The sequence below is a fragment of the Nomascus leucogenys genome, chromosome 12 (assembly GCF_006542625.1).
Source record: "Nomascus leucogenys isolate Asia chromosome 12, Asia_NLE_v1, whole genome shotgun sequence".
Lineage (NCBI taxonomy): Eukaryota > Metazoa > Chordata > Mammalia > Primates > Hylobatidae > Nomascus > Nomascus leucogenys.
Window position 1 is genome coordinate 33655806 of NC_044392.1, and position 243793 is coordinate 33899598.

The 243793-nt window shown below is 39.3% G+C and overlaps 3 protein-coding genes across 17 annotated transcripts; 2 read left to right on the top strand and 1 right to left on the bottom strand.

The window, feature by feature from the left end:
- The first annotated feature begins 21692 nt into the window (after positions 1–21692).
- GPR161 (G protein-coupled receptor 161) lies at positions 21693–78271 on the top strand. Of its 10 annotated transcripts, none has more exons than XM_030824015.1 (8): positions 21693–22195; positions 24431–24561; positions 44893–44985; positions 54503–54920; positions 61952–62676; positions 68514–68618; positions 71457–71576; positions 73356–78271. In XM_030824015.1, exons 4-8 carry the CDS (start codon positions 54547–54549, stop codon positions 73619–73621), a joined length of 1590 nt encoding a protein of 529 aa, XP_030679875.1. In that variant the 5' UTR covers positions 21693–22195; positions 24431–24561; positions 44893–44985; positions 54503–54546; the 3' UTR covers positions 73622–78271. The 10 variants fall into 10 exon arrangements, with proteins under 10 accessions (XP_030679875.1, XP_003258873.1, XP_003258874.1 ...); XM_030824016.1 differs by having other exon boundaries at positions 21787–21970; XM_003258827.3 differs by lacking the exons at positions 21693–22195; positions 24431–24561 and adding exons at positions 22648–23098; positions 25571–25616.
- A 4952-nt stretch (positions 78272–83223) lies between these two features.
- DCAF6 (DDB1 and CUL4 associated factor 6) lies at positions 83224–222495 on the bottom strand. Of its 6 annotated transcripts, XM_030824025.1 has the most exons (21): positions 222046–222495; positions 206694–206755; positions 192152–192244; positions 183578–183763; positions 171025–171138; positions 167339–167474; positions 164942–165156; positions 155756–155849; positions 154344–154463; positions 153546–153806; positions 141890–142060; positions 134790–134849; positions 119391–119508; positions 114751–114866; positions 113220–113306; positions 112664–112991; positions 95473–95611; positions 93569–93725; positions 92844–92932; positions 90867–90972; positions 83224–83696 (listed from the first exon to the last, which is right to left on the bottom strand). In XM_030824025.1, exons 1-21 carry the CDS (start codon positions 222140–222142, stop codon positions 83632–83634), a joined length of 2814 nt encoding a protein of 937 aa, XP_030679885.1. In that variant the 5' UTR covers positions 222143–222495; the 3' UTR covers positions 83224–83631. The 6 variants fall into 6 exon arrangements, with proteins under 6 accessions (XP_030679885.1, XP_030679880.1, XP_030679882.1 ...); XM_030824020.1 differs by lacking the exon at positions 141890–142060; XM_030824022.1 differs by lacking the exon at positions 141890–142060 and having other exon boundaries at positions 222362–222489.
- A 358-nt stretch (positions 222496–222853) lies between these two features.
- On the top strand, positions 222854–242361 carry MPC2 (mitochondrial pyruvate carrier 2). The gene is made up of 5 exons (XM_003258823.3): positions 222854–223325; positions 234578–234618; positions 238473–238557; positions 239022–239133; positions 240735–242361. Exons 1-5 carry the CDS (start codon positions 223217–223219, stop codon positions 240769–240771), a joined length of 384 nt encoding a protein of 127 aa, XP_003258871.1. The 5' UTR covers positions 222854–223216; the 3' UTR covers positions 240772–242361.
- Positions 242362–243793: the final 1432 nt, after the last annotated feature.

The window sequence follows — 243793 nt, forward strand, 5'->3', positions numbered from 1 at the left end:
CAATATCCCTGATAAACATAGAGGCAAAAATCTTCAACAAAATACTAGCCTATCAAATCTAACAATACATCAAAAAGATAATATATCATGATCAAATGGGATTTATCCCAGGAATGCAAGGATGGCTAAACATACACGAATCAATAAATGTGATACATAGCATCAACAGAATGAAGGACAAAAACATATTATTATCTCAATAGATGCAGAAAAAGCATTTGATAAAATCCAACATTCCTTCATGATAAAAACTCTCAATAAATTATGTATAGAAGGTAAGTACCTCAACACAATAAAGGCCATATATGACAAACCCACAGCTAACATCATATTGAATGAAGAGAAGCTGACACTTTTACCTGGAACAAGGCAAGGATGTTCACTCTTCATCACTCTTACCCAACACAGTACTTGAAGTCCTGGCCAAAGCAATTAGGCAATAAAAAGAAATATAGGGCATCCAAATTGGAAACTAGCAAGTCAAATTATCCCTTTTTGCAGATGACATGATCTCATACATAGAAAACCCTAAAGACTCTATAAACAGTTTATTAGACCAGTTAGAGATTTTTTTTTTGTTCCTTCTCCACTATCACTGCTTTACTTGACTAACCTAAAGAAAAACCTGTTATAACTGATTTGAAAATTCAGTAAAATTATAAGATACAAAATCAACAAACAAAATTCAGTAGCGTTTTTATAGAAAAAGAAATCAAGAAGGCAATCTTGTTTACAACAGTTACCAAAACAAACAAACAAAAAACAAACAAACAAACAAAAAACCTTGGAATAAATTTAACCAAGGAGGTAAAAGACCTCCACAAGGAAAACTGCAGAACACTGATGAAAGAAATCGAAGGGGATATAAACAAATGGAAAAAATCCATGCTCATGGATCAGAAGAATTAATATTGTTAAAATTACCCTACTACACAAAACTATCTATAGGTTTAATGCAATCTCTATCAAAATCCCAATGGTATTCTTTACAGAAATAGAAAAAACAATCTTAAAATTCATATGGAACCACAAAAGCCTCTGAATAGCCAAAGCCATCCTAAGCAAAAAGAACAGTGCTGCAGGCATCCAACTACTAAACTTCAAACTACACTACAAAGCTGTAGTAACCAAAACAACACATAGTACTGGCATAAAAAACAGAAACAGACACATAGGCCGGGAGCAGTAGCTCATGTCTGTAATCCTAGCACTGCACTCCAGCCTGCGTGACAGGAGTGAGACTCCATCTCAAAAAAAAAATCAAAAACCCAGAAACATAAACTGATGGAGCAGAATAGAGAACCCAGAAACTAATCCATGTATCTACAACCAACTAACTTTAGACAAAGCTGCCAAGAACATACACTGGGGAAAAAACAGTCTCTTTAATAAATAAACCATTTGGTACTGGGAAAACTGGATATTCATATGCAGAAGAATGAAACTAGCTCTTACCCTACACAAAATGAACTCAAAATGGATCAAAAACCTAAATGTAAGATCCAAAATGATAAAACTACTAGAAGAAAATATAGGGGAAACACTTCAGGACATTAGTCTGGGGAAAGATTTTATGAATAAGATCTCAAAAGCATAGGCAACAAAAGCAAAAATAAACACATAGGATTATATCCAACTACAAAGCTTCTGCACAGCAAAGGAAAAAATGAGAGTGAAAGGACAACCTGCAGAATGAGTGAAAATATTTGCAAACTATTAATCTGACAGGGGATTAATATCCAGAATATACAAGGAACTCAAATACTTCAATAGCAAAAAATAAAAAAATTAAAAAAAAATCCCACTAAAATATGGGCAAATGATCTGAACAGACATTTCTCAAAAGAAGACATACAAATGACCAACATTTATATGAAAAATGTTCAACATCACTGATCATCAGGGAAATACAAATCAAAAGCATAGTGAAGTATCATCTCACCCCAGTTAGAATGGCTATTATCAAAAAGACAAAACAAAACAAAACAAAACGAAAACAAATGCTGGTGAGCATGTGAAGAAAAAGGAACTCTTACACACCGTTTGTGGGAATGTAAGTTAGTACAGCCACTATGGAGAATGGCATGGAGCTTCCTCAAAAAACTACAAATAAAACTACCATATGATCCAACAATCCTACTACTGGACATTTATTTATCCAAAGAAAAGGAAATCATTATATCAAACAGACATTTGCACCCTCTGTTTACTACAGCACTATTCAGAATAGCCAAAGTATGGAATCAACCTAGATGTCCAACAGCAGAGAAATGGATAAAGAAAATGTGGGGCTGGGCACAGTGGCTTACACCTGTAATCCTAGCACTTTGGGAGGCCGAGGTGGGTGGATCACCTGAGGTCAGGAGTTTGAGACCAGCCTGGCCAACATGGTGAAACCTCATCTCTACTAAAAATACAGAAAACTAGCCAGGCATGGTGACCCATGCCTGTAATCCCAGCTACTCAGGAGGATCAGGCAGAGACTCACTTGTACCTGGGAGGCGGAGGTTGCAGTGAGCCAAGACCATGCCATTGCACTCCAGCCTGAGCAACAGAGTTAGACTCCATCTTAAAAAAAAAAAAAAAAGAAAAAGAAAATGTGGTATTTATACACAATAGAATACTATTCAGCCATAAAAAGAATAAAATCCCATCATTCATGGTAACAGACATGGAACTGGAAGACAACATGTTAAGTGAAATAAGCCAAAAATAGAAAATTAAACACCATATGCTTTCATTCATATGTGGAAGCCAAAAAAACCTGATCTCATAGAAACCTTTAGAAAAATAGAACAGAAGATACTAGAGGCTGGAAAGGCTAGGAGCAAGAGGGAGTTAGGAAGAGATTTGTTAAAGGAAAAAAAGTTACAGTTAGATAGGAGGAATAAATTCTAGTGTACTGATATGGTTTGGATTTGTGTCCCCACCCAATTCTCATGTCAAATTGTAATCCCCAATGTTGGAGGAGGGGCCTGGTGGGAGGTGATTACATCATGGGGGCGGCTGTCCCCTTGCTGTTCACATGATAGTGAGTGAGTTCTCGTGAGATCTGGTTGTCTGTGTGTAGCACCTTCCACTTCTCCCTCTTTCTCCTGCTCCCACCATATAACGTGCCTACTTCCCCTTCGCCTTCTGCCATGATTGAAAGTTTCCTGAGGCCTCCACAGCCATGCTTCCTGTACAGCCTGTGGAATGATGAGCCAATTAAACCTCTCTCCTTTATAAATTACCCTGTCTTAGGTATTTCTTCATAGCAGTCTGAGAATGGACTAATACATGTACTATAGCACTGTAGGATGACTACAGTTAACAACAATATATTACATAGTTTCAAATAACTAAAAGGAGGATATTGAATGTTCCCAACATGAAGAAATGATAAATAAATGTTTGAGATGATGGATATGCTAAAACCTTGATCTGATCACTATACATTATATGTATCAAAACATCACTATGTACCCCATAAATATGTACATTTGTCAATTAAAAATTAAATATAAATATATAAATTTTTTTTAAAAGAGCAAGGACCTTTTTTTTACTCATATCTATGTCCCTAGAGCCTGGCTGGGGATGCAAATGACACAATGGCCAATCAATAAACTATTCAAAGGATTGAACAGACAATCTAGAGCTTGATTAATGGTAGGAAAGGCCAGGCTGGAAATTAAATGGACGCACAGGGTCAGGGCAGGCATTGGGATGGATTCTAGAGGTGCTTGGTGGGAGGATGCCCAGGGTAACAGACAGACCCCCGCAGGAGAAGTCCAACACTAGGCAAGCAGAGAGGCTCCTGTTCTGAGTGGGAGCACAATGTGAAGAGGCAATTCAGGCTAAAGGTCTAGCCACAGGAGGGAGACAGTCACAGATCTGAGGACCAAGAGTAGGCCTCTAGTTCAACAACAGTAAAGGAAGGAAGGCAGAACCTCATCCATAGAAAATTATTGTGCACCAAAGCATCAGACATAGAGGGAGAACAGAGGGCTCCATTAGTGAAAACAGAGACTCAATCATGGGGAAACAGGGGAAGCTTAGATGCTGAGCTGAGACTGCTCTACCTTACTTTTTTTTGAGACAGAGTCTTGCTCTGTCACCCATGCTGGAGTGCAGTGTTACAGTCTTGGCTCACTGCAACCTCCACCTCCTGGGTTCAAGCTATTCTGTCTCAGCCTCCCGAGTAGCTGGGATTACAGGTGTGCACCAACACGCCTGGCTAATTTTTGTATTTTTAGTGGAGACGGGGTTTCGTCATGTTGACCAGGCTGGTCTTGAATTCCTGACCTCAGGTGATTCGCCCACCACAGCCTCCCAAAGTGCTGGGATTACAGGCGTGAGCCACTGCGCCCGGCCTTATCTTATTCTTTTGTGTATCCTTACATCAAGCCTCTCAGAACTTGAGAAAACTTCAGTGAGTTTCTGTTTCTTACAACCAAAGAGCTAAGTGGTGACAAATAACTACTTTTTTTTTTGAGACGGAGTCTTGCTCTGTCACCCAGGCTGGAGTGCAGTGGCGCGATCTCTGCTCACTGCAAGCTCCCCCTCCCAGGTTCACGCCATTCTCTCCTGCCTCAGCTTCCCAAGTAGCTGGCACCACAGGCGCCCGTCACCACGCCCAGCTAATTTTTTGTATTTTTAGTAGAGATGGGGTTTCACCGTGTTAGCCAGGATGGTCTTGATCTCCTGACCTCGTGATCCGACCGCCTTGGCCTCCCGAAGTGCTGGGATTACAGGCGTGAGCCACTGCGACCGGCCCAAAGAACTACTTTTAACTTCTCCTTGAGTATCTCTATTCCACTACTGTTTCATCCCCAAACATTCACATAAAATATATCAGGAGATGCCAGGTTCCTGGGGAAAGAGAGGGAAGGAATAGAAAGAGAGTGAGATAATTCAGAGCTTGGGGAATTCAAAAAGGAGGGAGGTGTAGTAAGGATGAGAGTATAAATATTTCTGCAGGGTAAGGGGGTAGGGAAAGAGGATGTAGATGATTTAGGATTTGTGGAGCTGAGAGAGGAGCAGAAGTTCATTGTATCCAAATTTATTTTCTTTCCTTTTTTTTTTTTTTTTGAGACGGAGTCTCACTCTGTCGCCCAGGCTGGAGTGCAGTGGCGCGATCCCGGCTCACTGTAGGCTCCGCCTCCCGGCCATTCTCCTGCCTCAGCCTCCCAAGCAGCTGGGACTACAGGCACCCACCACCACGCCCGGCTAACTTTTTGTATTTTTAGTAGAGACGGGGTTTCACCGTGTTAGCCAGGATGGTCTTGATCTCCTGACCTCATGATCTACCCGCCTCGGCCTCCCAAAGTGCTGAGATTACAGGCGTGACAAATTTATTTTCTTAAATGTTGCCTGCTCTCGCTTGTGGCATGATTTGGAAGTAAGACTAACTAGTAAAAGAGAAATAGTAGCCGGCCATTGCAAACATTCAGAGGGTTTCAGGGAAATATATTAGCTGTCTTAAGTTGAAGAACAAAAAATAAAAGGGTCCCAAGTTATATTGGACTTTGTTATTACATCAACATGAAACAATTCTCTTTTCCTAACAGAGCTAGAGCTAATTGATTTCTGCATAACCATAATTTAGTTTAATAAATATTTCCTAATTAAGGCAAATCAACTCAATTGCAATATCACATTAACTTGCCTAATCTCTTTCCTATTAATTACTCCCCTAAGAAATATCTTTTTTTTTTTCTCCTGAAAAGCACATCTGGTGTTAAACCATCTGGGAGTTGTAGTGGTTCCTCCCTAAATAAATGGCAGGTTGTCTGAAACCAAGGGTGGTTACTTAAGTTTGGCCATAACTGGGTTTGTTAAGATGTGACTGAGTGTATAAGCCTCTTTCCTCCCTAAACACTAATAAAATCTTTGCGGGCTAGCAGAGGCTGACTTCAAGGGAAGTTATATTAAAAAAAACAAACAAAAGACAACAACAAAAACCACCCTGTGGTATAATGTGAAGAATACAAGATTTGCAGTCAGTAGATTTGTTAGTTTCCTGATCTGTTACATCCTGACTGTTCAACTTCAGGTAATTTTTTAAAAAGTTGTTTCTGTAACATAAGAGTGAAAGTAACAGTAATGATATTACTTGCATATTACTTGCCTTAGCTTGCTCATACCTGTGAAGTCCTTCTATAAACCATTAATTGCTGTACAAATATCAGTTATTATAGTGGTTAAAAGTATTCAAACATGCAGCTCTGTTTTCTGAGTGGGGAACTCAATTATTGCAGATGTGGAAAAGATACACCATTACTAAACCCCTGACACAGAGTTCTAGAAATACCCAGTGATTTTAGCTCTTTGTTGTGCTAAAAATACAAGAGTAACTCTGGGGTCACCTCAGGTGACAGTAGGTAAAGAATGAGGGACCAGGACGTGAACTTCATCCTGGAATCCTCAATCAGCAATCTTGCAAAGATTGTATTAGTTTGTGTATTCCAACATGTATGAGGCTGGGTGTGCTGCACTGGGGATGGAGACAGGAGATATGGATTGTAACATCCAGGAACAGCCACGTTAGAGTTAATCGCAGTATATAAGGGGGGTTGTAGGCCTGTAAGTAAGCAGAAGGGGGAATATTTTGATTAAAGACACCTCTTATCCAAGAGAACATCTACTACATATCTTCTGTATTCTAGGCGCTGCTCTAGATAATAGAGGTAAAAGACATCTCTCCCCTTAGGAAGCAGCTCGTGTATTTGGGAAAGGAGACATTTATGTGTAAAAGGACATGGGGCCGGGTGCAGTGGCTCACGCCTGTAATCTCAGAACTTTGGGAGGCCGAGGCGGGCAGATCACCTGAGGTCAGGAGTTTGAGACCAGCCTGGGCAACATGGTGAAACCCCATCTCTACTAAAAATACAAAAAAAAATTAATAATTAGCCAGGCATGGTGGCCCTCACCTGTAATCCCAGCTACTCAGGAGGCTGAGGCAGGAGAATCTCTTGAACCCAAGAGGCAGAGGTTGCAGTGAGAGAAGATTGTGCCACTGCACTCCAGCCTGGGTGACAGAATGAGACTCCATCTCAAAAAAAGAAAATACATAAATAAATAAAAAATAAAATAAAAAAAACATAGACACAATCTGCTTATGTGAGCTCCATGAGGGCAAAGACTTTGTCTACTTCCCTCACGGTGCCTGCCACTCAGAAGGTGCTTCAGAAATGTCAGGTGTGTGAACAAGGAATGAGCAAGGCAAATGCTTCAGGAGTTCAAAGAAAGGAATATTGCCTAGTGGTCAGGAAAGGAAGGAAATGGACAGTACTTGTGTTAGGACTTCAAGGACGAAGTTGGATTCAAATAGCAGAGGTGGAAAAAACTATTCCAGGTGCTGAAGCATCACGTGCAGAGGCCAAGAACTAGGACTGCCCAAGGGAATGAGAAGAGGGATGATACCAATGGTCAGCTATAGATAGTCATAGACACTGTTACAGACACACACTCATTAAATCTTCACATGTCACAGCTTTGTGAGCTGTGTGTTATTACTGCCCATTCAACAGCTGAGGAAGCCGAGGCTGAGAGAGTTAAATAGCCATGTTTCCCCAGTATCACATAGCAATCAAATGAATAAGAAAGAGAATTAAAATGTCACAGGTATTTGCGACCACATAAAATATTCCTATGTATTTCTTCCTTCCTTCTCTCCCTCCCTCCTTCCTTCCTTCCTTCTTTCCTAACGAGACAGGGTCTTACTCTGTCACCTAGGCTGTAGTGCAGTGGTACGATCACAGCTCACTGCAGCCTTGACCTCTCAGGCTCAAGCCATCCTCCCACCTCCCAGGTATCTGGGACAACAGACATACACCACCATGCCTGGCTAATTTTTTAATTTTTTGTAGAGACAAGGTCTCCCTATGTGGCCCAGGCTTGTCTTGAACCCTGGATTCAAGCGATCTTTTCACCTGGGCCTCCCAAAGTGCTGGGATTACAGGCATGAGCTGCCCCACCCAGCCTTTTAATGTATTTTCTTTTTTTTTTTTTTTTTTTTGGAGACGGAGTCTCGCTCTGTCGCCCAGGCTGGAGTGCAGTGGCGCGATCTCGGCTCACTGCAAGCTCCGCCTCCCGGGTTCACGCCATTCTCCTGCCTCAGCCTCTCCGAGTAGCTGGGACTACAGGCGCCCGCCACCACGCCCGGCTAATTTTTTGTATTTTTTTTAGTAGAGACGGGGTTTCACCGTGGTCTCGATCTCCTGACCTCATGATCCACCCGCCTCGGCCTCCCAAAGTGCTGGGATTACAAGCGTGAGCCACCGCGCCCGGCCTAATGTATTTTCTTTAAATCAGATTAAACCCAAACTCAAATCCCAGACAAATAGAATAAGGATACCTCACACCATCCCTGTCCACCCCTACCCTTAGGATAATGCAAAGGTTCTAGGGATGAATCTAGGTTTTCGGGGAGAAAAATGCTCGAGGAGGCCTTTCTGCTCTTGGCCTACATGTTCACCTCTGAGATGCCCACAGCCCCTACCTATGAAGCCCCGTGGCCTGTGCCCAGCCTCCTGGGAGTTTCCATTCCTCCTCTGAGGTCCTGCCTTCTCTCCAGGATTTAGGAGAGGCAGGAGGAAAGTCTCTGCCAGCTGTGGTTTTCCCTTCTCGTTGTGAAGAACTCTCAGTGTCTCTGATTTTGCCTGTGTCCCACCTCCCCTCTCCTCATCCTCTCCCACCAAACAATACAAATCTCCCTCAAAACTTAGGAGTACAAAACCTTGCTTGCCTTTTGGAAAAAAGGAGAGAAAATACTGAGCGCACAATACAGATGGCTCTTTTTTTTTTCTTTTGGATAATTCCATAGCAGTAAAACCTATATATATATATATATATATATATATATATATATATATAATATATAAAAATATATAAATATGTATATATTTTTATATAATATAAATATATATAAATATATAAAAATATAAAATATATAAATATATAAATATATATATATTAACACCACAATAAATTAATCTACCACAAATAGTTAACCTTTCTTAGGAGTCTGCTGCATGGCAGGGGGCTGTAGCAAGCCCTTTACCTATGAGGTAGGTACGATTACCATCCCTATTTTAGAGTTGGAGAAACCAGAGCTTAGAGGGGTCAAATATCTTACTTAATATCACAAGTAATAGAATCAAAACTCAAGCTCAAGAGCATCTGGCTGGAACGTCTGAGTTCTTTTCACTACACCATATAAGGGACGCAATGCTTCCCCACTAGAGTCCAGAGCAGCAGTTTCTTTTTTCCTTTCTCTTCAGACAAAAATCAAAAGCAAAACACTCTACATAATTACAGATTCCATATTAAGTAACACATCTAAAAAGCAATTTACTCTTAGTATCATAAAAATTGAAATGAATTTTTACTCTTCCTTGTCACCTTCTAGAACTTTCCATTTGCATACTTAATTTTTACATATTTACCACAATATGAGGTAGAATTTATAGTCTACATTTTAAATTGCTATTATATTATACTATGCCACAGTCTCATTATTTTAATATATTCTATGTATTGTATATATTATATGTAAATATATCATATTTATATTTTTTTATTTCATACACACATCATTACATTTCTATAGTCTTGGTACTCTTTTCCTTACAACATCCTTGCCCTCTCTCTGTGCCCACTCCTCCCCATAAACAGAAACAATTAGAGTCTAGTGTGTATTCTCCCATACATTTCTCCATAGTCATACAATCATACAATAGCACAAGTATTGAGGAATTGGCCATTATTTGTTTCCTATATTTCTTTTTAATATATGCTTTTATTTTTCTGTGATTACAAACGCAACTGAATATCAAATGCACAAAGTAAGAATCATACAGGGAAAAAAAATCAGATACGTTCATATGTAGATCACCTTTTCAAGGCTATTTCCATCCAGAATAACCTTGGTTTGCCAGGGCCAATAGAAAGAAGTCACAAAATCATCTTTAGTCAAATTTGTGTGTTTGCTTTCTTCTATAATTCCAATACCTCCACCATCAACAATTTGAGATAGCTGCCAAGGTGTTATATAATCAGTGCCAGTGTCTTCATTCATTCTACAACGAAGGCTGTCACTTCACACTTGGAAGGTTGCACAGCGGCCAGGCAGAGGCGCTCCTCACTTCCCAGACGGGGCGGCCGGGCAGAGGTGCTCCTCACTTCCTAGACGGGGCAGCTGGGCAGAGGCGCTCCTCACATCCCAGACGATGGGCAGTCAGGCAGAGACGCTCCTCACTTCCTAGACGGGGTGGCGGCCGGGCAGAGGCTGTAATCTTAGCACTTTGGGAGGCCAAGGCAGGTGGCTGGGAGGTGGAGGTTGTAGTGAGCCAAGATCACGTCACTGCACTCCAGCCTGGACAACTTTGAGCATTGAGTGAGCGAGACTCCGTCTGTAATTCCAGCACTTCAGGAGGCCGAGGCGGGCAGATCACTGGAGGTCAGGAGTTGGAGACCAGCCTGGCCAACACAGCGAAACCCCGGCTCCACCAAAAATAGAAAAACCAGCCAGGCGTGGTGGTGTGCGCCTGCAATCCCAGGTACTCGGCAGGCCGAGGCAGGAGAATCACGGGAGCCCGAGGCAGGGAGGTTGCAGTGAGCCGAGATTATGCCCCTGCACTCCAGCCTGGGCAACAGAGGGAGACCGTCTCGGAAGGAAGGAAGGAAGGAAAGAAGGAAGGAAGGAGGGAGGTAGGGAAGGAAGGAAGGAAGGAAGGAAGCAAGGAAGGAAGGAAGGAAGAAAGCTGTTTCCTATATTTCTTACAATACATAGTTTGATACACTTATATAGTCTTACAAAAGACATGTCTTAAGTTATTGCTGTACTTTCTTAACAATATACATTGTAAAAATCCTTCCAGGTCAATTGATATCACTTCAACTCTTTCTTAATAATACAATCTACTGTGTGGTTATTCTACAGTTTATTCAATCTTTCCTCTATGGATGGACATTTACGGCTCACTGCAGCCTCGACCTCCCAGGCTCAAGCCATTCTCCCACCTCAGCCTCCCAAGTAGCTGGATCACAGGCATGCACTACTACACCTGGCTAATTTTTGTATTTTTGATAGAAATGAGGTTTCACTATGTTGCCCAGGCTGGTCTCGAACTCCTGAGCTCAAGTGACCCACCTGCCTTGGCCTCCCAAAGTGCTGGGATTACAGGTGTGAGCCACCGTGCCAGGCCTCATATATTTTTCTGTACTGGTGCTTTTATTTCTTTTTCTTAATTTCTTTCTTTTCTTTTTTTTTTTTTGTTTTTGTTTTTGTTTTTTGAGACGGGGTCTCGCTCTGTAGCCCAGGCTGGAATGCAGTGGCGCAATCTGGGCTCACTGCAAGCTCCGCCTCCCAGGTTCGCGCCAATCTCCTGCCTCTGCCTCCTGAGGACTGCCGGCACCCGCCACCACACCCAGCTAATTTTTTTGTATTTTTAGTAGAGGCGAGGTTTCACCATGTTAGCCAGGATGGTCTCAGTCTCCTGACTTCGTGATCCACCCGCCTCGGCCTCCCAAAGTGCTGGGATTACAGGCGTGAGCCACCGCGCCTGGCCCTGGTGCTTTTATTTCTATGGGATAGAGTCCCAGGAGTAGAATTTCTGAGTCAAAGGGTACATATTTGTTGTAATTTAATAGATACTGCCAATTGTCATGTTCGTGCAAATATATACTTTTACTAACGGTGTAGGAGAGTGCAGGGTCCTAGTTCCAAATGCTAATCTGAGGACAGCTCACCTCCGGAAACATCCATCTAGAGGTGTTGGAAGAGAACCAGGAATATGGATAGTTTCAAAAGCTCTACATGTAGTTGTTTGGTTTGGTATGGTTTTTTTGAGATGGAGTCTCGCTCTGTCGCCCAGGCTAATGTGCAGTCGTTTGATCTCGGCTCACTGCAACCTCTAGCCTCCCAGGTTCAAGCAATTCTCTTTCCTCAGCCTTCTGAGTAGCTGGGATTACAGGCTCCCACCATCACACCCAACTAGTTTTTGTATCTTTAGTAGAGACAGGTTTTCACCATGTTGGCCAGGCTGGTCTCGAACTCCTGACCTGACCTCAAGTGATCCACCCGCCGTGGCCTCGCACTCGCAAAGTGCTGGGATTACAGGCGTGAGCCACTGCGCCTGGCCTCTACATGTTTTTTATTTTTTATTTTTAGTTTTCGAGTCTCTCTTGTTGCCCGGGCTGGAGTGCAATGGCACGATCTCAGCTCACTGCAACCTCTGCCTCCCAGGTTCAAGTGATTCTCCTGCCTCAGCCTCCCAAGTAGCTGGGACTACAGGCGCGTGCCACCATGCCCAGCTAATTTTGTATTTTTAGTAGAGATGGAGTTTCGCCATATTGTCAGGCTGGTCTTCAACTCCTGAGCTCAGGTGATCCGCCTGCCTTGGCATTCCAAAGTGCTGGGATTACAGGCGAGAGCCACCGCACCCGGCCTCTACGTGTAGTTCTAATAGGTAATAGGGTTTGGGAGTCACAGGTTCTCTTCATTGTAGGGTTTATCAAGAGGGAGGAATAAAGGGCAGGGATCAGGAGAGCTGTTTGATGTGGATTCCCTTTTCCAAAGATAGCTTAAATTTAAACTTTTTATCTTATCTCCAAATAACGTTATCAGCAAGACACCCAGACAGGACTGAGGAAAGAAAATATTACTCATTCAACCTTAAATGTACGCCTCATTACCCATCTACCCCACTGATAATACTTAATTTTTTGTTGTTAGCGCAATTATATGGAAAAGCATTACCATCTGGGATGGAACATTTTACATTCTATTAAAACTATCCTTATGTGTGACATACGGCCAACCATTCAAACGGAAGTTGGAGCAATTTTTTCAGTAATCCTGTATTATTTTTCTGTAAAAATACTATTGTTTATATCAAAATACTTCAATGATTCTAATTTTTCTGGGTAAAGAAACAAATTACTGCATTGTACTGGAGATTATTAAAAGTATTTATTTGCCAAAAGTAAATTTAATTGCTAGAAGTAAATATTGAATGTTTTAGAAGTCTGTATTGGCATTTCTCCTTTTTTCTTCTCTTTTCTGTCCTTTTTTCTCCTCACTTCCCTCTTCTACTCCCACTTCTTCCTGTCCCTTCCTCTCTCCCAAACCCCCCACCCCCCCACCCCCCCCCCCCCACCCCCCACCCCCCCACCCCCCACCCCCCCACCCCTCCCCACCCCTCCCCACGCCTTCCCACCCCTCACCGAGGCTGTCTTGTGGAGGCCCTTTCGGTCTCTGAGAGGCTCTTGTTCACCAACCAGCAGCCAGGTCCACCCGGTCTTGGGACTGGGCTGCTGCAGTTCCATCATTGGCCACTAGGGGCCCTCTGCCTCCCTGGCCTAAGGGGAGAGGAAAAGAATGTCTTTTTACTTTTCTAACTTTCCTAGTAGAAATGAGTCTCATGGGTAGTTTCAAAAGAAAATTCTCAAATAAACCAGGGGAAAATAAAGCGAACTAAAGAAAAGAGGCTCCAAATAACAAACATAGTTTTCGACCTTAAGGTGACTAAAATCTACTCCTGGTTGTCTTGACTGACAGAGCTAACTGGGCACAGCCTTCGTTCCTCTCTTTCCTCATTAGAGGAAGCACAAAGCACAGATAAAATTAAATTGACCGTGATACGAGGGTTAGAAGGAGCCTCGCTGCCTCTCAAAACTTAGTTGTTTAGCAGCATCACCTCTCTTTACATGACCTTGGGGTCATTCTCCCAGCCCCTGCCCCTCCACCCTGGGAAGCTTTTCCTCTGCAACCGTCCTGATCTCTGACTCCATCCACTGGTCCAAAGGGAAGATCTCCCAGGCTTCCTGCACCAGCCTGGGGGTGTTTCTTTAGCCCTCTTAGAGGTCTCTGTGACCATCCACACAGGAAGTTTGGTTTCTTCAGCCCCTTCCCTTGGAGTATCTGACCCTTAATCCTCATCTCACTGTGGGGTCACAACCATCAACAAGCCCGGGCAGAGTCAGGATCAGAATCCAGGTCTTTGGACTCAACCCATGGACTGATGTTTACACCACAATCCCTCCTTCAAATGCATGACGTGATTTAAAAAAAAAAAAAAAGGCAATGGCAGTAAGAATAGAAAGGTATGAATTTAATACACTAACAATAAAGGATCTTGAGTTCTAAAACTGAACAAATTAAGTGTGCAGAAAAATAAGTACACCCATGCCTTCTCAGGTGGTTCAGTTTTTACAGAAAAAAAAAAAAAAAAAGGATTTTCCCCAGCTTGCAGTGTACTCATTTTCAAAAACTCTGTTTTTCATGACAGTATACTTTCCATGTACCCTGGACTTAGATTCCATTCCTGGTCAACGTCAATGGCTAAAAGACAACTCAAAATTAGCACAGTAGCAAACTGACAATTAATAGTGGAGAGAAAGCCTGCTCAGGGTGAAATCATAAGGTGGGTAGGAAAGTGATGGTAACGTTTCTTAATCTGTCTCCTATTCCATTGGGTCATTATCTTAGCTAGTGGTCAACTAAGTCAGGAATTATTGCTTAAAGTTTAATATAGACATTTTTTGACTTTCTTTTCTGCTCAACATTCATCCACCATTGCAAGATTTATTCAAGAATACTTCCTAGATGGTGCTGAGTACTTCCCATTCCATTCCGTTCTTGTGTGATACTAAGATTGATCGGTTCTCCATCAACTATTCACTTAATGGTTTTAGTATACATTGATCACCATTGCCTGCAATAGTTATTTCATTAAGGGTTGCAAAATGGTGATTTTAAAATTCTGTTCTTCTTTGTGCATTTATTTGTTGGAATTTTTCTATTAAAAAGAACTTTCCCTAACTACTCTTTGGTTACACTGAATGCAATTCCTATAGGAAAAGTGGAATAAATGTTTGATCCCTTCCTTTTATTTACTAATTTTTCAGAGGAACGAATTGGTTGCCTAGCAATAACCAATGGTGACCAATTTTTTCAACTATAAACTCAAAGATTTTTCTATGTGGATATTACTTAGTCAGTTTTCTGTTACTATAACTTAATACCTGAGCCTGGGTAACTTATAAAGACAGCGAATTGATTTCTTACAGTTATGGAGGCTGGGATGTCCAAGGCCAAGAGGCTGCATCTTGCCGAAGGCATTCTTGCTGGCGGGGGCTCTCTGCAGAGTCCTGAGGTGGCACAGGGCATCACACGATGAGGAGGGTGCATGAGAGAGAGCCAATGCAGACCTGGCTTCTTTAACAGACCCACTTTTGTTATAACTAACCCACTCCCATGATAACCTATTAATCTATTAATGCATTAATCCATGAATGAGTTAATCCATTCATGCGGGCAGAGTCCTTATGGCACAATCACCCCTTAAAGGCCTCACCTCTTAATACTGTTACATTAGGGATTAAGTTTCAACATGAGTTTTGGAGGATTCAAACATTCAAGCTTTAGCAGGTATGTTCCAATCCATGCAACTCTTCTTTTTTTTAGAGATGTGGTCTCACTGTATTGCCCAGGCTGCTCTTGCACTCCTGACCTCAATCCTTCTACTTCAGCCCTCCAAAGTACTGGGATTACAGGCATGAACCACTGTGCCTGGCTTCTTATTCTTTTTGATGTTCAAATTGTCCCTTCAGATCAGCTCTTGTATCTTTTCAAAATGACCCCATTGGTCTTTGAAATCTGTTTTCTGGTACACAAAGATATTCCAGATTCATTTTATATGTTTTTTTTTTTTTTTTTTTTTTTTTTTTTTTAAAAAGCATATAAAGTCCAGACCTGGAATAAGCCTTTTCTGCAAGGAGCCTTAGTTCCTCTTAATGAGAAGTGGTATTTTGAGACTACGTCTGGTTGCTAGCAGTGTTAATTGCTACAGGAGTGCTCACTCCTTCTGTGTTCTCATTTCTTCTTGCCTTTTGAGTGGTCAGGGTTGGCAAATGCAAATTATTCTTTGCAGGTAGGTTTTTACTTACCTATTCACTTTTATATTTTTTTCCTTGCTAAAAATCACAGGTCCCACAACAGAAAGGTAATTACCTATTTGCTTTGCTTATATATATATATATATATTTTTTTTTTTTTTTTTTTTTTTTTTTTTTTTTTTTTGAGACGGAGTCTTGCTCTGTCCCCCAGGCTAGAGTGCAGTGGCGCAATCTCAGCTCACTGCAAGCTCCGCAGCCCGGGTTCACGCCATTCTCCTGGCTCAGCCTCCAGAGTAGCTGAGACTACAGGTGCCCACCAGCACACCCAGCTAATTTTTTTTGTATTTTTAGTAGAGACGGGGTTTCACTGTGTTAGCCAGGATGGTCTCGATCTCCTGACCTCGTGATCTGCTTGCCTCGGCCTCCCAAAGTGCTGGGATTACAGGCGTGAGCCACCACGCCTGGCCTTTTTCTGTGTATCTTTAGTTGTTTCAGACAACAATACCAAAGTACCACTGACATAAGAGAACTGAGTGAGATTGAGATTTGTTTTTTTTGAGATTCTTTTTGTTCTAAGAACATATCCCGCTAGGAAAGTGCCATCAAAATATTATATTCTAAACTCACTTGAAATTTTTTTTTTGGGCCGGAGTCTCACTCTGTTGTCCAGGCTGGAGTGCAGTGGTGGGATCTCAGCCCACTGCAACCTCCGCCTCCTGGGTTCAAGCAATTCTCCTACCTCAGCCTCCCAAGTAACTGGGACTACAGGCATGAGCCACCATGCCTAGCTAATTTTTGTATTTTTTGTTTTTAGTAGAGATGGGGTTTCGCCATGTTGGCCAGGCTGATCTTGAACTCCTGACCTCAGGTGATCTGCCCGCCTTGGCCTCCCAAAGGGCCGGGATTACAGGCATGAGCCACCGCACGCAGCCCCAAAATTTGTTTTTTTAAAACTTCTTTAAAAATGATTTTTCTTTTTCTTTAGAGACAAGGTCTTGCTATTTTGGCTAAGCCGGTCTTGAACTCCTGGGCTCAAATTATCCTCCCACCTCAGCCTCCCAAAGTGCTGGGATTATAGGCATGATCCATTGTGCCTGGCCCTGAATTGGAAGATAGCTTGACAAAGATGTCGTTTCCTAATCCCCAGGACCTTTGAATATAATGAGGTATCATTCCTAGGATTATGTTATTTGACACAGTTGACCTTACGACAGGGAGTGTAGACCTGACCTATTACATGAATCCTTAAAAGCAAAGAGCTCTCTCTGGCTGAAAGGGGAATTAAGAGGAAGCCAGAGAGATCAGGGTATGAGAAGGATTTGACATGCCTTTGCTGACTTTGAAGATAAGGGGGCCACATGAGGAAGAATTGCAGGCAGCCTCTGGGAGCAGAGGGTGGCCCCACTGCCAGCCAGCAAAGAAATAGGGGTTTCCATCCCACAGTGGCAAGAAACTAAATTCTGCTGGCAGCCTGAACAAGCTTGGAAGCAGAGTCCCCACAAGAGCCTCCATATAAGAGCTCAGATTAGCCAGCACCTTCATTTTGGCATTCACATGAGCAGAAAACCCAACTGAGCCTGCCTGGACTTCTCTCTAAACTGTGAGATTAAAAAAATGAGTGTTTTGCCAGGTGTGGTGGCTCACACCTGTGATCCCAGCGACTCGAGAAGCTAAGGCAAGGGGATTGCTTGAGGCCAGGAGTTCAAGACCAGCCCAGACAACATAATAGAGTGTTTTAAGCTGCTAAATTTGTGGTAATCATTATGCAGTGATAGAAAACTAATACAAGTTCTTATGCCACCAACTTGATATTCATCCTAGTTTTTCTTCAGTTTTTGGAGGTTTTTTTTCTTTTTTGAGTTAACTTTCCTCAAATTTGTAAAACACATACTTAGTTTCAAAGTCATACAGCAAGGAACCTTCCTAGAAAACTTGCTTTCTTTTTCATTCCTTCTGTTTGTTCCTTTCCCTTATTGGAAACCTTCTTTTTATTGTTTTTGGTTTGTTTTTCCACTTTTAAGTATAAGCAAATACCTATATATTTATTTTCTTTCCTTTTCTCACATAAAAGATAACATAGGTTGGGCGTGGTGGCTCACACCTGTAATCCCAGCACTTTGGGAGGCCGAGGAGGGTGGATGATTTGAAGTCAGGAGTTCAAGACCAGCCTGGCTAACATGGTGAAACCTCATCTCTACTACAAATAAAAAAATTAGCCTGGCGGTAGTGGGGCGCGCCTGTAATCCCAGCGACTCGGGTGACTGAGGCAGGGGAATCGCTTGAGTCTGGGAGACGGGGTTGCAGTGATCTGAGATTGCGTCACTATACTCCAGTCTGGGCAACAAAGTGAGACCATGTCTCAAAAAAAAAAAAAAAAAGATAATGTATAACAAATATTCCTGCACCTTGCTTTTTTTCACTTAACAACACATCTTTAAGGCCACTACATGTTAGTGTATGGAGATTTTCTTCATTCATTTGTAGCACTGAATCCTAACTTATTCCTCTAATCCCCTATTGACAGACATTTGGGCATTTTTAATCTTTTGTAATTACAAATGTATCCCAAATATATAATGTTGCTTTTTATTGGCAACAGAAGATAAATGCGTGCTTGAGGATTTTTTTAATAGATCAATCAAAAGATAAATGTACTTGAGGATAACTTTTTCCCCCGATACAAAATATGTGGAATTTTTTCCAACATCAATCAATTCTGTGACACCAATTGGGTATCCAACAATTCAATTCAATTCCGACACTAACTCCCTGAGATAGTTCAGACTCCACAGATTAAGGGCTCAGTCCCACACACTGTCCCCACTTCAGGCACCACATGAATGTCCAGGGCCTCCAGTACTTCTGACCAACTTGGCTTCAGATCAGGAGTTCCCATGGCCAATAATTTCCTATAACAGCTCACAGAGCTCAGGAAAGCACTTTACTTACTTTGATTACTGGTTTATTACAAAGGATGCAATTCAAGAGAAGCCAAATGGAAGAGACGTGTAGGACAAGGCAGTGGTACGATCTCAGCTCACTGCAACCTCCACCTCCCTGGTTCAAGCAATTCTTGTGCCTCAGCCTCCCATGTAGCTGGGACTACAAGTGTGTGCCACCATGCTCGGCTAATGTTTGTATTTTTAGTAGAGACAGGGTTTTGCCATGTTGGCCAGGCTGGTCTCGAACTCCTGACCTCAAGTGATCCACCCGCCTCGGCCTCCCAAAATGCTTGGGTTACAGGAGTGAGCCACCGCATCTGGCCCAATAATGCTCATTTCAATATATCAGCCCTAGTGGATGACATCATGAAGTGGTCAGACACTTGAAGTTATAGACAGGATCACTGCAAGTATGACATAGATGTATAAATGTAGACTAAGTCACCTAACTTGTACTAGTAAATCTGATACCATGAGTGGCACTGTTAATAGTGAGGTGATTTCCAAAATACTGAACAACTCTTGGTGAGGTTTGAGTAAATCAAAGTGCAATCTTCCTTCAATTTACATAATACTTGCATTCCTAGACAAATTGCTGTACAACAAAACCATGCAAAAAAAATCTTCGTGCATATACGTAAAATAGTTCGATTTCAGACTTAGAAAAGTATAGACAGTTTTTACTGTCACGTGTGAAAGGAACTGTTCTTTTTGTGTAGGATTACTTCATGTACTGCAAGATGTCTAGTATCCTGGGCCGCACCCAATAAATGCCTGAGGTGTCCTCTAATCATTGTGACAAACCCAAAATCCCTTCCAAAATGTCATATTAAGAATCACTGAGTTAGATGCTTTCTGTTCCAAGTAACAGAGAAATAAACCCATACTGATTCAATAAAAATATATATATATTGATTGGCTCTTGTTTCTGATCAGTCCAGTGGCGCATCAGTTTCAGGGAAGTCTCCATCTGAGGTCAAATGGTTTTACCATTCTATCAGTGGAGGCATACTGTAAACAAATAAACAGAAAAATGGATGCATATTTTCTAAATGTGGACACATTTTATGTAGAAAAAGAACAGAGCTATGAGAGAGAATATAGATTAGAGAATTTCTTTTAGATTGGTCAGGGGCTGAGTGCAGTGGCTCACATCTGTAATTCCAGCACTTTGGGAGGCCAAGGTGAGAGGACAGCTTGAGCCCAGGAGTTAAAGACAAGCCTGGGCAACATAGCAAGATCCCATCAGGGAAGACTTCTCTGAGGATGTGGCATATATATGAGATGTGGAGGGCAGGAAGGGCTTGGCCTGTAAAGAGTGGAGGAAATAACATTCCATGTGGAACAAATAGCATACTTCACAATTTTGCTTTCACCAGTTTTATGTGGACTGCTAGACTGAAATGATATTTTACATAAAATATGCTTTATATATAAATTATTCAACACACATGTGAGGTTCAGTTGGACAAGGCCTCTCATTATCTTAGTTTATAAGCTTTGTGGATGTCTCTAAAACAGAATGGTTTATTAAACTAATTTGGGAAAGGAGAATTAGTGTGTATTTTTCATTTTCTAAAAAAACATAAATACATTCTTGCACAAAATCAGTCACGTTTTTCACAATTGTCACCTATACAATGATATACGGTGAAATAATTACTTTAATAACAATTTGTCTGTTTTCTCTGCATCTGACTGAATTCTGCTCATAGCTCAATATTAGCTCCAGAAGGGAAAAAAAATCTTAAGAGAGCAATTGAAAATGCATTTGTTGGCAGCAATTTCTATCCCTGAATGCACAGTAAGTTCTGAGCTTATGAGCTCAGAAAAAAGAAAAATCTTTGTGATAAATAATGTATTTATTGATAATGAGCAGCAGGAGAAAAAAATGTTTTCTGTTGAGGAGTTCAAAATGAAATAGAGTAAGTATGGGAAAAGGTTGCTCAGTTTGAAGGACAGCTTTCGCATCATGGATGGGTATGGAGCCAAAACAGCTGTAACTGTTTATTTTTTATTCTCATTCTTGCTATGCCAGTCTGTGGCATATATTTTCAGACCTTTCGTGAAAACCAATTTTCAAAAGGGTTTAGTTCTCAGATTGTATGTCACTGGATGATTTACTTACTTACATGACCTCATTTAACCTTTTCAACTCTACAGATAGGAAGGTATGAGTATCCCCATTTTATATATGAATAAGCTGAGACTCAGGAAGGTTAACTCACTCCCTCAGGCTCATAGAGCTTAGTCGACATCTGAGTCAGTATAAATTAAATAAATATCAGGGATTTCAAAATAAGTATCTAAAATACTATTAAGAACAGAAAGCTTTAAGCTCCTTCAAGTGTCTGGCTTGCCGGGTGACCTAGACTCTAAGTGGAGCATCAGCTTCCAGTTTTTGACCAAATAAAGCATTTATCCCATAGAATATTAAGGCATCCATTTACTTTTTTCTCCCCATTATCCCATTTGTCCCCAGAGCAATGTGGGTGTTTGGCAGGTGCCAGACAGTAAATTACTGTTCTAAATGGTGCCTCAGTGGCCCAATAATATTAAGGAACCATCTCCCACAGTGTTAATCTGTAGACAAGGGAATAATTAATCTCTTTATCAAAGCAGATGGATTTCAGAGGAATGTGAATCCTGCTCTAAGCACAGCATCAGGGTTTTTTTTTAATCTTTTTTTTTTTTTTTTTTTTTGCTGGAGTTTAGTGAACTGGGCTTTATAACTTCTTACCTGATTATTCTGCTGCCCTGTTTGTCCTTCCTTCTTTCCTTTTTTAGCAGTTCTAGTCTGTGCTTCAACTTTTCATCCCCTTATTAAGACTGCTGCATAGAAAACGTAGGAGGCTGGAGACAGGCAGGCAAAGTGGGGAGTGAGGAAGGGAAAACAAACATTCTGAGAAGGAACTGTTCCGTCCCCCGAGCTGACAGCGCCCGCTCTTTGTTTTGTGATGACTGCTCCCTGGCCTTTTGGTTCCGAGGGAGTGCAGGGCAGCAGTGTGAAGACCTGTTTACGTCCACTCCCCACTCCCCGGGGCTGGCTTATGGGCGGATTCACTGTGGTATTCACAGAGCCCGGGACAGAGCCTGGCAGGAGGCAGATGGATGCTCGTGCCCGTCGGCTGGATGAATGAAAGGTGAGCAGCAAAGGCGATACCAGGATCGTCCACGGCGGGACTGGAGGAGGAGAATGGGACTGTGAGGAGCCTGCGAGAAGAATCTGAAAGTGTCTGTGTGATGGAGGGAGACATGGAAAAGGGGACGTCCTAGCGGCTGGAACTGGGGCGGAGGAACGGGAACAGGGAAGGCCTGAGTTAGGGACCACAAAGGTTTTCAGGAGAAAAGTGGGGCAAGCCGAGAGGGTAAGGGCGAGACAAAGAGCAGCAGCCGAGGCTGTTCGTGGGAAGAAATGGGAAAGAAGCAGCCGGGAGGGCGGGCGGACGGACGCGAAGGAAAGGGCGCGGGTGGGGAGGGGCGCCGGGAGCCGGGCGGGGCGGGGCGGTGCGGGGCGCGGGGAGGCGGCTCGGGGCTCTGGGGGCCGGAGGGGCCCGGCCGGGCGTGGGGGAGGCGGGGCGCGGGCGCCGCAAAGTTACTTGGCCTGCGCCCGCTTGGGTCCGCGTGCTGGTGGCTGACCCGCGGGAGGAGCGAAGCGGGGCTCGGCGGGCTGAAACCCGAAACCTCCAGTCCCGGAGCGCGGCGGGGAGGAAGGAAGCGGCGGCGGCGGTGGCCGAGGCGGGGAGGCGGCTGGGCCGGGGCCTGAGCTGCCGCGGCGGCGGCTCCTCGGTGAGCACCCGGCGTGGGGCGCGGGCGCGGGCCCGGGCGGAGAGGGCGGTCGGGATGGAGCCAGGCTAAACTCATTGTGCGGGGCTGAGGGCTGAGGGCGCGGGCCGAGAAGGGTCCCCCCGCCCACCGCGCTCCCCTTCTCCCCGCGCCCCTCTCGGAGGTCGGGGCTGTCCTCCGCCCGCACTGCGCCTTGCTTTGGAGAGCTGGAGCTCTTTGTGGGAAGATGTTGGGGGCGCGCCCCTCCCCTGCGGCATGGGGCTTCTGAGAGGCCCACCCCATTCTGCTGGGTGCAGCCCGCCCCCTTTCTCCGGCGCCGCCTGAAGCCCCTAAACAGTCCGCTGGATGGGAGGGCGTAGGTGCGTGCCCGGGACTCGGCCGTTGCGGGCCGCACCCCCTGGGGCCAAGAGACTCCACGTTCCGCTCAGGGCAAAGGGTGTGGGGAGAAGCGGTCACGCCCCTCGGCTGGAATCCGTGAGGACCAGGTGAGCAACCTTCTCCCAGCCGGGACTCAGGGCGCTGCCTCCCCGAGCCTGGGCGGGCGGCGGGTGGCGCGCCCAGAAGTGGCCCGGCGCCGCCGGGTGGGCGGCTGTGCCCCTCGGATCTGCGGGAGGGAGATTCAGCTGGTTCTTGGAAAGGGGAGAACTTGACCAGCCCTCGGCGCCTTCTGGGCCAAGCTTAACCCCCGTGCAACCTTTGGACAAAGGCATATGGGATGAGAACGTCTGTTGGATAAGTGGGGTGTCTCCTGTGCTTCCCGGAGGTCTGCTCACCAGTAACCACAGAGCTGCGCATTGGCATCGCTTTATATCACATCTTGGAGGCTATTTTTGCTCGTTATTGTACTTTCATCCCTTTTGCAAAGTGCTTTCAGAGCATGTCATTTGATCCTCCTCCCCGTGAAGCCGTGAGGAGGTGTGTGGTTTTGGAGGGAAAGAACCTCAGTTCCTTGATTGTCCAATGGAGACACTGATAACCTCAGGTGAGCCTGTCTCAGCGTGCTAGGGGCTGGGGGAGGATGGCCATCCTTGTGGCTCCTCCGTGGAGCCAGGCGTGGATTCAGCCTGGCCTCTTCTCCCCTAGTGACCTGGACCTCCAGATGAGTTCTGGAGAGCTACTGCTTCGGGGAATAGGCGGTTTTCCCTTATAATCTGTTTTCCTATAGCCACTGGGAGCAAGTGAAGAGAGGCATTTTTCAGGCCCTCAGGGCAGAAAGAGGAGGTGGGAGGGGACCTCAGGTCACAGAGACAGAGGCTCTTCAACTGTGACTGGAGTGCATGGCACTCATTTCTGTTACTTCTTCCAGAGCACCTCTCTTCCGGTCCTCCTCCACACCCGTCTTATTTTATACTTGTCAGGTGCTTACAAGCACTTTCATGTACACTTTTTCATTCACACAACAGCCTTGTGAAGCTCTACTAGCCCATTTGATAGGTGAGGAAACTGAGGCTCAGGAGAGATGAAGCATTCTTGCCCAGCTAGATAAGCAGCCCAGATTGAACTCAGATCTTTTGCCTTGGTAGTGCTTTTCACGTGGTTTCCTGATGGGACACAGGTGGGTCCTTTAATTCAGGGCTTCTCCCTGCCCAGCTAGATAAGCAGCCCAGATTGAACTCAGATCTTTTGCCTTGGTAGTGCTTTTCACGTGGTTTCCTGATGGGACACAGGTGGGTCCTTTTAATTCAGGGCTTCTCCCTGCCCTGTAGCTCCACCACCATAACATCAAGAATAGAGACCCCTCATTAAGAGGCCTGCTTGCCATTTTGGAACTAATCCAAGGCCGCAACGATATCCAAACCGTTCTCTTTGTGTTGCAGCCTGATGCACTGGGCGTCCTCTGAGAGGTGAAGGAGCACTGTGTGGTCAGAGGGCTGTGAGCTCTCTGTTTGGGTTCCGAGGAAGACAGAATGGGTTGAACTGGAACTGACCTAAATGTCAGCAAGAGGAGGTACACAGTTCTGTGGTGTAAACTCCACTGCCAGCCGGGACCAGTCAGGAAGCCTGAGTGCAGGAGGCGGGTGGACAGGAGGGCTGGGTGGGAGCTGTGTGCTGCTAAGCCTGTCTCCAGTAAGGGGGCAGCTGCAGGTGCGGTAGGGCTCCAGCACATGGTTGCCTGATCTTAGTTTTGGGGGAAGCTGTAAATTTTTACGGAAAACAAGCTTCATATATTTTTAAAGATAGCAATTGATTCAAAACATTTTTTTTTAATGTGCATGCAGCTTAACCAAATTATGTGTGCAGGCTGCTTGTGGCCTGCAGACTGCCCGTTTGCGTCTTCTGTGTGAGACCTTGGGAAGCACTGACTGTCATTCTGAGATGCAGTAAAGCATGACAGCAGGGGAGAAATGGTGTCTTCTTGCTGTTTTTCTATAAGAACAAAAAACATCAACAGAACTAGAGATAGCTATCAATGCTAGCTGGAGTTTGGAGGAGGGATTGACTTTATGACTCCATACTTCATTCATTCACCCAGTACTCATCTATGATTCTGTTTCTACACCAAGAGAAAAGGCTTACAACTAGTTTTAATCTATTTCCTTGCACATTTTATGTGCTCAGCAGGGGAGAGGACAGCATTAATGGCAAATATGTTCAGGGAGTGCTGGAGCATAAAGGAAGGAATTTGCAGTTGGCCAGGGGTAAAACATGAGGAGGTATATTTCAATTTTATTTTGGTTTGTGTTTGTTTTATACTCAAGCAATGGGTGAGAGAACACTGTGTTAAGAGCACTATCTGAAGTCAGACAGCCTACCTCCCAGCCCTGCCCCTTATAAATTTGTGACCTTAGGTAAATAATGTAATGCATTCATGGAATATATTAATTTTTCAAAACTAAGAGCTGTAAATATTTTAAAACACAGTAACATATAGGAAAATAAATTAAATTCCCCTCCACCTCTTCTCTATTCCTTCTCCCCACCTTTGAGATAACCACTGTAAATGTCTGTCTTTTTAGGTCTTTTTCAGTGTGCTCAATATGCTCACCAAGCCTGGAAACATAGGTGAATATATAGTTTATTGATATTATATAAAACATGATAAAATAGTAATATCTACATTTCTCACTTTAGGACCAACCTGAATATATTGAATATACTTGAAAAAATACATAAATGAAGCTGGGCATGGTGGCGCACACGTGTAGTCTCAGTTACTTGGTAGGCTGAGGTGAGAGGATCGCTTGAGCCTAAGAGTTCAAGTCCAGCATGGACAACATAGTAAGATCCTGTCTGTTAAAAAAAGAAAAACATAAATCGGGTCATATAATAATGCTTTGTGGTTTACTTTTTCGATTTAACAATATGACTTAGAAGTCATTCAGTAACAATAACAGATACATTGTACTTCATTCTTTTCAATAATAACATAGTATTTCATAGTATCGGTTCCCTATAAATTATTTAAACATTCCCCTCTTGATGGACTCATAGATTGGCTTCCAATTTAATCTAGATTTTCTGTGTATCTTTATCTGTGTACATGTGCAATATTTCTGGGTAAAAATTGTTCCTGGATGTGGGATCTGTGGGTCAAAGGAAATGTACATTTTAAGTGGTTATTTAAGCAGAGTTATCTTTGTTTATTGAGGTCTGGAAGATTGTGTAGAAAAAGAGACTGAATTATTTACTGTATTTATTTAAGGTTATTTGTTTGAGAATAAGTAGTGAATTGGAAAGGTATAGCATTCAAAAGTTATAAAAGGCAACATCTCCCTCCCACTCCTCTTTCCTAGCCCTCTTTTTCCTTTTTTGGGTATAACTAATTTTACCAGTTTTTGTGCATTCTTTCAGAAATAGTCTATGCACCTACAAGCAAATAAAATGTACCTTCTGGGCTGGGCGCAGTGGCTCATGCCTGTAATCCCAGTATTTTGGGAGGCCGAGGCAGGCGGATCATCTGAGGTCAGGAGTTTGAGACCAGCCTGACCAACATGGTGAAACCCCATCTCTACTAAAAATACAAAAATTAGCCGGGCATGGTGGTGGGCACCTGTAATCCCAGCTACTTGGAAGGCTGAGGCAGGAGAATCGCTTGAACCCAGGAGGTGGAGGTTGCAGTGAGCCGAGACTGTGCCATTGCACTCCATCCTGGGCAACAAGAGCGAAACTCCATCTTAAAAAACCAACCAACAAACAACAACAACAAAAACAAACCCAAAAATGTGCCTTCTGTTTTCTCTCTTTCAGAAATAAATATGATAGCATATTATATGCTCTGTTCTACATAGGGCATTAAAAAAGTTTAATCTAGATCTTGGAGACCATTTCGTTTTTTTTTTTTTTTGAGACGGAGTCTCGCTCAGTCACCCAGGCTGGAGTGCAGTGGCGCGATCTCAGCTCACTGCAAGCTCCATCTCCCGGGTTCACACCATTCTCCTGCCTCAGCCTCCCGAGTAGCTGGGACTACAGGCCCCTGCCACCACGCCCGGCTAATTTTTTTGTATTTTTAGTAGAGACAGGGTTTCACCGTGTTAGCCAGGATGGTCTCAATTTCCTGACCTCGTGATCCACCCGCCTGGGTCTCCTAAAGTGCTGGGATTACAGGCGTGAGCCACAGCGCCCGGCTTGGAGACCATTTCATATCAGTTATGGGCATTTTATTTTTATGAGACAGAGTCTTGCTCTGTCGCCCAGGCTAGAGTGCAGTGGCATGATATCGGCTCACTGCAACATCCACCTCCTGGGTTCAAGTGATTCTCCTGCCTCAGCCTCCCACGTAGCTGGGATTACAGGCGTGCACCACCACACCTGGCTAATTTTTGTATTTTTAGTAGAGAAGGGGTTTCACCATATTGGCGAGGCTGGTCTCAAACTCCTGACCTCAGGGGATTTGCCCTCCTCGGCCTCCCAAAATGCTGGGATTACAGGCTTGAGTCATCGCGCCTGGCCAGTTATGTGCATTTTAAATGCTGATGTATTCTTCCAAGTTTACCCTAAATTGATTGCTTACACTTCCTCTAATTCCTGCATCAAATTCTTTGCCAATTTTTTTTAACTGAGTTGTTTGTAATTTAATCAATTTGTGAGGCTCTTTTTAAATTCTGGTCTTTAATCCTTTTCTTGTTAATAAACCAAATATCTTTATGTCTTCTTCCCCAACTTTGCTTATTGTACCTTTGATTGTCCAGAAGTATTTAATTTGTATGAAGTGAAATCTCTATCATTTTTCTTTGTTTTCAAGTTTTCTGTCTTGCTTAGGAAGTCCCCTCCTATTTCAAGAGTAAATTTTCCTAAATTTTCTCTTTTCTCTCCATTCTTTCTTTGCTTTTCTCCATTTAAAAATACTTTAAATTTCTGCTTTTCCTTTATTTATTTTCCCTCCTTGTCACTTCAGCCAATCTATATTTTCTTTGACTTTTATAGTAACTTTTTTTTTCCTTTTTTAACCAAGTCTTAAGTATGAGCTCTTCTCCAGGTGAGTGAGGAGGAAGAGACAGCATTCTGGGCAATGATAACAGTGTACAGAGCCACAGAGTTGAGAACAACAGTGAGTGTTTGGAGAACTGTGAGCAATTTGGGATGGTCGAGGTAGAGGGTATTTGCAAATGAATAAATTCTGCAGGTGGCAGGGAATAGCATGAAATGGTCTGGCTGTGTCGGGGACAATCAGTCTGGCAATGGTTGGGAGGAGAGATTGGTGCGGGGGGGCGGGGCAGGGGTGGGGGTGAGATCAAAGATAAGAAGAAGAGAGAAACACCTGTTAGTAGTCCAGGGAAAAGATGGTGAGGCTCTGAGCTGGCGTAGTGGCAGTGAGGATGAAGTTTTGACTTAGATCTCGTGATGCATTGGATGTCTGTGATAGGAAATGGAACCAATTGCTTTACACACACAATCTCATTCAATCCTAGAGAGTCAGTATGGAAATCCACGGTTCAGACATGTTCATTAATACACCCATGGTGACACAGTCAGAAAATGTAGTCAGGGCCTAAACCCCATCAGGATTCCCTTAAGGAGTGGCCTAGGATGTCCTAGGCTTCTCTCCTGAGAGATTGGGTGGGTGGTGATGTTTTATCTAGGGTAGAGAAAAACATGAGGAATAGCATAGTGGGATGGTAGCAGCAGAGATGTGAATTCCATTTTCTGCGTGTGCTATCTGAGGTGCCTGAATGTGACATATGGGAGACAACATCCACAAGGTGGGTGGATATGAATCTGGAGCACCGAAGAGTTTCTAGGCTATACATGGAGATTTTGGAGTCATCAGTGTTTAAGTGGGCATAAAGAGGGAACATATAGAGAGAAGAGGTATCAGATAGGACTCTTTCTTTTGCAAGTGGTAGAATATCCATTCAAATCCACTTAAGCAAAAAGGAAAGCTATTGGCTCGTGTCATTAAAATGCTTGAGTGTATTTGGCTTCTGGTGTGGGTTCAGGGTTCAAGTGGTTTTTATCAGGACCCATTTTCTCACTGGTATTGACCTTTCTTTATGCTAAGGTTCTGTGTGGTGATCTCCAGCAGCTCTGGCAAGGGGGAAAGCTGCAGGTTCAAATCCAATGTGAAAGGGGAACTGTCCTTCTCCCAGCTGTTTCAGCAACACTGTCATTACATCAGAGGAAGTTGGAAGATGCTGATTGGCAAGGCATAGGTCATGCATCCACATCCATGAAGCCACATGAATGTGGTGTGTGAAAAGGGTGGGTCTCCAGAGGAGCAACTGCTGGACAAGGGTAAGAGATATTGAGGAGGCCAACAGTTAATTTCCTCTGTAGATGAGAAAGGAAGAAATAGTGCCCCAGAGGGCATCTTGGAAAACTGCAGCACTTACAGGGTAGGATGATTAGCAGGTAAGCAAGACTGGTAAGGAACTAAAGGACGGAGAGACAGGAGAGAGGAGCTCAGGGGAGACAAGGGAAGAGGGAGTCTCAAAAAAATGAAAGGAGTCAGAAGTGTCAGATGCTGCAGAGAGCTCAATAAGGGCCCATTGGGTTTGGCTAGGATGTTATGGTGACCTTGCCCAAGGCAAAGAGAGTCATTTATTTTGACCTTGGCTAGGACTACCCTCTAGAGGGTTCCTGTGCCTACCTGTCTTCCGCATTGCCCACCCCAGCCCTGGGTTGGCCAGGTAAGGGCAGAGGAGTAGTGATGGCAGTCAGTAAATTTGTGCTTTGTCAGTAATTAGGTCTATGACTATGGGTAACTCATTTCAGCCCCTTGGGCTTTCATTTTGTCATCTGTAAAATGATAGACTAGAATGAGTTACTTTGAAGGCCTCTTTTATCTCCAAAATGTTGGTGTCTTTAAGGAGATCAGTGAATCTAAACATTTCTTAACACTTCTGTTACCATGACCCTGGTCCAAGCCTTTGTCTCCACTTGGGCCATAGCGGTGGCCTTCTAACTGGGGTCCCTGCCTCCACGCTTGCCCCTTGCAGTCCACCCTTCACCCAGCAGCAGGCACAGTGACCTCTTGAAAGTGTAAGTCAGTCATGTCTCTCCAGTGGCTTCCTCTCACATGTAGAATCCAGTCCACACTCTTTCTCCAGGCCTGCAATGCTTTTTGTAATCTGGCCCCCGACTGTCTCCAAAGTCTGCTGTTCTCTTCCTCACTCCTCTCCAGCTTTCTTGCTAATCCTTAAAGATGCCGAGCTCATTTCAGCCTCAGGGCTTTGCAAGGGCTCTTCTCTGGCCTGCCTGAGGTTCCCTCGCATCATTTTCTGGTCTCTGCTCAAATGTCATGTCCTTGGAGAGCCTTCCCTGATGACCCACCCCTGACCCAGACACCCATTCCCTCTCTGCTTACCCTGTTTGATCTTTCCTTACAGCACCTACTACCCAGAATTATTTCCTATTTTTAAAATTTATTTGTTTACTGTCTGTGTCCCCACCTCCAAAATGTAAGCTTCAGGATAGGAGAGATTTGAACATGTTTTGTTCAGGGCTATGCCCCAGCTGTAGAGTCGAGCTGGGCACAGAGCAGCTCTTCAGTAAATGTATTTTGTGTAACTCAGTGAGGAATGGGAAAACAAGAATATAGGGGTGTCCAGAAACCAGTGGCAGTGTGGCTATCATGGTGAGGGAGGGAGGGGACAGCCCTGTGCCTGAGGCATCCGTCTCACATATGGCCATCAGAAAAAAATGTACTCCTTTCAGCTATTTAAAAATAATATTCTCAGTTTTAGCAATATGGGCTTAGTTTGCCTGGCTTGATGAGGATAATAAATAAAAAATAAGGGTAAAAACTAATTCACATAGTCATTATTGTTTATCTTGTGATAGAAGTAATCATCTCAGTCTTGTTCTCAGCACAGCTTCCATCTCTTGTCTTCTCAGAGCTTGTGTATGTTTTGTTTATGGAAGGGCTTGTTTTATTTTTCTTGATCTGTTTATTAAGTACATACAGTAAAAAACAGAATGAGAAGAATGAACCCAAATTATTTGTGTAGAGCAGGTTTTCTCAACCTTGGCACTACTGACATTTTTGACCGGATAATTCTTTGTTGTTGGGGGCTATCTTGTGTATTGTAAAATGTTTAGCAACATTCCCAGCCTTCGATGCCAATAGCATCCCCCAGGTGTGACAACCAAAAATGTCTCCAGGCATTTCCAGATGAGCGGGATCTGGAGAATGGGGACTGAGAACCAGTGATGTAGGATAGTGAGGTAGAGAACCAGTGATGTAGGATAGTGGGGTAGGGAGTGGGTTTGATTATTATCTAGTGTCTTCTGCTTGGACATTTTCAGACCCTCCCCAGCTAACCTCATTCTTTTCACTGATATCATTTCAGTTCTTCTGCTTAAAAAGAAAAGATACGCAATTTCAGGGAAGGGGTTTTGAGCCAAAGGAAGCATGGAATATCAGCCCCACAGTTACAGGTGGAGGTAAATTAAAATTTCATATTTCTCAGTCAGCTGCTTACCTGGGTGCCTACAACCCTCAGCCTGAGCATCTGTGTGGTAGCTGAAGCAGCTCAGTTCTGGGAGGGGGCATCTTCCTATAGTGGGGCTTCAAATCTTGAGGCCCTGAGCCCCTTATGGAGTCAAAGACACTTCTACTTTGCATTCTCTTGCAGTGCATCTTTTCTGTCTTCCATTTCATCTCTTCCGTATCAACAAGTAGTTGATATGCTCTGGCTGTGTTCCCAGCCAAATCTTATCTTGAATTGTAACTCCCACAATTCCCATGTGTCATGGGAGGAACCCAGTGGGAGGTGATTGAATTATGGGAGCGGGAGGGTCTTTCTTGTGCTGTTCTCATAGTGCATGAGTCTCATGAGATCTGATGGGTTTAAAAATGGGAATTTTTGCCTGCTGCCATCCATGTAAGATGTGACTTGCTCCTCCTTGCCTCCCAGCCATGTGGAACTGTAAGTCCATTAAACCTTTTTCTTCCCAGTCTTGGGTATGTTTTTATCAGCAGCATAAAAACAGACTAATACGGTAGTTGAATTAAACCTCTCTGTCTTTAACTAAAAAAAATTTTTTTTTTAATGAGATGGCGTCTCACTGCATCACTCAATCTGGAGTGCAGTGGCGCCATCGTGGCTCACTGCAATGCCCACCTCCTGGGTTCAAGTATTCTCCTGCCTCAGCCTCCAGAGTAGCTGGGATTACAGGTGCCCGCCACCATGCCTGGCTAATTTTTGTATTTTTAATAGAGACAGGGTTTCACCATGTTGGTCAGGCTGGTCTTGATCTCCTGACCTTAGGCAATCCACCTGCCTCAGCCTCCCAAAGTGCTGGGATTACAGGTGTGAGCCACTATGCCTGGCCAGCTTGAATTAAAATTTGAAAGGGGAAAAAAGAATTGAGTTTTTTTTTCATGTCTTAAGTAATTTTTGTAAACATTCCTTGAGTATCTTCTGACAACCTTTCTGCTTGCTACTTTTACCCTCAGTATCTCATAGATTCCTCTTGGCAGTTGTATAAAGTAGAGTATATCTACTCTCTTTTTTGTCTTAGGAGAAATTGAGTCTCAGAGAGTTTAAGAGACACACACAGAGTCACAGGGAATTCAGACCTGGGTTTGGTGAAGATTCCAAAGCCCATGTTCTTTCTATTCAATATCAGGTTTAAGTGGATATTAGTGTAGGGGAAATGTAAAATATTTGTTTTCTCCACATGCAGAGTGCTGTTGGGAATTCAAAGGGGAAACTGAGGAAGCATTCATAAGCTTTCTGGAAGGGAAAACATCCTCACCTAAAATAAAAACTTGTATTATGGCCGGGTGTGGTGACTCATGTCTGTAATCCCATCAGTTTGAGCGGCCACGGTGGGCGGATTGCTTGAGCCCAGGAGTTTGAGACCAGCCTGGGTAACACAGCAAAACCCCCTCTTTACAAAAACAATACAAAAATTAGCTAGGTGTGGTGGCACACCTGTAGTTTCAGCTACTTGGGAGGCTGAGGTGGGAAGGTCACCTGAGTCCAAGAGTTCGAGGCTACAGTGAGCTGTGATCATGCCACTGTACTCCAGGCTGTGACAGAGCGAGACCCTGTCTCAAAAAAACAAAACAAAACAATACTTGTATTATGAGAAGACATGAATGTCTGAAAGGACAACTAAAATATAAAAGGCAAACTGTAGACCGGAAGAGATGGTAAGGGTCATTTTAGAGGTAGCATTTTCTGGAAAGGCCTCTTCAGAGTTCTTAAGGTGGTCTAGAGATAGATGGTGTTCAAATAAGTGGCAACAAGGAGGTGAGTGGCCAGCGTAGGGAATGGCTTATGGTGGTAACCTCTGAGCTCTCCCAGGCTGCATGCATCCTCTCCTGCCCTTTAGTGTCACTTCAGCTGGAGAAAATGCTCAGTTACAGAAAGCTGCTGTGAGTGAATGACAACATAAACAAGGAATTTGAATTCTATTGACCGCAGTAGCATCTATAGACGTTTTCAGAATAATAGTTTACATATGTGTGTAACCTCATTTATTTGGTCTTCAGACGGCTGGGGGTATATTTGGTTGGGAGACCCTTCACAGTAGCTGCCACCCATGGTTTGGGAATGCCCGACTTAGAGGATGTGTCATAGTAGAGTTTATAGGGGAAATAAAAATAGGGCCGGGCACAGTGGCTCACGCCTGTAATCCCTGCACTTTGGGAGGCCGAGGCGGGCAGATCACGAGGTCAGGAGTTTGAGACCAGCCTGGCTAACACGGTGAAACCCCATCTCTACTAAAAATACAAAAATTATCTGGGCCTGGTGGCGGGTGCCTGTAGTCCCGGCTACTCGAGAGGCTGAGGCAGGAGAATCATTTGAACCCAGGAGGTGGAGATTGCAGTGAGCTGAGATCACACCATTGCACTCCAGCCTGGACGACAGGGCGAGACTGTCTCAAAAAAAAAAAAAAAAAAAAAATGATGGGGGGAAGCAAGATAGTCAAGATATTGTACGTGTTATGCAGGCCTGGGCAAATATCTTCTGCACTGACACCTACGGTCTCTTCAAAAAATTCATATTTTCTGGAGTTGGCCTTTTGAAGGATTCTAATGAAGGTCTTTCAGTATAAAACGTATTTGTCTGCACTTATATATTGGCCTTTCTGATAGTATAAAATCCAACAGGACTCAATAGTCTTGTTTAAATTTTTGTTTAAATTCAGCAGTTTCCCTCTTACAGCTTAAAACATATTAAAGCCTATTCTGGGCCCTAGACTATTTCAAGGGTCTTTGTTTCCTGGAACAAATCAGCACTCCCCAAAGGCACAGGAGGAAATGACTTGTGTCTGACAGAGTCTGTACTCAGAGAACTTTGCACTGAAGCCCTCCCTCAGGATAGTATTAGCTTTTACTTTACGCAGACCTTTAATACTCTTGACAAGGGAAACTGCAGATAAGTATACTTTTATAGGGAAAAGGGGGCAGCTGAAAGTTGAAAGAAATTGCAGAGAAAGTATAAAAAGGAGACAGAGAATGTGCAATACACATTTGATGTAAGAGGAAAACATTCTGGTTATTAGTCTGTTTTGTGTTGCTATACAGGAATACCTGAGGCTGGGTAATTTATAAGGAAAAGAAGTTTATTTGGCTCATGGTTCTGTAGACTGGACAAGAGGCATGGCGCCAGCATCTGCTTCTGGTGAGGGCTCCCATGGCAAAAGGAGGAGCAGGCGTGCCACACAGCATGAGAGGGAGCGGGAGAGCAATGGGAGGAGTACCACACTCTGCATGAGCTCATAGAGCAAGAACTTATTACTATGGGGATGGCATCAAGCCTGCCCCATGACCCAAACACCTCTAGGCCACACCTTTGACACTGGGGATCACATTTCAACATGGGATTTAGAGGGGACAAATATCCAAACCATATAAATGACCTTTACCAGTCTTGAGGGAATCACTGTGTTTTGGATCACATAATAATGGCTCACTGTGATAACCCACTAGCTGAGTGACTGTGGGCAAGCTAACAACCTTCTCTGAGGTTCCAAAAGAAAATGTTCCCATTAGAATTGCTCTCTAAGGTTCTTCCCAAGTCAAAATTCCACGTATCTTGGCATTTAATGACCTCAAATTATTACGAAAATTATGTTTTGTATACCTTATTTTAAAATACAGAAAAATATATGATAGATTTTCACGAATGTTGCTTAGTGGCTTAAAGAGTTTGGGTAGTTGAAGGTGGAATTAATAAAACTCGACCAATTCAGAAAACTCAGCTATCTAGAATGGAGCATTTCCTGAGGATTAGCTTGAGTGTTAGTGCATTTTTGAAAGGGAAATTGTAACTGGACACCCTCTCCTTCCAATGATTAGAATGTTTGATTTTATTTGGAGTTATCATGGGAAAAGGGATACGAGTTAGGGTTGCAGCAGTGTTTGCCCTGGGGGTTGAGGAGAATGGGACAGGGTGGATGGAAGAAGGAGATAGATGGGCAGATGAAGATGTGGTGGCACCAATCCTTACCAGCAGCTGAGCTGACTGCATCATCATATTCATCACAGCACAGTTTGCCTTCCTCAGCACCTCTCTTCTCACTTTCAACCTGTGTGTCAAGTTAGGATTGCTTTTTACAACATGTGAAGGCAACCCTGCTACAGGACTTAACCAAAAAGGGGTTGACTAGCTGGGGCTGGGTGTAGTGGCTTCACAGTTCATTAGGTAGCTTGGGCTGCTTCAGTGTCAAACAAACTTGGAACAGCCTTGGGCAGTTCTGATCTTTTGTGACTCAGCTTCACCTTAGGGATTTTCTGCTTTCTATTGCATGGGACTTCCAGCTACATGGTCAAAAAATGGCTCTTCACGTTCACCTTCAAGCATTGACTTTGAGTTCCAGTCAGGAGAAAGGGAAAGGAGAAGGGTAAAAGTCACAGCTGAGTCTGTCCCTTTGTATTAGAGAATGGATAGCTTTCCACCGCTTTGCAGACTGGGTCTAACGGCCACTCCAGCTTCCATGCAAACGTGTGTGTGTGTGTGTGTGTGTGTGTGTGTGTGTGTGTGTGTGTAATTTTTTGAGACAGGGTCTTGCTTTGTTGCCCAGGCTGGGGTGTAGTGGTACAATCATAGATCACTGCAGCCCTGACCTTCTGGGCTCAAGCCATCCTCTTCCCTCAGCCTCCTGATTAACTGGGACTACAGGTGTGCATTATCATGCCTGGCTAATTCTTTATTTCTTTCTTTGGTTTTTAGCAGATACAACATCTTGCTATGTTTCCCAGGCTGCTCTTGAACTCCTGAGATCAAGCAATTTTCCTGCCTTGGCCTCCCAAAGTGTTGGGATTATAGGCATGAGTCACCATTCCTGGACCAAGCCCGTATATTTTTGTAGGCACATTTGGTACCCCACATGAAATCAGGGTTCTTTTGATAGAAGAGGAGAATGGATGTTGGCTGGATAATGAATACTGTCTGCTACTCTTCTGCAGAGTAAACAAGAAATGCCTAGTGTGTCAAGGTGTCTAGTGTCCCATTGTTCCTATATTTATTCATCACAATTATTGAACATCTACAATGTGCCAGGCACTTTTCTAGGTGCTGATCAGAAAATTTATAGACCAAAATTTCCTTGCCCTCATGGAACCTATAGTCTTGTGAAAGAGTAAGACATTAACAAGATAAATAAGAACACACACATGTGCTAAGGACAAAAAGTAAAGAAGGGGATGGGGCCAGGAAGTGTTGGAGGGGGTATGAAGTGTTACATAGTATGGCTGGGGAAGGCGCTGCTGAAAAGGTGAGTTAAGGGTAAGGGCATTCTGGGCATACGAAACAGCAAGTGCAAAGCCCCTGAGCTGGAAGCATGCTTGATGGGTTTCAGAAATAGTGAGGAGGCTAGTGCGTTGGAGTAGAAAGAATCAAAGGTAATTGTTATTAAGATATTGGAGCTCTAATGGAGAGCCAGGCCCTGGAGGGAGCTGCAGGTCGAGGTAACAACTTTGGGCTTGCTCTGTGTGACATGGGAATCTTTTTACGGTTTTGAGCAAAGCCGTGACTTGTTTTGATGTCTGTTTTAACAGGCGCACTGTGGTTGCTGTTTTGAGAAAAGGGGAAGGGTGGAAGCAGGTAGATTCGTGGGAAGCTATTTTAATAATCCAGAGAAGATATAATGTAGCCTGGACCAGAGTGGTGGTAGCAGAGAATAGTAAGACATAGGTGAATTCTGGATACTTTTCAAACCTAGAGCCAATAGATTTGCTAATAGACTAAGTCCGGGACATAAGAGAATGAAGAGCCAGGAGTGACTCTGTAGTCTAGGGCCTGCACACCTGGAAGGATGGGATGGCACGCGTGGAATGAGAAGGAACACAGGAAGCAATGAGGAGGAACATAGGAAGAGCAGCTCGAGAGTTGAAAGACTCAAAATCCGGTTTTGGACACAGGCTTGCGATGCCTGTGACATGCAGGTGGAGATGTTGGTCGGAGGTAGGAGTCTGGAGCTCCAGGGAGTGGCACTGGCTTCTCTCCATCTGAGCATGGGCTCCTGGCACAGTTGCCTGTTGAAGCACCACAGCCACTTCTGGCAGCAGCGCCAAACAGACTTGGAACAGTCTTGGGCAGTTCTGATCTTTTACGACCCAGCTTCACCTTAGGGATTTGCTGGGAGCCCAGTTCCAGGCAGGATGGCCATGAGCCAGTGTCTGTGGAGGCTTCCTCAAGCCTGCTCTGGAAGGGCTGGAATTTCTGCCCTCTCCCACGGAGGGAATGACGTGGTTGAGGCTGGGGCAGCCAGCGGGCTGCCAGAGGAAAAATCCCTGCCTAATGTGCAGCTGAAACAGTGATTTCTGTGAGGACTTGCTCAATCTTCTGGTTGCTAAAGCTGTCACAGAAAGCTGTGTGGACCCCCAGCTGTTTTTTCTTCTCTATTCCTAAAGCACTTAACTCTTGGGGCCTGAGACTCTCCCCTGAGTGAGCTGTCTTCATCATGAGTCCTGTTAGTTGCTTGTGGATTTTCTAGGAGCCTGACATGGACCTCCACTCTCTGTGCTGACTGGGAAACATGAAGGGGTGAAGACAGCTTTTAATATAGAAGGTGGAGACCTGGGAGAGAGGCCAGTTGCCCTTTTAAAAAATTCACCGACAGTCTATGGTTGAGAGCCCAGCTTTGCTTAGGATTATGTGCCTCACATTTTCCTACATGCCACAACAAAAACTGCAGAGGGGGTTGATTCACAAAAAGTAGAAATCTGTTTTACCATGTCACCTGGGGAGTTGTCCCACTTGCTGGGGGGGGTGCAGCATGATTAATGGTTTTATTTAGTGGGTTCAGCCTTGGAAGTCACTGCTGTATTAGTCCCTTGAGAGCAATAATTAATGCCAGACAAAGTCTTAGTTTCCTCATCTGCTACAGTAGGAGGTTAGACTAGATGTTTTCTAAGGATCTTCTCATCTCTAGCAATGGGTGAGAAGCTGTGGAAATAGCTGGCTTCCTTCATTTCATGACTCTCCAATCCCTTTGGACAGAGAAGTTAAACAGAAGATGCCTAGATATGTTTTCTTTCCAAAATTTTTAAATTATGGTAAAATACACATAACATAAAGTTTACCATCTGTATTAGTTCATTTTCACACTACTATAAAGAAATACTGGAGACTGGGTAATTTATAAAGGAAAGAGGTTTAATTGAATCACAGTTCTGCATGCTGGGGAGTCCTCAGGAAACTTATAATTATGGCAGAAGGCAAAGTAGAAGCAAATACCTTCTTCACAAGGCAGCAGGAAAGAGTGAGCACTTACAGGAAACTGCCACTTTTAAAACCATCGGATCTGCTGAGAACTCCCCCACTATCACGCGAACAGCATGAGGGAAATCGCCTCCCACCAGGTCCCTCTCTCGACATGTGGGGATTACAATTCGAGATGAGATTTGGGTGGGGACACAGAGCCAAACCATATCATTCTTCCCACAGCCCCTCCCAAATCTAATGTCCTTTTCACATTTCAAAACCAATTATCCCTTCCCAACAGTCCCCCAAGGCCTTAACTTATTCCAGCATTAACCAGAAAGTCCAAGTCCAAAGTCTCACGTAAGACAAGGCAAGTCCCTTCTGCCTATGAGCCTGTAAAATCAAAAGCAAGTTAGTTACTTCCAAAATACAATGGGGGTACAGGCATTGGGTAAATGTTCCCATTCCAAATCGGAGAAATTGGCCAAAACAAAGGGACCACAGACCCCATGCAAGTCTGAAACCCACCTGGGCAGTCATTAAATCTTAAAGCTCCAAAATCTCCTTTGACTGTATGTCTCACATCCAGGGCATGCTGATGCAAGGGGTGGGCTCCCATAGCCTTGGGCAGCTCCACCTCTGTGGCTCTTCAGGGTACAGCCTCTGTGGCTGCTTTCATGGGCTGGTGTTGAGTGCCTGCAGCTTTTCCAGGTGCATGGTGCAAGTTGTCAGTGGATCTATCTTTCTGGGGTCTGGAGGACAGTGGTCCTCTTCACACATCTTCACTAGGCAGTGCCCCAGTGGGGACTCTGTGTGGGGGCTCCAACCCCACATTTCCCTTCTGCACTGCTCTAGGAGAGTTTCTTCATGAGGGCTCTGCCCCTGCAGCAGACTTCTGCCTGGACATTCAGGTATTTCCATACATCCTCTGACATCTAGGTAGAGGTTCCCAATGCTCATCTCTTGTCTTCTGTGTACCTGCAGGCCCAACACTATGTGGAAGCTGCCACGGCTTGGGGCTTGCACCCACTGAAGCAATGTGAGAACTGTCCTCACGAGAACAGCATGGGGAAACCACCCCCATGATCTGATCACCTCCCAGCAGGTCCCTCCCTTGACATGTGGGGATTGCAATTCGAGATAAGATTTGGGTGGGGACACAGAGCCAAGAAATATTACCATCTTAACCATTTTTAAGTGCACAATTGAGTGGTATTAAGTACATTCATATTGTCGTGCAGCCATCACCACCATCCATCTGCAGAAGTCTCCAGCTTGTAGAAACCCTATTCCCATTAAACTATAACTCCCCATTCTGCCCTCCATCCAGCTCCTGGCAACCACCATTCTACTTTGTCTTTCTGATTTTGACTACTCTAGGTACCTCATGTAAGTAGAATCATAAAATAGTTGTCTTTTTGTGACTGGCATATTTTACTTAGCATATGTCCCCAAGCTTCATCCATATTACAGCAAATGTCAGAATTTCCTTCCTTTTCTAAGGCTGAATAATATGTATGTATGTATGTATATATGTATATATATATATACTACAGTTTGCTTATCCATTCAGCTCTTGACGGAGATTTGGGTTGCTTCTACATTTTAGCTATGGTGAATAATGCTGCTATGAATATTGGTGTGCAAATATCTCTTTGAGACCTTGCTTTCAGTTCTTTTTGGTAATACACAGAAATAGAATTGCTGGATCATATGGTAATTCTGTGTCTAATTTTTTGGGGAACTGCCATACTATTCTCCACAGTGGCTGTACCATTTTACGTCCCTGCCAACAGTGTAAAAGGGTTGCAATTTCTTTGCATCCTCACCATTTGCTTTTTTTCTTCTTTTTTCTTTTTGATAGTAGCCATCCTGGATATCTCATTGTGGTTTTGATTTGCATTTACCTAAATCATTAGTGATGTTGAGCATCTTTTCATGTGTTTATTGGCCATTTGCTCGTCTTCTTTGGAAAAATGTCTATTCAAGTCCTTTGCCTATTTAAAAACTTTTATTCACACTTTTTTTTTTTTTTTTTTTTTTTTTTGAGACAGTTTCATTCTTGTTGCCCAGGCTGGAGTGCAATGGCACGATCTCGGCTCACTGCAGCCACCACCTCCCGGGTTCAAGCGGTTCTCCTGCTTCAGCCTCCCAAGTAGAAATTTTTTTTACGTGCATAGATTTAACGGGTACAAGTGCAGTTTTGTTACATGAATATATTGCACAGTGGTGAAGTCAGGGCTTTTAGTGTATCCATCACTGGAGTAATGTATATTGTACCCATTAAGTTGTTTCTCCTCACCCACTCCCCTTCCTAACCCTCACCCTCGTGAGTCTCCATCGTCTACCACTCTACACCACTTCTATACTCTACAGCCCTGTGTATACATTATTTAGTGCCCACTTATGGGTGTTTGTCTTTCTGTGTCTGAGTTGCTTCACCTAATATAACCCTTTGCTTGTTTTTGAATTGGATTGTTTGTGTTTTTCTTGTTGAGTTTTAGGAGTCCTCTGTATGTTCTGGATATTTATCCTTTATCAGATATATAATTTGCGAATATTTTCACCCAATCTGTGGGTTGTCGTCTTTTTACTCTGTTGATAGTGTCTTTGGATGCACAAAATTTTAAAATTTTCATGAAGTCCGTTTTGTCTATTTTGTTTTCTGTTGCTTGTGCCTTTGGTGTCATCTATAAGAAATCACTGCCAAATCCAGGGTCATCTGTGACTTGATATATTGTCTGTGTGGTTTCTGAGCCTCAGTCTCTTCTCTACCCCACTTATTTGTTGTTTCTGTTTTTAAATAAAATTATTAGCCCAATAGGTCAATAAAATGCTTTATACTTACTACATCTTCATTCATTCCACAAACAGGGAGAGTCTTTCAAATAAGCAAAAGCAGAGTGGAAATGGGAGAGTGCGGCACAGCTGGCTGCAGCAGAGGGCCTGGGAAGGGGTTGGTGGTGAGAAGTCTGCAACACAGTGAGGCTCGACCTTGTAGCATCTCATCTGCTGTGGTGAATGGATGGATTGAAGATAAACAATAGACTCACAGGCACATGACCAAGTTGTAGGGCTAATACCTGCTGTTCTCTTGAACTAGTCACTTAACCTTTCTGAGCCTCAGTTTCCCCATTTTATTTAACAAACACTTAGCACTAAGCACTGTTCTAAGCACAGTACAAATATTAATTCATTGACTCCTACCACCAACCCTATGAGGTAGATACTCCTATTATCCCTGTTTTACAGATGGGGAGACTGATGCTGGGAGGGGTTAAGTAACATGTCAAGGCCACAGAGGCAGTAAGTAGCAGAGCTGGGATTTGGAACCCAGGCTTTCTAGTTCCAGAGCTCATGCTCTTAACCATTATGTCATGCTGCCTCTTTAAAAAGGGGGAGAAGTCATCCCTACCTGTAAAAGTTATTCAGAAAATCAAATGAGATGATGTGTGTAATAGTATGTCATATATTGCACTGTGTTTAGCAAATACTGTCATTATTAATAATAATTAAGCAATACTCTGGAAATAGCTAAAATTCTCAAGGAATCTAATAGGAAGAAAGGAATGGATTAAGGATTGAGCCTTGGGAATGTCTGTACCCAGAATCCAAGAGCTTGGATTTGGAACAATATTTGTTAGACTCGCTGCTGATGCCCTCGTGGAGAGGGTTGCAGTCAGCTGCAGAAGCTGGAGAGGAACCCCAAACCCAGTGGCATTTGCAGAAGGATGTTGTGAAGGGCAATGAGGTGCTCAAGTTGATCATGTATGTGTGGAGAGGACCAAAGCCAGGTCTCTCCCATTGGCAAATTCAGAATTCAGAAGTCCATAGGCCATCTGGGGTTCTGACTCTAGCTTCTTTGCCTTTCCCTGGTACATTTTCCCAAGCAGATCAGAGCTCAGACCTGCTGCACTTGTTAAGTGAGAGGTTTTGAACAAAGACATTGCTAGATTTGTGGTGCCCTGATGGGGAGAGGGCCAAAGCACTGTGCATTGCAACAGACTCTGGGTTGGCTGGGTGGGTACATGCCCCTGGGTTTGCAGAGGCCACGTCCTTGTGCCTGCCAGCTATGGGACAATTTTCAGGTGAGTGCCAGGGAAGGATGGAGGGAGGGCAGGAGGGAGCCTTTGCACCTGGCTGTTTACACATAGGTGTGGACACCCAGGGAGCCCGTGATCTCTTTCTGCCTCTCAACGAGCTGTGTGGCCTGGTTTGTGGTTGGGATGAGAGTAGGGTTCCCTTTCTTTATCTCAGTTACAGGGTGGTTATTAGAACCTTCTTCCCAACCCTACCCCCACCACACACCCCGCCCCAGTTAGTGACTGATGTGTGTAAAGTGCTTTGAGGTGCTGAGATAAAGGGGCCCTGAGAGTATGGCTAGATGAGCAGCAGGGTGATTTCACCTGGACTTGTTGGAAGTGGTATTTAGGAATTTTCCTCACCTGGAGGATTATTTATTTGAACAGCTTATGTACCTACCTGTTTGCACTTGATTTCTTTAGAAGAGGGCAGCTGGAAGTCCCAGCGCTGCAGGCTGGTCAGCTCTTCATAAGAATTGATAGTGGGATTCACAGAGTGGAAATGGAGTGGTGCATTCTGCTCTAAAGGAGCCTGTGGAGGAGGAAATGAAACACTGCCTCACTCCGGCAGATTGAAGGATATCAGGAGAGACCTTTATGATAAAAGAAACTATTTTCAGGCTGGGCGCGGTGGCTCACGCCTATAATCCCAGCACTTTGGGAGGCCGAGGTGGGCGGATCACGAGGTCAGGAGATTGAGACCATCCTGGCTAACACAGTGAAACCCCATCTCTACAAAAAATACAAAAAAAATTAGCCAGGCGTGGTGGCGGGCACCTGTAGTCTCAGCGGCTCGGGAGGCTGAGGCAGGAGAATGGCATGAACCCGGGAGGCAGAGCTTGCAGTGAGCTGAGATCGTGCCACTGCACTCCAGCCTGGGCGACAGTGCAAGACTCCGTCTCAAAAAAAAAAAAAAAAAAATTTTTTTTTCTCTGGAGCAGAATTCTGGAGAGGACAGGTGTGTCTTGTCCTATCCTGGGGACCCTCATTAGAGGGACCTGCCTCCTTCTGACCACCACACCCTGCCAGTAACGCCAGGCCTGTGATTTGCAGGCTGTCCCTTAGGATGTCCTCATATATGAGGGGTATTGTGGAAGTGGGGGAGGTCTCACTTTCCTTGCCGTGGCTTGTGAACTGGGACATAGATCTTCTGATCCTAAAGGGGCACACTCTGGGGGTGAAGAGCTTCTCAATGCCTCCATATGATGAGAGTCTACTTCCTAGGGCCCAGGAGCCCATGGCAAAAAGAGGAGGAAAAGGAGGAGGCTGAGGCAGGCACAGCTGTGCTTGAGTTGGCCTAAACTTGACAAAGGGAAGGCTTCTGGTACCAGTGTCCAAAGAGGTGGAGTCTTGACATGTGTTATACAGATCATGATATATCAGAATATTAGGATTCTGTGAGTTGCAAGTGATAGAAACCCAGCAAAATTAGTGTAAGGGAAGGAAAAAAAGTGACTGGCTTATGTAACTAGAAGAAGATTCAGAATCTCAAGTCCTTTCATCAGCATTTATGGATGAATTCACCTGTGTCCTCCCCACCTATCAACCCCTTTGTCCTGTGCCGTCATCCTCTGCTTTATTTGCTGGTAAGCTCCTCCAATGTAGTGTTAAAGACGGCCAGCTGCTGCAACCCTGGGTTCGTATTTTGTCACACTGCCAGCCCTGTGGTAAGCTAGCCTGTCCTCCACCGCTTCCAGCCAAAATCCCGGACCTGGGTAATGTGAGCATCCCTAGCCCCATCAGTGAGACTCTCTAGCCCACCTGAGATCAAGAACTGACCCCCCCCCCCCCCCCAAAGCTGCAAGTGATGATGGCTTCACCCAAATCACATGGCCTAAAAATTTAAAAAGAGTAGGCCAGAAATAAATGAAGGGTAATTTCCCAAAGTAAAATCAGGTTAAACTCTTCAAATGGTAACACTAGCTTGCAGTGAAGTGTTACTGTGCATCAGATGCTGCTCCAGGCACTTATACAAATGGACTCAGTCCTCACAATAACTCTTAAGAGGAAGATGATACTCACTTTATAGACAAGGACACAGAAGGCAACCCTTTTACTTAGGCGTATGTAGCTAAAAAGTGGATGGGCTGGGCTTCAAACCCAGACAGTTGGCCAGTTGGCTTCAGCATCTGTGCCTTTTTTTTTTTGAGACAGAGTCTCACCCTGTTGCTTAGGCAGATGGTGTGATCTCGGCTCCTGGGTTCAAGCGATTCTCCTGCCTCACCTCCTGAGTAGCTGGGATTACAGGTATGTGTCACCACACCTGGCTAATTTTTGTATTTTTAGTAGAGACAGTGTTTCACTATATTGGCCAGGTTGGTCTTGAACTCCTGACCTCATGATCCACCCACCTTGGCCTCTTAAAGTGCTGGGATTATAGGTGTGAGCCACAGCGCCTGGCTGGCATCTGTGCTCTTAACCACCAGGCCACACAGTCTTTCTGACAAGTGCAGGGCAACAGCAATATGATCAGAGAGAAATTTCCACCTTAAGTCAATCAAAATGAAAGAGTTTCAGGTAAAAATATGAGACCACAAAATAACCCAGATTTACACAATTAAATAATAGAAAGAACCTAGTCTTATGTTGTAGTAATTCTGTCCTTGAAGCTCAAGGCATTTCTGGAATTATTTCTTGGATATTACCATGCAAAGCAGTTTATAAAACACAACAGATACCTGTCTCAATACCCTAGTGTTGCCTTATTTTTTATTTTTGTTTTTTAATGTTTAAATTCAGTGGTACATGTGCAGGTTTGTTATATAGGTTAAACTCATGTCACAGGGGTTTTTTGTACAATTATTTTGTCACCCAGGTACTAAGCCTAGTACCTGATAGTTATTTTTCCTGCCCCTCTCCCTCCTCCCACCCTCCACTCTCAAGTAGGCCTTAGTGCCTGTTGTTCCTCTCTTTGTGTTCTCATCATTTAGCTTCCACTAATAGGTGAGAACATGTGATATTTGGTTTTCTGTTTCTGCGTTAGTTTGTTAAGGATAACAGCCTCCAGCTCCATCCTTGTCCCTACAAAGACTATGATCTCCTTCTTTTTTATGTGTACATAATATTCCATGGTGCATATGTACCACATTTTCTTTAGTCTATCATTGATGGGCACTTGGACTGATTACAAAATGGTATTAATTACTGACTTGAGTGATAAGATTTGGCTTTGAATGACCTGAAGCCGTTGCCAGTGGTCTAATCCAGCAGACAATTTACTATCTCTGGAAATGCACGAGAAGACTGAAGACAATTCCAAAAGAGGAGTGACCACAATACGTTGAGCTGTGGTGGCAACGATGAGTTAGTGATCAACTTCCCTGATGACCGGTCTGAGAGGGATAGCTCTCTTTCTCAGGGGTAATTTCTGATAGGTTTATTAAAACCTGTGTCTAGATGTTTCTCGGAGAAGCAGTGCAAGGTGATTTACTTGGCCAGGGCAAGATGTAGTGAGTGTGGGAGTTCTGAAGCACCTTTGTGTCTAGCAGCAGAACAGCCCCAGAGAGTGGAAATGTGAGTCACACTTGAGCTTGCTTCCATTCAATGGGCCCTGGCTTGTTGGGCCCTGGGTAAGCTGGCTGCCCGCCAGGAAGCCTCCTCTGGCTGGGGCATTCCAAACCACTTCTCTTATTCTTTAAAGATACACCCTGAGGGATTTGCTGGGGCTTGTGCCTTCCCTACTCCAGACCTCCTGGCAGAGACTGGGATTTTGGATTTCACTGGGTGGGCAGCTCTTAGGTCCACATTCCTCCTCTGTCTCCTGGGGAGTATTGGACCAGAAGGCCTTAAAGACTGCAGCCAACTCTGGGCTCTCTGATTCTCAGGTCACTGGTGTGCTTGCTAAGATGGAGTCTTGCTCTGTCGCCCAGACTGGAGTGCAGTGGTGCGATCTCAGCTTACTGCAACCTCTGCCTCCTGGGTTCCAGTGATTCTCCTGCCTCAGCCTCCTGAGTACCTGGAATTATAGGCACCTGCCACCACTCCTGGTTAATTTTTGTATTTTTCGTAGAGATGGGGTTTCACCATGTTAGCCAGGCTGGTCCCGAATCCCGACCTCAAGTGATCCACCCACCTCGGCCCCCAAAGTGCTGAAATTACAGGCATGAGCCACTGCGCCCGGCCTAAATTTTATTTTTTATTGCTCCTACTTAGATTTATCTACGTATTTACCAAATTTTTTTCTTTTTCTTTTTCTTTTTTATTTGAGACGGAGTCTCGCTCTGTCACCCAGGCTGGAGCGCAGTGGCATGATCTCGGCTCACTGCAAGCTCCGCCTCCCGGGTTCACGCCATTCTCCTGCCTCAGCCTCCCGAGTAGCTGGGACTACAGGCGCCTGCCACCACGCCTGGCCAAGTTTTTGTGTTTTTAGTAGAGACGAGGTTTCACAGTGTTAGCCAGGATTGTCTCAATCTCCTGACTTCGTGATCCGCCTGCCCCGGCCTCCCAAAGTGCTGGGATTACAGGCGCGAACCACTGCGCCAGGTCCCAAATTTTTTTCTAACAGTTGATTCTTGTACCCTACCTCTTATCTCTGGATTGTTTCCTTCTTCATGAAATGTATTCGTAAGCAGATCACTCAAGAGTTGTCATTAGTAACCATTCAGGTTTTGTTCACCCCAAAAGTATATTCACCTTCTCTTGAATATTACAGAACTTTAGGGCAAAGTTTCCTTTCCTTAGATATTATTCCATTGTCTTCTGGCCTCTTTTTTTTTTTTTTTTTTTTTCTGTTGAAGAGTCTACTATTTATCTCACTGTTACTCTATAGGTGCAATTGTTTTTTCCATTTCTCTGCATGTTGGTGTTTTCATTTTTTATTATGATGTGTCTTGATATAGGCTTTTAAAAATTATTTTCAGAACTTGATATGCTCTTTCAATTTGAGGACTCATGTATTTCTTTAATCCTAGAAGATGTTCAATCATACCTCTAAATTCTTAACCCTAGTAGGTTGGATATGTTTGACTCAAGTAACAGAAACCCAACTCAAAATAGCTTTAAAAACAGTTTTTAAAAATGTATTACTTCACATAACAAAAAGCCAGGAGAAAGGTGACTTCGGGATTTATTAGTTTATTAGCCCAAGGATCAGTCTTTCTTCTCAGCCATGCTTAGCATATTGGCTTTGCATCCCTAATGGTCTCAAGAGGACTGTCACAGCTCCAGGCTCCCTTTCTGTCTTTGCCACTAGGATCATTAGGGAGATTTATCTTCCTTGTGTCTTTGTGAGATCAAAGCAGCTTTACCCAAAAATCTTCCCCCTTCCCCTCATCAAAGACTTTTCCTCCTGCCTAACTACGGGTGGCGACTGCCAGAACTGCAAGACGAAAGGGAACATAGTGATTAGTTTAGACCAATCAGGATCTGTATCCCAGAACTAGGGGTAAGATCAGCCTTCTCTGAGGCACTTGGAGGAGGGTTGGACACCAGACAAAGTCAGAGGTCTACCAGTTAAGAAAAAACTGAGAATGGTTGCTGGGTAGGTAGCCAACAGTGTCTACTCCTTTAATTCTCTCTAACCTCGCCTGCTGCCCTTCTATTGGACATACGTTGGATTTTCTTAGCCCATTCTTCCTGTATTTTGACTTGTATTTTGACTTGTATTTTGACTTTTATTACATCATTTCAATTTCTTAATTTTTCTGACTGCATTCTGAGTAATTCCTCGGACGTTTCTTCTAGGAACCATCTTTCAGTTAATCGTCTTTCTTTTTAGCTAAATCTGCTGTTTAACCTACCCATTCATTTGTCTTTCGTTGTGGTTTCTAGTTCTTTTCCCCTTTTTTTTTTTTTTGAGATGGAGTTTTGCTCTTGTCTCCCAGGCTGGAGTGCAATGGCATGATCTCAGCTGACTGCAACCTCTGCCTCTTGGGTTTAAGCAATTCTCCTGCCTCAGCCTCCTGAGTAGCTGGGATTACAGGTGCCCACCACCACACCCAGATAATTTTTGTATGTTTAGTAGAGACGGGGTTTCACCATGTTGGCCAGGCTGGTCTCGAACTCCTGACTTCAGGTGATCCACCCACCTCGGCCTCCCAAACTGCTGGGATTACAGGAGTGAGTCACCATGCCTGGCTTCTTTTCTTTTTAAAAGCTTTTACTTGTATGGGTTTTATTGTCTCTTTCTTTTCTTTCCTTTCCTTTCTTTCTTTCTTTCTTTTTTTTTTTTTTTTTTTCTATGATGACAGGGTCTCACTCTGTCATCTAGGCTGGAGTGCAGTGGTGTGATCATGGCTCACTGCAGCCTCGACCTCCCAGGCTCTGGTAATTATTCTCCAACCTCAGCCTCCCAAGTAGCTGGGACTACAGGCACACACCACCAAGCCTGGCTAATTTTCTGTAGAGATGAGGTTTCACCACATTTCCCTGGGTGGTCTTGAACTCCTGGGCTCAAGCCATCCGCCTGCTTTGGCCTCCCAGAGTGTTGGGGTTACAGGCGTGAGCCACTGTGCCTGGCCACCATATTTTTTCTATTAATTCAAGTTCTTGGAAGTCAGTTGTCCTGTTTTGTTGCTGTTGTTGTTGACTGTCCTTCATGGTGAATGCTATGTGCTCACTTTCATCAGGTATTTTCTTGTTTGTATTGTGAGTGTGGAAATTCCTTATAGACCTATTTTGATTTACTTCTGCCAGCATTAATTTTTACATGGGTTTATTAACTTGGATTTCTGTAGCATGCAGAATGTATACATTTAGTTTTGTTTGTTTTGTTTTGAGATGGAGCCTCACTCTGTTGCCCAGGCTGGAGTGCAGTGGTGTGATCTCAGCTCATTGCAACCTCTGCCTCCCAGGTTCAAGCAATTCTCCTGCCTCGGCCTCTCAAGTAGCTGGGACTACAGGTGTGCACCACCATGCCTGGCTAGTTTTTGTATTTTTAGTAGAGACAAGATTTCACCATGTTGACCAAGCTGGTCTCGAACTCCTGACTTCAGGTGATCCATCTGCCTCGGCCTCCCAAAGTGCTGGGATTACAGGCATCAGCCACTGCACCCGGCCGGAATGTATAAATTTAGAACCCTCATTAGCATGTCTTAATGTTTGATTTCTCACAGAAAAAAATGTTGGTACCCTGCCCAGAGCCTCAAGTTAAGTGACTATATTTTTGCCACTTTCCTATGCCAGTGGGAGGAGCTTTCTAATCCCTTTTCCATGAAGGAGAAATCCCTTCTAGAACCTACTGTTTATGTAGGATGTTGGTTCCAGTTCTCTGCCTTGTAGGGCCCAAAGTCATTCTGCCACCTGAAAACCTCTGCCCTAGGGGACTTAAACTATAATAGATCTAATACCCTCTGGTTACAAGTGTGAGGTTAATATTCTGCCTTTTATTTTTTTCTCTGTTACCTGTAGATTTCTTTCTTTTTTCAAGTTTGATTTTTTAAAAAAATTAAATTTTGGGTTATAGTTAATCCAGCTTTTCTGTGCATTTGAAATAAGAAACATGTCCACATCAGTGACATCCACCATGTTGCCAGAGGAGACTCGCATAGTAAGTGAACAACGCTATACTTTGCTTGGATAAAGTCATTATACCTTATGAAGTGCTTCCTAGTCATGTTTTCATTTGCCTTTTATATTTTCAATTTCTTAATCTTTCTGACAGCATTTTGGGGAATTTCTTCAGACTAATTCTTACATTTATGCTTGAATAGTGAGTTCATACTGATACGTCCAATCACCAATCGAACACAAGGTGTTTTCTCACCTCCCCGCATTCTGTAATTTGTATCTTTTATCTCCCACAGTAAAATACTTGGTTCCCAACATAAGCGTGGTTATAGTTCAAACAAGTATATTTATACACAATTGCCCTACAGTCAAATAGGTATAAAATTGCAATGCCATTACCAACATCTAACCTACTAGGTAAACTTAGTAAACTTAATTTTTTTCTCTTTATGGTTATATCATCAATCTGATTTACATTAGGCTTTTTTTCTGTCTACAGTCAAGTTTATGTTTACTTTTTATAACATTTTTTATTTAAAATTTTTAGTGTGTAAAATATTTACATGGTTCAGAAATCAAAACTATAAAGAGAGAAATTTACTTCTATCTCTCTTAATTTCTGATGTATCTTTCCTATATTTCTTTTTAAATAAACATATTTATGTATATTTGTGTGTGTATGTATTCTCATTTCAACTTCTTTCTCACTTAGTTCCAATTTTTTTTTTTTTTTTTTTACAACTAGGGCCTCAGTGGATAAAATAACCTTGTCCATCTGTTATTTCATATTATGAACCTGTATCTTCAGGGTAGATGCTTAGATACGGAGTTGCTGGGCCAGGGGTGTGCAATGGTTTGGATATAGTTTCGGGGGCCCTGCCAAGTCTCATGTTGACATTTGATCCCAGTGTTGGAGGTGGGGCCTGGTGGGAGGTGTTTTGGTTGTGGGGCAGATCCCTCATGGAGGACAGCATGGTGCCATTCTTGTGGGAGTGAGTGAGTTCTCACTCTTAGTTCCCACTAGAATGGGTTGTTGAAAAGAGCTTGGTACCTCCTTTCCTCTCTTGGCTCCCTTCTCCCCGTGTGATCTGCACACACTGGCTCCCCTTTGCTTTCAGCCGGGAGTGGAGGCAGCTTGAAGCCCTCACCAGAGACAGATGCTGCACCATACTTGTACAGCCTGCAGAACCGTGAGCTAAATAAACATCTTTTCTTTATAAGTTACCCAGCCTCAGTTATTCCTTTATAGCAATGCAAACAGACTAAGACAAGGTGCATGCACGTAGTATTTTTGCCTTTGCCCAATTCCTTTCCCTAGGGTTCTGCCATTTGCATTTGTACTGGAAGTGTGGGAGAGGGCCTGTTTCTCCAATGCCTTGCCTGCAGAGAGTGCTGCCAACCTTTGGAATTTTGCTGGTCTCAAAGGAAAGAAATGGCATCTCAGTGTAGTTTTAACATGGATTTCTCTTATTGTCAGTGAAATTGAGCATTGTTTCAGTGTTTGAGTACCATGGGCATATCTTTCTGTGAACTCTGTGTTTCGGTCTTTGTCTTTGTCCATTTTCTGTTGCTTATAACAAAATACTTGCAACTGGATAATTTATAAAGGAAAGGAATTTATTTCTTACAGTGATGGAGGCTAAAATATCCAAGGTTGAGGGGCTGCCTCTGGTGAGGGCCTTCTTGTTGGTGGGGACTCTGCAGAATCCCCAGGTGGCACAGGGCATCACATGGATGGGGTATGAGTGCTAGCTCAGGTCTGTCTTCCTCTTCCTATAAAGCCACCAGTCCCACTGCATGACAACCCATCAATCCATGAATGCGTTATTCCATTCATGAGAGCAGAGCCCTCATCACCTAGTCATCTCTTAAAGGCTCCACTTCTCCATGTTGCCCATTGGAGGTTAAGTTTCAGTGTAAGTTTCAGAAGGTACAGGCATTCAAACCATAATAGTCTTATGGCCACTTTTTTATTCTGGGTTTTCATCTGTTTTTTTTCCTCTCGGTTTTTTTTTTAACTAGTTCTTTACAGATTAGGATGATTAGTTTTTGTATCTGTGATATAAGCTATAAATATTTCCTGTCTTTATTTCATTTGTCTAATGATTCAAGCTCTATTTTCTTTCTTTTTTTTATAATTTCAACTTTTATTTTAGATTTGGGGGTACATGTGTAGGCTTTTTACATGCAAAGTCTATTTCCTTAATCACCATGTTGTCCCTTGTGCAGTAATATGCTTATTTAGAAACTTTGAGACATTAATTAATAATTTACTTATTAGAGTCAACAAACCCAGAACTCGCCAACTAAAGACAAAAACCAAAAACAACCTTACAAAGACACAGACACAGAAGGCACACCTAGAAAGTATCTCCATAGCACAAAGCTGGAGTAACTAATATGTTACATAACTGAATCAGAATTCAGAATACTTTAGCAGCCTGGAAATATGGGCCAAAATGCATAAAGGGAAATTTAGTAGAAATAATGTTTTGTACATAGACTTAAAAACATTAATTCCACGTGTTCAAGATTAGGGACATCTGTCTTCATAGAAATTCATGTATGTATAAACTTTGGGGTTTAGTCAATCACACACTTACATAAGCCCAACAGAATTAGTTGCTACAAGGAAATATTTTGAGACAGGGTCTCGCTTTGTCACCCAGGCTGGAGCTCAGTGACACAAACAGCTCACTGCAGCCTCAACCTCTGGGCTCAAAGGATCGTCCCACCTCAGTCCGCTAAGTAGCTGGGAGTACAGGCATGTACCACCATTCCCGGATAATTTTCTTTGTTTCACCACGTTGCCCGGGCTTGCTCTCAAACTCCTGAGGCTCAAGCAATCTGCCCACATGGGCCTCCCAAAGTGCTGGGATTACCGGTGTGAGCCACTCTGCGCCCTGCCTCCAGAAAATGTATTCTTAGAGTGAATAGTGGAAGGGGATTATTCTGATCATGGAGAAAATTGCCCCTTTGGACCTGACACTTACCAGAATACATCCAGAATGGTGTGTTCAATTTTGGGGACTGCAAATCGAGAGAGTCATAGACATCTGAAAGCAAATACAAAGCAGGGAAGCTGAGTTAGTGAAGGGTCTGGAAACCACTATACAGCTCACTATGAGGGAAACTTTCTCTCTGGCACTTAGGACTGCTGGTGAGAGGAAGGGCTGCCCTGTTAACCCGTGCACTTCCTCTGGCCAAAGAGTGTTTGAGTAGAGGCAGCAGATCCACCACGAGGGTTGTGAGGATGGCCCCACTGCTGTGTATAGGCAGTTTAGGCAGCAGGGTTTTTGTCTTGATCATGGAAAGCAATCTTTCCTTTCTTTTTGGTGTTTTCTGTGTGCAGAGATGAGAGCAGGTGGGGAAAGTGATCTGTGGGGTTTTTTGGCTAACTGAAGTATATGAAGAGTTTTGGAGAAACATTAGTCTGTAGGCTTTAACATTAACGTGTCAACCTGCGGCTTTGGCCAAGATCCCAAGCCAGTTTCCTGAGGGCAGGGACTGCACCTTACAGACAGTGATGTCTGTGGGCCAAGACCTCAAATGGTGCCTCTACTTCCCCATTTACAGTTAGTGCTTGCCCTCCCTCGCCATGTCTGATGAGAACAGTAATGATGTCCCCATATAAACTGTACCTGATTAATCCCTGCTCAGGGAGCTCAGAACAATTCCCATGAGAATCTTACTGTTGAACTGTACTGTGCACCAAAACTGACTGGGGGTGGGGCTAAAATGCAGATTTGATTCTGTGAGATGGAGATGCGGAGCCCGAGGTTCTGCCTCTCTAGTGAGCTCTCAGGTGATGGTGATCCTGCTGGTTCAGGGCCCACCCTGAGTAGCCAGGGTGTAAACACAGCAGTCTGCAGAGTGTCTCCCATAGACCACTTGTAACAGCCCCCTGCCCCCTGCCCCACTCTGCTTGTTTAAAATGCAGATTCCTAGGTTGTGCCTGTGATCTCTGCACCCAGAACCTCTAGTGGTGGAGCTCAAGGAGCAGCTTTCCAAACTGGCACTTCAGACGATTCTTCAGCACATTAAAGGTTTTGAACCACTGGCCTTGGGAAAATGGATAGGATGGGTTAGACCAGAGGAAGAAATTGGTCAGGGGGACGTAATGAATTTCACACATAGTTGGTTGTAGAAAATGGCCCACTTACGTAGCGCTTGCGTGGGGAAGACCTGCTGAGAGTCTGCACTAGCTGGGTGATCTGAGGTGTAGCACTTAACCCCTTTAAGCCTTTCTTCCCTAAGGTGGAGACGATGTGATTTGATGAATCTTTTCCTGTCCCCTGGTCCTGCCTTATCTTTCCAGTCGTCCAGCATGCTCTGCCCACCCCATGCCGAGGTGCACTGACCATGAGCCTCAACTCCTCCCTCGGCTGCAGGAAGGAGCTGAGTAACCTCACTGAGGAGGAGGGCGGCGAAGGGGGCGTCATCATCACTCAGTTCATCGCCATCATTGTCATCACCATTTTTGTCTGCCTGGGAAACCTTGTCATCGTGGTCACCTTGTACAAGAAGTCGTACCTCCTCACCCTCAGCAACAAGTTCGTCTTCAGCCTGACCCTGTCCAACTTCCTGCTGTCCGTGTTGGTGCTGCCTTTTGTGGTGACGAGCTCCATCCGCAGGGAATGGATCTTTGGTGTAGTATGGTGCAACTTCTCTGCCCTCCTCTACCTGCTGATCAGCTCGGCCAGCATGCTAACCCTCGGGGTCATTGCCATCGACCGGTAAGCATGCCTCAGACTTAGAGAATTGAGGGATTACTGATGGGCGCTCATCTGGTACAGTGTCCCTCTGACTGCCTTAGTTCCCTGGAGAGTGTCAGGGGCCCTTGCCAGGGGAGGATGACCAGGTGGAGTTCTGCTTCTGGAGCCATCTCTTCAATCAAAGCACATCTCGTTTTGTCTGTGGATGTTACATACAATTTTATATTTTAAAAAGAGGTTCCATTGCCTAAAATAAAACATTGTAGAAACCTCTGATTCTTGGTTTGTAGATGAAGAAGCCGAAGCCAAGGCAGGTTTCGGTTCCGAGCAGCATTGGGTCCAGGGCCTCTGACTCCGCTTCTCTTTCTCCTAGTGTGACCCCTGCTCTGTCTTGCTTTGGTGTTGACTAGTGCAGCCCGGACAGGGAACACCCTCACTGCCCACAGTCCAGGACTGAAAGGAGAGCAGGGGGAAGGAAGACAGCCAGAGAATACAGGCAGTGACACCAGGGAGAGGCCATGTGCGCATTTGGAAACTCGGCTGCTCCCGCCCTCAACGTAGCTGATGCACAGGGAGGTCAGGCGCAGCTGATGTTCCTAAGCAGCATCTCGCGGGTTCTTCAGGGTCCCGCATTATGCTGTCAGATTTAGTTGTACAAGTCTCGTGGGCTTTGGCAGCGAGTTTCCCACAAATGAGTGCATTTATTAGAATTTTGCTAATGGCCACTTTGTTCATCACAGGCAGAGGTTGGGCTTCATGAGGACAGGGAGGATAGATTCAAGGTCTGTGTGATTTACCAGGAACTGGGGAGGAGAGTAAGTAGTGGGGTTAGGGAAAACACAGAGTGGGGCTAGCCAGGGATATTGTCACCAGGTGACACAAGTCCCCGGGCTTTTTTGAGACTGTCAGTTTTTCAGTCAATGAGCGGTAGTGGAACTGTCCACTGGGAGCACAGACTGCACCTAGACCTGAGGCTGGAATCTGGCAGCTCTTTGTGGCTGCGTTGGGGAGGCAGAACCAGTGAAGCCATTGGTCAAAACAAATCAATTAGCTTCTCTTTTTTTCTTTTTTCTCTGAGTAGTAAAAGTAATCCAGAAAATATAATGAATGAAATTAGAAACACTCATGATCTAACCAGCAGAAGCAATCACTGTTGATGTTTTTAGTATTTTTGCTTCCAGTAATTTTTCGTTGTATACAGCAAATTTTTGAAATAGGTTTCTGGCACCTATGGTTTTCTGACCTCCTTTTTTCATTTAGGTGATGGTGAGCATTTTCTCTTATTTTCAAATATCCTCGAAGAAGGTGATTTTTCATGGTTACAAGGTATTCCATCCTGTGGAGGTATATAAATTATTTTCACAGTCCCCTATTACTGGATTAGGTGACTTCACATAGCTTGCTATTCACTATAGCATTCTGAAGAGCATGTGTGTTTGTGGAATTGCTATATTCTCAGTAACAGTAAACATGCTTTCAAGATTCTTGATATATAAAAGGCAAATGGCCCTTCGAAAGTTGTACAAATTTGTACTTCAGCAGCTGTTTGTCAATATCCTATCAGGACTGATTATATAATATTTTTTTTAAAAAAAGTTTGGAAGTTTGTTGGCAGTGGGCAGGAATGGGATCTTGTTGTTTTAACTTTTATTTTATTTTTTTTGAATTACTAAGTTTTGAACATCCCTTTCTGGGCCCTGGGTCCCGTGGAACATGGAGTGAGGATAAACAGCTTAGTTGCAGAGATGGAGAGCTGGTCTCTAAGTGCCCCTCTCAGAGCTGTCTCTATATGAATGCTCAGTAAACATGCCAGGCATCTGCAGGGATAGCTCCAGGAGACTGTAAGCTGCTTGCTTAAATCTGGGGTCTAGATGAGTGAGAATGAGATTTTCTACCAGCAAGCATGACAAATCCTCAAATCGTGCCAGCAAAGTACTTCATCTGAGAGAGGGTTTACCTCTTTCAGGGCCTATTTCACACTGGAAATATTGGTTGGATGTCTACTCCAGGAAAGGCCTGTGCCCAATCCTTGGAGTGGTGGGCTACAAGCATGAGCAGGACACAGACTCTGCCCACTGGGGGTTTATGGTTGAGTGGCAGAGGCTGACTTCTGGGTGCCAATTTAACACAAAAGTAGAAATAACCACCATCGACAACTCCACCAGCCACTGCTGTTGATGGGCTGGGCAGCGAGTGCTTCAGGGAGAAGGTGGCATTTTAGCTAGGTTCCTAAACAGCGAGTAGGATAGCAGGTACGTAACAGGTGGAGAGGCCCCTTCTGACTGAAGAAGCAGCTTCTGTGTATGCACTTGGTAAGCAATTATTGAGCACCTATTATACGCCCAGCACAGTGGTTGGTGCTGGGAATATATAGCTAAATAAGATGAATAAACATGCTGAGGCCGAGCGTGGTGGCTCACGCCTGTAATCCCAGCACCTTGGGAGGCTGAGGCGGGTGGATCACCCAAAGTCAGGAGTTCAAGACCAGCCTGGCCAACATGGTGAAACTCCGTCTCTACTAAAATACAAAAATTAGCCAGACATGGTGGCAGGCGCCTGTAATCCCAGCTACTTGCGAGGCTGAGGCAGGAGAATCACTTGAACCCGGGAGGCAGGGGTTGCAGTGAACTGAGATCATGCCATTGCACTCCAGCCTGGGTGACAAGAGCAAAACTGCATCTGAAAAAAAAAAGAAAAGAAAGTAGAAGTGGAGAAGAGCAAGGGCAGTGGGTGTGATTTTAACTATAAAATGTTACACGCTTATCATATTCCAGGCACTGCACTATGTACACTGTTTATCAACATTTAGCTCAGCTAACCCTCATGGTAACCTTGTTAGCCCCGATTTTGCAGATGAGCAAAGTGAGGTTTTTGAGGCCTTAAGTAACTTGCTCAAGGTCACGTGGCTGGCAAGTAATTCTCTCAGTTCTGAGATGCCCGAGCCTGGACGCTTTGTCATTATACAAAACCGTCAATTCAGTGCTACCAGTCATTCCAGCAGCCAGCTAGCATAGCGCAGGGTTTCTCCACCTTAGCACTGTTGATATTTCGAGCCAGATAATTCTCTGTGGTGAGGAGCTGTCCTGTGCCTTGTAGGATATACAACAGCATCCTGGCCTCTACCCATCAGATGCTGGAACACCTCCCCAGTCGTGACAGCCCAAAATGTCCATAGACGTTGCCACATATACCCGGGGGTTCCCAGCTGAGAACCTTAGCTAAAGAAACTGGCTGGACAGATGAACCCAAAGAGTCCATCTTGTAGCCCCATGAAAAGAGAGCAAAGACAGATATAAAAAGAATGGCTGCCTGGAGCGAAATTCACAGTTTGTCAATGTCCTAAACCAGCCAACTGGAAGTAGGGCGTGCTGGGGACACCAATTGACCTGCCAACGGTTCCACTGTGAACGTCTATTACTTAGAAGTCTGTAATGGTGGTCACCTCTATCATCGCTGCCAAGCTGCTGGAGTTCCAGGTCTATGGAAATAGTTCTCATATTTTCATTCCACACCACAGAGGGTGAAACTCCAGGTCTAAAAATAGAATTTCAGTGCATGAAAGTAGCTAAAACAATGGGACGGGTAGGGCTAGCAAAGATGACTAGTGCTTTTAGGAGACTGTTCCATGGAAGTTAATGTGTTGCCCCTCCGTTAGGTGAAGTTGGCTTAGATTCTGTTTCTGTTTTCACTGAAGACAACTTATTAAGAGCAGGGCTTGCTGTCAAAGTGGTTGGTCTTGTGGCAGGAGCCTGAAGCATCGGAAGCCCCTTCCCACATTACAACTTTTCAGTTACCTGTGATGTCATGAAAGCCTCTTTGGGGTTCAAGGGTCGTGATTGGGCTCATGTCTAAAAATGAGTTGTTGGAGAAAAGATCCAGAGCCTCAGAAGACAGTTAAGAGAATAGACAGCAAAAGAAAACCCCTCTCTTTTGGCCTGTATTATTAGCCCTCATAGGAGTGGGGAGTTGCTTTTGTTGTTTTCCCTTGAATCTTCAACTAGGCTTAAATGAGGCTTCTGCTGCAAATAAGGACTTTATAAATCTGTGATTGAGAACACATATACCCATTTTTTTCTGAGGAGATGCAGGACTGTTCTGTATCTTTTTTTTTTGAGACAGGGTCTTGCTCTGTCACCCAGGCTGCAGTGCAGCAGTGGAGTAGTCATGGCTCATTGCAGCCTTGACCTCCTGGGCCCAAGTGATCCTTCTTCCACCTCAGCCTCCCAAGTAGCTGTGTCTGCAGGCACACACCACTATACCTGCCTAATTTTGTTTTGTAGAGATGTGGTCTCCTTATGTTGCCCAATCTGGTCTCAAACTCCTGGCTTCAAGTATTCCTTCTATCTTGTACTCCCAAAGTGCTGAGATTACAGATGTGAGCCATTGCGCCTGGCTGGAATGGTCTTTGACTTGATAGAGGTGTAGATGCGTGCATTTCAATGTACATGCATTTTATCCACCCCCCCCAAAAAAAAAACTTAAAAACAAAATAACCCCTGGAGGACGTGGCTGTACATGGGCAGGGCTGTGCCTGTGGGGCTTTTCTGCCTGTAGGAGGCGGACCTTGACTGAGCCAGCACCCAGCTTCACTGCCCCGGCTTCCTGATGGCACTCAGGATGCAGCTGGCAGATATCAGTGTCATGTCACACTGGAACTGCCTGTGCCTGAACCTCAGTCAGTGAGTGATATGGGTACCATTTGTTACAATAAAGGAGAAGTCTTGCCATAAAGTAGTAACAATAACTGGGTGTTGAGAAGATCCAGAAGGAAATCTGGCAGAGGACAGCACATTAATTGTAATCATTTTTATGGTCACCAAACTGGGTTGGTGGAAGGAGGCCTACGGTGAACATTCACCAGGCCTGGCTCCCACAACCGGCCGTACACTCCCGAGGTGACTGAGGGTGGAGCGTCTGCATGCTCTTTAAAGGGACAGAGAAAAGTAGAAATCTCTGCATTGTTTCTTTTGAAAAGTGAAGGAAACCTTCCTAGACCCACCGCTCCCCTCCTTGCAGTCCCACCCTAGCAACCCCCTCACATTTCATTTGCCAGAATGACGTCAGACAGGTCCAAGTCTCAGCAGGCCACCCACAAGGGGAGGAGACCACCGTGGGGCTTGTTCACCCCCCAGGGCTCAAAAGGGCCAGTGTCCCCTGGGGGTCATCGCAGGAGCAGGAGCAGTGTAGGGCTTTCGTCCTCAAGGAGGAAGGGGGAAAGGTCGATGGCCAGTCCCCCATTGAAGGGTAGGCACCATCCGGGCCTTTTCCATGCTCTTCCTCATTCGTTCCTAGGAGCAGACCTGCAATGTGGGTGCCAGAATTCCCATTTTCCAGATGAGGGAACTGAAGCTCTGAGAGGTTACATCAATTAGCTGAGATCACATAGCTAGTAGACATCAGAGCCTCCATCTGAACTTGAATTTCCAGCTCCAAAGGCATGCTTTTTCCCTTGGGCTGCATGGCCTTTGCAAGATGTAAGCCCAGATAGCAGCGAAAGACAGTAATCACCTTACCCAGCCACTGTGCAGTGATTCTGTAATCGACACCCTAATCACTGTGCAATCTTCTCCTCAGGCCGCATAGCCGGAAATGCTCTCTTTCCAGGATAGATCCTGGCCTGGGCTCAAGGCTCAGCTCAGAGCAGCCCCAGGCTCACCCCTGCTTAGGAAGACCAAGGAGGCAGCACCTCCAGTTAGCACGTGGCAGTTCAGCTGCTGGGGCCCAAGGGTGACTCAGGGCGGTCCCTGTGGAGGAGCCACCTTCTCAGGCGATGTGTGAGGCACGTAGCCACAGTCATTTCCCAACGTCCTGCCAGGCAGCATCAGTGTGGCCACCCGTCCCTTCCACATGTTGCCCTCATGGGAACATCCTCTTTCCTTGGATAGAATGTCTGGATTGGGAGGGTGGTGGTTGACTTTCAGCCCTGTGGTCTAAGTCCTCCCACCCTTTCCAGTTAAAGGGCCAGTCCTTAGCTGGGCCTACAAGGTTCTGCATGCCCCGGCCCCACCCACCCGGCCTGCTTCTCTCCTCTCTCCATCCTGCACTCTCTCTCCTGCCAGGTGGAGCTCCATGCAGCCTCCCCGCTGAGATGGTGCTCACTCACAGCTCCATACCTCGCCAGACTAGCTTTCTGCCTGGGGTGGTCCTGGGTCAGTGCCTCCAACGCTGTGAGACCTGGGTCTGGAGCATCACCTCCATCAGGAGCCCGCTGTGACCCTCCGTGCTGTACCAGAAGCCTGCCAGTTTGAATGGATAGCACTCCTGGCCCACCTCCTTCCTAGCAGCACTGAGTGATTTGGACCCACCCCCTTGGCTGTGGAACAAGAAGGCTTACACAGAATTGCTGGGCGTGTGCACTGGGGATTGTAGAGTCAGATCGCCTGGGTTTTTGTCTTTCTCCCATGGGTCTGGGGTGCGTTATTTAGCCTTTCCTTGCTTTAATTTCCTCATCTGTAAAATGAAGATAATGACATATCCACTGCTCACAGTTGCTGTGAGGGCTCAATGTCGCCCTTACCACTCCAGGCCCTGATACTTGGCTCAGGTGTCTGCCTCCCTCACATCTTCTCAACTGCATTTCCAGGATGTAGCACAGTGCTCGGCACATCGCAAGCCTTTGGTAAATGTCCATTGATTGAATGAAGCCCATAGTCCATCAACATCATTCTGGTTCTTAATGATCCCTCTGAAAATTGATCTAGTCAGCAGCAGCAGAATTGATCTGGCCCAATGCATAATCCCTCAGGACCCCTGTAGGTATCTTAAGACTGGCCACACCCCCAAATATGAGTGGGCTGTGGTGTGGTGACTTGGAAACAGGACTGTTCGAGCTCTGTGTCTTGCCAGTGTTGAGCTCGTCTCTGTTAAAGAGCTCTGCAGAGCTGTGGAACATGATGCAGTCTATAAACTTGTCTGGGGAGACTTGGGAGAAGGTGCTGCTTTTAGAAACATCCAACCCAGTCATGGGAGCCCCTGACGCAAGAAAGCAGTTTTCTCTCAGTTTTCTCTCTCTGCTGACTTCTCTCTCTTGCCTCCCTCCGTGCCTTTTCTAGCTACTATGCTGTCCTGTACCCCATGGTGTACCCCATGAAGATCACAGGGAACCGGGCTGTGATGGCACTTGTCTACATCTGGCTTCACTCGCTCATTGGCTGCCTGCCACCCCTGTTTGGTTGGTCATCAGTGGAGTTTGACGAGTTCAAATGGATGTGTGTGGCTGCTTGGCACCGGGAGCCTGGCTACACGGCCTTCTGGCAGATCTGGTGTGCCCTCTTCCCCTTTCTGGTCATGCTGGTGTGCTATGGCTTCATCTTCCGTGTGGCCAGGGTCAAGGCACGCAAGGTGCACTGTGGCACAGTCGTCATCGTGGAGGAGGATGCTCAGAGGACCGGGAGGAAGAACTCCAGCACCTCCACCTCCTCTTCAGGCAGCAGAAGGAATGCCTTTCAGGGTGTGGTCTACTCGGCCAACCAGTGCAAAGCCCTCATCACCATCCTGGTGGTCCTTGGTGCCTTCATGGTCACCTGGGGCCCCTACATGGTTGTCATCGCCTCCGAGGCCCTCTGGGGGAAGAGCTCCGTCTCCCCGAGCCTGGAGACTTGGGCCACATGGCTGTCCTTTGCCAGTGCTGTCTGCCACCCCCTGATCTATGGACTCTGGAACAAGACAGTTCGCAAAGAACTACTGGGCATGTGCTTTGGGGACCGGTATTATCGGGAACCATTTGTGCAACGGCAGAGGACTTCCAGGCTCTTCAGCATTTCCAACAGGATCACAGGTAACTTGGGCATTGTTAGAATAGCCCCTCCGAGGCAGATGAAATCTGCGGTCCTCTCAGCCACTCTGGCCTGTTGTTTGTGGGTGAGTTCTCAGGCTGACCGGCGGTGAGGCTCAAAGCACAGATTTCCTTTGGGAAGAAACATTCCAGAGGCTCTGCTGTGATTCCCTGGGAGCTTCCTGTCACTCAGCAGCTCACGGCCATGCTGACGAGGCCAGCAGAGCTCCCTGGTGCCCTGGTATGTATCCCAAAAGAATCGGACAGGGGATACCATGGTCCAGAAATCTGCTTTCTGAAACCCCAGCCATGGCCCTCTGGCCTCAGAATATGTATAGTTAGTTCTCTTTTTTTGTTTTTTTTTTTTGAGACAGGGTCTTGCTCTGTTGCACATGCTGGAGTGCAGCGGCACAATCTCCATTCACTGCAACCTCTGCCTCCCTGATTCAAGTGATCCTTGTGCCTCAGCCTCCCAAGTAGCTGGGATTATAGGCACGCACCACCACACCCAACTACTTTTTATATTTTTAGTAGAGACGGGTTTCACCATATTGGCTAGGCTGGTCTCAAACTCCTGACCTCAAGTGATCCGCCCACCTCAGCCACCCAAAGTGCTGGGATTAAAAGCGTGAGCCACCGTGCCAGGCCTGGAGTATATTCTTTACTAGAGGAAAAAGAATCCAAGCATTGGACCAGGCTACCTTCTCTTGGCACATCCACCTCCACATCCTTTCCTTCAGTGTTTCCTCTTGTCAGCGCCCCCTCCCCACCTCAGCTGCTGTCTTCCTCCTCAATCCTCCTCCTCCTCCTCACAGATCAGCGATCTCCTCAGATGGTCCCAGACAATCCAGGGCGTGTCCATGCCAAACTTCAGCCCTCCATTGAAACATCATGGCCTTGTACGTGCGAGGCTGCTCCTTCCTCTGGTGACTGATCCGGTGTGCACAGGTTTCCGGACACAATCCCACCACCTTTGATGGGACCCGGAGGAATTACTCTAGTTAGGGGTTAGATTTTTTTGTTAAAACTTTTTATTTTGAAATAATTTTAGATTTACAGAAGACTTGGAAAAACAATACAGAGAATTCCCACACACCCAGCTTCCTCTAGTGTTACTGTCTTGAAAAACCATAGCTCTAAAACGTTAACATCGGGGCGGTGCCATTAACTACAACTTGATTCCGATTTCACCTGTTTTTCATTAATGTCCTTTGTTTGTCCAAAGATCCAGCTCAGGATCCCATATTGTTTTAGTCAATCTTTGACAATCCTTTATTCTTCCCTTGTCTTTTATGACATTGACAGCTTTGTAGAGTACTTACCAGGTATTTTGTAGAGTGCCCCTAATTTGTGTTCATCTGATGCTTTCTCAAGATTAGAATGAGGTTATCCATTTTTGGCAAGAATGCCACAGGTGTGATGTGCCCTTCCTGTACATCATTGCAGGGGGCACATATGCCAATATGCCTTATTGCTAGTTGTGTTGCCCTTGATCTCTCGGTTAAGGTGGTGCCTGTCAGCTTTCTCCACAGTAAAGCTGCTGATTTTCCCATTGTAATTAGTAAATACAACTGAGGAGATACTTTGAGATGATGCAAATACCCTGTTTCCTCTTTGGCCCTTTCCCACTGACTCAGGACACATTTGTGGATCTTGCCTCTAGCATTTTTACTGTGTAGTTTTGAGGTCAAGTATCTGGATTTTTAGGGCCAAGGTGAAGGGAGACCATCACCTGGCCAAGCCACTGGGAGAGAGATTTGGAGAACATTCACCTCGGACCACAGTCCTCATCTCTTGCCGGATGACTTTGGGCAACTCTTCAAACCACTCTAGTTAATTTCTCCTCTTCATGAAATAGGTCTTTCTTCCACTTTTCTTCTCATGAGGGTGAAAGAAATAATGACTGTAATTATGCACACCCAGTGGCAATGATGACAGGAGATCCTTTCCATGTGGCAATGAGACACACTGGCATCACTGATTTATTTCATGGGCTGATGGAGTTTTATTTCCAAGAGAGAAAGGAAGTCTGGGACTTTTAACCATTGGAAAAAAAATTTCTCTATATCTCAGTATTTTAACCACTGAAATGCCCACCCCTGCCAGTGGCATTTTCATTTTCACATATGACCTGTGATCCAGGAGTCCATTCAATGTTGGGCTTCATTTCACTGATTAATGTATTAGTCCAGATTTTGTAAAGTCATTTGTCTTCTAGGCAAAAAATAATGGATGTTTTCTATATCAATGAAGTTAAAATGAAGAGGGAAAAAAAGAGGACAGAAAATGGAGCAGGAAAGGGTTCATAGAACAAAAAGAAACACCTGCTTTTGGGGCCAAGATTTTCCATGCAAGTCACTTGCAGGTGTCCTAGAAGAGCTGGTGAAGCTGTGAGCACAGGCGGAAAACACCAGCTGTGGTTGGTTTGGCACATCCCAGGCAGCTGGTGGTCTCATCTTCATTTAGGGAAAGCAGCCTTGTGGGATGCTTTTGGGCTGAAGAGCTTATGGGATGGGTTCCAAGTTGGCCTTTCCGAAGAATGGGAGCTGGGGCGGGAGTAGGGGATGGTTCCTCCTGTTCTTCCCCGAAGGTCCCGATCCTGGAAGGAGGCAGCAGCATCAGTAAGAGTCTGGGAACCAAAGCAGAATGTGGTGCCCCAGCCCAGCCACTCACCCTCCGCTGTCCATGGCTTTCTGACTGCAGGAGAGAGCCCTGGCCTCTGCCTTGTGTCCCTGGTCCCTCTGTCTGAGCCAGGGCTGACCAGACCCTCTGTGGGCAATGCCTTGATCTGCAGCAGATTCTGAAACCCTAATCACTTCCCCTGCCACTGGCTCACCTTAGTGTTAACTAGAGGTAAGAAGGATGATCTGATCTGTCTCAGAGCCAGCAAGAAGCAACTTGGAGGCTCTTTCTTGGTTCTGTTCCTCTCAATTTGTATGGGCACTTGGAAAGGTTTAACCAAAGTAAATGGAATAAGCTTTCCTAAAAGCAGTGCATATCAGCAAAGGCAGAAGCAGCATCCCACACATTTCTGGAGCTTCCCAGCTGACTTGGATGTCAGGAGTCTCCTGGGCACTTGACAGTGTGTCCTTTATATCTAGCAGATTTCAGCCATAATCAGTGGTTCCCTCATTCTGTTTGTACCAAAGTGAGGAAGTACAAAATCTTAGGCTTTCCATGGGTGCCAAATGTCTCTGGGCCACCAAATACCTTCTGCTTGTAAGGTCTCCTTAGCCAATTCCCACGGGGAAGGTCACTTGGGCATTTAGATCTCTGGACTTCCTGGAGGTTGCCACGCAGTGCCACCATGTGGCGGATAGGTCAGCCCTGCATGGACATTGCTAAATGCTAAATGCCACCAGATGGTCTTAGGGTGTTAAAAAACCAGTACAAAGCTGACTGGTGGCTACTGGCAATAGGAGCCAAGAAGAGGCTTCAGGAGAAAGTGCAGGCGGCCCCTCCACCCGCCCTTCCGCTGGCCCACCCAGAACCTTCACTCCAGCCAGGGCTGGAGAGCCCGAGCACCACCCCTCTCCCCAGCCAGGGAGGGTGGCCCAGGCAGTATCAGGGGGCGCCCCCTCCAGACGCCGCCCTTACGAGACCCTTTTGAAGCTCCTGGGCATAGAGCCTTTCCCGTTATCTCCTGCGAAGGACACTGACTCACGTTTGTCCAGGGGAAAACACCTCGCTCCAGGTTCTTCCTTGAGAAGGCCTAGCTTGAGGGTGGGGAGGGTGACCCTTTGGATTTACTCCTTTGCCTTCCTAAGTTCCTTTGCTGGTGGCATCTAGAGGTCTTCTAGCTACCTCAAAGTACTGCAAATTTATCTCAGAATCATGCCCCTGTTCTTTCAGCTTCTCAGAGCACTGTGACTTTTGCCCGCCACATGCCTCTGGAGAGCCACAAACCTGATTCCCCGAGCCTGTGCCTTTGTGCTTTTTTCTTGAGGGATTGGATTCTGCTCAGCCCAGTAAATACATTGTTTCATGTGAACAATCTCAGGGTAATTGTCTCCACCCTCCACTGGTAAATGCTGCATAAACAGAGAGGAGAGGGTGCCACCTGGCTGCCCCCTTTCCAGACCTCTTAGCTGAGCCACATTGGCCTGGCTCAGACCATTCCTCCCACTGGTGCAGACCAAGACATGTTCCTGGCTTTCACCGCAGCCTCAGAGATGGTGTCCAAAACCCACTGCGGCTTCAGCCATCCCAGCTGGCAGGAGATGCCCCCACAGGCTCTGCTCCCTAAGCCAGGCCTCCTGCTGAACGCAGTCATGTTCCCAGGCCGAGACCTTGGGGGGATGGACATGTGCAGGGGAGAGGATTGGGGCCTTTCTGGTCCCAGCTCCCTACAGTAACCCCCAGTCAAGGGGAAGGCCCCTTGCAAAAGCAGGATTCCCAAAAGCAGCGAGAGGGAAGTTCTGAGAAAAGCCTGCTGTGACCGCCCCGCCTTCCCACACCATCTCCTCCTTGGCTCCAGGGAAGAAAGGAGAAAGTGCATTCTATTGCCTTGTAACCTCTGAAGAATTAGGGTAGAATGAAGGAATAGGGTCTCCTCCTATCTATGAGTGTATCATAAAATACAAGAGTGTCCTTTATGGCAGATGGCAAAATCTGCCAGGCAGTGGATCTTCTTCATGAGCTCTGAGGAGTTTGAGTTCTTGTGCATTGTTTTTAATTTCTAAGAGCTTTTTGTTATCTCCATGTTCCTTTTTTCATAGCCTGCAGCTCTTTTTTTTATTTTCCTAACATTCTGAGGATGACCCATTTGTAATATTTTTTGCTCTCTTAAGCTCCCTGCATTGAATCCTCTGAGGTCCATTTTTCTTTTCTTTTTTCCTATCTCTGTCTTTAACGCTAGTACCTTCCTTTAAATGTCTAGTGATCCTTGGGCACCCCTTCACCTCTAATAATGAGGGCCTAGAAAACCACAGGGAAGCCCTGGGTGGTGGGATGCAGGCAGGCTTCCTGACTGTGGGTTGGTCTGGCAGGGCCATTTCATAGGCACCTGACTCTCCGTGCCTGTGAATCTTTCCTCTAGGCTTGGTGGATTTTCCCAGGGAAGAGTTCTGCAGTCTCCAGCCCAGGTTAAGTGGGACAAGGGGCCAGGGTCCCACTATTTAATATGTAAATTTCCACGATACCCTCAGTTTTTACTGTGTCGCTTCTGCTACGGCTGTGTCCAGGGCTCACTCTCTCTCCTCTCCTACCAACACTGGGGTCTGGCACCCGAGGCCTAGCCTGGAGAAGAGCAGTGGCTCCTGGCCCCCTACCCCCCAACCCCGTTCCTGAGTTTTCAGAGCCTGGTGAAGCCTGCCTCTCCCAAACCTCCCCGTTGCCAACCTCAGTTCTCTATTCCAGGTCAGCTTATCACGCTCACCCATCTGCTTTCCAGCTTACAAAAATTCTCTCCTTCCTTTGGGGTGTAAGCCTCTTAAAAATCCCTCTTTGATAGTTCAAGTAGGATTTCAGGAGGTGAATGTGGGGTTGAACCCTCCATCTTTAACAGGAAGATCTTCTCACCTCACATTTTCCCTCCTGCATGCCTTGGTGTTCTGTTTTTTGATTGTGCTCCCTGGCCCTCTGTCATCACCTTGGTGGTGTTTGACATTGTCAGGAAAGTTTCCCCTTTGGGGGAACCCAGTGAGTGCTGCTGACACAGTGGGACTGAAAAGAGGGGCGAGCCGGGAGGGAGCAGCTAAGCTCTCCTGTCTTTCAGGGAGTTGAGAGTGAGTTTTGCAAGGGCGAACAGGAGGGCAGGAGATGGGTCTGTGGGGAAACGGAGGCTGGGGTCCCTCCTTGCAGAGTGTGATCGTGTTGTCAATGCCAATTTTGTCTTTCAGACCTGGGCCTGTCCCCACACCTTACGGTGCTCATGGCAGGCGGACAACCCCTGGGGCACAGCAGCAGCACGGGGGACACTGGCTTCAGCTGCTCCCAGGACTCAGGTACCCTGCGTGCTTTATAAGCCTCTCGCCTGTTGCGTTTTCCGTGTCGCGTTTCCCCAGTGCAGGCTCAAGAGCTAGTGGAGGGGCATTTCCCACAGTGGGTGGGGGGTGAGAATCATAAGTCTGGGTTTCCAGTCGTGGCTTTGACTTTTCAGCTTTCCTGTGTCTCAGTTTCTTCCTCTACAAAATGGGGCTCTCAGTTCCTGTTCTCTCTGCTGCACGGTTATTGGGGAGTTGAAAGTGAGTGAAAGCCTTTGCAAAGTTAAAATGAGAAATGATTGTGATGATAATAACCACTGACCCAGAGGGGCCTTGAAGTCAGCCTGCCTGGCCTTCAGTCTCCAGTTGGCTTTTTAAGAGCTGTGTTATCTCAAGCAAGTTGCATGATCTCCTCCTAAAGCCTCAACTTTCCCCATCTGTGAAATGGGGGTATTAATCCCCATTACAGGGCAGCTGTGAGAATTGAGAGACTTAATGAATGTGAAGCACTCATCTTGTTCTTGGCACAGAAGGAGCCCTCCAGCAAGGTCAGCTGGCCTTGTCACCTCACTCCGTGTCCTTTGATATGAAACTCAGTCTCCCTGTAGAAACGCATCTCCACCACAAATCCTGCGGAGCCCTCCCTTTAGCCTCTGCCTAAGGGATCTTGCAAGCCCAGGGCTGCTCCTTGTCTGAGCAGTCGGCTTCCTGGCATCAGAGTCACGGCACCGGGGAGGTGGGGAGCTGCAGATGCTGTATCCTGTGCTGGAAGCACGCTATGAGAGCCGCAGGAGGCCCTGGGCAGAGGCGCGTGGGCAGAGGCAGGGAGTGCCTCTGTCAGTCACACCCATGGCTCCACATTGCTGAGGAAGAGCCAGGGTGGTCTGGCCACACCTTCTGCCCATCCCCAGGCTGGCTGTTGGTGCACTGGCGCCTGGAGGGAGTGCTGCTGAAGCTGCACAAAGCCGCACGCCTGGCAGTGGGTCTGCCGCTCGCAGCTCCTCCATCTCTCTGCCCTTGGGAGCCTTTGAAAAATCACCTCTGACTTGACCTGGGTTTCCTGTTCCCCATGAGTGCTCCAGGGCTGCGCCTGAGCCTGTGTCATGGAACTCAGGGGTGAGCCTTGGGGTTGGCACCGGGACCAGGCCATGACCTCTCTTAGTCATGGAGAATTTTCCTTGGAAAATTTCTTACCTGGCAACCCAGAGGGCCCCGCACCACACAGAGTCATATATGAAGCACTGATCACACGGTGCCCTCTAGGCCTGAGTCCCTCGTGTGATTTAAGGAAAGTTTCTGTTACTTCCCAGTCTGCTTCCCTGTTCTCAGACAACTAAAGGGATCCAGAGGCACTGCAACATTCATTCATGCATTCATTCATTCATTCAGCAGTTATTTGCTACGTTCCTGCCTTGGCTGGACCCTGTGCCAAGTGGTGGGGGCACAGTGGTGAACTGCCATTGTTGTGGAGGCTTCAGTTCTTAAAAGATTGAACTGTAAAGTATACAATTCTCATTGAATTGTGTACTTTAAATGAGTCAGTTACATGGCATGTGAATTACATCTCTATAAAACTGGTTTTGAAAGATGATGAATGTGTCGAGAGCTGTGAAAGGGGAAGCCCTAGTGGAGTGGGAGCCTGTGGGCTGCTATGGGTAGGGGAGTTAGAGAGGCTGCTCTGAGCATGCGATGTCGAAAGCTGAAGCATACGTGGAAGGTGCCCCGGCACAAGGAGTGAGGGGACAGCATTGTAGGCAGAAGAAAGAGCATGGGCTTCGGGGCACACAGATCTGGTGTGAGTCTCAGCCCTGCCCTTTGTTCGCTGTGTCCTTATCAGGAATGATGGCCCTCAATTTAGCCCCTGCTGTGTGCAAGCACGGTGCTAGATGTTTACGTGTCTCAACTCAAAATCCCTACAACTCCGTGAGGTAGACTGAATGCTGACCCCAAGTTTACAGATGTGGAAAGATACTGAGGCATTAAATAACCTGCCAGTGATCCTAGGTCTGTCCGACCCGAGCCTGTGTGTTTAACCACCGTATTCTACCTCCCAAGGGACTGACTGTTTCTTCTGTATGTCAGGTAATCACACCTCTGCGAGATGCTCTGAAACAGCATCTAAAGAGCTCCAGGTTTCTCTTCCTTCCTTATTTTCTGAGCTTCAAGGCCTTGATGGATTGAAAGCTGGAAGCTAAGAACGGGGCTGGATCTGACACTGTTCCTGGTGTTGGGGCAGGGCACTGTTGAGTGATGAGTCCCATCTCAGCTCTTCCTTGCCTCCCTTCCCTCTGCCCCATTCCCTCTGCCTGCTCTGCCCACCTATCTCCAGTAGAACCTTCCTGACCTTCTCCCTTTATTTCTCTGCTTTTTAGGGGTATATTTGTCAATTATTTTTTGATCCCCAAAGAACTCTACATTTTGGAGCTTTAAATGTTTATTTAGTACAACATATTTTAACTGTGGTGATAGAAATTCAGACTGTAAGAAGAATCATCAGAATATAAAGTTCTTTTAAGTAGGACCCTCTCCTCTACTCGGCCCTTCTCCCCACTTCCCTTCCATGCTGAGCCGGCAGATGTCATGTTTCTGGGGTCTGGTCATCGAGGCACATAACCCCCTACTTCAGATAACTTGGCTGCATTTTTTGTGTGGCTGATGCAGCCCCACTGGCTGTCTGCAAACTCCCTGAAACAGGATGACAGGCAGGTGTTTCTTGGGCACATACTACGGCGCAGTCAGCTGCACTTGACGATGGGTTTGGATGAACGGGAGAGGAGTGGAAGGGGTGTTGAGAGGGGATAAGAGGCCAGGAGGACTTTCGATTGTAGTTATATATGCGCAATCTGCCCGTTGTTTTAGGGACAGATATGATGCTGCTTGAGGACTACACGTCTGATGACAACCCTCCCTCTCACTGCACTTGCCCACCCAAGAGAAGGAGCTCGGTGACATTTGAGGATGAAGTGGAACAAATCAAAGGTTGGTTTCTGTGACTGATTGCTTCAAGAAAACATAGAGAAACGGAAAGGATCTTAGGACAATTCCTTGGCTCAGGCTGGCTCCCATCCCAGAATATACCAGGGCTCCATCCCTTTGCCCACTCCCTGGTTACTCCCAGCCCTGTTGGTCTCACCTGAGTCCTTAGGCACCCAGCTCTCAGAGCAAGCAGCAGCGAAGGCTGGGCAAACAATGGCTGTCAAACCCCACACACACACACCACACGTGTTCACACAGCCCAGATCCTGGGTGAGGTATGGTTATAACTGAACCTGCTCTCCTTGAGCCTCAGTTTCCTCCTGTGGAAAATGAGATAATGGCCCAATGAGTGTATCTCCTTTGCGGGAGGCCGAAGCTGCCATCTTGCTTGTCCGTCGCTCCTACAGCGGTGATGGCCCTTGGGTCCTATGAGGAGAATGAGTTCTGCCGCAGCCCAATCCCTACATTTTTCTACTCCATCTCTTCCCCGCTCACCCCCAGCACTGTTGTTTACTGTGGAACTTGGAATTCGTTTCCCACCCAGACATGCTGAGAGTGACAAGAGCCATCCAGATACCAACATGACTGGGCTGTGGATTTGGTGGAGTCCAGGGGCTGTATGATGTAAGGAGGCTCTTAAGAAGTGTTGAATTTGGAAATAAATATGGCGTCTCTCAGAGTTTTAGGTTCATAATTAATCACATCTCCTCTCCACACCCCTCCCTGAGTTCAGAATGAATGGAGAGGTTGTCACAGAGGTCAGAGGTGGAAAACAGTTCATTTGCTTCACTGGCAAAGCAGATTATAGAACAGCGCTTGGGCCAGCAGCCTCATGGGCTTTATAATATATTGCCTTTCTATAGGAAAAATGAACTAAATGCTCCCCAATCCCCCAGCCCACGTAGGGCCACACTTGCCCCATCACTCCTGCTTTGTGGGTGTGGCAGCTCCAAAGGCACCCTCCAGGTGGTGCAAGAGCAAGGCACTGCCAGGGGGTAGTCCCCTCCATGAGTGAGTGGCAGGGCAGAGAGTGGCCAGAGGTCCCTCCAGTCTTCTCTTCTTGGAGAGTGGGGTACAGGTTGCCTACTCTCCAGAAAATGTAAGGAGGAGAGGGTAAATTGTTCCCCTGAAATGTCCAGAGAAAATAAGCAATGAGTTAATAATAACAGGGCACAGGGTGTGAAATTGAAGGGCTCCCCCCCTCTCTCACTTCTGTTCATTTTAGTTTAGGGCTCCTCATCCTGGGAGGGGGCTTGAACCTGTAACGTCACGTCCAACCTTGAGGTTCTGCATGGGGAATCTCTAAGCAAATATGGAGAGGAGAGAGATGACATTAGGGTTTGTGGAAGTGTATGGACATAGATATTACACTGCTTCAGGGAGCTCAGAGACCAGAATCCTCTTTCAAAGATGTAAAAATGTTGATTAGCATTAGTAGAAAGTATTTATCAAGTCTTTTCTATGGGCCAGACATAGGCCAAACATCTTAGAAAGAATTATCTCCTTTAGTTATCACAGTAACTTTTTGGAGTAAGAGGTATCTTAATGTCTTCTCTTTACAGATGAGGAAACTGAGGTTAGATTAGATACTTTTTCCAAGATTTCCCAGGTAGGAAGTCAGGGAGTCAAAAGCTTTTGGTCTAGGAATCGAACTTTGAAACCCACGCCCTTAACTGTGGTTTGTCTCCCTCCCTGGGGTGGTGGAGCAGCAGCAGGCTTGTCCCCAAGGTAGTCCCCAGGTCTGGCTCCTCAGCTGACTTTTTTTTCTGCCTTCTCCCTCAGAAGCTGCCAAGAACTCGATTCTTCATGTGAAAGCTGAAGTACACAAGTCCTTGGACAGTTATGCAGCAAGCTTGGCCAAAGCCATTGAGGCCGAAGCCAAAATCAACTTATTTGGGGAGGAGGCTTTGCCAGGGGTCTTGCTCACAGCACGGACTGCCCCGGGGGCCAGCTGTGGGGGCCGCCGAGGCAGCAGAACTCTTGTGAGCCAGAGGCTGCAGTTGCAGAGCATCGAAGAAGGAGATGTTTTAGCTGCCGAGCAGAGATGAGGGCCTCAGGGTGCCCTGGGGCTGCAGCCCGAGAAGCCGGCCCGGGGAGGAGTTCCCATCACCGCCTGTGCCGCAGCCTTGGGAGCATGTCACTGTGTACAGCTGGCCACACACAGGGAAGGAGCAGCATCTGGTATGCAGCCACCAGGACAAGGACTGAAAATAATGTCTACAGTCCACGGCTTCAGCGCTTCCAGAGACCACATGTGAGCTTCTTTTAGGTCCCAGTGATGGGACCAGAAGCATCTAAAGCAAAAAAAAAAAAAAAAAGGCATCTAGAGATGTGGCTGTGTGGCTTTTTGGGAGGTGGGGCATGGGAGGACCAGAGACGAAGGGCTTGGAAGGAGACCCCCTCATGCATCATTTCCTCTTCTTCGCACTGTGTGCTGGGAGTCCAGCCGTGCACTGCGCCAGACGCCTCAGGAGGAGAACCCTCCCCAGTGTACTGTGGAAGATGACACAGCACTTCTTCTTAATGACACACGACCGTCCTAGTGCCTCTACATGGTTGATGCGGGCAGTGTGGGACCCTCAGTTGTAGGACTGGTCCGCAGAGAGAGCACCCAGGAGCAGAGCGCTTCGGAGCCGTCCTCAGTGGCGCCACCTGCTGGTGCTAATAGGGACAGCCACAGGCCTCTTGAAGACTGGCCCGCCCTGCCCACTTGCCTACTGACAAGTTCTTTGGTATTTCGAAAGGGAGAAACCACTATAAAAGACAAGAGGAAGGGCAAGAGAAACTAGGCGTTTCATTTCCAGAATTAAAAAAAAAATTTAAGACGTACCACTGTTTTACCGGACTGAATGGGACTGTAGTGCCAAGCACAGCCAGGAAATAGAGAAATTGTTATTATGGAAGGGAATTTGTTCACATGGGAAAGCCTCATTAAATAGATTCTGTGTGCGATGTTTGAGTGACCAATGAAAATAGCTGGCCTCGGTTCTGCATGGCGCACTCCCAAGAGCAACAGTTACTATTATCACAAGCCTGGCATAAAATAAGATAGAAGCAGCCCTGGACCCAGAGCCAGCAACCTGGGTTATTGGCCCAGCTCTGTCTTTATGTGCTCATGTCATTTGGGACATCTTGTCACCTTTCTAGGTCCTCTGTAAAGTGGGAAAACGGAGTGGAGTTGGATTGAATGGTCTCCAAGATCATTTCCAGCTCTGATCTTTGGTGTGCTCAGGATTTGTAAAGCAGAGGTAGGTAAAACACAAAAGCAGATCCATGGACCGACATTTGTATAACTTTGGAGTGTGGTTGCTCATGCACATGTGAAGTGCAGCCAGATCAAGGTTCTGTGGCCATGTCTGCCCTGTCCGTTAGAGCACAATCTAGATAGAATGCCAGCCACCAAGATGCGTGAGGGGCAGGGTCACCATCTCAGAAGGGGAAGCACAGGAATGTGACTGGGATGGTTAAACGTCTCTTCTCCTCCCTTTGTGTTGGAACAGCAGTTGAAGTTTGGTCCTGGAGTAATTGCTGTGATGACTTGGGAAGCCATTGATCTCCTCTTGCGTCTGCCCTTGGCCTGCATCATGACTAAATAAGTTCAGGACTTCTCTGCTTTGGTTGGCAGGTAGATTCCAAGGAGATCTTGCTGGTTGCTAAGAGACAGCTATTCTAGAAAGTGAATTGCCCTTGTGGTGTTTTCTTTGGGGCCCAGCTAGCTCCTGGTGAGGTTGTATTTTTGTGTTGTGTGGCAGAAACCAATGGTTAGCTGGTCCCCTGGTCTGCAGTTTGTAAAAGACCTTTCATGAGGCCTGGAGTCTTGCTACCTGTGGTGACTGAACTCAGCTATTCTGGGTCACCTGGATGCCAGGCACTGGCCTAGCTTCTGGATGGGAGTGGGAAGGAGCAGAGGGCAGGTTCACCTGTGCAGGTCAGACACTCCACTTCCATCACTGGATGGCATTCCTACATCTACGTGTGGTTCACGTTTTCTATATATATTCCCTGTATATATTTTTTTAGCACTTGTCTACTTTCTGAAGGGACCATATTCCTGATCAACTAGTGTGCACAGAGGTGGAACAGGGCAGAGAGACTTTTATCTCTAGGATGGGTTGCTGGTTAGCTGTAGGCGTTCTTGAGTGCAGCAGCTTGGCTTTGAAACCTGAGGGTTGGAGAATGCTCCTCTGACTGTACTAGACTGGGCTCTAGGGAAAGAATCCTGAGACAGCCCCCCACACCCCCACTGACCCAACACTAGCTGGGATATTATAGAATTTAATCTAAATAAATCTAGAAATACTGCATTTCACAAAATGATTCACCATGTTTCCCTTTTTTTACTGAGGTCCAATTCATTTAGTCGTCTGCCAGATGCTGCACATCCACTGTATGTGAAGCACCAGGCTAGGCTCTGTAGGCAATACCACTAAAGTGTGCACCCTGATTTAGGGAGCAGGACCTGGGGATACTATTCTAATAACTAGCAAAGTCAAGTCGTGGTTATAGAAAGAAGTGTGGCTTCAGAGGGAGGTGGGTATTTCCAACTACGGAGTTAGGGATGGCTCCATGAGTTAGGTGACAGTTTAAGCTAAGTCTTGAAGGATGTTTGGCAGCTAGAACCATATTTTTCATATTCAGGAATTCAAAATTTGCCTTTATTCAGCTAGAGAGAAAGAGCAAGAGAAGGGGCGGGTGGGGGACAGGGAAAAGAGAATTTTCACATATTCTGGAAGTTCCCGAGAGGTATTTTTGGGGATATCTGCCGTTAGTGCAGAAGGTCGAAACCCCAAGTGCCCCCACTAAGCCCAGGCTCATTAGCTGTAAACTGCCATGCAGTGGCAGGCCTGCAGCCTTCCTGATGGAACCACATGGACAGTGGCACATGGGACATTTGGCTACTTGTTAAACAACTCAGTCCTGTGTCTTCTGGTTTTGACAAGACCACATTTAGGACTGCTGTCCATCTCTGCCTCTTTCATTGAGATTTCTGCCTTACTGGATCCCTATGATATGCCACAGATACAAGGTTTGGGGTTGTTTTGACCCAGAAGGCATTGGGAGTCCTACATTACAGAGCACACGCACAGCTCAACACAGCCATTTCCCCGGCCAGAGGCACCAAGACTGAAGTTCAGGCCCTTAGACACTAGGTGGCAGCAGTGTGGCTGTGCAGAGCTAAGGATGAACCTGAGAGCTGCTTTGCCTCTGGCTGAGAGCTCTTGTTTTGAATTCCTTTGCCTTTATCGTGTAGTCCACGGCCTTGGTGACCAAGGACCACCTGGCTAGCCTGCTTACATGCATGACCCCATCCAGGTTCACAGGTATTGCCACTGAGTGATCTTAGGTAGATCACTGCTCCTGGAGAAGCAGAGTTGAGGAGTGTAAGACAAGGGCTATCTAGTGCCAGTGTTCCTTGATTCTTATTTGTGGTCTTTCTGTAAACAAGTGAACAACCAATGAGACTAAATATTTGCAATAGACAGGCTAAGGAATTTGGGTTGAGACAGGAGAGGAAAAGTGCTTTGATACAATGACAGACTATCTGTTCAGATTTCCCTGTATGAGTATTTTCCATCCCAACAACATGCCTCTTAGATTACTTGCAGATTAGACATGTCTCTGGATGGACCACAACATACATTCACAATATGTGTTCAGCCTTGAGCCCTGGCTGTGTCCTGTCTGGAAGGAACTGTGAGGATGATGTGGCTATAAAGAGGAGGCGGTGAGCTGGCATGTGAATGCCTTCTGTGGGCCTGACCTGTTTAACATTTGAGGGCCTATGATAAGCTAGGTGCTGTGTTAGGTACTTCCAAATGCTTTATCTCATTTCACTCCAGTGCAAATGAGATATAGTGAGGATGGTGAAGACGTGGGTATGGTTAAGTCATGAGTTCAGATCCCGTACTTCCACTTACTATATGGGTGTTTTCAAACAAGTCATTACATAGGAGTTTCCTCATCTGTGAAGGGAAGTTTAGTCATCTGTTTCTAGTGGAGACACACAGAATTGAGGGAGTCCTCCATCGCAGGGTGATTGTCTGGATTCTATGAGGAAATACTTGGAAAGCATGCAGCACAATGCCTGGGGTGCAGCTGAAGCTGAGCCACTGGTGTTTCTTCACAGTATCTCTGTGGGGAGGGTGTATTATTCTTGTTTTATAGGGATCTCTATAATGAAGTGGGAATCTTGAAAATATAACTGTTATCCAAGATGGGAGGTGTTAAAGGTTGTTGCCTTGGGAATTGTCATATTTGCTGCACAGCAAGGAAGGACTTTCGTGAAAGCAGGGACATGGTGAGGAAGAGAAGGCAATGGACAGCGGGGAGGAAAGGCTAAGTAGCATCTGGAACTTGAGAGGTCTAAGGGAGCCAAAATGAGATTTTCTATTAAAAATGTCTATCCTTGGCCGGGCGCGGTGGCTCACGCCTGTAATCCCAGCACTTTGGGGGGCCAAGATGGGCAGATCACCTGAGGTCAGGAGTTCAAGACCAGCCTGACCAATATGGAGACACCCCATCTCTACTAAAAATACAAAATTAGCTGAGCGTGGTGGTGGGTGCCTGTAATCCCACCTCCTCGGGAGCCTGAGGCAGGAGAATCACTTGAACCCAGGAGGCGGAGGTTGCAGTGAGCCAAGATCTCGCCATTGCACTCCAGCCCGGGCAACAAGAGCGAAACTCTGCCTAAAAAAAAAGGAAAGAAAAAGACTATCCTCTATGCTACTGCCCTGTTTGTACAAAGATAAAAGCATTCTAATTTGTCCTGAATGACTATCAAAGATGATCAAACCCCCAGGGCCTGGTGTAAAGTTCCCAATCATAGCACAAATACAGCTTGACCTTCTTACAGTCCAGAAAGGACATTCTTCTTGAGAAATGCCCTCGGTTGCTGAGGACAGCTCTGTCCTGTAGTGACAGAGTGACTGCCTGGCTGTGGCTCTTGGGTTCACAGAATCCCTAATCCTACAAGCCCCTAAGAGGCAAGGCAGGGATGCTACTCACAATATATGCAGAACCCCAGATGGAGCCTGTGGGAGAGAGAGGAAATTACCGTCTTCGCTGTAGGCAAAGGAGAATGACTGTGATCAGCCATATATGCCTACAAGAAGGGGCAAAGCCATACTGTCCTTGTGGGTTGGGAGAGGGGACACAGAATCCAGGGCAATTGTCTGAGGTCTCAAAGTAAGTTAAGCCAGAGTCAGAGCCAAACTCCAAGTTTTGGCCAAGGGGCTGAGAAAAGCAAGGAGCCAGTCTTACAGGTCAAGGAAGATGAGGGATAGTTAAGAGTCATCAATATCATAGAACAGGCCAGCATGGCTTTATTAGGTAGGTAGAACTATTATAAACCGAGGATCTTGGGAGATACTAATATCTGCTGGCCAGACCTAAAAAATACTGAAGGCCCAAGGAAAGTGACTGGACTCACTGGAAAGTATCTAACAAATACTTTGGATCCCAAAGTATTTCCAATACCTTGAAGATTCCTTTGAAAATATCAAAGCACAAACTCCAATCTGCACAAGATTACCAAAGCACAATTTTGGTCAGTGTTATTTTTAGAATGCAATACACAAAGCTGTGTTCATTTCTCTCAGCAAGCATTTTCCTGGGTAGTATTAATAGCTTAGGAATCAAATGCCACTTTTGTTTTTCCTTTTTTCACTAGTTTGAAATACCACAAATCACAGGTGAGTCAGTCCTCCCAGAGGAAAAGACAGTCCTAGGGAGAATCACAGGCCTGGCAGACAAGACCACACCGAGAGCAGTAGAAGGAACCTGCATGCTTAAGGGATAGAGGACTGTGTTGTGTTCTCATAATAGACCCCTGGATGAAGTGGTTAAAAACCAACCTCGAAAAACAAAAATCCCTGGCTAATCCTGAAACATATTTAACTTGAAGTCTTTGGATGATTTTTTTAGGGTTAAAAAATGTTTAGGATTATTATAAATCAGTATTTATAGTGTATTTGGAATTTTTGTTTACCTGACTAAATATGTTTTTGGTATGTGTATAGCTGTGGAAATGGTGAATTTGTACTTGGACTTGTGGTCTGTGGACTTTGTTGGGTGCCTCTGCCTTTCTCCCATTTTCTGCAGCCATATCCCTATTGCCAACCTCCCTTCCCATGGGCTAAAGCGAGGGAGACTGAGCAGAAAGGGGTGGATTGCTGCAGAATTGGTGGGAGAGTGGCCATACCAGAGTCACCTGCAAATACTCATCCATGCATTTTTCATAAATTCCTCCAAGGCAATTAAATTCAGATAACTGTTTAAATGACCTACTTCTCACCATGCCCAAGAAACACTCTTAACCCAAAGTTTTTATGGGAGCTATGCCCTGTCTATCCATCTACAGATGTATTTTCTATCCCATAAAGTCAAAGAGGGCAAGAGGCAGATTATCGTTACCATTGAGACTCAGAACCACCTCAGGGCACGAAACCCACCTTTTCCTGACCCCCTTACCTGCTACCACTGAAATCATCTTCCAAGTGGATGGTGGCTCGAGGGTCCAGTTTGCTGAGCTTTCTGGGGTCCTCTGACACACACCCAATCTTGGAAGCAGCCGGCACTTGCGAATTCTGCCACTGTAGAATGTTTTCTCTCTTTGCTGCCTCCTGATGGCTTGTCTGGCTTGCCCTGCTTCTGAGCAATATACACCATAAAAACTGCAAAATCACTGTGGGTGGGGGAGCCAGTTCATTTAACAAATACTTTTTTTTATTATTTTTTGTTTTTTTGAGATGGAGTCTCGCTCTGTTGCCCAGGCTAGAGTGCAATGGTGCAATCTCAGCTCACTGCAATCTCTGCCTCTGTCTCCTGAGTAGCTGGGATTACAGGCACATGCCACCATGCCCGGCTAATTTTTGTATTTTTAGTAGAGGCGGGGTTTCACTATGTTGGTCAGCTGCTCTCGAACCCCTGACCTCGTGATCTGCCCACCTTGGCCTCCCAAAGTGCTGGGATTACAGGTGTGAGCCACCGTGCCTGGCCAACAAATACTTAAAAAAAAATTTTTTTTAGAGCAGTTTTAGATTCACAGCAAAACTGAGCAGAAAGTAGAGTTCCCATAGCCCCCCTCTCCCCCATCAACATCCTGCACTAGAGCAGATGAATACCATTTTGACTTTCTTCTATTGTTTTTCCTGACAGTTACTCCTTCACCCCACTAGTCCTCCAGTCTCCTCTGTCCTGTCAATTTCCCAACACCCCGCTATAGCATATCCCTGTTACTGTCTTATTACATACTGTGTGCTTACAGTCATCTTTTCAGTTATCCTGTATAACAACTCGTCAATCTTATGGCTTCATCTTGCCCTAACAGCCCGTGACATAGGTAGGGCAAATATGACCACCCCCCTTTAGAGAGGGAACAAACCAGAGAAGTCAGGTGGCTTGAGCAAGATACATAACTGAAAACCAGAAACTAAGACCCTTGCACTTTATGGAACTCATGAAGTGACCTTGTTTGGCTAAAGCTCTGATTTCTTTATCCTCTTGATCATTTACGACGTTTCCTAATGTGGATACATATGTGCCTTTGTCAAGCTGGATGCTGACGTCCAACTGAACCTACTGAGCTTACTGAGTAATAACCTACTGCAGTTATTGTTCCTCTACACAAAAAGCTAACCTTCTCAGCAGCAGATGTCTCTGGCTGTGGAGGAGATCCTTGTTCTCCATATGGAAGCGGGATGCTCTGCTTGACTACTGACTGGTCTGTGAGACCAGTCGTGGCTCAGCCAGGAGATATTATGTCTTACTCTCAGTATCTGACTTTGTCCTTTCTCTCCAATATTTAGATTCCTAAAAATAATAGGAACATTTCAACTATCTGCTAATTAAACAATAAGAGATTGATTACTTTCAACAAAAAAGGGCAGCTTTTAACAGCACAAACACTAAAAGCATCAACAGACAGGGGCCCAGGTTTGAGATGACCAGGGCAAGCCATCACATTTGCATTGGCAATGGCCTCTTTCAGCCACCACGTATAGTCACCAATGGTATGATACCCACTTCCAGAGTGTGAGCAAAAGCTAGAGCTCAAGGCTGGTGCTGATGGTGAGGGATAAGCTGTCATATGGTCCATAGCTCTGACCTTGACAACTCCATTTTCTTTCTTGTGTCAGTGTTATAATTTTGGCAACACTGAATGGCTGTTTCAAGATGAGTTCAATGATCAGTCCAGCATGTAATTCAATGTCTTCTCCAGCTGCTGGCTGGCAAGGAGGTATAGTGAAGATAGTTACTGGCTGGACTATAGGTCATGGAGAAGTTGCTGGGTTTATTTCTGTCCTTCACAAGTGAGACAGTTTCTAAGAGCCCACTGAATGGAAGCTCAAAGACTTTTCCCACTAAAAGGGAGAAATGATGTGCCGTCCCAGAAACCTCCAATAGCAAAGGCCAAGCGTGTGTGTGAGGGTGTGTGCGACAGTGAGCGTGCCTTTGAAATCGTGGACCACTAAACACTCTGCCATGCTTGCGATTTTGCCTCCGAGATATTATGAGGCAGCAAACTAACTGCCTCACTCCCACCTGGCAGGTCTGGGTTCTGGAAGTGGCTTTGTATATCAAGAAAGTAGCAAAGAGAAGCCATGGACATGTACTGTGCTCATATGGATGACAAGAGGAGGAGAGAAATCAGAAAGTATATAGAGAATAATTTGGTGTTAAGAAAAGATTTACTTTGTGAATAGACTGAGGGGAAGATACCAGCAGAATGAAAATTTAGTAGAAGCGAGGGAGGATGACTGAAGGGTTAGGTCTGCAGGAGCAGTTTTGGGTCATAACCTATAGGATATGTAGGCCTGGGTGTAGATGACTTGAATGGAGGAGGATACTAGAGTTAAGGAAGAGCAGAAATTAGACTGGATGGTCAATAACTTGCAGTGAAATTTAAAATCTGGAGTGAGAGGTAAGCCAGAAGCCATTTCCTTCAGGGCTAGTTTATGCTACTATGTGAGCTACCCGCGATGCTCTCAGTCATTTCTGCTTGAAGACTAACTCCTTTATTTGTGTAATGAGGTTCCACTAATCAGGAGAGATAACGACGGGGGGTAAAAATAAAGTATAGTTGGCCCTTGAACAACACAGGTTTGAACTACATAGATCCACCTACATGTGGATTTCCTCTGCCATCCCTGAGACAGCAAGACCAACGCCTCCCTCTTCCTCAGCCTTCTCAACATGAAGACATTTATGATGATCGATTTCCACCTAGTGAACAGTAAATGTTTTCTCTTCCTTATGATTTTCTTAATAACACTTTCTTTTCTGTAGCTTACTTTATTGTAAGAGTATAGTATATAATACATATAATATACAAAATATGTGTTAATTGACCATGCTATCAGTAAGGCTTGCGATCAACAGGCTGTTAATGGTCAAGTTTTTGGGAAGTCAACAGTTACACATGAATCTTCAACTGTGAGGGGGACTGGTGCCACTAACCCCTGGGTTGCTCAAGGGTCAGCTGTACCTTGGAAAGAGAAATGAAGGAAGTCCTTCTATGTGATTCTATCCTACACAAGTAAAAAAGGAAAAGGTTGTTAAATCTAGAAAATATAGAAAAATAGTCATTGTATGCTACAGGAGAGATTGGAAAACTGGGTCAAAGTAGCAAGGCATTAAATAAAAAGTCAAATTCAGGGTATCTTAAAACAACCAGTTTCTTTAATTAGAAAGCAACAAACATGCAAATGGCAAGTGTAGAAATTTATCTGAACCAACATTTTCACTATGATGAAAATTATTCTTCAACACTGATCCAAGCTCCCGCATTTGAAGGTTAGGGAAAATATTGCACTTTGCATTTTCTAGCACTCCTCATACACGGCAAAAAGTTTTAAAAACATTCTGCTAGTTTTGTTTTATACAATCTCCCAAATTCATGCACACAATCATTCCAAACCAATGTTAGGTTATCCCAAAAAAAGGGAAAAACTCCAAAAACCATAACCTTAAAATTGCACTAAAGCTCTGTAAAGAAAAAAATATAATAAATGTCTTATACAAATTTCAGAACATTTAAGTGCTTGCCAAAAAGAGTTTATTATTCCTCATCCTCATTTTCATTCTCTTGACCAGAGCCTTCTGATCTGTCACCCTCCAACCGGTCTGGAAACAGAGAAATACTTTTAGTAATTACAATTATTAATATTTTTCAATGACTTTTATTTAAAATGCATTAAAAATCAGTTCACCACTATGTGTGGATGTTTTTTAGAGGCAAATAAAAGAGTAAAGAAAACACAGTATTATTAGCTTTGATTATGCATGTTATTCTAAAACATGTAAAAATGAAAAAAGAAACCCACTCCCAAAATCTTGATATATTATGTTCTACTGCAGTGGTTGTCAAACAGTGTTCTTTGGAGTCTAGGTTTCTAAGGAGGTACATCAGGTGCTGCAAAGGGGAGTGAGGAGGCAGCTGTGTGAGAGAAAATATGTGGACCATTGTTGAGGATTTGTGTAATTCTGTTTGTAAAAAGATTTTTTTAAATTAAATACTATGTTCCAGGCACTGTGATAAAACCTGAGAATACAATGGTGACCAAGTTTCTGGTCTCAAGGAGCTTATTTAGGTTAAATACTCAAGTGAATATAAACTTACAAACTGGTGAGTACAGTATGCTCTCTCAAGTTTTCAGGATTTACACTTGCTATTCCTCTGCTTGGGATACTTTTGCCCAATTCTTTAGCTATAAAGGTTTACTCATCTCAATACAACTATTATCCCCTTTGTGAAACTTTTCCTGGACATTTCCAAACAGGCTATCTGCAGAATTATGAACTCCCTCCTCCACATTCTAGAATATCTTGTATGAACTTTATAATGATGATCCTAATTACAGTAATAGTTGTTTGCATGTCTTCCTGCAGACCAGACTGTGAGTTCCTGGAGGGCAGGACTTACTTCTTTTTATCTTTATACCCTCAGAGCCTAGTATAGAATGTTCAGTGAAGGTTTACTGAATAAATGAATATAAGTTGTATGAAGGTAAGATACATTACATGAGGGTATTGTGAAGAAGGCGACAGCATAAAATCACTACCACCACTGAGATGGAACTAGGATGTTTCTGCCCCAGAAACATTTCCACATAGTAACATGGAAAATATTAAGGTTAAGCCTAAGGAAAACAGTTCAGTCCCACTGTCAACAGTAAGAGAAGACTGAATCCTGAGATTTTATTTATTATCTACACAGGATTAAATGCTCCCACTGGATCCTAGGTCAACAGCACCAAGAACAATACACTGAAGGGACTGTATGTCCCTTTTAATTGTTTAATTGTCCAAGTGAATTAGATTAAATCTCCTCTATGCCAACTCTAATCCAATGTCAAACCAATGAGATAATGTATGTGTAACCTTTATAACCTTAATTACACAAATAGGTATGAATACAAATAAGCATTCAATTCCTTACTGATCTATAAAATACAAAGTATTCAATACATATTTATAAAATAAATGAACAAAATAAGATTTGAATAGACCTTTATAGATCAGTAAGGAATTTAAACACAGTGGAAGAATTTCTGACCAATAAAAGGCTACCTAAGGGATATTAGTGTAAAAAGAATTATATTGTTTTTATTGTGTGATACTTTCAAGAGAAAACAAAACATGAAGTTGCTATTCTACTTAAGTAGGGCTCAGGAATGGGAATCCTGAGTATAACTGAATATATTCAAGAAACCTATCCTGTCACGTTAGAGCATGATGAAGCAGTAATGGCCTACCTCAAAGTTGGCAGGCTTCTTACTCAAATTTCTTTTGGTTTTCACATTATAAAGAAGATGGGATAATAGAGAGTTAAGAAAAAAATGTCACAGCCTTTAAATCAGGGAGTTTGCAGTAGAGGTTAGACTTTTACACTCAGAGGCACATGATAAAGAGACAAATGAGGGCCAAGAGTCTTTTACGATAGGTCACAGAGTAAGTGACAGTGGCTTCTGAAATGAGGAAAGCAGAATAGTTGTTCTCTCCTCAAATCCAATTCATTTAACTGGTGCATGGTCACCTCTTCCAGAATGTAAGCCCAACTTCTCAGAATTAATTAAATTTTCTGTTCATGAAATGCTACTGAAGTAGTAAGGCTGCAAAGCAGTTAACACACAAATCTCTGGTTGGCAATTATAGACAAGGAGGTCTGAAGAACAGTGTGTTCTTTTAAATAAAAACTGGAAATAAGAATCACTTCTATGTATACTGTTTTTCTTTTTTTTGAGACCGAGTCTCACTCTGTCGCCCAGGCTGGAGTGCAGTGGCGCAATCTTGGCTCACTGCAACCTCTGCCTCCTGGGTTCAAGCGATTCTCCTGTCTCGCCCTCCCGAGTAGCTGGAACTACAGGTGCGTGCCACCACACCCGGCTGACTTTTTTATTTTTAGTAGAGATGGGGTTTCACCATGTTAGCCAGGATGTCTATGTATACTGTTTTTCAAAAGTAACAATGTCAATTGCTTTTGTAAATAAGGTTTACATTTGTAGAAAGGTTCATAAGGTTTACATTTGTAGAAAGGTTCCTTTTATTCTCTGTTAGAATATTTCTTCAGGAAATTATTTTTGGCTGGGGAAGATATGATATGAAGAGATACTGAGTTTGCTGCAGAGGGAGAGAACGCAGGTAAAAAAAAAATTTCCCAATGGAAGCCTGTGTTCCACAAAAAACACTGTTGTATTTTCCAGGCTACCCTTTACAAAGAATTTATTTACTTTCTTTAAAAGAAATAATACAAACTCATTGTTAGCTAGAGATTTGATACTAGATGTGTACTTATTTACCAGAATACTCAGTATTTGTTAAGCAACTACTACATGGTAGGCACTGTTTTAGGAGCCTAAAGACCCAGCTGCAAATTAAGACAAACTGGGTCTCTGCTCTTTATAAGCTTACTTTCTAAGGAGGAAGATAGACAACAAACAAGGTACCACCTGTATTTTTCTCCTCTAAGCTGTAATAAGACAATAAATAAAGAAATTAAAGCTTAAGAGTGATACATACTTGAGGAAAATAAGGCAATGAACAAGAATGACTAAGTGAGAGGGAAGATACGAGAAGACACAGAAAACAACTTTAGATTGGGTGACCAGGGAAGACTTTTCTTTTCTTTTCTTTTCTCTTTTAGACTGATTGATTCTCCCTCTGTCACCAGGCTGGAGTGCAGTGGTGCGATCTCGGCTCACTACAACCTCCACCTCCTGGGTTCAGGCGATTCTCCTGCCTCAGCCTCCCAAGTAGCTGGGACTACAGGCATGCGCCACCACACCCAGCTAATTTTTGTATTTTTAGTACAGATGGGGTTTCTCCATGTTGGCCAGGCTGGTCTCAATCTCCTGAACTCGTGATCTACCCACCTCGGCCTCCCAAAGTGCTGGGATTATAGGTGTGAGCCACCATGCTACCAGGGAAGACTTTTCCAAGGAGGTGATATTGGAGCTAAGACCTCAATTGTATGTGAAGTCCTGGGGGCAAAGTTGGGCAGAGGAACAAGTGAAAAGGTCCTAAATGTGCTACTAAGCTTGATGAGTTTGAGGAAGAGAGGCCAGTATGGCTAAAATGCAGTGAGCTAGAAAAAAAGGTGGACTGAGTGGAAGTCAGAGGTTGGCAGAATGTATGTCATGTAGGACCTTGAAGGCCAGAGTAAGAAGTCTGGGTTTTACTTTAAGAGCAATAGGGAGTCCCTGAGAATTTTAAGAGGGGGTGGTATCTAATTTGTGTTTTAAAAAGGTGGTAGCAGACTATAGCCCATGGGCAAATACAGCCCACTGCCTGATTTTGGTTTTGTTTGAGACAGCCTCTCGATCTGTCACCCAGGCTGGAGTGTAGTGGCACAATTTTGGCTCACTGCAACCTCTACCTCCCAAGTTCAAGCGACTCTCCTGCCTCAGACTCCCAAGTAGCTGGGATTACAGGTGTGCACCACCATGCCCAGCTAATTTTTGTATTTTTGTATTTTTAATTTTTTTTATTTTTTATTTTTGTACAGATGGGGTTTTGCCATGTTGGCCAGGCTGGTCTTGAATTCCTGACCTCAGGTGATTCACCTGCCTCAGCCTCCCAAAGTGCTGAGATTACAGGCGTGAGCCACTGTACCTGGCTCTGTTTTTAAAAATTAAGTTTTATTATAACAGAGCCATACCTGTTCATTTACATATGGTCTATGGCTGTTTTTGCATTACAATGGCAGAGTTGAGTGGTTACAATAGAAACCATACCTGGTTATTAACAAAAAAATTAACTGACCTGTTTTGAAAGGATCCCTCTGGCTGCTGTGTGAAAATCAGACTGTATGAGGACAAGAGAAGTAGGCAGGGAGATCAAGGGTATATAAATATTAGGTCTATTCTGGAGTAAAGTTAGTATCACTTACTGATGGAGTCAATCTGTGAATGATTTAATAAGTGATTGTGATCTCAATAGGATGACAGGCTTTGCAAACCCATGACAGAGAAATGATAAATATCTGTGCCAAGATCCAGAGGTATAATGGGAAGAATGTCAAGAGATAATGCAGGGTTTTATAAGACATGTTAACACATTTGGACTCTACCCTAAGAAGATGTGTGGGCAAAGGAGAATTTTAAGCAGGGCAGTAAAGTGATTCTAAGACATTCTAGAGGAGTCTAGAATGATCCGTGCAAACCATTACCATCTTTCCAAAGCCTCTCAAAGCTTCCAGGGATGTCAGAACTGCCTTTCCATTTCAAGTGGCCACTAGACTAGCAGTCTTTAGTGCATTATTCATGAGATTAACTTTGGTTGCTTTTTAAAAATGTAGAAGCTTAATCTCTATCCAGCTAAAATGAACCAGAATCTTTAGCAGGTGAGACCTAGGTAAGTATTTGTAGTTTGTAAAACCCCTACAGATGATTTTAAGAGGCTCCTTCATTAAAAATCACAGCCCCAACAGAAAGAAACTGTCTCGTATCTATTCCCTGCACTTCCTAGGAAGACTTCTGGAGTGATGGATGAGCCGAGAGGTACTTTGTGGCTACCATGTGCTTATTTGATCCAAATTTTTAACTACTCCATTTTTAACTCTCCTGAATATGCACATATTATTGTACTTGGACTGCAGGACACTGGATAGGAGAGGAAAAGAGTCGTTGACTAACTGACCCATCAAATAACTAGATATCTTAAACATAAGGGCAGCAGAAATGTTAATTTTTGGGCACTTTATTCTATCTAGTATTTTGTACAAGAGAAGCCAGAAGATAAGCTGACTAAACCAACTAGAAATTGTCTTTTTGATTGCTGGCAAAAAGAAATGAAAGAAAGAGAATTTTTATATTAAAAACATCTAATTCTAAAACCAATGAAGGATGGTAGTGGCTATTAACTAACCAACCATTGCTACACTAGCACAAATAGATTTTTGTGCAATTGAAAAGAGAATTAATTTTCTGCAGGAAAACTACTGAGGAAGAGCCATCCACTAGATAAGAGTAAGCACATTTTAGGTGTCATTACCAGTAAATGTTTTTCTTGTTTTAAAATGCTGCTTCCTCAAATGTGAAATTCAAATGGATGAATTTTAAGGGTTACTTGCTGTTATTGAACAAAATACATTTTTAAAAAGTTACAGTGTTATTACAATTTAATAATACAGGAACCCAAAGAAGTATTACAAAAACATTTTGTTGGTCTGCTAACATTTTTTGTTTACATTCCAGGTTTATTTTTGTTGTTGTTTTCACCATCTGAAGTTTTCTCTGTTTCCTGGTAAAAGTTAATATTTACATTTGAGGATTATTTTCTAATTCTTTTAATTACAAACATAATGGGTCTTCTTTCAATTTTTCAGATGTGCTACACTTTCTCTCCTCTAGGGCTTAGAAAAATGCTATACGCTGCCTACTTTCTGTGGAATACTTGTCTCCATTCCCCACTCTCTCTGAGGAAGTGATATTTAATTCACTGCTTATGCAGTTCTTACAGTAAGAAGTTATATTTTTTTTTTTTTTTTTTTTTTTTTTGAGACGGAGTCTCGCTCTGTCACCCAGGCTGGAGTGCAGTGGCATGATCTCGGCTCACTCAAGCTCCGCCTCCCAGGTTCATGCCATTCTCCTGCCTCAGCCTCTCCGAGTAGCTGGGACTACAGGCGCCCGCCACCACGCCCGGCTAATTTTTTGTATTTTTAGTAGAGACGGGGTTTCACCGTGGTCTCCATCTCCTGACCTCGTGATCCGCCCGCCTCGGCCTCCCAAAGTGCTGGGATTACAAGCGTGAGCCACCACACCCGGCCAAGAAGTTATCTTAACAGAGTGAAGATGGGAGGGGACAGCACGATTATAAAAACCCTGAGGTGGGAAAGAGTTTGGTGTATCCCCAAAAATCAAAGAGGGCCAGTGTGGATGGAGTAGTCACAGAAGAAAAGAATGCTGTAAATCAGCTAGAATAGTTTGAGATTAGATCATCCAGAGGTTTGCATGTCATATGAATGATGTGAATATATTCCTGTAAGTGAAGTTTATAGGTCAAAGGGGAGTAAGGGCTTGGAAGCTAATTTCAAATTCTGGCTTTAATATTTATCAGTTGTGTGACTTGGGCTAAGTTATTACAAATAACCTACTCTGTAAAGGATTGGAGGTAAATGAGGATAAAGCTGTGAAATAATTAGTATAAGCCTGACACATTATAGTTACTTTATAAATGGTAGCTATTATTATTAAATGATAGCTAATACCAAATGTACAGACATTTATGAAATCAGTGAAGAGTGATAAAACCCTTGTTTGATAAATATATTCTGATTATAACAGATACTAGACCTTTTCTTTTGTTATAAATTATTCAATTCCTTCTTGAACATTAGTTGTAATATATGCATTTTTATGTATCTGTGGCATTGCACCTCACACTTCATCTAAAACAAAAAAATATTCAAAAAGCAAACTGAGGTATGTTTCATTTCTTAGCATGTCATATTTATTTCTGTTTGGGCTATGACTGATTTTCAACCTACCATTAAAGAATATGCACTATAATATATCTTAAGGTTTATGGTACAGTCCTGTACTCTAAGAAAACAGCAGCTGATAAGAGTTTTTACGTGACTCTGGTCTTTTCATTTTGACCGTTTTACGACAAATGTAGTTCATGAGGAACTAAGTTACTGTGCTAAGATCAAGCATTCGCAGAAATCCTAGAAGTTAAGCTACCCTGATTTTGTGATATTAAAATATATATATAAACCCCTTTAAAGTAGATCTTAAATAATAATATATTTTTCAAATATAAAAATGGTTTTAGTAGTATACTTAAAGTTCCTACCAGCTCGGATATGATTAAGTGAAGCCAACATCCTCAACATGAAAGAGGCAGGAACTGTAATGGTGTTTCTAGTTTCTTCCAACATGAGTTCATTTCGAGTTATAACCTACAAGGCAAGTTAAAAATCATATCAAAGATCATAGAGTAACTGTATTTTTTCCTTGAAGATCGGGCAAACAGTAAACAATCAGCCAGTACCAGGAGGAATTACTTCATTCTTTATGCGTCTGATGTCTATATTTCTGCCTTAAGTCTATTCAATGCCAAATAATCACTGTAACTTGTATTTAAAGGAGGAAGGTCAGAGAACACAACTCTTTCAAATGGCAGAAAAACAAAGGTCAAACTTTGAACCTACTTAAAACATTTAAGAATTTAATTTAGCTTTTACTTGCAATTTGTTTCTCAGAGCCATTTTCTTTGTTGGCTCCTTGTTTTCCCTATAGCAGAACTGATAACTTTAGTGATGCAATACAGTTAAATTATTATCCATGGGCCACTTGAATCCCTTGAGAAGATGTTACCTTGACTGAGGCAGAGTAGTCTTGAAAAATAAATTTTTGGGCAAGGGTTAACACGGAACTGAGCCTTAAGTACCAAGAATAGGATTACTTGAATATTCGTGAACACCCAGAGATGCAATATGTAACCATGAGGAAAGGAAAAAAGTGGAAAAGCAAAAAACATGGCAAAGGAAAAAAAAGGATGAAAGAAAGAGTATGAGAGGAAGAGAAAGATGCTACTCTGATCAACAGTTCCCCAGTACTGAAATAATAAATTCCCAACTCATCAGGGTGCCCCACAGGGCCCTTCACAATCTTACCCTCACCTACCTGTTTAGTTTGATTAAGCTACTTTTGTGCATGTACTCTGGGGTTCCAGGCACACTGATGGTTCATTTACCCTCTCATGCTTTGGCACATGCTGATCCTTCTGTCTTAAATGCTGCTTTGCTCCCTGTCTGCCTGGTGAACTATTCTGACTTCTGTCCAGTTCTTATTTCTTCTGCGACGACCTCTCCATCCTATCTACCCCATTTACAAACAGAGCTGTTCCTCTCTGTGGGCTTCCGAAACACTATGTGTATACCTCTGACTGACACAGACCCCACTACAGTACGTTCTAGCTGTTTACATTGTCTTTCCCACTAAACTCTGTGGGTAGGGCTTTATCTTTTTTACACCAAGCATTATGTATACAATACATCAAGTGTTTTATAAATGCCTATTCAATGAGTGAAAGTATACATGGGAATTGTGCTACAAACAGTCAGTGTTAGTCTAGAGTAATGGTTTTCCAACTTACTAACATCTTTAGCAATGGATTCTCATTTTCATAAGAAATAGTATATGAGAACCCACAAATAAAAATCCTAGTTGAAGTTGGGGAGGAAAGGCCCAGAGTAATGCCTTCCTATTATCCACCTTCCCTCTCCCATCCCAGAAGAAATCCAGAGCTCCAAAGAACTCAGGTTGAAAATACTGTTTTAACAGGCTTAAAAAAATCTTAAAATATAATGATAAAGGAAAAGATTCTTCACTCATTTGTTCTGCTATATACTAATCCTGAAAAACAAAGTTCCATTTCCTTTTTAAGAAAAACTCAAAACGGAAAAATTGCTAGGCTTTTGGAGAAACAGTTATAATAAAATTATTTTCTTAAAAGGACAGATTTTTTGTGTGTGTGATTCTTTATTGTAATAAAATGAATACTCAAACCTGTTTTTCTTAAACTACTATACACCTAATCTGGTGTTACTGATGATGAATATTATAATTAGTAAGCTACTATTTTGATTTTACCTCCCTAGTATTATAGACATGCTTTTATCTTAATTTTTCTTTTTCTTAAAATTTAACCTCCTTAACTGCATTAACTTGTTTCATGTTAGCAACTAACAACTTTTAATTTTTCTTAGGGAAGCATTTTAGGAACAAATTGAAATACGGTCTATAGTAAGTACAATAAAAATCTTACTTCATCAGCAAGTTTTCGGTTAAAAATCCTTGACTCTTCTAATGGTGACCAGATCTTTATGTCATAATCTATGCCAGATGAGGCTAAAACTAGAAATAAAATTTACATATTAATATGAAGCCTAGAAACATGCCATTAATTCAGGATATGCTTATATTATGCATATATGTATATATAGCAAAACTGAGCTTGAATAGCAATTGTACACTACATATTTAACTGTTAATTGAAAATATTATTTTGACAATTTGCTAAATGTTATCCTAGAACATAATTTTAAGACCATGTTGAAGTCACTCAGATTCATTGCTGAAGTCACTTATTCATTGTTCTTTTATGAGATATGTGGGCAATTTCAAAAAGAAGAAAAGAGCAATGCTCTTTTGTTCTGATAAATTAATTCAGATATGTGAAGACTAAAAATGACTGGATGTTCAATTTGGATATACAATAAAAAGTTCAGTCGCACCAAACCTCTTACAGCTTGTAAAACTTAGAAGACATATTTGGAGAATAAACTTTTTAACCTATTTTCTTTTACTTTGTGCAAAAAGCAGATTATAGGTGTGTTTGAAGCTCAAGTTCAGCTGTAATTGACTCTAGTGGTGCCTAGTCAGATAGTTTGGATTATTCTTATAATATTAACAACTAAAAAATAATAATTTTGTGTGACTGATGAGTCATACAAATAATTTCTAGCCCTCGTCCTAGAAAAGATATCTTACTTGGGTCAAACGGATGTGGCTGCAGGCAGTTTACCACATGATTATCAGCTTCCAGAAGCATCAAATGCTCAGCAGTGTGCCGATCCCAGATGAAAATGTGGCCACAGTCAGAACCACTCATTACAAAGTTAGCACCCCAGAAATTGGCTTCTTTTATCTAAGGGTTAAAAAAAATTATTTAAAAATTCAAATTAAAGTTATTAAAACAAAGATTTATGCTATTCTTACATTTTTTTCTTTTTTTTTTTAATTCTTACATTTTTAAAAAACTGGCTTAGAAAATAGTAAAATTAAAAATTGATGCTGGGTGCAGTGGCTCACACCTGTAATCCCAGCACTTTGGGAGGCCAAGGCAGGAGGACTGCCTGAGCTGAGGAGTTTCAGACCAGCCTGGGCAATACAGTGAGATCCTCTCTCTATAAAAAAAAAAATTGACAAAAATCTGTCTTCTAGCTTCTTTAAATTATGAGAGAAATTCATCAGCAAGGGTAAGATGGCAGTAAGTAATAGAAAATCCCCTGTAAGGATAGGGACTTTGCTTTGTTCAATACTATATTTACAGCACCTGAAATGGTACTTGGGATACAATAGGTGCTTAATTATTAACTGCTAAATGAATGAATAGGATTTCTGGGTTTTGGACAATATAATGGTAATTTATATATATGTTGCTGAACTTTCCAAAAATTGTACCAATTTAGCTTTATAAGACAATGAAATAATTCACAGAAAAAAGAAATCGTCTTTTGTATTTTGCTTTAGACCCAAAGAATAGAAAGCACCAATTTTTTCATTAGCTATTATAAGCTAACACAATTGAGAAAGATATAAACATACTTAATTTTATGAAGCAGAACAATTTTATGAATGAAACATCAAAAATCTTTGTATTTCAAACAAGGATTTTAAAAAATTTTAACTGCAGCTGCTACTTTGCCATTTTTGGTGCTCTCACAAAAGAGGGGAGACAATTTTATTGTTACCTGAGCTACTGTTAAATTTACTTATCTTCTCTTTTCTCACTCCTTCCTCTAATTATTTTTATGCTAACTTTTAGGCAATAAAATGCAAGAAATATAAATTGGTTACTTCTATTAATAATGAGTAACCTTTTAAAAATGAGTATAATTGTTACTAGCAATGATATTTATAGAAAGAGCTAATTACTTCCCCACCCCAAATGTTAATTTTTTAACCTAGATCCTAAAGAAAGCAAGCTACAAATTCATCAGCAAGGGTCATATGGCAGTAACATGGATTAAAACTGATTCTGTAGATACCTTCTGATGATGCAATGAATATGAGGAGAACAACACTTTCTAGTTATGAAGGGATCAGAGTAACAGTTACACTAGTCATCTCAAAAACTTTTCTTATTAAGTAATTAATATTACACTGGGTGTAGAAACTTGTAGATCGTAAAAACTACAAAAGATCTTAGAGATCTTTCTGGTCTATTCTTATTTTCACTTGTCAATCTTAAAAATGGGTATAAAGTGGCCTGACTATATTTTGCAATCAACTTAGATTTTATACATTCAAATCCTTCTCTCCAAAACTAACAAAGAATGCTAATACAAGCTAAAAAAAAAAAAAATCCACCAGAAACTTTTCAGGTAGAGGGCAAATGTGAGAGAGAGAGAGAGAAAAAAAAAAAAAGCAATGATTACTTGTATAAGCTAAAAATTTTTTTAATCTACTTCTTTTAGTAGAGTTTTCTTGTAAAAAATAATGGTCTTTCACAATATATTTTAGGACTAAAAGAACCATGTTGGATAAAGAGATAAATGAAGATTTAATAATACTGAAATCCCATTGGCAATATATGAAGATAAATCATTATGGAAAAACATTCAGAGTATGAAACTGCAATTTCACCAAAAAATGCCATGAACATTTGGTACCATTGTCCTGGAGTTGCGATGGCCTTTATAAACCATTTTTACTAGTGGCCTTCTAATGTTCAAAGTATCCAATTCTTCCATTTCTTTCCTTTCTTTTCTCCGTCTGAAGAACTCCTGAATACGGGCAACAGCAGAGCGTCTATGAATTACATATTAAAAAACAAAAATAAATAAAAATATTCACAAAGAATAATGAGAAACTTATGAAAACATAGTAAGTCTAGGAAATACATAAACACACTATCTCAATAAGGCACCCCCAACCAAAAGCATAAAAACGCAGACACAACAGTGAGACATCAGACTAGTTGAGTTACTACAACAAAGTATTTTAGTTAAGAGATCACTTAGAACTTTGGTACTGGTTGAAAAGTAAAGGCAACAGCATGCGGCAAACTGGTTTTTAAAGGGCTATTTTATAAAAACATAATACAGACAAAATTCATGTGCAATTTTATTACAAATATAACAAATTTTATCCAATGTTCTTTCCCCTCTTCTCCATATTAAGAAAACACATAAAGAGAAATGAAAAGAAACTAAGAGTAATATATAATAGCAGTGGATAGACTTCTATTTTGATATTTTATTTAAAATATTGTTTAAAGATGTTCCAAAAACAGACTACTTTAGGTAAAAAGAATAGTGAAACCCGATCTCTACTAAAAATACAAAAAATCAGCCAGGTGTGGCAGCGGGCGCCTGTAATCCCAGCTACTCGGGAGGCTGAGGCAGGAGAATGGCATGAACCTGGGAGGCAGAGCTTGCAGTGAGCCGAGATCGCGCCACTGCACTCCAGCCTGGGTGACAGAGCAAGAGACTGTCTCAAAAAAAAAAAAAAAAAAAAAAAAAAAGGATATTAATATATAAGCAATAAAACAAGGGCCTTCAAATAGCATCTTCTTTATGGACTCTGTATTACGAATTTGGAACTAATGAAGCAGATTTTACTCTCTTAAGAAATGATTTGGTGACAGAAATGGGACTGAAGAACAAAGGACTCTTAAAAACTGATTTAACTATTAAAATAAAACTTCTCCTCTCCTAACACATATTACTTAATAATTTTGTCAGTTTGAATTTATTTAAAATATATTTTGACATATAATAGACCAAACGTCCATAATCTTTAAAAAGGTTACAAATCAGTAAGAAAAACAGATCTCATAAGTTAACAAATATAAAAGATGCTCAGTCTCACTAATAATAGGATAAAAACAAAAAACTGATCTTTTTATGTTTATTAGATTGAAAAGACTTTTATGTATACAGAATGGTAAGAGTTCAGGAAAACAGGCATTACTGAGAGGAGTTTGAAAGTGGTTTTTACACATAAAAAAGATATTGTAAACTTTTTACTAAACATAACACACATACAGGAAAGTTGAAAATCATAAGGTAAAAAGCTCAATGAATTTTTGCAAACGAAACAGGCCCATATAATCAGCACCAGTATTTAGAAACAGTATAACCAGAATTCCTGAAGTCTCCTGAGTGCCCCATTTCCATCATTACTGTCCCTTTAAAGGAAACCATTATTCTGACTTCTGATATCATGAATTAATTTTGCCTGCTTGTGAACTTTAATTAAGTGGAATAATACATTTTTTTATGTCTAGCTTCTTTAGCTCAAAATTATGTTTGTAAGATTCACCCATGTTGTACTTGGCTGTAGTTCATTCATCCTTTTTGCTGCAGAGTATTACTTGGCATAAATATATTAATATTTATTTATCCATTCTACTGTTGGTGGACAATGGGTTGTCAACATTTTTGATTACTAATATTAGGCTACTATCCACATTTGTGTATGTCTTTTGGTGAACTATGCACATATTTATGTTGGATATATACCTAGAAGAGGAGCTGCTGGACCTCAGTATGTGCATAATGTTCTGCTTTAATAGATACTCTCAAACTGAAGATCTATTTGTAGTTTTCCAAAGTGGCTGTATAAATTTACACTCCCACCCACAATGTAAAGTTCCAGTAAAATATATTTTTGAAGAGAAATTAAATAATATAAGCTTTGACTCAGCAATTTAACTTTTAAAAATGTATATTATAGAAAAACTTAAATATGTAAATACATAAACTTTTTTTCACTGCACAACAGTAACTGAGACAGATTGGAAATAATCTAAATGTTCATATAGAAAGAATGGGTTAAATAAATTATGGCACATCCATACCATGAAATACTTATGCAGCCATTAAAAAGGATATGAATGATCCATAAACAACCACATGAAAGATACCACCACTATACTGCTTAATCTAAAACACAGGCTAAAGAATAATTCATAGAATAAAATTATATATGCATAGAAAGGGTTTGGAAAAATGGACACTAAATTGTGACTAACAATTTTTTAAATAATTATGTAACAATTATATACTTCTACTTTCATAATAAAAAGATGTTTACTTTTTCATAAACTAAATGGTACACTTTAAGCTACATAGACTTACTTATATAAAAACTTTTTTTCTGGCCGGGCGCGGTGGCTCACGCCTGTAATCCCAGCACTTTGGGAGGCCGAGGCGGGCAGATCACGAGGTCAGGAGATCGAGACCATCCTGGCTAACACGGTGAAACCCCCGTCTCTACTAAAAATACAAAAAATTAGCCGGGCGAGGTGGCGGGCGCCTGTAGTCCCAGCTACGCGGGAGGCTGAGGCAGGAGAATGGCGTGAACCCCGGGGGGCGGAGCCTGCAGCCAGCCGAGATCGCGCCACGGCACTCCAGCCTGGGTGAAAGAGGGAGACTCCGTCTCAAAAAAAAAAAAAACTTTTTTCTATGCTATCAAAGAAAAAGGAATCTCCACATACATTTTTAAGTCAGATACAGTTAGAAACTCCCAGAAAAGCTGACATGTTTAGTTTACTCTATCTCTTTCTGACTGGGAGGTGAGAATGCGAAGGATAGAGAGGTCAAATATTCTCGAAAGAGACATACTTAAGAGACATAAGCTTGGATCTCTCATTTTTCTGAGTGGAAGAAAAAGGAATAATGAATCAGTTACAAATATGTGATTAGCAAGAAACCAATAAAGAAAAAACTCTTTTGCTAAGAAAGTAGAGTTATAGGTGGCAGAGGAAATAACTGTGTTGCTAAGCCAAAGGACCTAAGAGCTATAAATGAGAAAAAAAAATTATGCAACAAGAATTTACATGGCAGCTCAAATCATTTATTTTATCACCTAGGCTGGAGTGCAGTGGCGGTATCTCAGCTCACTGCAACCTCTGCCTCCCAGGTTCAAGCAATTCTCCTGCCTCAGCCTCCCAAGTACCTGGGACTATAGGCCTCCACCACGTCTGGCTAATTTTTGGATTTTTAGTAGAGATGGGGTTTCACCATATTGACCAGGCTGGTCTCGGACTCCTGACCTCAAGTGATCCACCCACCTCAGCTTCACAAAGTGCTGGGATTACAGGCATGAGTCACCGTGCCCAGCTTTAAATTATTTAAGACAAGATGGATAGACAAAATTAAGGCTGCATTAGTAAATGAGGTGGTAATAATTATGAATAAACAAGAACTGTATCAAAGCATAAATGTTCATTTAAAAAGTATGCTCTAGGCCAGGCACAGTGGCTCACCCCAGTAATCCCAGCTACTTGGGAGTCTGAGGCAGGAGGGCTGCTTGAGCCCAGGAGTTCGAGACCAGCCTGGGCAACACAGTAAGATCCCATCTCTAAAAAAAGATGAAAAAAATTAGCTGGGCATGGTGGTACACACCGGTAGTCCCTGCTATTTGGGAGGCTGAGGTGGCAGGATGGCTTGAGCCCAGTAGTTCCAGGATGCAGTGAGCTAAGATCATGCCATGTATTCAAGCCTGGGTAACAAAACAACTCTTAAAACAACAACAGAAACCAAAACTCAAAAATCTACGGGCCAATTAATACAAATAATAGAAAAGGCATGCAGCTGGATACATAATCATATACAAGTTAACTGCATTTCTAAATATCAGCAGGGGACAAATAGCCTAAATTTTAAAAGGAATGCATTTATAACAGCAACAAAAAGTATCTTTAAGTTATAAAAAATATGTGTAAAACCTGCTCACAGAAAAATAAAATGTTACTGAAAGATATTTTGTAAAAGGCCTAGGCTGAGTGCAGCAGTTCCACACCTATAATCCCAGCAGTTTGGGAGGCTAAGACAGGAGGATCCCTTGAGCTCAGGAGTTTGAAACCAGGCTGGGCAACATAGTGAGACCCCATCTCCACAAAAAAATCACAAAAATAAGTCAGGAGTGGTGGCACACATCTGTGGTCCCAGCTACCCAGGAAACTGAGGTGGGAGGATTGCCTGAGCCCAGGAGGTCAAAACTGCAGTGAGCCATGATCATGCCACTGCACTCCAGCCTAGGCGACACAGCAAGACCCTGTCTCAAGGAAAAAAGAAAAAAAGGCCTAAATAAATGTAGACATAACTTTGTATTATAAACAATTTTCACCCAAATTTATTTTACAGATTTATTACAACTATAAGCACATTCTGATGACTTATTTGTAGAACTTAAAAAGTTGATTATAAAATCAACCAAAGGACAAAGAATAGCCAAGATCCTTCTAAAAATGAATAAAGAGAAGGAAGGGTCTTGCCTTAGCAGCCATTAAGATTTATTACAAAGCTATAATAATTACAAAAGTATGATACTGACAGAGAGACAGACAAATTGTCTGATGAAACAAAAGAGCCTAGAAACAAATCTATTTTATATAAATCTTTGTAATATGACATAGGTGGGATAGCAGATCACTGGGAAAATTCACCATTTCATAAATGAACAGGGGAAAAACTGGCTATCTAAATGGGGCAGGGAAAAGTTACACATATACATCATAAACAAAAATCAGTTCCAAATAAATTAGTAACTTAAATGTCAAAAGTAAAACTTCAAAAGGAAATTCAGATAAATTTTAAAATTCCAGATAAGGATTTTGTAAATAAAAGAAAGTGACAAGCATAAAAGATTGATAAAGTTTACTGTGAAAATTAAAAATTGATCATCAAAAAACAGCCTAAAAACAGTGAAAAAAATCATAAAACAGAAATTTGTACACTAATACACGACAGTGGATTAGTATCAAAAATGCATTAAGAATTCTTATAAATCAATAAGGAAAAGAATAACAACTCAATTAAAACAACCCAGTAGAAAACCAGATCAGGACTGGGTGCAGTGGCTCACGCCTGTAATTCCAGCCCTTTAGGAGGCCGAGGCAGGTGGATCACTTGAGGCTTAGGAGTTCAAGACCAGCCTGGCTAACATGGTGAAACCCCATCTCTACTAAAAATACAAAAATTAGCCAGGTGTGGTGGCATGCACCCGTAATCCCAGCTACCTGGGAGGCTGAGGCAGGAGAATCACTTGAACCTGGGAGGCAGAGGTTGCAGTGAACTGAGATTGTGCCACTGCACTCCAGCCTGGTGACAGCAAGACTCCATCTCAAACAAACAAACAAAAAAAACCAGATCAGGAGATCAGGCTGAAAAACATGAGATGCATCATCTTATTTGTAAATTGGGCAATGAACATCAAGACCATGAGATATTATTGTACACCAAATCAATTAGAAAAATCAAGATATGTGACAACAAGAATCAGTGATATGAATAAACATGATTTTTAAAAAATATTGTTAGATATTATATTTAATTTACACTCCCAATTTGGAAAACAATTTTAAATTATTTTGTAAATGGTCCATTCCTGGGTATATACCCAAGAAAAACTGTTATCAGGAGAAATATTTCAGAATACTCAAAGCAGCACTGTTAATACCAAAAACTAGAAACAACCTAAATGTCCATTAATAGGAAAATGGATAAACTGTGGTTTAGTCAAACATGGATTATTAGATAGCAGTAAAAATGATTGGGCAAGAGCTACATATAACATGGATGAATCACAGTAAGATAATATCTGAGGGAAAAAAAGAGTCCCAGTCTTGTATACAGTATGACATCATTTTTATATAAAGTTCAAAAGTGGGTAAAAATTTATGTTTATATGTTTATGTTTTGTTTTTTAAAGCAAGGCATGATAACCATAACATTCAGGACACTGGTTACCACTGGTGTGGTAGGCAGATGGACAAAATAGGGTGAACAGGTAGATTTAAGTTATAGCGAGTTTTTTAGTTCTTGGATTGGTTGGTGGGCTCATGGGTATCTAAAGAAAGAAAGAAAAGGAGCCAAGTATGAACTAACAATGATAGTGTGTCACAAACTAAGAATTATAAAAATATAATTCTCCCATTCCTCAGGTTAGATTAGGGGTCCTTAATACTCTCAAAGCTCTGCAAAGCTCTGTCAATGCAATTACTGTATTGTAACTATGTATATGTGCCTGTGTATCCCACTGAACTGAGAGCTCAAGGAGAGTAGGTGTTGTGTTATCATTATCACCAGCACCCATCAGAGTATCTAGCACATAATAGGTTTATTGAAGTAACAAAATAATAGGTAAAAAACTGATTATCCAGCAATTTCAAAGCAATAACGAAACAGCTCAAAGTATCAATTATTATTCTATTTGGAAGAAACATTTAATGGAGAAAAAGAGTAAATCTGAAGGATGTACAACTAACCTAAGAAAATAAAACCTAGACTCCTGACTTTGTATTTTACTATTGCATATTCCAGAAAATCTGGAATCTTGGAGATAATTCCAAGGTTAAAGTATGAAGTTACATGAACCAGAAACAGTCTATAAACCCCTTTTAAAAGTACTAGTCACATTTAGTAAAAAACTAGGCTAAAATATAAGCAGAAATTCATTAAATAGCACTAAAAAATATGAATTAATTTGCATACCATTTTCAAGATGGTAAACCCTTTCATAAAACACCATTACACACAGGTAGAATGGCACAAATTAACTGATATTATAGGTATTACTAAAATACCTTACAAGAGAACAAAGACTTTTTAGGGTGGAAAAAACAGCATAATCAAAGATTAGGAGAGGACAGACCAGGAATGAAATGACTTAAGTATTCAGTTACCAAACAAGGTTATTATATAAAGGATACTGTACTATGGATAGAATACAAGAACATGACTAGAATTATAGCAGGCAATTTTTGAATAAATCTGTAGAAAGAAATTATTTACTGTGCAAAACACACAGTGAAAAACTAAAGGGAAATAAAAGCTTCTCCTAGTCCAGGTTTCTAAGGAACTCAATACTTGTCTAGAGTGTAGTTAGAATAATCTGGAAGCAGAGCATTTCTAAAACTTGGGATTTTTGTAGGTATTCCACAAAACAGGCTTATGATAAAGTAAGTGTGGAAGATGATATACTAAACAAAGCTTAAAGAGGTTTCTTGCTGCAAGTCTTCTCAGAGGCTTTATTACGCTACAGGTTCTTGTGAACCTCAAAAAGAGGTATACACAATGTAGTATTTCCCAAATTTTGTGACCACGTTGTAGAGTATCAGAACACTTTGGACAACAGTGACCTTCATCTTCTTATTTTGTAATTAAATTATTCCATTCAAAAATAAATTGAGTGTGAATTTATTATTAAAAACTTGAGCCTGATTTTTTTCAATTCAAAGATTGAAGATCTAGGTTCTTACAAACATAGGAAAGCTATCCTCACCACCATCTCCTTCAACAGAAGAGTTTCTGCAACAATTATTACATTAGCTTAGTAGTTCTTAGAAAAGAAAACCTCATTAATTTGAATCTTCTTATATGTAATCTGTGATTATTCAGAGTGAAGCTAAAATTTACATTTAAATTATAAATTTTAAAATGTTTGCAGTCCAATTGAATCCTATAAATAAGAGTCTAGAAAAAAGTTATTAAAAAATAAACATTTTAAGTGCTTTAAAACACACACTTGGTTTATAGTAAAAGCTATGTGCTATGGTTTGCATGTCCCCTCCAAAACTCATGGTGAAACTTAATCCCCAATGTGGCAGTATTAAGAGGTGGGGTCCTTAAAAGGTGATTGGATCATGAGAGCTCTGCTCTCAAGAATGAATTAATTCACTTATAGATTAACAGGTTATCAGGTCAGTGGGGACTGGTGGCTTTATAAGAAGAGGAAGAGAAGCCTGAGCTTAGCCTTCTCATCATGTGATTTCCTGTGCCAGCTCGGGACTCTGCTGAGTCCTTGCCAGCAAGAAGGCTTGTACCATTGTGGCCCTGCAACCTTGGATTTCCCAGCCTCCGTAACTGTAAAAAATGCATTTCTTTTATTAATTACCCAGAAGATTTCTATCATAAGCAACAGGAAATGAACTAAGATACTATTAATATGTTAGCATTATCTAGCTTTATCAACAAAAAAGGTCTATATGTTAGAATTTCTGTCATTTCAACACATATCTTTACAAGTATCTGAAACAAGTGAGGGAGATGGGTTGCTAGAGAGTATCTTGCTGTTTCTGCTCTTTTGTGGGGGCAAGAAACTGGATTCTTTGCCTTACAATGTATTAGTAAACAAAGGTAAGGGATAGCAGGTCTGATGCTGCTATCTTTAGAAGGGTCTGCTTATAAGGCTGGCCCTTGGCCAGTGTCTGAGAACTTGACTTTTGGCATGTTACATGGCTCTGCCTGCCTGGGACGCAACCCTGCAGGGCCAGCTTGCGTAAACTGCAAAAATAACATGATTTGTGGTGAACATCTACTTTCCTTCTGGGTCTGGAATTCAGGTGACTGTGGTTAGGCACACAGGCAGACGTGCCTACATGACCAGACCCCAGTAAACACCCTGGATTTTGAGTTATAAGCAGGCTTCACCAGGGCAGAAAAACTACACAAGTATTACTGTATTTTATTGGGAAGGGAGATGCGCATTCTGAAAGGGAGAACTTTGGAACATTATGCCTGGATTCTTCCACTCTGTCTGATCTTTTTTCCTTGCTATAATAAATCATAGCCATGATTGAAGTGTCTTTGATTCTTCTGAGTCTTTGTAGCAAGCAATTGACTGTGTGGGGAGGCTGTGGGACCCCTGAAACAGTAATTCATTGGTTTCTCATTCAAGTTTTAGGAAGCAGAGAAAGAAAGCAAAAACCCATATCATGCAGGGAGATACGAATAAAAATTTAGTTAGCTAGAGTTTTTGACAAAAAGGTGTTTTTGCCAACTTTTATTTCTGTATGAATGTATGTATTACACTGTCCTTAAAGGTGCTTACATTCTTATATATGAAAACATACAAATATACAATGAACTGTGATAGGTAGTAGAGTAGGTGTATATAAGGGCCCATATTTTTGATTAGGGAATATATGGGCCAGGAAAAGTAGCTTAAGATGATGTTGAAAGATGAGGTGACCCAAATGATGGTGATAGTGATGGGAGATCTTTTCTGTTAGAGGGCTCAGAGTATGTAAAGATACGCTGGCTTAAGGCAGCATAATGTATTCAGAGAACTCCAATAGTCCTCTGAATGTATTCAGTGACACTCCAAGTATGGCAATGTAGAGAGCATGACCAATTTTTGGCAGCAGCTATAACATGAAGTGCCCTATATACCAGGCAAGGAAGCTGGGTTTGTTTCTTCTTTATATCATAAACAATGGAGAACTACTGAAAGCAGGAGTAGAAGGAGTTGGAGAACTCCCTCAGTAGACCAGGTAAGAGGTGATGAGGTAATAAAAGTAGAATGAAGAATAGGGGATATCTACCATTTTATTTACTATTCAAAGAAATATGGTACCTATCATTCAGAATCTTAGCAGATTATAGGAAAACACATTCCCCATTGTAAGACAGTCCCTAATGAAGACTAGTCATAACGGGCAGTAGATATAAACATCTGTGATAATTTTATTTTTCTAATTTTGTCTATCTTAAGCAGAAGTTTACATTCTTTGAACATCTCCAATTGCTAAAAGGAGAAGCAGAACAAATGTGTGTTCAGTGGCAGGAAAATACTGCCTTATAATTAGAAGTTTCCACCAGATAATCTCTACATAAGAAATAAATGAGGTAGAGAAGAATGAGTCTCACCTCATTCACTCTATAGGGAGGTAACTGTTACATTTTCTGCTTTACCATTGTTTATCAGTTCATGATAATCTCCACTTTAGTGTTTTAGCTTTTCTAAAACTCAATTAAAGCATCATGGTACTTTATAGTTGCAATTTTCCTTATAAAACCAGAAACCAGCTTTGCGTACTTGGGATAAAAAGTATAAATCAGAATATCAAAAAACTCTGAAGCAAATTCCATTTTGTTGTCATATAATTAATCAGAAAGTGATAACCAGGCCAGATGCGGTGGCTCAAGCCTCTAATCCCAGCACTCTGGGAGGCCAACATGGGCAGAACACTTGATGTCAGTAGTTTGAGACCAGCCTGGCCAACATAGTGACCAACTCTGTCTCTATTAAAAATACAAAAATTAGCTGGGCCTGGTGGTGGGCACCTGTAATCCCAGATACTCAGGAGGCTGAGGCGGGAGAATCACTTTAACTCTGGAGGCAGAGGCTGTAGTGGGCTGGGATCATACCACTGCACTACTGCCTGGGCAACAGAGCAAGGCTAAATCTTGGGGGGAAAAAAAAAAAGAAAGTGATAACTAGTAATAATTTGAAAAAGTTACTTCAAATATACCTTAATGTTAAAACAGGCTAGAAACAACAGCACAAAAACAAAACAAGTTTGAGAAGCAAAAACAAATTTGAGACTTGTAGATGAGAATCCTCCCGACAATGAACCACAACCAGAAATTTCCATACATCTATTATATTTTTTGGCTTATTTCATGACTTCTGTATTTTTCATTAGGAACTCTACAAACTTTAAATTTCTGATTGTTGCTATATGTTTCATGTTCAACTCTGTTTTAGAAACTGATGGTAAGTAACAGATATATGCCTCTAGAGTTAAGTACAAGGTTGATTTTGTCAGCAAACCAGGTTTTGAGTAGGTGACTGATGTCATTAAGGTTCACTTTAAAGATCTACTCAAAAATATGTCCCATTGTCAGAATTAGAGAAGTGCTTGAGGCTTATATATCATCTTGATATGTGACATTATTTCTAAACTATTTATAAGGAAACAGCTTTCTTGCAAAAATCAGAAACCTATACACAGATTTAGATTCAAGTACATTTTTAGTTATTGAGCTCAAGGAAAAGGAGCATATATGAATAACAAAAAGTTGATAGTTGTTATCCCAATCAAATTTAAAGAACATAACTTGCATTCTTCAATAAAATATCCAAAAAGAGTAACTGATATTTAAAGTACATCATTTCAGATTATAGTTACTTTGTCATATGACATATTTGAAGTGAACATCAGTCTGCACACAGGAAATTTCTTTTCATTCTATCCCCATGCAGTGCATGCAGCTAAATATAGTTTGTGGAAAGCGACCTGCTTTACAATGCTTAGCACTTAGAGTTCAGTAAGTTCAAAGGAAGTATTAACTGTTAATGGAAAGGTGGTTAGCTGTGGAAAAAGAGGACCTGGCAAATCCATCATAAAAAAAAAAAATTATGAAGGAACATACTGAATTACCTCATTATTCTATCACCTATTGTTGTTCCTCTGATATTAAATCTAGTGAAGGGAACACAATAACTGAAATCACTTACAAAGACTTCAAAGAACCAAATATTTAAAGCATTAAGGACACCCTTTTTATCATCAATCATCTCAATTTAAAAAAAAAACTTTTGTTTCCCTTTGTGACTTAGGGCATTAAGCAAGGAATATGTCAGTCAACTAAATGTATATGAAGAAATTAAGGAAACAAACACTCATTGAAGATAGAATAGAAGGAAGACATTGCACTTAATCCCTTTTATCTTTTAAATAAATCAGAACCCAATCCTGTCACAGTATGGGAAACTGCACGGGCTTATTATGAATACCATCCACTGGAACACGTACATGCTCCTCAAAGCTGAGGAGCTCTTTGGAAAATAAATAATTAAGCCCTAAGCTGATTCACTTGGCCTAACCACAAGACTATATAACAAATGAGCAAAGAATAACAGGGCTTTTAACGCCCTAGGAGTTCAGTTCTTTCTCTTTGACTACTTCTTTTCTCTCTTTATTATAATTGCTTTAATAAAGAGTAAACTGCAATAATGAGAAATATGGAAATCGCAGTTATAACGATAACTGAATAAATGCTGCCAAATTTACAGTACAAGGAATTTTGGCTTTAAAAGTGAGGGCTATGCTCCATGGTCCAGAGCAGGTATATGGAACCAAATTTCTATGAAAATAATACTTTAAAAGTTATTAAAGGGCAATATAGGATATTTCCCTAATTCACTCTTTAGGGAAAAAATTGTTAGATCATCCTAACTGAGGCTGTAATTAAAAACTATTCAAGACTATGTGAGGGGCTTATTCAGGAAGCTTTCTTAGATGCTTGTTTTTTTTTCAGAGAGTAATTTAGGTTTTCTCTTGAGTTTAGAAACAGATCTACCAATCAGACCATCAAATCACTTACAACAGATTTGGCATTGTAAAAAAAAAAAAATTATATGGCCTGGGTGCGGTGGCTCACGCTGGTAATCCCAGCACTTTGGGAGGCTGAGGCAGGCACATCACGAGGTCAGGAGATCGAGACCATACTGGCTAACACGGTGAAACCCCGTCTCTATTAAAAACACAAAAAATTAGCTGGGCGTGGTGGCAGGCGCCTGTAGTCCCAGCTACTTGGGAGGCTGAGGCAGGAGAATGGCGTGAACCTGGGAGGCAGAGCTTGCAGTGAGCCAAGATTGCCCCACTGCACTCCAGCCTGAGTGACGGAGCGAGACTCTGTCTCCAAAAAAAAAAAAAAAAAAAAAAAAAATTATATGAAGATTATCTAAACAGAGAACTCAACCACACTCTTTTCATTCCAAGGGCATATATTTACGTTTCTTAACCCAGTATATGGCCAGGCGTGGTGGCTCATGCCTGTAGTCCCCCAGCACTTTGGGAGGCTGAGGCTTGAGGCCAGGAGTTCAAGACCAGCCTGGTCAACATAGTGAGACTGTCTCTTCTAAAAAAAACAACGACAACAACAACAAAAATTAGCAGAGTGCGAAAACATGCACCTGTAATCCCAGCTACTTGGGAGACTGAGGGAGGAAGATCGCTTGAGCCCAGGAGTATGAGGTTGCAGTGAGCTATGATCGTACCACTGCACTCCAGCCTGGGCAACAGGGCAAGACCCTGCCTCAAAAAAAAAAAAAAATAAAATGAAATAAATACAGTAGATAAAATCACTAAGAGATACACATACTATTTTTTTGCTTTGTTTTGCTTTTTTCCTAAGTCAGACTTATTTTTGACATTAGGACTAATTTTATTTTTTTAAACACCATGATTAGAGCACATACATTTCTTTGTCTTTTTTCAATTTATTTCCCATTTACTGTTCTATGTACTTGCCTTATGCAAAGTTAAAGGGAACCCAAACATGTGGAGATTCATATATTTCATTGTTTCAAACTCTGGATTTCTGCCAGTAGAGGCATTTTACCACAGACTATAGTTTGACTTCTCTCTATAACACTGATTACTATAGAGCAAGTATTTGCAAGCTATGGCTCTTGGGCTAGATCTCTGCCAAATGCCAATTTTTGAAATGAACCTTAGGCTAAGAATAGTTTTTACATTTTTAAATGGTAATATTTTAAATGGTCATATAAGTACCTACCATAATGGTCTCCATTTTGTCTCCTGGCCAACAAAGCCAAAATATTTACTATATGGCTCTTTATAAGTAAGTCTGCTGCTCTGCTATAGACTCCCAGTTATATTTATATAGACTTGCTATAGTTAATGAGAAGAGCATTCCATTTAAAAATATCTATGTTAGTTGTTAAGGTCTTCATTTTCTAAGACATTTCCTTCTCATGCTTGATCTCAGCCCAAAAGTGAAAACCTGGGTCACTTATTTAACCAAATTATAAGAATGAAAATTTTTTTAAAAAAATCATTACTCTGTATTGCAAGGAACTGTTCTGATATTTTCAGTAAATTCGTCAGAAATGACTTAGCTATAAAGCCTTTTAAAGTTTCCTTTTAAAAATTAAATTTGGAACAAAAACTGATGAGGTCCACTATATAGTTCTTCATATAAAGTACAGATCAAATTAAGTACACACTTGTATAATATTTAATTTTAGGACGACTTCTCTACCCCAGCTAAACTAATATTGACTGGGCTTTGCAAATGGCAGCATGGAGGGAACTTTAAGACATACATCCTTTTAGGTGGGCATTTCATCCATGTGTGCAATGTATCCTTGGACTCTAGGAACCAAATGGTATGATTTTTACAACAGAGCTTCACAACCCTTAGTCTCTTGGGAAACAGAAATTCTCCAAAATCATAGGACTAATTATAAGCTGGTAAGTGATTCTTTTCATGTTTTTAAGAAGCAAAATCTCTTAAACTTTCTCTCTTTAGAATAAAAGTCAGCTAAATTGAGAAGTAAGATAAACTGGCAGGAGTGTCAGTGATGAAGAGCCCTTAGAAAGGTACAGAAATATTAAAAGTATATTTTTTACAGTTGTTCAAGATTAAATCAGGATGGTGCCAAAAAAGTTAAGAATTATAAAAACTGATTTAGATAAAACTCAGAGGAAATATTTACACCATTTACAAATTTTTGGTAAAGAGCTAGAAAATAATGCAAATCTCAACGGAAAATTAATGTAATTGTTACTCTAATCACTTTCTAATTACCTCAGTATACACATCTTTATATACACACACACACACACACACACACACACATATATAAAAAACTGTATTTACTTTCATATATTAAATGTTTTCTATGTTCCTATAAATGGCTTCGGTATTCTCTCTTCTTCATAAATACGTCTCTTGAAGGATAAGAATTTTATTATTCTTCTGTTACTCTTCAGGAAGTTTACTACTATATCTCACAAAACAAAATACCATGTAGGACCAACATAGGCTAAATACTCAAATGAGTGTACAGAATACTAAATAATACTTAATTTTTAAAAAGTAGGGAACTAAATATGATCCCAGAGTGGTTTCAAATCTGGATCTAACCCTGAGAGTATGAATTCAAGAGTATATGCATGAAGTGGGATCAGTTCCAGGCTGTTTGCTGTCACTGCTTATCTCTCTTCTAAAAGATTCTGCTAGTCTAGTTCAGCACCTGGGTTTCCTTGGGTCAGTGAGGCTATTGGGAACCAACTTTGTGACACATCTAAATGCTAAAAGAATCCCTAAAACATATAAATCATCTAAGTATTATGAAGATGATAAAGCTCTATAGAAAGATTACAGTTTCTGTATTCTCCAGGACCCACCCTCCCTCAAATCCTCCTTTCTTATTAATGTTATAGTACTGTGTTTCAAAAAACAAAACTCCTTAGGTGTAGAATATACAAAACCCTTTGCTTAGCACCTAAGTTTCCTCAGCTATAAAGCAGGCTTGGTATTAGTGTAATAATTAGCCTGCATAGAAGCTGCTAAATAGTTATGACTTTCTCAAAGTGTCTAATATCCATAAATAACATTACTAGAAACTGGGCATTTAAATTTTATTTTCAATTATGACCTCAGTATCATGTTCTACTACTTAAATACAGAAAAATAAGACATTAGCTCATTTATATAAATGGAAGGCCATAAATGTACAAGCTTAATTAAATTATAGAATCTAGCTCTCAACCTTGAGTTTTGGAAATTATCAGTTTGATTTTCAAATTGTGCTAGGCTTGCTAACCTCATCTGCGTATATTAAGTGGTAATAACATTCTAAGGAACTCCCTCTGGGTATGGAAAGAAATAGAACTAAGTCTTACTTGCCTAAAATATATATTAAGAATGCTCAAGATTAATGTGTACAGGTAAAGAGAAGATGTTTGATTAATCTCTAAGTATAAATATGGGGGGAAATTCTTGCTTCATATCTACAAAAAAAGTGCCATGGCAAAGTAAACATTTCCCAAATATGACTAAAGGAAGAAACATACCCTTTCATAGTTAAGAAAAGGTAGTTCCCCTGAGCTGCAAGCTATCCTCTTCAGGATTTTTGCCTGTCTTCTTTCAGTCTTTATCCCTAGAGTCATTCTTACTGTAATTCTTTTAAAAATTAAGGTGGCCTCACAGACTATCTTGATTGTTTAATACAGCTATCATTTAATTAGTGCTATTAACATGAGCCAGGTCACATCATGATTGACTGATAGATGTGTTTTTCAATTCTTACAATAATTTTAGATAATCATAACCCTATTTTATAGATAAGAAACTGAATCTTTAAGAGTCATGAAGTAATTTGAATGAAAAAACATTGCTGGTAAGTGGTGAAACCAGTATTCAAACCCATCATCATGCTCTTGACTATGAGTGGTAAATTAATCTTTCATTATATTTTTCAGTTGACAGATACTTTAGGGTATCTTATAAACAGCAATATATTGAGCATATAAAATGTGAAATATTCCAAATAGAATCTCACTCCTTTGTAAACTAGGATTTTAAGATTAAAACTAGGTTCTCTGAAAGAGGACAGAACTTACAATAAGATATGATAGCACTAATAATAGAAATAGTTTTCCATGAGTATGAAATGCAGTATAATTTAAAAATTTATTTTATCTCCCACAAAAGAAAATATATCCTTGTGATCACATAAAATATCGAAAAACTATATAAACATGTTGGCAATTCAATTTTTTATTGCTGCTACAGTATTTATTTGGTATAATTTTTCATTTTCTAAATTCAGTCATTAAGTTTAATAGAAATCAAAGAAAAACAGTATTCCCAAAAACAGAACTACTAACACACTACCTTAATCCAGGGTCAATAGAAAAGCAGAAAAAATTAACAATAAAACCAAAACAAAACTGATAAAGGCCTGGATATCTACAAGACAATCTGAGAGCTAAGTATAACCTTGACTTCATAAATAACCTGTGGGTCATTCTTAACATTCTTTTCTCTTGATCTGTAAATTCAGAAGCAAGCCTCAGTGCTAGAGATACGGAGAATGAAGACTTTTTATTTCCCTATTAATGCACAGTGCTCAAAGAATATAATACGTAAAATCATTTACAGTAAACTGTAAAGTTTCTTTAAGTTTATATGAATGAGACACTCTTAGAGGAAGCAACTGTCAAAAATGGAGAGATTCTGTTACATGACTTCAAACAAATCCTTGTGAAATATATTTTTTACAGCTCATGTTAATTAAAAATTTACCAACCTATCACCAGGTCCTGCTCGATACCTTGCACCTGGGATCAGGACTGGGTCATCATCACTGTCATCTGTGTCCTGAAGAGCAGAGTCCCTGGTGGATGTTTCTTCATGAGCTGAAGGCCCAATGGCTTCTGTTTGGAACTGAGACTCAGGATTGGTGTTATTTTCATTGGTAGCACTCTCAGTGCTAGTCTGATCTGAAGTTTCTGGTTCCTTGGCTTCTTCAGATGAAGCAGATTCTTCTGGAACCCCACAAGGGCTATCAAGATTGAGGTCATTTCTTTCTCCTGAGTTGGAATCCGATGGCTTGGCTGTGAACTTATCTGATTGTGCTGTCAGAAAATAAAGTTGTATGTAACAGGTGGTAATGTGGGCAATATTAATTATTTAACCTAACTTAGGAGCTGACAAACACATTCTAATATGACGTCTAATTCCTCTATAAGGGGAGGAAAATTCCACAAAACATTCGGACACGGCCTCTAACTCTAGAGAGATTAACATAGATTAAGGCTTTTTACTTTCCCATACAAAGCAATTATCTAAAGGGAGCAACTCACTTATATTGATATGGTTCTCAACTGGGTTTTCTGCAGATACTCCTTCCTGATATTTTGTCACGTCCTCTGATGATTCTTCGGGAGCTTCTGTAAGTAAACCAAATTACAGTCATCCCTTGGTATCCATGAGGGATTAGTTCTAAAATTGCTGAAAATACCAAAATCTGCAGATCATCAAGTCCCTCATATATAATGGCATAATATTTGCATATAACCTATGCATACCCTTCCTTATACTGCAAATTATCTCTATATTACTTGTAATATCTAATGCAATGTAAATGTTATGTAAACGGTTGCTATGCTGTTACTGTTTTTAAATCTATGTTTCTTTTTATTGTCATATTGTTATTTTGGGAGGGAGTATTTCCACGGAATCCATGGGCATGTAGGGCCAAATGTATCATTAAATCCAGATTTTTTTAGAAAAGTAAACATCAACTTAATACTCCAGCTTTCCTATGGATAAATGCTTCTTAACCCTTTCTGAGTCATAGGAACCTTTGACATTCAGCTAAAACCTCCCCTCAGTACAAGGCAAATATGTATTTGCACACAAAATTGTACAAACACTATCATGGACGGATGGACCCACCGCTTCTTCCTGAAGTCCAGGAATTGAGCTTCATGAACTCTACGTGTAGAATCTCTGCTTTAGACTATCCCTTACAGCTGAAATTACTTGATCCTGCATTTTACTAACCTTCCCGAAATCTAAACTTAAAACTGAGCATTTTTCTGCCCCTCTATCATGTATTTGGTAAAATCTAAACTATCATGAACAAGTAGTTAAGCTGACCATACTATAAATTCTGTTTTGGCCATTGAAAATACTTAATTCTGGAATTTAACTGTCAGATGCATGAAGAATCAGTCTTTAATGTTCCTTATTGGACATTTGCTTACCAGACAGCTATCTTACACATACTTAATTTTAAACTCTGTTATACTAAGGTACCTACACATTTATAAGAAATATAATTCATTTGTTCCTTCATTAATCAAGCATTTATTGAACACCTACTGTGTTCCAGTCTCTGTGCTAGACATTAAATTTCATGTAATTGTCATATAAAAATATTCTATTAGAAAAGGGTTCTGAAAAATCCCCTAAGTGGCACTTCAGGTATTAAATAGATTCACTCGTAACTTGTTTAGATTCTATTCCTTTTCCCCCTTATATAAACCACATATACAATCAAAACAGATACAGTGGATTTCATTGCTAGGTATAAAAATGATAAAGATTAATTCAAACTAACATTTATATCTCATCCATTTATAGTATGATGAACAACTATCCTGGCCACTGTGTCCACAAAGAGGATTGTGCTTCACTGTGTCTCCTCATTTTAACTGCTTAAGGTCCCCATCTGTTGGATTTGCTATCTATCAGTTTAACAGCTGGACTACAGAAGCAAAAGTAATTTATTAAAAACAAGAAACAAAATACAGCATCAAAGGAAACAGAAAAGTAGGTAAACATACAATGCTGGGATTTTGTAATAACAAAAGCAAAATAACACCTTACTTGTTTCACTGTCTCCTTCTGGTGGTTGCATTGAGCTCTGTGGGACCAAAGATTCCTCCTGACCCTCAGATTTGCAATGGCTCCCAATTCCTCTAGAACTTGATGCTATACTGCTCCTATCATCAAAACAAGATAAGTGATTCCACCAAGAAGTTAATCAATATGATCTTTTAGGATAATTTTTATATTTTACTAGAGAGGTAGACCAAAAAATTGACAATACAAGTAAAATGTAGGATTATTTTAATAGCATTTGTAAACATCATTTCAAACAAATCGAGATGACTATCATAACACACTTTACTCTTGAAAAAACGATTCAAAAATATAAAGGGACTGCTTCTTCACCGTTTGGATCCTTTCATTATCTAGTATGTATTTCTACAAGTCTCTCTATTGAATTTTAAGTGAACTACATTGTCTCCTTTCTTGTCTTCACTATAGATGGTTCACCATATCCAAATCCTTAATGGTTATACAGATTTTTATCATATGCCCTTTTAGACTCTGTTATTCCAGGTTACTTTAAAATTAATATTTGAACAAAAGCCTGGCCAGTTCTTTGGTCTTTTGAACTGCTCCCTGTGGATCACTTCCAGTTCTGATCTGCTGTTCAAATATGGCAGGTGACTGAGCATCATAGCTCTGTAGAAGGACAGGGTAATATTTTCTGCTTCAGTTTTAATACTCACCTGATGATGACCATAGTTCTATTAGCATTTCTAGCTATAGCAGAATATGAGGCCAATTTTTAAAGAAATAATTTTCAATAAGTATTCTATGACAAATCATAGCATATGTGTAACAAGAGGACTGAATAAGAGGACATGTATAACAATCTGACTGAGATTTAAATTAAGTTCATAGAAATGCAACAATTCTTTAAGTTTAAAATAAATGTGAACAAGAAAAAAAGTAAGATTTACAGTAACTTAAAAAAACATTAATTATAGACAAATACCAGTAACTCAAAAAACAATACAAACGATCATGGACTTTTTGCCATGACAAAAACTCTTTTAGGCTGACTGCAGAAGTCAATTTGACTTAAAAAAAAAAGAGAGTACATATATAATATTATTTAACTAAAATTGTATATTCATATGGGTGTATATATGCAGAGAAAAATGTCAGGAAGGCTATACACCAGTGTTGAGTGTCATGTCAGTAGAATTACTGCAGGTAAATTTTTTATACTGAATTTTGTGTGTTTGTGTGTGTGTGTGTGTGTGTGTGTGTGTGACAAACATGTATTTCTTTTAAACCAGAAAGGAATATATAGCTATTTTGGCAAAGAAGAGCTAAGGTGGTATATATATATTTATTTTTTCCATTGAGAAAGCTATGATTCAGGCATGAATAAAACGCTTAGTGTATACGTTATGGTAATTAAAATATTATGGTACTGAGTAGGAATAGAGACATATTAGTGGAAAAGACATAGTAACCAAGTAAATATATTTAACATATGTTAATATGGCATTTTAAATCACACAGAAATAAAAAGATTATTCACTAAGTGGTAATGAGACAGGAAAACAGCCACGTGGTAAAACCAAAGCTATGGCTTCACATTATACTTTATGGAAAAATAAATTCTAGACGGAATATACAGTTTTTAATACCAAATTATAGAAAATACGAGAGGAATATAAGAACCTTTTCCCTTAATTCTAGGAATAACAAGGCTTTCCTATGCATGCTATCACAGGCAGAAACCGTAAGGCAAAACCACTGTAAGTAAACTGAAAAACACCAAATTGGGAAAAATATTTGCAACAAATGAAAGACAAATGGTATAATCCTTATTTAATTCTATAATAAATAAATAGCTCTAATAACGCAATAAGAAAAAGATAAACACCATAGAAAACTGGGCAAAGTATCTGAAAGACAATTTACAAAAGATGAGAACTGCAGCTAACAATCACTGAGGGCCTTCTCAGGTGCCAATCAATGTGCTAGTAAGTGCTACGTACTTTCTCTGCATGATCTCATTAAATCTTCACACTAAACCTATGAAGTAAGTTCTATTAAATATGCCCATTTTCAAGGCAGAACACTGAGATTTAGAGAGGTTCAAAAACTTGTCAATTTCAGTTCAAGCTCTTAGCATGTTCTATTGCCTCATCTGTTGCCAAAGAAACTAAAATAAAAGCAAGAGACAATCCTAGTATAGATGAAAGACCGTACACTTTTTTTAAGTTCTGCCTTTTTTTTTTTTTTACAATGAATGTTGAATACTTGTATAATAATAAAAAATGCGAACTGCTTTTCTGACAAAGAAATAAGAAACTCATGAATGAGAATATAATTCATGGTCAGTTTTTAGAGAAGGAAAAGTAGTATTCAAAAGAAGAATGGGACTAATGATTTTCTCTAAAAAAAAAAAAAAAAAAAAAAAAAAGCCCAAAAACTTTAGATAAGATTCTTCAGAAGACGCCAGCTCCTTGTGTACAGAATCATGAGAATGGAAAAGACATGATAAGTATGACGACCTACTGTCATCTTAAATTATGTATTAAGAAAAAGGGCCACAAACATCACGATTTTTAAATGGTCAGGCACTAAGACTTATAAAGAAGTCCTACTGGCTGCACCTTCAAATATATATCTAGAATCCAACCACTTTTTTTTTTTAACCACCTCCACTGCTCCCATCCTTGTCTAAGCCACCACCACCTCTAACCTTTCTTACTGCCATAGCTTTTTAACTGTTCTTCTGGTTTCTACTGATGGCATATGCTCAACACAATAACCAGAAATAACCTTGTCCTTTTAAATATCCTCCTCAATTTCCTGGCTGACCTTATCTACTACTCTTCTCTCCACTGGTCACTCCACTCCCGCTACACTGGTCTTCTTAAGATCCTTGAACATACTAGGTCTGATGCTTCTGCTTTGGAGTCTTTGTACTGGTTTTCTCTCTGCCCCAAATGCTCTTCCCCTAGATATATATATGTGGCTCACTCCTTCTCACTCTTCAAGTGACATTTTGCCCAAATGTCACCTTCTCAATGATGCCTAGGTTTCCCAATCACTTTTACCTGCTCTATTTTCCTCCACTGTCCTTTTAACATACTATATGGTACACTTATTAATTATGTTTATAATAAACTTCCTCCATCTAGAATTAAGTTCCAATAAGGCAGAGGTTTAAGTATTTTTTTTCACTGATGTATTTCCAATGTCTAGAATAGTCCCCAGAACATAGAAGATACCCAGTAGTATTTTAAGATCCTACTTAATCAAATATTTTAATATAAAATACATACATACATAAACACAAATGGAAACCAGTGAATTTAAATAAAAGTAATATCACATATCAACATATAATTCATTACATATTAAGACAATATAACTATATTATATTACATATAATATATTATAGTAACAGATAACATGATGATCATATATTAATATACAATTAAATATTTAATATATTAATATATTAATTATGAATAATTAATATATTGGTCATTAAACAATTGGTATAATTATACATTAACAATATTATATATTATATATTAAGAAATACTATATCAATATATTAACTAATATATTACTATTCCTAAATTTAAAAATTCTGTATGTTCTCTCAATCAAATGGTCATGAGACAGTGGGAAAGAGTATAAAAAGCTTACATAACTTGCTTTTCTCAAATGTAAAGTTTCATTAGATTAATGAGCAATAAATATGATCAGAAATATTATTAAAGAGAACCTATATGAGCATTAAATAAAGAAAAAGTTTAACCTTACTAGTAATCAATTAAATAAATACTATAAGTATTTTTAAATCAAATATAGAAGTTAAAAATAAATAAATATATTGAACACTAGCCTAGAGACAGTAAACCGTATACTTCTATATGTGTCTAGTAGGACTATAGTAAGTAAAGATTCTTTTGGAAATAATTTGGCAATATCTTTTAATCTAGATATAGTTCATTTCAGAAATATCTCTCAAATAATCTTGAAGGCAGGAAAAAGCTTTATAAGCAAAGATATTCATTAAAGCCTTATTTGGTAAAAAATGGTAAACAAATTTACTGCCTAATTAAAGGAAAATGGCTAAGTAAACTATAGTACATCTACTTGATGGACTATTACACAGCTAGTAAAATAATATTTATTAAAACTAAGTAGTAACATGGGAATATTTATTATAAAGTCAAACAAATGCAGGGGAGAATACAGTGTATTTAGTATCACTAAAATTATATTCTAAAACTCAAAACAAAAATCATACATATACACCTACAAAGGACCATGACTGCAAAAAGTCCCAAAACGTTAAGTTTATATTTCTGCACTAATTTTAATTATTAATTATTAGTAGTATTAACTTTAGCATTTCTATCAGAAGAAATATTCTAGGATGAGCAGCACTGGCATCATCTGGAAAGTTTTTAAAAATGCAAATTCTCAGACCCCCACCCCAAACCTAATTCTGAGAGTGGGGTCCAGTAATATGCATTTTAACAAGCTCTCCCAGTGATTCTGAAGCACACTCAAGTTTGAAAGCCAATACCTTATAGCAAAACAAAACATAAAGATGACAAAGTGTTAAAAATTAAAATCTAATACAATCCTACAAAATGGCTAAGAACATCTTTACAAAAATATTAACTTACCATTCATCTGTAAAGTTCAGTTTTATTGTGCTTGTAGTTGTTCCTTCTGTGCTGTAGTGCAAACTTAAAACTGGTTCACCTGTCCCTGGTTTGGGGCTCAGCTTTTCATTATTGTTATCTGAAAATTGTGTTTAAAACATTTGAAAAAGTCTCTGAAACCAGTAAAAAGATGACATTTCCTAAAATTTATAAAACTTATATTAGGTTGTCCTTGTCATAATTCTTTTCTCACATCTGTTATGGGTTTCATTTAAAGTTTGAAGGCAAGTGTTGTAGAAATACTCTTTTATATTTCAAAGTAGCACTGCATCAAATTCTAGTTTTGTGTACATGACTCCCTTTGATTCAGATGGAAATCACACACATTGAGAACCATATTTAGTCATTAGGGGAATCAAAAAGTATTAACATGCAATGACACAGTTACAAACTAGTACCCTTATTTAATGGAATGCTCATTAATTCCTCAGTTGCTTGAGCATCAGTAAGAACTAATTTTGGCTCCTTTAGAAACACTGAGATGTAAGATACAAGGGCTCTGTGAAAAGCGGTTTGGCAAAAACTTTACTACAATGAAATGTTATCAAATTCCTTCTGTTCTTTCAAACTCACAGATCTATAATTTAGGGAGGAATCACAGTCTGCACTTGATGGGGAAGAGGGTGGTATTTATGGTGCTTTGATATTTTCTAAAACACACTTTGTTATAATATATTTTGGTATATTTCCGCTTCTCTTCCTGACTAACCTTGCAAGGAATTTGTTTAATTGTGGAAATAGCAATTTCATTTTAAGAGCCTACAGATGATGTCTATAATACACATCTATCTCAATGTATGAAATCTTTTTTAAATGACAAAATCAAGAAAGTCTACACAAATTAATAGAGTATTTAAAGCTACCTTCCCCACCTCCCAAAAAAGAGTACATGGATATGCAAAGACATAATTAAACAGAGCTTTACATATTTTTCATTTTATGATGAACAACAGTTTGGGAAACATTAAAATACATAGGAAATACAAATGGATACATAATCAAACATGTCACATTTCTGCCAGTTGCTTGCAGAAAGAAAACACTTCTGTGAGGTATCTTTTTCCTTGATACCAGTTCAAGGACTGATTTAATACTAAAAATAAACTTCTCTTGAAAAATAACAACAAAGACAATCACAATTTCCTAAAAGCAAATTTACTTAGGATTTTTTTAAATTATTGGATCTACTTTCCATTGCAACGAAGGACTTATATCTTTTTTCATTCCTCTTGAAGATGTTGGAGCACACATTAAGAGAATCTCAGCTGGGCTCAGTGGTGGGAGGAACCCTTAAGCCCAGGAGTTCGAGTCGAGTTTGGGTGAGACCTCATCTCAAAAAAAAAAAAAAAAGGGAGAATCTCATAGAACCTCTCTTCTAGCCTTTATTCTGTGAGAAGACAATTAACAAGACTTCAAGTACAGAAATGCAGTAGAAAAGTATTCCACAAGAGTCAAGCTGATAACAAAACTTAGTATCAATTCCTCTGTCTTAACTTCCAACTCATGAGAAATCCTGTCCTACAGAATTGCTATTTGAAAATAATGTGAATTATAAACCTGACATCCCAAATGGTAAAGTCACTTTGTTCTGTACTATTTTTGTTATGATTATGTCTTTGATTTAAACCATCCCTGGAAATAAATTAATAACCCATTCCAACTGTCAAAGATTTAGTATTACATTCAGTGTTTTGGAGGAGGTATTTTACCAAATGGCATTCTGATAAATAACTGAATTAATAGACCTTTAGCTTACAGAAATGTATTAAGGAAACATCTACCCTACCCTTGACCCTCTTTCAAAAACTTGCTGTTTGCTAGTCATTTGTCCACACAGTTTCCTCTTATTCTTTAGTTATGTTACTGAGATTTTTGTTTCATCACTGCTGTCTTTAGGCTTCTGGAATAGAAGAAACAGACAGCTAAAGATTGGATGATTGGATGATTATGGAAACTGAGAGGCAAAGTTGGGGCTAGTTTTTTCATTTTCTCTCTCAATATTTTATAAAGTGTTTTGCTGTTTATTTTTCTTTTAAAGCAAAGACGGTAGAGAAAACAAAAGCAGATGTGAGAGAAGTGTAAGACTGAATTTCTCAGATCCACCTTGGTTACAGTTAAGACTTCTTAAGTTATGAGAAGCCTTGTGGAATTTAAATGATATATGGAAACTCTGCTTTTGAGGAAAATTAAAGAGACAGTTATAGATATCTACATGCTATGACTATAGGAATATATTAAACAAACAACTATTAAGAGATCAGAACAGAGCAGAAAACATTTATACAAGTTCCCCACCAAAAGCAAGAAGCTTTCTAACATGGTTAATGATAACTAAAACTTTCCTCCTACAGTATCTACTACAAAGTTTTTTTATTTTGTTTCATTTTTTTTGAGATGGAGGTTCTTTTTGTTGCCCAGACTGGAGTGCAATGGCAACTGCAAGCTCTGCCTCCCGGGTTCCAGCGATTCTCCTGCCTCAGCCTCCAGAGAAGCTGGGGTTATAGGCACCCGCCACCACACTTGGCTAATTTTTGTATCTTAAGAGAGATGGGGTTTCACCATGTTGGCCAGGCTGGTCTTGAACTCCTGACCTCAAGTGATTCACCCGCCTTGGCCTCCCAAAGTGCTGGGATTACAGGAATGAGCCACCATGCCTGGCCTACAGAGTTCTTATTTAATCTCTCAGGAATATAATCTACATACTATAAAACATGTAAAATATTGGTAATATTCATTTAATCATAAAGTGATTGATTATAGTTGATAGAATCTGTTCATTTAAGTTGTTAATGAATTCATCAGCCTTGTGTAAAACTAGCCTATTACTATAAAAATAACATGAACTCTTCTGTTAGTCACAAAACCTTCAGGTCCCTGAGTGTAGTTATTTCCTTGTAGCCTACACTTAACAGTGTCTCTGGCAGAAACACAACACAATGAAGAACCTGGTTTCTTCAACTGCAAGTTGTTTTGTTTTTGTTTTTGTTTTGAGACAGAGTTTCACTCCATCGTCCAGGTTGGAGTGCAGTGGCGAAATGATGGCTCGCTGCAGCCTCAATTTCCCAGGCTAAGGTGATTCTCCCACCTCAGCCTCCTGAGTAGCTGGGACTATAGGCATATGCCATCACACCTGGCTAATTTTTGTAACTTTTGTAGAAACAGGGTTTTGCCATGTTGCCCAGGCTGGTCTTTAACTCCTGGGCTCAAGCAATCCGTCTGCCTTGGCCTCTCAAAGTGCTGGGAGTACAGGTGTGAGCCACCGCACTTGGCCCAACTGCAGTATTACTGACAGTATATATTCCAAGGTTTAAATTCATTTCCTAGCCTTTTTCCATTTCACTGTCTTCTTTAATTCTAGTTTGCTTGGTCATATACAACCTATCAGGTTACATTTTCTCAGGAATTAGGATTCCTGGACTACTAATGAATGCATCCACTATTTGTGATAAAATGCATATTCTAAACTACAAATGTCTATGAAAAACCTACTTTAATGATTTTAAAAATTAAATATTTTTACTTTATTCGAAAAAAAATTGTAACTATTTAAACGTTCCCAACTTCTCTGTCAGCGGATCAGCAAACACGTTCTAAAAACTGTATTTTTCAGTCTTATTTACATAATGCACAGATATGTTACTTAAAAGGTAGATTTTTATTTAAAACCCTTAAGGTTTAGAACTTCACCTAAACACACAAATAGCTTTATGTAGAAAGCCATCATATTAATAGCTGTAATTTATTGAGCATTACTATGAATATATATCAATTATAAATATGTGCCAAGATACATACATTCCTTTAGAAAAATCTTTGTAATCAGTATTGTCATCTCCATTTTACAGATGATGAACTGAAAAACAATAAGCTTAATTTTTTCTCTAGTTACAGACATTTCCTCCCCCACCCCATCCTTTCCATAGACAGGGTCTTGCTCTATCACCCAGGGTAGCGTGGTGGCACCTTCATAGCTCACTGCGGTCTCAAACTCCTGGGCTCAAGTGAATCTCCTGCCTCAGCCTCCCAAGTAGCTAGGATTGCAGGTGTGTGTCACCATGCCCAACTTCTTTTTTTATTTTTTGTAGAGATGGAGTCTCACTATGTTGCCCAGGCTGGCCTTGAACTCCTGGCCTCAAGTGATCCTTCTTCCTCAGTACTCCAAAGTGTTGGGATTACAGGCGTGAGCCACTGTGCCCACTGAGGTTTCTTTTTATATGAAGTTCCTACTTAATATACAATCTTAGAAATAATCTGACTACAAAGACAAAAAGATTAGATAAGTAACTATTTTAATTAAGAAATATCAATTGTTGATGTTGTTACTCCTCAGAAATAAATAATTCATATCAACAACATTAATAACTGGTAAGAGTTCTGGTAGCCAAAATTATCACTTTGGCATCATAGTATAGGAAAACTATGTTGTATCTTCTTTCAGGGCACTTAACAGACTGAACTATTTCTTCCTCTAAAAACATTACAGGAGATTATTTATTTGTAGTGTGCTCAGCACACAGACAATATAGTGGGGAAAAAATCCCTTTTAACTTGTTCAACACTGCTAAGTTTTTAGATTGCTCAGTAATTATGGTTATTAAGAACAAATGATGACATCAGCAGCTTAGAGTGGTCTCTATGGAGGCAAATTACCATTTATTTGAAACATGCTTCAGAAGCACAGCAATAACCACATAAACATCAAGATAAAAGACTGTAAAGGACTTCATTTTGGCGGATTAGAAGTGAAAGGTCCATAACTTGAGATTCAGGAAACCAACTTAAAAGATCCTTTTCAGAAATGCTACTAGAGACCTCTCAGGATAGTGCATTGGCTCAGGAAAAAAATTCAGAATAAGCTGAAATATAATTTGAAAGCAGTTTCCTTGAACTGTTATGTATTTAATTAGGTATCTTTCAAGTCTTTTGCATAAAATCACAAAGTAACTATTTTTTGTAATGCACACTGTGAAATGATTTAATCTGTACATTTCCATTAGGAAATTATAATCATGAGAGGTTCTAAAAAATGCTCAAAGACATACAAAAACACTACATGTGATAACCGTAGTAAAAAAAAAAATGCTATGAGTATTTTGTATATTTAAATACTGTTTAAAATGTTGGTATAGATCTAAATATCCAAATACTGATAAGGATGTCCAGACTTTAAGCTGGGATACCCCTGGAGAATCTATCTCATATGTAAATCTAAACCAAATATTCAAAATGAAGATAATTAACTAGGGTATAGCAACAATAATTTCTTTAGAACCATCATGCCCAATATTTTTCTCTGCTGCTGGGTCACTATTATAACTTTATAATCATACATTAATTAACTATGGTAGTTTAGATAAGCTGTGGAACATATGAAAATAAAATACTGTTACCTAATGAGTTTTCTATTGTATAATGATGTGTGTATGATTATATAATGATACTCTATTTCCCATTTCATTATACCAAATATTTTTTAAAAACCAAAGTAAGATGGAAATAAAACATATGGTGAAATATTCTGAAAAAATAATAAAGTTTAACTATCTCCCCACATTTTGCACTCCAACTTAAATTTCTCAATCATACTTTTTAAACCAATGCAAAATTTTCCATTTTCATAGGTCAGGGAATCCACAACTTTTTTGTAGATTCCAGATTAGAGTATCTCCAATTCTCCTTCCAACTATTTGTATAAGGAAGCATATCTGGATTCAAAGTGGAGATGCTGCTTCCAGGAGTAAACTGCTAACAGAAAAGATCTATCTACCCTACAGATAACTGTGAGGCAACACATTTCATTCTAAAAAATGAGTGCTTACACTAGTGCAAATCTGGCTTTATAAAACAGAAGTAAGTGATACTATGCAAGCCAAAATGAAACAAAGTGCAATTTTAGTACAGATATTTATTAGAAGTCCATTCTCTCTAATGTTTTTAACATTCAGTCAAATTTTCTGGCAATCACAACTCAACTCTATGTCAATTATAACAATTTTAACCCAAGAACTTTTTTCATGACATAACATAGAAGTGTGAATTGAACTTAAATATGTGATTTCAATACATTTAGACTGAAATTGTGCTTGGTTCCACATTCCTACCAGTATTTAGAATTTATGGGTTGAAATGTGGTAACCATTTGACCTTTGCTTCCTTTTCTCCTACTTCAGAACCAGTAGTTTTATGTACTACCTCTATTCATAAACATCTCCTATTCCTATCTCACTTTCAGTCTAGAGGGAGAACAGTATAGAATGAAAATAAGTAAATATACCCACACGCCATGTGGCACATAAGCCATGCCAAAATCCTTTTCCAGTATTTCTTTTCATGACTGTTTCCTCAGGTATATTCTCCTTTACTGGAAAAAAAAAATCAAGTCTGCCTACCATAAATAACACTCTCATTTTGTACATAAATTAACAAGTTAAAAATGTGACTTCCAGATGAAAACAAATGAGGTAGACAGCTTAGGAGAACACTCCCTTTAACCACTTCCCCTAGGAGTTACTGTCCTCCTAGCTTATTGTTTTGAATTGCTTTTCTTCTCATTTCCATTTTTTCATCTCCTGCTCTAAAATTTGGCCTATGTCTCTATCACTCTAGTGAAAATGTTCTACTAATGGGCTCAATCACTCCCACACTGACTAACTTAGGGGATATTTTTTTGGAGCCAATTTACTTGACCTTCCAGCAGACAACACTCTCTCATATTTGAAAATTTCTCTTGATCACAAGACACCACGCTGTTCTATGTCGCCATCCACCTCTCTAGTTGCTCCTTCTCAATCTCCTTTACCAGCTCTTCGCTGGCAAAATCTTTTAATTTTAGAATTTTTCTGATTTTTCTTGAGATGTTTTAGCTCTCTTACTCTGTCCTCTTCTACTTTCATCCTAGTTAATTCCATCTACTTCATGGCTTCAGTTAACATCTGTATGCAAAGATCTCCCAAATTTTTTTCTTGAGCTCTGATATCTTTTCTGAGCTCTATATCCACACAATCAACTACCCAACCGATTTTCAACTTGGGTATCTCATACAGATAACTCAAACTAAATATATTCAAAACTGAGTTCATGATCACCTACCCCTACACATCCATGCTTCATCCCTTTTCCAGGGTTACCTGTTTAAGAAAATAACCATCCACTTAGTTGTGCTCAATCAAAACATGAGCTACTCTTGCAGTGGCTGAAAAAGTCACCTATTAATCTCCATCAGTACCTCCCACAAAGCACCACAAATAAATGTATAACCTAAGTAAAAACAGTGTATTTGTTTTACAATAGATTTAAGACACAAGTCCTGGCCTCTCCAGACTGCTATTTATCACTAAACTATCTTCATAAGAAAATTCTGAAGTTGTTACTGCAACTTACACTCTGGATTCCTCCTCAATCCCTGTCTCATTCAATCTACCACCAAGTCCTGTTTATTCTACATCTTAAATATTTCTTGAATCTCTTCACATCTCTCCTACCTTACTTTTATCACCAGATCAAAATCTCTATTACCAGGAGAACTTCCTAAGTGATTCAGTCTCTAATCAATTCTCCATACTCCATTCGGAGTATCAGGCCATAGCCATACTCCCTAATTTAAACACTTCATTAGCTTCCCTCTGTTCTTAAAATAAAAATGCCAAACCTAAAAATATCCAAAAAGTCACTTTGTCCTGCATACTGGGATTCTCCTAGTCATCCTGTATGTGGCATCTCAGAGGCTCTGCATATGCTATTCATGCTTCCCTTTACTCATGCTCCTTCACCTAACTTATTCAGGCTCACCTTTCAGATCTCAGCTTAATGTCTCTTCCTCAGGGATGCCTTATTCGGCCCTCAACTGGAAGGAATGAAGGCCCACTCTCCTACGTTCCACACTGAACCCTGCTATTTCCCCTTCCTTATATAACACTCATCACACTTCTATTTTTTCATCCATCTTTACTGTTAGATCAGGCAAAGCAAGTGGTTATGATCACCGATGCCAGAGCCAGACCGCTTGGGTTTGAGACACGTTTCTAATGCTTACTAGCTGTGTGCAACCTTAGATATGTTTTTTTTTTTTTTTTTGAGACGGAGTCTTGCTCTGTCACCCAGACTGGAGTGCAGTGGTGCGATCTCGGCTCACTGCAAGCTCCGCTTCCCGGGTTCACGCCATTCTCCTGCCTCAGCCTCCCAAGTAGCTGGAACTACAGGGGCCCGCCAACACACCCTGCTAATTTTTTGTGTTTTTCATAGAGACGGGGTTTCACTGTGTTAGCCAGGATGGTCTCGATCTCCTGACCTCGTGATTTGCCCGCCTCAGCCTCCCAAAGTGCTGGGATTACAGGCGTGAGCCACCACGCCCGGCCTTAGACATGATTCTTAACCACCCTTTGCCTCAGTTTCCTCATCTGAAAAATGGGGGTAATAATAGTACCAACTACATATGGTTGTGGTAAGGATTAAGTAAATCAACATATAAAAAATTGCTCCAAGCAATGTTTGGTACAAAGAAAACGTGGTATTAAATGTCTACGTTGTTGTTGCTGTTATTATTATAAATCAACTCAATGCTCCCAGTACAGAAAACAGTAGTGTTATTTATTCATGCGCCCTAGTACCTATCCCAGTACTTGCCACAAGGTAGGTAGGCATTTACATATCAGTTGAATTAATGAAGTACAGACATACAAATATGGCTCCACCACTTATTTAACTCATCTTAACATATTTCTTGGAGTCTTAGTTTCTTCATTAGTAAAATTAAGATAATTCACCTCATTGTTAGCACAAATTAGATGATGCATGTTAAATTCTTAACAGCGCTAGTCACAAAAAACTCAATAAACGTCAGTTATTTTTATGACAGACAATTCTAAGTTAAAAAACAAACTGGAGGTATAGGTTTGATCAGCAGAAGAGTAGAACAAATGAGCATATGCAACAAAAATTAAATAGGGATTAACTTCCAAAACATCAAATATATCATTAATTGGAACAATCAAGACCTAGCAGTTGGGGATAGGAAGAAATTAGTTACTTCATTCCAAGTAACTAAGTGATAACTAGTTCTAAGAAATACAAAGAACTTAGAATGAAATTTTATTTCACTAACTTATTATTTCACTAGAATTTAAAATATACTATTTACGGATGTATTCCAGTGTGGTGAATATTGAACTTATATTCTTATTAATACAGCAAGCTTCAATCACTAGATATTTATTTAATAAAAATTAGAATTGTCAATATAAGTTTAAAATAATATTAGATAATAGTACTAAAATGACATTTCAATTTGGTGATAGTATATAATCTTAAGGTAATACATATTTAATGCATGACAGGTCCAACTTTTCCATTTCCCAATCTACCTTAGTAGAATTAGTAAAAATCTGTTTCACTGGTTTTTGATTATCCACTAGTCTCCTATAGATGAATGTTTCACAAACATTAGTCAGCTTATACAAAATGATACATAGTGGAAAATTAACATTCATACTTTTCATACCTACAAATTAGTGTTTATATTTCTTTAAATCTAGAACAGAAAATTAGTGCCTGCAGATGCACAATTGCCTACAGACGTAAGTTTCAAACTTGATGGCACTGTCAACTTCCACTTAATGCAATCACTGTAGGGAATAGAAAGCAACTTGTTTCAATCATGGCCAAAACCTAAAACTCAGACAAAATTACTTTCTTATATCCTCTCAAAAGTTAACTGTTCTCAAAAGAACAATTATATATTCTTTTTGCTGTTGTTATATATATATAACATATATATTAATATACATATATATATATTTTAATATAACATATATATATATATATTTTTTTTTTTTGAGACGAAGTTTTGCTCAGTTGCCCACTCCAGCCCAGGCTGGAGTGCAGTGGCGTGATCTCGGCTCACTGCAAGCTCTGCCTCTCAGGTTCATGCCATTCTCTTGCCTCAGCCTCCCAATTAGCTGGGACTACAGGCGCCTGCCACCACGCTCGGCTAATTTTTGTATTTTTTTTTAGTAGAGACAGGGTTTCACCGTGTTAGCCAGGATGGTCTCAATCTCCTGACCTTGTGATCCACCCGCCTCGGCCTCCCAAAGCACTGGGATTACAGGCGTGAGCCACCGCACCCGGCCGCTGTTGTTACTTTCTAAAATAAAATAAGGGGGAAATTGCTGGCCTACATATTTTTAAGAGGAAAAATTTGTTAAGTTTTAATAATATAAACAAGGTAAGAGAAACATATGTCAGAAGAGAATTTTTCCTCTTATAGTAGAGAGATAAAAAGGAAAACTAAAACTACCCATTAAAACATATTGTTCAAACTAAACAAGATGCATGATGGACATTATTGTGCTTATTCAAACAGAATTTCACTTTATGCATAATTAGCACAGAAAGGCCATCAATGTGTTTACACACAACTCCAAATTTGGAGAACACTGAAAATTATTTTATAATAGGATACAATTAATAACAATGTGCATGTTATACATTTATTTCCCTACAATTTCGTTTCTTAAAAAAAGTAAAACTATTGAGACAACCAGGGAGCTGCATTAATGAATGAAGATTCAGGCTAAATATACTTCTATCAAATTGTGATTTTGTTAAAAATTCAGGATAAATAAGCAAAGACACTAGTTGCACTCAACCAGTTTAATACTGTGTATACAATTATTCAAAGAAAAAATTTTCTTCAGTAAGCAAGTCCACTAAAATTAAAAAAAAATTTTATTAGTAACATTTTTGTCCTTGGTAATCCTTCCAAGTAAAGAAATCTATGAAAATGCTATGGAAAATTAAATTAAACAACATATAAAATCACTTGGGCACTTGGGAAATGGTGAAGAAATATTTTGTGACATAAATATAAAACTGAACTATCAATTTTTAAAAAGCATTCGTGTTTTGTTAAAAGTATGAAAAGGAAATTTAAAATATGCTTAAATAATCATTAGTCTGAGATATATTCAAATAGGAAACTTATTAAATGTACTACTTTTTCCATTCTCCATGGTAAAACTGAGAACAAGAATCTCGGTAAAGGTTAAAATTTTGAAATAATAGCGTATCTGGGGACATCAACTATCCCTTACATCTTGAATACACAATCTTTCTATTTACTCTATAAACACGCTCAGTTTTGAACCTACCACCACCCATACCTGACATTATCTTTGCTCTGTCTTTCAATTCTTAATTGAGCTTATGAAAAGAGACATATCAAAGTCTCTACCTTTTTCCCCCAAACCTTTCTCCTCAAACCACTACTATCTGGCTTCTGCTTCCACTACATCATATCTCAAACTAAAATGTCAAAGCAATCACGTTGCCAAATTTAAAAAATGATTTATCAGACCTTTTGGGAGTTGGTATCATTGATTTACATGGCATTACTAACCTGTCCCTCCTTGCACTTCTTTTCTCCTGGTTTTGGATATGGCATTCTTTCTGCCCTGCATACTTCTCTGATCATTCCTGTTTGGTTTCATTCGCTAGATCCTTTTGTCTACTTGCTCCTGTAGTGCACTCTACTCTTCTCACACTATCCTCTTTTTCTGGACAATCTCATCCATTCCCATGGTTTCAACTGCTATCTATAAACTAATGATTCCTTATCTCTACCTTAGATCACTTTGGTGACTTCCAGAATCATATAGCCATCCAACCATCTATGAGATTTCTCCATGTGGATATCCAAAGACACTTCAAACTTAACATTAAAAAAAACTCACATACTTTCTTCTCCCCTCAAATCAGCTAGATGTTCCTCCTAAAGTCTCTATCTTGGCTGATGGTTCATTATCACCCTATCAAGACACCTGGTTATCATACTCTCATTCATTTCTAACTTATCAGTCTCAACGTCCCATGAATTCAACCTTTCAACTATTTTTAAAATCTGTCCATTCCCACTTTTCACCACTATTGCCTTAGGTTGGATCCCTCATAATCTCTTAGGTGGACTATAGCAATGGCCTCTTACATGTTCTTGGTGTTTTCAATCTTACTCCTTCCAATCAATCATTTATAATGTTGCCAAAATGATCTTTCCAATATGTAAATCTGATCACATTTCCCCCAAGCTGAAGTAATCCCTACAGCTCTTAAATAATTAATTGCTTAAAGAATCCATTTACTCACTCATTTAACAAATATTATTTACCACATAACGTATGATTTTAGGCATAGAGAAAATTATAGTAAATGAAAATATTTAGAGACTATGCAAAAAGGTAGATATTAAACAATCCCCTAAATAAATGTATGATTACAAATGTGACAAATGCAATGAGGAAAAATAACAAGTCACAAAGGAAGAAAAAGAGGAGACCTACTAGAGATTGTGAAGTTATATTATTTTTGAAAGAGTAACATCTCAGTGAGTTTAAAAAATGAGAAGTTGCTGAACAAAAAAGTAGTTTTGGTAGAGGGAACAGCATGTACAAGGGATGTAAAAGAAATGAAAGTAAGTCTATTTGGCAAGAGCTTAGTGAATGATGGGATAGTGGCCTGAGATGAGATTAGAGATACAGAAATCAAGTCATGTAGGTTTTGTAAGCCAAAGTATGGATTTGGGTTCTTTTGAAAGGCTATGGGAAGCAATTAAAACGTTTTAGGCAGATAAGTCACATGATTATATTTACATCTTAAAGTTTCACTCTGGCTGCCGGTAGAGAATAGATTACAGCCTGAGTGGATGTGAGAAGACTAGTAAAGGGATTATTCCATTAGTCTAGGAGAGACAATTGGTGGTGGGCAGTCTCTATTAACTTTTAGAAGTTATCTTTAGGTAGTGTGAGCCTGCAATGTGAAGTTCCTAGTACTTTAAAAGTTGTAATGCTGATGAACAAAAAGGTATGTAAAAACGCAGGGTTTAATTAATTAGATATATTTTCCACCATTAGAACATTTCTGCTCAGAGGTCTTATTACAAAGCTACATTTCTGATAGTCTACTACGGTGCAGCTTCTGCCAAAGTCACTCAATACTAACCTCTTACATAGCATCTCTACCTACATGACTAAAATGCATATCATACTTTACACAGCCAAAAAAGATAAAGAACCACCTGATTTCTACTTCCAAGCTACTCAACCCTAGTAAATGGCCTTCCCATTTACCCCACCCAGGCACTGATGTAAAAAATCTGGGAGTTAATCATAATTTTTCTCTTCCTCTCATATCCCATATCATATGTAAATTATCAACTTAAATTGAATATAATGTTCAATGTAATGCTATGAAAATTATTGTATGTGATTAACTAGAATATAAATCTGGCTATAAAATCTCTGATAGTGATATATTATTAAATCCATATATCCTTAGGAAAAAAAATCTTTTAATTATAGAGTAGTTATAAACAGTAGTCTAATATAGTAGGCTATAGTTGTGTTTTGCCTTAATTATTCTTCATTGTTTATACCTCTGTAATAAACATATAAAATAAAACATGCTTAATGCCTTAGTTTGCAAATTAATTTACCAATTCATTCATTCTTTCTTTCTAAAGAACAGAAAACCTTATAGTAATACAGGTCATCTCAGGTCCATAAGGAGTAATTTAAGATCAGAAATTCATCTCAGGTCCATAAGGAATAATTTTTTTTTTTTTTTGGATACACAGTCTCACTCTGCTGCCCAGGCTGGAGTGCAATGGCGCAATCTTGGCTCACTGTAACCTCCGCCTCCCAAATTCAAGCGATTCTCCTGCCTCAGCCTCCTGAGTAGCTGGGATTACAGGCGTGGGCCACCACGTCCAGCTAATTTTTGTTTTTAGTAGAGACAGGGTTTCACCATGTTGGCCAGGTTGGTCTCAAACTCCTGACCTCAGGTGATCTGCCTGCCTCGGCCTCCAAAAGTGCTGGGAATACAGGTGTGAACCACCACGCCTGGCCCCATAAGGAATAATTTAAGATCAGAAGTACAAAAGAAGTTTTCTAATTCACTTTAAAATTAGTTTCTGAATATTTCTCTAAGAATATAGTTTAAATTACGTCTATTTCACACCAAATAAGTACTACAGCAATATTTAATTTCTGCATTACTATTGACATACGAGTCATCTAACATGTAAACGTTCAGTCAACCAAATCTTACGGCTTTAGCGCTAATTTTAAAAAAAATGTTTTTGAAAGGAACATTTGTAAAATATATAAAGGCAATCATCTGCCTTTTTTTTTTTTTTTTTTTTTTAAAGAGATGGGGGTCTCACTCACCTAGGCTGGAGTGCAGTGGTACAATCATAGCTCACTGGATCCTTGAACTCCTGTGCTCTAGCAATCCTCCTGCCCTAGCCTCCCCATTAGCTGGGACTACAGGCATGCACCACCACACCCAGCTAATTAATTTTTTTTTTAAGAGACGGGGTCTCGCTATATTGACCAGGCTGGTCTCAAACTTCTGGGTTCAAGCAATTCTCCTTCCCCAGCCTCCCAAGTAGCTGGGATTACAGGCGTGTGCCACCACGTCCAGCTATCTGTCTTTTTAAATAGAGAAAGTGAATATCGTGTTAAGTCATTCTTAAAGACTTAACTAAGACTACTTATCATACTTTGTCACAATATACTTAAAATACTTCATTAAATTCTGAGGTGAGATAGTAAAACATTTGCACTAACACTAAATAGCCTTTTTAGTTTTTAAATAGTCTTCCTATCTCCAGCCTTTTCAGATGTCCCTTCATGTCAGAATGTCTTCCTCTACTAATCCTTCTCTGTGCTGTATTTGATCTGCTAGTAATAAAGCCTGATAAATAAGTAACCTGTTTATTTCATCAGGCTCTATTCAAGGCTTGGAGATTGATTCTATACCTTTCCCACGTTGAAAAGTACAAGTGGAAGTGGGAGCTTCTGATTGATAGCTTTTGAGCTTACCTCTGGGTTCCTAACTGTATTCTTTAGTTAAAGCTATCAGGAATTTGGCTACTAGATAAGTGAGACATACAACCAAGTATCATTACTAAAGCAATCTATTAATATAGAATATTACTGTGTTTAAATAACTAATCCTACATAAGCAACGAGGTAGTGTTAACCTCACACCCACAGTTCTACACGATTTTATGACAGATACCTAGAATTTAAAAAATGGATATAGTTTACATCCATTATAATTTTGTTATAGGGAGAGAGTTCAAAGTTGACATCAAGGGCCAAAGTGAGAAATTAGCTTACATAGAAAATAATCTGAATAGGCCAAAAAGACCTTTTATGTACAATACCACCTATTATAATTTGGTCCACAAAATACTGACTGTAAGACCATAATCAAAGTGAAATGCTACGAAAGGGTGAGAGAGCTTAGTTTATGCATTGCAATAAAGCTATGGATGGATGGGCATAGCGCATCTCCTGTTGCACGCACCCTGTTGCTCGTCAAGTGACATGGATCCGAGCTGTTTGTTAACCACAGAAGAAGGAGAATCTGAAACAAAAATGAGATTTCAACTTAAAAGTAAGCAGCAGAAAACTGCACAGCAATGTCATGATCATCTCTAAGCTTCAGAAACAAATGTATAAGGCTGGGGAATAGAAGTAAGTACTGTGGTGTGATTCCCAAGCAGTGAGTAAGCAGGGCCATGTGCTTAAGATATGTTATTCCAGGCAAGCATTTAGTAACTTTGAGAATGAGTTGAGAAACTATTCTTCCATTTCCATGCATACACCTTTTATCAAATTCATATACCAGAGGCACAAGGTGCAAGGTAGATATATTAGAAATGGGGTATCTAGTTCACTACATACAAGACTCCTTGCCCTTCTCAAACTCCCTCTCTAGCTCCTTAAGATGGTTTTCATCCTGCCTTGGAGGATTTGACGCATGAAATGAAATGCTCATTATACTTTGAGAGATGTTGTTTGCTGTACTGTGGGCTGAACAAGGAGCTAACATCAAGATATTATACAAAGAAAATGGTTTATAAGAAAAATATTTAATGAGGTAATTACCATTACAGAAACATGCATGACTTTAAAAACTCCACAGTATATTGTGCATATTAAAACTATACTATGTAAACGCTCAAGTTTCTTTAGCATTACCTGGTAGGGAAAGGAAAAGAGAGACAAAGAGAAGACTTAATGATCTGGGCTTTACACTTTCTACCTTGGCTTCAAATAGAACAGCTTTGTTCTTATCTTTTTAATATGCTGGGTTTCTATGTAAGAATTTATTTTATAAGTGGTTTCTACTGTTTGAAAAACACTGGTATTAAGGCAGGCAGCATAATAAAATGGAAAGAGCACTCATCAGAGGTTAGTAAGTTTTAATTCTAAACTTGACTCTGACAATAATTAGCAACATTTTTAGGCCCAAGCTTCTCCTTACTCTCTAATCAGTAACTAAATCCTGGGGATCTAGTAACCTAAGCAAGACACTGGGGAATAGGTGTTCCAGTAGGGCTACAGTAAAAGAGAAACATAGGTAATAAGCACAACTCTCCCCAACCAATAAGAATAATTCTCAGTTTCTAATATCCTGTGCTCTAGTTCTTAGCAAATGTTAACAAAATACTTTTGGCCAACACCAGTTTCTGCTCATAATGGCATATTTTTCCCAAAAAGTAGGTATTTTAAGATTGTCCTTAGCTGGATAGCTGAGATTAAAATATACCCTGGATTCACATTGATTTTATAGGATTTGATTGCTTGCATTTGTACATTTAAAAGTCTGAATCCTGCTAGTGGTACCATTTGAATCAACTTTAAATCTTCCATCTTCTAGTATCACCAGTTTGTTCATGTATTTTTCTCTCACTAGATTTTGACAAAACATGATCATTATTTGAATAATAGCTTTTACTTATCCTTACTTAACACCTCTTTTTCATCAGAAGTTAAATCTTTAGTACACAACAAATAAAGTGGGAACAATAGCATTTCAATCAGTTCCCTAATCTATTCGTGCTTTACTTTCTTAAGATGACTTCTCATTTATCCATTTCACAGCTGGATTCAACACTACCATCTATGTTGTTTTTAAAGGACAGATAAATTGGTCTTCAGAAAAAAAAATTAAACTCTTTAAAAAAAACAAGAAAAATGTGAACATAGTGAAATAAATATTAGAAAACTCTCCTAAAAATCTGTGAAAAATATTTTTCATCCATTTGGATTTGTTATACATTTCATTGTGCCCTCATTTAATAATTAAGAGCCATAAGAAAACTACAAACTCTCCAAGAAATCTTATCTTCAAATATTTAATTTTTCTAAAAAATACCATGAAATGTACAAATCTTGTTGAGACAAAATGCATCTTATTTTTAATAAAATTTAAGAATGAGTAAGTCATGGGAAAAAAACTATTGATGAAAGATCTAGAATGCTGTTATCTCTACAAAACTATATTTTCAAACTCTTGAAGTATTTAAAATATTAAAGCTATGTTAAGACAGAAAGTATTAAACTAAAAGAGTTTCCTTTTTGGTTTTAGTCTGCCACAGATATTGTGTATTTCTGAGGCATTTGCTGTTCCTCCCATCTTGAAGATTTATTTTATGAAGAAATCCTTCCTGGTCACTGCTTTCATTCTATTTGTAATCTTGGGAACACACAACTCCTTTGGGAAGGATTATTTTCCTATCATATGAACATTTTAAGTGACATGTTTTTTTAACCACTATTCATAAATACAATACCTATAACTCCTATCTTACATAAATATTTTCAAATATTAACATAATAACCATTAGAATAGCTAATATTTTAAAAAGTAGTTACTAGTTTAAGCTGACTGCCTCAGTTACTGGCATATTCTACTCTACCTCTCTGGGAAATACCTTCTAGAGAATACAATCACAAAATAAAAACCTGAATATATGGTCCAATGGTAGTTTATTGTAACATGTAATATGGTTGGTCAGCTTATTTGAAGTGTTTAGAATTGTAACTTTTTTTTAAGGTAAAGATACACTTTAAGCAAAAGCTCTCTCAGTACTAAGCTCAGCATGTCTCATGGTCAATTACTGTGTATTTCCAAAATATGTGTGGTTTGGTCTTGAGAAAATTCTTTAGCCCCTTGACACCAGAATTATCTCAACTGTAGAAAAAATAGACAATTATAGTCTAACAGGTAAATCACAAAGATTCTTCGGCCACACTTTCTGGGTTCAAATGTGGTTTTTCTACTCAGTAATATTGTAACCCTGGGCAAGTTATTTAACTTGTCTAAGTCTCAGTTTCTCCATCTGTAAAATGAGGATAATCACAGTATCTACTACATAATGTTCTTCTGAAGATGTAATGAGATAATCCATGTAAAATATTCAGACAGCACATAGGAATGGGTCATTTAATGTTATCATTACTTGCCTATTTTTCAGACATATAGTATTGAATGAAAAAAAAAGGGTACAAAGCTGTTCTGAAACATCTGGAGCGTATTATTACGTTTAAACTTCTAAAAGACTCATCATTGTTTTGCTTTGGACTCTGTCATTCAAGGTAGTTAAGAACTGCTGGCAGAACTAGACTAATATCATATCTAATTTATTAACTATTTATAAACATCAAACACATAGATCCAATGCATCCATCTGAGAAGTGCTGCCATGTGACTGTCATTATGGACACTGTGGGAAATCTGGTGTTGTTTAGAGCCTGCTTGCACAGGATCGGGTAAGTGCTGATTTTTTCCAATATGGCTCAGTTTTGAAAAGCCCTTTTTCAAAAATAATCACCAATGTTTTATACCCTTTTGGGGTATAAAAATTACTCTTTTCCAATTGGTAAAACCGTGCCATAAAGTGAAAAAGCAGTTCCTACCTGACCCTCTCTAGGCTGGCTCCATGCTCCAGTGGGGCTCTGTGGTGGTTAGGTCAGTACCAGCAGACTCCACAGGGTGCTGTCACTCTGAGCAGGAGCCAGCAACCCATGACTTCAGGGGACCTGAAATGGAAACAAAGAGTTGGGCTTAAAATCAGCCATATGCTGAATGCCTCTGCCACACCTGTTTAGGGCATTCATCTGATAAATGTACATACAGCTCATTCAAAACCCTGAATGCTATCAACCTTATGGGGCCTTTATATGAGGACATTTTTAAGTAGTAAACAACATACTACAATTAAGATAGTACATTCTTGGCTGGGCGTGGTGGTTCACACCTGTAATCCCAGCACTTTGGGAGGCCGAGGCGGGCGGATCACAAGGTCAGGAGATCAAGACCATCCTGGCTGACACGGTGAAACCCCATCTCTACTAAAAATACAAAAAATTAGCCGGGCATAGTGGCACGTGCCTGTAATCCCAGCTACTCAGGAGGCTGAGGCAAGAGAATCACTTGAACCCGGGAGGTGGAGGTTGCAGTGAGCCAAGATAGCACCACTGCACTCCAGCTTGGGCAACAGAGCGAGACTCCATCTCAAAAAAAAGAGAGTACATTATTATGTGTACTGCTCTCCTCAGGTAGGTAACTTTATATATACTATATTGTCTTAACCCATCCTTACATGGTCTCTGTAAATTACAGCAAGCTACACTATCTAAATAAATCAATAATTGGGAAACTGAGGCATAAAGCAGTCAAATGACCTGCCCAAGGTCATCTAGTCATAAAGCCAGGGACAAGAGTTCAGCCAATCTAATTCCCAGGCACTGATGTGATAAAGGCAAATTCATTTCTTTTTGGTTAAAAAAAATTGCTAAGGATTTTATGAGTTCCTGCATATTTCCTAAAAGTCTAGAAAACAAGTTATGGTGTATTTCCTAAATGAGTTGTGGTGTATTTCCTATTAGTCTAGAAAAGATATACTTTTAAAAGACTAACAAGTAAAAATATTTTTAAATGATACATTCTAATTTTTTAAAACCATATTTTTGGAAATTAGTTCTAAAGAATTATCATTTACAGATGTCAAAAATTCTTTTAAAGCACTGATTTTCAAACTGGGCTTCAGGGAGCAGAGGAGCTTTAGGGGTAGCAGGAGGAGCAAGCAGGTGGGTAGTCGCTCCTTGTTTCATGTTTAAGTCCCAACAGTGCTACTTTTATATACTTTCTATTGGAATTTCCACTAAGACTGATGACAAAGAGTGAACAACCAAAAATAAATAAAAAACCACTGTTTAACATCTTCTAACACCTATTTTATATAGCTCATTTTAAACAGTTTGAAATTTAAGGTGATATCATTTGGTGCCTTAGAATGGTGTTTTAGTCTTCAATTGCCAAGAAATATCAGCAACTAAATAGATAACATTCCATCTGGGATTATCCTAAACCAGCATCAGGCCCCTTCCCAGTTGATCCCACTAAAAATGTAGGTGATTATTTTTACAAAGTGGTTTCAAGGTTTGATCTCACTTTCCTACAGGAATTAGGTATTACTGATTTCACAAAATATTCCCATGAGTTCTATATATTTTGAAAAGAGAATAAAATGGTTGCCAAACAATGTAATTCAGAAATTCTTTCTATACTTTTAAAAATTTCTTGGTTTCCAAATCATAGTAATGTCTCCTTTGAACATCTTATAGCTAAAACACTTAAATAGGTGAGAAGACAACAGAAATATGTTTTACTGGCACTATCACCACTAATTGATACTCTAAAGATATCAAAGTGTAAAGGAAAAATACGCTTCTTACATTTGAGAAATGCACATTCTTCTATCATTAATAAATAAAATCTAGGAGGCTAATTTTGGTGCTTTCTGTATGGGTAGATAGTAGTAACATCTATCATAAAAGAATGAATCAATTAATGTCCATATACAAAACTGCATTTAATTATTATGTATAAGATAAAGTTTTATAATTGTTACTCAATTAAAACCTACCCTCCTGCTGAATTTCATAAATTTAATTTCTATTGTTGCCAAACTAGATATTTAATTAGAAAACACTTAGAGTTGGAAAGACAGCATCTTACTTCACAGAAACCATACATTCACTCTAAAGCTTTCTGATTCCAAAAAGAGCTTGCTTCAATTCAAATTCGTGAACTAGTTACAAAAGATTAGTGAATCTCAAAATATTTTTCCAACATCTACAATGTATACTTCTTTCCTGTTAGTTTTGTTTTATACTCAAGATCATTTTAATACTAAGTCTGTAATCTGCTAAATTTTAGTATTTTAAAAATAATTATATATGTAGGGACACTTTATTTTTCTTTTTATTGACTTTTAGGTTTCATGATTTTTTAACCTTCAAAACATGTTTGCTAGAGGTTTATATACAGCAAAAAAAATCAAAAATGTTTTATTATTAAATGTCATTATTGTAATCTGTTAAATTTTCTTGTTAATTGTTAAAGTATGGGAAAATATTTCCCCACAGGAAAAAAAAAATCTGAGGCCTCTGCCTGATACTCCCTCTATTAATACAACACTGAATTAAAAGTCAAGTTTATGGTTTATCCCAAACATCATATCTATATTACAATGACTTAAATTTATTTAATTTTACCACATATAAAATGTGCTTTTGTTATCACAGCACTTACTAGAACAGATATTTATAAAGTGGAGTTTGTCCAATTCTACCAATATATAAATTAGTTCCAAATAATCAAATTAGAACTCTCAAAGCCCAAACTCATCACTCTTTAGGGTAGCAGAAGAAAGCATATCAAACAAAGCATTATAAACTCATTAGTATGAGAACCTAGACATTCTTGTTCCTAAATAACTTATTACACCTACTATAGTATTTATATAATACTATAAGATTTACAGTATCTATTACCCATCTTGAAATAACTAAGTTGACAAATTATTTTGTGCTATTAATATATCTTTCATTAATTCTTTTAACAACTGTTTATTGAGCATCATGAACTTTCTGGTCATAAGATGACAGGGCATTAAAACACTCAGTGAGAAAAAAAAGAGTGACAATTTTTACTATTTTATCACAGTTTTATAGCATAATAAGAACATGAGACTGTGGAGTACTTTTGCTGCCCTACATATCAGACAGTTGATTATGTATAGAGGAATAAGAAAGCAACTATTGAAAATTTTCAAATAATCACAGAAGGAAATAATTTAGTCAGCATGCTAGTATGGCCAAATAATACTATAATTCTAAAATCTAGCATTACTAGGTTTTAGGAATATTGGCTAACATTCAAAGAGGAAGAAGAAGAAGAGCTAGGAGCCATAAAGCATAGATTCATTTCAGCATATGCGAACTTTCAATAGAAAGATCAATGCAGGCTCTAAATTCACTAATTATTCAAAAAGAAGTCATCAGCTCTAAAAGTAATAAATATTTGCCCCTCTCCAAATACACTAAAACTTTTAAAATTGATTATTTTATATTCATCTCTCTGGCAGATGCTGCTGCCAATCTGTCCCCCTAACACATGATGTTGAATACCACCATATGCAAGGAAGGGAGGGGTAAGCTGCAAGCGCATTAGCTCTCTTTTTGAATGGGAAAAGGGAAGCACCTTATTACACAGTAGCAGTATTAAAAAACAATTCTATCAGCTGCTTAAGGACACTTGACATTAATAACCTGAAGGATGAGGGTCCTGTGAAGAGCCCTCATGAGAAGACTGATCAGAAGTGGAAGGCTGTTGCTGGGTATGTGCAGCTAGCTCTTGCTGCCTCTGCTGCTCAGCCTTCTTAAGCCTCAGTTGTTGCAGGCGCTTACGAAGCAAAGCTATCTCAGGGCCCCTTAAAAATTCTGACACAAATAGGAAAAGAAAGGTGAAAAGACAGTAATAAAATAGAAAATAATAAGAATTTGATTATACATTAAAAAAGAAGAAGGATATAAACAAAACATATGTCTCATAGAGGAATACTATAAACAAATTACTGATAAAAAAGAAATTACTGGTCATTAAATTATGAGACGAACCATACATACACAACCAAATGCTTCTATTTAACTACAATGAATTAGATACATGTATTTCTCTAGGAATATTTAAGTAATTAAACCAAATGGAAATAAAAAGTCCTCCATAAGCAAAAGATTTCAAAATGAACATACAACAAAATTATACTAGGAAAGGAACAAAAATTGAAAAAAAATCATTTAAATTATCTGATTTATACACAAAAATTTAAGCTGCTTCATTAATTTCAATCAAATAACAAAACTCAATTAAAATGATAAAAACTTATGCATTTAGAAACAACTCAGAATTCATTAAGAGCTCTAAAAAAGTGAAAGTTACAGATTCTTCAGCTAACTATTTCATGTTAGAATTGTCATTTAAAAAAATTTTTTCTTTTAAGTTCAAAAAGATTTACATAATCAGTATTTTCATAACCTTTATCTGAAGTGATCACAGATGAAAAGTAGAAACACAACATTAAATTCTGCAAAGAGATATTTACTGAATGTCTTCTATATATGAGGCATCGTTTTAGGCTCTAGGGATAAATAAAATATTGAACAAAACAGTCCTTATTCTTGTGAAGTTAATGTTCTGAGAGAAAAACATTTGAGAATACACAAGCACACATGATGTTGAACATATGTGTCTGTGTCACGTGGGGATAACTGCTATGAATTAAATTGGCAGGGTAAGGTAAAGGGGATAGTGAATAGTGACGGCAGGGCAAGGGTTATTTTATATATGGCAACTCAGGAAAGCTTCTCTCATAAGGCACCACTTGAACAAACACCTCAAGGAAATAAGCGAGTAAACCACATGGATACCTGGAGGAAGAGTGTTCCAGGTGGAGAAAAGAGCAAGTGCAAATACTCAGGGGGAAAGCGTATAGGAATGTATAATACATTTTAAAGGTAAAAGCAGTAGAATTTGCTGACAGTTTGGATGTAGAGTGATCCCAAAGTTTTTGGCCTAGGTAACAGGAAAAACAAGTAACCATTTATTACGGTAGGGAACAATGGAGGAATAAGTAGTGTTGGGGGAAAGAATGAATAGACATCCAAGTGGAGAAATTAGGTAGGGACTGAATATAAAAGTCTACAATTCAGAGATATAAATTTGGATGTCACTTTAAGCCCCCTAAAGAGTAAGGGATGACACAGAAGAGGTCTAAGAACTGAATCTTGAGGCAGTCAAATGTTTAAGAGGAAAAAGAACCTCTAGAAAGAGTAAGAAGGAAAAGCCAGAGAGAGATAGCTGGAGAACTGAATGATCAGAGCTCTATAGGCTAAGTCATGAAATTGTGTCAAAAAGGATGGAGTAAGCAGTTGTGTCAACTGCTGCTAGTATACTAAAAAAGATACTAAGGGCTAATCACTGGATTTTGTACGATGGAAGTCATTGATGACCTCGACAAGAGCTATTTTAGTTAAATAATAAGGACCAAAATCTGATAGCAGCAGGTTTAAGAGAAAGGGGAGATGATGAAGTAGAGACACAAAGTATATATATTCTTTGTACAACTCTTGCTATTAGTGGAGAACAGATAAATTGGATAATCATTGTCAGGGTTATAAAGAATCAAGGGAAGGCAGGAAGGGCACCGTGGCTCACACCTGTAATCCCAGCACTTTGGGAGACCAAGACGAGAGGATCACTTTGAGCTCAGGAGTTTGAAACCAGCCTGGACAACACAGTGAGATCCTGTTTCCACAAAAAATCAAAATTAGCCAGGCATGGTGATGCACACTTGTGGTCCCTCAGGAGGCTGAGGTAGGAGGATCACTTGAGACAGGGAGGTCAAGGCAGCAGTAAGCCACAACTGCACCATTGCACCCAGCCTGGGCAACAGAGCAAGGCCCACCAAAAAATAATAATAGTAATAATCAAGAGAAGTTTGTGGTTTTAGTTTGGGAGCTAATATACACATCTGTATTCTGATGGAGAATGTTTAACTGAAGGAGAGAGAAAGATGATGCTTAAAAAAAGTGGAAAACCACAGGAATGATGTCCCTGAGTAAACCAAGGGAGATAAGTTCCAGTGTATCAGAGGAGGAACTGGTTTTGAATAGGTGCGTAAAAACCTCATTAATTATAATCAAAGGGAGGCAGAAAATATGCACAGAGATGTCAATAGTTAGATTTGGTGGTAGGAGCATAGAGAATTTCTGACACTAGCATGAAATTACACAAACTACCAAATAAACTTTCAGCCTCTCCAGATACTAAGAGTAAAAAATTTGGTTTACTGTTTCAGAAATCAATAATGCCAGGTACTATTTTCTTGTTACAATGATTTCTATTTATAAAGCATTTTATTCAATTACCCAATTGGTAGTTAAGATTTAATAACTCATAATATCATACTCACTCACTGTTAGTTCTTCCTAGAAAATGATCCAGTACCAATAGGATAGTATTCATTGACAAACAAATGGTGATGCTCAGTGGCACAGTGCTTTCTTTTCAGGTATGTACAGACACCTTATTTATAACAGTAATGCTTTTAGCAATATAAAATAGGCATTATTATACAGCCATAAAGTTTGTCACTTCACACTTCAAAAGAAATCTACAAGAGAGAGGCCATATATGTCAAATTTTGCTAAAAAAGCAGAAAAATTGCTAAAAAAGCAGAAAAATACCATCAATTTCATCGGAGTGTCAACCCTCTCTACTGAGTTATCAAATGTTTTATGAAGACATAAATCTCCATCCCAGAACCCACTTGGTGAAGTGGCAAACAGCAAGATCTCAGTACATGTAGTGATGCTCTAAAACTTGAAAAAAATCAAGATTTAGTTGTGATAATCTTATGAAACATTTATTCAATATTTCCAGTGCTTTTTAAATAAGAATTTATCTGCTTCGAAAGCTGCTTGTATGGTGGCTTTTTTCTCCTTAGATTAAAAACAAAATCAGGCTCAGAAGAGAAGTCACCACATAGCTGTTAACTAGGAAAAACAAGTATTGAATTAAAAAATTCAATCAGACATACCAGACTAAGTAACAGTTCTGCTAGCAGCTTGAAATTTTAAAGCAGTTAACATACACACATATTACATCCTTTAAAAAGAGATACACACACATACATAATTTGTAAATGTAGATAAATGCTTAGAGAATTAGCTTTTGTCAACATGAGCCAAACTGAAAATTGAATACCATAAATACCTCGGGTTGAATTTTAAAAACAATGATGACAAAAATTCAACAAGATATTATAAACTGCTACAGGAAAATTGTACTTTGTCATCTCCTCAAACTACAAACCTTATTCTTGTTTTCTTCTGAAAGATTACAGGTTATTCTCCTAATGACTTAATTCCACTGAGACAGAAGAACAACAAAAACAGCTACAGTTGACCCAGCAAAGGTCCACTTGGTTCTAACCTCACATCCTGCCTCTACAAGACATACAGTATTTTTGCCCTGGACTCTGGATCATTTTTATATCTAATTTGGTGGCACTTTATCTGCCTGCTATAAATCTGTCTTCTAGTCCCAACTTATTTCTTGTCCTGGTAATGATCCTTGTGCATTTTTTCTCCTGGGACTGGTCACTTCTTGACTGACCTCCATGTTTCTCTGTTCTCTTCTTTGGTTTCCCCAAAAATGGCCATCAATCTAATATTTCCACTTGTTTCTTTCTTTTTTTTTTTTTTATGAGACAGAGGCTCACTCTGTTGCCCAGGCTGGAGTGCAGTGGAGTGATCTCGGCTCACTGCAACCTCTGCCTACTGGGTTCATGCAGTTCTCCTGCCTCAGCCTCCAAAGTAGCTGGGATTACAGGCACGTGCCACCACGCACAACAAATTTATTTTGGTAGAAATGGAGTTTCACCATGCTGTCCAGGCTGGTCTCAAACTCCTGACCTCAGGTAATCCACCTACCTCGGCCTCCCAAAGTGCTGGGATTACAGGCATGAGCTACCACACCTGGCGTCTCCACTTGTTTCTAACCTATCAATGGTCTATATCTATCTGACTAGACTAGACTAGACCTTTATCCTATTTAAGGAAGCTATAATTTGGATTTGGGGCTTTGAAAGGTTTGCTTTGATATGATGCACAACAGAGTTCTTCTCTAGCAATTTTTCTACAGAGCTCAATTTACCTATAATAATTCTACATAGGCCAAAATAAATTTGTAAAATTCCTGTTTATGACTAAATAAGCAAGAATCCACACACAGACCACATCATATATTATCTTTAAAAAATTCTGGGTCAGGCGCAGTGGCTCACGCCTGTAATCCCAGCAGTTTCGGAGGCGGAAGCGGGTGGATCACAAGATCAGGAGATCAAGACCATCCTGGCCAACATGGTGAAATCTCGTCTCCACTAAAATACAAAAAAAAATTAGCCGGGCATGGTAGTATGCGCCTGTAGTCCCAGTTACTCAGAAGGCTGAGGCAGAGGAATCACTTGAACCTGGGGGGCAGAAGTTGCAGTGAGCCGAGGTCACGCCACTGCACTCCAGCCTGGTGACAGAGCAAGACTCCACTTCAAAAAAAAAAAAATTCTGATGGTCTGAGTAGCCTATTTAATTAAAAACCCAGAGCAAGGAAGCTTTAAGTGATTCACTTCTCAATAAGAGCCGTAAAGGTGAATTTTATATATACTGATATCCCCATCCAATTCAAAGTTACCACCTTCTCTAAATCATATTCTTTAAATAGGTTAAAATGAAACCAAAGAAAAAAATTAAATAGCACACTTGGAAAAATGCCTCACTTAATGCTCTTTCATTATGAAAAGATTCTTAACATGAGAATAATTCACAAATCATGAACTAAATGAAAACATTTCCAGGCTTAACTTAAGAAATAACTGAAAGAGATGTCTGATAGGCCTTACTGAGAAGAGAAGAAAATATTCACAGTTATTTTGAAATTTTTTTATAAATAAAATTATGAAGATTTCATTTTAACCTATACAGTTTTAGCTCATGGTCGTATCTTTCTCATCTTTAAATATATAATTTTATAATCACATTTTTAAAAGCAGTCTTTTGTTAAATGTTCAAGAAAAGAAGATATACAAAAATCAAAATATCTTCAAATTCTGGCGAGGTATATAGAACATGGTTTCAAATGGTCTGACATATGAATTAAAATAAAATTCAAGAATACAAAGGGTAAAGCAAAAAAAAAAAATCTATCAACTGATTTTAAATTCCATTTCAGTCTACTTACCTTCCTAATTTAGCTACAAAACTCCAAAGCCAACACTGTGACCCCTCTAGATTTACCATTCTTCAGAGCATTCATTTTACATATTCAACTCACTCACAGCTTCAATTATTTTCTTTTTTTTTTTTTTTTTTTTTTTTTTGGAGTCTCGCTCTGTCACCCAGGCTGGAGTGCAGTGGCGCGATCTCGGCTCACTGCAAGCTCCGCCTCCCAGGTTCACGCCATTCTCCTGCCTCAGCCTCTCCGAGTAGCTGGGACTACAGGCGCCCGCCACCACGCCCGGCTAATTTTTTGTATTTTTAGTAGAGACGGGGTTTCACCGTGGTCTCCATCTCCTGACCTCGTGATCCGCCCGCCTCGGCCTCCCAAAGTGCTGGGATTACAAGCGTGAGCCACCGCGCCCGGCCTAATTAATTATTTTCATACCCATATTCACCCATATATATATGAGTGAAAAAGGACAAACAGAAATATATATATATATAAAATCACACAATTTTTTAAAGTATTTCTGTAAGTTACCTTAAAATGTCTTCAGAACAACCTAAGAAAAATTATCTACTCAGTCCTATGTGGTCTAGACAGTCAAAGGCAAACAATGGATCCAAAATGATAGATGGTTAGACGGCTAATCACAGCATCTCTCTTCTAGGTGTTACCAAATTTTGGAAACTTAATGGAAACAGCCAGAGTAAATGACTGGGGCTAAAAGTATAACCTAAAGACTAAAATAAAGATAAATATACCCTATCTAGTCTATATCAGCTTAAAGATAACAAAATGTCTCATCACACTTTTAATCGTATCTTTACAGGGTGAATATTGTGGGGAAAAAAGATGCTTACTCAGAGACAACAAGATAGACAATATCCTGTCTTCGTGAGAGCTTATTATAGTAAAAGAAATGTTATAAACAATCAAAAGTGAAAAAAATTATAAATTTATATAATTGCTTTTCAGAAAATAAACAGGGTTATATAAAAGAGAATAAAATTTCAGCAAGAAGAAAAAGGAAAGAGGACTTTACCTAGGGTAGTTATGAAAGACCTGTCTTATATGGCATTTGAGTTGAGACTCAAGGAAAAGGAAGTTGGCCAAGTGAAAAGCCAGGACAAGGGCATCCCAAACGTACAGAGAATAACACTAAGAACAAAGTGTAAGAAGGAAAGAAGGAAAGAAAAGAAAAGACAGGAAAGAGAGAAAGATGGGAAAGGAGAAAAAGGAGAAACAGGAGAAGGAAAGAAGGGAGGGAGGGAGGGAGGGAGGGAAGGAAGGAAGGAAGGATGGAAGGAGGGGGGGAAGAAGGGAAGGGAGGGAGGGAAGGAAGAAGGGAGGGAGGGAGGAAGGAAGAGAAAAGGAAAGAGAAAGAAAAAGAAAAAAAGAGAAAGAAAGAAAGAAAGAAAGAAAGAAAGAAAGAAAGAAAGAAAGAAAGAAAAGAAAGGAAGGAAGGAAGGAAGGAGGGAAGAAGGGAAGAGAGGGAGGGAAGGAGAAAGGGAGGGAGGGAGGGAGGAAAGAAGGAAGGAAGGAAGGAAGAGAAAAGGAAAGAAAGAAAAAGAAAGAAAGAAAGAAAGAAAGAAAGAAAGGAAGAGAGAAGAGAAGAGAAGAGAAGAGAAGAGAAGAGAAGAGAAGAGAAGAGAGAAAAGAAAGAAAAGAAAATGGCAGGGCGCGGTGGCTCACGCCTGTAACCCAGCACTTTGGGAGGCCGAGGAGGGAGGATCACAAGGTCAGGAGATTGAGACCATCCTGGCTAACACGGTGAAACCCCGTCTCTACTAAAAGTACAAAAAATTAGCCGGGCATGGTGGCGGGCGCCTGTACTCCCAGCTACTTGGGAGGTTGAGGCAGGAGAATGGCATGAACCCAGGAGGCAGAGCTTGCAGTAAGCCGAGATTGCGCCACTGCACTCTAGCCTGGGCAACAGTGCAAGACTCTGTCTGAAAAGAAAAAAAAGAAAGAAATAAGGAAGGAAGGAGAAAAGAAAAGAAGAAAGAAAAGAGAAAGAGAGAGAGAGAGAGAGAGAAAGAAAGCAAGTAGGAGGAAGGGAGGGAGTGGGAGGAAGGGAGGGAGTGGGAGGAAGGGGGGGAGGGGGTGGGGTGGGGTGGGGCGGGGCAGGGCAGGGCAGAATTTGGCACCGAAATTCTTTGGTAACCGAAAGAAACCAGTAGTACATCTAGAGTGTAACAATCATCAAGTACTGAGAAAATGAAATGAGATGAGGCTAGAGAGACAGGGAAGGGCAGGCCATATAAGTTCTTATAGGTCCACAGTAAGGAGTTTAATTTTTTTTTCTTTTGTAGTTGTATTTCTAAATGCAATTAGGAACTTCTGAAGGAATTTAAACAGCAAAGTTATATAATCTGATTTAACATTTTAAAATACTCATTCTGGCTCCTGCATGGAGAATACATTATAACGGAACAACAGTAGGTACAGGGAGATTAATTAGGAGACAAGAAATGATGGTGAGATGAAAAGACCCAGGTTATAGTTTAGATACAGGAGCAAAAGAACTTACTGATGAGTTGGCATGGGACTTGAGGGAAAGAAAGGAATCAAGAATAACTCACAGGTTATTCAAATAAGCAAATGGACCAAGAGGGAGCCAATTAGGGAACAGGAAGGGTACGAGGCTGCATTAAGTTTTAGTTTGAACATGTAAATTTACGATGTACAACAATAGGCCAGGTGCAGTGGCTCACGCCTGTAATCCCAGCATTTTGGGAGGCCAAGCCGGGTGGATTGCTTGAGGTTAGGAGTTCAAGACCAGCCTGACCAACATCGGGAAACCCCGTCTTTACTAAAAATACAAAAATTTGCTGGGTGTGGTGGCAGGAACCTGTAATCCCAGCTACTTGGGAGGCTGAGGCAGAATTGCTTGAACCCAGGAGGCGGAGGCTGCAGTGACCTGAGATTGTACGCTGCACTCCAGCCTGCGCGACAGAGCGAGACTCTGTCTTTAAAAAAAAAAAAAAAAAAAATGTACAACAATAACAAAAAAAATACTGTCAAAATAGTAGTCAGACATCAGACATAAGGGTCTGGAATTCAGGGTGGAAGATCAGATTGCTGATATATATTTGTAAATCATCAATTTACAGGAGATATTAAAAGCTATGAGGAATGACACAATCACCCAGAGAAAGAGCGTATGTAGAGAAGACAGCCAAAACTAAGGGGTTTGATTATAATATTCAGAAGGAGATAGAACAAGAAACACGAACAACAGTTACTGAAAACCCACCAGAATTAGGAAGAGTAAATAGGCAAATATGATATCATAGATGCCAAGAAAGGAAAGTGTTTCAAGAAGGAGTGACAGCCTATGTTAAATGCAACCGGGTCGAAAAACCTAGTAAGGTACTAACAGAGAAATATCCTCTAAACTGGTGAATGTCACTAGTGACTTTGATTAAAAGTTTCAGAGGAAAAGGGGGTTGAAAAGCAGATGGGGGTTGGTTAATAAATAAATGAAGTATGGCAAGAAAATGGAGATAGCATCTATCAACAACTCTTCTGAGGATTCTCGTTACGAAAGCACCAGAGAAATAAGGCAATAGCTGAAGGGGAATGTGAGATAATTGAGAGAAAATTTTTAAAGAAAGGAGATAATAAGAGTATGTTAAGGCCAAAAGAAACAATTTGGCAAAAAAAGGCAATGATAATGCAAGAGAAGGGGCAAAGTCTTTGAGAAGCTGGAAAGGGACAGCAACTACACTGACTAGCTTTTGATAGGAGCAGATACATTTCTTCCAAAATGTGTTTCTGCTTCTATCACAATGTGAGTACAGATGTTGGAAAGCTGGGAAATTATTGATAGTAGGAAAATGAGTACTTTTCATTGTGAATGAAAGGTTAGAATCTGGAAGTGTGTTAAAGTTTGAGAGACATGAAGGTGTAAAATAGTCATTTTGTACATCTGGAGAGCAACAGTGTGAGGCTGCTCTGATGCACAGTGTTGAGCACCCATTGAAATTTGTGGTCATAACTTTCTTCACTATCATTCAGTGATTCCACTGTAGACTAAGAGAAGGCAGACAATTAGGTTCAACCAGAGATGGAGTATAGCAAATTTTCATATTCCAATTGTCCCTTTCTTTGATATCAGTAAAAATGATGAAGGACATGTAAAGGGATAAACATTTACATAAAAAGGTATCCACAGCAAGGCAAGCATAGACAGAAGCATACTTTATCATTTTCTCTATCTCTATGCAGGGAAATAATAGAAATCATGGTCCTAAGCTGACATTTCCATCTACTACATTCACCCAATGGACAATTCCCAATATTCACAAACACATTTGGACTTAGGCTATGGCAAATGCAAAAGAGATTGGACAAAAAACAAAAACAGAAACAAATTAAGTCCTTACTCCTGAAACGTTGAACTCCAGAATAATGAAAAAGCTGTTATCAGAACAACTACAGTCATAACCTTCAGATGTTACATCTAACACCAAATCATTTTTCTCAATAGTGATACTGTCTTGGTAACATGGAAATGTTCTAATTATCTATAGCTTAGTCAACCAAAATTCTCTCAATAATCTCCCAGTTAAAAATATTTTCTTACTTCCTATAAATAATTTATGAGTAAAAGTACTGCGTAATGTTTCAACAATCATCACATGATCACCAAAAATATTTTTTCTTCTTCAATAATTCAAATGATTGTCATATTTAATACTTACATTAAATACTGAAATGAATTTAGCAATTTGAAATGCAGTAATTAAAATGCATTAAATAGCTTTAAAAAATAAAGTTCCAAATACTTTACTCATAAATATGTTTAAGAAACAACTAGAATTAGTTGAGATTCAGTGGAAGCTGAATGTAAGCTAGTCTTCTTGCTAAGTTTTCCTAAAAACTTATAATTGATCAATATGTTCAACAATATCACTTTAAAAATTCTTGCTTTTCCCAATTTTACCCGCTTTGAAAAACAAACTTTTAACTACTTCTGCCTTTAATTCCCAAATCTTCCTAAATATTTTATTTTTCCATAAATTAAAATGCTATGTTGACTGAGTGTGAAAACCTTGATTCTGTAGCTCAGCTTTAGCTTATTATTATGGATAAAATGTATACAGTGTTAACAGTTATGTAACTGACTCTGGCTTTTATTCCCATAGAAACTGAAAATGAATTACTAAAAGTGGTATATACTGATAAAAGAGTGCTTAAATTAAAATATCCCATATTTGGTAATCTGGCATCAGTTTCCAGAGATGTAAGAATAAAGTGACAGCTTGGCAGCTAAGCTGTTAGAAATTTTTTTATAGGTTTCAGCTTAGGCCTGCCAGCTATATTTCTAGCTGCTAATAATTCTGGCTCTATATTGAGTAAAATTCTTCCTTAGAAGAACCAAAGAAAACTATGAATAAATATCTTATTGGTTTTTATAATTACATGTATATAGTTTAAAGTACTGAGTAAACTGTAGATACATCTGTTGAAAATTACTATTATAAATACTAGCACATTCCATAGTTAGGGGAAAAAAGTTGACCATAAAGACTTATAATACTGAGAAAAAAATAGCATTTTAACAGAATGTAGAGATTTTCACTAGCATCAAGTATCAAGAAGATAAGCATTTGGTAAAATAATTCTTTTTCATGTAAATACTGGAGAAATTTTTTGGTAAATTATATGTTGTTGACAAAAGACCATATCAAATCCACCACAGAGAGTATATTAAAAGTACTGCATTATTTGAGGGAAAATAATAAAGAATATATGCAAAGTGAAACTAATACTGATATTTTTGTAATCACTTTAATATAGACATAAAATCAAATAAATCTAGAAAGATATTTTGGTCTCTAATAATCTATAATATTTAAGTCAGGCACATTAAACTATGTCAAAACACTATCTTTTGGTACTTGTACTTTTAAAATAATTGTTTTATATAAATTGAAGATTCCTGCTATTTGTTAAAATTCATGCAAGTAAGACATAATTAATTTTTGTGTTTGTTACATAACCATATATTACATGTCATTTTGATCATTTATTCCAACAAGAAGCTGATGTGATTTAGTATCTTTCAAAATAGCCAGTAAAGTTTTCATTATCAAAAATCATTAGATGAACCACAGCATACTTAGAGAGGAATATCCTCACCAGACTGATGATGTGTGTGGTGTCCAGATGCCTCAACAGACTGCCTTTGTTCACTGTCTGGAGAAGATAGCAAAGGAGCAGAATGAGGGCTTTCTGTGGGAGATGATGTCGAATGAGCCTGAGCTGACATTGTAGAGGATGTAGAAGGCTGAAGAAACTGTTCAGCTGGAGTATCTACTTCCATTGCAGTTTCACTCACTTCTAAATCAGGACTTGATGGGACCGTAGGAAGAGTTGAAATATCTGATTGACTTGTTCCACCTTCAAAACACACGTTAATGCAAATTCAAATTTTAAATATTTTCTAAAACCAACAACTCTAAACAGATATGCTCAGAAAACACATTTATATTTACACATACAAATATATAATAACCACTGGTGATTTGGCCCATTTGACAAAATAGGCCAGTCAAGAGGGGTAAAAATTTATCTACAACATATTCTTGTTAAAGCAATATTTCCAATTACATAAAACTTGTTTATACACAGAATTTTATGTATTTCCATTCTCAGAGCACATTAAAAAAAGGCTTAAAATAGGAAACCTCAGATTCTTTTACTTTACTTTGAGGAAAGCAAAAGATATCCACTAGGTCCAATGGCACCAGAAGGGACAAATTATATCCAATACCTTTTATTCTCTACTACTTCACGCCATACATGTGTGAATCATAAGAACCTTGTGATTATTACAGATGTAAAACATGGTATAATTTACATGATATAAATAAAAACTGGCTTCAATAAGTAGTTTTTGCCAGCTTTCTGATGACTTTAATTAATATTAAAAATTACCTCTGGGTCGAGATCTTCCTCGTCCTCTATTGCTTTGTGCAACCTCACTTGCTTCTTCAAACCATCTTGATAACATATCAGACATTCTCTGCATCAATGACACATTGGGACTCTGCTCTCCTATTACAATATAGGTCTTATCAGTGAGTTTAGTAATACGTCAGAATCTTTCATTAATACAAAAACCTAGATTTGAAGGGCTTTAAAATGAAAGCATTTTTTTAAAAATCAAATTTCCTAAATAATTGTATGAATGTATATAAATCTATTATAGCTTTCATCACATTTTATAGTAATTGTTTATATCAGTGACTCTCCATGTGTATGGTAAAGTTTGTTGAGAACAGGGCTCACCTCTCCTTCATCTTTGCCTATTCTTAGGTACCTCTAAACCTCCCACCTCCTACCTCAACCTAAATTTTTAGTTCTAAGAGCACCCAGCCAAGAAAGGCTCATGAATTCTAAGTTTAATAGATTAAAAGAAAGGTTTTCCCTCTCCCTAAAGCATTATAATCAAGTACAGACACAAAATAGCCTTATGTTTTTGCATGAAGTTTCCTTAAAGTCAATTTATTTTCAACATCATTTACTGTAAGCAAATTCCAGATATTTGAAATTAACTGGAACCAGAAAGTATTTTGTCTCCTCCCTCACTCCTTTTCCTCCTGCAAGTAAACAAGTTTTTCCAAGGGCATTTTCAAATTAAAAGTGTAATGTCAAATTCAAAATGTGACAACTCTATTCTATAGTCTTACAATTTAAAATGAAAATTGGTTCTTCTTACATTTTCTGTGAAATCAGAGTTTATTTTACACTTTACTGCCTTTATATAATGTAGCTCATATATTGAGAAATGTGCTTTTGATCACAAGAGATGTTTCAGAAGTCATTATAGTAAGATTTTGGTTACAGACCAATTTAATAAAACATAATTATATAGAATTATAATTCACAGATTAATTCTATTTTCAAGTGTGCTATCTTAAAGCTCCCAGGGTAGATTCTTATGTTTATCAAAGGCACTTGACAGAAAACATTTTATGTGCTAATATAAAACCTCTGGCCTGAGTTTTCATTTCTCTTAATATCTAATAGAAAGGCAAAAACTGCGAAGTCTGACAACACCCAATGTATTATGGGGCAATGGGCATTCTTATACTTTCAGTGGGAATGTAAATTAGCACATCTTTTTTGGAGAGTAATTTGATAACAACTACCAAAATTAAAAGATACTTATCCGGTGACTCAGCCATTCCACTTCTAAGAATTTATCCTAAGATATATTTGCATAAGTATACCTATATGTATAAGAATGTTCATTACAGAATCATTATAATAGTGAAGAAGCTGGAAGTTAAAATATTAATTTTAAAATACCATATACAAAGAAAAGCTGACCAAAGTATAGTTACCATCTCGTTCTCGTTCACTTTCCGGCCTTGCTCTGGGTCCAGTATCTGACCAATCACCACGAAGTCTCAAACGCTTAACTGGTGGTTGTCGCAACTAAAAAATAAGAACGGGTAAATTCTATGTAAGTCTAAAACTCATCTACTCTCAACTCTTAAAGCATACTTTATGTCTATTTATTTCCATCTCCCTACTTCTTGACTATGCAAATTAGATCTACATGAAAATATGAAAGACACTGGTATAAGCCACATCAGTCTTTTAAAGTACTCATTCTGAGGATAAATATCCACTGATGTTGACAGCCTATATCTAATATCTTCAACTTAAAGAGTCTGAACGCAACTTTGAAATCATGTATATGTGATTTCTAATCCCACCTGTATCACCTTCCAGCTGACAAAAGGAAGATATTTTTAACCATCTTGAGCCTTAGTTTTCTATTGTGATGATAAATATGGTCTAGTTAAATTACCCACATACCTAATTAACAATGGGAACCATCATTATTTTTATTTATTATTGACAATTTACTCTTCGGTTCCCAAACAGGATCTATTCCAACCCTTTATGACTTGCCTCAGGCTATCTATTCCATCCTGCTGCCCTCATTCTTGCCCTCTAACAATTTTTCCTCCTACTTCAGAGAAAATAAAAATGACATCATTTTCTTCAGCTGAATTCTAGAAATTAAATCTACATCTACAACTTTCCAACTCCTTCCAGCCTTTCTTGAAGGGTGTATCATTTATTCTATTTAAGCCTAATTTCTCCATCTGTGCTTTTTATTTCATTCCTTCAACTCCTTGAGTATCCTGCTTGACCAATTATTCTCTCTTTTCTATACCTACATCCATTTTCTCTCTTGGCTCTTTGCCACAACATGCTAAAGGTTCTTACCATTTTTAAGAAAAAAAAACAATATTTCAGCTTCATAAAATCTCAGTTTTACAGCTACAGTCCTTTCTCTTGCTATCACTTTACTCAAGCTTCTTGAGAAAATTCTATATTCAATCTACCACTCCTCCTTCAATCCACTGTAGTCAATCTTTCCACTGATTTCCTATCTTTCCACTAACTTCATTCTCACCAGTCACCAGTGAATATCAATTGCCAAGTTAATTGATCAATTATAAAAAATGTTCAATAATATGATCAATAATCGATTGCCAACTCAAAGAGCATCTTTCAGAGCTTATTTAACATGTTTATGGCACCTATCACTCTTGACCGCTCCCTTTAATGTTTACATTTTTAACTTTTTTTTTTTTCCAGGCAGGGTCTCACACTCTTGTCCAGACTGGATTGCAGTGGTCCCATCATAGCTCACTGTAACCTCCAACTCCAGAGCTAATATGATCTCCAGCCACAGCTTCCTGAGTAGTTGGTCCATGTGCCACCACAAACAGCTAAGTTTTAAAAATTTTTTTAGAGATGGAGTCTAGCTATGTTGCCCAGGTTGGTCTTGAACTCCTGGCCTCAAGCAATCCTCCCACTTCAGCCTCCCAAAGTGTTGGGATTACAGGCGTGAGCCACCACATCTGATCCATTTTAAACATTTTTGTATTGAAATATAATTCACATACCATAATATTCATAATTTTAAATTATGCAATTCAGTGGTGTATATTCATAAAGCGGTACAACCATCATCATTATATAATTCCAGACCGTTTTCATCATCCCAGAAACAAACCATCATCAGCCAGTCCCCGCTCATCCCTCTGCTCAGCTCCTGGCAACCACTAATCTACTTCCTGTCTCTGTGGATATGCCTTTTCTAAACATTTCATATAAATAATCATACAATACATGGCCTTTTGTGTTTGGTTTCTTTCACTTAGCATTATGTTTTCAAGGTTTATTCATATTGTAGCAGGTATCAGTACTTCATTTTTCATAATACCCCATTTTAGCAAGATACCCTATTCTGTTCATCCATTTGTCAATTGGTTGACGAATAAACTTATTCCACTTATTGGCCATTATGAATAATGCTGAATTGAGCATATGTACAAGTTTCTGTAGGAACATGTTTCAATTCTCTTGGGTATACAGGAGAACTACCCACAGGATAACTACCCAAAAGAATTGAAACATAGTACCTCATTTTATTGCACTTTGCTTCACTGAATTTCACAGACACTGTAGTTTTTTACAAATTTAGTGGCAACCCTGCATTGAATAAGACTATTGGTGCTATTTTTTCCAACAGCATGTGCTCATATTATGTTTGTGTCACATTTCAGTAATTCTCATATTTCAAACTTTTTCATTATTATCCTACCTACTGATGGTGATCTGTGATCAGAGACCTTTGATCTTACTATTGCAATTGCTTTGGGGAGCCACAAACCGCATCCATGTAAAACTCTGAATTTAATTGACAAATGTTATGTGTATTCTGACTGCTTCACTGACCAGCTGTTTCCCCATCTCTCTCCCTCTCGAGCCTTCCAATTTCTTGAGACACAACAATAATATTGAAATTAGGCCAGTTAATAACCCTACAATGGTCTCTAAGTGTTCAAGTGAAGGGAAGAGTCATATGCCTTTCACTTTAAATCAAAAGCTAGAAACGATTAAGCTAAGTGAGGAATGCATGTTGAAAGCCAAGACAGGCTAAAAGCTAGGCCTCTTGCACCAAACGGTTAGCAAATTTGTAAATGCAAAGGAAAAGTTCTGGAAGGAACTTTTAGAAAAGTGCTACTCCAGTGGACATATGAATGACAAGAAAACGAAACAGCCTTATTGCTGATATGGAAATAGTCTGAGTGGTCTAGAAGGAAGATCAAACCAGTCATCACATTCCCTTAAGCTAAAGCCTAACCCAGAGCAAGGCCCTAAATCTCTTCAAAGCTATGAAAACTGATAGAGGTGAGGGAGCTGTAGAATAAAAGTCTGAAGCTAACAGAGGCTAGTTCATGCAGTTTAAGGAAAGAAGCTGTCTTTCTACAACATAAAAGTACAAGGTAAAGCAGCAAGTCCTGATGTGGAAGCTGCAGCAAGTTATCCAGAAGATCTAGCTAAGATAATTGATCAAAGCGGCTACACGAAACGACAGATTTCCAATGCAGATGAAACAGCCTTCTATCAGAAGCAGATGCCATTTAGGACTTTCACAGCTAGACAGGAGTTGATGCCTGGCTTCAAAGATTCGAAGGACATGCTGGTTCTCTTGTTAGGGGCTTATGAAGTGGTGACATTAAGCAGAAGCCAATGCTCACTTACCATTCTGAAAATCCTAAGGCCCTTAAGAATTATGTTTAATTGAATCTGCTCTATAGATGGAATAACAAAGCCTGGGTGAGGGCACACCTCTTTACAGCATGTTTTACTGACTATTTGACGCCCACTATTGAGACCTACTGCTCAGAAAAAAAATTTCCTTTCAAAATACTACTGGGCGTTGACAATGCACCTGGTCATCCAAGGGCTCTGACGGAGATGTACATGGAGATTAACATTTTCACTGCATCCCATGGATCAAAGAGTAATTTCAACTTTCAGGTCTTATTTAAGAAACACATTTTGTAAGGCTACAGCTGCCATAGATAGTGATTCCTCTCATAGATCTGTGAAAAGTCAACTGAAAACCTAGAAAGGATTCACCATTCTAGATGCCTTATTAAGAACATCTGTGATTCGTGGGAGGTCAAAATAACGATATTAACAGGAGTTTGGAAGAAGTTAATTCCAACCCTAATGGATCACTTTGAGGGGTAGAAGACTTCAGCAGAGGAAGTCACTGCAGATGCGGTGAAAACAACAAAAGAACTAGAATTAGAAGTACAGACTGAAGGTGTGACTGAATTGTTGCAATCTCATGATAAAACTTTAACAGATAAGGAGTTGCTCCTTATGGATGAGCAAAGAAAGTGGTTTCTTGAGGCACAAACCACTTTCTTTGCTCATCCATAAGAAGCAACTCCTAGTGAAGATGCTGTGAACATTGCTGAAATGACAACAAAGGATCTATTATACAGTACACCACATAAACTTAGTTGATAAAGCAGCAGCAGGGTTTGAAAGGACTGACTCCAATTTGGAGAAAAGTTCTGTTGTGGGTAAGAAGCTATCAAACAGCATTACAAGCCACAAATACATCTTTTATGGAAAGAAGAGTCTATTGATGCAGCAAACTTCACTGATGTCTTATTTCAAGAAACTGTCACAGCCCCAACCTTCAGCAACCACCACTCTGATCAGTCAGCAGTGATCAACATCAAGGTAAGCCCCTCCACCAGCAAAAAGAATACAACTTACTGAGGTTCAGATGACTGTTAGCACTTTTTAGCAATGAAGTATTTTTAAATTAAGATATATACATTGATTCTTAAGATATAATGCTATTGCACACTTAATAGACTATGGTACAGCATAAACATAACTTTTACATGCACTGGGAAACCAAAAGATCTGTGTGACTTGCTTTACTGCAATATTTACTTTATTGCAATGGTCTAGAACCAAACCTGCAATATCTCCAAGAGAAGCCTGTATATCTAGGAGGGGAAGTATGGGTCATTTAATAACTCTAATTTTTTGAGGTTTCCAATTTCTCTACATGTTTGTCAACACTTGTTATTGTCTGTCTTTTTTATTTTAGTCATCCTAGTGGGTATGAAGTGATATTTCACTGTGGTTGTGATTTGCATTTCCCTGAGGACTAATAACATTGAGTATTTCCTTATGTACTTATTGCCATTTTTATTATATGTCTTCTCTGGGAAAAAAAAGTATTATATATTCAAATCCTTTACCTATTTTTAAGTTTGGATATTTGTCTTTTTATTGTTGCACTGTAAGTGTCCCTTATACATTCTGGATACTAAACTGTAACCAGACACATGATCTGCAAAACATTTTCTCCCATCCTGTGGGTCACTCCTTTTATTTTTATTTATTTTTTAAAAACAGCATTCATTGATTCTTTTTTCCTGAAAATTAAGCAGGTTTTGATAAAAACTTGGTGACACTTAACTGAATTTTCTGATTTCTTCTGGAAACCATACCTAGTAACATGAATAGAAAAAAATCTTTGCATCCTCAGTAAAGGAGACAGAAAAAAAAATCCCCATAAATTCCATATTATGTGTAAGTATGGCTAAAGGCAACTGAGGATAGTAAAATCTACACAGGAAGACATAAGTGTGTGACAGGGAATAACCAGAACAAAGGAAGCTTAATGTGGCAGCTGTGCAAATTTTCAAACAACTAATCACTCCCAAAAGGAGAGGGCTTCATCCTTCATATGAACTATTCTTAAAACAATATAATAGAATCTTGCTTCGTGGTTTCAAGAGAGAGGAATTTTTATATTACATAGCCAAATAACTGGTTTTACAACCTCAGCAATTATTTATAGAATAAAATCTTCAAATCAAAAACAATCTCAAGTTTGACTTTCTGAGTATGTGAAATAACCTAGTCAAGAATACTGAAAATGGCGTTTCATTCACCAAGTATTTTTTTGAGCACCTTTTATATGTCAGGTACTATTACAGGTATTGGAAAACAACAATGGACAAAATACACAAAAAATCCCCAACGTCACAGAATTTACAGCTCAATGGAGCAAACACCACATGAAATAAAAAAGCAAAATATACATAGGAAGTTATTGTTATGGAGACAAATAAAGTAGAAAAGGGGATAGGTAGTATCAGTTAAAGGCTGTGATTTTAAATAGGATGGTGAAGTAGGGCTTCACCAAGAGAAGGTTACATAAGCAAAGACCTGAAATACACAGGGACGAAAAAATCCAGGTAACCAGGGAAGAGCATTTCAGGCAGAGTAAATGCAAAATCCTAAAATAGAGTCATGCTTGGCCCTAGTTACTAAGCAAGTAGATGTGGTTAGAGCAGAGTAAAGAAGAGAACAGTAGAAGTAATAATTAGGACCAGATAATATAAGATCTTGAAGCCACCATTAGGACTTCAGTTTTGCTTTAGGTCAGATAGGGAGCCACTTAGAATGTTGATGAGAAGAGTGGCATGATTTAACTTATGTTTCTAAGGATCACTTTGAATGCTATATAGCTATAGGGCTGTAGCAAGTGAAAGCAGGAAGACTGGTTAGAAAGCTAGCAAAATCAACTATAAAGGGGGATAGGTCATGCCAGAGATGCTGATAGCTCGGATCAGGGTGGTAATGTAGCAAGGGTGGTGGTAAGCAGTAGTCAGATCTGGAGTATATTTTTAGGCACAAGCTATGGGGACCAGAAGAAAATGAAAGAATGAATTCAACAAAGAAGCCCAATAATGGGGTAGGGCAGGTGGTAAACTATCAGAAGTAAGAAAAGAGAGATGATAAAAAGAAAAAAGGATACAAAAATAAGGGAAAACAGAAAGTACAAAAAAAATTAAGACAAAAGAATGAACCAAAGAAAGAAGGGGCAAAAATGAAAGAAATTATTAGAGGCAGTCCTCCACAAATTGAGAAAATACAAAACTATTATGGAAACATAAGACAAAATCATACAATAAACTTTTATTCATGCTTTAAAACCTTCCTCAGGCTTTACTAATGTTCTCAATCAATATTAGTTCTACTTATACAGAACATAGTCCTTATAAATAATTCTATATTAAGTTTTACATATTTATTTACTTGTATCTCTACTTCCACTAAGCTGTGAATTCCTTAAGTAAGAGATCATGTCTTTGGCCATCCTTCATTTTCCAAAGTTTAGTAAAAGACTTGGTGTATAGTAGGCACCCAATAAATATTTGGTGAGTTAAGTTTGTCTGAATACTATCATCAAAGTTTTAGTATAAAACACCAAAACGTGTCAGAATTACAAATAAGACAGATTATTAATTTATTCTATGCATACCTCTGAATTGTTTGGTTTGTTATAAAAAGCTTTTTTTTTTTTTTTTTTTTTTTTTTTTCTGAGACTGAGTTTTGCTCTTGTCACCCAGGTTGGAGTGCAATGGCGTGATCTCGGCTCATGCAACCTCCTCCTGGGTTCAAGCAATTCTCCTGCCTCAACCTCCCAAGTAGCTGGGATTACAGGCGCCCGCCACCAAGCCTAGCTAATTTTTGTATTTTTAGTAGAGAAAGGGTTTCACCATGTTGGCCAGGCTGGTCTCAATCTCCTGACCTCAGGTGATCCACCTGCCTTGGCCTTCCAAAGTGCAGGGATTACAGGCGTGAGCCACTACGCCCAGCCAATAAGCATAATTTAAATCCACTTTCAGCATTATTTTTCTTAATTTAGTTAATGCAACAAACAAGACCAAGGAAAAGGCTCCCAGAAAAAAAAAATGTTCATGACTCAGCCTCATTCACTCTGATTATATAAATATCTTTTGGCTAAGTATTCCATGGTATCAAAACTAGTTGGCCTACTTAAAATGTCTATGGACTTCCAACTCTTTCATTATGTAACAATCACAGTTTGACTATAACTTTACTTACCCATGTATTTCAAGGGGAAATTTACATAGCAGTAACAAAATGACAGAGCAGATTTCATGTTTTCAACCAGAATAAACTCAAAAATCATTTTATTAGCCATCGTACCCTTCTTCATCAATTTCCTAATTCAAATAAATACACTGCAGTGATAAAAATCTCAAAGTATATTTATAAAGTAATCCTGATTTCTAATTTTACAGCCCTCTACACCTGAAATTATGAGGAATGAATATAGTTTTGTATCTCGTAGGAATTCCAAAATCACTGTTATTAGTAACCTTTAAAATGTATTAATAGGCATTGAGCCAATACCAAAAAGTCACCGAAAATAAAAATCAATGGTTAATTTCAAGAAACTTTTACAAGCCAAAGTTCAGAGTGAATAAACACAGGACATTATAAAATAAAAAAGCCAAAGTGAAAAACATGTTGAGGAAAGAAGCTTAACAGGTTAAAGTAAACTTTGTTCTATAGCTGTGTACTGTCAAAGATACCTTATTTCTACTTTTCCCCTTTTATAAATAATAAATTCATTATCTTCTAGTAGTTTTGTGAAAGTAATTCATTCACCTAATTTTCAATATATACAACTACTTTAACTTATCTTTTTCCCACTTGTATTTATTTTGTAAAATATACCTAGGGTTAATGTTATAAATCACTAGTATGTAACTGTGAAAGAGGCACAACTGGGAGAGAAAGGGACTGCTGTCCATATATGAAGAGTAAATGGTAATAGGCAAAAATTCTATTGATCCATGGACATACACATTTAGTCTCTTGGAAATTTATCATCATATTTTCTATTATTTTAATCGCCTTTTCTGCAAGTGTTAGCACTGTTGATCTTTCTTGCTGCTGCTGTACATCTACAAAGATAAACATTTTGCTATCAAGTATATTCTCCTTAAAAATAATTAAAAATATTTTTTTCTAAAGCCTTATCCCTAATAATTCACTATTAATTAGTATTTAGAATATCAATGATAAATTAGTGATTTATTACTAGTACTAATATTATTACTAAATATTCTTAATAATTAAGAATAGACGCTAGTAATTATTTATTATTAATTATAACACAAATTACAAAATACAAATACATTAATTATAACACAAATTACAAAATACAAATACAAAATACAAATACACAAATTACAAAATACTATTTTTGTCATTACTAATCATAATTATACATTATTAACTAATTACTAACTATAATTAGTAACTATTAGTAATTAGTAACTAATTGCTAATTATAATTATTAATAACTGATAGTAATTTATTAGCTTATATTCTTTCAAGTATGTCTCATGTTTTTTGTTTTCTGAACTGTAAGTGCCTTGAAAATTAATTTTTTTTTTTTCTTTTTGGCCTTTAGGCCCCAAGAGCCACTGAATTGTTTTCTGAATTGAATAAAGGACATAGTGTTTTTGTTGTTGTTGCTTTTTCTGAGATGGAGTTTCACTTTTATTGACCAGGCTGGAGTGCAATGGCGTGATTTTGGCTCACCACAACCTCCGCCTCCCGGGTTCAAGCGATTCTCCTGCCTCAGTCTCCTGAGTAGCTGGGATTACAGGCATGTGCCACCACGCCCAGCTAATTTTGTATTTTTAGTAGAGACGGGGTTTCTCCATGTTGGTCAGGCTGGTTGCGAACTCCCAACCACAGGTGATCCACCCACCTCGGCCTCCCAAATTGCTGGGATTACAGGCATGAGCCACCATGCCCGGCCAAAGGACATGGTTTTGAGTAAACCTACCTCTTCTCTTCTCTCTTCCGCAGAAGGAGTTTTAAGTTCTCGTGCTGTATCATCTTTCGGGTCAAAAAGATATATGTAATCTGAAGAGTAACTAACGAGAATCTCTTGACCATCTTCACTGTAACACAGAGATGTCACTCTGCAGGACTTATTATTAAGATGGGAAGGAATAAAACGGGCAACCATTCCAGTAGTCCCTCGACCTGCATAATTCCCTAAAAAAGAAACAAGAAGTTATTTAAAATTAATAATGTTTTAAAGAAAAACATTTTTTAAAACTCAATCTGAATATTACATATGTGACTTCATGTAGCAATATAAATAAAAGCCATCACGTTTATTTCTAGTAGAGGTTCTTTCTCTGTAGTCAGATTTTGTAACAAAACAAAAAAGAATATGATATAAAGGTAACACCTCTACAAAAAAATTTCATGATTGTCTGAATTCCAGATTACATATGCTTTGTTGAAATGAGTTAATCAAGGAAAATGATTTATAAATACAATCACATGAAGTCAGCTTCCACCCCAAATTAAGATAATAAATTTTTACAAAAAGCTAATACTTATTAGCATACTACATACATTAGTATGCAATGTATGCAATATCCTTAAGATGATACAACTTTTACTTTTTAAAAAAATTTCTGATTGCCATGAAATTTGCCTGTTATATAGTACAGAGTTCAGAATACTATTCCAATTTTAATTAACTCTGGTAGTCTTCAATGCAATATGATAGATAGGTATACAACTGGCACTTTGTGCCCTAGGGGCCCAGGAATGCTAAATTCTAAGAATCCCACAAAGCTGTATAACCTTGCACAATGAAGTCTTATCATGCTCAAAATGTCAACTGTGTCCACCTGTTGAGAAACAATAATTAAGCCTATTATTTCATATTATATTACTATTGTTTCCCCTAAATGTACATATCCAAATAGATTGGACTCCTCAATTATTATTAGATATGTGACTTAATGTAGCAATATAAATAAAAGCTATCACAGTTCCAAAAAGAAAGCTCTCATCTGGTATTCCCATCTCAATAATCTATGTCCATCTTTACTGACATTGTGGGTTTCTGCCCAAGTCCGCCTTTATTTTTAACAATATAAAATATGTGAAAATATGAATGTGCATTCGGGGTGTGTGTGTGTGTGTGTGTGTGTGTGTGTGTGTGTGTGTGTAATCCTGGCCTTCCTTTACTGAAAAAATGTGAATGGAAGTTGACTTCTAATTGGTTATTTTGGAAGTACTTTGATCCTATAGTGAGTGAAGGGAAGAGCACTAGTTTATATTAGATTCAAATTCAGTATTCAGCATTATTAACAGCACTTTAAGGTAAGCAGGAATAAATATATGCTACACATTAATACATACCCAAGTCGCTGTTCTAAATTTTCTTACTACCACATTTACCATTGTCTTCTTGATTGAAAAACAGCAGAGTCTCCCCAAAATTCATGTCTACACAGAACCTCAGAATGTGACCTTTACAGATGTAGTTAGTTACAGTGAGGTCATACTGGATTAGGGCCCACCTAATCCAGGGCCCACCTCACCCTAACTGGATTAGGGGTGGGCCCAAATCTAGTATGACTAGTGCCCTAAGAGGAAAATGTAAACGCAGACACACATGGGGAAAATGACATGTAAAGAGAGTGGCAGAGATTAGAGTGATTCATCTACACCAAGGGGATGCCAAGGATTGGCAGCAACCACCACAACCTAGGGGAGAAGGCATGGAACAGAGCTTCCAGTAGAAACCAATCATAAGACATCCTGATTTCAGACACTGAGCCTCCAGAAATTTAAGAGAATAAATTTCTGTTGCTTTAAGATACCCAGTTTGTGGTCATTTGTTATGGCAGTCCTGCCAAACTAATACATCAAATGTTACAACTTTTTTTTTTTTTTGAGACGGAGTCTTGCTCTGTCACCCAGGCTGGAGTGCAGTGGCGCAATCTTGGCTCACTGCAAGCTCCACCTCCCGGGTTCACGCCATTCTCCTGCCTCAGCCTCTCCGAGTAGCTGGGACTACAGGCGCCCGCCACCACACCCGGCTAATTTTTTGTATTTTTAGTAGAGACAGGGTTTCACCATGGTCTCGATCTCCTGACCTCGTGATCCGCCTGCCTCGGCCTCCCAAAGTGCTGGGATTATAAGCGTGAGCCACCGTGCCCGACCCAAATGTTACAACTTTTTAAACTGCAAAAGTATCATCCCAAAGGGTCAGAAACACTTGGTGAAATGTTATTTTTTATAATAATCCATATTAAACAAATACTATTTTCTGAAATTTTATAACAAACAAGAAATTTTAAAACTGAAAATGTCATAAAAATTTACTCTTTGAACTGACAGTCCTATACTTTCTCTAATATTATCTTCTTACCTGTAGCTCTTGTGCCCAGCATTCGCCGATCATATATTCGTACTGAGCTGTCAGAACAACCAACAGCAAGGTAATACGGTATTGGTGGGCAAATAGCAACCGATGTGGCAGCACGTCGACAGTTAATTAAAATATCCTACAAAACATAACATAATACCACTTACATACAGTTATACAGCAGAGGTGAAATTATATTTAAAATATTTTCTCATTAGTAATTAGAATAACCATTCTCAGAACTCCTAATTCAGTCAAGAATGACAATGAGCAGAAAAACAATATGGCTTTCTTTTAACTTTTTTTTCAATAATTAGAAATTATTTCTAATACATTCAGCCTATGTGAAATCAAAATAAATATACTCAATATTTCTAAGGAAGATACTCTTTTCTTTACAGTCAGCCATACAACTTCAAAACTGATTGATTTCTACCACAATATTGTAGACTTTCCTTACAAACGAAAGAAAAAATATGAAAATATTAAACTTAATTAAAATACAGATTTTTAAAATGATCAGTATTTGAGCAATTAAATACATTCTAAAAAGGAAAAAATAAAAATTACTTTCAAATATAAGACTGAAAATACTGAGTAATTATACTAGAACAGCGCCAGCTACAAAAAGATGGTAATAATCCAAGAAACTCATATTTATGTGACCACAATTAAAACTGTCTAAACTAGCTACATTTCATACAATGTTATAATACAATTTGAATTATTTCTCAAAAATGCCTGTTAAATATTCCCATACTCATGAATAATGAATATCTTTAGAAATGTAAAAAATTCAAAATTACCTATATAATGTATCACTAAGTCATTAGTACCATTAGAAATGCCTGCTATTATTGGTCCACTTGACAGCAAAGACAGAGTTATAATCCACCTATGACAAATCTCTCATACTGTCTATAACTATTGATTATTTATATAGTATTCATATTTTTTTTCTTTTTGAGACATGTCTTGCTCTGTTGCCCAGGCTTACAGTGGTGTGATCACAGCTCACTGTAACCTCAAACTCTTGAGGTCAAGTGATCCTCCTGTCTCAGCCTCTCAAGTGGCTAGGACTACAGGTGCACACCACCATACCAGGCTAATGTTTTAAAAAAACTTTTGTACAAATAGGGTCTCACTATGTTGCCTAGGCTTATTCATAATATTTTAATTGTAATCATTGCTATTAAAATATAACAAAAAATTAACTTCTATATTTTATACTTCTTTTTACTTATAAAACCTTTCTCCTTAACCAGCTCAAAAATAAAGTACACATATAAATACAAACCCTGCAAAAGACAGGTCTTACTATGTTATTACTTATCTCTGTAGAAGAATTAGAAATTGTAAGAGCTAGTACCCCAAACATATATACTGAAGGTACTCTGTTGATTCCATACTGTCTTGTCTAATGACTCTCACTCCTCATTCTTCTCAGTAATTTTTTTTTTTGAGATGGAGTTTTGCTCTGTCGCCAGGTTGGAGTGCAGTGCAACCTCCGCCTCCTGGGTTCAAGAGATTCTCCAGCCTCAGCCTCCCGAGTAGCTGGGATTACAGGCATGTGCCACCACACCTGGCTATTTTGTATTTTTAGTAAGAGACAGGGTTTCTCCACGTTGGTCAGGCTGGTCTCAAACTCCTGACCTCAGGTGATCTGTCCACCTTAGCCTCCCAAAGTGCTGGGATTACAGGCGTGAGCCACTGCGCCCAGCCCCTCAGTAATGTTTTTAAGTCAATTTAACCTTATACTTTATTCAATTACTAATCTTAGAACATTACTCTCATTACATAGAATTCATTAAACAAATGCCTTTCATTCTAAGTTTTTAGTAGTTAAGGATTACTCTAGTTACCAGTTTTTCTTTACACTCTCTGCTTCATTTCACTTTTATACATAAAGGAGAAGTTTTACTAAGGAAAGAGTACTTTCACATCTTATCAGACTTGTTTTCTTATTTTCCTGGGGGTTTTGTTTAGAAAAGCACAACTAAATCTTACTACACTGAAACACTAAAATAGTTTAAGAGAGTTTGCAATAACAAAATTTAGTACCCACCACTTACTCTAAGGAACAGGTATATCAAACACCCCTAATAACCTGATATTTAAACTTATTTCTGAGTTTAGTTCAATGCTTCCCTATTTGCATATCTGTGTATATACAAATACATAACAAAAAAACTGATTAAACTATATATTTAAAGCTTTTTTTGTTTAGTTTTGTTTTGTTTGAGATGGAGTCTCGCACCGTCACCCGAGCTGGAATGCAGTGGTGTGATCTCGGCTCACTGCAACCTCCACCTCCCAGGATCAAGCAATTCTCCTTCCTCAGCCTCCCGAGTAGCTGGGATTACAGGCACCTGCCACCACGCCTGGCTAATTTTTTGCATTTTTAGTAGAGACGGGGTTTCACTGTGTTGACCAGGCTGGTCTCGAACTCCTGACCTTGTGATCCACCTGCCTTGGCCTCCCCAAGTGCTGGGATTAGAGGCATGAGCCATCGCACCCAGCCTAAAGGTTTTTCAATTTCTACTTTTTGTTTTATTTCTCTGTTTCAAATATATAAAATAATCTTTTTCCCCTAAAGCATGTTAACCAGTTGGTAACTGGTTTATTTAGCAAGTACTTAACGTGATTAATAGTAATACCTTTTTTTTGTAACTTTCAGTAAAAATATATTTTGAATAGTACTTTCTTATTTCATTTACTACTTCAAAATGATCCAAGGAAAAACTACTGTGCTCTAAATAATGTATGTCACGAAAAATCACTTGGAATTACTTGTCTGGGGTCAAAAGACTGAATGATTTCTCAGGCCTTTTATAAGTTTAAAATAGTATTAAAAGCCAAACACGGTGGCTCATGCCTGTAATCCCAGCACTTTGGGACGCCAAGTCGAGAGGATAACTTGAGCCTAGGAGTTTGATGCCACCAGCCTGGGCAATATGGCAAGACCTCCTATCTACTACAAATAAAAAAAAAATTAGTTGAGCATAGTGGCACACACCCATAGTCCCAGCTACTTGGGAGGCTAAGGCAGGAAGATTACTTGAGCCCAGAAGATTGAGGCTGCAGTGAGCTAGGATTGCACCACTGCACTCTGGCCTGAGATGACAGAGTAAGACCTTGTCTCAAAAAATAAATCAATTAATTTAATTAAATTGTATTAAAGCATAAAAAACTGATAGTAGAGATATTATCTTTAGGAAAGTGGGCTAAATTTGAACAAACATGTTGATGGCATGGTATCTTATTATTTCTTTTTAAAAAAGATAACATGTAATAATTGGTTTAAAAGACAGGAGAAAGAAAGACAAGAAACTACCACAAGCTTTTATAACTGCTATTTGATAAGTCGAAGTTGTTTCCATGAGTAAATGAGATACACTGATATAAATTCTTCGGGTTTTTATAATATTAGAGAGTATATACTGAACAATTTTATTTGAATTTTCATAAATATATTTTAAATGTACAATTAAAATATAAGTTCCCCAACTTCAATATTAACATTTTATATTTTTCAATTTCTGATTATAAAATATATGCTTATTAAATATTTTAGCAAAACAAAAATTTAAAAATTCACCCATAATCTTACCATCCACATAACTTACTGTCCAGTTTTAATTATAACCTTAATTTTTTCTGCATCATTTGTATAAAAATTTAATTCTTACATCTTTACAATCTTCTTTTGTGCAGCTAGTTTTGATGCGTGTATCAAACCACCTAACAGTTCCATCTTCACCACAAGAGAGAAAAGTGTAAGGGTCATTGGGTACAGTCATAATCTGAAGATGAAAAGAAAAGTGCAGATAATCATACTGAACATTTAAACAGACGGCTCTGAAAAACATTCCTACTATTTCATAAAATGATTAAGGTAAAGGTTACAAAAACAATGCATTTTAGTTACTCATGGCTTACCCATACTATGATTCAGAATGGTACAATACAGATAGAAATAGATAAGAAGTAATTGTTGAATTAATATGATTCAGTACTTTGAAGATTAGCATTAACTTCAGATAAAAAGTTATTTGAAGTTATAAACCTCTAACAACTAGGGAAGAATGATTCTCCCCTAGGTAGCTTGTTCAAACTATTCAAAGCTTAATTTTTATGTTTTATCTATGTGAATTTATAATTGTACAATAAATACGTAAGCAAATCTTCTTCTCTGGTAATGTTTAAGAAAACTGTGGGATGCTGAAATAATTTAAGTGCGTAACTCACCTCTCAGAAAAATTTTAATTGTGGTAATGGTTATACAACATGAATATGCTTAATGTCAACGAAATGTACTCTCAAAACAATAGTTTAAATGTCAAACTTTATATGTATTTTACTACAATAAAAACCTTTTTTAAAGAAGTACAATATTTTAGATATGCCTGTATCCACTTCTAATTTAGCAATGACAATATTGTAAGTTGAGGCTCTCTATAAACCCTGCCTCAACAAGTTCTTCTCTCCCTATGTCCCAAAGACCCAGTACCGGTCCGTAGCCTGTTAGGAAGTGAGCAGCAAAGCAGGCAGTGAGCAGCAGGTGAGCGAGCATTACCACCTGAGCTCCACCTCCTGTTGGATCAGCAATGGCATTAGATTCTCATAGGAGCATGGACCCTATGGTGAACTGTTTCTCATAGGTTGTGCACTCCTTATGAGAAGCTAATGCCTGGTGATCTGAGGTACAACAGTTTTAAACCCCACTCCATGTCCATGGAAAAATTGTCTCCTGTGAAACCAGTTCCTGGTGCCTCTGCTATACATGGTTTTCTGTATACAATATTCCTATGTCTGAAACACTGTATATATGAAAGGTGTTCAAACTCAGCCATCAAGGAAATGTAAATTACCACCACAAAGACATACAGCTATACCATACCAGAATAGCCAAAATGAAAGGACTTATAATACCAAGTGTTGATGACAATGTGGAGTAATGGAACACATTGCTGATGGGAGTATAAAATGGTACAATCGCAATGGAAAACTATGCATCAATATCTATTAAAGCTGATCATATGCTTCTCCTATAACCCAGCAATTCCACTAAAAATAAACGCCTGCATGGGGCATGTAAAAACATGCACTAGAATGTTCATAGCAGCACTATATTAGCCAAATACTTGAAACAACCCAAATATCCAACAATAAACTGGGATTAAATTGTTATCTATTGCTAAAATAAAGTACTAAATCATCAGTAATAATGAACAAATCATTACTATTCCCAGCAACATAAATGAATCTCACAAACCTTCTGTGTGAAAAAAGCCAGACACAAAAGAGAAGGCACAGTATGATTCTCATTTTTATAAAATCGTAAAAAGGCCCAAACTAACCTGTACTTTTAAGAACCTAGAAAGCAGTAAACCCTTTGAGGGGGCACAAATGACTTACTGGGGGCTGTTTCTTGTTCTAGATGCTGAGTACCTATATATTTCACTTTGTGAAAATTAACCAAGTTGCACAAATACACGATGCCAGCACTTTTCGGTAGGTGTTTTATACTTTTTAAAAATTTACTTGGAAAACTTTTGTCTTAAAAGGTTTACTATTATTGTGGTAAGCAGAATAATGGTAGCCCAAAGATATCTACATCCTATTTGTTAGAACCTACAAATACTTTACCTTAGACTGCAAAAGGGATTTTGTAGATGTGATTAATTAAGGATTGTGACCATAAGATTATCCTAAATTATCCACAGAGGCCCAATATAATTACAAGGGTCTTACTGAGCAAAACAAGGCAGGAGAGTCAGAGTCAGACAAGGAGACAAGATGATGGAAAAAGAAAAAGAAAGAGATCTCAAGATGCAATGTTGCTGGGTTTGAAGACAGAGGAAGGGGACTTGCTCCAAGGAATCCAAGTAGCCTCTAGAAGCTGGAAAAGGCAAGACCAGAAGGAATACACACTTGCCAACACTTCGATTTTAGCCCAGTACACCTTATTTCAGACTTCTGACTTCCAGAACAGTAAGATAATAAATTTGTTACTTTAAGCCACGCGCACACACACACACACACACACTCTACACATACACACTCACACACACACACACACACACACACACACACACACACACACGACATGGTTTGGCTGTGATCTCACCTAAATCTTATCTTGAATTGCCACGTGTTGTGGGAGGGACCTGGTGGGAGGTAACTGAATCATGTGGGCAGGTCTTTCCCATGCAGTTCTTGTGATGGTGAATAAGTCTCACAAGATCTGATGGTTTTTAAAATGGGAGTTTTCCCACACAAGCTCTCTTCTCTTGTCTGCTGTCATGTGAGACATGCCTTTCACCTTCCACCATGACTGTGAGGCCTCCCAGGCACACAGAACTGTAAGTCCAATAAGCCTCTTTCTTTTGTAAACTGTCCAGTCTCGGGTATGCCTTTACTAGCAGCATGAAAATGAACTAATATAATATATAATTTTTAATTTACCAAACTTCAATATATTAATGTCCTTTGCTTCAATTGAACCAATTTTGCAATGAACACAGAATAATAAGATTTATACACTGCAAAAAATATATAAAAAGTATATTCAACCTAAGTAAGTATATATTTCAAGGAAAATGAGAATTTTTACTCATTTCATATTTGTGAAAATGTAATTAGTATTCCATCTAATCATGTCAGCAGTTTACTTAAGAAACTATTTTATCAGTAAGAAATATTTATGTAATTTATTGACTTAGCTTTGATGACTTTATTAAGTAAAATGATTACTTTTGCTTTGTATACTACTGTCTATAAATGAAATTATTGGAAGCATATATTTCCAAGGATATTTATTTTTAAAAACTAGAATACTGAATTTGTTAATCAAATTAATGAACTATGAGCTGTACTCATACTGCTGTTATAAAATTAAATTATTAAAACACATATCTATTTCTTATAATTAATGGCTTTATAAGATATGTTCAGAAATCTGCATCATTTAGGAACCTTTCCTCACGATTTAACCTTCCTCAAGAAGGAGGGGAAAGGTATAAGAATGTTACAGAAGAAGCACTTCTCCAATGGCTGAATAAGACCTCTGAAAATATACTTCTTCATAAAAGCACTGACAACACTACAAAATTTCAAAATCAACTTTTTTAAAACTGTGAAACTTAACCAAGGGATTAGAACAATCCAAGAAACATTTATTCAAGACAAGTAACTGAATCTCAGAAAGAATAGTGAGCTTTGAGCCACTTTAACTTGCAGTATTTTCCCTAAGTCAACAGCAGCCTTGTGACTATGGTAGTTGTAAAAAACAGTGAACTTCACAGCCACTGTAAGTCACAAAACAAGTCTGAAACTCCCAATGCCCTATCCTCAAAGACTTATCACAATGTAATCTGTCCTTAAGTTCCCTGGAAAAGCTGCCTTTTAAGGACTTACATGAATCTGACCATATTCAACCCCATCCTGAGGGTGCTTGTCAAAAATAATCAACAGCAATGATTTAACATCACAGTTGCTTGAGGCAGTAATACTAGGTGAGGCAAACAAGAAGCTGACCAGAAAAAGTTAAAAGTAAAAGTAAGAATCAGACATTAATAGAAGAATTTGAAAGCAACAAAATATTTCTGGGAATTTAGAAATTATGCACATGTATAAGGATGTGCACATGCCAAAGAAGGACCCAAGAAGGCCCTACTCCATCTCTGGCTGACCTTGAGGCTCTGAACAAGCAAGAAGTGAAAGCTAAGGCAGAGTTGTAAATTTCCAGGCCACTTGAAGGCAACCCAAACACACAGACCCCTTTGACAAAGACTGGAAGGCTTACTGGTTCAAGGCATTTAAAGAAATCTCTATCTAATCCTTAGCTGATAACTAAGCTAACCAAGCACAGACTCCAGTGCCTACACCTGAAAAAGAATGCAGATTTAACAGAATTAGTCTAGGAAAATCACTAAACAAACAGCAACGACAGCAATAAACAGCAACAGTGTTTTTCCATTTATTCCATGCTCACGGATTGGAAGAATCAGTATCATTAAAATGACCATTCAGCCCAACACAACCTACAGATTCAATGCTATTCCTATCAAATTACCAAATCATTTTTCACAAAATTAGAAAAAACTATTCTAAAATTCACATGGAACCAAAAAAGAGCCTGAATAGCCAAAGCAATCTTAAGCAAAAAGAACAAAGCCAGAGGTATCACATTACTTGACTTCAAACAATACTTTAAGGCTACAGTAACCAAAACAGCATAGTACTGTACAAAAACAGACACACAGACCAATGAAACAGAATAGAGAACCCAGAAATAAAGCCACACACCTACAGTCATCTGATCTTCGACAAAGCTGACAAAAACAAGCAATGGGGAAAGGACTCCCTATTAAATAAATGTTGCTGGGATCGCTGGCCAACCATATGTAAAAGAACGAAACTGGACCCCCCTACGTTTCACCATATATAAAAATTAACTCAAGATGGATTCCAGATTTAAATGTAAGACCTCAAACAATAAGAATCCTAAAAGAAAATACAGGAAACGCCATTCTAGACATTGGACTTGAGAAATAAATTATGACTAAGTCCTCAAAAGCCACTGCAACAAAAACAAAAATTGACAAGTGGGACCTAATTAAACTAAAAAGCTCTGCACGGCAAAAGAAACTATCAACAAAGTAAACAGACAACCTAAAGAATGAAAGAAAATATTTGCAAACTATGCACATGACGAAGGTTTAATATCCAGAATCTACAAAGAACTTAAAAAAATGTCACGCCTGTAATCCCAGCACTTTGGGAGGCTGAGGCGGGCGGATCATGAGGTCAGATCAAAACCATCCTGGTTGACACGGTGAAACCCCATCTCTCCTAAAAATACAAAACATTAGCTGGGCGTGGTTGCACGCGCCTATAGTCCCAGCTACTCAGGAGGCTGAGGCAGGAGAATCACTTGAACGCAGGAAGCGGAGGTTGCAGTGAGCCGAGATCGCACCACTGCACTCCAGCCTGGCGATGAAGCGAGACTCCGTCTCCAAAAAAAAAAAGAACTTAAAAAATTAAACAAGCAAAAACCAAATAACCCCCTTAAAAATGAGCAAAGGACATGAACAGACACTTCGCCAAAGGCATACAAGAAGCCAACAAACACAAAATAAAATGCTCCACATCCACTAATCTCAGAGAAACGCAAATCAAAACCGCAATGAGATACCATCTCATATGAGTGAGAATGGCTATTATTAAAAAGTCAACAAACAAAAGTTGCTGGTTAGGCTGCAAAGAAAAAGGAATACTTATATACACTTGGTGGGAATGTAAATTAGTTCAGCCACTATGGAAAACAATTTGAAGATTTCTCAAAGAACTTAGAATGACCATTCAACCCAGCAATCCCAATCCTGGGTATATATCCAAAAGAAAACAAATTGTTCTACCAAAAAGACACATGCACTCACATGTTCATCGCAGCACTATTCACAATAACAAAGACATAGAATCAACCTAGGTGCCCATCAATGGTGGACTGAATGAAGCAAATGTGGTACATATACATGGAACACTATGCAGCCACAAAAAAGAATGAAATCATGTCCTTTGCAGCAACTAAGATGCAGCTGGAGGCTATTATCCTAAGCAAATTAACACAGGAACAGAAAACCAAATACAACATGTTCTCACTTATAAGTAGGAACTACACATTGGATACTTGTGGACATAAAGATGGCAACAGCAGAAACTGTGAACTAGTAGAGCAGGGAGGGAGAAAGGGAAGGAAGGGGTGAAACACTAACTACTGGGTACTATGCTCAGTTCCTGGGTAACGGGATCATTTGTACCCCAAAACTCAGCATCATGCAATACTACCTATGAAACAAACCTGCACATGTACCCCTCAAATCTAAAATAAAAGTTGAGGAAAAAAATGAATCCATAAAGTAAGAAAAAAGCTACTGGGAAAACTGGTTATCTACATGCAAAAGAATGAACTTGGACCCTTACCCTACATATGCAAAAATTAATTCAAAATGGATTAAACATCTAAACCTACAAACTGAAAATATAAAACTCCTAGAAGAAAACACGGGGGAGGCCGGGAGTGGTGGCTCATGCCTGTAAGCCCAGCACTTTGGAGGCGGAGACGGGTAGATTACCTGAGCTCAGGAGTTTGAGACCAGACTGGGCAACACGGTGAAACCCCATCTCTACTAAAATACAAAAAATTAGCTGGGCGTGGTGGCATGCACCTGTAATCCTAGCTACTCAGGAGGCTGAGGCAGGAGAATTGCTTGAACCTGGGAGGCAGAGGTTGCAGTGAGCTGAGATTGTACCACTGCACTCCAGCCTGGGTGACAGAGCTCAAAAAAAAAAAAAAAAAAAAAAAAAGAAAACATCAGGGAAAAGCTTCATGACATTGGATTTCACAATGATTTATCAGATATAATGACAAAATCACAGTTAACAAAGCAATAACAGACAAGTGGAACTACATCAAACTTAACAGGGTAAAAAGGCAATCTATCGAACAGGTGAAAATATTTGTGAACCATGTATCTGACAAAGGGTTAATATTCGGAATATATAAAGAAATTATATGTTAACAATATAATACTCGGAATATATAAAGAAATCCTATGTTAACAACAAAAAATAATGCAGATAAAAAACAAGCAAAGGAGATTTCTCCAAAGAAGATACACAGATGGCCAAGAAGCATATGAAAAGAAGCTCAACTTCACTAATCTTTGGGGAAATGAAAATCACAACCACAGTGAGATAAAACTTCAAGCCCACTGGAATGCCCGCTAAAAAAAAATTGTAAGTGTTGGCAAGGAAATGGAGAAATTGGCACCCTTGCACACAGCTGGTAGGCATGTAAAATAGTGGAGCTGCTATGGAAAATAGTATGGAGGGTCCTCAAAAACTTAAAAATGGAATTACCATATGATCCAGCAATCTCTACTTCTGGGTATACATCCAAAAAAACTGGAAACGGGATCTTGAAGAGATTATTTGCACACTCATCTTCACTGCAGCATTATTCACAATAGCCAAAGAGTAGAAGCAACCTAAATATCCATCACTAGATGTATTTATTTATTTATTTCTGAGACGGAGTCTCAACTCTGTCACCAGGCTGGAGTGCAGTGGCATGATCTCAGTTCACTGCAACCTCTGCCTCCCGTGTTCAAGTGATTCTCCTGCCTCAGCCTCCCAAGTAACTGGGACTACAGGCACATGCCACCATATCCAGCTAATTTTTGCATTTTTGGTAGAGACAGGGTTTCACCATGTTGGCCAGCATGGTCTCAATCTCTTGACCTCGTGATCCACCCTCCTCAGCCTCCCAAAGTGCTGGGATGATGGGTGTCAGCCACCGCGCCCAGCCTGTTTATTTTGAGACAGAGTCTCGCTCTGTCACCCACGCTGGAGTGCAGTGGCATGATCTCGGCTCACTGCATCTTCTACCTCTTGGGTTCAAGTGATTCTCCTGCCTTAGCCTCCTGAGTAGCTGGGACTATAGGCACCTGCCACCACGCCTGGCTAATTTTTGTAGTTTCAATAGAGGCACAGTTTCATCTTGTTGTACAGGCTGGTCTTGAACTCCTAACCTCAAGTGATCTGCCCACCTCGGCCTCCCAAAGTGCTGGGATCACAGGCGTGAGCCACAGCACACAGCCTAGATAAATGAATAAAGAAAATGTGGTATATACATACAACGGAATCTTCTCCTGCCTTAAAAAGGAAATAAATTCTGACATATGCTACAATATGATCATGCTAAGTGAAATCAGTCAGTCATCAAAAGTCAAATACTGCATGATTACAATTATATGAGGTATCTAAAATAATCAAATTCTTAGAAACAGAAGGTAGAATGATGGTTGCCAGGGACTAGGATAAGGAAGAAAGGGGAGCTGTTGATAGATGCAGAGTATCAGTTTTGAAAAAAAAAATTCTATGCTGATTAAACTGTGTGTATGTATTTGGCAAAAAACATCTTGGGTAAATGGGTCTATCATGTTAAAATGGTCTGTCTTTTGTTTGTGTGCTGTTTTGGATTTTGATTTAATTTTCTAAAAAATAAATTATGTTAACACAAAAAACTTCATATGGGGTAAAAAAAAAAAAGTTGACTCAAGTCATACTATAACAAAAGTCAAATCCAGATAGATTATAGATCTAAATGCTAAAGACAAAGCAATGAAATTAAAGTAGAAGAATATCTTCATAACTTTGGGATAGGAAAAGATTTCTTAACCAGGATGCAAAAGATACTAATCATAAAGGAGCAGACCAATATATTAGACAACATTAAGTACTTTTCTTCATCAAAAGACACCATTTTAGGCTGAAATCCCAGCACTTTAGGAGGCAGAGGCAGGAGGATCGCTTGAGCCCAGGAGTTCTAGACAAGCCTGGGTAAGATGGCAAGGCCCCGTCTCTACAAAAAAGTAAAAAAAAATTACCCAGGTGCAGTAGTGCATGCCTGTAGTCCCAGCTACTTGGGAGGCAAGACGATTCCTTGAACCCAGGAGCTATAATCATGCCACTGCCCTCCAGCCTGGGTGAAAAAGTGAGACCCCGTCTCTCAAAACACACAAACCGCACCCTCCCCCACCATTAGGAGAGTGAAAATATAACCACAGAATATGAAAAGATAGGCTCATATGAAGAAGTTTTTTTAAAAAACTCCTATAAATTAACAATAACAAACAACCCAACAGAAAAAAATAGGCAAGAGATTTGACTACACATTTCATAAGAATACGTCCAAATAACCAACAAACATAGGAAGAGATGCTCAACCTCAGCAGTATCAGCACAGAAAGGCAAATGGAAACCAATTAAGATGATACTATACATCCATCAAAGTAGAGCTGAAAATACCAACTGTTGGCAAAAATCAGAAGCAACAGGACCTCTTACATGCTGTTGGTGGGAATGTAAGTCGTTACTACACTTTGGAAAACTATTTGGCATTATCTCTAAAATAACCAAATATATATTCTATGACCCAGCAATTTTACTGCTAAGTATACACCCTAACAAATGTGTGCATTTGTGTACTGAAAAGACACGTAAAAGAACGTTCTCCAAACTTCCAACAGCATAGAACAGACCAATTGTGGTATATTCACATAACGGAATACTATACAGTAATAAAATGGGCAAATCATAGTTACATAAAACATGGATGAATTTCACAAATGAGTTAAGATTTTGCTCAGCAAAAGAAGCCAGATACAAAAACAACAACAATGACACAAAAAGCCATAAAGTATATTTCCATTTATATAATGTTCAAAAACAATAAAACAGGGGTATTAGAAAAAACAGAAAACTTCAGTGTTAGAACTCAGAATAAAGGGAGCTTTTGGGATACTTAATGTGCTAGGTGGTAGTTACATGAATAGATTCGCTTTGTGACAATTCACTAAGCCATTTACTTAGGATTTATGTACTTTTCCTATATGTTCTACACTTCAATTTTAAAATTTTTAAATAGTGGATGGAATAAGGTCTAATAAGCAGGTCTGATATGGCTAATCAGAATTTCTCCAGACTACAAAAAAATGGAGAGAATAATGAAGTAGTAAACCAAAGACCTACTGACTGAAAATTTCCTACATTTTTCAAGATGCCAATTGCTCACATCAAGAACATCAACAAATCCCAAGTATAAAAAATAAAAAACAATGCACATCAAGACACACTGTTCTGACATAAAATAAGAAAAAAACCTGGCAAAGAAAAACAAAATTAAAAGTAGTCAAGGAAAAGAAAGAGGTTACCTATACAGGAACCACAATTAGACTGATGTCTGACTTTGTAACTTCAACAATGGAAGTCAGAATATAATGGAATATCATCTGAAATAGAATAACTATCAAATGAAGTCCATACCCAGCAAAACTATCTTTGAAGAACTGGCATTTAAAAAAAAAAAAAAAAAGACATTTTTCACAAAGGAAAGAAAAGGAAGAAAGGAAAGAATGAATGAAGGAAAGAAAAGGAAACTGAAATTGTTTTCTATCAACAAACTCTCATGTAAAAAAAAAAACAAAAAAACTGTGGGCCAGGCGCGGTGGTTCATGCCTGTAATTCCAGAGCTTTGAGAGGCAGGGGCGGGCAGATCACCTGAGGTCGGGAGTTCGAGACCAGCCTGACTAACATGGAGAAACCCCGTCTCTCTTAAAAAAAAATACAAAATTAGCCAGGAGTGGCGGTATGCGCCTGTAATCCCAGCTACTCAGGAGGCTGACAGGAGAATTACTTGAACCCAGGAGGCAGTGGTTGTGGTGAGCCAAGATCATGCCATTGCACTTCAGCCTGGGCAACAAGAGTGAAACTCTGTCTCAAAAAAAAAAAAAAAAAACCAAAACTGCTAAAGGATGTACCTTCAGTACAAAATGATACCACATGGAAAATGTGTGATGGGAAGAAGGAAAGGTAAACCAAAGGTATTAGTAAATATGCAGGTAAATCTAAACAAACAACACCAACAGTAAACCAATAATATCTAATCCATGAGAGAAAACAGTATACAACTAAATCTTGAACAATGTAATCACATAAAATTGAAAAAGGTATGTTCCAAGTTCCTTTATTCAGGAGAAGAGTAGAAATATTTACTGATGTTTGGCTTTGTTCAATATTCTTGTGAAAGTAGCTGGGGTAACCTCCAGAATAACAAAAATGAATGTCTATCTTACAAGTAAGAAACAGAAACACAATGGACAAAAAGTAAAATACTCAAGTAATTCGAAAGGTAGACTTTATTTTTATTTTTTATTTTTGAGACAGAGTCTCACTCTGTCACCCAGGTTGGAGTACAGTGGCACAGTCTTGGCTGACTGCAATCTGTGCCTCCTGGGTTGTTCAAGCAATTCTCGAGCCTCAGCCTCCCAAGTAGCTGGTATTACAGGCGTGCGCCACCACACCCAACTGATTTCTGTATTTTTAGTAGAGATGGTTTCACCATATTGGCCAGGCTGGTCTCAAATTCCTGGACTTAGGTGATCCGCCCACCTCAGCCTCCCAAAGTGCTCAGATTACAGGTGTGAGCCACCACATCTGGCCTCAAAAGGTGGACTTTTAAAAGGAGAGGAGGGTTAATGGAGATTGGAAACTTTTTTAAAAAGTAGAAAACACAGAATAAGGGATAGAAACAAATCCAAATATATCAGAACTCACAATAAACGTAAATTCATAGATCTCCAGTAAAACCCCAAAACTGTGAGACTGGATAAGAAAACAAAATCTAGCTATATATATAAGTACATACAAAAACATGAAGACATAAAAGAACTGGAATTCAAATGATGGAAAAAGTACACCAGTTTAACACAAAAAATGGGAAACCTATCAATAATTTGGTACAAAAAAATGACATGCAAGTATTTCAGAAGAACACTCTGGAGGCTGGTACAGTGGCTCACACCTATAACCTTGGCACTGTGAGAGGCTGAGGTGGGAGGATTGTATGAGCTCAGGAGTTGGAGACCAGCCCTGGCAACATAGCAAAACCCTGTCTCCACAACAACAACAACAAAATTAAATTAGTTGGGCATGGTGGCACGTGCCTGTAGTCCCAGCCACTCAAGAGGCTGAGGTGAGAAGATTGCTTGAGCCTGGGAGTTTCAAGCTGCAGAGAGCCATGGTCATGCCACTGCACTCCAGTGTGAGTGACAGTGTGACCTTGTATCATAAATAAAAGAGCACTCAGTTGTGCATTTTTTCTGAACCAAATAAAGCACTAAAATTGAGTCTTAAATGTATTCTACCTTATTTAATTCAGCTCAGGTCTTAAGCTCATTAATATGCTTTAGGAATCTGACTCTTTTGTCTACTGGAGTCCCTTCTATCATATAAAAATTTGATAAGCATGTTAGCTATGACTTTACACAAGCGAGCGATTGTTTAAAAGGGTAAAGCCTAGTACAGTCATGCAGCACAATAACAGAGGTATCTTTAAAGGTAAACGTCTGTTTGCTTACAGCATGGTTGCTCAAGCAATTACAAACCCATCTTAGAGTACTATTAATTGCATCTTATTTCTTAACTTTATCCAGAAGCCTATCAAGATACATTTTCTCAAATGCTCTGCTGACACCTAGATATTGTCAGTAATTTATATGCATCAAATGTGCATACACACACATCTGTACATGTACACACATGCATTACACATGCATGTACACTTAATCAAAAATATACATACTTATATATCATATAATCATAATAATACCATACCTCATAAGTAGTTCCATAATGGCACGTAAATTGGCATTGTCTGTTGGTTTCTGCATCTTGCTCAACGTTGGTATAAAATATTACTCCATCTCCAGAGCAGGATACAATCTGTTTATCATTTGTGCAAGGTAAGAACTTTGCACTAAATATGTTTGCTCGATGCCCTGAACGAATTGTTGTCAAAACCTAAAACACACAGAGAAAGCAGTTAATGGTAACTTATTATTTCCTAGAAATATTCATTTTTAATATAATCATAGCCAGTAATACATTCTCATTAACATTCTCATCTCAGTGAAAGATTATCACTAGACTGCAAGCTATTATAATTTAAAAAAATCAGAATCCCATATATTTTCTTTTGTTCCCTGTGAGATGTGAATAAGATGGAGTACCATCAACAGGAACAGTATCATGAAAATAAAACATGCATATTTCCATTTATTTAGTTTATCTGACTCACTCATAAAATCTCAATAAATAATAAAGAACTACTTTGACTTTTGAAATTTACTGTATGCTAAATGATTAAGTTATTCCCTTTCGGCATGACAAAACAATAAATTGAATTTTAATCATTTTCATAAAATCAAAGTAATGAAATGGTACAGATAAGACACAGCAGAAGTCCCTACATCCAATTAATAATATTTAAAAGACCAGAATTACTGTGACAGTAATAAAGTTTAAAATTGATATTTTAATATTTGTATAATTTATTGCAGATAAAGGACTAATTCTCCTAGTAGTGTTTTAAAGTTGAGAGGAAAAATAACTGACAAGACCTGATTTTTTTTTTAACGGGCAAGGTACCGGAACAGACAGTATACATGCAGATATACAAATGGCCCTTAAAAATAGTAAAAAATACTCAACTTGGATCATTCATAAGGGAAATGCAAATTGAAATTATGCTGAGATATCAATTCTCACTTAACAGACTGGCAAAAATTCAAGAGCTTGACGACAGACTCTACAAACAAGCTTATGCGGAAACAGACTCTTAAACACTGCTGGTAGGAATGCTAAACGGTATAATACCAGTGGAGGGGAATTTAGCAATATCTCACAAAACTACGTATGTGCTTACCCTTTGAGTAGGCAAATCTATTTCTAGGAATTTACCCCAAAGATATGCCTCCAATAAGACAAAAAAAAATGTCAAAGGTTATTTACTGAGTTATTTATAACAGCAAAACACAGGAGACTAGTTGAATAAACTACAGTATATCCCCATAACAGATATACAATAGAGAGAAGGTGAGTGGGGAATATCTGTTGTGCTTTTTTAAAGTGCTAAGAGAAAAGAGAAATATGTCAAAACACGAACACTAAGTTGGCTTGAAATGTCCATGGAACAAATTTAGGACAATTTGGGTATCAAAAAGAGTAACATCAGTAACTGATTATAAAACACTGAATTGGCCGGGTGCGGTGGCTCACGCTTGTAATCCCAGCACTTTGGGAGGCCGAGGCGGGCGGATCACGAGGTCAGGAGATCAAGACCACGGTGAAACCCCGTCTCTACTAAAAATACAAAAAAATTAGCCGGGCGTGGTGGCGGGCGCCTGTAGTCCCAGCTATTCGGAGAGGCTGAGGCAGGAGAATGGCGTGAACCCGGGAGGCGGAGCTTGCAGTGAGCCGAGATTGCGCCACTGCACTCCAGCCCGGGCGACAGAGCGAGACTCCGTCTCCAAAAGAAAAAAAAAACACTCAATTAAAAAAATTGTTAAGGTGCTAGGGACAGAGAAAATGCTCTTATTTACTGAAGAATGTAAATTAATAAATGTAGAAGAAATGACAATTTAAAAATCACTGTTTTGTGACCACATTATAACAACCGATTCAAACGGAAGTCATCAATTAATATAAAAACCACTGGGGGAAAGACTGTTAGGAAAGAGAATATTCACAGTCTCAACATGCCACTTCACAGACAGCTTGTTAGTTACAAAGGGTAACCCAAAATAGAGGGATCAAACAACATCTCCAATAAGGGAATAAATTATATAACATCATGTACCACAATATCGCTTGAGGAGAATTCTCACCAAAAATGTTTAATCTGAATCTACTCCTGAAGAAACAATCAGACAAATCCAAATGGAGCAACATTCTGTAAAATAACTAGCCTGACATGTCAATGTCATGAAACATAGAGAGTAATTAACGTAAAGCCTTTAAACAAGATAAATATCATGTTCTTTAACCCTGTCAGAGATTTAGGGTGGTTTACCACGTAGCTAACTACACACTACATACAGCCATTAGTTACTTCGTTTGTTAGGCCACTGGCTTTGGCTGTGCATTAGTAACATTCAGCAGACATTACTCTTAAAAATTTATGATTTACCTCCACTTAAGAGGTTTATTTATAATTTCAGTAACAAAAGCAAGAGCCTCACTGCTTCATCAGTCACTCATAAATTGAAAAGCCTTCCTTTATTAAATAAACTAATTAAGATTTAGTGAGTAAAAAATTGGGAGCCCATTCCTTTGAACAAATCTCTAGATTTCAGATGCCCCTCTCAAAATACACTACTCTCTTCCAGTGTTCTCCATCTCAATGGCATCAGTATCCACCCATACAGTTGATCAAGTCAAAAACTAAGGAACCTTTTTTCATTTTTCTTTCCCTCATCCGCTGTATCAAATCCACCAGCAAAGCCATGCCAAAATACATCCCAAATTACTTTTCACCAACTCCAATGCCATTATCTGTGTCTGAGTCATCATTCCCTCTCACCTGGATTATTTCAATGGCCTTCTATCTCCTACTTCCAATCTAGTTCAAACTCTACCCTCCAAAAGCAGCCAGAGCTATCTTCTAAAAATATAAATCATATCAGTACATGTTTAAAACCCTACAGTGACTGTCTACGAAAATTACACTAAAATGTAAACTCCTTAATAAGCTTATCTGATTCCTGCCTATCATTTGAACTTCATTTGTACCACTCTCTAATTTATTAATGAATAATTGTTGAAAGAATTATTATTTGTGTATGTATGTATGTATAGTTGGTAATTTCAACGAAGGTTAGAATTTGTTTTTTAATTGTTGAAACGAAATCTATACAGCCAACATGGGTATGTATAACACTGCAGATAAACAGCAATAAGGTTGATAAAAAATATTTATGTGTACTTGGGAAGTTATAATTTTTGATAGCTGGGCTGGGCATGGTGGCTCATGCCTTGTAATCTCAGCACTTTGGGAGGCCAAGGCAGGCGGATCACCTGAAGTCAGGAGTTCGAGACCAGCCTGCCCAACATGGCAAAACCCCATCTCCACTAAAAATACAAAAATTAGCCGGGCATGGTGGCGCATTCCTGTAGTACCAGCTACTTGGGAGGCTAAGGCACGAGAATCACTTGAACCCGGGAGGTGGAGATTGCAGTGAGCTGAGAATACGCCACTGCACTCCAGCCTGGGCAACACAGCAAGACTCTGTCTCAAAAAAAAAAATTATAATAACAATAATAACTTTTTATTGATGGATTTATCTTCTTAGTTGTGCTTTCCTTGGATCAATGCATTATGAGTTATTCTGAAAACACCCTAAGGATAATGCCCTAGAGAGGTATAATTGCCAGAGTAACTTAATCTGAGATGAAAATAACATATTGATAACTGCAATGACTAAAACGTTAAGGTGGTCTAGTTGTAACATCTATCATTCTCCTGATTACCAAGTTATTTTGACTAAATAGCTGGCCAAAGTTGGCATTTCTTTCCTTCTTAATCATGTCACGTACAACACTCCCAAAACTTGAAGCTCAGTCCAAAAGTATCCAGATAGTAGAGGATGGTTTTTTAATCCCTTGGTAAAAACAACCCCCTTTCAAACCTGACCCACAACCCTGTCTGAGGTATCGAATATACAGATTTATACACTCATTTTACTAAGACTTATTGGGCTCCAACTATATCACAGGTAAATAAATAATGTTAAGTGTTGAGGATGCAAAAAGAAAAACGAAATTGTCATTATCTCAAAGAAGTTGCCATCTAAGCACAACATGCAAACAAATATAATACATTATAATAATAGAGTTATCCACAAGACAAGAACACAGATGAAGGAGTGGCTATGTGTGTCTAGGAAATGTTGGAGAAATATCACAAAAAAAAGCTGAGATTTGAAGAATGAATTTTAAATTTACCAAGGGAGATACCTGAGAAAGCAGGTGATCTCAGAAAGAAAGAAGAGTATAAGCAAAAGCACACAGTAATGAAAACATTTTAAGCTCTGAGGACTACAAGTAGCTGGCTGAGTCCAAATCAAGAAAAATCATGTATACAGTATATATTTGGAATTTATTTTACAAAAGATATTGCAAGACCATCTCTGGGCTTCCTTCTCTTTCACCTATGCCATAATGGGGTACCCTAATGGGACTCCCCAGTATATGATGGGGAGTCTCTATATTATATTAAAATATAACTGCATTAATAAGGAATATCTCCAGTCTCTTAAATCTATTTTTTAAAAAAACTAAGTGTTTCAAAACTCTTATTTTCAATAAATTAATGTTCCCACAAAATCATAGGATCTAAAAATAATCAAACTATAAAAACAGGTAGTATTTGACTCATGGTCAAAAAGCCTTTTTTCCTGTATAATGAATCATTAGTGTTTTAAAATTTTAAAAAGCCCTATAAAGGCTTATGATACTAATTTTTTTTTTTTTTTAAGATATCACCTCTTGCTCTGTCATCCAGACTTGGAGTGTAGTGGTGGAACGCCTGGGCTCAAGTCATCCTCCTGCCTCTCCCTCCCGAGTAACTGGGACTACAGGCATGTGCCACCACATCCAGCTAATTTTTAAATTTTTTGTAGAGACAGAGTCTCACTACATTTCCCAAGCTGGTCTTTAACTCCTGGCCTCAAGCGATCTTCCCAACTCAGGCCTCCCAAAGTGCTGGGATTATAAGCGTGAGCCACACACTTGGCCTATGATTATAATTTTTAAAAAGAAAATCTGACTAATCATTTCTCAAGCTGGAAATGAGAAAGAGTAATCACTTTTTCAAATATACACATTCTATTGGAAATCATACATCAAAGGGATCGTCATTCCTTTAAAAATAAGCAAATAAAACAGAAACAGGTCGCTTAACAGTCATTCCTTTGGTACTCAAGTGATTATTTTGTATAATGTAAGAGTTAAAATTCTGAATAGTGATCGTCAAAAAGCATTCTACATATACATTATTTCAGGAAATCTTCTCTATTATAAGAAAAGGGGGCTAGGCGCAATGGTTCACGACTGTAATCCCAGCACTTTGGGAGGCGGAGACAGGTGGATCACTTGAGCTCAGGAGTTCGAGACCAGCCTGGCCAACATGATGAAACCCCATCTCTACAAAAAATACAAAAACTAGCCGGGCGTGGTGGCACACACTTGTAGTCTCAGCTATTCGGAAGGCTGAGGCAGGAGAAACTCTTGAATCTGGGAGGCAGAGTTTGCAGTGGGCTGAGATCGTGCCACTGCACTCCAGCCTGGGCAGAGCAAGACTCTGTCTCAAAAAAGAATAACAAAAAATAAAAAGAAAAGGGTTACCCTTGTAATTACTGACCTAAGAGAAGTAGGATTTGAAAACATCAAGCTTTTTTTTGGTAAGCCAGGACAATTACGTAAAACTTAATGAAATAAAACTACGACCCATTAAAGACAGCCTCAATATGAACTTCTTTTTCGGCTGATAGATGATACACACTTATTTAAATATCTTATTGTTTAAATGTGGAAAAACAAGAAATAATTTATTCTGTAAAACTGAAAATTTTAAATTAAACTTTGGACTGCCAATACCATGTTTTCACTGATATAAAAATAGCTGTATACTTCCGTTATATATGAACTCAGAAGCTAAAAGCCAATGAAAATCAGAACATAATCCTAACTTAATTAAAACTCATATGTTATTCCAGCTTATTGAATTGTGTATCATGAAGCATTTCACTAGAACCTAGCCACTGTTTGTAAACTGATAAAAATCCAGTTTCTTAAACTACTTGGCTGAAGATTAGATTCTGTGAGCCTAAAAGAATAAGTCATAATCTGTAAGATCTAGCTTCAAACAGCCAGCCAGGCCCATTCATACATCACTATATAACCTAAATTAATAGACAAAAATGTTTTAAAACATTTTTAGAAACAAATATAAAATATTAATATTAGAAAAGACTTTAGACATAATGACTCTCTTAATATATGAAGAAAAAGGCTAAGGAAAGTTTAAATAACTTGGTCAGAATGGTAAAAAAAAAACCAACATATAAATCTATATATGCCATTATAGTAATCATAATATAGTTTTAAAATTTTCATGGAGCTCTTCTTCATTCAAAGACCTAAATATTAATGAAGTAAATTTCACATTGCAATAACACCAAGAAGCAGATAAAGGTAAGATACTGTGCCACTTTTCAAATTATTTCCTGTCAGTTCCAAATTTACCCTTCATTTTTATAGATTATGCAATGGAACTGAGTCCTTCAAATATTTTTCCTTTGCCAGTTGGCATGATGTTAAGCTTTGTCAGTAAAAAGCACTGAAAGGATAATGCAGGAAAAAGGAGTTTGCTTCCTATCTCTAATGGGAGCTCCTGCAACCATGCACAGGTTTTCCAGTGCCAGGGTCTTCCAGTATGGGCAGTTTCCCCAACACCACAGCACCAGAGTCCTGCAGTTTCACAAGGGCCCACCTACTAAACGAACAGTGCAACACCCAACAGCTTCTCCTGCCTCATTTCCCCATGTCCCTAGACATTTTGTAGCATACTACTCTGATGAGAAACCTCTCCTTAAAAAGTATTTCTCAGTGCTCTAGAGAGAGGTGTTCCAGCAAGTTCCAGAGGGGAATTCCCAACAAGTTACACTAGCATGACATCACAGACTTCTCTGCCATCCAGTGAGTCATGACACCCTCTTCAATAAGGTCTAAATCTCAGCACTCAGCGGGGGGTCTCTTCTTTTGGGTGGTTTATCTCAGTCCCAGGGTTAGTGGCGGTTCATAGTATCTGTTATTTCTGCATTTTATAAAGACCTCTTTACTTTCTAGCAGCCAAGCCTTTATTACTCCAATCTCCTGATATAGGTAGTAATTCTTTTTATTATACTTTCCCTATTGAAATTACTCTGTGGTTTCTTTGACTAGAACCTGACTGATACAATCACCAATACACGGTTGCAACTACCGGAAAAAATTAAAAGCTAGAGTACATTTTTGGAATTACTATTAAAAGAATAGATGTTAAAAGACTTAAAGATATAAGAAATTTGGGCTGGGCGTGGTGGCTCATGCCTGTAATCCCAACACTTTGGGAGGATGAGGTGGGCAGATCACTTGAGGTCAGGAGTTCAAGACCAGCCTGGCCAACATGGTGAAACCCTGTCTCTACCAAAAACATAAAAATTGGCCGAGCATGGTGGCACACGCCTGTAATCCCAGATCCTTCGGAGGCTGAGGCAGGAGAATCTCTTGAACCCAGGAGGCAGAGGTTGCAGTGAGTCGAGATCGCACCACTGCACTCCAGCCTTCCAGCCTGGGTGACAGAGTGAGACCTTGCCACAAAAAGGAAAAAAAAAAAAAGATACAGGAAATTTAAGACAATCAGGAGGGAAAAATGTATCATGTGAGTTGGGAGGCAGCTAGGAAATATACATATTCCTATTCTTAACTGGAACTTTAAATGATGCGTTGAATGTTTAAGATCTTACAAATTTTAAAATAACTATTTAGCCATATTTCTAAAACAGAAGGTTTCTCATTTAACTGTTGTATCAAGTGTAAAGAACATCACACACTTTTCTTTTTATTACAATCAGTCAGCTGTTTATAGCTTTATCATTCAGTATCTAAATTTCTCTGAAACCATCCTTGGAAACATTCTGTGGATATAATAGAATGCTATTTGAAACAGTAATTAAAGTTACTTGAGAGTTAGAAAATTATTTAATTCTTAGATATCTCTTGCCTTCTAGTGGCTTATGGTAATTTTTTTCTTCATTGAAACCATTTTAATTTTCTCAGTACCTCAAGAACTATTCATACCACAGTCATTTGGCTATTTTTGTCTTTAAAAGTTTGAAATGTAAATTTTCTAAAAGACTAAATTTCAAATTTTTAAGAAAATGAAACAATGACCAAAGTTGGCAGCTTTACCCACACTATTCTTCACATTAAAATAAATAACTTTTTAGAATGTTAATATATTAAGGTTACACATAAAAGTAATTTTCTCATTAACTCATACTTTATTTATGGCACATTTTCCCCCAAAAATGTTACTGAAATAATGTCACTTGTAGCGATTATTAACCATTTAAATAAAGTATATTTAAATTTTCTAGAGCCCAAGGCTGAATAAACTCTTCTATTTCCCTAAGTAATCTAAGAGACCCACATGTACCTAAGAACCTCTAAATTATACAATAAACCTCAGCAAAATAGGGAGGATATTCTATTATAAATGCCCATTCTATGATTGTTTGCAATTTCTTCATTTCTGCCTTCTTGATTTTCTTTCTCTCATTAAATTACAGATTTTTTAAACTACTTTACCTTTCTGCTGTAAGGATTACTAATTACTAATTTGGTGTCATCTGAGCCAGATAAAATATATTCTCCAGTGTCATTCCAACAGATTGTATTAACCTAAAAAGAAAGCAAAAAAGAAATATAAGCAAACTGGACATAAAAGAAAATATGCCATCTTTCACTCACCTGGTGCTACAAAATTTTTACCACTAATGAGGTTACATGTTAAGAAGTATTTAACATAGGGGTGTCCAATCTTATGGCTTCCCTTGGCCAGAGCAGAAGAAAAATAATTGTCTTGGGCCACACATAAAATACACTAACACTAACAATAGCTGATGAGCTAAAAATAAATTGCAAAAAAATATCATAATGTTTTAAGGAAGTTTATGAATTTATGTGAGCCACATTCAAAGCTGTCCTGGGCCTCATGCAGCCCACGGGCTGTGTGTTAGACAAGCTTGATTTAACAGTTGATGTATTAAAAAAACAAGCTTCCAGTTTCCAGTTCCACACGTAAGAAGCTTAGCAGTTGCCACTCCATCCTAACAACAAGTAAAAAGTTAACAGACTGTAAAATCAATAACTGATCTTGGATCCTTCAGAGAGGTAAGGACACAGGACAAAATGCTACCCCCTAGATTGGAGAGATGAACAGGTAAACACAAGGAGTCTTGGCTTACCAGAGCACAGACTCATGAGCAGAAACCTCTGTGAGAAATAGGGCTAGAGTAGGAAAACCTGAACTATAATTGATGAATTATTGGAGGTTCAGAAAGCGTTAAGTCTGAATGTTAAAAACTTCAGGGAAGGCTGGGCGTGGTGGCTCACGTCTATAATCCTAGCACTTTGGGAGGCCAAGGCGGCTGGATCACCTGATGTCAGAGGTTCAAGAGCAGCCTGACCAATATGACAAAACCCCGTTTCTACTAAAAATACAAAAATTAGCCGGGCATGGTGGCATGCGCCTGTAATCCCAGCTACTCAGGAGGCTGAGACAGGAGAACTGCTTGAACCCAAGAGGTGGAGGTTTCAGTGAGCCAAGATCGTGCCACTGCACCCCAACCTAGGTGACACAGCAAGACTCTGTCTCGAAAAAAAAAAAAAACTGCAGGGAACCCAGTCATGGGGCGGGAGTTATGGTGCAGAGGGTGTTTTTGTGATTTGATTTTAACTTCAGAGCTCAACCAGATTTTCACAATAAATTTCAGATTAAAATCGCCTTGTATATCCAGCAGAAGGAGGGAAAAAGAAACCATTTTGGGTATCCCAGAGTACTCTAACGTTCTCAACAAGATCTGCCCTCAAGAAAAGCTATTTCACCACAGCCTACCCACTGAGGGTTTATTAGAGCCTAACTGACCTAGGCAAACAGAAATACCCAATTCCAGCCTTCCACATTGGGGAAGGAAAATACGTAACTCCAGCCTAATCTACTAACCCGTTCCACCTCGGTTGGGAATAGGAGGTACTGATAATCCCTTGTGAAGCCCACAGTCTAGACGTATAGGCTCTTTAAGTGACAGACACCTAATCATAGGCCTGTAGAACACTTCCTCTCCTCCTACACTTTACCAGTAAATTCCTAAGGACCTATTTATACCATTACTTTTAATAAGTACTTCATGTCCAGTTATTAAGAAAAATTACAAGCCATACTAAAAGGCAAAAATACAATTTGAAGGGATAAAGCCAGCATCAGAACCAAACATAGCAGGACTGTTGGAACTGTAAGACCAGGAATTTGAAACAACTATGATTAGCATGCTAAGAGTTCCAACGGATAAAGTAGACAGCATGTAAGAAGAGATGGGCAATGTCAGCAGAGAGATGGAAATCCTAAGAATAAAAAGGAAATGTTAGCAATCAAAAACAATGTAACAGAAAGGAACAATGCCTCTGATGGGCTTATTAGTAGACTAGACACAGTTGAGGAAACAATCTCTGACGTTGAGGATATATCAGTAAAAACCTACAAAACTGAAAAGCAAAAAGAACAAAGACTGAAAAAAAGCAAAACAAAACATAATGTCCAAGGAATGTGGGACAACTACAAAAGGCATAACTCATGTATAATGTGAATACCAGAGAAGAAGGAGAAAAGAACAGAATATCTGAAATAATAATGACTGATAATTTCCTCCAAATGAATGTCAGAAACCGAACCACAGATCCAGTAAGCTCAGAGAACAACAATCAGGATAAATACAAAAAGAAGTACACCTAGGCAAGCATTTTTCAAACTAAAGACAATCAAAGACAACAAAAAATCCTGAAAGAAGCTGGAGGAAAAAACATTATCTATGGAGGAGCAAAGATAAGAATTACATCCAACATCTCCTCAGAAATCATGTAAGCAAGAAGAGTGAAATATTTAAAGCAGTAACAGAAACAAAACAAAACAAAACAAAACCAACCTAGAATACTGTACCCTGCAAAATTATCCTTCAAAACTAAAGGAGAAATAAAGCTTTTCTCAGATAAACGAACATGAGGGAATTTGTTGCCAGCAGACCTACTTTGCAAGAAATTACGAAAGGAGTTCTTTAAAGAAAAGGAAAATAAACGTAGGTCAGAGACATATATCTACATAAAGAAAGAAGGAGCACTGAAGGAGGAATAAGTGAAGATAAAACACAAACTTTCATTTTACTTATTCTCAATTGAGCTAACAAATTATTTTATTGTTCAAAATAACAGCAACAATGTATTTGATCATCTATGCTTTATATCTAGCACATATACAAAACTATGCTTATGAGTGCTTATAAATAAGTGAAACGAATAATAGAAATAGTACAATGTATAAGATGGAAGATTTAAAATTATTTTGCACTCACACTCCCTGTGAATCATTATAGTGTTATTTGAAATAAAGTGGACTTAGATTGGTTGTATATGTATATTGAAAACTTTAGGGCAACTACTTACAAAGTTTAAAAAATAAGTGTAACTAATAAATACTAAGGAAGGAGAGGAAAAAAACTATATGAAATGCTCAATTAAAACCACAAAAGGGCCAGGCATGGTGGCTCACACCTGTAATCCCAGCACTCTGGAAGGCCAAGGTGGGTGGATCACTTGAGGTCAGGAATTAGAGACCAGCCTGGCCAACATGGTGAAACCCCATCTTTACTAAAACACAAAAATTAGCTAGGTGTGGTGGCAGGCACCTGTAATCCCAGCTACCCGGGAGGCTGAGGCAGGAGAATCACTTGAACCTGGGAGGTGGAGGTAGCAGTGAGCTGAGATTGAACCACTCTACTCCAGCCTGGGTGGCAGAGTGAGACTCCATCTCAAAAGGGAAAAAAAAAAAAAAAAAAAACAGAAACAAAAAAAACACAAAAGGCAGAAGAATGGAAAACAAAAATAGGAACAAGGAACAAAGACAAAAAGCAGAAAACAGTAACAAATATAGGAAATACTAATCCAACTATACCAGTAATCCCTCTGAATGTCAATAATCTAAATTAAAAATTATTATTATTATTCTGGGTTTTTTTTGAGACAGAGTTTCGCTCTTTTGCCCAGGCTGGAGTGAAGCAGCGCAATCTCAGCTCACTACAACCTCCGCCTCCTGAGTTCAAGCAATTCTCCTGCCTCAGCCTCCTGAGTAGCTGGGATTACAGGTGCCCGCCCACCACCATGCTTGGCTAATTTTTGTATTTTTAGTAGAGCCAGGGTTTCGCCATGTTGCCCAGGCTGGTCTCGAACTCCAGACCTCAGATGATCCACCCACCTCGGCCTCCCAGTGCCAGGATTACAGATGTGAGCCACCACGCCTGGCAACTTTTTTTTTTTTTTTTTGAGATGGAGTCTCGCTTCATCGCCAGGCTGGAGTGCAGTGGCGCTATCTCAGCTTACTGCAACCCTCTGCCTCCCGGGTTCAAGCAATTCTCCTGCCTCAGCCTCCCAAGTAGCTGGGATTACAGGCATGTGCCACCATGAGTAGCTAATGTTTGTATTTTTAGTAGAGACAGAGTTTTGCCATGTTGGCCAGGCTGGTCTTGAACTCCTGACCTCAGGTGATCGCCCACCTTGACCTCCCAAAGTGCTGGGATTACAGGGGTAAGCACCGTGCCCAGCCTAAAAATTAAGACAGAGACTGTCGGAGTGGATCAAAAAACAAGATCCAAATATATGTTGTTTACTAGAAATCGATTTTAAATATAAAGATCCATATGGATTAAAAGTAAATGGATTGAGAAAAATATATCATACTAATACAAATCAAAAGAAAACAGAAGTAGTTGCATTAATTTCAGACAGACCAGAGTTCAAAGCAAGAAAAATTATCAGGGAAAAAGAAGGGTATTTCATAACGATAAAGAGGTCAGTTTCCCCAAGACAACATAGTTTCCCAATACCTAACATGTATGTGCTTAACAACAGAGCATCAAAATATGTGAGACAAAAACTGATAGAACTATAAAGAGAAACAGATGAATCTAGTATGATACCTGGAGACTTCAATTCCCTCTATCAGAAACAGACAGACCTAGCAGGCAGAAAATCAGTAAGCACACAGTGAGACTCAAAACCATCAATTATCTGAATATAACGGACATTTATAGACTACTTCATTCCACAACAGCACAATATACAGTCCTCTCAAGCTCACATGAAACATTTACCAAGACAGACCACACTTGAGGCCTTAAAACACACTTTATCAAATTTAAAAGAATAAAAATCAAACAGTGTCTACTCTTAGACCACAATGGAATTAAACTAAAATCAGTAACAGAAAGATAACTGGAAAATTCCAAAATACACACAAGTTCAAAATAACACATGGGTCAAAGAAGAAATCTCAAGAGAAATTTTAAAAGATTTTGAATTCAATAAAAATCAAAACAAGGCTAATTAAAATCTGTGAGGTGCAAAAAAGTAGTTCTCAGAGGAAATTTTACAGCATTTCTGAAATCCAAAATGCTTTGAGCATCATGTGGCACTCAAAAAGTTTTAAATTTTGGAGCATTTCAACTTTCAGATTTTCAAATTAAAGACACTCAACCTGTAGAAGATTCCCTGCTAATATCAAAAACAAGGCAAGGATGTCCTCTCTCACCACTTCGTTTCAACACCATACTTTAAGTCCTAGCTAATGCAATAAGACAAGAAAAGGAAGGAAAGGCAAAGGAAAAGTATGAAGATTGGAAAAGAAGAAATAAAACTGTCTTTGCAGATAACAAGATCATCTATATGGAAAATAAAATTTTAAAAACCCTTCTGGAGTCCAGGCACAGTGGCTCACGCCTGTAATCCCAGCATTTTGGGAGGCAAAGGAGGGCGCATCACGAGGTCAGGAGATCAAGACCATCCTGGCTAACATGGTGAAACTCCATCTCTACTAAAAATACAAAAAATTAGCCAGGTGTGGTGGTGGGCACCTGTAGTCCCAGCTACTCGGGAGGCTGAGGCAGGAGAATGGCATGAACCCGGGAGGCGGAGCTTGCATTGAGCCGAGATTGCGCCACTGCACTCCAACCTGGGCAACAGAGCGAGACTCCGTTTCAAAAAAACAAAACAAAACAAAACAAAAACCCTCCTGGAACTAGTAAGTGATTGTAGCAAAGTAATAGGATACAAGGTTAATATTAAAAAGTCAATTATTTTCCTAAATACCAGAAATGAACAAGTGGAATTTGAATTTTAAAACACAATACCATCACATTAGCACTCCAAAACATGAAACACTTAGGTATAAATTGAATAAAATATGTATAAGATTTCTATGAGGAAAATTATAAAACTCTGGTAAAAGAAATCAAAGAATTAAATAAATGAAGAGCTATTCCATATTAATAAATAGATTCAATATTTTCAAGATGTCAACTCTTCCCAACTTGTTCTATAGATTCAATTCAATTCCTATGAAAATCTCAGCAAATTATTTTGTGGGTATTGACAAACTGATTTTAAAGTTTGTAAGAGATGCCAAAGACGCGGGCTAGCCAACACATATTAAGGGAGAAGAACAAAGTTGTTCTTCTCAAGCTCACATGGAACATTTACCAAGACAGACCATATTTGAGGCCTTAAAATACACTTTAACAAATTTAAAAGAATAAAAATCATACAGTGTCTACTCTTAGACCACAATGGAATTAAACTAAAATCAGTAACAGAAAGATAAGTGGAAAATCCCAAGATAGCTGACACTACCCAACTTCAAGACTTACTATAAGGCGCCTGTAATCCCAGCACTTTGGGAGGCCAAGGCAGGCAGATCACAAGGTCAGGAGTTCGAGACTAGCCTGGCCAACATGGTGAAACCCCGTCTCTACTAAAGATACAAAAAAATTAACTGGGCATGGTGGCGCGTGCCTGTAATCCCAGCTACTCTGGAGGCTGAGGCAGGAGAATCACTTGAACCCAGGAGGTGGAGGCTGCAGTGAGCCGAGATCGCGCCATTGCACTCCAGCCTGGGCAAGAGGCCGAGACTCCATCTCAAATAAATAAATAAATAAATAAACAAGTAATAAAAAAAATTTTACTGTAAGGCTACACCAAATAAGACAGTGTGGTATTGGCAAAAGAACAAACAGATAACTAAACAGAATTCAGAGCCCAGAAACAGATCCACATAAACACGATCATCGGACCTTTAACAAAGGAGTAAAGTCAATACAATGCAGCTAGTCTTTTCAACAAATGGTGCTGCTACAACTGGATATTCACATGCAAAAAATAAAAATAAAAATAAAATCTAGACACATAACTTACACCCTTCACAAAAATTAATTCAAAATAGATCACAGACCTAAATATAAACACAAAACTATAAACCTCTGAGGAGATAACATAGGAAAAAAACTCAGATGACCTTGGGTATGGCGATAATTTATTAAGTCCAACACCAATGCAAGATCCATAAAAGAAATCATTGATAAGCCTGACTTCATTAAAATTAAAAACTTCCACCCTGCGAAAGACAATGTCAAGAAAATAAGAAGACAAGACAGGGAAAATACTTTCAAAAGACACATCTGATAAAGTGCTGTTATCTAAAATACATAAAGAACTCTTAAAACACTACAATAAGAAACAATCTGATTAACGAATGAACCAAAGGCCATAACAGGCACCTCAGCAAAGATACACAGATGGCAAACAAGCATATGAAAAGATAATCCACATCCTATGTTATCAGGGAAATGCACTACATACCTATTAGAATGGCCAAAATAGAGAACACTGACATCATCAAATACTGGCAAGGATGTGGAGCATCAGGAACTTTTATTAATTGCTGGTGGGAATGCAAAATTGTACAGTCACTTTGAAGGACAAATGGTGATTTCTTATAAAAACTAAACATACACAATACAGCATGCTCCTTGGTATTTATCCAAAGGAGCTGAAAACGTATGTCCACACAAACACCTGCACACGAATGTAAACGTATGTCCACACAAACACCTGCCCACAAACATTTATGGCAACTTTACTCATAACTGCCAATTTTTGGAAGCACCCAAGATGTCCTTCAGCAGGTGAATGGACAAACTGTGGTACATCTACAGAATGAAGTATTATTCAGCTCTAAAAAAGAAATGAGCTAGAAGCCATGAAAAGATAGAGGAAACTTAAATGTATATTACTAAGTGAAAGAAAACCAATCTGAAAAGGCTACATACTATGTGATTCCAATTATATGACATTCTGGAAAAGGCTTAACTATGGAGACTATAAAAAGATCAGTGGTCATCAGGAGTTTGGAAGGTGGGTGATAAATAGGCAGAGCACAGAAGATTTTTAAGGCAGTGAAACAACTCCACATGATACTATAATGGTGGATATATATCATTATACATTTGTCCAAACTCATAAAATGCCTGAAACCAAGAGTGAGCCCTATTGTAAACTATGGACTTTGGGTGGATTATGATTTATTAATGTAGGCTCATAGCAAATGTACCACTCTGGTGGAAGATGTTGATAATGGAAAATGCTATGCAAGTATGTGGGCAAGGGATATATGAGAAATTCCCATACCTTCCTCTCAATTTTGCTATGAACCTAAAACTGCTCTAAAAAATTAAAAATAAAGCATTAAGTATTGACTGTCATTTAGTAAACACAATGTTCTGATATTTTACAATGAAATGTCTGAGCCACTAAGTTTCACTGTGTAAATTTACTTATTTGAATTTATTTAGTGTTCACAGGCATAAAACCAAATCACCTAAAATAAAACTAGAAAAACTTATTACAAAACTACAGTAACCAAGACTGTGTGGTACTGGCAAAAACAAAGACGTACAGATCAATGTAATAGAATTAAGAGTTCGGAAATAAACTCTTCTATTTATGGTCAAGTGATTTTTGACAAGAGATCCAAGACCATTCAATGAAAGAAAAGTCTTTTCACCAAATGGTGCTGAGACAACTAGACAACCGCCATCAAAAAAAAAAAAAAAAACCCTTGGACCCCTACTTTATACCATATAAAAATTAACTGAAAATAGATCAAAGATCTAAACACAAGAGCTAAAACTATACAACTCTTAGAAGAAAACAGGTATAAATCTTCACGACCAGTGATTAAGCAAGTTTCTTAAATACGGCACCAACAGCCCAAGCAAACAGCAAAAAGAAAATTAGACTTCACAAAAACTTTTGTACATTAAAGGACACTATGAAGAAGGTGAAAAGACAACCCATAGAACGAAGGGAAATATTTGCAAATCATGTATCTGATAAGAGTCCCAGAATATACAAACACAACTCAACAACAAAAAGACAAACAATCCATTAAAAATAGGTAAAGGATTTAAATAGACATTTCTCCAAAGAAGGTATGGAAATGACTCATACCTTCATATGCACATAAAAAGATGCTCAACATCATTAGTCATCAGGGAAATAAAAACCAAAATCACAACAAATTACCACTTCACATCCACTAGGATGATTATAATAATTTTTTAAAGAAACAGAAAATAAGAGTTGGCAAGGATGTCAAGAAACTGGAACCCTATATGTTGCTGTCAGAAATGTAAAATGGTACGGCTCTTTGGAAAACAGTTTTGATACCTCCTCAAAACGTGAGATATCGGTTTACCACATGACCTAGCAATTCTGCAACTAGGTATACAGCCAAGATAACTGAAAATTTACAACACACAAAAATTTGTACACAAATATTCACAGCAGCATTATTCATAATTGCCAAAAAATGCAAACAACCCAAATATCCAACAACTGATGAACGGATTAAATGTGGTATATCTGTACAATGAAATATTTATTCAATCATAAAACGGAATGAAATACTGACACATACTACAACATAGATTAACCTTGAAAACATTACACTAAGTGAAAGAACCCTTACATTAACAGCCAATATTGTATGATTCCATTTATATGAAATGTCAGAATACGCACATTGGTAGAGACAGAAAGTATTAGTGATTGCTAACTGCTAAATGGAGTGGAAATGGTGACTGATAATTGGTACTCTTTTTCAGATGATAAAATTAGAGGAATTAAATAGTGGTGATGGCTCCACAACTTTACAAATACACTAAAAACCACCGAATTGAACACTTAAGATGGGTCAATTTTATAGTATGTGAGCATATCTAAATTAAAAAAAAAAATGTCCACTTTTAGTCAAGATGTCAGCACATGGACCAGATTTATCATCATGCTTGTAACAACTAAAAAACAGCAAGATATACATTTTTTAAGTGTACAAGAAACATTTACCAATAGAGACGACATTCTGGGCCACAAAACAAATCTTAATATATTTAAATAAAAGACTACAAGTCATTGAAAGTATGTTCTCTGACCAAAATGGAATTAAATCAGAAATCATTAACATGAAGACACGTTGGAAAACTAAGAAATAACAGATGGCCATAGAAATAACAGATGGTCAAAGAAGAAATTACAAAATAAATTAAAAAGTATTTTGAACTCAATGAAAATACAAATGCAACGTATCTCAACTTATGGATTACAGCTAAAACAATATTTAGAAGAAAATTTACAGCACCAAGAAAACCTCTATTTTAGAAAAGAAAACGGTCTCATATCAATGACCTCAGCTTCCACTCAAAAAATTACAAAACAAAGAGGAAATGAAACCCAAAGTCTACAGAAGACTCAAATAATAAATATATTAGCAGAAATCAATGAAATAGAAAACAGAAAAACAACGGAGACAATTAATGAGACCAGAGGTTGGTTCTTTGAGAAGACAAAATTAACAAGCCTCTAGCCAAACTAATCAGGAAAAAAACATGGAGAAAATATTACCAATATCAGTAATGAGAAACACAGTAACATACACTACAGATTCTACAGATACTTAAAAACATAAGGGAATATTATGAACATTTTTATGTCAATAAATTCAACAATTTATATAAAATAAATTCAGTGAAGCACACATACTAAACAAGGTTCACTCAAGACACAGAAACCCTGAATAGTTTATTTTTACTAAATAAATGGAATTATAATTAGACATTTCCCAGAAAAAAAAAAGACACTTGGCAAAATCCAGCAATGATTCATGATGATAGCTCTTAGCAAGTTAGTAATAGAGGAGAACCACCTCAACCTGACAACAAGCATCCATGAAAAAACTGATGATATCATACTAAATAGAAAGACACAATGTTCTTACGCTAAGCACAGCGGCTCATACCCGTAATCCCAGCACTTTGCTTTGGGAGGTTGAGGTGGGAGGTATCACTTGAGCCCAGGAGTTCAAGACCAGACGGGCAACATAATGAGACCCCACCTATACAAAAAACAAACACATTTGCTGGGGTGGTGGCACGCACCTATGGTCCCAGCTAATTCAGGAGGCTGAGGTGGGAAGATAGCGTGAGCCCAGGAGGTCGAGGCTATAGTGAGCTATGATTGTGCCACTGCACTCCAATCTGGGCAACAGAGGGAGACCCTGTTTTCCTTCTAAGATCAGAAAAGGACAAGGATGTCTGATTCCACCCCTTCTATTCAATCGTATAGTAGAATACTAACCAGTGAAATAACTCAAGAAAACGAAATAAAAGGAATCCAGACTAGAAAAGAAGTAAAACTATCTTAATTCTCAGATGACCTGATTATTTACATAGAATATCCTATAAAATCTTGAGGGAAAAAAAGCTACTTGAATGAATATGAGAGTTCAGGAAGTTTCCAGACTACAGACGAATATGTAAAAATTAATGGGGCAGGAAATGTAACCACAACGTGATACTACTAGATGCCTGTTAGAATGTGTAAAAAAAAAAAAAAAAAAAATGACCACACCAAATGCTGCTGAGGACATGGACCAACTGGAATCTCTACATACTAACAGTGGGAATGTTAAACGGTACAATGGCACTGGAAAACAATTGGTTTCTTAACAAGTTAAGCAGGTACCTACCATATGACCCATTCGTTCCACTCAAAGGTATTTATCAAAAAAGAATAAAAGCATATGTCCATACAAAGACTCTACACAAATATTCATGGCAACTTTATTTGTAATAGTTCTCAACTGGATACAACCCAATGTCCACTGACAGGTGAACAGATATAAACATTATGACTTATCCATACAATAAATGCTCCTCAGCAATAAAAAGTAATAAATTATTGATACACTCAACAACATGAATCCCAAAATAATTATTCTAAGTAAAATTTAAAGTAAAAAAAGCCAAATGAAAAAAGGATACATAGTCAATGATTCCATTTATTTAAAATTCTAGAAAATGCAAACTGATTTATAGTGACAGAATAGAGATGACTGGTTGACTGGGGTTGAGGGTGATGTGTAAGGAATGAGAGGGCACATGGGCAAACTTTTAGTGGATGATTGATATTTTATTATCTTGAATGTGGTGATGACTTTGTGTATGTTTACATGTGTTAAACATATCAAATAGTACACTTATATTTAAAGTATGTACAGCTGATCATATCTCAATAAAGCTCTTAAAAATATAAAAATTTAAGCACAAATCTACGGGGTAATTCACAAAAGTAAAGTTATTATATAATAACAAAAAGTAATTAGGCTGGCAACAGTCTTACCAGCTGAAGTGAATACTAGAAAACATTTGTATAAGACCTTGAAAACTACAGAGTGGGTGGGGTGTGGTGGCTCACACCTGTAATCCCAGCACTTTGGGAGGATCACCTGAGGTCAGGAGTTCGAGGCCAGCCTAGTCAACATGGCGAAACCCTGTCTCTACTAAAAATTCAAAAATTATCCAGGCATGGTGGCGCAGACTGTAATCTCAGCTTCTCAGGAGGCTGAGGCACAAGAATCACTTGAACCCAGGAGGTGGAGGTTGCAGTGAGCCGAGATTGTGCCACTCCACTCCAGCCTGGAAGACACAGTGAGACTCAGTCTCAAAACAAACAAACAAAAAACTACAGAGTGAAAATAATGTCCAACCTAGAATCCTGTATCCACTCAGATCACCAATCAAGTACAAAAGCAGAGAACAAAGGTATGTTTAAACTTGCAAAAAATGTTGGGCCAGGAACAGTGGCTCACACCTGCAATCCCAGCACTTTTGGAGGCCAAGGCGGGCAGATCACCTGAGGCCAGGAGTTCAAGACCAGCCTGGCCAACATGGTGAAACTCAGTCTCTACTAAAGACACAAAAATTAGCCAGGTATGGTGGTGGGTGCCTGTAATCCCAGCTACTCGGGAGGCTGCGGCAGGAGAATTGCTTGAACCCGGGAGATGGAGGTTGCAGTGAGCCAAGATTGCGCCACTGCACTCCAGCCTTGGTGACAGAGCAAGACCCCATATCAAAAATAATAATAATAATTAATCTAACACATAATATACTCTTTGTCTCATCAATGAATAATTCATAAAGTCCCATATATGTTTCAGGCATTCCTGTTGATACTAAATTTAAAAAACAAATTTGTGAAGGCATTTTCTTGGTCCAACATGCCAGGGCAGAGAGGCAAAAGTGTAGACTATAAACAAATAAATTGGTTTGTTAATTATAATGCCAGATAGTCAGCACTATCAAAAATAATAATAATACAAGGAGAAAGATACTGACCAGGCGTGGCATGCTATTTAATTAGGGTGTTCAAGGAATGCTGCTTTGGTAGGCAACATTTGAAAAGACAGCTAAATAAAATGAGAAGGTAAGCTTTACAGATAAGTGGGAGAAGAGAATTCTAGGTATAAGGCATAAAATATACAAGGTAGAGGTGTCCTTGGATCATCTTTTGAACAGATAACAATAAAAAGACATTTTAAAACAAGGAAAATATGCACTATATATTAGATAATACCGAGAAAATAGTCAATATTATTAAATTACCTAATGGCATTTTGGTTATATAAGAAAATGTCAATCGCTTTTTAGGCTTACATATAAGGGTAAAATAATGATATCTTCAGCAAGGCGGATCTTCAGCAAGGTAGATGGGGGAAGAAAATAAAATAGAAAAGAAAATATGGCAAAATCTTGATAATTACTAAGTCTAGGTGACAAGTACATGAAAAGTACATTTGAAATTTTTATAATAAAAATTGAAAAGAGCTCTGTTTTGGATCTGCTAAATTTGGGATGCCTATTAGACATGCAACTGGACATGTTAAGTAGAAAGTTGGATATATAAACTCTGGGAAGAGGCAGAAGTCATGTTTTCTTTTTTTTTTTTTTTTAGCCATGGGACTTGATAAGGTCATTTTGAGCTGGAGAGAAAAGAGCGTGGGAGGTACCAGGACAGAGTCTTCGTGCAACCAACATGTGAAGGAACATACTGTGGGGGAGTCAGCTAAGACAGAGAAGATGTAGCAAGTCAATGGATTGAAATAGAAAGAAAACCAAGAGAGTATGGTGTTAGCAAAAGCCAAGAGAAAAAGTATTTCAAAAAAAAAGGATATGGGACGGGCACGGTGGCTCACACCTGTAATCCCAGCACTTTGGGAGGCCAAGGCGGGAGGATCACGAGGTCAGGAGATCGACACCATCGAGGTCAGGAGATTGACACCATCCTGGCTAACACAGTGAAACCCTGTCTCTACTAAAAAATACAAAAAAATTAGCCGGGCATGGTGGCGGGCGCCTGTGGTCCCAGCTACTCAGGAGGCTGAGGCAGGAGAATGGCGTGAATCTGGGAGGCGGAGCTTGCAGGCAGGCTGAGCTTGCAGTGAGCCGAGATCGTGCCACTGCACTCCAGCCTGGGTGACAGAGTGAGACTCTGTCTCAAAAAAAAACCAAAACCAAAAACAAACAAACAAAAAGTATGAAAAAAAGAGGATATGTTTGAGTGATATGTCTAAAGTTTCTACGAAGTGAACACTACATTTGGAGACATGAAGTCACAAAAGCAGTTTCAGTACAGTGAATGAGATGGAAGCCTTTCGATAATATTAGAAAACTCATCTGTACTTTAAAAAATCTTGCATACACTCTTCTAAATTCAAAATATAATTTTATATTTTAATGTAAAACTTTATTCTCCCATTTTATTATAGTCACAATCCTTTCTGGGAGGATTGGGACATTTCATCAAACACTTAAACAGTATCAAAGCCCTTCAGAGTTGAGAATTAACTATTACTTACACAACCATCATGCACATTAAGGGTTGCTTCAAGTTTTAATCTTTGGATAAATTCTCTTCTTCCTGTTTAAAAAGAAAGAACAAATTAAATAAATCACACAAATGCTGAGAAAAATATAACACTGAAATCAGGAGCCTAGGATCTGGCATGAAAAGTAAATTCATGCTCTAATTTCAGTTCCACCATTTATAAACTGAGTGATACTGGGCAATTTAACCTCCTCCTAAGACTTAGTTTCCTCATTAGAGTACCTCTACCTCATGCAGTTTTTTGTTTGTTTGTTTTCTGAGACACAGTCTCGCTCTGTCGCCCAGGCTGGAGTCTAGTGGCGCGATCTCAGCTCACTGCAACCTCTGCCTCCCAAGTTCAAGCAATTCTCCTTCCTCAGCCTCCCGAGTGGCTAGGATCACAGGCACACAGCACCACGCCCAGCTAACTTTTGTATTTTTAGTAGAGACAGGATTTCATCATGTTGGCCAGGCTGGTCTCAAACTCCTGACCTCAACTGATCCACCCGCATTGGTCTCCCAAAGTGCTAGGATTACAAGTGTGAGCCACCACGCCCAGCCTGTAGTTATTTTAAGGACAGAAAGGGCTTAGCACAGTATCTGGACCACAATAAACTCTCGTACATTTCTTCATTCATTCATTCAACAAATATTTATTGAATACTCACTCTGTGTCAGGTAAAGTATATTTTACAGTGGTAAAATAAAACAAAAAGATTTCTGCCTGCTTATGAGAGGAGAAAAACAATAAATAATCGGTATAAGTGCTATAAGTTAGTATAGTGCTATGCAGAAAAATAAAGCAGGAAAAAGAGATAAAGGATGACTGGAGGTAGGGAGTAAGGTTTTTAATTTTAAATAGGATGGCAAACAGCAATAGTAAGTACAAACTATTTTTAAACATTTCTCAATTTCAGAAATGTTAAAGTTAACATTACAATGATGAAATCTGGCATTAAAAATCAGCATAAATGTCCATCAATAGCAGAATAGTTTAAATAATGCAAAAACAGAGTAAGTTCCTTCTTTGAAAAAGAGAAATCTGTCCCTTTAAGGAATGAATCATCTTTACCAAACACAGATCAAAAAGCATGTTTATTCAGAAGCTGTAACGAAAGAAGGCTGAATTTACGACAAAGAACAATAATTAAGTAATCAGGCTGATGAGATCTCTCATAAAATTGTATCTGCCTATACTTTCTGTATACTGTCACAAAGGGCAGATTTCTCTATTGCACTTTCTTCCCATTCCATGTCAAAATCAAGAGCCTCTTGAAGCCCATTGGTTTTACTTCTTTATCCATGTTATTTAACCGGTAAGATGGCTAAGTAAGGGATGAATATATAAGTTAAAAAAAAATTATGGATAATTATGGGGGCTTTTATTTTGGGGAGGGAGATGCTCTATGATTTCTAAACTTACTGAAATAAAACAACTTAGAGAAATTCAGTAACGTGTTTTCATGAAGTAGGTTGTACTTTAGATAATTAACTTTTCAAATCTGATTTTCGCTTGTAAAAAGATTCTAACTTCAGTAAAAAAGATAAATTTTTAAAAACTCATTTCCTTTTGGCCAAAGGATTGGTAATCTCCTTGAGTTATAGGAGTTAAGAAATAAAGTATTCAAATTAACAATATGACATCAATTAAAACTCATTAAAATATTAAAGTATTGGAAACTTTATTGTCAAAATTTTAAAACCTGCGTTTGAAAACATGGCTCTAGCCATTTCAGTCTGGAGAAAATGGTGGCAGAACCTAAGAATAGAAGATAAAGTAAGCTGTTTTAGCAAGAACTCTTATATATGACGTTTGCACATTAGAACATGTATAGAGGCATAATACATTGTGGTTAGATAGCTTTTGAATGACATTTTTATATATGAGTTTGGAGATAAAATTTATTGCATCGTCCAGATATCTCATAAAGTATGCTTCTAGAGCAAACTAGCAAAAACATCCACTACTCTTTTACTAATTAAATGTAATACCAAGAAATAGAAGCTAAAAGCCACCATAAAATAAGGATGCTACCTTAATAAAACTGAGCCTCCTCAAATTAAAATAATAAACTCACATCTGAATGATATTAAAAGCTGTGAAGGGTCTGGCCTATTTGCAAGGTAACCAATTGGACTGCTACCTTTCTTGGATGCTAGCAAAAGACACCAAACTCCTAAGTCAGAGGCAAAAAAATTTACTGCTCATGTATGGCAAGCAGTATGAGCTTCAGGTTCACATTGGTGGTTCTTGTCCTCCAAGTCTCATAGGGCAACTTGAAGATGCCTGGATAGATGCTGTGCATGTAATGGGTTTTAATCACAGCTGAGGAATCTTGAACTTGGGGAACCCAAATCTTTTATCAAGCAAACCTGCCTGACCTTTATCCCTAAGGAGACATTAAACTGAACAACAAATTTGTCCTTGGCTCAAGAGGCTCTCAGTACTCCAGTGTTGGGTGCAAATATATATTTAGAATTGTTATATATTCCAAGGCTATTCACTATATAAACCTCACTGAGAAGATAGTCCAGAACAAAACGACTAGTGCCTCTGCTCCCAAGATGTTCAGAAATCCAAAGAGCTATGAAGAATCTTCTCCCAAGAATTACACACTTGTTATGGATGAACTTAGCATTGTGGCTTCCAACTCAAGTCTTTCTGTACCTCAAGCTGCCTCTTATAATTCTGACTCTACTCTGGCATTCTTTTATATTAATAGGTTATAAACTCCGTAAGAACACTGCTTTATTCACCCACGTATTCCAAATACCTAATACAGTGCCTGCCACAAAGTATGCAATCAATATACATTTGCTGAATCAGTGAATAAATGACTGGGATCATGATATTCATTCTGTTCTGGAATCTGTATTACCACTCAATAACACATGGTGATTGCTGGGCGGGGTGGCTCACACCTGTAATCCCAGTACTTTGGGAGGCCGAGGTGGGTGGATCACCTGAAGTCAGGAGTTCAGGACCAGCCTGATCAACATGTCAAAACCCCATCTCTACTAAAAATACAAAAATTAGCCAGGTGTGGTAACAGGCACCTGTAGTCCCAGCTACTCGGGAGGCTGAGATAGGAGAATTGCTTGAACCTGGGAGGCGGAGGCTGCAGTGAGCTGAGATCGTGCCACTGTACTCCAGCCTGGGCAACAGAGTGAGACTCCATCTCAAAAAAATAAAATAAAATAACACATGGTGAATGTATTTCAATGACAATACATATACAGCTATTGCTCATTTTTAATGGTTGTGTAATCATTAAACCATTAAATAAATTACAACTTTGTAATTTATTTATTCACACACCTATCTCCTTTACTAGACTAGTTGAGAATTATTACTTATAGAGATGGTTGGGGCAAGAAATGTTAGAATTAGGTTTAAATATCTGACTTGAACATACTACACTTAGGCTGGGCAAAACTTATTTTCTCAGAGTCTTAGCTCTTACTTGGGGGTGACAAACTCTACCAAGGAGAGACAAAACACAGAATTATTTCATCCTTGGCACAGCACAGGACAGGTGACTGCTAGTTAAGAGATTTAGAGATCTAGATATGAGAGGCTTAGCAATCACCAGACAAATACAGTGTAAAAAGGTCTCCACCATGGCAACATTATAATCAGACTGTCTGATGTCAAAGTGAAAGAGTAAATCCTAAAAATGGCAAGAGAAAAAACCATCTAAAAACAGTTAAAAAAAAAAAAAAAAAGGACTAAGAAAGTCATTATATAATATTAAAGAGAACAATTCAGCAAGAATATATAACAATTCTAAATACATATTTGCACCCAACACTGGAGTACTGAGAGTCATAAAACAAATATTACTAGACCTAAAGAAAGAGATACACTGCAACACAATAGTGTGAAACTTCAACACCCCACTTACAGCATTAGACAGATCATCTAGACAAAGAATCAGCAAAGAAACACTGGACTTAAACTGGACTTTAGACCAAATGGACTTAACAGACATTTACAAAACATTCTATCCTACAACTGCAGAATATACAATATTTTCATCAGCATATGGAACATTCTCCAAGACAGACCATATGTTAAGCCACAAAACAAAGTCTCAACAAATTTTTTAAAACTGAAATCACATCAAGTGCCTTCTCAGACAACAGCAGAATAAAACTAGAAATCAATAGCAAGAGAAAATTTACAAACCTTACAAACACACAGAAATTAAACAACATGCTCCTGAATGACAATAGGGTCAATGAAGAAATTAAGACAGAAATTTAAAAAAATGTTTTTGAAACAAATGAAAATGGAAACACAACATACCAAAACCTGGGGGATACAGCAAAAGCAGTGCTAAGAAGAACATAGCAATAAATTCCTACATCAAAAAGTAGAAAGATTACAAATTAATAATCTAAAAACGCACCTCGAGGAACTAGAAAAGCAAGAACAAACCAAACCCAAAGCTAGCAGAAGAAATAAAGATCAGAGCAGAACTAAATGAAATATGGACTAAAAAAAAAAAACCACAAAAGGTCAATGAAATGAAAAGCTGGTTCCTCAAAGAGATAAAAAAAAAATTGCTAAACCACTTTCCAGACTAACCAAGAAAAGAAGGGAGAAGAGCCAAATAAAATCAGAAATGAAAAAGGAGACATTACAATTGATTCCACAGAAGTACAAAGATCATCACAGACTATAAGGAACTATATACTCATAAACTAGAAAACCTACAGGAAATAGATACATTCCCAGAAAAACACAACCTACCAAGATTGAACCAGAAAGAAACAGAAAATCTGAACAGACCAATAATGAGCAGCAAGAATGAATCAGTAATTTTTACAATCTCCCAACAAAGAAAAGCCCAGTACCAGATGGCTTCACAGCCGAATTCTACCAAATGTACAAAGAAGAAGTAATATCAATACTCCTGAAACTATTCCAAAAAATCAAGGACAGGCCTCTCCCTAACTTATTCTATAAGGCCATTATCACCCTGATAACAAAACCAAAGAAGGACACAAAACAAAGGATACAGAATAAAAAGAAAACTACAGACTAATGAACGCAAATGCAAAAATCCTCAACAAAATACTAGCAAACCAAATCCAACACCAAATCAAAAAGATAATACACCATGATCAAGTGGGTTTTATACTGGGAATGCAAGGATAGGTCAACATATGCAAATCAATAAATGTGATACATATCAACAGAATGAAGGACAAAAACCATATGATCATCTTAATAGACGCGAAAAAAGCATTTAATAAAATTCAACGTCCCTTCATAAGAAAAACTCTCAGTAAACTAGGCATAGAAAGATCATACCTCAAAATAATAAAGGCCATATACATAGAAAGATCATACCTCAAAATAATAAAGGCCATATATAATAAGCCTGTAACTAACATCATACTGAATAGGGAAAAGTTGAAAGCATTCCTTTAAGAACTGGAAAAAAACAAGGATGCCTACTTTCACCACTCTTCAATATAGTATTGGAAGTCCTAACCAGAGCAATCAGGCAAGAGAATGAAACAAAAGGCATCAAAATTATAAAGGAAGGAGTCAAATTATCCCTGTTTACTGATGATATGATCTCATATCTAGAAAAACCTAAAGACTCCCCACAAAAACTTTTAGATTTGCCGGGCGTGGTAGCTCATGCTTGTAATCCCAGCACTTTGGGAGGCTGAGGTGGGCAGATCACCTGAGGTCAGTAGTTCAAGACCAGCTGGCCAACATGGTAAAACCCTGTCTCTACTAAAACTACAAAAATTAGCCGGGTGTGGTGGCCCATGCCTGTAATCCCAGCTACTCGGGAGGCTGAGGCAGGAGAATCACTTGAACCCGGGAGGCAGAGCTTGCAGTGAGCCGAGATTGTGTCATTGCACTCCAGCCTGGGCCACAGAATGAAACTCTGTCTCAAAACAAAAACAAAAACAAAAACTCTTAGATTTGGTAAATGAACTCAGTAAACTTGCAAGATAGAAAACCAACATACAAAAATTAGTAGTGTTTCTACACACCAATAATGATTCAAGATGAAAACCAAATCAAGAACACAATCCCATTTACAACAGCTACAAATAACAAAAAAAAAAAGGCTGGGTGTGGTGGCTCACGCCTGTAATCCCAGCACTTGGGGAGGCCAAGGCGGGTGGATCACAAGGTCAAGAGATCGAGACCATCCTGGCCAACATGGTGAAACCCTGTCTCTACTAAAAATACACACACACAAAAAAATTAGCTGGGCATAGTGGTGTGCACCTGTAGTCCCTGCTACTCTGGAGGCTCAGGCAGGAGAATCGCTTGAACCTGGGAGCCAGAGGTTGTAGTGAGCTGAGATTGCACCACTGCACTCTAGCCTGGGTGACAGAGTGAGACTCCGTCTCAAAAAAGAAAAAAAAGAAAAAAGAAAAAAAGAAATTATAAACACACACACACACACAAACACACACTAGGAATATATTTAACTAGAGGTAAAATCCCTACAAGGAGAACTACAAAACACTGATAAAAGAAATTATACATGACACAAATGAAAAAACATCCCATGATCACTGGATATTCAGAAGAATATCATTAAAATGACCATACTGTACAAAGATTCCATACAATCCCTATCAAAATACCAAGTTAATTTTTTGCAAAATTAGAAAAAACAATCCTAAAATTCATATGGAACCAAAAAGAAGCCCCAATAGCCAAAGCAATGCTGAGCAAAAAGAATAAAGCTGGAGGCAACACATTATCTAACTTCAAATTATATTACAAGACTATACTAACCAGAACAGCAGGTTACTGGTATAAAAATAAGACACATAGGTCACTGGAACAGAATAGAGAACCCAGAAACAATGCCACATACTTGCAGCCAACTGATGTTTGACAAAGCCGACAAGAACATACATTGTGGAAAGAAAACCCTCTTCAATCAGTGGTGCTGAGAAAATTAGATATCCATATGCAGAAGAATGCAATTGAACTCCTAACTCTCACTAGTATACAAAAATCAACTCAAGGTGGATTAAAGACTTAAGTGTAAGACCCAAAACTATAAAGATACTAGAAAACAGACAAATGGGACACAATTAAACTAAAAAGCTTCTGCATGGCAAAAGAAATAACAGAATGAAGAGACAACCAACCCTGTCGAATGACAGAAAATATTTGCAAATTATTCATCCAACAGCAGACTAATATCCAGACTATACAAGGAACTCAAACAATTCAACAACCAAAAAAATCTAACAATCCTATTAAAAAGTAGGCAAAAGACATGAATAGACATTTTTCAAAAGCATACACCCAACAGGTATATGAAAAAATGCTCAACATTACCAATCATAAGAGAAACGCAAATCAAATTCACAATGAGATATCACCTTATCCTAGTCAGAATGTCTTTTATTAAAAAGACAGACAATGTTGGTTATCATGTGAAAAAAAGGGAACTCTTATACACCACTGGTGAGAATGTAAATTAGTACAGCCTCTACGGAAAACAGTATGGAGATTTCTCCAAGAATTAAAAATAGAACTATCTTTCCATCCAGCAATCCTACTACTAGATTTTTACAAAAAAGAAAAGAAATTAATATATCTAAAAGATATGTGCACCAGTATGTTTACTGCAGCACTATTCACAACAGCAAAGATATGGAATCAACCTAACTGTCCATCAATGGATGAACAGGTAAAGAAAATGTGGTATATATACACAATGGAATACTATTCAGCCATAAGAAAGAATGAAATAAGGCCGGGCACGGTGGCTCACCCCTGTGATCCCAGCACTTTGGGAGGCCGAGGAGGGCAGATCACGAGGTCGGGGGATCGAGGCCATCCTGGCTAACACTGTGAAACCCTGTCTCTACTGAAAATACAAAAAAAAATTAGTCGGGCATGGTGGCGGGCGCCTGTAGTCCCAACTACTCAGGAGGCTGAGGCAGGAGACTGGCGTGAACCTCAGAGGCGGAGTTTGCAGTGAGCTGAGATCTCACCACTGCACTACAGCCTGGGCGACAGAGTGAGACTCCATCTCAAAAAAAAAAAAAAAAAAATGAATGAAATCATGTCATATACAGCAACGTGGATGGAACTAGAGGTCATTATCTTAGGTTAAACAAACCAGGCACACACAGACAAGTATGACGTTCTGACTCATAAGTGTGTTCTAAACAAATGTGTTCACACAGATGCAGAGAGTGGAATGATACATAATGGAGTGGAAGAATGAGGAGGTGGGAGGATGATGAGAAATTAGTTAATGGGTAAAAAGAACATTATTCAGGTGATGGATACCCTAAAAGCCCTCACTTGACTGCAGCATAATCTATGCATGTAACAAAATTACATATGTACCCATAAATTTGTACAAATAAAAAGTAAAAATAAATAAATCATCTAAAATAGCATTAAAAATATGAAATATTTAAGGATAAACCTAACACCAAAAAATATAAATCACTGCTGAATCAAAGAATGCTTAATACACGGAGACAAACCAGAATCACAGATGAGAAGATTCACTATTGTAAACATGTCAGTTCTCCCTGAAATAATATATAGATTCAACACAAAATCCCAAGTCTTTTTGTAGAAATTGACAAGATGGTTCTAAAATTTTTACGGGAATGGAAAGGGTTCAGAATAGCCAGGATAACTATAAATTTTTTTAAAAAAAACACCAAGTTTTGGCCAGGCGCGGTGGCTCACGCCTGTAATCCCAGCACTTTGGTAGGCCAAGGCGGGCAGATCACAAGGTCAGGCAATCGAGACCATCCTGGCTAACACGGTGAAACCCCATCTCTACTAAAAAACACAAAAAAATTAGCTGGGCGTGGTGGCAGGTGCCTGTAGTCCCAGCTACTTGGGAGGCTGAGGCAGAAGAATGGCGTGAACCCAGGAGGCGGAGCTTGTAGTGAGCCGAGATCGAGCCACTGCACTCCAGCCTGGATGACAGATCAAGACTCTGTCTCGGAAAAAAGACCAAGTTTAAAGTATCACACTAGCTGATTTCAATCCTCTGTATAAAGACATGAAGCTAGATCAATGGAATGTGGCTAGGAAATTGACTTAAACATTTATGGTCAATTGATTTTCAACAAAGGGAAAAAGGTAGTCTTTTCACACACACTGTTGGATCAATTGCACATTAACATGCAAAGAAATGAAACTTGACTCTTACGACATATGTAAAACAACTCAAAATTGTTCACAGACCTAAATGTAAGAGGTAAAAAGAGAAAATCTCCAGGAAAAAAAAAGTAAAACTCTTTGTTACATTGGATTAGGTAAAGATTCTTCGATAGGACATAAAAAGTATGAACTATAAAGAAACTGTTAAGAAAAAGACAAAAACTGAGAGAAAATATTTGTAAAATACATATCTGATTAAGGACTGTTATATAAAGAATTATAGAATTCTTACAATATTAAAAAGGTAAACCTGAATATTTAACCAGACTATACGGATGACAAAAATAAAAGCCACAAAAAGATACTCAAAATCATTAATCACTAGAGAAATGCAAATTAAAGGCCAGGCGCAGTGGCTCACACTTGTAATCCCAGCACTTTGGGAGGCCGAAGCAGGTGGATCACCTGAGGTCAGGAGTTCGAGACCAGCCTGACCAACACGGCGAAACCCCATCTCTACTAAAAATACAACATTAGCTGGGCATGGTGGCACATGCCTGTATCCCAGCTACTTGGGAGGCTGAGGCAGGAGAATCTCTTGAACCTGGCAGGCGGAGGTTGCGGTAAGCCAAGATCACGCCACTGCACTCCAGCCTGGACAACAAGAGCGAAACTCCGTCTCAAAAACAAAAAAAGAGAAATGCAAATTAAAACAACAATGATATATTTCTACACGTCTACCATGAAGGCTACAATTAGGAAGACTCACTACACCAAATGCTGATGAGAATGTGGAGCAATTGGAACTCTCATATACTGCTGGTGGGAATGCAGTATGGTAGAATTACTTTGGAAGACAGTCTGGAAGTTTTTTATAAAGTTAAACATACTTACCATAGAAGTCAGCAATCCCACAATAGATATCTACCCAAGAAGATTTAAAAGTGTTCGACCCTAGTTATTTTGTCCAAGATGTACATGAAGTTTCACTATTTACATTTTCCCTGTGAGCCATCACAGTGTTTAAAAAAACTTTTTTTTAATCTCCTTCAAGTACTCGGGGAAGCCTGCCTACCTTAACCCTAAAGCAACATTAAATTACAAGAACTACACACCATCTAGAACAATTTTCCAAACCTCAAGCTGAGACTCATTAGTGCATATTCTACCAGTTCAATACCAACAGTTGTAACAATATGAAAAAAAACAGAATGCATCCCATCTAGTAAGGCTTATATATACACCTAGAGAATCCTTTATTTTCGTTGTGTATATCACAGGTTGCCACATAAATGTATTTTTATCATGGATCATTTTAAAAACATTTTAAAAACACTGACCTAAAGCATACCTGTAACATAAGCTCTATGCTACCAGAAGCTTCTAAACCTTCTAAGCACTTATAACTTGATTCATCCTATTTTAGGAAGCAATGAAACCCACAGTAGAGCTATCATAGTGTCTACGGTTGTTATGATTGCTTATATGCCTTTGGTGTCCTGCCTTAAGGAATTATCAGTATACTCTATCTTACGTTTGTCACAATTGACTGTCATTTTTCAATACTAAAATCATACACTTTTCAGCTTTCATTGAAATTTCAAGACTAAAGAAACAACATACAAATATTCTACTAACTTTTCCCCAATGGCTAAAAAAAGAGGCCAAAGTCAGAAGTTACTAATCTTCTTATATATTATATATTATATATTATATAATATACTCTAACTTGGCAACATATTATGAAGAACCTGGTAATCTAGAATGTAGATGTATTCAAGATGCACTAAAGAGTAATCTATACGCAAAATTATCCATTTCAGTACATACTGACTCTAATGATATTCAAAGGACATTGACTTCATAAACCCCTTACAAAAGGATGAGATTCAATCTCCACTAAAAAATTGTCACTGGCTGCCTAATCATAATTTACACATTTTATACATTATAATAAATAACTCCCTTGAGAAGTACCTTAAAATTACTTTTTTATCAATTACTATCTTTTAATTTAGAAGGGTTAGAAAGTTGTAGGAGTGTCTGTCCAAAAGGAAAGAAACATGAGTAGAAACAAGCAATGTATTGAAATAATAGTTTCTTTTATTAACAATGTTTATCTTCACAAAACCGTATATATATGGGATAATAAAATCTGCGTGGCTAATAAATCAGTGATTTCCAAAAGCACTACTCTACACTTAGTATACGGTAATTTGAGAAACTATTACGTTTAAACATTTAAACCTACAGTTATCTCTGACTTTGATAATTATTCTTTAAAAAAAAAAAAAAAAAAATTCCAGGAAGCTCAGGTGGGAGGATGGCCTTGAGCCCAGGACATGGAGGCTGCAGTGAGCCATGATGGTGCCACTGCACTCCAGCCTGGGGGACAGAGCAAGACCCTGCCTCACCCTGCCCCCCGCCTCCCGCCAAAAAAAGAATCCTACATTGAAATTTAGATCAGGCTCACAAAGATTAAAATCCCTGGCCTACCCTCTAAATCTATGCTAGTCTAAAACAACACTCTATTGGCCCAGGTGAATCTTGTGGATTTGGGAGCTCTAAGTAAACACATGTTTTAATAATAAATAACATCTGGGAAATTATTCATCTTCATTCCCACAACATAATAGGAAGTTTTGTGAAGTGTAATTTTCTTTGATGGGAAGAAAGGAGGTAATTAAATGAGTTTAAGTAAAATCAATTACAAAGGTTGAATATTACCATTGAAAGGGCACATGCTATGGTGAAATAACTGGAAATGTAAATGCTACGAGAAGAATTTACCCACTTGTTCTATCCCAATTTTACTATTTAGCAGTAATTCAGCACTAAAAATCTGTAGAAATACAAATAATGAAAATGTATCAGAAAAATACTTAAATCTACAACCCTGTAGATAGACAATCATAATGTTTAAATATTGAAGTCTTTTAAAAAAGCAATCTATTTCCTTAGGAAAATCCTAACTTGGAATTTGACTTATTTTTTTTTTTTTTTTTTTTTTTTGAGACGGAGTCTCAAACACAACCATTAAAAATGAGCAATAGCTGTATATGTATTGTCATTGAAATACATTCACCATGTGTTATTTTATTTTATTTTTTTGAGATGGAGTCTCACTCTGTCGCCCAGGCTAGAATGCAGTGGCGCAATCTCGGCTCACTGCAAGCTCCGCCTCCCGAGTTCACGCCATTCTCCTGCCTCAGCCTCTCTGAGTAGCTGGGACTATAGGCGCCCGCCACCACACCCGGCTAATTTTTTTTTTTTTTTTGTATTTTTAGTAGAGACGGGGTTTCATCGTGGTCTCGATCTCCTGACCTCGTGATCCGCCCGCCTCAGCCTCCCAAAGTGCTGGGATTACAAGCGTCAGCCACCGCGCCCGGCCGGAATTTGACTTTTAAAAGGAAGTCTTTATAAGTGTACTATACTTTATTTATTTACTTATGACACAGAGTTTCCCTCTGTCGCCCAGGCTGGAGTGCAGTGGCGCAATCTTGACTCACTGCAACCTCCACCTCCCAGGTTCAAGCTATTCTCCTGCCTCAGCCTCCCAAGGAGCTGAGACTACAGGCGTACGCCACCACGCCCAGCTAATTTCTGTATTTTTAGTAGAGACCAGGGTTTCACCATGTTGGCCAGGCCGGTCTCGAACTCCTGACCTCAAGTGATCCACCTGCCTTGGCCTCCCAAAGTGCTGGGATTCTAGGCGTAAGCCACCGTGCCCGGCCAAGAGTACTATACTTTAAAAAGTCATTTTATCTAATAAAAAAATAAAATTAATAATAATAAAGTCATTTTATCACCACACACAAAAAAAGATGGTAATTATGTGACATGATGGATATATTAACTTGATTGTATATGAAGTTATCAAGTCCTATACCTTAAATATAACAATTTTTAATTGTCAATTATACCCCAATAAAACTGGGAGGGGAAAGTCATTTTTTTAAAAAAAACCATCACTAATTCAAACATTACCAATGTGGATTTTGCTGTTTCCTGAATGCAAAGCCAAGATTAGCATTGTAGTATGGAAGAGCTGAATAACAGTGTAAAGGTCTACTAAGGGTAAAGACCAACAAATTAGTTCTTTGCAAACATTTTCAAGTTTCCATACTTTCAAAAAGTATTTTCAAGTACTTAGAAAACCACTTTTAAAGGCAGTCATTCCAAAAAGTCCTATTTTAAGAGTATATATTATCATGTCTAAAATATTATTTAAGATAAAGAACTCCCTGTATGTATACACATACATTTGAAAAACTATAATTCAGGCTTTCTAATATACTCAGTGAACCCTTCAATTCCCCGAGACCCAATACACAAATTACATTTCCATTAGGGAGTTGGAGTAGGAGGGGGAAAAGAAAGTATATGGTTTTGTTATATTTTAATTAACTCGTTTGTAGATATAGCTGAAGTAACTGAACCAAAAGAAAACACTAAAATATAGAACTATATACAAGTACTTAAACTGTCCAACTGAGATAAACGACAAAATTATAAATGTATCCATGCAAAACAATGTTAACGTTTGTTTTATTAAGCTAAAATTAAGTTCTTTCTCCGCAAATAAATTCTAAAAGAAATACTGCACACTTTTTTTGGTAAATAGTTTAAAAAAGCAGACTCCAGCTATGTTCAATTTTAAAATGATTAATCACCACTCTAGGTACTTATCCTACAACAAATGCACAGAAGCCTGCAGAATGATGTTCATTAAAATGCTGTAAGGGCGAACGTCCACTTGAAGAAAGGTTGAGTACCCTATAGTACTTCATAATGTTACCTACTATGCAATAATTTAAAAGACAGAATCAATCTATTTTTACTGCCATGGAAAGATCTCCAAAATGTGGAGAAGTGAAAACAATGTTTACAATATGACACCATGTATTCAGGTGTCTCTCTCTCTCTCTCTCTCACACACACACACACACACAACACACACCCTAGCATTTGTACATGTACATATGTACTTGTAATAATGCAAACAAAAAGGTCTGGAAGAATATTCAGAAAACAGAAAATATTATTTCTAAGGGTGGCGGAGTGAAATTGAATGGGAGGGATCAAAGGGATTTTTGCTTCATTTTTATTGGGTTTCTACAAACAAAATGTATTCGTATTTTACTTGAGACACTAAAAATCAAGAATTAAAAAATTGCATGCTAACTTTTCTTAAATAATTTACAAACCAGAACTGTTGGCTGTAATGAGATTTCATTTTCTTCTCTTTACTTGAAATCAAAAACAAATGACAGCAACACTTTTAACCTAGCAAGTGGCAAAACTGGAAAGAAAAAGATTTTATATGATGTTGTTTGCCGTATCTACAAACAGAAAGAGTAATGAAGAGTATACAGGAAGAAACAAAAAAGACCTTTACTAAGTATGTCCATTTTTAAGAAACCAAACTTTTTAGTTGACTCGGGCGTGACCTAGAATCCTCAAAAAAAAATGTTATGCAAAACGAAAAAAGTGGAATACTGTTCCCTCAAGTATTGAAGGTTGTTTTTAGAAAGCTTAACTAAGAAACTGTAAATGCCAAGTGTGTTTTCCAGGGGTGGGAAGAGGAACGTGAAACCCTACACCACCTTTAAGCGGTCAAAACGAGCTGAAGAGCAGAGTGGAACTGGGAGAGCGCGCGGGGGTGGGGAGAGCTCAGCTATCACTTTTAGGTTTTGGCTCAGCGCCGCAAAAACAGTTTATACGGATTCTGTCTGGAGCGTGAAGTCCCTGAGGGTGGTCAACGCGTCGCAGCCGACACCTAAACCCTCTGGAGATGGAAGGGGAGGGTGGGCAACAACTTAGGTTCTTCGGCTGAGCGGGGAGAGCGCTCCGGAAAAGAGCAAAAGAGCTAACTTTTGCTCTAAACGCGGCAGCTCCTGGAGGTTCCGCAAGTCCCGCGAGTCCCAACCCATTAGCGACCCCAACACCTTTACAAGCCAGTACCTTCTACCCACGGCCCGGCCCTCCGAGGAAAACCCAGCAAGGGCGGCGGCTGGCAGCATGCACAGGGGGCTTGACTCGGGGAGGCACTGGCACGGGATTCGGCGACCAAGGCCCCACCCAACACCCCAGAGTCTCCGGGCGCCCCCGCCGAGACGCCGTCCCACCTCCAACAGACCCGGCAGCGTGCCCCCTCCCCCACTCTAGGCGGCGACCTCAGCGCCTCCGCTCCGGGGCCCCCGCTCACCCAGGTAGCGACTCCGCAGCCGGGACGGGTCCTCCAGCCCGAGGGACCTTTTCCTCACGTCCCACAACAGGTGTGGGCAGGAGCCACCCCGAGACATGGCTCTGCCTGAGCCGGGTGGGAGGGGAGACCACTGCGTGGGGGAGGGGAGGAGGGGGAGGGGACACCCGTTTCAACACCCGAGCCGCACCGGCACCATCCGCGCGCCGGGCCTCCAGGGCGCAGCGTTAAATGGAGGTGGCAGCAGCGGCGCCTGGGCCCCCGAAGCCCGGCCGCACCTGGGCCGGAGCTCGCCTCATACTCTCCTTCTTAGACTAACCAGAACATCCAAAGATCAGCAACAGTCTCCTCCCTCGGCCCCCCTCCAACAGGAGGAGGCGGAGGCGGAGGCGATGGCGACTCCTCCCTCTCCTCGTCCTGGATACCCTCCCCGTCAACCCTTTCTCGCGAGATGACGACCACCCTGGGGACTGAAGCTGGTGTGTGCCGCGGCTGCCCTCACCCTGAAGAATGCATTCGGGCCACTGGAACCAGATCCTTAAATCGCTAGGGATAAAAGACGAGTAGAGAGAGAAGCTACTTAATTCTGTAGTGTCTCGCTCACGAGTCTCCAGTCAAAAGAAGCAAGAGAATTGTGCGGCATCATCTTTAGGCACTGAAGGCCCGAAAAGCCCATTTTAACTACGGGCCTGCTTAATCAAAGTGAACGGGCAGTAGAGCCAGCGCAGCTTCACTTTCCCTTCTCCAACATGGCCTCGAGGGCATGGGGAGAAGGAGGAGGTTTCCGCTCGACCCCGCCCGCGCCTCGGGGCGGGCCAATCATGGCGGGCAGCTCTGCCTGCGCAAGCGCGCTGCCAGCAGGGCGCTGGGCGGACTCGGTGAGGTGATTATTTTGGCACCTGTTGCCATGGCTCCTCCTCCCTCTCCGCTGCCGGGGGCCGGAGGCGGACCAGGGGCTGGCTGTCTGCAGCCTCCGCCCCCTCAACCTTCGCGGGGCGCGGGCCGCAGCTTTTTGGTTCACAGCGGGGCAGGGAAAGCCGCGGGAAGGGCACTCCAGGCGAGAGGCGGACGCGAGTCGTCGTGGCAGGAGAAGTGACTAGCTCCCCTTCGTTGTCAGCCAGGGACGAGAACACAGCCACGCTCCCACCCGGCTGCCAACGATCCCTCGGCGGCGATGTCGGCCGCCGGTGCCCGAGGCCTGCGGGCCACCTACCACCGGCTCCTCGATAAAGTGGAGCTGATGCTGCCCGAGAAATTGAGGCCGTTGTACAACCATCCAGCAGGTAATGGACCCCGAATGGCTCCTTATCGAGACCTTCCTTCTCGCTTCCTCTAAAACGGACCTTTTAGAGGCCCTCTGACAACTGCCACTAGAGGCATCCACAGCCCCAACCCCTTCCCTTCAAGTGAAGCCGTCTACTCTCCTAGCCTGTGCATTTCACCCTCTCTCCTGCAACATCTCTTCCTAAGCCAGCGTATCTCAAGTCAGCTCCCTTGCCCACCTATGTGACGTCCGCTCCCTTACGCACGACTCCAACCCAAAGCTGATCTCCAAATTTGAGCCTTCTCAACTTCTGCGGCCACCAGTGTCCGGGGCCACCATGGAACACTCATTCTCTTTCTCTTTTCAAATTGTGGCATATTAACCCACGCTAGGCAGAGCTGGATGGGTGGTTTGTCGCACTGTAGGGTTTGGAGTAAAGGTCACTTTCTTCAGCTTCTGCTGGCAGAGGCTTGCAGACTGAGCCCTCCCGCAAACTGCATGTTTACTTCATCCAGGCTTGAGTCAGTGTCATTTCTCATCCCATAGATCCAGTGTGTTTCTTTAAGTCTATCCTTATTTATGAAATTGTTGAACAAGCTCTACCCAGAGCTTTTTGTGTGGACAGACCTGGATATCATTCTCTTCTACCACTTATTATTGTTGTGACCTTGAGCAAAAGCCTAGATCTCTGTGTAATATGCGGTCTGCGAGAATGACAGATAACATATGTGCTTGACTCTTTGTAAATCCTCAGTAAACGTTACATCTCTCTTGGCCTACTGGAAAACTGTGTTCTTGTGGTTGAAAAAAACAAAAACTCTGTAAGAAACTGAAAGATTCCAATCCCTTTATTAAAGATCTAGAATTCTGTTACCTCTTCTATAAAGTGAGTTGTAATAATACTTATTAGGCTAGAGGCTAAACATCAGATATATTCTGAGGTCTATTTCAAGCCTAAGACTTGGCAAACTAGAAAATGTGTTGTAAATTGAAAGACTGACGTGCTACCCGAAAAGTGGCTTTTTTTCTCCTATGCAGTTAAAATCTGTATTCTGCAGTTGGTATCATTAGGAAAGTTGTCTAGTTCCCCCATTATCTGATTATGAACCAGCTCTCTGGAGTCTGAACTGGTTACTAAATGTGATTTCCAGTTTGATAATGGAATGAATTGAACATCTGGATTATACTTTAACCCTTAATATTATTTACTGCAATATTGAACCCATTATAAAACCGATCATTAAGGACAGTTTGTTACTGATTTAAAAAGTGTTTATTTGCCTTTTAGTTATTTTAACACGGACCTTTTAGAGGCCCTCTGACAACTGCCACTAGAGGCATCCACAGCCCCAACCCCTTCCCTTCAAGTGAAGCCGTCTACTCTCCTAGCGGAGAGTATTTTAACATTCAATTTTTTTGGAATTATGCTGTGTTTTGTGGCAAAGATTTTCGGGAAGGAGGGTTGAGCTATGCTTTTTGTAATAATCTGGGCTTTACAGAGTCAACTGAATGTGAAGTCAACCCTGACCCTCATAAGCTTTGTGTTTTAGCTGTAGGATAAGGGCATGGCAGAGTAAGAGTAATTTTAAACTACTTAATACAAAATTGGAGGGTAGTCTTACCTTGATCCTTTCCTAGGCTCTAGTTTTTAGCCACTTGTAATTACTGCTTAAAATACTACTCAGCTTTAAGGCCGGGCGCGGTAGCTCAAGCCTGTAATCCCAGCACTTTGGGAGGCCGAGGCGGGCGGATCACGAGATCAGGAGATCGAGACCATCCTGGCTAACACGGTGAAACCCCGTCTCTACTAAAAATACAAAAAAATTAGCCGGGCGTGTTGGCGGGCGCCTGTAGTCCCAGCTACTCGGGAGGCTGAGGCAGGAGAATGGCGTGAACCCGGGAGGCGGAGCTTGCAGTGAGCCGAGATCGCGCCACTGCACTCTAGCCTGGGCGACAGAGCAAGACTCCGTCTCAGAAAAAAAAAAAAAAAAAAAAATACTACTCAGCTTTCAGAATGAAGAGGGATTACCTTTCACTTGCAGGATGTGCATTTCATCTGAAAATCTATGGATTCGTTCAGTTATTTTAACCCCCTTTTTCAGTGTAGTAAAAGGAGCTACGCTTTGAAGGGAAATAGACCTACGTTTCAGTCTTGGCTGTGTGACCTTGACCCTAAATTCCTGGCTTAGTTATCTCATCTATAAAATGGGAGTAATTGTAATCATTTCAGGATTGTTGTGAAAATCAGATGATCTAATATCTCCAAAACATGTAGCACAGGGTTTGCACTTAGACTCTCAATAACTGTCAGTTCTAAGATTTGAACAACATACAGAGTAAGGATATCTGTTACAGCAGAATTATTTATGATGGACAAGTTGGAGGCACACCAGTGTAGAAATGGAGGAGCTTGAAAAATATGTTGACTGATGAGTATTGAATAAACTCTAAGGAAACACTGATTATGGTCTTAAGAGTTATCCAGAGTGAATATTCAAGGATTTTGCATACTATTTTGCCTAACAGTGTTTGTTATTGAATTATCATTGAAACATTTGTCTAGATTCACCTACAAGGAGTTTATTAAATGATATGAAATGCTACAGTATTAACAGTTGGAAATCATACATTGCTGATTCTAGATTTTTGAGATTTAATTTTATCACTGACACTGTATGTCTCAACAGGTAACAAGAATGTGTTTTTAGCCAGGCGCGGTGGCTCACACCTGTAATCCCAGCACTTTGGGAGGCTGAGGTGGGTGGATCACCTGAGATCAGGAGTTCGAGACCAGCCTGACCAACATGGTGAAACCCTATCTCTACTAAAATACAAAAATTAGCCGGGCATAGTGGCGGGTGCCTGTAATCTCAGCTACTTGGGAGGCTGAGGCGGGAGAATCACTTGAAACCAGGAGGTGAAGGTTGCAGTTAGCCAAGATCGCGCCATTGCACTCCAGCCTGGCAATAGAGTGAGACTCCATCTCAAAAAAAAAAAAAAAAAAAAAATGTGTTTTTATGTATAGATATATATTTTAGTTACAGTATTGCATCTCTGACCTGTGACCCAGAATTTTGAGGCTCTCATTATCCATTTGCCTATGTGTTGTTGCTGGCATGTCATGATCTGCCTCTGTAGAGAAGGAATAGAGTTCTAGCCAAATGTGTGTCCTGGTCAAGTTCCTCAACTCACAAAAAGGATGTCAGTCCCTGCATTATCCCCCACCTGACTATAAAAATATGTGACTCCACCCTAGCCAGTTGCATAGCTGTACTCCAGTGTTTGTCAGAGAAATAACCTTGAAGTTATTTTGCCCAGTGTTATTTTTTCTTTTCTTTTCTTTTCTTTTTTTTTTTTTTTTTTTGAGACAGAGTCTTGCTCTGTTCCCTAGGTTGGAGTGCAGTGGCGTGATCTGGGCTCACTGCAACTTTGGCCTCCTGGGTTCAAGCGATTCTCCTGCCTCAGCCTCCTGAGTAGCTGGGATTACAGGCGCGTGCCACCATGCCCAGCTAATTTTTGTGTTTTTAGTAGAGACGGGGTTTCCCCATGTTGGCCAGGCTGGTCTCAAACTCCTGACCTCAGGTGATCCACCTGCCTTGGCCTCCCAAAGTGCTGGGATTACAGGTGTGAGCAACCACACCCGGCCCCAATGTTTTCTTAAAAGCTTAGTTAAGGAAAACAAAAAATTATCAGTGGAGGAGTGTCATTTATTTGTATTTGTGAGTTCCAAAATGGGGTGAGTCATCCCAAGGGGTACACACAATGAAACACTGGAATGTAGGAAGAAAATTATAGAACTTCTAGTAACGTTTACTGTTATTTTATCCACTTAAATTTTTCATTGCATATACATTCTGTAATACAAAAATATATTAGTGCAGTAATTCTATATAATTTATAAATATATAAATGATTTATAAAGAGGATATATGCTCAAATTGTTTTTTACTGATAGGGCATATGTTCAAAAGGAGCTGGAAGACCACAGCTCTAAAGAGTCTAAAAACTATCCTTTGGTGAAGTTAGCCCCAAAAACAGCTATCTGAACCATATCATTTTAACGCATTGCAGCTCTCCTTTTACTGAATTACATTTTGGCTTACGTGGAAGAGCTTTTGAAAAAATAGTTCTGTGAAACTCGTTGGAGTGCTTAGTGTGCTGGTGCTGAGAATATCATTCTCAACTGAAGACTCATGGGAAAAGTTACTTTAGAGTCTAAATAAGAATAATTTTGCATTTTTCCTAGATAATTAGCTTGTTTAATTTTAAAGACCTAGAGGGTATTTCTTTTTAAATAAAAATAAACTAAATGAACCAATGTTATCAGTGTTTATAAGGAAATATCTGTATCATAAAAATTTTATATTCAATGCTAAGAGAATTGATGTTACAATAGATAAATACAGCTTAGTGCAAATATATATTGTTCTATTATATGTAAATAAAATCAAATGTGGATCAAATAATCAGTGTACATACCTACATAGTTTGAATTGCACAGTTCTTTAGCATCTCTAATAGAACTTATTTTGTTGCCACAGATTGTCAGTGAAGAGTCTTAATGCTAGTCTAAGATATTAATATATGTCCATTTATATTCTTGTGTATAATATATTGTTTAAATATTTACACTAAATATACATACTTTTTTTAAAGTAATAACTTATTTAAATAAAAGTTAAGAGATAACTAAAATAGATGTAAAATTAGAATTTCAAATACAGTTGTAAAATATTGGTGAAAAATAGAATATCTTCAAACAATCAGCTACCAAGAAAATTGAATTATTCACTATTTATTGAGGGCCTATTGTATATTAGACACTGTTCTGGCACTCAGGATAAATCAGTGGATAAAATAACAAAACCCACCCACACAGAGTTTGTATTCTCAGAAGAGTTCATTAAAAGGAATATCAGCTGGGCGCGGTGGCTCACACCTGTAATCCCAGCACTTTGGGAGGCCGAGGCGTGTGCATCACCTGAAGTCAGGAGTTCGAGACCAGCCTGGCCAACATGGTGATACCCTGTCTCTACTAAAAATACGAAATTTAGCTGGGCATGGTGGTGCACACCTGTAATCCCAGCTACTCTGGAGGGTGAGGCAGGAGAATTGCTTGAACCCGGAAGACGGAGGTTGCAGTGAGCCAAGATCGCACCACTGCACTCAATCCAGCCTGGGCGACAGAGCGGAATATCATCCTTGATGCAGTTGTTCAACACTTAACATATTTTTTGTGTGCTATCCTGCTTTTAAACTAATTTTTAGAAATTAAAACTGTTTATGCAGATGTGCTAAAGGAGAAGAAAGGCCTAAGAAAAGCTATAAATAGTTTATCATTTCCAGGTCATGTAAAAATATTAATTTTGCTTATAACAGAGAATGAAATATGTTTAAAGTGCAGTATGGTATAGTAGAAAGAGGACTAGGATCAAAGAAACTGTGTTCTAGTCCTTGCTCTATCCAGAACTCTCCTGAGTGTAAGACAAATTACTTAACTTGTAAGTGCCTCATCTTTTTCACATATAAAAATGAGGGAGCTTGGACTTTCCTTAAAGTCTTTTCCAGCTAATAATCTATAATTTGGTATTCTCTTAGGATTTTTCTTACATTCAGAACCTTCAGGAAACTCAGATTTCATTGGGGAAAGTCATATAATTATTGTTAGATTAGGATTTAGGGATCTAGTTTTTTATCCTTGCTGGATTATTTATTTTAAACAAGTAATTTGTTTACTGGGCCTCATTTGCCTGATTTATGAGTGCCTACAGTAGATGATTTCAACAGTCTTTCTAAATCTAAAAGTAACCGATTCTTTGTACCTGAAGAAATAAGTAAATTTAAAATGTATCATCCCTACGATGCATCTTAGCTATTTTAGTCTCTTTACCTGTTCTTTACTCTGGAATTTCAAACCAAAGTGTATTTTCAGTCAACATTTTTAAAGACATTATCTACCCATGATGTTTTGGGTACTATTTTAGTGATAGCTATTTCCAGGGCATTGTGGAAAATATTAAAATTATATGGTTCTAAAATGGTAGCTTAGTCCTGTTCTTAGTGTTAAATCAGAACTAGCTTTGGCACAAATAAAAATGAATGATTTTTTTGGCCGTCAGTATCCATGTCAAAGATTAACCTTTACATATTCTAAGGATTTATATCTAGTTTGTCACATGATAGCAAACAGGTGAACTTGTGTAATGTAAGGAATTAAGAGGGGTGTTAAAAAGTAACAAACCATAAAGGAGTGGCATGAAAGGGATGGGAAGAGGTAGGGAAATGTAGTGATTTTATGACCTCTTAGCATTCAATAAGAAACTTTATTTTTCACAGAGGGATATAGTGAATACCTCAATTCAGTATTTGTAAGTGTATATATGTGCTTGAGAGTAAAAATTACCTATTCTGTTCCAAAAAGTAAGTCTTTACTTAGGGAGGGAATCATATATGCAATAGGTGGCCTACTTTCTGGGTAGGATTCATGTAATATTTTATTAACAGTAATTTCTCTCAAATAAGGAAATTAGGAAGTTTATGTCAGTTTCTTAATAGGTTCATTGAAGTTCAAGGCAACTAAATTTGTTAATTTGAAAATGTCTGTCTTATTATTTGCTTATGATATTCACTTGTAGAATTTCTCAAATTCTATGAAAAGTTTGAATTTAAAAACATGAGTTTCACTTTAAAAATAAGGCAATAAAACACAAAATACCTTATAGTCTGTATTTTTCATTCTTGAAAATAGTTCACAGTTTAAAATGTATAGTTTTTTTTTCTTTTTTTGAGATGGAATTTCGCTCTTATTGCCCAGGCTGGAGTGCAATGGTGCAATCTCAGCTCACTGCAACCTCTGCCTCCTGGGGTCTGGTGATTCTCCTGCCTCAACCTTCCCAAGCAGCTGAGATTACAGGCATGTGCCACCATGCCCAGCTAATTTTGTATTTTTAGTAGAGATGAGGTTTCTCCATGTTGGTCAGGCTGGTCTCAAACTCCCCACCTCAGGTGATCTGCCCACCTTGGCCTCCCAAACTGCTGGGATTACAGGCGTGAGCCACCACGCCTGGCCTAAATGTATAGACATTTTAAATACTTGTTTAATGTTTCTAAATTGTCAGCATTGGAGGCCTTCTTCAACATCTGGTAGTACTGTTCGAAGAAACAAGATGAAAACGTGTTAATTCTTTTTCTAAAAGAATATATGGTCTGTCTGATGTGGACAATTTCCTTCATCTTGGGCTATAAATTAATGTCTTATGAGGAGATTTTTCTTCAGTATATTTTCAGCAGTTCAAATTTTCCACCTAATCAAGTTATTTCATTTATCATAATGTATGTTAGCCAGGTATCTGTTAGTTTATACATCTGCTTATTCTAGTATTAAGGTATTATAATCACTTCATGTGTCATAATTATCTATTTTTATGCTCTCCCATGAGAATAGCTGTGTCATTGTACAGAACATAAGCCTGTGTTTTCCAGGTCTAGAATGACACATGTGACATTGTATTGTCACTATTTGAGTGATACCTATTTCTAAATGCTGTGTTTTGTCAAAACTTTATGTTTAGAAATGTTGAAGTAAGTTGGAATGTTTTTTCGCTGCCATATCCACTGTTGATCAATTGCTGTTTTCTGGAAGACAGCCTCTGTATCTGATTTATATATGTTTAAATTTACTTGTCTAGCTTTATTTGACATATTATTTATTCTTACAGAAAAAAAAGCTAAAAAATGTTAATTGAATGCTAATTAGCTAAAATGAAAGGGTTAAGTTTTCTTTAAAATTTTGTTAACCCATTGTGTGACCTTTTTTTTAACAGTTAAGAAAACACTATTTGTTTGCATTTGTAGATATTAAACTGATTTTTTTTGTCACTTGTCCACATCTTCTAGTATCTCAGAAAAATTAGCAATTTAGAAGGCCTTATGTATTGGCTACTGCTATTTTTCTGTTTAGTACATAGCAGTTGTTAAACTAAAATTAGAGCTTGTTTTCATAGTTTAAAATTATTCACTCACTAAAATACCTCTCTTAGTCCAGGTTCTAGCAACCATAATTTGATGTTTGAAGTTTTTTCAGTTCTTGTTTGGTTTGGTGGGGAAGGGCTGCTGTTAATATTGTAAAACTATTACCTAGCTCCGGGCAGTTTAGTAAATTAGTTACCAGGCAAACCTACTGAAAAGATTGACTATTCATTAACCCCAAAGGATCAACCATTTAAGCTTGTCAACCATTTAAGCTTGGAACCATAATCTAGAGGCTTTACTCGGAAAACAATTTTGGGGTGACAGAAACTTCAGCTTTCAAATAGAACAAGAGAAGTCTGCTGAAGAGTTCAAAGTAAAAATGAACACCCATTCAGCCAGAGACTAAAACAATACACGGACTGACTCTTGATTGATGAAGCAAAACTCCATGCGAGGATAAAAACTAAACTTAGTAATTGATACTGCGTATGAGCCAGAGACACTGTGTATGACAAAGAAAAGTGAACCAGGTATAATGACAGGAATCCCAGAATCTCACCCTAAATTTCCAGAGAGTTTGAAAAGACTGACTTATAGGATTAATGCATTATGGCATCAGACTCAGGGGAAGAGAGCCGTGGTCTAAGAGTAGAGTAACTAATGAGTGAAATCTAATATATCCTTGGCATAAAGGGAACCTGATGTCCCTAGAGATGAGTAAACAGCAAATTCCAGCCTTGAGGATGAAGCAGTGTCGAGGCAAATCTGGGTCAGACAGAAAGTTTGAATATCTTTGATTAGCATCTATCCTGAACATGGTGGATCCAATTCAGTTCTGTTGGCACATACCTATTATTTGTCAAGGAAGATTAAGAAAAGGACCTTATCTTCGGGTTAATGTGACAGAGGCATAAATAATCATTTTAACAGAAAATGATAGAAGAATATATAGGCTGCTTTGGTAGTTAAGAGAAGGAGCATTTAGCCTAACCTGGAGTTTTTTTGTTTGTTTGTTTTTTAAGGCTTCCTTGAGGAGAGGCAACCTGAGATGAGTTTCTGATGGATAGGAGTTAGGTAAAGACTAAGCAGGATATTGAGAAGGGACAGCATAAACTGAAGAGCCATAAAATAGCATGAAACTAGTTGAATGCCTAGCTTATCAGTCACCTTAGGCCAGGATTTCTTAACCCTCTTCTTTCTGGGAGCAGCTGTCCTGTGCATTGGAGGATGTTTAACAGCCTCCCAGGCCTCTACCCACTAGACGGCAGCAGCAGCAGCATCTGCGGCAGTTGGGGCACCACAGTTGGGGCAACTAAAAATTCCCCTGGGGGGACACTCCTGGTTGAGAACAGCTGACCTGGGCTAAGATTTAGTTAAATTAGAATTATATATTCTGAAACTCAGTGGCTTCATGTTTTCTTTTATATTCCCCTTTTTCCCTTCGTAAAAATTTCTTCAATTCCAGCCTTAACCAAAGAAGACACTAGATTATTTTCTATCTTGTAGAGAGAAAAAGATGTGGTTAGAGTTCTATGTGTGTGGTGGCTGTGCCCAGAACAATACTGCTTAGAGAACTGGATAACAGAAACTGAATATAGATAGGTTTTTCACTCAGTTGTAAGAACATCAAAATTTAGAACTCCTTGATAGTTTACATTCTCTCACCAGCTGTTTCAGCACTGTTTTTAGATTTATTCTACAACTTAAAATACGGAAAATTCGAACGTACCCAAGAAAATGTAAAAATGGTTAGATACCAGATGTATGTGAGAAAATAAAATTTAACATTATAATGGGCTGAGTAGGCCCACAAGGAACTACTCAGTTTCCACAAGGAAAGGTTTGTGGCATGATCTTCTTTCTAGTGTTTGAAGAATTATTCTAATGATACCCAGCTTCCCTGAAGAATGAGAAAATGAAACTTAGATTGCTGTAGGACTTTAGGATTAAATTAGAAAATCAGCAAACATATTTTAAAACTATTAAAAGCATAAGCCAGACTTATCAAGTATCAGGCTGATAAAAACAACTTATGATTTTAAAGTACTTTAAAAGTTATTTGTGGCCGGGCACGGTGGCTCACGCCTGTAATCCCAGCATTTTGGGAGGCTGAGGCGGGCAGGTCATGAGGTCAGGAGTTTGAGACCAGCCTGGCCAACATGGTGAAACCCTGTCTCTATTAAAGATACAAAAAATTAGCCAGGTGTGGTGGCAGGCGCCTGTAATCCCAGCTACTTGGGAGGCTAAGGCAAGAGAATCACTTGAACCCGGGAGGTGGAGGTTGCAGTGAGCTGAGATTGAGCCATTGCACTCCAGCCTGGGCAACAGAGTGAGACTCTCTCAAAAAAAAAAAAAACGTTATTTGTATGTGTATATATATATATACATGCATATGTATATCTTTATATTATATATACACATACATATTATATATTAGGGTAATAAATATTAGTATAAACTGCTTCCAACTCTACTGGCTAACTTTCCTTTTTATTTAATATTCTACATTCTATTAGGTAGGAGGGGTACAAGTATGAATAATATTGAGCCACTAGCTTCGAGGAAGTCATAATCTTGATAGGTACATAGATTTACAAATAACTAGAGTAAAATATGTAAAATGTACTGTGGTAGATTTTTAAATGACATTGAATTAATGAATTTTGCTGTAAGAATACTGTGAATTCATTTGAGAGGGATAAAAATATCAAGGACTATGTTAAATTGTGGAAGATAGAATGTGTAGCATTGCCATCACTTAAGGCTAAAGGCAAGTAGTTTGCAGTATCTGGTGATACTTTTCAAAACCTGCATACTAAGCAAAAGTTGCAGGGAAGCAACTGCCATTTTTAAATTTTTCAAATTTTGCTGCTTAATGTTAAGATTACCCAACTATTTCTTACAGTAATTCAGCCAAAATGCACAAAAATGGGGTGTTATCACTGGGTTCATTTTCACTTGGGATGAGAGTATTACTTAAGTGTAAAACTAGTATGAAAGTACATTAGAATCAAGGTTCCCTAAAATATTTTTATATGGCAGTATATTTACTGAAAAAAATTTGCATATAGTTGAACCTGTGTAGTTCAAACCTGTGTTATTCAAGGGTCGACTGTATTGTGATACTGTGGTGCCTCTCTAAATGTTAACTGAAATACAAAGTATGCAAAAAGCATAGTAAAAGTGGTTAAAAATAGATTGATAAATCCTTTGGTTTTTAAAATTTGGTGACAGCTGTTAAAAGACATGTATAATATATTTGGTTTATTCCTGAATTTTTCTTTTCTTTTTTTTTTTCAGGTCCCAGAACAGTTTTTTTCTGGGCTCCAATTATGAAATGGGTAAGTCTTGAGTTTTTACAGAAGCTACTGAAAGACAAATTCCTTAATAGGAATTTACTAATTTGAAGTAATTTTTATGAAGGATATACTTTAGAATATTCTTGGTATGCCTCTAGATGATTTCATAGCAAATATTCTCAGACATATCATTTTCTATATAAAGCAACTATCTACCTTAGTTTTTCTGAACTCTTTAGATAAGAGGCCTTCTGGGAACATACTTGTTATCAAAAAACTTAAAATTGTGTGCCATATGGACATGAAATTTCATTCTAAAATTTTATTACTAAGTAAAACATTAAGCTAGTTAGAACCCCCAAGTTAACTTTTATTATTAATTTAGTATGAGAACTGAAGGTACTAACACCAAAATACAGGTGAGGAAAGTTAGTCTCAAAAAGTAGATGGATTTATTTGAATATAAATATTAGCATTTGGTAAATGAGAGAACCTAGGACTTCTGACTCCAAACCCAGTGCTTTTACTCTTCCCCAAAGTTTTCTTTCTTAAAGTTCTTACTTAGCTGAAAAGAAACATTTGTGGTGGCTGTTTGTAGCAAATCATTGATTTTATGTTGAAAGGGCCAGTTTGGGTCTATAACTCTGCTTCTCAAAGTGTCATCTCTCTGGACCTGCAGTGGCATCATTTGAGAACTTGTTAGGCCCCATCACAGACCTACTAAATCTAAAACTCTAGATGTGGTGTCCAGTGAGGTCTGTTTTCATAACCTCTTCAGATGATTCTCTGATGCCCTCTAAAGTTTGAAAACCACTGGTCTGTAGGCTTTTTTTTTTAATGTGGTAAAATACATATAAAATTTACTATCTGAACCATTTTCAAAGTGTACAGTGTTAAGTACATTTACATCATTGTTAACCAATCTCCAGAACCCTTTTTATCTTGTAAAAGTAAGACTCTGTACCCATAATTCCCCATTCTCCTTCTCCTAGTCCCTGGCAACCACCATTCTACCTTCTGTCTCTATGAATTTCACTATTCCAAGTACCTCATGTAAATGGAATCAAAATGTATTTGTCTTTTTGTAGTTGGCGTATTTCCCCTAGCATAATGTCTACAAGGTACATTAATGTTGTCACATGTGTCAGTTTCCTTTCTTTTTAAGGCTGAATAGCACTCCATTGTATGTATTTACCACATTTTGTTTATTCTTCTATATGTTGATCGGACAATTGGTTTGCTTCCACATTTTTGCTGTTGTGAATAATGCTACCATGAACATTGATGTGCAAGTATCTGTTTAAGTCAATACTTTTAATTCTTCTTAGTATACACCCACAAGTTGAATTGCTAGATCATATGATAATTCTGCTTAATATTTTTTGTTTTCCTCAGCAACTACATTATTTTGCATTTCTACCAGCAATTCATAAGGGTTCTAATTTCCCCACGTTCTCACCAACACTTGTTACTTTTGATGGGGGAGCATTTTTGTTTTTGTTTTTATGATAGGCACCTAATGGGTGTTAGATATCTTGTTTTTATTTGCACTTCCCTAATGATTAGTCATGCTGAACATATACTTATTGTACTTATTGGTCAGTTGTGTATATTCTTTGGAGAGATATTTATTCAAGTCCTTTGCCTGTTTTTTAATTTAATCAAGTTGTTTTTTGTTGTTGTTGAGTGATGGGCTGTTGTAATTCTCTTAAATGTACTTTTAAAATGGTCAGAACAATTCAGAAACTCAGTTGTAAATTCAAGTGGTTGAGAATGTTAGAGTTGGAATTGGCTATGACTCAATCTTATGGCCTTGGGCAAGTTTAGTCTCTTTGTCATTTTGTCTCTTCAACTATAAAGTGACAAGATTAGAATATAAGTGATTTGGAAGCTGTATTTTACAGAGATCTAGGGAGCAGTTTTTTTTTTTCTTTTTTCATATCTACATGTTGAGGAAAGATCCTAAAACCCCCTATACTAATGGAAGTTACATTACCATTTCCTTCTTCTCTCCCTACCTATACTTAAAATTACGTAGTAATAATATATCTTTATAGTGGAATTGATTGCTGAAGTATTCAATCATTAAAAGAGTTTGAATGATTTCATCTATTCACAATAAATTTAGGGGACTCTTTGATCTCAAATTTACCACAGTTTAGGAGTTTATTGATTTTATCAATAGCTTTGGGGTTTATTTGATCTGGTTCATTACTGTTGTGAAATATTGACAGCATTATATACTCATAAATGCCTTCTTGACTATCTGTCTCTTTAAGAACATCTATTTTAAGTACATGTTGAAATCATAGTCTCCAGATGACAGCATAGCAATAGAAACTTCTGTGTTTTGTTCTCTGGTGGGGAGACTTCTTCTATTAGATACTTACCTTATGTACCTCTTACTGTGTTTTATTATCCCAGAGTATTTGATAATTAAGCTGTAGAATTCTATACATGACACATAACAGTTGCTTCTGCAAGCCACGTATGTTCTATAACATTAAGACTCTCAGACCATATGCCTTCAAACATATAACTGTAGTAGAGTCCTTTGTAACGACTTTAGTTGAAACCACATAACTAATCATAAAGGTCAAAGTGGATAATCCTAAAAACAAAATACCTATGTACCTTAAATATTTTATTTTAACCTTAAGGATATAAATATATATTCATTGACAATCAGTCTTTTTTAAAGCTAAAGCTTTTATTTGTGTATGGATTTTTGAGCTCCACATTTTCTATCCTGGATAAATTACACTACAGTGCGTCCTATATAATTCCCAGCTTAGTTTTTAAAAAAAAAACAATTTATTAAATCATATAAATTACATTAACAAGTAAAACTGGCATAAACAGATTGGGGACAAACATAGTGACTTGGTAAAAATACAGCTCATCTGGTGGGAGCAAAAAAGCATGAGTGCAATAGAGACAGTGTTAAAAACACAGAAGAGAAATCGCCATATATATGCTGATGTTAAAGAAAAACGGTCTAACAGCCAAGGCTGGGCATGGTGGCTCACGCCTGTAATCCCGGCACTTTGGGAGGCTGAGGCGGGCGGATCACCTGAGGTCAGGAGTTTGAGACCAGCCTGGCCAACATGGTGAAACCCCATCTCTATTAAAAATACAAAAATTAGCCAGGCATAGGGGCACGTGCCTGTAATTCCACCTACTTGGATGCTGAGGCATGAGAATTGCTTGAAACTGGGAGGCGGAGGTTGCAGTGAGCCTAGATCGCACCATTGCACTCTAACCTGGGTGACAGAGCGAGACTGTCTAAAATAAAAAAAAGATCTAACCAAAAAACTAAAATGATAACAGTTTTTCTGATATTTATACTTTTAAAAAATAATTCATTAGAAGCCCAAACCTCAGCATCACACAATATACCCATGTTAACAAACCTGCACATATAACCCAAATCTAAAATTTTATTTAATTTAAAAATAATAACACTGGCAGAAAACATCAAAGGAAGAATCTATACAAATGACCTTAACAGCTTTCAGGTATCTTCCATGCTAGTGGTTAGTGGTTCCTGACATATATAAAGAGTATATAAATTCATATGTGAAATAGGTAGACAAAAAAAACAAAATATATATGTACGTATAATGCATACATATATATCTTATCTATATATGTACTACTGACTTTCAGATATATGAGACTGCTTAGTGTACCTAACAAAATAAAATTAGTTCAAAAAGCAGTTTTTTAATTCATTGTGCTTTTTTTGTTGTAATCTACATTTTCTTAATGAATGGATACTAAAATTATAGCTGCTAACTTCTGGAAATCTCAAAAATGTTTTGTGCTTGATTTAAGGTTAAAACTATTACTCCACACTCTTGATACTTTTTTTCTTTCTATGCCTTAATGTGTAGGGGTTGGTGTGTGCTGGATTGGCTGATATGGCCAGACCTGCAGAAAAACTTAGCACAGCTCAATCTGCTGTTTTGATGGCTACAGGTAAATTAAATAAATATCTTCTGTGTTTCTTGTAGAACATAAATGATTTTTGTTTTGTTTTATATCAGTTTATTTAGTGGCTTAGTGTTTGAAATATACCCACACACAAAGGAATTAACAGTATTATGTCTGGGAAGTTATTAAGTTATGGATGGAGGAGTCACAGAAAGAATAAGTATCTGAATGGGCTTTTGTTTTTCAGGTTTTTGCCATGAACATATTTTTATAAGTGGGAAGAAAATTACAGTTAATAGTCACTTTACTCTAAAGATTCCTCTTTCATGTAAGAATTGAGTCTTTTCTGTGACACTAAGTTACAGAAACATTATTGAAAATTCAGAGTATAGCATTTCTTTGTCCTTCATCCTACATTATTGTTGTAATTACTTTACTCAATATTAAGTATTCACTGAAGTTATCGCAGCAGTATGTATGCTTTTTAAAGTAACATTTTGTTTCAACAGGGTTTATTTGGTCAAGATACTCACTTGTAATTATTCCAAAAAATTGGAGTCTGTTTGCTGTTAATTTCTTTGTGGGGGCAGCAGGAGCCTCTCAGCTCTTTCGTATTTGGAGGTAAGCCTACCAGAGATATTTTTAAAACTGTTTCAAAAACTATGCAGATGGCACTAATTTTTTTTTTTTTTTTTGAGACGGGGTCTCGCTCTGTCGCCCAGGCTGGAGATGGCACTAATTTTTTTTAAAGATTCATATATAATGCTAAGACAAGAAGTACCTAAAGTAGAAATTTAACATTTCTAGAAAAGTCTAGGGGTTTACAAATAAGTTAACCAGTTAACCAGTTAACTGGCTAAAATCAGTTAAGCAGTATGTTACCTAGTTTTTAGATTTAACTGTGCATCATTTAGATGGTTAACCATCTCACATAATCTCTTTTATTAAGACAACATATACAGTTTATGATTTATTAATTTCTTATGTAAACCTTTTATCACTTTCTATTGTATATAATAAATTGGAACTTAAGTGTATTGTTATGTAGTATTGGAAATGATATTTAGAGTGAGGTCTTTGCTTTCATTGGAAAGTGTTCCATGAGCACTAGAAATTTTTAAACTATTTACTCAGTAGTTAATATTGTCAGTGATTTATGATAATGACATTATGATCAAATATTTGAAATCAAGATCTTTTGAGAAACCTAGGAGGTATGGTTGGCTTCATGGAATAAGTTCCTTGTGCTCATACTACTCTCCATTCCATTATAAGCTGTGAGGAATAGTAAATGAAGCCCAAGATATGCTAGAAGGGAAGGAAAGACTATGGCTCTGTGGTTACTTCTTTGGATTGAGAATTGAGGAAATGGTCCTTAGCTTTAGTGAACTTAAGTGTTTACAGGCTGTTAACCCAATAGCCTGCCTGCATCACAGAAGTATATTTTACCTTAGTGGTTAGAAGTATATTTTACTTTAGTGATTATTTTAGTATATTTTACTTTACCTGTTGATACTATTCTTAGGAAAGGTGCTTTGTGAGTATAAATTAAAAATTCTAGATGACCACATTTTACTAAATTTTATACATATGTTCACAAGTTTGTCACACTCTTGTAGAATTCCAGAATGAGAATATTTATTAAAATAATACTTTTGCACAGGAAACTATATGTCAGCTAAGCTGTTAAAAGTTTCTGGCAGGCCAGGCACGGTGGCTCACTCCTGTAATCCCAGCACTTTGGGAGGCCGAGGCAGGCAGACCACGAGGTCAGGAGATTGAGACCATCCTGGCTAACACGGTGAAACACCATCTCTACTAAAAATACAAAAAATTAGCCAGGAGTGGTGGCAGGCACTCGGGAGGCTGCAGCAGGAGAATGGCGTGAACCCCAGAGGCAGAGCTCGCAGTGAGCCAAGATCGCGCCACTACACTCCAGCCTGGGCGACAGAGCGAGACTCCATCTCAAAAAAAAAAAAAAAAAAAAGTTTTTGGCAGCTGTGATCTTATTATCTGAAACAAAATCCAGATGCAAATGAACTCTTTGAATCCTTTCCCTTCTGCCTGTTTCTACCTGTAAGCCCCCTGGGAAGATTCTGTTTATAACTGTATAGCTACTTGACCACCAAGAAAGAAGAAATGGAGTATGCTTTCCGTTCTTTCCTTACCATAAATTTATCTATTATTATTGATGATAATTTTTCTTTCTGTTTTCTTTATAGATACAACCAAGAACTAAAAGCTAAAGCACACAAATAAAAGAGTTCCTGATCATCTGAACAATCTAGATGTGGGCAAACCATTGGGACCTAGTTTATTATTTGGTTATTGATAAAGCAAAGCTAACTGTGTGTTTGGAAGGCACTGTAACTGGTAGCTAGTGCTTGATTCAATAGAAAAATAAAGCAAACTTTTAATAACGGTCTCTCTACATGACTTAAGGAACTTATCTATGGATATTAGTAACATTTTTCTACCATTTATCCATAATAAACCATACTTGCTCATATATACCCCCTGCCTCCTTCTGTTCCAGTCAGCCAGCATGTGTACATAAAAGAACACACAAATTCAAGAAGTTGGAAGATTAAATTATCTGCTTATTTAGTGTAGGATGGTCAGGTAGCTAGCTATAAGTGAAAGGAAATTTTGCTGAAGAGACTGAGAAATGGGTAGTGGAATGACTATCAAGATGACCTCAAACTATTTAAAAACGTTTTAACTTGCCATGCACAATCTTGATGATTTTTGTATAAAAGTTGTGTAAAATTCTTTTACAGCTACAGATTTTTAAATAGGATCATTGTAAAGATTAATGAGATAATGTTTTAACATAGTGCCTGGTCCATGATAAGTGTTAAATTTTTCAATTACCCTCAGTAACTGATAATGTAGCAGAAAACACTCCATATTCAGACAGACCTGAATTTGAATCCCAGCTCTGTGACTGACTTATATGTCGTGACTTTTTTTTTTTTTTTTTTGAGACAGGGTCTCGCTGTGTGGCCCAGGCTGGAGTGCAGTGGCACAATCTCGGCTCATTGCAAACCCTACCTCCTGGGCTCAACCGATCCTTCTGCCTCAGCCTCCCGAGCAGCTGGGACTACGGGCACACACCACCACACCTGGCTAATTTTTGCATTTTTGTAGAGGTAGGGTTTTGTCATGTTGCCCAGGCTGGTCTCGAACTGGGCTCAGGTGATCTGCCCGCCTCGTCCTCTCAAAGTGCTGGAATACAGGCATGAGCCACCATACCCAGCCTATGCTGTGACTTTAGACAAGTTAGGAAAGTACCTAGCAGAGTACCTGGGACATAAGTAGGTTTTCTGTAAATGTTTGTGACCTTTGGCTCCGTTGTGAGGAGAGACTGAGCATACATTACTCCACACTACAAATTATTAACTGTCTATTTGATTTGGCTTTCAATGTGGAGTGCTGAGCTTTTTTTCTAAAAGTGCTAATAAAGCCAGTCCTCATTAAAAATATAGTCAGATGAGTCAGCAAAGCAAGTTATTTCAAAATTTGAAGAAACGAGACAAAACAACTTTTTGAGTAATACTATAACCTATGAAAATTTGGCAGTTAGCAATTGAAAACCTTGTACTTTATCATTTGTCCCTTAACCACGGCCTACCATCGAGGAGAAAAGATTAGAGAACTTGACATAGGCCAAAATGAAGAGGTTCTGAAGAGTCAAATTATTATTGCTTTCATTTCATAAACCACACTGTTAAATTCATTTGTGTGTTTGGCATGGGTGTGCACACATGTGTTTCCTAGGTTAAGCATTTAGGAAAAACATTATGAAATATGACATAGATACAAAAAAGTTTATTAAAAGTTTATATGTGAACTTGGTGTTTCACTTCCTTTTCATTAAAACCTCTTTTCTGTGCAGGGTCTCCTAAGCCCCTCTTGTAAGTCAAATTTGTTGTAGCATTTAGATACAATCATAGGCAGTCCTCCTTTCTTGTTTCTCAGAAGTTTCATTGACAAACAACCATCACATGCTTCTTTTCTGCCCCAAAATTCTTAATCTATCCTATTTCTTAATCTTAAAAATTAAATGATGGCCAGGTGCGGTGGCTCACACCTGTAATCCGAGCACTTTGGGAGGCCAAGGCGGGTGAATCACCTGAGGTCAGGAGTTCAAGACCAGCCTGGCCAACAGGGTAAAACCCTGTCTCTACTAATAATACAAAAATTAGCTGGGCGTGGTGGCACACTCCTGTAATCCCAGCTACTCCAGAGGCTGAGGCAGGAGAATCACTTCAACCCAGGAGACGGAGGTTGCAGTGAGCTGAGATCACGCCTTTGCACTCCAGCCTGGGCGACAAGAGCAAAACTCCACCTCAAAAAGTAACAATATGTATCCTGTCAAAAACTCTCATTGCCACTTGGAACACATAGCCTAGTTATCAGTTTCACAACTATTCTCAAAGACTTAGTAAGAATATATTAGAAGTCCTTACTATCAATGCAGTTACTGAACTCCATAAAAATAATTTCCACAGTGGTGCAAATCACTTGATTAGTTGAGTTGAATTATTTATCACAACTTTCTGACAGGTCTTTATTGATAGCTTCACTACGTAAGTTTTCTTTCTCAATGCCAAGTCTGACAGCCCTGGGTTTCAACTCAACTCTGCCACACATTAACTGTGAGACTTTGTTAACCTTCTGTCTCTGACCTTTAATATTTTCAAGAGCAAAATGAGGATAATCATAGTACTGACTTCATAGGATTGTTCTAAAGATTGAGATAAGGTTTTAACACAGTGCCTGGTCCACAGTAAATATTGAAGATATAGAAAGTTCAGGAAATGGGCCGGGCGTGGTGGTGCTTGCCTGTAATCCTAGCACTTTGGGAGGCTGAGGCAGGTGGATCACCTGAGGTCAGGAGTTCGCGACAAGACTGACTAACATGGTGAAACCACGTCTCTACTAAATACAAAAAAATTAGCTGGGTATGGTGGCGCATGCCTGTAATCCGAGCTACTTGGGAGGCTGAGACAGGAGAATCACTTGAACCAGGGAGGCGGAGGTTGCATTGAGCTGAGATCGCGCCATTGCACTCCAGCCTGGGCAACAAGAAGAAAGTTCAGCAAACGGTAATCTTATTAATTGAAGGTAGACCCAGAAAGTACTTTTCTTTAAGTACTTTAAAGGAAGTTTTAATTTTAACTACAAAAAGGATATACTATGTTAACCTATTTGCACGGTTTCTAAACTAATAACTTTATAGCAGAAAAGAAGCTGCTTGCAGTAGAGAAGTAGGAGG

Excerpts from the sequence above, each read along its gene's own strand:
- MPC2 (XM_003258823.3), top strand. The coding sequence starts at position 223,217 with ATGTCGGCCGCCGGTGCCCGAGGCCTGCGGGCCACCTACCACCGGCTC. Across the intron at positions 234,619-238,472 it reads GGGCTCCAATTATGAAATGG|GGGTTGGTGTGTGCTGGATT; the intron begins GTAAGTCTTGAG and ends CTTAATGTGTAG. Across the intron at positions 238,558-239,021 it reads TGCTGTTTTGATGGCTACAG|GGTTTATTTGGTCAAGATAC; the intron begins GTAAATTAAATA and ends TTGTTTCAACAG.
- DCAF6 (XM_030824025.1), bottom strand. The coding sequence starts at position 222,142 with ATGTCTCGGGGTGGCTCCTGCCCACACCTGTTGTGGGACGTGAGGAAA. Across the intron at positions 171,139-183,577 it reads ATTATGGAACTACTTATGAG|ATTATGACTGTACCCAATGA; the intron begins GTATGGTATTAT and ends TTTCATCTTCAG. Across the intron at positions 92,933-93,568 it reads GCCACATCCGTTTGACCCAA|TTTTAGCCTCATCTGGCATA; the intron begins GTAAGATATCTT and ends TTTTATTTCTAG.
- GPR161 (XM_003258825.4), top strand. Across the intron at positions 62,677-68,513 it reads CATTTCCAACAGGATCACAG|ACCTGGGCCTGTCCCCACAC; the intron begins GTAACTTGGGCA and ends TTTGTCTTTCAG. Across the intron at positions 68,619-71,456 it reads CAGCTGCTCCCAGGACTCAG|GGACAGATATGATGCTGCTT; the intron begins GTACCCTGCGTG and ends CCGTTGTTTTAG.